The 246,930-nt window shown below is 35.0% G+C and overlaps 4 protein-coding genes and 1 long non-coding RNA gene across 6 annotated transcripts; 4 read left to right on the forward strand and 1 right to left on the reverse strand.

Moving 5' to 3' along the window:
* Nucleotides 1-2,427: 2,427 nt before the first annotated feature.
* On the forward strand, nucleotides 2,428-7,252 carry LOC123565267 (uncharacterized). The gene is made up of 4 exons (XM_053544401.1): nucleotides 2,428-3,943; nucleotides 4,192-4,308; nucleotides 4,842-4,944; nucleotides 5,382-7,252. The coding sequence occupies exons 1-4, from the start codon at nucleotides 3,049-3,051 to the stop codon at nucleotides 5,836-5,838; spliced, it is 1,572 nt and encodes a 523-aa protein (XP_053400376.1). The 5' UTR covers nucleotides 2,428-3,048; the 3' UTR covers nucleotides 5,839-7,252.
* A 2,827-nt stretch (nucleotides 7,253-10,079) lies between these two features.
* LOC123558016 (protocadherin-like protein) lies at nucleotides 10,080-72,470 on the forward strand. The gene is made up of 23 exons (XM_053544398.1): nucleotides 10,080-10,270; nucleotides 10,615-10,848; nucleotides 11,751-11,969; nucleotides 13,433-13,591; nucleotides 15,021-15,140; nucleotides 16,311-16,511; nucleotides 18,990-19,138; nucleotides 19,864-20,053; nucleotides 22,392-22,607; nucleotides 23,090-23,245; nucleotides 23,803-23,928; nucleotides 24,370-24,540; nucleotides 25,490-25,632; nucleotides 28,141-28,336; nucleotides 33,047-33,208; nucleotides 33,523-33,666; nucleotides 35,658-35,789; nucleotides 36,217-36,399; nucleotides 36,826-37,013; nucleotides 37,291-38,039; nucleotides 46,636-46,692; nucleotides 63,153-63,548; nucleotides 63,993-72,470. Exons 1-23 carry the CDS (start codon nucleotides 10,213-10,215, stop codon nucleotides 64,048-64,050), a joined length of 4,407 nt encoding a protein of 1,468 aa, XP_053400373.1. The 5' UTR covers nucleotides 10,080-10,212; the 3' UTR covers nucleotides 64,051-72,470.
* On the forward strand, nucleotides 48,325-51,100 carry LOC123558017 (uncharacterized). The gene is made up of 3 exons (XR_006687747.2): nucleotides 48,325-50,176; nucleotides 50,458-50,575; nucleotides 51,032-51,100. It is a non-coding gene; the product is annotated as an uncharacterized LOC123558017 (long non-coding RNA).
* A 9,307-nt stretch (nucleotides 72,471-81,777) lies between the features above and the next one.
* LOC123559263 (uncharacterized) lies at nucleotides 81,778-98,534 on the forward strand. Its single transcript, XM_045351063.2, has 9 exons — nucleotides 81,778-82,034; nucleotides 82,716-82,787; nucleotides 84,283-84,456; nucleotides 87,201-87,285; nucleotides 92,679-92,845; nucleotides 93,330-93,500; nucleotides 93,887-94,299; nucleotides 94,865-94,913; nucleotides 95,646-98,534. Exons 1-9 carry the CDS (start codon nucleotides 81,959-81,961, stop codon nucleotides 95,900-95,902), a joined length of 1,464 nt encoding a protein of 487 aa, XP_045206998.2. The 5' UTR covers nucleotides 81,778-81,958; the 3' UTR covers nucleotides 95,903-98,534.
* Nucleotides 98,535-104,711: 6,177 nt separating this feature from the next.
* LOC123558703 (glutamate receptor 2-like) lies at nucleotides 104,712-203,240 on the reverse strand. 2 transcript variants are annotated; one of them, XM_053544403.1, is made up of 19 exons: nucleotides 202,592-203,239; nucleotides 155,387-155,533; nucleotides 129,693-129,944; nucleotides 127,636-127,829; nucleotides 127,010-127,063; nucleotides 126,448-126,594; nucleotides 118,844-118,974; nucleotides 118,300-118,399; nucleotides 117,230-117,337; nucleotides 114,910-115,020; nucleotides 114,641-114,715; nucleotides 112,517-112,693; nucleotides 111,879-112,231; nucleotides 109,542-109,743; nucleotides 108,891-109,138; nucleotides 108,357-108,462; nucleotides 107,119-107,271; nucleotides 106,463-106,549; nucleotides 104,712-105,259 (listed from the first exon to the last, which is right to left on the reverse strand). In XM_053544403.1, exons 1-19 carry the CDS (start codon nucleotides 202,677-202,679, stop codon nucleotides 105,161-105,163), a joined length of 2,832 nt encoding a protein of 943 aa, XP_053400378.1. In that variant the 5' UTR covers nucleotides 202,680-203,239; the 3' UTR covers nucleotides 104,712-105,160. The 2 variants fall into 2 exon arrangements, with proteins under 2 accessions (XP_053400378.1, XP_053400377.1); XM_053544402.1 differs by lacking the exon at nucleotides 104,712-105,259 and having other exon boundaries at nucleotides 105,278-106,549; nucleotides 202,592-203,240.
* Between the last annotated feature and the right edge of the window lie 43,690 nt (nucleotides 203,241-246,930).

Raw genomic sequence — 246,930 nt, forward strand, 5'->3', positions numbered from 1 at the left:
TAGTTTCCACAGATCTGCGATCGACGGAAAACTTGATTTTGCGTATGTCGTTGACTCTTTGCCATGCTTTCTCTAAAATATAGTCAATATGTGAGTGCCAGCTGCAATCGCTGGAAAGGAAGACACCGATATGTTTATGTTCAGTTACTTCGGATATCTTTGCCCAAACATAGTGAGTACAGGTTGATGATATATATTTAGTTTTCTGGGCACAAGGAGTGATTCCGATTTGGAGGGATTAAATGTAACAAGCCATCTGTCGGCCCAGACAGAAATGTAAAGAATATCACTCTGAAGAAGTTCAAATGCCTGACAGTTCTGTTCAACAATAACGTAGTGCCATCGACAAATAGGTTTATAGAAGACTTAATGTCCATAACTAGAGCTAAGTCATTTATAAAAACAAGAAAGAACAGAGGCCCAAAAATCGAGCCCTGAGGGACTCCTGCTTTTATTGTAGTCAATGATGACTTAATGCCAGGAAGAACAACACGTTGACGTCGGTCACAAAGGTAGTCAGAGATCCAAGCTGGAAAGGAACCTGATATGCAAGCAAAAAAGGGTTTTGCTAAGATACCTTTGTGCCAGACTTTGTCAAAGGCTTTACATGTCAAGACTGGTCTAACTTCTAGTCCCTCGTCCAGTGATTTGCACAAGATGTCATACATATATGTAAGTTCATTAACTGTCGAATCTCCTGGAATAAAGCCAGATCGGACTGGGGTCAAAAATCAATATCTCTCAAGTGGTTGAAAACATATTAAAGATCAGGCGTTCAAAAAAACGTTCAAAGTGTATTTAGTAGAGTGATATTGCGATAGTTTGTTTGGAAGTGAAGCATTATCCTTTATAAATATTGCACAAACATTAGCTTCTTTCCAAATACATGGTACTTTACTATTTTGAAGAGCTTCGTTAAATGGGTCACAGAGAGGTACTAATAGTTCACGAGAAGTGTCTAAAAGGATCTTATCAACATCTATTTACTTGAAATATCTTCTACTTCACACAGGGTCGGAATGATTTTGTTAAGAAGTGGAGTAGAAGACGGTAAGCCAAGGTCAGGTGCTTGTCTATTGTCGTCATTAATAAGTGTTTTTCCTGGAAATAGTCGTTATGTATATTTGCCTTTTTCAAAGTCAGTTAATGAGATGTGCAATGGGGCATTTCAATCGCGGGATAGAGTTATTTTTAGGTTTAGAAATAAAAGACTTGAGAGTTTTCCACCAGACTCTGGATGACAGAGAACCATTTATAAGATTATCTGACAACTTTGAAAAGTGTTGAGATTTTGCCTCAAGAATTAATAGAACTGTATCATTCCTAAGTTTTTTTGCCAGTGGTAAATAGACTGAGGTGATTTCGCTTTTCGGTATGCCCTTTTACGTTTACGGATAAATTTTCTAATATCGCTGGTCATCCATGGGACATCAAGGGTGAACTTTACCAATGTAGGTCGGGACGTTATCTTTTGCAAAAGATACAATAGCTACGTTTATGTTCTCTGCACATACATTACATTGATTCAAAATTTAATTCATTTCAGATAATTACATTCTCTGCATATATGTTTAAAGTTTATTCTTTAAATAAGAAATACCTTTCTGTCAAATCATCAATCGTCAAGGACACGCGCTGCGGTCGGCAATTGTACTCGTGGCATATATCTATTCAAAGTCTCGTGATCAATTTATGAAGCTAAATTGGTAGATAGGCTATTAAATCGATAAAGGTTACATTGCCTTTATATGGTTTTAATCATGTTTGTATATATTTGCAATGGTTAAAACATATAAATGAAAATAATGAATATAAGCAATTACAATGATAACAATTCAACATCCATATTATAACATTATGTTATGAGCCCCGTCAAGCATAAAAGGTCCTTATCGTACTTGACACGTTTCCGAGATAAATGACGTCAAAGTCAAATGATGACGTATCAATATGGCCGCGCCCAGATGTTGACATGCATCAAGGTTAAATCGAAGGAAAAACAGAATAATGGATACATTTGAGGCAAGTGATATTTAAAATAAAAAGCATACTTTAAATATATTTCTTTTAATAGAATGCTATACATGTTTATTTATTCTACCATGCTTTCTCTGCTGGAATAATACAGATAACAAAACTTTTTTAATATCTAGTTAATCGCATCAAGCAGATTTGTTTAAAATATGCCAATGGCAATGTATACCTGTTAGCATGGACTTATATGACTATAACATGATATTATCTGCTGTAGGTAGGTTGTTTTAAATGCGCAAAGTAAGAAAAACAATTGTTTAAACATAAAACTAAAGATAGATCTGCAGGTTTTAAATTTCTGTTCCAAGTAATTTTCTTAGGCATGACGTTTGTTTTCCATCTAGATGTGTTATAAAGAAATGGTAATTAACCGCGGCATTAGTTTTGGTATGTTGACAGTAATATTCTTAGAAAAATGCGGAATTTAAAAATCGATGCTACCGATTTATTTTATTGTTAACGTGGGAATTAAATAATCTAGATATTAAAGACGTATAATGTCTAAGTCCTACGTGGCGCCAAGGTTAGGCGGGGGATTTGTAAGCCAGAGGTCTGTAGTTCGATTCCTGTTGATGGAAACATTTTTTTTCTTTTTTTTTTTTAAATATAAGATAACGTACCAACATTAAGACTTTTAATTAAAAATTTTATTTTCTTGTATTTGTGCAGGAATTGGATGACTTGCTTTCGGTGTTTGGGTTAGGCGAACCACCCACACATGCCTCACAAGATCAGTCTTCCGGTAGAACATCGCCGACTTCTGCTACTGAAACCTCACTAGAAGAGCGTGTTAACCGTTTCTTTGTAGCAGTGGCGGTTACAGAAGAGGCTTGCCAAGCAGACGACACAGAGGATCAACATGACGACCATGTCCATGTGACCAATGAATATGATCCTCAGAGTGATATAGATGACGTCTCAACTAAAATAAATACAGGTTGTCCTTGCAAAAGGAATTGTTATCTGAACTTTACTGTGGACCGATTTCAGACGCTTATTCTTAGTCTACGAGAGATGTCCAAGAATGAAAAAGAAATGCTTCTAATGGGGACATTAAAACGGGTAGGTGACAATTCCAGATGTAAAAATAAAGAAAGAACTCGACAAAGATATGACTATTATTTTGATGGCAAAAAGATCTGTCAAGAAGCATTTTCATTTATATTTGACACTAAACATAAGACCTTAAGAAACATTTTGGCACACATGAAAGAACATGGAACGGAACCGCGCGTTCATGGTCACACAGGCAGACGAGCACCAAATGCGTTTGCGCCAGACGTAATTAGAAATGCAATCCAATTTCTAATCAACTACGCAAGTGAAGTCGGCCTTCCCCAGCCGGCAGCTCCCAGAGGTCGCAGTGATGAACCTCCAATATATTTGCCGTCGTCGGACACAAAGCTTTCAATCCATCAACAGTACAAAGAGGTGTGCATAGAGAATGACAAACTATACGTTGGTTTAACAACATTCAAAGACCTGTGGTCAACATGTGTTCCGCATATAAAGATAAGTTCACCAACAGAAGATGTGTGTCGCACTTGCGAAGATTTTAGACAAGAAATTAAACTTGCTATGAGTGAAGATGATAAGTTGTCGGCGACAGGAAGATATCAATCACATATTCTACAAGCTAGAAAGGAGAGAGACGTGTACAAGAAATGTGTAGAAAGGTCAGCTGAAATGTTTAGGAAAAGACAAGAACTTGATCCATCTGCGGGAGACAATTTTTCAATGGACGATATACATTATACATTTGACTTTTCCCAGTACGTCAAATTGCCACATCACTCCAGAGAAAAGGGGCCGACATATTTTATTCAGCCCGTCAAGGTACAGATATTTGGTTTCCGGGTAGATGGTTGCTGTCAGTACAACTACCTCATCAGTGAGAACGAAACATTAGGTAAGTAGTGTATTTGGTATTTGTGCGTGCGAGCGTGCGCGTGTTTCCATTATTACTTTAGTAACCATCTGCACTTGCTTATAAAAGAATTTATTTTATATTCGAAAACTCGATATCATACCCTTAGATACACTTTTACAATGCATTGGTTTTGTCAGAACAGACGGTAATTTTGATAATATTCTAAAATGAATGATTTCAACAAAGTATAGTGTGCTAATGTGTAATAGGTCATCAACATATTGCAGGTCGTGATGGACAGCTGGCTCACGGACCAGATTCAGTTATTTCCATGTTAGACCATGCGTTCCATTCATACGGATCTGGTGAGAACGACTGTAGCATTCATGCTGACAATTGTTTCGGTAAGTAAGCTTAATGATAATTCTTCTAGTTTTATTATGTTTTGTACTGTTCGCTGCTTTCCTAAATGACTATTTAAATAAGTAGTGTATTCATCATAAAAATAATAATCTACTCGTATGCGCAAACTCAAGTTTGTACACGTTTAACGAAGTTCAGCAGAACAATTCTGGTTTATCTATGGTAGGTGCAAAAGTACTAAAAGTGAAATAATTATGTCATAAAGATATAGTAATTTGCCTTGCTTCAGAAGTCACATGTAACGATGTAAGAACGATTTCGGGCATTTAGCCCTGAATGCTTTTAAACGTATGGGAATACTATGATCGTAAATGCCAAGGAAAAAGTGTAAGTCACGGCTTATTGATTGGAAATCAATAAAATTTGTTTTGTAAACTTTTGTCTTGTTCCATGAACTTTAGTTCCAACTAGTGTGTTTAGAAACTTGTTTAATGTTTATTTATTTCGAGTTACACACGTTTGTCGGCCGATAGTGATACATACACGTAATTAATATTTTGTGCATCTTCAACAGGTCAAAACAAGAATCGTTACGTTCTGGCGTATTTTGCCTGGAGAATCATGGTTGGAAAACACAGAAATATTACATACATGATGCAGATTCCCGGACATACTCGGTATGGTTAAGATAACACGTTTCATATGCGTTACATGTTAGTCTGCTCTTTATCATTTTATTATCAGAACATCTTTTCATGCGAAAATCTGCTTGAGTCGGAAATTAAAATGACAAATTATGTCGTCTGCTGCGTACGTACGTTCCTTCAAACGACCTGTCGTAATCACAGTCACTTTCTTTCATTCATTGATATTCCAGATGTAATATGCTAGCAACTTGCATGTAATATTTACGTGTCTACTGTTTTGCAAATTTAAACACTATGGGTCGTTATAAGACAAAATCCTGTCATTACCGGATATTCAGACATTAAGAGATGAAGTTCGGATTATCCTATGTACATAAAAGACTATGTCAGTACCTGCTTGATAAATGTATATATAAAGTAATAACTTTAACGCTTTTCTACCGACTTACTTTATCGCCATTTCACAGGTGCTTGATTGATGCGGGATTTGGAAACATTAAAAAGTTATACCGGAGAACAGACTGTGGCACACCGCAACATATAGCTGAAGTAGTCGGAAAGTCGTCAGTCAGCAACTTTCCTGTAACCTATGGTGCAGACGGATGGATAAGGCGGGCGTGGAAAGTATTTCTGTCAGACAGATTTAAAAAAGTTCCGAACATATCAAAATACCACAGTTTCAGATTCACCATTGAACAACCCGGCGTCGTCTATATGAAATTAAACGCAGACGATGTAGATGAAATCCGATTCATCATCTGTAAAACGCATCACCTACCAATGGATGTCACCGATATTCCGGACGTACTGCCACCTGGCGGATTGAGCAAAGAGAGACAGGAATACTTGTTCCGGCACGTGAGACCACTTGTTAGGCAACCTTTTCAGGACATACTTTGCCCGATTCCTACTCAGACGGAATAGAGTCATTTAGTGTTTAGTTTAATGCCAGTATAGGTAATAGGCGAGTTTTTGAAACGACGTGACAATTTAGAGTATTGCACAAAACTTTAAACGTTACCATGGAAACATATAATAAATTATTAAAGCAGCTATTAAAATTCATCGGGAAAAGTGTTATAATTGAAGATTATTTCTGACAACTTATTCAGAATGAACTCAACTTGTATGTTTACGTACCCGTTTTATGAAGCATTATATGGACGTTCAAAACAAAAACAACAGTGTTATTGTTTAATATTTTCCAAAACCTGTGTAACTATCGTATGCAGTAAGTAAGCAGACTAGTTCTTTCTAGTAACGAAACTTTAGTGATTTGCGTAACATATTGAATTTGAAATGTTCCGAAGGTCATTCCTTGAAAGTCACATTTTAGCGATTTTTAGGAAACAATGTCATACCATAGTGTTACCATGGAAACGATAAATTCTTGGTAGTAACTATTTGCTATTATTCTGTAAAATCTGTGTGGAAGGGAAAGTTTCAAGTATAATTGCCTTTATAGAATCAATGAAAAGGAAACAGCTAATGAAATTCGAGTTGAAAAATATTTCATATATTAAAAAGATTAATTTTCATTGCCACTGATTGTTCTTCATACTTCACTAGACCTATATTGTTTTCTATACTTTGTTGTTTAAGTAATAGTTTGATGGGATTGACTGAACAAAAATGACATGTTAATGAATTTTAGCGGTTTCTAAATATCACGTGCAAAAGTATTAATTAGTAGCTATTTCGAGCCTTTCTTAAAATATCATTTTCGCTACTATATTTTAAAGAGAAAACAGTTGCCATGGAAACAGTAGCTATTGATTCTGATCATTCTGTGTTTTACTCAAACGTTAAGTTTACATGACAAAGACAGTACAAGTCAATAATTTAATAATATAAATATATATATATGTATTATTAAGCATTAGAGAAACCGATTAAAAGTTATGATAAAACTGATTCATCAACTTCTAAATGCGATATCCAAAACCTATGTTTTCCTGTTAAAAGGAAATTATTTTACACGAAACACATATTTATGCAAAATATATCATTTCCAATGCTTTTGGTTGTCTTTTTATTAGTGTGAGCAGTTCTTCTCGATTATAATATCATTGATCTCCTAAAAAGAATTTAATTAGTTAATTTTGTTATTCGTTGCTATGGCTATTCGTTGCTATGGCAACGAAAATTATAATAATTTTTATTCCAGTTGCATCTTATAGATTAAAAGCATCATTTGTGTATATGCTGCCGAATATTCAAATAGTTGATTCCTACTTTTCAACTGCAGATAATAAGCTGATGAACTCTGTATACTGTTCAAAATAAATAACTCTGAATGAGTACTTATTGCTGCTTTTTTGTTTAATTATATCATGTCACAAAATATAGCATATTTCCATAATTACTGGAGATAGACAACTGAAACTTCGGTTTCTGATACAAAATAAGGCATTCTTTCAGAAAATGGAAAAAAGTAAAAAACATGAAAAAATACCATAAGGACCCTTTTTGCTTGACTGGGCTCTAATATGTAAGTGACGATATTCAAACATATTTCACTCCTACATGCCACAATTTCGGACGGCCCTTCTGTACACATTCGTAGCCTTCATCATTGTTTCAACATTACTGCATAGTGCTTACCTGTAGGATATTGGCCGAGTGCATTTCTTTCTAAGTAGGAAACGCCTACCCCTGGATTACATGTGGCTTAGAGAGCGCTTCGCATTAGAGATATTCCACGAGGCTGATGGACATAGCTTCTCCTACACAGAAAGGCCGCTGTACGAATTTGATATCTAGCTAAATTACCGTCAAACTTGAGATTTTCATCTTAATTCGATGGAAATCATGGATAACGGACTTCAGACTTGCAGTAGGGGATTTCTCAAAATACTAAAAGGTTTGCAAGCTAAGAAACTTACTTACAGCGCATATACCTCTTCTTTTTTGTTACTTTTGCCTTCATCACAGTGTTTTGTGATACCATACATATCACTGCTAATACAATACTCGTAGTCTTTAAAATACTTGAAATACGTTTACTTATGAAAACGGGATTTGTTGAAATACATGTAAAGTAATGCGTACTAAGAACCTTATAAATATCGTTTGATGCAAATCCTTTTTACATATTAAGGTAACACAGTCTATAATTGTTCTACAAACTCTAGAAAATGGCATTCTGAGCTCACCCCTGTCATTCTCATGGACAAGTTGTACGTCATCACAATTAAGTCGTAACCAGTACCAAGAAAAAGAATTGAATATATTTAAATGTAGTTTAATGTAACTACTAGTATTAACATAGCCTGTGTTATAATCTATTTAACATAAACAAGTCCATTTAAACAAGAATCATCTATAGATCAATTTTATGCATCGAGGCGTGTCTGTACTTTTAGCTCAAAACAATATTGCGGTAAACACCGAGGATATCAGATAAGTCACGCCTCACTAATTGTCGTTGAATAATAGCTTTACATTCCGCTTAGGGTTACACCAAAAACTTACTCTTACCCTCTATCTTTCATAAAGGAGTAATAAACAATGTTTATGAACACGACCATATCCCCAGCAGAGCTATTGAAAAAGTGTCTTCTTACACTTTATAAATAGAACTGCCTTGTATGAACGTACTCTATCAGTGATTCTGGGTCAAGTGGTTCTCAATTTATTGATCAAGACTGGATTTCCATGTTGACGTTGACCTTTACCAGAGTGACCCAAAAATCAATAGAGATAATCTACTTTGCTTAACCAATCATCCGATGAAGTTTCAACATTCTTGGTCAAGTGGTTCGCAAGTTATTGATCGGAAATATGTTTCCATGTTCAGGCAACTGTGGCCTTTAACTTTCATGGAGTGACCCCAAAAACAAAAGGGGTCATCTACTCTATAAGTCCTGCCATCCTATTATGTTAAAAGGTTGTTGGTCAAATTGTTCTCCAGTTATTGATCGGAAATGAAGTGTGACGGACGGATGGACGGAGGCAAAAAAAAAATGTCTCCCCCAGTGGGAAGATATATAATTACCAGATTTTATCTCAATGTCCAAAATGTTATCCAAATTAAACTGACTTACGAAGTTTTAATGTCTAACCTGTTTGCATCAACAGGCTCAATGTCTACATGATCATTTCCTCCTAAAAAAAAACAGCGTTTGCCATTTTTAACAACTTGTATATCGTGTAGTGATGATCTGCCACCAGTTTGAAATTTGAATGCACGAAAGTTTCGGGTAATACCACTAGCCGATACAATGTATCTAAAAGGCACACGATAATAATTCAATGTTTATCTTTGGAAAAAATATTTCTATCAATCTATTTATACACTCATTCATTAAATTCAGTACTTTATTTTATGCTAACTAATGAAATACTGTATTCTATCACTTAAATATTTTTATATTTCATCACTCACACTGTGAAAATATGAAATATATATTTTCACACTGTGAGAGATTATAGATCCGCCCCCGCATACATTGTGTATGAATTTTAAATTATTTGCTTAAAGCAGGATGAAAATTGTAGTCGCACTTTGTTCTTTATAGTATATTTCTCGATTCAAATTATTTTACTTAATAAGAATATCATAACGTTATGCAGCAAAAAATAAAATAAAATGGAACTTATGACGTTATGTCTGTTTACGCGCGTCTGTTTCCCGCGCTAAGATTAAAACTTGTTGCAAAATGCACATCTCAGCGTAATTTAGCATAAAATAAAAAGAAAATGTGTTTGTTTTTCGTGAATATGGAAAAAATCTCACCTCGAAGTGAGAAAATGTTCACATTTTCACTTTTAAAATGTTCTCACTTCTCAGTGAGATATATTCCATATTCACTCAAAACAAACAAATATCCTCTATATATTTATTTATCGTCGTATAAGTCAGATACAGTTACTCGTTTTTCTTCAAAAGTGTCTTCTAACAGACGTAAGAAATCGTTTCGCTAGGTAGAACACTAACTTTATCTTCGGCTTCGCCTCGGTTCTTACGATTTTAAGAGAACACTTTTGAAGAAAAACTCTACTGTATCTATTACTTACAAGATTACAATATGCGGCGGTGTTAATCTGACTTGTGTCAGATTTCAAATGTATAATTCTATACAATTACAATTCTAACACTTGCAATTTTAAACAAAGAGTATTTATCATATTACGCTCCCCATGAAAGGGTTGTTTATCAGTTAAAATATTTTCAAAATAAGTGATCAGTATTACAGTGCATGTAACAGTGATTCCGTCCGAAGGTTATGACAATATGTTACATTAATAAGTCGCTATATTTGTTTTTGCGATTTAATATTCAAACAAATTTTGGCAATGAGGAAAACATCAATTTTGACAGTTATTGTATTATGGACTTTAATTCGACCAACAGGTAATTTACAAAAATGTTAAATACGGACATTTTATTTTCTCTCAGTTGTACCTGACTGTATGATGTTGTTTTTTCTTCAGGCGTTTGGATTTCATCGTCAATGATCACATTGTTTGTGTGTTTGATCGTGACTAGTTAAGAAAACCTACGACTTTGTTACTTCTTTCGATGGCCCATGATAATACATACAGACTGAATTTAGCCTTTCTTATTTTGCTAGGTTGTGTTATATATAACTGCATAAAAATCCTACTCATGTTTTCTTTGTCTCACGTTTAAAAATGAATCAAAAATCTTGAGATATTTGTAATTTTTTCTCATTATAGATATTTTGTGTTTTGCAGATTTAGCAGCATCAGTTAACATCGACCCAAGAACGGTTAATTTAAATGAAAATGATGATTCCGGAATATCTTTAGCGACCGTTTCAGCCACATGTTACCCATCAACTAATGACTACATAAATGTCACTGGTGTACAAACTTTTAATGGTACTACTACTCAACATAACGTAACCTGTGAAGCCTGCAGGCTCTCTGTTGATCGAGAAACTGACCTCTTCAGCTTCAACATGTCGGGTATGAGTTTGCCGAATATTACCGCCCATGCGCAGGTGGCCGGGGGACGGATATTTCCATCCGATTCGTAAACACATGACTGATATTTTTTCTTGCATATCGTATACATGTTAGCATTTTATTCTGACAGATTATTTTTCTTGCATACCGTATTTTACAAATATCTAGTAGAAAAACTTTCTTTGTAGCACTCTTTCTTATAGTAGAGCGCGGGAAATTAACGTCCGTAAGCAGAAGTGACGTCATGATGTTTTGCGTTACGCATCATAACAAAGTTCCACTTTAGTTTCATCGTTTGCAGCGTAACGTTATGTTCTTACGGAAAACTAATGTATTTTGAATCGAGAAATATACTATAAGGAACGGAGAGAAACTATCAATGTACCTGCTTTTTTCGTATTTTACATAAACAATATATTATCAGTGCATGAACCACTAGTTGTCATTAACAGCACGAGAGTCATCTGGCATGGGGGGTGCCAGATGGGTTTTGCCGGCATGTGTAAAATCACCGGAAACGCCAATCCGATGTGTAAGAATTAATAGTCACAGACTGAACATCAGGACAGAATCATAAGTTTGCCTACTGAATTTGCGTTTCAAGGCAAATCAAGAATAACATACACGCACACGCACATATACACGCACAAACGCAGGCACTCAAGCACGCACATAAACAGCTTGAATTCCATTACGCTCATGCCAGTTTAGATCACAATACCATACAGTGTTTTAAGTAATGATAATTTTCATTATTCTATATATGTTGCAAAGATTACATTCTAGAAAATGTTATATGATACACACGTGTATGAATTAAAAGTATTATTCGGCTTACGGATATCTATCTTACTGCAACTCATTTCAAGGTATATAATAAAAACAATGTTTCCTTTTTCAAGACAACACAGTATACAAGTCACCTTGTTCAGCAACAAGTTGTGGTGTCTGTCCATCTTGCATGGCTTGTTCCACTTCTAACGGATGTCTTACTGGACCAGCAACATACAATATTGTTGTTTATTGTGAGACAACTTCCTATGACAACAATGACAATGGAACGTCTACCCTGACTGTCAGTGTGGCTGAAGAAACACCAACATTGACCATTAGCCTTCCAGGTATTGACAGAAGAAAATAGTAACAATATTTTAGAATTAACCACAGTAAATGTATTTCTTATATTGTCTTATCAAGAATTGATATAAAAATTTGCAATGGATGTTTAATATATTGTATTATGAAACGTCCGATAGCCTACAACATTTTTGCGGATTTCATACCAAAATGCAAGTTAACGACAACTTTCTTATATTGGGATCGCACGTGGGTGATTTCAATAGCACGTGGTTCATAACTTGTCTCGAGGTCAAACATTATAAACTTATGCTCTCAGCTACCATGTGTGGCTACGAAATAATACCGAAACAAAACATTTTGTCCCGCCTTGTTCAATAAAATTAAATAAGTAACACATGCCAGTAACGCAGATCAATGGGTCGTGTCTTGACATTATTTATAGATAGTACCATAACTTACCAGGTTTAAAATGTAATCTTCAGTCTAATTCTTCAAACTACAGTGAATGCTTTGACAGGTACAATATACATTGTGCTGTTTGCCATTATCACAAAATTGATATGACATTATCTATTCTCATCCCTAGACGCGAACATATCTGTATAGCTTTTGAGCGAAGCTATTTGGGACCGTGTCTGTAAATGCTATGCAGACCTATTCCGGGTGCGGTAACTGTCTTACTTGCAAACAACTACTAAATAGTAGAAATTACCACCAGATTCGCAGTCTGTTATTTATGACATCTTGCATTTTCACTCTGTCGTTTTTCATGGAGATATCTGACCGATGCTTGTATAGACATTAAGGTTAAATGTGCTAATATTATTTTTTTCAAATTATGCATGTGTCCGATTACATGTTTATAATGTCGTGATTCTTATTTTGTCCTAGAGGAAAGTAGTAAGAAATAATAATAACAAAATGATTAAAAACATTCTTTACATGTTCTGTTCTGTTTAAAAATGTGTCTATTTAAGCTTGGAATACATGTAGCGGTATTTTTGCTTTTTATCTAATATTAAAAATTAAAATGTATGCCGTATTTCCTAAATTGTGTATAAGTGGAGCTTACAGCAAATAAGAAAATAACATAGCTTTTACTACCCTTTATTGGGTAGCCGACGAAGTCCCCACCTGGAATGGATGGAACAACTTATTTCCAGCCGAGCCCACGGCAGGTGTCATATTTACCTCCCCAGCATCCAGTCTAGGCCGATACTGCTGGAAACAGTACCAAATTAAGTAAATCACCCAGCACTTAATACTAGCCGGGATATCAGCCGCGACCGGGAATAGAACCCGGGCCGCTGGCGTTGTAGTCCAACCTGCTAACCACTGCGCCACTGACTCCCTATAAGAACGAAGATATGGTTTCACTTCTTATATGTCTGATGTAATCCTCAAAAGCCACCGCATTTCATTTCCTGCAATTAATAACATTCGTGATGAAAACACTTAAATTATTCAATGCTTCACGCTAAAAAAAATATTTTATATTGTTTAGACTCGGTACCTGCAAATAATTTGATGAGTGTTGGCACCGTGTTAACGCAAGCGAATCAGTCATCGACAAGTGGACCTGCCATTGTGGAGTATACGAATTCATTAGCAGTTTCAAACACATACGAGCTCGATACAGCCAATATGTTTAAACTGAACCCAAGTAAAATCTTTTTTTTTTTCACGGAATACTTTAACAGCTTCTAAACAGTGGCTGTTACAGTTTTATACATGCAAATTAGCATACACGGCTTTGTTATCGGAACTTAATTTAATATTAAAAATGATACAACATAAATGAAACTATTTAGAACGAGCACAAGAATCACTTTCAAGCGACAGGCAAAATTTTTGCTTGACATTGCATGGTTTTCGACAGAAAATACCTAGACTGTGGCGGTATTGTCCGTACTAAGTATTGACTTGGCACTCATTAATCTTCGCCAATAGTGTCCGTTAGTTTACGCAATATTTGTATCCTGAAAATATTCATGTTTAAAATAACAGTTGATACGGTAGCTTAGTGTTAACCCTTACCATGCTAAATTTCTATAATGAACTTCTCCATTTTTCAGTTTGGACAATACCATTAACTGTTAAATGTGCTGTCCAAATATATACTGACTGAAAGGCGAACAGTGCAGATCTTGATCAGACCGCACGGATGTGCAGACTAAATATGATATACACTGATCGCAATGGCAGAATACATCATGCTCAGCGTGAAGAGTTAAGGTGTCTAACTTCTACGCAAGTTTGAAATTACCCTTGACTATTTTTATTCAATGTAATGCAATGTTATCGATGTTGTAATTGCTTTATATTAAGTGTTACTTTATTTTAGGTAACATGTTTTAAGAATTTTGTTTTCTCTTGTAGTGTTCATTTTCTGGAAACGCTAGTGACAAGTAATTTTCGTTTTCATCTAAGATACTTTTACAGATTTTCATTCGACATTTTCTACAACGGCTAGCTTAATTGTATTTCTTTCATTAAATGAACCATAAAAGCCATGTCAGGTTTTAACAGACCTGCCTGTAAAGTTTGCAGATAGAATTTGAAAAAAGTATGATATAATCACACGTAGGACTTGAGCCCATAACCATAATATTGGCGGCTAAACGGGTTGTCTGCACAGCTACCTGTACATGCGACATTATGTCGATTAAGAAATATATATGCAATCATTATATCGCTTTTAAAGTTTGGACACCGAAAATTAACTGAATATTCATGAATGCCAGGTCAATACTTATGGAGAAAACGATCTTAAACACATCCGCAGAAAGACCCGTTAAAATCGTGTCAATATTGTGACTTGATGCATACCTCTGTTTTGATAAACCGCATGCCAAAACGCAACGAATATCTGAAGAATATTATTTGTGAAGTATATATGGTTGGACAGAGGTTTTTAATATGCAGAGAAAATTTCCAGCTGGCTAACGGTGGTTCTACCCGGGTTCATAGAGTCTTCCTTTACAATCAGAAGCTTGAAAATTCGCCACATGACCTAAATGGTGTCCGGTGACCTAAAGTCTAACAAAAACGAAAAGAAAACAAGAATGTTTACAAAAAAATGTTATTTTCAGCCAACGGAGAAGTTTATGTGGCCACTGACCCCTCAGTAGAGTATGATAACACTTACAGCATGGGAATATGCATACACAGTCGCCGGCAAACGTCCTGTAAAAATCTTACGATAAATTTTGGTAAGTTTGTTCAAAATGAATAAAAAATGATAGTTTACGCGACAAAGCGAACACACATAAAGGAGAAAACTTTCATATATAGTTTGCAATAACATACTTGGTTTTACTTTTCCATACTGACTTTTTAATTGAATTTCGTATCGGTTTCTTTATGTCATCTGTCAAAGAATGTATCTCGTTTTGTTTACTTTCTTCTTTTAGTCAGTATTATCAATTTTATTAATTCAGGCTACTAACAAGATTCATAATATTAATGTAGCATTGGTATGTGTAGAAGCGTATGTATTAAAAAGAATATTTTAACTTGTACGAGAACATGCACTCTTTACTGCGCTCCTAAAATCACTGCGAAACTCGTGCAGCATATTTCTTGATACAAAGCTAACATTTTATAATAATGGGATGGTACGTTCGAGTCATACAAAACTTTTTGTTTTAATTCTGTGCATTCGTAAATATATGTATAGAAATTTGACCTGTATTAATCGGCATACAAGCGGAAAAAATGTACATATTAAACTATTGTTTTGAAATAAATCAGACACTTTTGACAGGACCCCTCTCCGGCCCTGCCAACTGTAAGCAATTATCTGTTTGCGTTTAAAGAGATCTGAGAATAGGTTAATTCCAATGAAGCTGAAAGCGTATCAAGTCTGAGGTGTTGCAAATAAAAATCAGGTATCCATTCACAAACCAGAAAACTAGATTGATTTATGAAAGTCACATTTTTTCATCTTAACCGGTTGCTAGTTGTCAGGAAATGTGTAATCTGATGAAAAGATTTTATCACCAAATTCTGATAAAAGGTTAAATCGCCCATTGTTTTCTAAGTGTCAATTTAACACTTTCCTATATATTGTAACATAAAGAGCATTGATGGTAAAATTTTCAATCGTTAAAACTTTCTGAAAATTTTAGAAAATGAGAGACGGAAAGAGAGTAGGGGGAGGAGGGATCCTCTTCATGAAATCAAGTTCATCAATTCTCTAAAGGTATTACATCAATAAGTAGGAAGTTATGATAAAAGATTAAGACGATGTCAAAAGATAACTTGTCAAGACAAAAGTAGAATACTCCAAGGGGAATCATGCCTCGTAAACAGTACACAGACACTACAGTAACAAAACAACCAACAATAATGCTATAGTAATAACAAATAATCTTTTACAGACGGGTGTTTCCAGACCCCAAACTGTGACGATCAGACAAACACCAGTTTCAGTGACCAGATTGCAATCGGAGCAACATTGTTTACCATGAACTATACTAACCCTTCAGCTCATTTCGCTGCAAACAGTTCCACATGGCAGAATTTGAATTTTGTAAAAGTTTCTTCAACACTAGCAGAAGCTTCCATAGATTTAACATCAGGTATGTTACCTTGCATATTTCAGTAAAGAAACGTGTATATTCGTGTAAATAGGCTCGTATATTCGTGTAAATAAGCTCGTAAATTCGTGTAAAGGAGCTCCTATGTTCAACCGTACATAAGCTTCTATGTTCGTGTAATGAAGTTTGTATATTCCTTGCCATGGTAGGCAGCTGTCAGAAGACTGTTTATTTTATATAAAACTGCATATGGCTAACTTATTAACTACTGTTTTGCCCTTACGATTTTTGTCATTCCAGTATATAGGGAAACTACCCTCCGCGCTAACAAATGTGGTAAAAACTAATTTGCCATTACGTGCCGTAAGAGATTTTAGCGGCCACGTGTATGTATTTCTTTTTTCTTAAACTAAACTTGTATAGATTTAATAGTATTTTTTGCACTCTTTTAGAGACAGATACTGTGATTTTTAAGAGATTGAAGTAACGTGAACTGGATGATTTTATTGTGTAAATACATTCGAATATGAACTATTTTATAACAAATACAAAAAATACAGCTGTTTGTAATAGCTTCTGGACATGTCGCAATAACCCACTTGTTCTTACTTACTAACAAAACAGCTATCTTACTGTATCTTAATGACCTAATATTTTATTAATCTTCTCTGATGCCTGATCTTTTGTTTAATGCTTACTAAATAGTTTATTCACAATGATATTTATGCTCATTTATGTCATATGTTATTTAAAATGTCTTAATTTTTATCGTATTTTTTATGTATTTGTAAAACGCCATTGAATATGTTTTACGTAAAAATAGGCGTTTAATCAAATAAAACAGTTTCAGTTTTTATTGTGAATAAGACATGAAAAATAAAAGATATTAAGATAATTATTGGAGATCTAGTATCATAATTTAAAGACCAACTACGACCTTTGTGACCTACGTTTTCCTCCCACGTGATTTACGTGCAAATAATTCTGGTATAATACAGCTATTTTACAAGATGACAGGTGGACAATATAGGTCATCCCTGAATGAATATGTTTTCACAACTTCATCTGCAAATTCATTCAGTCATAATTTACACAGAATAACAACTATCTTACACTGTAGAAACAAAGTGCGGTCTAAATTCACCTTAATGCACACTACAACATTAATTTAAAAATATATTTAGACAATAAAGACGCGCCACAAAATAACTGCATTCTTTTGTATTTCCATGATGGTAATTATACATGATTTGCATGGAAAAAAGAGATATACAAGTACTTAGTTACAAGTTGATGGTGACATACATTAGACCAAGACAATGTGTGTAATGTCTTAACATTTCATTGATTTACTGTAGCAACATGTACAGAAACCAGTGTATTTCGTTAAATTTCAATTACATTTTGTTTCTATAATGTAAGATAGTTATTCATCTATATTTTTTAAACTATACTGAATAGATGTTGACTGAATATGTTTGCAGAAAAGTTATCAAAACACATTTGTTCAGGAAGGGCCTAACTTTTCCACATGAAACTTTTAGTATAGCTGTATATTATCTGTATTATAAGAATGATTTTCATGAAGTTTTTATTGGTGAAAAAAGTAGATCACTAGGTCGTGGTGGGTCTTTAAACACATTTTCTTGGCCTTATATATGTCACTGTCAATTTGTAAGTTGATACTTGTTATTTCTTATTATCTTCATGCAAAGCATGCATAATTACCTCATGGAAAAAACAAAAGAATACAGTTATTTTGTGGCACGTCTTTATCGGAAATCAACCTGTGAACAATAAAACGGTCACGAGGTGTCACGTTCATTGTCATTACCTGCCGTTTCGTTTTAATAGATCAGAACAAAAGACAATTACGCCGTTTGATTTGAGAAGCTAGAAGACACTTCTCCAAGATATTGAAAACAAATGCTTTCCATTTATTCACAAAATATTTAGATTTGAACAAAGCAATCAATAAAGAAAACGATATTCTGTTGGTATTATTTTACGAGATAATAAAATTCGATAGTATAGTATGATCAATTACTCTCTCAGCCGTGAAGGCATAATTTTCATCGGTGTCAATGTAAAGTTTATCGTGCGCTGTGTCGCGAGTCGTATTATCATATGTAATACAGCATGATGTGCGTCGGCATACAAAAAGCGACACTACGCACGGCAATGCAACACAACTCACGATAATGCGTCACGACGCGCGATATTAATGTGGCCATGTCGTCTCACATAATGTCGCCCGTGTGTCGAATATCTTCTTGCATTGTCATGCGCCGTGGTGCGCATCTTTTATGTTTGTCGCGCTTCGTATTGTATACCGTCGACGGCCGACGCGCAACACAAAGCGCGTTGTGCCGCTTGTCGTGTTGCATTGTCGCGCGTCGTGCCGTGCGTGTTGCGTCGCCTTTACACACGTGTCTATTACCAGTAATGAAAGAAAAGGCCTGAGTAATTTCAAATGGAAAATACAATGTAAATTCCTGCAATTTTGTTTTTTTTATAAAGGTGTTATATCCACAACTGGGAATGTAACAGTATGGCCGGACTATCCCTACTCGACTCATACCTTTGTTGTAAGAGTTAGCAACCCGGGATATTCGTGCAGTTATACCGCCACATGCACTATGACAATGCAGTTTTCCTTTACAAACTGGGTAAGATTTTGAATATAAAGTACTGACAGATATATATAAAAAATCTCCCCTGCCTACGGAGTTATAGATAATGTAACTTTAACTCTCTTGACTTTGTAATTAATCAGTAAGTAGGAATAATATTCATGAAGAACCTTACTCATTTCTTTATTAAAGTAAGATATTTGTCTTTCTCGAATTTTATACACGTCAGCTGCGTACAAGTGATGCTGCTAGATACATTTTGATATATATCTTTATAACGTTGAAATATGCACGTTCTGCAAAATTATGACCATGCGGTTGTAGTTTACGAACTGGGTAAGATATTGAATAACTTACTAACAACAGATATATTTATATATATATAAATCATCCCTTTTTATAATATAACTTCATAGTTAATGATTTAACTCTTTGTTATTAATCATTTAGTAGGAATAATTTTCTTGAAGAACTTTACTCAATTCTTTTCGTGAGAAAGAAGTTTATCTAGAATATTAAGTACGTTGTCGTCGTAGAGCTAGATACAGAATTTTAAAACATTAGAACATGTTCGTTCTGAAACGTTAAACAATAAACTTTTTCCCTATATCAAAGTGATTCTAAAGGCAAGGATTAGGTATGTTGGCAGTCGCATGTATCATAAATACATTTATTTGTATATCTTATATACAGTAATTGTGTATAATAAATAATTATATTTTATGTGTGTATGATAATACAATTTCATATGTATATTGTAGCCTATACGTTTCGAGAGTCTGCCGAACACAACCTATATTCACGAGGACACAGACGATCGAACACTAGTACACAGTATTATTACGTACGATCCCAACAACCCGGATCATGATAATGTCACGTGTAACGTGACAGCCAATGACGACACAACTCTTCTTGAACTTACCCATAACGGAAACTATGACTATGATTGTAAAGATTTATTTTGGATTTCTACGGCAGAAACGCACTTTCATTAAAATCATTCCTGTTTTCAGTAGTTATTACAGTTGTAAAACCGACGGGCTACATGGCTGCTCTTAAGGACGCTGTCGGCAATTGGTTCTGCCTTTGCAACAAGTGCAGACCTAAACCGGTTCATAATGGTCTGCCCTGTCCGTTATTCTGTCAGTCAATTTTCATTGAACACCTCTTCAAATAATAAATGGTACCGTTTCCCATTTGAATGATGGACCAGTTCATTTAAGAAATTTAGCAGGCTAAATGTTAATCATACTTTAAGAAAGTGTATCAACGTTCATAATCTACAGTTAAGTTTCGTTCACTCGAACACGAGGGACTTCTTAAAAGTCAACGCTATAAAAACTTGCTTCGTAGTAGTTTAAACAGTTATAACATAGATCATAAAGTACATGATTCAGTAAACAATATTGCATTAAGTGGTTCATTTAGTTTATTCAAATGAAAAAGAGATAAATGACACCAGTTAAATAAAGCCAGATCACAGACAGAGTTTTTTTTCTAGTTAGTAGTAGAGATCGTCTTAGATTCGAAACTACGGCGAAAATTACACGTATTATTTTACGTAGTATTACGTATAATACCATACGGCGCATTTAGACTTAAGACTTAAGTCAAACACAGGAATCCAAATGTACTCCTGCGTGTATGGCATTAAATGACATAGTGATATACTAGTATTATGATATCATGATTATTCGCTCCAAAGTATCAAGAAAGGAATTTGCGTTTTAATATTCAGACAAGCTAAACTTATGCTTAAAAATGCGTTTTCGATTTACTTTCGTAAAATGTTTTGAACTTTAAGAAAGTTCATTCAAATGTTATTTTATGATAAGAGGATTTTCCTGTGATGATTTGTAAGAAATATTTATCGACACCCTTAGATTACAGCATGTCAGACGGTTGCTGCCCTTTATATGTATAATCAGCACGGAAATGATATATCGGATCCTATTACACTAATTAATAAACGTTAAGGTGAATCCTGAAACGAATTCTGCTGGTTTAGACATCAGTCTCCACATCTCGTTCCATGTGAGATTTCCACATGATAAAGAGACAGAGAGGTCATACCGTATAGCGGGTTAAATCTGCGGGCAAAAAAATATCTGCGGTTTGTTCTAAAATTGGCCTAGTTTATTTCTGCGTTTTGTTTTTATTTCTGCGACCTTAGAGAAAAGCAAGAATTAATTTTTGCGGTTTGCATAAATTGGAAGTAAATTCTGCGCATGAGAAATAGATACCGCATTTACTACGTCATAATTAACGACTCAAATACATATCGTTCTCGTCACATTATCTAGGTAGAAATCTAGGACAGTGTAGTTGGCGCTGTTGATTTATGTTTAAATCTGATCTCTTTTATTAAGCAAAATATCAAAGATTTTTCCCGCTTCGAAAAGCTTCTGCCGGTAGTTTTAATGCGCGAACTTATTTCTACGTGACAGCCTCGACTCGCATAATAAGCAGAAATAAAAACCCGCAGAATTAACCCGCTATACGGTAGTTAGGTAGTGATACTTTATCTTCAAATGACCATAAAGCATTGCAAAAGCAGAGAATTTATGTTTGAGAGTGTGTCTTAGCATAAACTGCTTGTCCAATGCAAAGATTTTTTTTTCCTTTGTGAAAAACTTTTAATCAAGTGTCTTTTATACCCAAGCGAGAGTTTCGGACTTTATCTGTTTTTTTGTTGTTGTTGTTGTTGTTGTTTTTTTTCATATTTTCATATGAAATTTCTATCGAAATATCTCCCCGTCGAGGCGAGCCAAAATTAAACATACGAAGAATTGGAATTAAGCATTTCCTAGAAGCAGGATATTTTCAATTATCACATACCTCCTTAATTATATCGCTGGGCAATAGCTTGTGCTGTTGACCTTTCTGTATTTCAACACTCAATTTTGCTGGTCTGTAGACAAGATTTAAAAAAAAAAAAAAAAAAAAAAAAAAACCACAATGTTTTTCCCCTTTCTATGAAACAAAATACTTACCATCTCGCCGGTCAATAGATGTTTATTTCTACATGACCCCTTATACAAAACACCGGTGAATAGTTTGTGCTATTGATCGGTTGATATTTAAACATGTGTCTGCTGGCTTACTGATGTCATGTAACAAAACTTAAATTAAATGACTTGTCGATAATAACAAGCTCAGTTTTCGTCGTAAGAAGTCTGAAAACATTTTAAAGAGCTGCATGTAAAATACTGCATAAAACTTAAATAGACTGAAAGTATTAACTTAACTTTATATGGACACAAAGAACTTTATATTACATTTTCAGCATGGTTTATTTACAAGAAAGAATGCAATGAGCCTAATTGTGGGTGCATTGATGAGAATTTCCTCTGTGATAAGGATATCGGATGCTTGAACTACAACTTAAATAACACATATACAATCACTATACAATGCAGTGACGCTTATGGTTCAAGCGACGAGGAAACTTTCACTCTGCAAGTGACAGAAAATCAACCGCCATCTTTCACAAATACACCAAGTACATTAGTGTTTGCTTGTTGCAGTAAAATACGTGTTTGCAAGGGTTTTTAGATCTAGATTTGTAGTTTGCTGGACGTTGCACATGTAGCACCTGGAATCCTGGCGCAAGGTCCAAACGTTTTCTGTAGGCAACAATTGTTGTCTTTGCAATAGTTATTTTTGAGTTGTTTGAGAAAATTCTCATTTCAGAAATGATATATTTAAAATACTAGAAATAAGAACGAACACAAAAGTTAAAAGTACATTTTGTATCAAGGCACAAACAATCTATAGCATCGCATATGAACATTTGTCTCTGGCCCCCATACACTTCAAACACATATTTCACAACTCAGTAGATTATTGCATTTCATTTATATGGTCAGAAATTTATGCTTTCGCAGTTACAAAAATGTAGTTGTAATAACGAAACATGATGAAAGAGAAAAACTAGGTTTTAAAGGTTATTTGTGCATTAAGAAATGTTTCTTTGCTTTTCAGCTAACATCACATTAAATACCGATAATGTAGCACATTTAGATAGCGTGTTTTCTATCTATTATTCGGATGCAGAAAGTGAAACATTGGACTACAATTTTACCATTACACCGGACACACCGTCTTTGTTTAAGTTTGATACTTGGGGCAACTATTACGGTGAGTACCGTGAAGAAAACGACATGAAAGGAAGTTATTTTAGATGAGGCAAAGTTCTGAATCCACGTTATAGCGCCTAGCTGCAACAAATTCGACCTTAAACATTGCTACATGCATTATCCTCCATACTATTAAACTCGTTCCAATCTTAAGTAATACGCATGCGTGGAGCGGAACTGTTACTGGATACAAAGAAATACTTTAAATATCACCTTGTTCGTTTTAGTATGGAAAATATACAGATACATAAAAGTTACTCTGCGATGCATGTCGCTGGTATAAAGCAGCCTACGTCAGTCATAAGTTAAAGGACTTTATGGACTTGGTTAGAATTGTAATCCCAACTTTGAAAAAAAAACATATTTTGCCGTTGCTTCGTTTCCACCTGGAACAACTGACCTACCTGATATCCACAGAAACATTTGTAGCTAACCTTCCAATTTCAAAATCATTATTATAAATGATGACGTTCAAATCTTTTCAAAACATAGACTTCAAATGAAGCTCATTATTTTTAAAGTAGTGTGTTGTAAACCTATCTAATGTGTATATTTCAGATAATCCGTGTAATGTGACAGCCACTAGTTTCCAATGGAACCAAACAAATAACACATTTGCTGTATCTTTTTGTGGCCGAGAAAGAAGAAACATGGTTTGCTCTAGTTTTAACATTTATATCCGAGGTAAAGTTCTTATAAAACGTTTAGAGAGAGGGGGGGTGGGGGGGGGGGGGGGGGGGCGAGAGAGAGAGAGAGAGAGAGAGAGAGAATCACATCACATGTTGAATTCTTTTACAAATAAACTTCTCTTTATGTCAGATTACATTATTTTTCACGTAACATTACTTCACATGTTACAAAATTTCTCAGCTTTAATTACTTCCCAGGTATTGAGAATGAGACTTTTATAGCAAGCATACTACAGTAACAAAATAAGGATGGATAAATTTGTAGCATTTTAGTGTTACCTATCGAGTAAAGCTTTATAAAAAACAAAATCAAAACGGATTTAACACCTTTTTAACTTAAAACCAAAATTTGTCTTTCAAAAAAATGTTATTTCGACATACAAACTGCCTTTGAATATAATAACTTTCATTATAGTCGTTGTGCAATCATTTTCAGATTATTGTGGACCTACACCAGTATGTAGCCATAACTCAACAACAGTTACCGATCAGTTTGCCATAGGCGGCGAGCTATTCCAAATAGATGTAACCGGAAGTGGATACACGTCACTTACTTACAGCATAACATCCGAATATTCTAATCTGTTTTCTGTGGATCCGCTGACAGGTACATATAATAAATAGTAACAGCTAAACGTTTGGTTAAAAACGCGCAGGACAATTAATGTTTTTATTTTGAAATTATTTTAATGTTTTCTTGCTTCCCTTGACCTTAGCGTACTGATCTGATGCAGCATATTTGACAAAGTAAGATAAAAACCAGCTATTTAAGGTAGTTCTACACGTTTTGATCGAAATTGTTTCTACAATGTAGAATTTGATTAAACTCTGATTTTTCAAAACTTCAGAATATACCTAGAAAATTCAGCAAATAAAAAAGATAGGGTCGTGTGTTTGACTTTTTGCTAGACTGATTTGAAAAATAGGGACCTCACGCAATACTTCATAATGGGAGTCTATGGGAAAATCATAACTTTCATAACATTTTCGTGTATAGAAATTTTTCTACAATGTAGATTTTGATGAAACTTCTCACAATTGTAAATAAAGACATGGCCTATGATTTGATGAAATAAAAGGTATAGGTCCACGTGCTTATTTTTGAGAATATTTGACCATGGTTAAAGTAAACCGGACATTTAAAGCTAATTGTAAGACATTATTTTGAAATATTTAACGTGTGTTATGTTTTAATATCATATTTCGACTTAAGAAATGTAGCAACAGAGCCACTGTAATAAATTTACTCACAGGTTGCGATTAATCCATAAAATGATTTTCATTTCCGTAGGCCAAATCCAGTCTTTATTCTACGTTTTCCGGAAAAAATGACGTTATGCCATCACTTCCGGTTTATCAAATGTGCAGAACTACCTTAAACAATTACTTAATCTGAATGATTCACTTAGCAGTGTCTCTGAATAAGCCAAAGTTAAAAAGAAAGTAAACATACAAAACATTGCAAAATTTTAATCAACATTTACGTTGACATGTAACAAAATATCATCCAGATAAACATGCTGCTATGTACTATCACAGTCAAACTCCTTTTGTAGGCATTGTAACATCAGCAGCAGCCTTAGAAGCAAGGAGTCCTCCTGGCTCTACCAGTTACTCTATGGTTGCGAAAGTTTACGACACCGCTGCTTGCGCTCATGCAGCCTGTGCTCTCAGTGTTGAAGTCACATATACCAACTTTGTATGTATAATTGTACAACATTATTGCCACACTAGCACTAGTCTTATCTATTATGATTCATTTTTAACTTTACAAGTGGAAATAACCAGACGTAAGGCGGTCTAAAACATAGAATCAATTGTTAAAGTCACATATACCAATTTGTTTTAGTATGGGCGCTATAGTATCATAAGTATGTATTTATTATCATTCATTTTGAACTGTGTGTAAGCAAACCCAAACAGACGTAAGGCGGTCTAAAATAATGTTACCGATATAACTACAGCATCATTGTTGGAAGAGCAATAAATGATTAGAGCAATCACTTGCCGCTTCTGAACATACATACGTAATTACTACTGTTTGCAGATCAATTTGCCCTTTCGCCTTTTCTTAAATCGATAGACTTGTACCTTTACGTCACAAAAGAAGCTATTTTTGGATCTCGTCTATACAGGTAACTCCGCCTTTCCGATACGAGTAAAAATACTGAATGAACTTGTTTACATTGGCTGTACCACCGAGAAATGATGATTTAAATACTCATAAATACTGTTGGAACGGGTGTTTAACCGGATTGTAACAGATGTACCAAATCAAATCTGCACTGAATCTTGCCGCAGTGCAGTAGCTGGATGTGTAAAAAAGACACTCTCTTATACATTACAGGCCTTTTTCTGCCTAAATTTCAGTACCTTGCAGAATTTTCTTTTAAATAATGTATCTCGTGTTTAGTTTTCACTATAATTATAAAACGTGCCTGACTCGAGTTGTTGGATTCGCTCATCATTGATTGAAGGACATAAGTTCGAATCCCGGAACCGACCATGACTCTTTAGTTGAAAACAAGTCGGCAATTTCTTATGGAATATGTGAGTCTTAGTCTAACTAACTTGACGTGATCCTAGGAAAAAGTTACGAGTTATTTTTTCCACTCGAAAGAAATTGTCATCGCTAGAATTGGGTTTAAATGCTGATTTTGTTGCGAATATGAGATAAATTCAAATAAAACTTACACGATTCAATTCCTCGTAACACGAGTAACGTTACACATAAAGTGCAAGTGATAAAACCAGTAAGTTTACAATGACGGTGTGCTGTTATTTATCCTCAATTATTTTGGTCATTTTCGAGTGACTGTCACAAATATAAAACAAACTTAACATCGAATTATTTTGACTTATGTGAGTCTATAACTGGTTCTTTTCATGAACGAAGGCAGTGCTTATCAACTGCCTGTATGTAAATAACTGAAATAGTGTTTAAACGACTTCAAATAAATAGTAGATAATTCACGTAGATATCTACACGTAAACCCCACCAAAAAATAAAATAAAAAAATAAAAAACTAGATCTATAATGGAGATAGATTTGCGATAGTTAAGCTACAGAAGACTCTGCAAAAGTTTGAATATCAAATAAATCAGTTTTTATTGATATGACAATTAGATCTACAAGTGTTACGTAGCTTGAAGGTTCAATGATACCTTTCTATAAAACTTTGTATAGAATCTACCTTGCGTGGTTGGAAATTTCGTCGATAATAATGGTTATAACAAACAAAAAACGCTGTTTTCATTTGAACGTAGTTGAAAAATTCTATATTCTACTTTTTAAAACAAATCCATTATCCCCTTATTGCATTTTACAATGTATGCAAGTACGGCGATACTTCAAAGATAGAGTCAGAGCGCGCGCTTTGTGTGACGTCAAGATAAAGAAAAAAAGCTTCACGATAAGGTGAATGAATAATTTACTGTGGATGAGGACGGGATAACCTGTCAGGGTTACTCCAAAAATAGCTTCAGCTTCACAGTTTTTGTGACGTAAACGTGCAACTCTATCGATTTGAAAAAAGTTGAAGGGGCAATTTGATCTGCAAACAGTAGTAACATCACGGTAAACGTATTTTATTCATCCATGTTATCAGGTATCTAACATTCTGTTCAAAGACAGAGAAAAGAGGAATAATACTCAAACTCCAACGCATTATTCATTTTCATGACTGGTTCAGTGGATTGAAAATTTATCTGTATGAAAGTTGATACAATAGGGTTATTATAACAGTAACTTGATCTGTGCGCCGAGCTTGATCCCGCATTGCAAAATCAACGAGAACCGAATACAAACTCTCAGATCTAGCTACTTTTATAATGAATCTTTATACTACAACCTTCATGATTGTTGTTTTCTTAATAAATGGTCCTTTAAATGTTTGTCGATGTTAAAATACAAATGAGTGAAGTTTTCATGTGCGCTATTTGTAGGACTGTGTCAGTTCATGCATATAAAATGAAAGTAGTACAATACAAAATGAACAATACGGAACATTTTTCTGCCTGTTCATATTTATTTGTTAAATACAAGTTGTATTTTTGAAACAATATATAAGTATATATTACATATTTTTATTTTAATGTAAAGGCAATATATGTCGATATATTTCTTGAAAAGTTTGTTAAAACGTGTTCTAGATTTGATACGAGTATTTTATATACCGGACAGTTCATTTTCTGTTTTATCGTTCAGAATATATCTATCGACAACATGGGAAGTGTTAATGTTGATATTCATGAGGACGAGCAAGCGTCTGTGACACTTGTCACCATAGCAACATCAGATAACAACACTAATGACGGGGTCACGTGCGAGGTAGACAATGCCGCATCAACACCAGCAAATAACAGCATATTCTTCGCTGTGGAAACAAACACTCGTTCGAATGGTGAGCATATTTGTTCTTAAATTCATCCCACCAGATAATATAAGATAAATCCTTTTATAAAACATAAGGTAAAACATGCTAAAATAAATCACAGTTGTTAAACTAAACACGTAGAAAATGTAAATATAAACGACTTGAACTATTATTTATTTCTTTGGCCTGGCTATCTTATTTATCTGTTTTACCTGATCTATCTACGTTATTTACGAAAACATGCAAACATCGCCATGGTAAGGCGTATGTCGGAAACATAAAACAGAATGAAGGAGCCTTCTAAATGTGGAATCCACAGCACGCGGACGAGCACAAGATCAACACACATAGACAAACACACAGGGGTCGGAAGTGCCCAAAAACGATTTTTTGTAAATTCATAAGTTGGGGTCGCAGATCCGCGAACCTATTATTTTGTATAGTATGCTAAATTTTGCTTCGCGTTAAACAATACATGCTGTCCAGAGTAATGTGTTACTGTGGTGATGGTGACACGATCTGGGGGTGTTAATTGAAGTCATACACACGTGTCCGTGATTGGACTTAATTACGCATAAACAAATCAGCATGTTTTTAATTGGCATGTCTTTAGTTAATGGTACGTTTAAACTATACCCGCCGCAAAGATCTAAGGTATTAACTTAAAAAATTCAGAAAAATAATTACCATGTTTTTATTTAATGAAAGAGGTAAATGTTAAGATTATCACACCGCTAAGATGTAAGGAATTTATTACATAAATTGTTTTTACCCGAAAAATTATTGTTCAGGACATTAAATAAATAAAAAAAACATACATGCATTCTTTGTATTGCGTTACGCTTTATTAATTCTGATAAGAGTTTATTAAACTTTATTTTGCTTATAGTCATGTAAATTCAATTTTTTTAATTCAATATATTTATTGCATTAAACATGTTACACACATTTATAGCAACACAATACATTAAATACAGAAGGAGACATGGATTTCTTAAACAATATACATTTTTTGCAAAAGAGCATAGATGTTTGTGGATATTGGAAAAGGGATCTTAGTTTCGTGTCAGATTGGCATAATATATAAATTTACTCAAGTTCTGTATAATTTTCCGATTAGTTACTGTTAGTAGGTTGATAAACTTTTGTTTGGTGGGCCAAGTATAATAATAACGTTTTAAATATTTAACTCTAAGACCTCTAAGTCTAGGACAAATTAGAAGAAAATGATATTCATTTTCGATTATTAATATGTACAAATTCTTTCGTTCCTTGATACATTGTTGTAACGCCCGCGTTCTATTGCTAAGTCATGGGATGATGTCCGGAATTTCGTAAATGATATTCTGAATTTAGGCTCTTGTATAATGTCAAGATAATTTTCTACTTTAAATTCTTGCTTAAATAAACAATACGTTTCAAGACGAGGAGAGTTATTAATTGAGGAGTACCACTGTTGGTTATACAGATCTATTATTCTTTGTTTTATTGTATTGAAATTAATAAGCATATTAAACTGGTTTTGCCAAATGTAGGTTAAACCGTGGTCATCAAGGATAGTTTTAACTTTGTGGGCCCAATTACTGCCGTTGTAAGTGTCACCTGCCTCAGCATCGTTCTTCAACATTTTATATACTTTAAATAATATTGACTGATTGTCTAGAGTTTGTATTTTTATCCAGTATTTAATTAAAAGTATTTTTCTCTGAATACTCATTGGTGTTCTTCCTAATTCTCCATAAAGAGCATCTACGTTTGTGGAGCGTTTAACACACAGGATTTTTCTACAAAATTTAGTATGTACAGTCTCAACGTCTGGTCGGGCATGGTGGCCCCACACCTCGGCGCAATAATTAAGGGTTGACGACACAAGGGTATCAAATAAGTAAATAGTAAGAAAATACTGGAGACTTGAGATGGGATTCAGTACCCCTAAAATGCACCAGATCTCGCCATTTATGATCCTGTTTTTTTTTAAATGTTTCCAGGGGAAAATCCCCCATACCCGCCTTACAGGGGGGGGATGCCCCCCCCCCCCCCCCCTCGCGGCCCTAATATCAAATATATTCCGATGCCCCTGACACATACAGACAAAGGAAAACATTAAAAGGTGCAAAATAAAGACAAATGAATAGACACTAATCTTTAAAAAAAGACTACACATTTTGAAATATACCACTAAACATTACGATAGCCGTGCAATATTCCCTTGAAAATAACACATGTACAGAGAAACAAACTCAGAATGACAGGGGTGGTCATTTTGTCCTACTTTCGTGTTTATCGCTTTTCCGTAATCGGTCGGAAATTCTTCGGGATCATGTGATTTTAAAATTGTTTCACACGAATATCCGTTTAAAGACGCGCGACAAATAACTGTATTTCCATGATGGTAATTATACAGGACTTGCACGACTTGCACGAAAATTATGAGATGTAAAAAATTTAAGTTTAAAATTGACAGTGACATATATTAGGCCAAGACATTGTGTTTAATTTCTAAAATCTTATTAAATTAATGTAGCCATATGCTCATAAATCAGTGTATTTAGGTAAATTTCAATCACATTTTGTTTCTGCAGTGTAAGATAGTTATTTATTTATATTGTTAAAACTATGCTGAAAAGAGATTAATTGAAAAAGTTTGCAGATTTGTGAAAACACTTTTATTCGGAAAGGGCCTGAATTGTCCTCCCGAAAACTTGTAGTATAGCTGTATATTACCTGTATTGTAAGAATGATTTTCATGAAGTTTTTGTGAGTTACAAAAATGTTGAATTCCCTGTGCTAAGTTTGTAAAAATCACTATCGTTTGGTCATATACTTAAGGACAATGAAAACGCACGGTCGGGATTATTGCATTTTAACAAGGAAAATATTTTTCTTATAAATATTTTTTCACAGTTTCATAAAACCGAATGCATTGCGGTCATTTAGATACCAAAATTATGAAAATTAATACCGTCCTACAGCCTGTCCTGGTTCCATTCGTTCAGCAGCATCCTGGGACGTTATTCATGCAGGACAACGCAAGACCGCACGTGGCGAGAGTATCCTTGAATTTTCTCCAACAAAACGGGGTACAGCTTCTTGCTAACTGGCCATCCATGTCTGCAGACTTAAACCCAATTGAACACCTTTGGGACCATTTAAAGCAGCGGATTCGGAAGAGACAAAACATTCGTGACGTACAAGGACTTCGGGTTGCACAACAGGCCGAATGGCGTCAGATTCCACAGGCGACTATCCGCACCCTAGTAAGGTACATGAGGCGACGATGTACATCTGTAAGAGACGCTGATGGAGGACATTGTCGTTTCTAAAGATCCCGACGGTGACATTACGAATAGACATTTATGAGTGACTTTGTTTTGGATTTTTATTTTGTTTTGTTTTTTGCCTTTGTTAAGTTTGCATTACTGTGATGAAAAAGTGTGATTTTGGGATTCACCTTAGGTACTTCGATGGACTGGTGTACATTTGATTTTAAACATTTTGAATTATTTTCAGTTGTTAAATTTGCGTTTTGTAATAAAGTTATGATATGTATCTGATGGAGTCGTTAGTGTTTCGTTTTCATGTAATAAAATGCATATACTGCGGGCGTGCTTTTTCATTGTCCTTTAGTATATAATATATTTTGCATCTATTTATAAATCATAGCCTCGTTTCGGTGGATTCTTCCGATAAAATCCTAAGATGCGCGACGGATTCGTAAGCAGTCGGAAAACATACTTTCGGTTTGACATAGGCAACATTTTTTATTTATTTGTTAGTTATTCTTGAACATATTCATGACTATTTGTTTAGATCCGATGCAGTGGGTCATATTTTCAGTAAATAGGAAGTCTCAGTTACAAACTCTGGTTTTCATATAATACTCGTTTGGGTTTTAGTAGTGGACCTTTAAGACAAAAAGCACACAATCGGGCACCGCCTTGGACGAGGCAGTGGCAAAAGCACCAATGGGGAGCTTAAACCCGTTTATCGTGTGCACCTTAATCCACTCTTACTCCCTCTACTACTACCGCCGCATTCTGTGTTCTAAAGACGCTGGATTGTGTAAATCTAAATTATTATTATAATTAAATATTATTATTTAATAGCGCCCTTGTTATAATAAACACGTTCAAAGGCGCTTTACATATAGCAACTGCAGCCACACAGGGCGCGAAATCATCCTCTACTAGTACAGACACAGAGCGATCTGACCAGAGGGACAGAATGAGATAATGCCCGCAGAACAGATAGAGAGAACTTTTCAGATAAGACGTGACCGGCTAACTTAGCCTAGCTCGTTTCGAAAATACAGTCTAGTTCTTTAACATGTCTGGTGTATAGCACCGATATATGCGAAGCCGTCTTTCCCGGGAAGAACCAGTACAGGCCTCTAGTTAGGTGGGAGACACTCAAGAGCATCTCAGAAATTTCCAGTGCCTGGACCGGAATTCGAACCCCAGGCCTCTGGATTGACAGTCAAGCATGTTACCACTAGACCACCGGCCCGCCTTTGTATAAATAAAAGTATCCCCCACTAGGTGAATTCCTTACACACGTAAACGCAACAGAATGCATGGTATGCAAATAAGGCCCTTACCATGATCCAAAGTCTTACGAAGTTTGTAAACTACATCCATGCAGAAGTGTTTTTAATTACTTTTGAATTTTAAAGCCGTAAGTTCTTCTTCGAACTTGTCAGATATGAATGAATTTAATAGATCTATAAAATACTTTCAGTTTATGAGTTAGTGAGCAAAGAGGGACCAGGATTTGATTATGACGTAGCAGACACATATATAGTAGTGGTTGTTTGTGAAGATAATTATGGTTCTTCTGATACAGCTACTGCTACGGTGAGCATACTTGAGAACCAGGTACCAACAATGGATAACCTAAATGGTAAATATTTCAACCTAGCATCTTGCTTCTGATATTTTCTCGATTTTGTATTGTTAGAATAAAAAAAAGTTACAAAGGTCTGCGTGTCTCATTGTAAGTCTTTACATAAGATCCAAAATAATTTTGCAGAAAACATACTGATCTGATCTACATAAAATGTTGAAGAAATTGTTTAACTGTATATTTTTGCGAAAATCAAATAAATCACATATTTACCTATTATAATGGTTTTGTCAATACATAAATTGCAAATATCGACAAAATTAAGAAAGTTCAAAAACAATCTGATACATATCATATTTATGAAACGCTAGCTGGAAAAGTCATCAACGTAGATCCGATTACCGTAGGAGATGGTGACGTCATATTTACTCTACAAACATCAGACAATGAGAATGATCCACTTGTGTATTCGTGTAGTGTAACGAACAATTTCGTCCCGCTACAGTGTTTGTCAGGTATCAGTGTTTTACTATGTCGTAATCAACTTTCAATAGATCTATTTATAGCACAACTTCAGGCCGTATTCTTAATTTCTTTGCTCCGAAACGTTTTATTATTTATACTCACTTGTTAATACCTTAAAATAAAAGCAGTTACTCAACTGATTCAAATGATCAATCTTAATGATAATAAGTTATAAATAAAAGGTCAATGGTATGTATACTATTTTTGAATTGAGAGGTAAATCTAAAAATCCTCAGAAGCGGATGCAGAATTGTAGATAAAGTGGAGGGGATGGGGACTTAGTTTAAGATGGTATGGGACGTCCTACTAGATAAAGTTTTGGCAAGTAATATCTACATCTCAAATGTTTTGTGATGTAAGTTTGAGCATGACGATTCACAATGTCATCATTTAAACTTGTAAAATTTCAATAAAGCAATGTGGTAGGTTCTTGCTTTGATTGTAGTGCGATCACACTACTTGGGCTATTATAGATAATACTTTTATAATGGTTTATATTTGTGAGCGAAGCGAGCAGAAAAGATTGATTGAACCTACTATTATCTTAATTTAAATAAATGTTTGTACGCCGGATTTTTTTAGCAGGGATGGTGGCGGCCACTGTACCATATTGGATCTGCCATTAATTCTATGAATGTTTTTTATTACCTTAAATAAAAAGAATAATCAAACTTACCCTCCTTAGTGGTGTGTTCCACAATGTAAATACCTAAATTAAAATATGCATCCATATTTCAAAATACCTTGAAGTCACATCTGGCAATGAACAAGTTGTCATTACATTGTTAATTATCACATGACAATGGAAGTGATATTGATACGTTTACCTTAAAGTTATAACAGGGGCGCATGTGGCCAAGTAATTAAGGTCGCTTACATGAAATTACTTGCTCCTAACAGATATGGGTTCGAAACATCACTTGGGGTGTAGAATTATTCACGTGAGGAAGCAATCCAGCTTGGTATTCAAAGGTCTGATGTTCTGCTCAGGTGCACGCCAGTGCCTCAGCAAAATGCTTTGATGGTCAACTAAGAACTTCTGTCATCAATAAAAGATAGAAATCTCGTCATAGGGCCTAAATTATGTCGACGTGACTGTAAATACGACAAAATAGTTATAAATAGGTTCTTCACACTAAATAGATTAAAATTGTTATTTGGTACAAGTTTCATTGTTTTGATGTCTCTAGTATTCAAATACATAATTAGAACGGGGAAATATAAGCTATAACTACGGTGACAAAACAGCTCATCCGCATGTACTTAAAGGCTTTTTTAAAGAAGTATATACATGTATTAAGAAAATCAAGTTGTCAAAATTTCAAAATATGAATTAACACAAAAGATTTCAAAATATTTCTAGCGCACCTCATTTTAAAAAGTTTTAGAGTTGATAATTTTCAAATAAATAATCAAATAATCTTTAACTATGTGGCACGACAGTGACGTTATTTTGTTCGTCTCTCATAGCCTTTTCCGCTAGTTTGTATATTCTAGAAATATTAGTGTATATTTGTGACTTTACAAAAATGTTTTATAGTCGTAGAATAAGTAGCTTTTATGTTGACATTGATTTTGTTAAAAGTTTGAAATGTTATTGATTACATATTATGCTAAAGGAAAGTTTAATTTCAAGAAAATAAGTTTTACGATACAACCAAAGAATTAATTGGCGAAATTTACGTTTTGTTCAGTATAGTTGGAAACAATGACCCTACCACAGCTAGAGTGTCCTTTAGGTCAGCTTATATCAATGATTATGAATTTGTTATGTTCCATGTTGTAAAACTAGGACATTGGCCGACCTTACAACAAAACGTGTTAATACAAGTGGAATGCAAAATGTTCGTGTCGCCATTGTTTTAGGTTTTATGGAATATGCACATACTATGTACTAAAACGTAATTGCAACTCGGCTGTCCACACTACGGCCATAAACTTAGCTTTCCAGATTTTAAATAGGTTAAACATATATCTGTAGATGGCGTTGTGTCACTAAGGAGGAATGTTAGAATTCCAGACGAAGAAGGGGAAATGTACAATGTGACATTGTGTATAGAAGATAGTGCTCACAATCATACAGTCTGCGAAACCCTCAATGTCAATATTTCATGTAAGTAGTATAGTTTGAACCTTTCCGTGAATTTCAGGCCTTTTATTTGAAGTCTATGAAACAGCTACAGTAACTGTTTTTATACTGGTTATCAAAATACTTAATATTCTATTCCTCTGTACTTGTCAGGTCATTTATTGTTTGTACATGGAAAGGAACGAGAGTCCCAGGGAATGCTTATATTATAGAAGAGCTCTATTTTTTAAACTCCTATATTTATTCATGTCATGCTGAAATATGTAAGCATTAAGTATAACCAAAATCAATGAATGTAACCAAATGCAACTATAAAGGTAGGCTAAATTAATGTGTTATCTATCAAAATTCAAAATTATGTCTTTATTTGCATCAAAGCATGGAGACCGAAGAAAGAAAAAAAAAGATATAACAAAAATGATAATTTTCTTTGCATTGTATGATTTTGTAGCATCCAAAACAAATCCAGTACTGGACAACTTACCTAGTAGTGTAAGTTTTTATGAGAATACCACTATTGGAGCCACGCTGTTTAATGTGACTGTAGAAGATCCGGACGTACTGGATGTTTACACATTCTCCATGGTTGTGTATCCAAAAACCTCCAGTTCAGCATTCTCCCTTGATGCAAATAGTAATGTATTTATTCAGAGATATTTATATAAATGCAAGAAAAGAAAGCTGCATTTTTCCACAACTACACTAGTTCATAAGCATTCTCCTAGCTGAATAAATTTAACAATACTGTAAAAATGTAAGATAAAAACTAAAATTATACCGAGGTAAATTATCCATTTCTTTTTTGACAGAATAGCATATAATAACTTTTTGGTAATTTATGCACATTTTGCCAGCAAATTGTACACCATTGTTCCAAGATAATACGGAACCATACACAAAGATACTAGACCTATTGACATCGATGGTAATTCATACAATTTTAGAACATTGTGCACCATATAACAAGATAATTTCAATGATAAAACTGATGCTGTCTTTTTGCTAGAAAATTGTACACCATTATTATCTACTTGATATATTTCTTCTATGTAATTTTCAGCTGGAGTTCTAACTTTGCAAGAATCACTTGACTATGAGACGCTAAACCATTACGAGTTTTTATTCCGCGTTAGAGATGCCTATTTACCTGGTTTAGAGGATAAATATCTCAGCCTGTCCGTGCTGGATGTTAACGAAGCTCCTTCACTAACATTGACTGAGACAACTTATGCTACCATAGAAGAAGATGTAAGTGAAACCAACTGGAGTATATTTATTTCTCCAAATTTAAAAGTCAGTTGATAATGTATCTGTCTGACAATACTTTTAACGAATTCAATATTGAACAAAAATTTGGATAAAGCTAAGGACAAAACTTTTGTTTGCGTCTGCATTTTCAAAACTTCAGTCAAATTTAGCGCACATTACAGATGATTTTATGAAATACTGCAAGATGAAAATGCTAAAAATTAAAAGGAAGCAGTATCTGGATATTTATAAACCAGTGCGACTTGATGTTTTTCAGGCTGGATACACTGTGGCAACACTAATTTTCACTTGCACCGATGTTGACGTCGGACAAACTACGAGTTTAGCAATAACGTCTGGAACAGACATGAGCTACTTTTCACTTGACTCATCTACAGGTGTCATGACGTTCGCTCAAAATTGGGATTTCGAGAATGGCGTTGTTCCTCCGCAGACGACTTCTTTAGAGATAACATGTGATGATGGGAACGGACTTAGTGATGCAGGGACTATTGTTGTCAACATTGCAGCAGTGAATGAATTTTCACCCTCATTAAGTACTACTGCAGAAGACATTACTATATACAGTAATCAGACACTTATAGATCCATTGTTCACAGTCACAGCCACTGATAACGATTATGGTGACGACGGTTTGTTCGACTTTTCAATAATTGGAGAAGGAAAGGGGTCGAAATATTTTACTATTAGCAGCACAGGACAACTTTTTATATCCGACTACATTGACTGGAATTATGATTATACATTTGAATTCACAATAAAAGTATCGGATGGAGAATCTAATCCACGTGCGTCGCATGTTAACGTCATTGTACGGTACATAACGTCGTTCGAACCAACAATTCCAACAAAAGAAAGGGCGCGATGCATTTTATGTACTAACATTGGGAAAGCCGTGGTATCTTCTCTGTGTGTTGAAGCAGTTATAATCCTATTGTTGTTCATTCATATGTGCTGTCGTATGAAACCCTACCGAGTTTGCCAGCTTAAACCTAAACCAAAACTGTAAGTAAATCTTAAACAAACAGCAAGTGCATAAATACAGAACGTTGAGCTTTATTAAAGTTGGTTGCTCAAGATGAAAGTCCAAGTATGTGAATATACATCAATAACCCTTCAGTAAAATGAAAAAGACTGAACGATATTTTTACCTCAGATATGGAGTATATTGGGGCTATAATAAAGTCTCACATGTACGTCGGTCCGGTGTATTGCCCGTCCGTACGTCGTTCCGAAAATGTACTGGTATCTCAAAACCCTTGAGCAGATATTCAGTAACTACACTGCTAAGAGGTTCATTGTTTTTCATTATACGAAACGATTCTAGCATATTCCAGGTCCCTCCCCAAGTTCGAGGTCAAGGTCGCATTTGAAAGTTCAAAGCATTGTTTTGTTTAAAGTCTTCGCTATATGATTTTAACAGGTGAAAGAGTTTTAATATAATTACCATCACTTAATCACTTGTTAACGTAATAAGACAACGTGCTGAGCGTATGACCGGGTCTCTACTTCTACAGAAGAGGTTACACTTAGGTTTGTCCGCACCATATCTTTACCTATCTGTGAAGGATTTCTATTAAACTAGCAACCTCCAAAGTCATCGCCACAGCCGGAGGCCTAATAATATGATTTAATGTCCCTACCATACCTTCTTAATTGCTGAAAGAATTTTCATCAACCTATAATCAATTGCCAATCATACCAAAAGATAATAGGAACGTGTAGTTTTCCCGGAAACACAGAGAACCACAAACAGCGCCAGAGCCACGTATTTGCTTAGTAGGCACACAACAACAAGAAGCTGTAACCGAAAAATATTGTAGACGGGTTGCCTCAAAAATCCAACAAGTACATTTAGATTTTATGCGTGTAAGGGCAGGGGGAAGAAAGGGGTGGGGGGAAAGTGGAACAATAATGAATATTCAAAAGGGATTGCTACGTTTTTTAATTACAGTTAGCCTACAACGTAAACCACAGCAGCGTAGACACTCACGTACAAAATATAAACACACACATATAACTAACTTACATAGATAAACATACTGACAAGTTAGATACAACAACACTGTAGTGCACACCGCCCAAGACACACAGACGCACAAGCAAATACACGCACACACATAAGTAGGAAAAAATAATAATCGGGCACCGCGTAAGGATTCCGGCAGCCAAAATTAAGTTGGTCACGATAACTAACTCATAGTTAAAAGAAAGGGAGCAAAGGAGAGCAAAAGCAAAAAGGGGAAGGATTGGAGGGTTGATAGAAGGAATAAGGAGAATGAGAAAAGAAATACTAACACCAAACAAGACAACATACGCAACACAAAATGCCAGACGGACAGAAAACAAGTTGAAAAGTGTGCGCCGTCTTGGAACGGTCAGTAACCTTTATAAAGGAAACCTGGGGTTTAAACGCGTTAAGGCTAGCCAACTTCGCACTTACCCTATTTTCAACAAGTTAGATAACGTATTATAAATAAAATCATTCCCCGCTGAGAAAAGCGAGAACATTAGTAAAAAAAATATCAGATCATATTAAGTAAAACATAAAGTTATGTCAAATCTATGGTACTAGTAAACACTAATGTATTCAACAACTTGTATGAAGTCAAATCACCAGGAGCCTAACATTTATGGACACTACTAAGAAAAATGAAAGACTAAATTTCTCTCCCTACGTCCGTTTTATGTAGGATTTTGGAGAAAAGTTCCAAGGAGTCTTACACTTTATTACCAAAATGTAACGCAGAGAACATGACCCAGGTCTCTAGGTCATAATCAAAGGCCACCCTTGGACGTCAAATTTCAAATAACTAAATTCTGTATCTGCATAATATTTACTAAACCGGTGATTTTTTAAACTAGCATCAGTTATTCATCAAAATAAGAAACAATACATAGCACACTACTCGTGCCACATATTAAAAGTCAAGGTCCAACGTTACGAGCCAAATGGCAATTAAGGTAGTTCTGCACGTTTGGATCGAAATATTTTCTGCCAATTAGAATTCGATTAAGTTCAGAATATACCTAGAAAATTAAAAAAATAAAAAGATAGGGTCGTGTGCTTGATTTTTTGCTAGACTGATTTGAAAAATTTGGACCTCACGCTATTTTTCATGATGAAAGTCTATGGGAAAATCATAACTTTCATAACATTTTCGTAAACAGAAATTTTTCTACAATGTAGAATTTAATGAAACTTCTCATAGCTGTACATATCATATTTTTTTTAGATATTTTAACATGACTTAAGTGAACCGCACTTTTCACGCTAATTTTAAAATATTATTTTGAATATTTTAACGTGTCAGATGTTTAAACATCATATTTTAACTTTAGAAAGACCATAGCAGTGTCACTGTAATAAATTTACTCAAAGGTTGCTATTAATTCATAAAATGATTTACATATCCGCACCCCGGATCCAGGCTTCTCAGATAGTTCAGCACGACTTTTATGTCGTGTTATTGGTAGTGTTTAGTTTCTCAACATGACCATTTCGGCCCGGGTGGTTCCAATACTCCCGTTTTCATAGCATTGGGTATTGTATAATCACCCCTTGGATATGGTGTCTGCTTTTTAATTTTGTCTTTTGAAAGTTCCTGTGATACGCAGGCTCCATAACCTCAGATCCCCTTCCTAAATTCCAATTTGTTTAGTTCTGCCCATTGTTTTCTCGTTTGGGGCAAACCCTTTATTTTATATGGGGACCAAACGCCGCTCTTCATGGAATTACACGCCTCAACACGTGTATCATTGGAGGTTCCATGTTCACCGCCGTTAGGATACATCTGCGGATGTCTCTAAATTGCTTTTTTGTACTTTTAGCATGTGTAAATGTTGAGTTCTGCTCAACCCGGGGCTAGAGGGCGTGGACGGTAGCATGCATTTCCACTACCGTCCATGAACAGGCACAATCAAACCGAACCTGCAACATTTTCGCTTTTGTCGTGTTAAGCGACCTGTGAAGTTTCTACTTTTTCTATTTTATTCTACGTTTTCCGGATAAATGGCGTTACGCCATCACTTCTTGTTTATCAGACGCGCAGAACTACCTTAAGCCTTTATTTCGCTCCATATCTACTAAACTGCTTGAAGGATTTTGTTAAAACTAGCAATTTTTACTTGTTAACATCTTCAAGACTGCATACAGAGTGCATCACAAAGGTCACGAGACTAAGCTCCGTTCTGTTTATCAGAACGGTGCCTAGGGTCATTGATAGCTCTAGGTTGTCACGTATGCACCGTAAAATGTCATACATTCTTATACTTATAATGATATACTTAATGGATCTCTTGCACACTGGACTAGCTTGATTTGGGCTATGTCCACAAAACTGTATGCCAGACAGCTCTTAGTTGAAGATGACGTAACACGAGCATAATAATGCATTATTGACGTATTTGAAGTAACATTGAAAGCAGTCAATAAAATCTGTAAAGTAGATCCCTAAGAACCACCGAGAACAAGGCAAAGAGTGAAAAGTCTCGGTTTCCGAACCCTAACACTAACCCTGTACTTGGATTCAGTGTTGTTATATTTTTGGTCCTTTGGGTTCATGGAGTCCGTACAGCATGTGTTATAGAGTTCCGCTTAAGCCGACGCTGGGGGCGTTAGAGGTGTTGCACATTTCATTACCTCTCATGATCAGACTCAATCAAACCGAATCTGCTATTATTATTCTTGTTTGCATTTTTTGCTTCCAAAGGATTTTTTACAGATGTTATTGATTGAGTATGTTTTTGAGCAGTAATGGAAAATGCAACGCTGCCTTCGTGATCATTGATTTCAACTCATTTAGATTTGAAGATTCGTGTTTAAGCCGGTGTAAGGGGGCGTGGGTAGTGTTGCATTTTCTGTTACTGCTCATGAACAGACTCAACCAAACCGAGTCTGCAAGTTTAACTGTTTGCCTTGTTCTCGGTGCTTCCGAGGGATCTACTTTACAGATTTTTCAAAAAGTATTCAATCTTTAAATCTAAATAAGTTGAAATATTGAAACAAAATACATCTGTTTGGGTTGCAGAAAAAGTGGGAGTGAAATTTTGTCTTGCAGCTTTCTTACTCGTGCCTTTAAAAGTTAGGCTCTTGGTAGTATGACCATTTTGTGTCGATTCGCCGTAAAACCCAACTCTCTCACTTGGTGGTCTGACTTCAGACAAGTTGTTGAGTACATTGGGGTAATTATACCTTAGATTTACTATAATTTAATGTTTTACTTAATATGATCTGGTATTTTTTATTTATTTATTTTAGGGCTTTTCTCAGCCGGGAATGATTTTATTTACAGTGCGTTGTCTAACTTGAAGATAGGGTAAGTGCAAGGTGGGCATGCCCTAAACGCGTTTAAACCTCCAGTTCCTTTATATTGTTTACTGACCGTTCCTAGGCGGTACCCCTATCTTCAATTTGTTTTCTGTCTTTCTTGTATTTTGTGTTGCTTGTGTTGCTTGTGTTGTCTAATTTGTAATTAACGTTCCTTTCCTCTTTCTTCTCACTCCCTCTATCGCTCCCATTCCGTTCCCTTGCATTTACGCTCCTTTGTTTTGGCATTTCCTCCCCCCTCCCCACCTTTTACTATGAGTAAGTTATCGTGACTACCTTAATTTTGGCTGGCGAAGTCCTAAGGCAGTGCCCGATTGTTATTTTTTCCTGCTTGTGTGTGTGCTTGTGCGTCTCTGTGTCTTGGGTGGTGCCCTAAAGTGTTGTTATCAAACTCCAACGCAGTGATCTCCCTTGCCGCTTCGCTCATTGATCACTGCCAACACAATGTTTTTAGCTAAAATTCAGCTAAGTGGACTTCTTTTAATTATATAATTATTTTGTTAATTTTACCCCAAAGTTTTCAAAGTTTACACTTCATTTAGCACAGGCGAATGTCCCATAATGAAAAAAATAATGACTGTGATTGAAAATGGGTAATTATTTACAAGACCGCTAAGTATCCTGAAACGAAACTGAAAGTAAACAAACGAGTATGTCGACGTTAATCTTTGATGCCGTTCAAGATGATTATGCTGTCATTGGCCCCAAGCCAAAACAGATAGAGGCTTTTCAATATTTTCCTACTGGCCAAGATATGTTATTGTCAAAAGTTTGGTAGATTTCTGTACTATATCAACGTATAAGTTTATTTTAAATCCGATCATCACGTGATGAACAATGGTCACGTGAGTGTTGTGTTGGCAGTGATCAATGAGCGAAGCGGCAAGGGAGATCACTGCGTTGGAGTTTGTGTTGTTATATCTTACTTGGTTGCATTCTTTGCTTCCAAAGGATCTTTTTACAGATTTTATTATCTGTTTATCTATGTAACTTAATAATGTGTGTGTGTGTGTGTGTGTGTGTGTGTGTGTGCGTCTGTGCGTGTGTGTGCGCGCGCGTGTGTGTCTTTTGAACACGAGCGGTTTACGTTGTAGGCTAACTGCGATTAAGGAACGTAGCATTCCCTTTGAATATTCATCCTTGTTCCACTTCCCCCTTCATCCCCACCCAATTTTCAACCCCCCACCCCTCCCCACTAACACACATATTCCTCCCTTTTTCCTATATTTTGCATAGACTTAAAATTACTTGGATTTTCGAAGCAACCTGTCTACAATATTTTTCCGTTATAGCTTCTTTTTGTTGTGAGCCTACTTTGCAAATGCGTGGCTCTGAGGTTGTGTTTGTGGTGCTATGTGCTCCTAACCTAATATCTTTCGAAAGGTTTGTTTATCTTATCTAAGAGACGTCTTAATGGAGTATATCGAAGCGGTCCTTTTCACTCTATTTTGTTATTTTCGAAAGCGGGGTTCACGTCGTTCCAGAGACTTCTTTAAAAATATGACTTACGTTGTTTTTTGGATGGTGTCTTTATTACAAAGCTACAAATGTCGATTCCAACGATAATTTAACCCTTAGCCTGCTGACGACAAGTGGTTTTGCCTTTGCGACCAGTGCAGAGCAAGATCAGCTTGCACGGATGGTCTGCACTGTTCGCCATTCAGTCAGTATTGTATCGGTAAACACCTGTTTTAACAGTTAATGGTACTGTCCAAATTGCACGGTGGACAAGTTCATTATAAAAATTTAGCAGGATAGGGGTTAATGGTTAACCAAGTAGTAGGTCAGACATATTGTTTCTGTCGATCTTACCTGTAATTTAGCCGGCATGTATTGTTTCTTTTATCGGTGATCGTATTATGCCAAAATAACTATAACATAGTATATCCAATAGGAAACCCAATTAGTGAGACTGAATTTATGGGTTTCTTCATTCTTTTGTATAATTCTCAAAATTTTCAACACAGCTAAAACTTTTGTGCAAGTATTATCTTAAATTTATCAATGCAAGCTTTCGTCATTCTACAAATTTTCCTTAAGGAGGTAGGTTACCTTGTTACAAGGGTAAATTCAAATTAGTTGAAACGCAGCATTATTTTGCATTTCGTGTAATATGAAGTTTTAACTGCTACAATTTCAATTTCGTTTGTCTCTGTCCCTTCAAGTTCAATTTTAATCCAGGTTTGAAGAACATGACCCTCCAAAGATATTTCATATTGAAAGAAGAAGGAAAATACGGATATTTAACACTTTTCATTGTATTTTAGTTTTATTGATATCCGTAGAAGTCTGCATAATTGATAATTTTACTAGCATGCATATTAGCTTTCTAATATAAGCTTAAAATGTATATGTCGCGGGGCTCGTGTTTCCATGGTAACGCATTTTCTCTCATTTTTAAACAACTATGTATAAAAACAGGGGTTTTCGACGGCTTCAGTGCCATTCTGTTAATGACCAACATGGAATATTTGGGTAATATTATTAGCAAAATACCAAGCACTTTATATGGTACCCTATTTTTCTTAAAGTTTAAAGTAACCATGGCAACAGAAATGTTTAAAATAGCTTATATCTTGCTTTTTGTCGTAATTTCTTATAAAAAATATTGAATAAGATTATCTTTCTAGTTGATTTAGCTTTAAAACATATAATTTCTAACGTAAGTAATATTTTCGTGTTATTTGCATTTATTCAAACAAATTTCACAGCTTAGAATACTTACAGCAGTACCCCTCGTCTGGCATTTTTCATGGAAAAATCGTTAAGGATGCTGCTAATATTCTCATAGATATTGTTGAAATGAAAATAAAAAGCCGAAGCTGTGTTTCTTAAATAGACCAGTGTCAACGCTTTTGAATTTTACATTTAGATACATAGGTCACGGGCTTCGTTTCCATGGTAACATCAATTCAATTCAAGAAACCACAATTTTCTACTGAAATTTGAACAATTTTAGATCTTACTTTTAGTAAATAAGTAACAAATTATCAACGGAACCTGAAAAATAGGTATTACAAATCAAACTGCGAGATCTTTTATTTGAAAATGGCCGTAACAAGTAACCTTTACCCAACTATATTCCAAATAACATTGGTTACCATTATCCATTTTCTTACATTCCGCATAACATTTCGTTATAACTACATAAAAGAAGCAAAATATTGATTATTATTCAGAGCAAAAGACTCATAAAAAATATTTCAGCAAATAATGGTTATTTAGAAATAGTTAAAATAAAGAAAATGCACAGAATTACGTACTTTCAAGATAAAAGCTATTAACTTTGCGCGGTAACTGACACGTAACGTCATGACGTCAATGACGTCATTTTAAGACAACATTGTTTTGAAGCGTTTCTGCGGCAATTTATTAATTTTTTCTGCATTATTAAACCATAAAGCATCGGATCGAAGACAGGTTCATGATTTTTTTTTCAGAAGAATGAATATACAAACGCATTTAGTTTGTCGTAAACGTCGTCGTAAATCGTCACGTTAGCTTCCGGTTGGACATGCGCACATACAAATATGAAGGTAACCTACCTCCTTAAATGAAACACAAGTAGTAAAGAAACAGTTTCCAAATGGATAAATTAGTGACAGCATAATCAATGGATATATTTAACAAACATATCATACAGTTTTTTTTATCAAAATGTATTCTTCTACTTTGTCAGTTTGAGATATCTTTTACTTAAATGCAGAAGGCTGTATAAATAGATTTACATCAGTGTACCAGTCTCTAAAATTTTATGATAATGATGAATATTACTACAAAAGTTATGATACTGTTTAAAGTGTTATACTCTCTGTGTAGTACGTGGTTTTTAAAAGTTTTCTAATCATCTGAATATCTTATTAACCAATATTAGAAGCATCTACTGGGAATACAAACCTAAAAACAACATTAGTACAGAGACAGGCCTTTTGTTACGGAAATGTTTTGTAAGTGTTCTTTTTTAATCGCAGTATAATTATAATGATATGGCTTTCCTTTCAAAAAGACATTTTTATTTGATAGGTAAAACGACACAATGCACGACAGTTTCTGGTCAAAGACTATAAGACCATCTAAGCGACGTCTTTTTTTTCTGAAAAATAACATAGATATTTTCCTTTATTTCTTACATTATTCATCTTCGTTCAGAAGAAGTTGCTCTGTACTGCAGTAACCTATCAAAGAGGATTCATATACAATGTTGAATCAGTATCAAGTTGACGTTCTTTTTATTATGATTTCTTTTCTTATGACAATCTAATATTTTTGCAGACGAAATGCAAGTGATATAAAGAAAGCAATTCAGGACAGGTCGGATACCGATGATCCGTGAGTATACATTAAAATACTTTAATATTTCGATCACACTATTTGAATATGAATCAAGTGGTAAACATCTAAACGGAGTAGATACCTACATTTTCAGAAGGAAAGCACTATGTTTCTTTTTTCATTGATTTATTAAGCCACCATTGAATATTACTAATTTATATATTGCTTTTGCTATTACAATTAACACATGTTAAAATTTATATCAATTTAAGAAACATTGGAAAGAAGACGGCCATTAAAGTAGAGTAACTTCGGATAAATTCGACAGTCGTGTATATTCGACACCTTGAATTAATATCCGTGTAGAAAAACCCATAATGTCCTTGAATAATTCTTCTTAGGTAATTTATATGACGTCATATTTATATATGTATGACATCATGAGAACATTTTGATCACACAGGCGCTCTTTCCTTTTCCGATACGCTCATCGGGTAATTTCGACAGTAAAATTCATTTTGAACGAAAACCGCATGCAGTTACAGTTTTCTGTAAGAATGGTCAGCAAAGCTAAGGTATGTAAAACTATTCTTACAATTGCATTTTGACTTTATTTAACCGAAATACAAACAGAACTATATTTGATGTTGATGTTTAGAAACAAATAGTAACCCCGGTTTCCAAGCATGACCTTGGCTAGGGGGTAACGAATTTGCAAGACAAGATATAACATTGTCGTGCAAATCCATCATACTATTCAAAATTATTCGCTTATATCTTCTTTAAAGGATATTTACGGCATACAAGTGGTTTAAGCGTTTTTTTACCAATCCAAGCTTTCCTAATTTTGTCCACGCAGATTCTTAAAGTATGTTAACCTGAGCTGATGTCGCTAATTACGTCATTAAAAAGCACCTGTACATTTAATTAGCGTGCACATAATTACACCTGGGACCAATATGAATATATGACAATTAATTATCAATAAAAAATTAAAAATTCATGCAAAGTATAATATATATAAGAACATATTATCGATCGTTATTTAAAATAATCATAGCAGAATACTCCACATGTTTCGGTAACAAAAACCCTTCTATCAGATTAAAATGTCGAGACAAATTCATGCAAAGTGTTGCAGCTACTCTCCGTCAAAACTTGCCCCCGCCGTTCAGATGGTAGAAAATGGTATCATGTCAAAAAAGAAGGCAGCAGCGAATAAATAAATAAACATCATTAATGAGGCTATATATTATATTGTTTCCCGAAACAATTAGCCGGCGTTTGTATAATCTACTGAACAATAAAGATTATTTTTTGTTTTACTTTTTATAGCTCGAGTTATGAAATCTGAAAAATTAGAGCCTACTCGTCAGAGTAAAACCATGTGTTATGTCTGTTGCGAAATCAGCTGTTTTTAATGTAATTCTACATAAAATGATTAATGTTCAGCTTGTATATTTTTAAAATTCATCAGGGTGCCGAATTTGCCCCAAAGATGTCGAACTTACACGACGACAACAATCAGAATAACATCCATTATATTGACGATGTAGATGCAAACACTGGGCAGCGTTTTATACTGAAGACGCAGAAAATGTCTACTTTCATTTTCATGAAATGTTCGCACCAGTCATTCTGAATCGAAAATTGCTTCACCGTTTTCATGCTTAAGGTGTCGAATATACCCGAAGTTACTCTAATGGTTTAATTGACTGAGTGATTTGCTTAAAACTAACTTTGTAAGTTCAAATACAAACATACAAACAAAAATGATGTCATAATAAACAGTAGTTCGTAGTGTAGACGACCATTAACTTTAAATGCTATCTATATTTACATAAATCTCCATAAAAAGAAAACATTCAGTGATGATTTCTTTAACATCAATTATAACAAAATATGATTTGCCAACGTTTCGCAAAATTCTTTTGCTATTGTTTTTGCTACCGGACGTTGTATTCACACTTTAACATAACACGGTGTTGGCGCAAGAGAGTACGGGCCCGTCTTATCAAGATACTTACGAGAATATTTCTCGTATCTTTCTCGTAAGTCTCTCGCAACATTCTCGTAAGTCTGACAGGTTTCTTATGAAAATTAACGTAGCTACGATATCGTCAGTTTCTACATAAAATCCTCGTAAAGTTACGAGAGGGTCAGGGGTCTCGTAAATATTTACGATATCGTAAATAAAATGGCGGCATCCGTGTGAGCAACCACGACGAAACTTTCTGTCGAAAATACTGCAGATTGTTCAGCAGTAAAACTTGATTTTCCGTGGCACAACAGTGGATGAACTACGTCATCGATCATACAAAAGCACGCGCTTTGGGTCAGTGCGACACGAAGCGGAAGCGAGTGTAAAGGAAATATTGAGCACATAAATTCTGTTTACCTCGCTGTTTCCTGTGTTGACAGATCAATTGGAGGGACATGCTGGTAATAATTATTGTAGAAATATTCGGTTATTTAGGTATAATTTTATTAGTGTCGATATTGCAGACATTCATCACCAACGGTTATTTGGGGTCGACTTGTACCCTATTTACTTCGTATCAGTGTTTTTATCATCTATATAATAAAAGAAACTGAATGTGCATGAGACTTGATTTTAATATAAAAATAAATTAAATAGGCATCAATGATCTATATTCGATACGGACAAATGCCTACAATCGAAGGGTATGTTTGGCAGTATTGCAACTGTAACAGTCTCAGGAAAAATGAGCAGCCTCGACCAGGTTTCAAACCTTGGACCTTCGGCTTACCATGCCAAAGCTCTACCAATTGAGCTACCGAGGCCACCCGATACGAGAACCTCTACACACCTTCCCTCTTATTGCGAGACATTAGCACTCCTGGCCAATGTTTGCCGCAGACTTAACCGAATTCAGATTCATACCCCAGCCAAACTGCTTTGCCCTGCATGGGCTTCAAGGGTGAGCATCATGGACGAGCCCCCAAATGTAACAGTCTCAAGAAAAATGTGCAGCCTCGACGGGGATTCGAACCTCGGACCTGCGGCTTACCGTGCCAACGCTCTACCAATTGAGCTACCGAGGCCATGCGATACGAGAACTGCTACACAACTAATATGACCTGTCTGTATTGAACATATGTTTACTGGATAAAAAAGTCAAGGAATTCTCTTGCCTTCCAATAAATTAACTGAACGCCGCCTAGCCTGCATGATAGTCATCAGGTAACCCAATGCCTAGTCGAGAGTCCTCTAGGGGTTTTGTATCTGGCTTGAAATCTTGATTTGACATATTTGTGATATTACATATGTCATGCAATGTAAGTTACAAATGAAACATTCTTATCACACAAGTTTGGTATCACAGTTTATTATAATGTCTTTAAAACTATTTATGTTGCAGAATGCCAGAAGAAATTACAGACAACAATACTGCTCAGTGCAGTAACCAGACCTGAAAAAAAAACACTGCTCAAGGCAAACTTTTGGGACAGAGTGCTGCATACATGGGCTTATGCACAAACTGAGATTTTGCAAGTCAACTGTCAGTCATAAAGAGAGGTAATAAAGGGAATAGAATCCATAATAACTTTTAAACTGTTAAGCAGATATTTAAACCTATGACAAATATATGAGTTATTATTGAGATAACAATTATTAAAAATAGGAAATAGCAAGAAATTGATATTTTTTTATGTTCATGATAAAAAAATTGGCTGCCAAATTATAACCAGTCATTATAACCCTTCAAAGGTAGTTTGTCGCATTAAAGCAACTCTTTCTGTTTTCTTAATATTGTATTATAAATAACGTTCTAAACAGTGACTTTTTTTTTGTAACAGACAGTGGACAATGTTGAACAGAGTTGAAGTCCTGGAATCTCGGTCAATTGCAGATAGCAGCATGGCGTAAAGCAGACGTCTTGTTTCCCAGTCCAATTTTAGTCAGGTATTCTTGGTGGTATGTGACAAAAAAGCCATTGAGTTTTTTTTCTTCCTCTTGAATTCATACAGTCATATAGAACCATGAAAATGTCAGTTTAAGTTTATAAAATGTTCAAAATGAAGTAATTATAAAATTCCTTCATTCTAAAGAAATGTTCAAAATGAAGTAATTATAAAATTCCTTCATTCTAAAGAAATGTTCAAAATGAAGTAATTATAAAATTCCTTCATTCTAAAGATATATGTCTTTGTCTGAATTATAGTAGCAAATATATATATTCCTTCTTATCTTAGAGTGATAGTAATAAATGTATTGCACATTATAAATAATTTATTAATTCTTCATATTAAAGCAGATTTTATTGTTTGTTTCTGAAGAAACAGTTGACAGACCATATTACTGATATTACATTTTGTCATAACTAGCTTTAATAAACCAGGATAAGTTTGAACATTAGCTTTACTTTTTCAGGTATGAAACTGCAGTCAACACAGGCTTTTAGAGGTCTGCAAGTACAGAGTTTTCAATTGTGAAACAAAGTAAGTTATTTTTGTCTTTTCTAAGACCTGTAGCGCATATTTAAGACTTATACATGCTATACATATTCACTTTTACTTCTCAGAATTCATCATATAATATGTCATACCAGAGAGCATACAGTACTGTTTGTCCATATAGAGTACACCTTTTATTTGCTTGAAAATATTTTTACTTTTCAAAACTGATGTGGTATCAGTTGCCCTTTGTTGCTGTGCATTTGAAACCCACACTAGGGGTATAGCATTCCTTCATGTAGGAAAGTTATCCTGGACCAGCTATTTTACATAGTGTTGGTTGTTAAAACAAGTGCCTGCTCTATCTTGCCTGAAATAATACCTGGGGTCTTCTGTCACCATTAAAAGCTTGAAAGTCATACTAAAAAAATAGTTTTGTCCCTTTTAAGTTCCTTACATTTTGATGTTAACAAGAAAACAGTAACACTTATATAGCTTGATGAACTAAATTAGATTTTAATTAGAATTTCTACAATTTAAAAATTAATCAATCATGTTTAAAAATGTGCCAGGAGTTTTACATATCAGCAGGTTTCTCAAGCACTACTTTATGAAATGCTTTCAAAGGTCAGTCACACATGTCTTCTTCATCATAAGTTGATCTCACAGACAGGTCACATAGAGCTCTCTAGCTTTTATTTTGTCAGAATTGTGCCTCTTTTTTAAACTAGAGATTTTGGTAACAGTTTTGCCTGTATCTCAAAAACTACTAGGCCTTCATAAATTACTTTGCTGTCATCAGATAACCTCACAGGGCAAGTTGTGTAACTCTAACTTCAGTCTTGTCGAAATTGTGCCTCTTTTAATTTAGAAAATTTTATTAAAGATTAATGCATGTGAGCTGGTTTCTCATAAACAACTTCCCATATGATGATAATATTTTCAGCTTTAGAATAGTTAAATACACATAAAGTTTAAACATGGATGTATATGTGACAGCCCTGATTTTAAGGGTTTGGATAGTAATATTTTAAAATCAAGAGTTATCTCCCTTCGTTAGTTTTATTGTGTTTTGTGTGCATTCATGTGCATTGACCCTAGGTCAAAATTTTTCCTCTGAAATGCTTTAATTTCATTGGATTAGTCTTTCATAAGATACCTGGTCATTGTCTGTATAGTCATGTAACTGAATACTAGGAATATAAACTAGCTATTTTTATTTAGGGACCCAGACTGTCAAAAATAAATGTTTAACATTAGGTATATTGGCATTTTCTCCAACAATTTATGGGCCCAGCCCAAAATCTAGGGGCCATGGGCTACTGGGCCCCTGCTAATTTATATCCTTAAATACATGTATTGAGCTTTTTATTTTAAAACAGTTGAATTAATACTGGATTAAATACAGGTTTTTATGCCCCCGAAGGGAGGCATATTAGTTTTCAATTGTCCGTCCGTTAGTTCGTTCGTTAGTCACAACGTTAACTTTTTGCATGAAGGCACTTTACTCGCGAACCACTGCATCCAGGACCTTCAAACTTCACTAGCTGATAGTACTTATTGAGTACACCACTCCTATTGACTTTGGGGTTATCAGGTCAAAGGTCAAGGTCACAGGGGCCAACGTTACTTTTTTGCATGAAGGCACTTTACCCGCGAACCACTGCACCCAGAACCTTCAACCTTCACATGCTGATAGTACTTATTGAGTACACCACCCCTACTGACCTTGGGGTCACCAGGTCAAAGGTCAAGGTCAAAGGGGCCAACGTTAACTTTTTGCATGAAGGCACTTTACTCGCGAACCACTGCACCCAGGACCTTCAAACTTCACATGCTGATAGTACTTATTGAGTGTACTACTCCTACTGACTTTGGGGTCACCAGGTCAAAGGTCAAGGTCACAGGGACCAACGTTACCTTTTTGCATGAAGGCACTTTACTCGCGAACCACTGCACCCAGGACCTTCAAACTTCACATGCTGATAGTACTTATTGAGTGTACTACTCCTACTGACTTTGGGGTCACCAGGTCAAAGGTCAAGGTCACAGGGACCAACATTAACTTTTTGCATGAAGGCACTTTACTCGCGAACCACTGCACCCAGGACCTTCAAACTTCACATGCTGATAGTACTTATTGAGTACACCATTCCTACTAACCTTGGGGTCACCAGGTCAAAGGTCAAGGTCACAGGGGCCAACATTAATTTTTTGCATGAAGACACTTTTCTTGCGAACCACTTCACCCAGGACCTTCAAACTTTACATGCTGATAGTACTTTATGAGTACACCAACCCTACTGACTTTGGGGTCACCAGGTCAGAGGTCAAGGTCACAGGGGCCAACGTTACCTTTTTGCATGAAGGCACTTTCCTGCAAACCACTTCATTCAGGACCTTCAAACTTCACATGCTGATAGTACTTATTGAGTACACCACCCCTACTGACTTTGGGATCACCAGGTCAAAGGTCAAGGTGCTGCGGGGGCATTTGTCACCATTAGTGACAGCTCTTGTTTATTTCACTCACTACAGTTTGTAATTATCAATTCAACGGTCTCATAAAGTGCTTAGTAATGATTTTATCTTTTATGCTATTGGCTCTTGAATGAGTTCTAAATTGAAGCATGTAGGGCCAAAAACTAGATCATTAGGTCAAATAAAAGAAAAAGCTTGTTTACACTCAAGAGGCAACATTTTTGGTCCAGTCTCAATGAAAATAGATCAGAATATTTGTCTCCATGAAATCACTAGGTTAAACATGTTTACACTGTTATGGTATGTTACTCAGGTGAGCAGCCTTAGGCCATCTTGGCCATCTTGTTACTTAAATGTTAGGTAAAAGTTTTATTTTGATGAACATTCACTCTACCTCTGTTATTATTAAATGGTTTTAATTCAAACTTAAAATAGCTGTTTGGCATCATCACCCACATCACATGACACAAGGTCCACAACTGGCACCAGTATTTCATGAATGGTGCCACCATTTTAGCTCATCTGAACTTTGTTCAGGTTGAGCTGTTAGTGTAGGACTAAGGTGGATGGTTCGTTGTACATCGCCCGGCTTCCTGTGTTAATAATAATTCATTCAAACATCTTCTTGAATCTTCGCTTAAACTACCGGTCAGAATTACACAAAACTTGGTCAGTAACAGTCTGTCATGGACTTTTAATTAAATAGTTTTCTAAGATTCTTCTTGATTTTTAGTGGCCCCAAAAGCTAAAGGAAGAAAAACTTTTAAATGACTTCTTCTTATGAACCGCTTGATGGATCTTCATTAAATTTGGTTTGTAGCATTAATTAAAGGTCCTCACCCAAGTTTGTTCAAAGTGAGGGCACTTGTGTCCCCTTTTAGGGGCAGCTAGAGGTTGAGCTAAAAATAGAAATACCTTTAACCTACACTTGTCATGAACAGCTGAATGTATCTTCTTCAAACGTGGTATATCCAGAGCTAAAAATAGAAAAGAAGTAGATAACTCCTTGTCTTGAAGCTAGTTCAGATGTGATCAGTACAAACACTAGTTGTGCATTGTGCATGTTAGGGTCTTATCCTTATCCTGCTAAATTTCTATAATGAATTAGTCACAGTACCATTTACTGTAAAAAGGGGTACTTATAAAAAATAAACTGACTGAATGGTAAACAGTGCAGATCATGATCAGACTGCATGGATGTGCAGGTTAATCATGATTTACACTGGTCACAAAGACAGAATCAGTCGTGTCCAGCATGATAAGAGTTAACATTATATTCTGCTGAGTTATCGAACTTTGTTTTTAGCTCACCTGAGCACAAAGTGCTCAGGGTGAGGTATTGTGATCGCTCACCGTCCGGCGTCCGTCCGTCCGTCCGTCCGTCCACACTTTCCTTTAAACAACATCTCCTCCTAAACCAAAAGGCCAATTTTGATGAAACTTCACAGGGATGTTCCTTGGATGGCCCCCTTTCAAAATTGTTCAAAGAATTGAATTCCATGCAGAACCCTGGTTGTCATGGCAACCGAAAGGAAACACTTAAAAAATCTTCTTCTCAAAAACCAGAAGCCCTAGAGCTTAGATATTTGGTGTGAAGCATTGCCTAGTAGACCTCTACCAATTTTGTTCAAATCATGACCCTGGGGTCAAAATTGACCCCGCCCTAGGGGTCACTTGATTTTACATAAGAAAATATTCAAAAATCTTCTTCTCAAAACCCAGAAGCCTTAGAGCTTAGATATTTGACATGTAGCATTGCCTAGTGGACCTCTACTAAAGTTGTTCAAATCATGACCCCGGGATCAAAATTGACCCCGCCCCAGGGGTCACTTGACTTTACATAGGAAAATCTTCAAAAATTTTCTTAAAATAAACCAGAAGGCCTAGAGCTTAGATATTTGACATGTAGCATTGCCTAGTGGACCTCTACAAAATTTGTTCAAATCATGGCCCCCGGGGTCAAACTTGACCCCGCCCCAGGGGTCACTTGATTTTACATAGGAAAATATTTAAAAAATCTTCTTCTCAAAAACCAGAAGCCCTAGAGCTTAGATATTTGACATATAGCATTGCCTAGTGGACCTCTACTAAAGTTGTTCAAATTATGACCCGGGGGTCAAAATTGACCCCGCCATAGGGGTCACTTGACTTTACATAGGAAAATCTTCAAAAGTTTTCTAAAAAAAAAAACCAGAAGGCCTAGATCTTAGATATTTGACATGTAGCATTGCCTAGTAGACTTTTACAAAGTTATTCAAATCATGACCCCTGGGGTCAAATTGACCCTGCCTCATGGGGTTACTTGATTGTACATAGAAAAATCTTCAAAATTTTCTAAAAATAAACCAGAAGAGCTTAGATATTTGACATGTAGCATGTGGACCTCTACAAAAGTTTTCAAATCTTGTTTTTAAAGTTACTTAAAAGAAAATTTCAACTATATTTTCTCATAATTCTTTTGATTGATTTCTGTAATGATCGTTTGACCTTGAAGACTTGTCCTTAAGTGCAATGATAACAGGTGAGCGATATAGGGCCATCATGGCCCTCTTGTTTGTTAGCTCACCAGAATACAAAGTGCTCAAGGTGAGCTGTTGTGACCGGGCATTGTCCGGCGTCCGTCGTGCCTCATTATTTGCCTTGTGAACACTCTAGAGGCTACATTTGTGACCCAATCTTTATGATTCTTGGTCAGAATGTTAGTCTTGATGAGCTCTAGGTCAGGTTTGAATCTGGGTCATGTGGGTCAAAAACTAGGTCAGTAGGCCAGATCAAAGGAAAAGCTTGTGAACACTCTAGAGGCCACAGTTATACCCCAATATTTATGCAACTTGGCAAGAATGTTTGCCTTGATGATTTCTAGGTCAAGTTTGAAGCTGGGTCATGTGGATCAAAAGCTAGGTCACCCGGACAAATCAAAGGAAATACTTGTGAACACTTTAGAGGCCACAGTTGTGATCCATGAAAGGCTTGACCGATTTTAATAATTTTTGGTACACAAGTGTAACATTAAAAAATACATGTCAAGTCTGAAATTGGGGTCAGTAGGTCAAAGGTCAAGGTCGTATTGACCCTGAAAAGTTAAACGGTTTCCGGATGATAACTTGAGAACGCTTGCAACTAGGATCATTAATTTTGGTACACAGGTGTAACATCATAAAATGCAGGTTAAGTTCAACTTTGATGTCTGTAGGACAAAGATCAAGGTCACAGTGACTCGGAACAGTTAAATGGTTTTCGGATGATAACTTGAGAACACGTTTGAGCCTAGGATCATGAATTTTGATACACGGGTGTAACATCATGAAATACAGGTCAAGTTCTACTTTGAGTTCAGTAGGTCAAAGGTCAAGGTCACAGTGACCCGAAACATTTAAATGCTTTCCAGATGATAACTTGAGAACGCTTGGGCCTAGGATCATAAATTTTGGTACACAGGTGTAACATCATGAATTACAGGTCAAATTCTACTTTGAGGTCAGTAGGTCATAGGTCAAGGTTACAGTGACTCGGAACAGTTAAACGGTTTTCGGATGACAACATGAGAACGCTTGGGTCTAAGATCATAACTTTTAGTATACAGGTGTAACATGATGTTTATAGGGAGATTGGTTATGACCAGCAGATGACCCCTACTGATTTTGAGGTCAGTAGGTCACAGGTCAAGGTCACAGTGACCCGGAACATTTAAACGGTTTTCGGATAATAACTTCAGAAGGCTTGGGACTAGGATCACGAAACTTAATAGGGAGGTTGGTCATTACCAGCAGATGATTTGTATTGATTTTGAAGATCAGAGTGACCCGGAACATTTAAACTTTTTCCAGACAATAACTTGAGAACGCTTGGGCCGAGGATCATGAAACTTCATAGGGAGGTTGATCATGACAAGCAAATTACCTCTATTGATTTTGAGGTCAGTAGGTCAAAGGTCAAGCATGTTCACTGTCGACATTGGCTTAGTTCTGTGACAAGGACGTATTGTGGGTGTATAATTCGTCACTCCTGTGACAACTCTAGTTTTCATTAAAATTGATCTATAGCATCATTGTAAGGTCATCTCTCAAATTTGTTCAAATGAGGGCACATGATCTGTTTTATGCTTTTATACTGATCAGTGTGATCACAAATATTATTATTCAGGATTCTGTGTGTCATAAATATATTCACTGTCATATGGTGAAGGTCTTGGACCTTCTTAATTCGTCCGTCACATTAGCTGGTGTACTCAGTTGCTCTTACAGTTACCATACATGGTATGATTAGGCTTAAGAAGTAGATGATCACAAATGTTTTGAGGATTAGTAGGTCAAGGTCATACAGATCAGAGGAACAGCCCATCATGGGGGCATACACGTTCTTCGAACAGCTCTTATGAATATGTGTATCTTGACTGATTTCTTTTTTTTTTCAGGTATCCATCAAAGATTGGCCATGGTGTTTACAGAACTGAAAGCCAAGCTGTGATTTTTGAAAATTTATTGTAAAGTTCTAAGTGGAAATACAATTTGAAAAGCACAGACAGATTATTGTATTTTTAAGCTATCACTTAATCATAGTGTTAATTGATTGATTACAGACATAAATGTATGCCGTGAAGTTCAGTTTAAAATGACGAAATATAAACGCTGTAACAGGAGGATTGGTCAATAGCTGAAAGGTCAAGCTCTAAGGCCATTATTCACAAGCCAAATGCTTTTGTGTCTCTGAATCTCGTATAGGGAAATGTCAAAAGGTCATATTTATGCCCAACTTTGAAGAATGTGTGGTGAATTGTTTTGCTCATTGTTGGTCTGTCGGCATCGTTTTAATAGGAATGGTCTCTGTTCTGACGTTCGTCCGTAACATTTCTATCGCTAAGTATATATCCTAAACCCCTCCAAGGATTTTCATGGAACTTGGGTCAAATGATCACCTCATTAAAACAATGTGCAGAACCTATGAGTCAACCGTGTCTGCTCTGTATCTCCTTAACCCCTTGAAGGACTTTCATGAAACTTAGGTCAAATGATCATCTCATCAAGACAATATATGCAGACCTCGCGAGTCAGCCGTGTTGGCTCAATGTCAAGGGTTTGAGCTCTGTATCTCCCAAACCCCTTGAATTATTTTCATGAAACTTTGGTAAGTTTTTTGTTATCACTAGGTTAGGAAAGAAACAGCCATATTATAAGCGTCATTTCTTCATGATCTGTACGGAACAAGGCCGGAATGTTTATTTTCGTAAAATCGCGACCAAGTCTGAAATTTGGATCAAAAACTAGATCAAATCGCAAAAATACACGTTTACAACTAATGTCACATTTTCTACTTTATGTTTTTGTTTTGATGAATTCAAGTTACAAACTGTTCATCTGCGAGCAAAATATACGTCACTAGTTGAAATCATAGAAACTAGCACACTGTTTCTGTACACCTGTCCTGTCAACTTCAAGTATTTCGACAGAGTAAGATAGATATGTCTGTCATTTAGAAAAATTCTGATAAGTACATGCAATAATTAATCACAGGTGCCCATCCGGGCATTCTTTTAAGAACGAGTGGACACTTTTATAAATACCGACCTCCCGTAAGCCATACTGACAACATCCTCACGTGATGTTTCGAACCCACAGCGAGGCAAGTGATTCGAAGTCAGCGACCTTTACCACTCGGAGACACCATTCATTAATCTTACCAAGCAACTGGTGCAACGCAATGCATGGAAACATGGTACCGTACATTGTCTTGTGTATATTTCTACACATTCATAGTTATTTTAAGCATATATGAGCCGCGCCATGAGAAAACCAACATAGTAGCTTTGAGACCAGAATGGATCCAGACCAGCCTGCGCATCCGCGCAGTCTGGTCAGGATCCATGCTGCTCGCTATCAGTTTCTCTAATTCCAATAGGCTTTGAAAGCGAACAGCATGGATCCTGACTAGACTGCGCGTATGCGCAGGCTGGTCTGGATCCATGCTGGTCGCAAAGCCACTATGTCGGTTTTCTCATGACGCGGCTCATATGTATTACCCAGAGGGACTTGAAAATCTTGCAAATTGGGCCGTGATAGATCGGATCTTTTTCAGTGATGTATCCTCTGTAGTTTATAGGGCATTTAACAGGGCCAAAATCATTTCAGGTTATGTAAAAAAAAAAATCGTACTGTTTTTAGGTTTGTACATCAGCTCCATTGCCTGTCCTATGGTTTTCCCAAATGTCCGAAAATTGCCTGAAATTATGTTCAAGGTATGTTCCTGGCCTCCTATACACATCAATAGTTTCTTTATTTCTTACACAATCCTTCAAATTATAACAATTCGTCTGCGTGACACTTATCAATATCCAGAATACTATACTCAGACCAGAACAAGGAACCATACTTTTATACATTCTTTCATGGCACATATATAAATTTTATATAAAGTCTTCAATGATACATGCAGAGGTCTCAGTTCAGCAGTCAGTTTTAAATGTCTTGTTTTGTATCATTTTCACATAACAGTTCTGTCTGAAATAAACATTATTTCTTGGAAATGAAAGTTAATGTTCACAAAAAGCGCGTTTCTGGATTTAGACCGTTGAAAAACTGAGATTTAGTTAGGGAATACACGTATGTAAAGGAAGTATAAGACGGGTGATGGTAATGATGGCTCCAAGATTTTGAGTGAGAGTAGTGAGTTTTCTAGAAAGATCTGGAGGTATCATTTCCGTGAAAAATTAAGAAAGAAATTTGGTGATGATTTTAAATTTTCATAATACATGGCCGTTTTCGTCATCCAAATTCACAATACAAACATTAGCATTTTACTGTAGCTCGGAGTAAACCGAAAATATCGTAACTGATGACTTATATATTTATTTTAACATTTCAAAACGATACCCAGTAAGCTTTAGAGGTTTGAGCGTCACCTGATCCGCTCGCCTATTCTTCCGTTTACATTGAATCGGGGATCCTCGGTAATGTACGTTATATCACGAATATTAACGGAAGTTCCCGAGGGTTATGTTTGTATCGTCTGCTATTTTATTGAATCGGGGATCCACGGTAATGTACGTAATATCACAGATATCAACGTAGGTTCCAGAGGCAATTCATCCGTGTGTTTGTCCATGCAGTCTTTGTGCACACTTGTCATGTTTTTTTTTCCTTTTCAGTATGTCCAATCGTTGTGTCTGAATGAGAAATTGAATGAGAGAAAGAAATACATTGGTCTGGTTTTTTTTTAAATCCCCGCAAAATTCCTTCGGCCCTCAGAACAGACTTTCTACTCCTACGATCTACTTTCCAGAAATCTAATTTCCAGATTTTATTTCTACTCCTAATTGTAAGATGGTAAATCTAACATATACTATTAGGCCTACTTCAAATTCAAATCATTTTGAATTATCTAATTCACTTCAGTTTTGGTAAAAAATATTTAGATATATTGTTGATATTGTATTTTGTATTTCTTTACACAATGCGTGAGTTATTGTTTGTGCAATTTTGTATTAGGCCTATTTCATCTTATGTTAGGCTTTTTATATTACGGAATAAGAAAGAGAGTAACGAATCGACGCCGGGAATTGCTATGACAATAGTAAAATAAAGGCTATGACATTATTATAGTTTGTTTGATAAAAAGATGACTTAATGCCTTGTGGTTACACAATATACGAATGGCTTTGATTAAGATGAAAATGTATTTCAGATTATACACCAACGCACAATCCAGACTCGCAAAAATCATGATTTTTCGAATTGTTTGTAAATTTCTTCTATGGTAGGATCAATCATTGTAAAATATATCTACTTAAAATATTATCAGATCATTTAACAAGAGCACCGCCTTGCGGGTGCTGACGCTCATCTGATTTTTTTTGTGTAATAGAAATATTGTCCTACCCATGATTTTCTAAGTCTAAAAAGGGCCATCATTCTTGCAAAAAGCAGGATAGAGTTATGTTTCTTGATGTACAGTGTCCACTTATGATGGTGAAAAACTGTTTCAAGTTTTAAAGCAATAGCTTTGATAGTTGATGAGAAAAGTTGACTTAAACATAATACTCAACCAAGAAAATGAAGTCCAAAAGGGGCAATAATTATTGCAAAAAGCAGGATGGAGTTATGTTGCTTGCTGTACAGGGTCAGCTTATGATGGTGAACAAGTGTTGCAAGTTTCAAAGCAATAGCTTTGATAGTTTAAGAGAAAAAGTTGACCTAAACATAAAACTTAACCAAGAAATCTGATATTTTCTAAGTCCAAAAGGGGCCATAAATCTTGCAAAAAGCAGGATGGAGTTATATTTCTTGCTGTACAGGGTCAACTTATGATGGTGAACAAGTGTTGCAAGTTTCAAAGCAATAGCTTTGATAGTTTAGGATAAAAGCTGACCTAAACATAAAACTTAACCAAGAAAACTGATTTTCTAAGTCCAAAAGGGGCAATAAATCTTGCAAAAAGCAAAATGGAGTTACGTTTCTTAATGTACAGGGTCTGCTTATGATGTTGAACAAGTATTCCAAGTTTCAAAACAATAGCTTTGATAGTTTAAGAGAAAAGTTGACCTAAACATAAAACTTAACCAAGAAATCTGATATTTTCTAACTACAAAAGGGGCCATAAATCTTGCAAAAAGCAAGACGGAGTTATGTTTCTTGCTATACAGGGTCAGCTTATGATGGTGAACAAGTATTCCAAGTTTCAAAGCAATAGCTTTGATAGTTTAGGATAAAAGCTGACCTAAACATAAAACTTAACCAGGCAACGCCGACGCAGACGCCGACGCCAACGCCGACGCCGACAACTGCTCAAGTGATGACAATAACTCATCATTTTTTTTCAAAAAATCAGATGAGCTAAAAATGAAACATGCTTTATCATTTGAGCACGATAAACCAATTCTCGGACGATCAGAAAACACATCGAGGATCAATATAGGCTACACATCCGTACAATTACTTCCTACTAGTTTAAAAAAAAAAGTGACATGTTTATCCCAGGTGAGAACTACACCCTGTACTTTGTTCATTTTACACAACGTCAGACCTTCTGAATATGATGTAGGCATAAACATTGCTTTTTTACTAGTCCGAATTCAAACAGACGAAATATGAACACTTGAATATCATCTCAACTAATTAGTTTTCTGGTGCGAATATTTTTGTTTGTGTTTTGGAACACATTTATTTTAAACATTTATCTCTCCGCGGAAGAAAACTTTTATAAAATATGCTTATTAGATAAGATTCATAAATTTTATTACATGTTTATGTTTAGATTATGCCGGTTGTTTTGTTACTAAGCAAGTGCCCGTTTTATTTACACGACGTTAAAAAAATGTAGACTGCGTCACTGTGTTTAACCAGTTACGAGAAAGTTACGAGGATTGCGATATGCGGACTTACGAGGACGTTGATAAGACGGTTTGCGAGAATCATAAATATTCTCGTTAATCGGAACTTACGAGAAAAGGACCTCGCAAGTTTCTCGTAAAGTTACGATATTGATAAGACGGCCCCTACGTCAATATATTTGATTTGCCTTTTGACGGTTTTAGTGCCATCATTCAAAAAGGGAACATATGTTTTATTTAAAAAAGTCTTATTTTAAGATAAACATTTAATAATAATATTCTGTTTTTCGCTTAGGTACAGGCCAGGATCAGAAATGCTGAACAGAGCTTTGCCAGATGACAGACCTCCTTCTCCTTTCATGTACAATGTACCTCCTAGATTGAGAGGTGAACCCCCTGCTGCCGCCGAATATATTGAGCCGGGGCCTGCAATCAGCCTAGCCCATATTTCCGGTCCCCCAAAACCTTCAAGTGTTGGAATAAAAAGGAAACGTGTTACAAATATCAAACCGAAAGCAAAACATATTCCTTCACTTTTCCAAAATAAAGCATATGCACCGACAAGAATTGCTCTGCCTCGTTCTGTTGATGAGACCTTTACCAAGGAACAACTGACACAGCCCGATGTATCGAACAAACGCGCGACAATCAGCCCTCTGTTTGGTAGATCCAATGGTTCTAAACTGTACAGGTCAGTATCAACCAAATGAGGAACGTTTTTAACCAATTAATTAATTGATTATGAATATCTGTAAGAGCTTCATAAGCAAGTACACCTTATTACATCAGTTTGGGTATACCCGAGTTTCCGATTGTAACGTTTCCTTGGTTGCAGTGAATGTTATCTATATATTTTGTTAGCAGCATTATATCTTGCCAGTCATGTTTTTTGAAAATAATTTCGATTGAGAAAAGAACCGTTTAACATGTTATTAAATATTAAACACTAAACCGTTATGGCACTTTACTTGTACAGTACAATTGCTATATATTTCTGTTTGTGGTGAGTGTATTAGAGCAAAACGAGATTTATTAGCATGATGTTTTCATTCTGATATTTCACTTATAGGTGTTTTTTCAGTATGAATGAGCTTTTGATTAAGCATTCCTAAGACTGTTTCCTTTAATTTTTCAGTGAGAATCAAAGGCATCTACCGGACATTGAAGAACCTGATATTGCCTTAGACTTCTAAGATATTTCTTCTTTCTACTCTCGAACATCCACCGGACATTGAAGAACTTGATATTGCCTTAGACTTCTAAGATGTTTTTGTTTACTCTTAACTGTTTTGAGAAAAGTTTCTTGCAAGTCTTTGCTTTGCTTTCATCTTTTATACTCGTGTTAAGAATATATCAATGAATGTGAAAACGTAGAATCGTTGAAAGGAATGGACCCGTATTAGCAATCGGCAGTTTCCGTGCCATTCCGTAGTGTCGTCTGTTCATTCGGCATTCTTCGACCATACATGTAGCTTTTACGAGCAATGAATTCGGTAACAACCGTAAAATGCCGAAATCATATACGGAGAAAACGTAACCTCACGGAAATTACCGATTGTCATTACTTTGTATAAGACTGAACACTTGTCACTGGAACAGTTTTGGCTGAATTTAACATTTTTAGCATGACTATGCGAAGAATAAGTAGACCTATCCTACTCACTACGGCATCGGCGTTGGCGTCGGCGTCGGTGCCGGTGTCGGCGTCGGCTTCACACCTTGGTTAAGTTTTTCGTACCAGTCCAAATTTTGACAAAGTCTTTTGAAATGAAGCTTTGAAACTTTCAACAGTTGTTAACCATCACCATGTCCATATTTAGGCAAGAGTACATAACTCCATCTTAGATTCTGGCTGAATTATGGCCCTGTTTTTGGACTTAGAAAATGGGTACATTTTTCGTACAAGTCCATGTTTTGTCAAAACTATTCGACATGTGGTTTTGAAACTTTAAACACCTGTTTATCATTGTGGTTTCCAACTGTAGGCAAGAGGACCTAACCCTGTTAACTATTTTGATTGAATTATGGCCCTTTTTGACTTCGAATTTGGTTCAGTTTTTGTTCAAGTCCATGTTTTATCAAAATTATTTGACATGTGGCTTTAAAACTTTGATCAATTGCGTATAATCATCATTTCCATCTGTAGGCAAGAGTTTATAACTTTGTCAACCATTTTGGCTGAATTATGACCCTTTTTGGACTTGGAATTCAGTTAAAGTTTTCATACAAGTCCATTTTTAGCCTAACCTGTTCGTCATATGACTTTGAAACATTGACCACTTGTTTACCATCATAGTCTACATATGTAGGCAAGACTACATAACTAGTACAATGACTTTAGAAATTAGTTCAGTTTCGCATACCGTTCCATATTTTGTCTAAACTGTTACACTTTCTTACCATCATGGTCACACATTGCCGCCATGTAGTGCCAGACTTATCAAAATCCACAAGTACAGGTAAATTGTACGTCTTATCTATTTATTTTTCGTCTGAAAATCTCTGGTAATATTTTGACCCCATTCTTCCATCAATTTTTCGAATAGTCGAGCGCGCTGTCAACAGACAGCTCTTGGTTTAGATTATTCTGTAGAGAGAGAATTATGTTATAGTTTGATTTTGACGTTTGTGAGTTTAATTCATAGCCTCGTCTGCCGATAAGGAAATGAGCATGATTTACCGTGCCTTCTTAAGGTAAGAACCACTATCGTGATAAATAATACTTCCTAAATAATGAACCGTTCCATTATTAAAAGTAAAAAAAACCCAAAAAACATCAATGACCTCAAAATCAAACTATTTGTTTTATATTGTGTTTTATTTTCATTTTTCATTTTCTCTGTATTGTCGTGTTAATTATATAAAAACTTTTGTTTTAGTTGAGTGTGGTTTAGGTGGTCAAATGGCTGGTCTGTTTGAAAAATTACAATGTTTTGAAATACTGTAGACAAATTTCTTGAAAATCATACATTTTCGCGAGGGATACACTTTTTATTATTCGCAAGTTAGCTCATCAAATTAAGTATCATCCGGAAATTGTAGGTTTGATTATAAACCATTTCCGTGCCATGCATGTGTTATTAATGAGCTGTTTTTCAGTGTCTTAAATGTACACGCACACTACTGACATTCCGGGTGAAATATACTGGCAGCAGCCGCTAAAAGTCCAGCGATGGAAATCTACTGAAAGTGCATTCTGGGCCCATTTAGCTAATACAGACAGGTATAGACTGAATCCGTGAGCCAATATTCGAATCATATTGCTAAAAATTTATTATGTTTAGATAAAAGCTTATCGGAGTTTTGTAACTTAGAAATTCCGTCCTATATGTAAAGGTTTATCGTCAGATATATAATGGACAAATTATAGTTAACTGGACAGTGCTAGATGTTCAAAACAAACTCAGAACATATCGTTCTTTTGGCTTGGCAACCTTAGAAGATCGTAAATGCCTTTTTATGATTAAATAAAAATTAATGTCATTTTTTACTAGAATAAGTAATATTATATAAATATTGCATTCCTGAGAGGGTGATATGAAAAATGTTCACCACGAGATATATGAATATCGACCGAGGCGTCAGCCGAGGTCTATATTCATATTTCGAGGGGTGAACATTTTTTATATCACTCTCTCCGGAATGCAATATTTATTTTATTATACAGAAATGAAATTAAAGGTCAAACATTTACTGTAAAATCAACATAATGATTTAAATGATTTACCTAACGTTAAAAATGAATTACCAAATAATGGAGATTGAGTTAAGGAGTGCTTACTTGTTAGCACTCGGGTGGCAACTCTTCTGTGTAATAAGACATTTTTGATAGATTTATTCGAGACGTTTGCATATCGCTGAATCCTATGTTTATGCGCATAATCATTTCAAAATCGCTAGCAGTAACATTCGAAAAACGGCGATGACTATATTATTTCTAAACGAAACATATATGTGTGAGACTTATTTTCTTAGTTAGATCATTTCCAATCTCATGGAAATAGTTTCGATTCAGTATTTGATAAAAAGTTGTTTTCGAAATTTTTGGCACGTAGAACAAATCATTAATAAAAGAAAAATCGGCCGGGTTCACAAGTGAAAGAAATTTAATCCTAAATTATAAAAGCATATCTTCTGAAAAGTTAACGTCTCAGTCTTTTACTCAGTGCAAAAGTATCAATCACTCAACGGGAGATATGAAAAATTAATATCACATGCGCAGAAAAACAAAATAGCGCTTTTGCGCAGGTGATATGAAATTGTGTATCATATTACATGCGCGGAAACAGGAAATAACGATTTTGCGCATGAGATATAAAATTACTGGGGAATATGATATATTATTCAAGTTAAACTAATGGGAAATTTGCATTGGATATTTATGTGAGGTATAATAAATGAGTGATATCAGATGGATAAATTCTTTTTTAGAAACCTTGGTGTTGTGAAATAGATTTTAAGTGCATGTAAGGATGTCAAAATGGAATAATTTCTGCCAAAACCTGTGTTTACATACCACAAAGCGATATTAGCCTGTGTAAATAATGTGTTTATAATACACTCTGCTTAGTTTTGATACTGCACGAGAAACAGTTGCTAATTATTTCATTCTCGGTCTAATCGAGGCTGATAACTGATCTTTTAAAAAATATTTTAAATGCAGGTTTATGTCCATTTACTAATTTTGATATTTTCAAAACTTAAGTTTTAGTTAGCTTCAAACTTTGTTATTAGCAATTGTTTCTCTCGGTATTCACATATGAATACTACTCATTAACTTTATTTGTTTTTGACTGTGTTTTGATACTGTATACTGTGATATGTCTATTATAATTCTATCACTGAATGGTTGTGGGCTTTGCATGACTATATTGATAATAACTTTTCATGTTTTTTTTTGCATAGATGAGATTATATTTATATAACAGAAATGAAAATTAAAAGAAATGCTTTTTTTGGTATTACAAAGTTTACAAATATGAAATTACGACTGGAAAATCCATTTTTTATGTAAATGACGTCATTATTCAACACCTCGTTGCCTGAAGACGACGTCATTATTATAATTTTTTGACGATCCATGTTCATGATAAAATTTGTTTGGATCTTTAGGTCATTTATTTTACACTAGTAGACTATGTAATACTATGTACATGTAATACTATAAAATCAGTTAGTACCCGCCCGATTAGCTCAGTAGGTAAGAGTGTTGGTCTACGGATCCCGGGGCCGTGAGTTCGATCCTATGTTCTCCGTGACGTTTTGATAAACGACATTGTGTCTAAAATCATTAGTCCACCACCTCTGATTCATGTGGGGAAGTTGGCAGTTACTTGCGGAGAACAGGTCTGTATTGGTACAGAATTCAGGAACACTGGTAAGGTTAACTGCTTGCCGTTACATGACTGAAATACTGTAGAAAAACGGCGTTAAACCCAAAACAAACAAACAAACAAAATAAAATCAGTTTCTTCGAATGTTTATAAAAAAAGTGCATATTTTCTGACCTGGCGGAGATATTTTAGTACAGCTGTAGCATTAAAATCAATAGGTAACTTGGTGCATATCGGATTTATTCGTACGGAATGAAACCAAATCTTAATACTTTCTAGGTAGAAACAATTCTTATTTCATGTGTGACGTCGTGCCATTACATGATTTTAGTATTTCAGAAGTGTTATAAAGCTTCGACGTTGACGTCGTTTTGCGTTTTTCGAAATGACTCGGCGTTTGGTGTTGCAGGAAAAACATATAAGAGATAAAAAGAATACTAGTATTATATTTGTACATTTCCACATTGAATTGTTACACTCTTTGAATAAATTTGATAAAATGCTCGGCAGAGCCTGGTTTAATAAATTCAATATGAAAAGACACTCGTGTAATATTCTCTGGGTATCTCTTATACTGTTTGTGATGAAGCATAAAATACTGGGATTTTAAGATATAAGTTATGTTTACATTGTTGATATATATTTCCTGTTTGATGTTAACATGACAGTTTTTATGTAAACGACTTAAAACAGTGTGCATTGTTGACATGGTCTAATGTTTTAATCACATTGGCTATTTGTACGTGTTTTTTATCATACAAATATATTATAGAAACAGTTTAAATTACATAGCTTTCTTTGATGTGTTTAAATAAGTTTTTGATTATATTAAGTATATGTAGCCAAGGACCCAGTTGGAAATAAGCTGTCTAGCTTTCATGGGCTATCCTAGGTTACTACACACTGCTATAATATATACATGTTGCTTCCAATTTGGACTCTTTTGCTAAGTCAGTCTTATTCTAACTACCATTTGTTTTTATCATATAAAAGTGCATGTAGTACTACTTAACCAGTTTCAGCACGGCTTCAGGTCAGGTCACAGTTGTGAGACTCAGCTGATTAATTTCACCCACTCAGGAAATTTATAAAAACACTGAACAGGGTCAACAAACAGATATTGTTTTCCAAGGCGTTTAATAAGGTCGATCATATTAGGTTAGGTTATAAGCTAAAACGCCTTAGTGTCAACCCACAAACCACCAAATTGCCAGGCACCTCATGTACGACTACAGTTACATCAGAAGCGTTACCCAAATGTTGAACATCTTAGAATGGAATACACTCCAATACAGAAGGTCATACAACTCATTAGTAATGTTTTACAAACAAGAGCTGTCTGTTGACAGCGTGCTCGACTATTCGAAGCATTGACAGAAGTGTAGGGTCAAAATATTACCTGGGATTTTCAGATAAAAGAAAAGGAACAGATAAGACAAACAATGTACCTGCATTTGTGGAATTGGATAAGTCTTGCACTATATGGCAATGTGTGACCATGTTGGTAAGCAAGTGTTTAAAGTTTCAAAGCCATATATCAAACAGTTAACAGACAAAATATCGAATGGTATGCAAAACCTAACTAATTTGCATGTCCAGATAAGGACCATAACTGAGCTAAAGTCCCTGTCCTAGGTAAGTAGACTATAAAGGTAAACAAGTGGTCAAAGTTTCAAAGCCATATGACAAACAGGTTAGGTAAAATACAGACTGGTACGAAATCCTGACTGATTTTCAAGTCCAAAAAGGGCCATAACTCAGCCAAAATAGTTGACAGAGTTATGTACTCTTGCCTACAGATTGGAATCATGATGAAAAGCAAGTGTTTAAAGTTTCAAAGCCACATGTCAAGTAGCTATGACAAAACGTTGACTTGTATGAAACTGAACCAATTTCCAAGTCCATAAAGGGCCATAATTCAGCCAAAATAATTGACAGAGTTATGTACTCTTGCCTACAAATGGAAATCATGATGATAAACAAGTGTACAAAGTTTCAAAGCCACATGTCAAATAGCTTTGACAAAACGTTGACTTGTATGAAACTGAATCAATTTCCAAGTCCATAAAGGGCCATAATTCAGCCAAAATAGTTGACAGAGTTATGTACTCTTGCCTACAGATGGAAATCATGATGATAAACAAGTGTTCAAAGTTTCAAAGCCATATGTCAAATAGGTTTGACAAAACATGGATTTGTACGAAAACTGAACCAATTTCCAAGTCCAAAAAGGGCCATAACTCAGCCAAAATAGTTGACAAAGTTATGTACTCTTGCTTATAGATGGAAATCATGATGATAAACAAGTGTTCAAAGTGTCAAAGCCATATGTCAAACAATTTTGACAAAATATGGACTTGTTCGGAAACTGAACCAATTTCCGAATCAAAAAAGGGCCATAATTCAGCCAAAATAGTTGACAGAGTTATGTTATCTTGCCAACAAATATATATCATGATGATAAACAGTTGTTCAAACTTTCAAAGCCACATGTCAAATAGTTTTGACAAAACATGGACATGTACAAAAATTGTACAAATGTATGAAACTGAACCAATTTCCAAGTCCAAAAAGGGCCATAATTCAGCCAAAATAGTTGACAGAGTTATGTACTCTTGCCTACAGATAGAGACAATTATATTAAACAAGTGATAAAAGGTTCAAAGCCATATGCCAAACACTTTACACAAAATGTGAACTGGTACGAAAAACTTAACCAAGATTTCTAAGTTAAAAGGGGTCGTAACTCAGTTTCAGAAAGTTTCAAAGCTTTATCTCAAAAGACTTTGTCAAAAAGTGGACTGGTACGAAAAACTTAACCAAGGTGTGACGCCGACGCCGTGGTGAGTAGGATAGCTCTATTTATTCTTCGAATAGTCGAGCTAAAAATGAGCCCAGACAGTTGCAGTCTCATCTTATACCAGTTAGAAACCTAAATTATTTAATCCCAATGTTTCACACTCAGAACTTTTCTAACTCCTGCTTCCCAAGGACCATCCGACTCTGGAACTCCTTACCAGCCTAAGTCAAATCTAGCCCCAGTCTCAGTATTTTTAGAGAGAGGCTGGCGGTGGTCAATATTTGATTGTATTGCATTTCTGTCATATTTTAATTTTAGCTGTCTTTTTAGCTTTTATTCTCTTAATATTCGTAACATATCATTTCTTTAATAACTCTCTGACAGCGACGCCCAGTGATAGCCGGAAATCGACGGTTGGGTGAAAGGTGTAGATGTGGATGTATTAACAGGCCTAGCTGTGATATAAATCACACTGTGATCGTAGTCAACTACCTAGTGTGTGTGATATATAAATCACACTGTGATCGTAGTCAACTACCTAGTGTGTGTGATATAAATCACACTCTGATCGTAGTCAACTACCTAGTGTGTGTGATATAAATCACACTGTGGTCGTAGTCAACTACCTAGTGTGTGTGATATAAATCACACTGTGGTCGTAGTCAACTACCTAGTAGCTGTGATATAAATCACACTGTGATCGTAGTCAACTACCAAGTGTGTGTGATATATAAATCACACTGTGATCGTAGTCAACTACCTAGTGTGTGTGATATATAAATCACACTGTGATCGTAGTCAACTACCTAGTGTGTGTGATATATAAATCACACTGTGATCGTAGTCAACTACCTAGTGTGTGTGATATAAATTACACTGTGATCGTAGTCAACTACCTAGTGTGTGTGATATAAATCACACTATGATCGTAGTCAACTACCTAGTAGCTGTGATATAAATCACACTGTGATCGTAGTCAACTACCTAGTGTGTGTGATATAAATCACACTGTGATCGTAGTCAACTACCTAGTGTGTGTGATATAAATCACACTGTGATCGTAGTCAACTAGCTAGTAGCTATGATATAAATCACACTGTGATCGTAGTCAACTACCTAGTGTGTGTGATATATATCACACTGTGATCGTAGTCAACTACCTAGTGTGTGTGATATATATCACACTGTGATCGTAGTCAACTACCTAGTGTGTGTGATATATAAATCACACTGTGATCGTAGTCAACTAGCTAGTAGCTGTGATATAAATCACACTGTGATCGTAGTCAACTAGCTAGTGTGTGTCCTATTTATGTGACACTACACATTTTAGTTACCCAACTACTGGAAATTTTAGCTTTGAGATTTGTCTGTGTAAATTGTTTTTAAGACTTGATAAATGTCATTTGTAACTTGTATATGTATTTGTGTGTTTTAACCTGAATAAACATCTAGTTATCTAATAAATGTTGTCTATCTGTCTTTAACTCTGTTACTTTTTCTGTCATGATCTCAGCAGTGTAGAAAATGTTCAACTGGATTTTGACGATGCTATGAAGTTCTTTGTACGAAACTTTCCCAACGCCTAATCACGTGCGTTTGGTACATGTAAAGTATTATCCGGAAGTACTTCAAAAAGAATTCTAACCTGGTTGACCAAAGGAGTTAGAGCGTTTTAACACAGAAACATAAGAGATCTATAAAAGCAAAGAACGATAACAAACAAAAAACAAGATAGCATACTCGACTGGTACCCATCAAACTTTCGAGTACTGGTTTAATCGATATTTGGCGATAAACAAACATTGAATGTGCATTGAATGAAGATATGCAGTTTAATTTAGAACTTTAATGAATGTCGCTTCTGCCTATTGGAAATACAGTCAAACCTGTGTTAAAGACCACTTCTGAACAGAGGCCACCTGGCTCTAAAGACCACATGTTTTGTTTCCTAGTTTAACATTTACAGTGTGTTCTAACCTGTGAATAAAGACCACCTCCCAATAAAGACCACATTTTGGCTATCCCAACGGTGGTCATTATAGACAGGTTTGACTGTAAATAACAGATGCTGATCAAATGGGATAAGGCTGTAACTTTATAATTATAATATAATTACAGAAAATTAGAAATAATATCAAAGCATACTGTTCGAAATAAATAACCATGAAATGAAGCATTAAATGATTGATTTCTAGCTAAAATATATATCAATGGCAATGCTATGATACTGATTCTATCATGATAAGCACACGTACTGAAAAATGTAAAAGCGGACTACATTCCTAATCATTGCAATGAAATGATAATCATTGTGATAATCATCAAAATTATCCTCTCCAACATGATCGTAATAATCGTCTTGACTACTAGTCGTCTTCATTAAAATCGTCCTTTTCTGTACAAGCTACCAAATTCATTTTCTAAAGTATACTTGGTATAATCAGAACTATAATGGACAACATGACATATCGCCATCACTTTCGTAACCCTTAAATCAAATAATTAGTAAATTCCAAATCACAGTAGTACATTTTGAACATGTAATACTTTTGATGAAATTCTAATTATTATACTCTGTTTAGTTGAAATGGAACATTCGTCAATACTTCAATATCAACATGTTAATTTCATACCAGAGTGACGTCACTAATGACACTGCATTAATGGATGACGTAGAATCAAGAAGTACATTTACCTCAATAATTTTAACATTTTCTCAGCCAAACAAGCAAAATACATGTGTGATTTTTGAGTCGGCTAAACGCTGTCAAGCGTTTGACGAGTCCTTGCTTTCGCACGATTTCTCATTCTTAAATGGCCTCACAACACAGCGAAGTGATGTAGTTCCATTGGATTGTCTCTAATTTCAAAGAGTTCATTGATCGAATGAAGTTCATTTATGTCAATCCTATTTGCTATGACCAATATACGATGTAATCTGTCATATTTATGACTTGTAATTGTGCAATACTCGAATAAAGCCACGTATTTTCTTCCGCGGTAACTCATTAAGCATAAACACGCATAACGATTCTGCGGGATTTGGTAATACATTTGCGCATATGATTATGGTGACGAATTTTATGCCCTTTTGTCACAAAATAGCAAATATGATGTTCACAAATTCAAATAAAAACTGCATATTAACTTATTAGCCAAATTATCCATTTGTTACCCTGTCCGTTTCAAAAAATAATCTTTAAAATAATTGCGCAAATAACAAATTTATTGTGCTGTGCATTTTATGAATTGCGCAGACTTACAAAGCTTGCGTAACATCCAGCGAAAGACAATTCGCGGATGAATCCTAACTACATTCTGGACACTTCTCGGCGAACACGCGTGACCTGTTTATAACAATGCTTCTACGACTTTGCGTGGGTTGAATTCTGTAGTCAGTAAACGGATAAATTAACGGAAGAAGAAGCTCTTACTGGTTTGTTTAGTTACTACTGATATTAAAAATGATATTAGTTCTTAATTTTCGAGAAATAAACAAATCGGCGAAACATTAAATTGTATTTTCTTGTAGTTTTTGAAATCGAAAGTAGATCGTTTATATTAGAGTGCTTTGACGAAACAAAACAATTTTTTTTATGAAATGATTTAAATAATTTCACCGTAAACTTCAATGTCAGATACTGCCAATTGCTGCTAAACTGTCTTCATATCATCACAATTTGTAAAACATATTGTTGAAACTGGAGATTTTGGCAGTATAAAAGAAAGTGTAATAATATCCGGATATAATATTTTGGGTAAATATCGAGCTGTGTTATGAAATTTAAACATTAAAGTAACAGACATGATAGATATTATTGTAACAGAAATGATTCTAGAATTTATTTTTATAATACATACATAGAATCAATATCAGACTTATATTCTAGTGCTGAGGCATGACCTGAAAGTAAAAATATGAAGTGACAGTCATTCATACTTTGAATATTGTAATACTAAAAAGAATCTAGGTAATATTTAGAAATTGAAACATAAAATTTTCAGTTAGAAATCGCACCAAAGGCTGTATCAAGGGTCTACATTTTCAAAATTTCCTTGTGGTGATACCCCAAACCATATTTGCAGGAGGGGGTATCCTCCCACACCCTCCCCCCATATTGCCACTTTACAGTTTGATACATTTGCCCTTTTACCACCTGCCACAATGCCCATTTCAAAATCTGACTGCAGTTCAAAGCGGGAAGGAACACCCCTCCCCACATCTACCCTGCTACCGACCACGTAAAAATGGCTCAAACATTTTTTCAGCCCAGTCTGGGCCTGTCTGTCTACATGAATCAAAACGGATAATTGAAAGTACATAGACTTGGGGACTACTGACATGGTTTTGAAGGGGTTAACAGGTCTGAAATAGAATAAATGATGGTTTTTAAACTAAAAAAGAACTGCATTTATTAATATTGGTTATCTTTTCCGAAATTGGTAGCTAGTCCGAGTAACTTCTCTTAGTTTCGAATGCGCAATTTTCCTGTCAGTGTAAACATTCATGACACTATATATTGACACTCGGCAACATTTACATATCTTTAAACGCAAAAGTAAGTATACTTTAAATTCACATCCCTTATAATATGATTGAACAATACCTAGCGTGTGACACGATTATTGCCAGGCCCCTTATCTGTAAAATATCTGAACAGTTCTTTCGTCCATCCGTTACAAATTGTATGTGGCAATCCGCGCTATAAAATTTCAATATATAAATTTTCATATTCCAATTTTATCATGTGCGAATAATTGCCTGTTTTGGTAATGCCGGAGGCAAGTGTTTACTGGAAAAATGTTTATAGTCATGTGCAGTATCTTAGTGTCACCTGTCAAATTGTAGTTTGTACTTTCAACATTTTTATTTTTGCGAACCACTCTTCAATTTTAGAGAAATATATTGGGTTTAAATACTTGTATAATGTCAATCAAAGTTTTACTAGGCATCGATTGAATGTCCATTTCATCTATTGTAACAAAATCTCTGTTCAGCTGGGGAAAAAAACTAAAACCAAACTGAAACTGGTAGACTATACTACCAGTACATCAATCATTAGCCGACTCTCAGGCCCTTCAGGCCTTTGATATAAGTAAATATGAATATGCAACAAAATGATGATAAGCTTTGCATCATTAATGTAGCGCAAAATCTTAAATGCAGAACTTGTGCTGTCTCTGAATACAAACCTGATGCTGGCTTGTCTCGACGAGACAGTATTACGATATGATTTTACTATTAAATCTACCTAAAAGGCAGCACGTCTCCTAAACCTGGCTCTCAGCTTTTTACTTTCATTACAAATGCAAGCCAGCAACCAAGAAAACAAAATAGCGTTTCCTTTACGAGAAGTGTCCAATCGAAAGCAGGCTTACAAAAAGTGACCAATCGAAAGCTGGTTTGCGAAAAAGTCATGTAATCCACATAGGCCGCAACCATCTTATATTAATGAACACAACGAAGCTCAATTATTATACCACATTTATATAGCACTCTTTTCATGCACTTGTACACGTTCAAAAGTGCTTCACAGAATAAATTGCTAAAAAACAAACAAATACGTATGCAAAGATTTCATTTCGTGGTCGAACTATAATTGTGATTTCTTCAGGCAGTAGATCTACTTGTAAATTATACAAATGGACCCCTATATTGACATCCCATATTGATTTAAGGTATTAGGTCACTAATAGTAATGTTTACAAAATGGCCTTTGCTTGGTATATTCTGAAAGGCAACAGTGTTTTGCACTATTTAGCAAATTTTAAACAACTTTTACCATGCCGTTTTTTTATAAATTTTGAATAACTTATGGTATCTCCTCAAGCTCAAGTAGAGATAAATTTCAAAGTGATAGCCACTATCCAAAACGTTTGCAGAGAACTCATTTTACCATTAATTTCAATAGAAGAAACATCGAACTATTGGTGACCAATTATAAAACACAAAATAAAAATGTTAATATCATTTTTTCTATGGTGCCTCAAGTAAACAGATTTAATGAGACAGAATTCATTGAAAAAATACGGTGAAATGATGTGTTTCTGTTTTGAATTTTGCTTACTCCATTTAAAAATAACCTTAGGAAAGACGTAAAACCTACCTAAATTTCTTCCACAATATATAATCTAAGAGTGAAAGCAAAATAGAGAACTTTCACCGAGCGTAACTCAGTATTTTTAAAGCTGTGTAACTCTACCCCTTCTGTTTAAGTAGTAAATTCTCTTTGAACACCAAAAAATCGCTTATAAGATTCATCTTTTTCCATTTTTGTACAAAGCATCAATAATAAGTCTTGAAAGAAGTAAAAACTTACTAGTAAAAAATTATTATTATTATTATACCAGATTTATATAGCGCCCTTTTCATGATCAATTTCACGTTCAAAGGCGCTTTACATAGTTCAAATGCACCCACACAGGGCGCATAATTCATCCTCTACTAGTACAGACACAGAGCGATCTGACCAGAGGGACAGAGTGAGACAAAGCCCCCACGACAGAGAGATCAGAAATCAGATACAGGCTTGTCCGGCTAACTAAGCCTAGCTCGTTGCGAATAGACAGCCTGGTTCTTTAACGTGCCCAGTGTATAGCACTGATACACGCAAGGATTGCCTTGGTTCCTGACCAGTACACCTCTAGTTAGGTGGGAAACACTGAAAAGCGAGTAGCTGCCGGGGATCGAACCCCCGACCTCAGGATTGGAAGGCCAGTGTGCAAACCACTGAGCTATCCGTCCACCTATAATACAAAAAAAGGAAAATAAAGAAAAAAAAATTTGGTCCCAGTAGGGCTTGAACCTACGCCCCCCTAAGAATTGAAGTAAAAGTAGGTTTATGGTAGGAATTAAATACTCTTCGAAACGGAGGTTCTCTATTAGTGATCTAATACCTTAACTTTATGTTTACCTCCACTTGAACCTCTGTATTTTAAAATACCTAACTGTTTTATTATTGTTAGAAGAGGAATATCTGGCCGAGATTTCCCCCGGGCATACTTTCCAATATCAAGTAGTTCACGTCTATTGTATTGGTGTTTGACATGAAAAGCTACAAGTGATAATTGGTCAATCATTGTGTGTGAAGAGAAATCAGCTGAAAATTTCAACGTTATTCTGAAAAAAAGGCACACATAAATCTGTTCAGAGGTCTTCTTTCAGTTTTATGTGTGGTAATCAAACATTAGATGTAGTTGATAGATACACTTACCTTGGTTTAGTATTAAATGAATTTTTAGACTATAGTATTACTGCCAAGGCTGTGGCACAAAGCGCTGGTCGTGCTCTAGGTTTACTAATTGCTAAAAGTAAATCGGCAGGAGGTTTCCCACATGATGTTTTTAAGAAATTATATGATTCATTGGTGTGGCCTGTTATTGAGTATGGTTCTAGCATTTGGGGCTTCAGGGCTCGCTCATGTATAGACACAGTCCAGAATAGGGCAATGCGCTTTTTTCTGGGAGTAGGCAGGTACTCGCCTACTATGGGTTTATATGGTGAGCTGGCTTGGGATCCTCCGCAGGTCCGTCAATTAGTCTCTGTGTACCGGCTTTTGGTACGTCTTTCCCGCACCAATGAATCTCGTTTGAATAAACGAGTTGCGCTTTGGTCTATGGACTTGGCTGGCAGTCGTTGTAAGAACTGGTTCTTTTATGTTTGTCAGAAAATACATGATACTGGTATGTTAAATACATGTATTAATTCACCAATTATATCTTCCAATGTGCAGAAACTTAAAGATCTTGCTATGTGTAAATTTAAACAAGATTGGTTAACAAAAATAAATAATAATACTGGTCCTTCTAGAAATGGTGGTAACAAACTTCGTACTTATTGCACTTTTAAATCAGAATATGTTGTAGAAAAATACTGTTCAATGATTTTACCGCCTTCACATAGATCAGCATTTTGTACATTTAGACTAGGTGTTGCACCTCTCAGAATAGAAACTGTGCGCTATGAAGGTCTCAGATTTGATGACAGAATTTGTCCTTTCTGTAATGATGTCGAAACTGAAATACATGTACTGATGCAATGCGAGGTATATAGTGATTTAAGAAATGCCTTGTTCAGCAAAGCTTGTGATATTGATGAAAATTTTATGTCACTCACTGATAATGATAAAATTAAGTTTATATTTTCCAACCATGATGTTATAAGGGTTAGTGCCAAAACCTGTTTTAGTATACTTAATAGAAGAATGTGTTTTCTTTGTAAATAATGTCCATTGTATTTTACTTTTAGTACATATGTACATTATTTTTATCATTTATGTAGAATATTACTGCTAATCTGTTCATTTCAGATCTGATCTGAGGTGATACTTAGTTTCTTAACAATTTTTTTTCCCTAGCGCATTAGTGCATAACTTTCTTGTCAGTGTCTTAGTTCTAGAATCCTTTTATGGCAGATTTTAGTCTTGATAAGCAGTTATAGTCTACATTTTATCATGTAGATATTAATACTCAGTCATATTGTTGTAATGTATAATATGATTGAGATTATGCAGTCTCTTGTAGTTCTTTGTAACTATATATTAAGTAAGGTGCCATTGATTTGTTAAACTGTTTTAATGTTTGATTTGATGTCTATTACAAATCTTTTAAGATTGGCCATACATGTATTTTATTGAATTGATTTCATGTATTATATGTAAGCATGTGATGGAATAGACAATAAACTTTAATAAACATAAATTGAAAAAATGCCAACAAAATGCAAGTATTTCACAATATTTCACAACATTATTTATATCAATCTTCCCACAATCAATTAATACAAACTCAAGACAACTTCCACATAATTTATTACATCTGTGTAGTAATTCTCGAGAAATAATCAAATAAATGTCAGCGAAATGAAATGCAGCCTACACTTGGCGCAACATATAACGGTATTTTTGACACGCAAAGGACCAATCTATGCAAGTAGAAAATGCATCGATTGCCTGTCCCTTATTGTAGTTGTTGAAATTATGCAGAAAGATTCAGATTGCTCCTTTTCTGGAAAAAATGAATGAATATACGCCTCAGAACTATGTAGACAAGATCTGAAATAGTAATAAGGCAAACTTTCAAGGCATTATCAACACAGAATACAGTACCCTTCCTTCCTTTTCGGCTCTTCTCGTTAAATTTATCGGTTTTTGCAACTCTCTACACTGAAGGTTCCCGCAAAAACGCAAGAAAAACAGAAAAAAAACGTACTTATATTACGCTATATGATATCCATCGCCATGAATGTACAAGAGAGAGGAAGTTGGTTTTCTTTTTAATGCTAAGCAAAAAGCAAGGGAATTTCTGGTAAAATGCTCACGTTCAGGCATTGAACACATAACCTGTGTACCCACAATAAACGTTCTACCACTGACCTATCCAGGCATCACAGACCCTATAATTTTCACTGGCATATCACTGTGCTTCATAACTGCCCTGTTAGAACAAGAGCTAAGCGAGCCACTTTCTAGCTTTTTTAAAAGCTAAACTTGTAGTCTATTAATGTACACTTGCAGAACTGAATAGTATTCAAGATCATATTCCATCCCTTTAAGATTGAATTATTGGCCATAAAATTGTTTAATCCCGCAGATGGCACTACTAGCCGCACAAAGACCAGCACCAAGTTTTCATTTTATGACATTTTATTAGTGGGTTACCTTATTACAACTATCACGGCTCAACGAATATACTTACAATTGATATCACTGTTGTGTAATATTTAACTGAACTGATCATTAAACAATGTGTCCAATCTTCATTCAATTCTGTCAAAATTTGACAGAGATAAAAAAAGAAAAATAGGTGTGGAGTTAGAAAAGCTGTTGAGTAAAGTAAATAAATACACGCTTTGAGATCACCGGCCTTCAAAGAATTAAAGATTCTTACAGGTATGCTGTATACGCAGTGAGAAAGTGTGTGTTTTCATCCCATTCCACATTGAAATTACTTTACTCTTTGAATATATTTGATAAAATGCTCGGCATAGCTTGCTGAGTTATTAACGAAGGACTGAACCGGTTTTTTTACTCGTGATGGATGAACGTTGTATTATATATGGACATGATTAAAATGATATGAGAATAAGTAGAAATTATAGCTTTATGTGCTTACTGAACAATAACATTTATTTATTTCACAAGAGAACATAGACCTTAATTCCTTTGTTGTCAGTAAAACACATCAGTTTTTGTTGACACGTGAACAGTATTGCACTGCAGAATACGTGTTAGTCTTTCATATCTTATCAGAACAGGTAAATTTAACAGGGACGAATCCCAGTAGAAGAATCTTATTTTTATTTTAATCTAATGTATAATCTAAATGTTAGAAAATATGGACCAGTTATGTGTCAACATTGAAGTGGCAGTCAAGTCGCCGTTTGTTCTCCTTCAATATCTGATGCTTGTAGTATATTATTTTATTGGTCGTTGTTAATGATATAAAAGATATAACCAAGGTTTGAGAAGTGACGCTTTTCAATGCGATCAAATCATTCCCAACGATCTTACAAGTTTTATGACTTTTAGTAACCTTTGAATTCTTTGTAAAACGTTGATGATCCTTGGTACGTCTCGCTCTTAATGCGAGTTTATTGTTGTTTGCGCGCGCGAAATTCCTCGTGACATTAATCATGTTGTTATGGATGATGTTGTTTACCAATGGATAATTGCTTGACTCCGTTCGTTCAAGTCCACGTATTTCGATCGGGGCAAACTTTTCTGTTTTGACCGCATTGTTGTTTTTCTTGAATTCCTCTGCCTTCGATCTAAAAGCAACGTTGTTTTAGTGCATAATAATTGTAGATTATGTTAATTAGAGGCTGTAAAACTCTTGAGGTTGGTGTATAGAAAATATATTTTCACACACTTTGTTACTAGCATTACAAACTTTAGAGGGCTTGAAGACAGTCACAACCTTACAAATGTCGGTCGAGTTTTGGCACATATTCCCGCTTGCTACATCATGATTATACGGAACTTTCTGGACTTTTTATTCATTCTCCTTCTGCTTCCAAGAGCCGTAAATTCACAAAGCAAATGTAAGTATATTGTCGGAACTAATTTTACCTTCCTTTGAATTTAGCATTTTTGCATCGATTGTTACCCTTCATATCATTTTCAGTAAAATATAAATATTTGACATACGGCGTATTATTATTTCTAAGGTTCACAAAAAATAAAGTAGCTTTTCTAACAAATAACAGTGGAAACTGTCGATTTTGCACGTCCAATTTCTGTCTATAATAAAGTTTCAACTTTAAGTATTAATTGTTGTTCAAAATTTAAAGGCATAGTTAGATATGATAGATGCAAAATATTCATTCCTTTGGGATTTATCTATCTAAGAATCATATTTAAAGATAAAATTTGAATACTTACACAAAATAGTTGTAAAATATTACTTCATTATACATATTTTATCTCATCACTGAATTTGTACATCGGAGCATATTTTAATTTTATAATTATGAACAATATTAGCGTATCTGATCTGGAGCCATCTTTTGAGAAATTGTGATAAACTTTGAATCATTTAGCATATTTGTTAATGCAGATTATTTACCTTGCTTTTCGCAAAGAATATGTTGTTTATAAAACGTAAATGACTCAGTTCTTTTGCTAGATATCAAATGCCAGTTCAGAAAGGCAAAATAGATTTATATAAAAATTTGTTACATTGTATATTATACATGTTAAATGTATTCGTTCGTTCTTTACAGCCTGTAAGGAGGACAGTGTTGCCGGTCCCGACAATCCAAAAGACTTTAACAAAGATTTTGATAAAGATAAAGGTAGGAATACTGAAATATATTACTAGTTTCAGATAAAGTTCGAGCGTGTGCTTGTTTTGTATTAGCTCTGCTTTTATTTTTATTTACACTTTAAAGTGGGCAGTGACCGTAAAATGGAAATTATATCTTTGCGCGATTTGATTTTGCTGTAATTTTGATATGTTTTTAACTAAAGATCGAGGGTAAGTTTCGCTTAGTATAGAACACTAAATTTTCTCTTATTTCCATAAAAAATAGTTTAAATGCTTTTACATAATTTTATAACATACAAATTGAGCGCGCTGTAAATTTTAATGCTGTTTTTTTATGATAACAAGGCCTCGGTAGCCTAGTGTTAGAGCGTCCGCTTAAAGTGCGAGAGGTCGTGGGTTCACTCCTTTTCACTGTCATACCAAAGACGTGTAAAAGACAATAGGTGCTCCTTGCGTATCTCTCGGCAATAACGAATAGGACCAGGGCTGGTCAGCGCGGTATTAGCATAATGTGACCAGGTGGGCTATCATGTTATGTTCTTATGGCATAATATCCTAGTGAAACAGAACTATAAAGTTGTGCTCCATGTAAACACCGTCATTTATATGACTGAAAATTCTTTCCCCGAATACATAATATATGCAAATATAATAGTATAAATTAACACAGCACAAATTCTTGATCTTATACCAGTTACACAGGTCTTGTTTTGCTCGTAAAATAAAGTTATTATTATTTAATTACTAAAAAATCTTATTCCAAGTATTCAGTTAATGTAAGGATTTATACTGCCATTTACGCAATTTTGACTTAAACCTCGTGGACTTAAGGGATTAAGACCAGAATTTATGCGCAAAAGTTTCATGCAGAAAGATTGGTTGACAATTTTTGTAAGCGTGTTTTTTTAATTGATTTGAAAATTCTAACATTAAACTACTAAATCAAAATCTATCTACCATCGTTTTAACCCCAAGAGGCAAGATCTTATATTTTTACCCGTAGAGGAAAAATCTTCTATACCAACGCTTATTTAAATATTCGCGTTTGATAAATGAATGATGGCATCATGCGTTTGGTGTATGTCGTTGAAATGTTAAAATCAAGTACCAAATGGAAAACAAGTTTCCTTAAACAATTGAGAGTGTTTTTTATAACATTTTATTCTAAACATGATTGTTTTGCGTTTTCAAAGACAGAATCATTGAATGCAGTTATACCCGAAGTTAAATTAATTAATTATAAAAGTACAGTGTACCAGAGTAACTGTTTGTACTACATTAGTATCATGTATGATATAATATTATCATATACAGCTCATTGGTATTTACATTTAATTAATAATAAGTAAAAATGCAACATTTATTCTTTATTCTTAAGTTTTTCTTCTACGCTGTCAGTAATAGCTACTGCTACTGGTCAGTTACTTCATATGGTTAAGAAGGTTTACTCAACACAAACTACTTGGGCATGCTAAAATTACTGGCAGACTCGTAAATTGATATATATTCTCTCATTATTTCAGGATATGGCTATGTTGTGTACGGGGACCTTTATAAAGTGGATTGCTGTGGCACGGTAAAGCAATGGCAGTTTTCTATTGGTGACAATGGTAACATAGAGCTGCAAATATGGAGACCGTCAGATAAAAAGAATAAACAATTCAAACTGATTGGACTTAATAAATACACCGTTACTAGTAAGTACTTAGTAGATATTTCATGCAGTTAAATATCAACAGTAAAGTGCAAATAAATTTGAGCACCAAGACCGCAGTAAATAAATAAATATAAAATCACAATCAGCATCAATTTAACTGGTTTTATTTATGGAATGATAAGCCTAAAATCTACATGCAGTAATAAAACTTGACCTGAACATTAACACGGTGACATTTGAAATATTGAGAAAAAAATGTTTAAGCATTATAAAAGAGTGTTACCTTACGTGAACCAGACATGTTTGTTTTTATTGGTTTTGAAAAAATTAAATTAAAACTGTTCGGTTTGTGTTTCCGTACTTCAAGTCGCAATATTACAATTATTTAATAACAAGACGGTTAAGACGTGTATTTTTGTTGTTGTTGTTGTTGAAGTCAGCACGCATATATTCTTGGGGTCAAAATCTGAATGACCTTCTATCGCTTTGTTTTCTCTTTTTTTTAATTTTCGTTTGTTGATTTAATATGTTGTATCAAAAATACTGTAAACGACTCACGATTAAAGACCTCATTTAAGTGTTGTTTCACAATACGCAAAGAAAAACGCCAGTTGTAGCTAAGCAACAATTAATCTCGCGGAAGAATTCGTGTTCTAGCAAGTTTGATGAGAACGTTAGGAGGAGAAAAGAAAGTAATGATGTGTTATTGGATGCCATTAACACGTCAACCATCTCATTGACGTATCCAGCAATAAAGAATGTTGTAATAAACTGAAGTTACCAATTAACATGATGTTTATGGTTTTAATCTTGCCTCACACTGATCTGTAGACGGGATTTTGCATACAAGCCTTTCAGTATGTTTAAATGGGTTTAAATACCGGTAGGTTAATCGTACATTATGCACTGATTCCGAATGTAGGGTTAACGCACGTTTTTTTGTGTAACAACATCTGCAGAATCCCAAGGGATTGGTTGGTGCACGAGCCCGTAGGGCGAGTGCACCAACATAGCCCGAGGGATTCTGCAGATGTTGTTTCACGAAACAAACGTGTGTTATCGCTATTCTTGCATAAAACACAACTAAAGTGCTGGAAATATCGGAAAAACAAGACTATTCAGCTGACATTAGCCGATCGAAGTCGGCCGTTTCAGGTTGTTATGGACACATGTTTTATTCATGCATTTCCAGGGTATACAGAAACAGTGCATATTTTATACATGTCGAACGGACATTCTTGTGGTAATTTCTTTAATATTAAAATATATGTAAAATAAGCATGACTTCCCCTTTAGCTTTAGAGGCTCGGAATTATGAGAAAAGGGCATACACGGCATCCTGTCTTTACACAATTTGCAGGTGAGGTGCCAACAGAACACAATTCTGCTTGGTTTAAATTAATAGTCTGTCCCTTACGCTTATTAAATGTAAATATTATCGTTTAATAGAAACTGGTATCGATACCTATATTCTTCATGTCGTTAAAAATGAAATCTCTAGGCCTATAACTAGAAAATTTTGCTTTGCACCCTACCCCATCGCGATCAAAGTTTGATAAACACAAAAATTTGAATTTTTCCAACATCGATATAATCAACTTAGATTGGATTTATAAACTCAAACATGGTTGGTGAGATCTACAAATAAATTGAAAAATATATAATAAATACCGTCTGTTCATCAAATGTTCATTAACTATGGAAAAATCCTTCAAACTTTACGCTTCGTCATGTTTATGCTTTACATTACACACCATCACTACATCAGTAGACTGCATAGATGTGTAAAGTAGACACAAACATTTCTTAAAAGTTTTAGTGTAAGATTTAAAGTAAGCATGTCAACTTTCTCGACTCAAATTAATTTGGAAAACGAAATTGTATTTTTGTAAATGTTGTTTGCCTATCATTTTTAGGGATTAAATCGCGGCGTGTAAACTTACTTTGAGTCTAATACGCGTAATAATACAATAATAAGGAACGTCAATTCAGTCGCGTATCAAGAGAGGTAGCGCTTATTACAAGTTAAAGTAAAGTTAGGTTGAAAAATGATATTTTTAATAAAAATGCAGATGAAAAGATTTCATAAATCTCGGACCTTTCGACTTCGGCCAAAACTGATTCGGGATCCATAATTTGCTTACGTTGGACCTGCAACAGCATATTCAAAACGTTCACCAACAGCGCGTGCTCACGAGAATCTCCTTGTTTGTACACGTTTTTTCCCTGTTTGTGCATGCCCGAAATCGGCAAAAAACAAAAGGTTTTATGCAAGAATAACAGTTAGAATAACCTCGGTAAGCTGCAGATTTAGATCATCTGTAAGTGATAAACTGGCAAAAAAATGAATAAAACAAAATACATGAGGCTTATGTGAGTATTTATATAAACAAGATGAGAAATTTAAAAACAAGGTCACCTTGAAGCGTAGAAAGGAACCAAACAAAAACATAGAATACTAAGTTTAGCTGAGTCAACTTGTGCGAGGTAATAAAAGTGAAACATCCATCATGCACTTAAATCTCCTGCTTAAGGACAACACTGCCACAGAGAAAGTTTAAAGAACTCCATGAGAGGGCAGTCGCATTATTAAAATGTGCTGTTTGTTAATAAGATCATACTTTAACTTCAATTACACATACCAATCAAAATTCTTCATTTCTGCTGAGATTTGTTGCAGAAAGAAGTTCGTGCCCAATACTGATATCAACAATCTTACTACATTATATTGATTTTCGGTATCAGTGGGCAATGAGTAACATCGATATTATGTTATATTTCCAGAAAAGGACCGTAAATCAGGTTATGTTACCTTTGATGTGAATGCTAAAGATCGTTTGTCTGTGGAGGAGAATGACGTCATTGGTTGGTAAGTTAATGTACATGCAGGCGTGTTTATACCTGTATTGTCAACAATATAAAATGGCCTTCTTTGCAGAATTTGACAAACATCTATTCAATGGTATCGAAAAAGAAAGGATATTTTCTTTAAAATGTTCAAAATGTGGGTATAGATCAATAAGGCCTTAGTGTCAAGAAATATGTTCCACAAGCTTAACGTGTAGGTACAGGTCTGTCTGGCTGATAAACCCTAGCTCTGTGCTAGGTACAGGTCTCTCTGGCTGATATACCCTAGCTCTGTGCTAGGTACAGGTCTCTCTGGCTGATATACCCTAGCTCTGTGCTAGGTACAGCACTGTCTGGCTGATATACTCTAGCTCTGTGCTAGGTACAGGTCTGTCTGGCTGATATACTCTAGCTCTGTGCTAGGTACAGCACTGTCTGGCTGATATACCCTAGCTCTGTGCTAGGTACAGGTCTGTCTGGCTGATATACCCTAGCTCTGTGCTAGGTACAGCACTGTCTGGCTGATATACTCTAGCTCTGTACTAGGTACAGCACTGTCTGGCTGATATACTCTAGCTCTGTGCTAGGTACAGGTCTGTCTGGCTGATATACTCTAGCTCTGTGTTAGGTACAGCACTGTCTGGCTGATATACCTTAGCTCTGTCCTAGGGTCCTAGGTACAGGTCGTCTGTCTGGCTGATATACTCTAGCTCTGTGCTAGGTACAGGTCTGTCTGGCTGATATACCTTAGCTCTGTCCTAGGGTCCTACGTACATGTCTGTCTGGCTGATATACCCTAGTTCTGTGCTAGGTACAGGTCTGTCTGGCTGATATACCCTAGCTGTGTGCTAGGTACAGGTCTGTCTGGCTGATATACCCTAGTTCTGTGCTAGGTACAGGTCTGTCTGGCTGATATACCCTAGCTGTGTGCTAGGTACAGGTCTGTCTGGCTGATATACCCTAGTTCTGTGCTAGGTACAGGTCTGTCTGGCTGATATACCCTAGCTGTGTGCTAGGTACAGGTCTGTCTGGCTGATATACCCTAGCTGTGTGCTAGGTACAGGTCTGTCTGGCTGATATACCCTAGCTGTGTGCTAGGTACAGGTCTGTCTGGCTGATATACCCTAGTTCTGTGCTAGGTACAGGTCTGTCTGGCTGATATACCCTAGCTGTGTGCTAGGTACAGGTCTGTCTGGCTGATATACCCTAGTTCTGTGCTAGGTACAGGTCTGTCTGGCTGATATACCCTAGCTGTGTGCTAGGTACAGGTCTGTCTGGCTGATATACCCTAGCTGTGTGCTAGGTACAGTTCTGTCTGGCTGATATACCCTAGCTCTGTGCTAGGTACAGGTCTGTCTGGCTGATATACCCTAGCTCTGTGCTAGGTACAGGTCTGTCTGGCTGATATACCCTAGCTCTGTGCTAGGTACAGTTCTGTCTGGCTGATATACTCTAGCTCTGTGCTAGGTACAGGTCTGTCTGTCTGATATACCCTAGCTCTGTGCTAGGTACAGGTCTGTCTGGCTGATATACCCTAGCTCTGTGCTAGGTACAGGTCTGTCTGTCTGATATACCCTAGCTCTGTGCTAGGTACAGGTCTGTCTGGCTGATATACCCTAGCTCTGTGCTAGGTACAGGTCTGTCTGGCTGATATACCCTAGCTCTGTGCTAGGTACAGGTCTGTCTGGCTGATATACCCTAGCTCTGTGCGAATGAACAGTTTTGTTCTCAGAACTTGTCCCGTATATATACTGACGAGATAAAGAAACGCCTCATTGAAATTTGGCGTTATTTTTTTCCTAACGCTTTTAATTGTTGTAAAATGTAGTAAATCTACATGTACTCTGACCGACAAACACAGTGAACAAAAACTCGCGCGGTTTCATTCAGCCAATTGTTCACTTCATGTACCTGGTCATGATTTCCTCGTGCAGTCCGTGCATGTAAACCATGTGGTTTGATTGAACGATTTTTGCACAGGTACATGTGTAATACGACACACAACCATATTTTCAGCTATTCTCTGAAAAAAAAACATTAGTTTTCGTAATGCCGAGGCTTTATTCTGAAGAGAGGGTTCAGGTGTTAGCTATGCTTGAATGTGGGCGAACGCAGGAACAAGTTGCTAGACGTTTTAACGTCTCTTGTTCGACAATTGTGCGTCTTATTCGACGTGTTAGAGACATGGGAACGTCTATCAATAGACCACGTTCAGGTAGACCGCGTGTAGCGTCAATACGACAGGATAATTATATACGCCGGCGTCATTTACGTGACAGATTTGTGACGGCGGAATCTACGTCACGTATAGTTGTAGGTAACCGTGGACGTCCATTAGTCGACATACAGTGAGAAATTGACTCAGAGAACGCGGAATTACCTGTCGTAGGCCCTACCGCGGTCTAATTCTAACTTTCACCACCGTCACCAACGTCTTATTTGGGCCCGCAACCATCGCGGCCAGCGTGGCAGAACGTAGTGTTCAGTGACGAGTCGCGTTTCAACTTGTGGAACGCCGACGGACGTATCCGTGTCACGTTGCACGCGTCACCAGGGACTTTCTACAGGCTAGAAACATTAATGTTTTACCTTGGCCGGCGTGTTCACCGGACTGCAATCCGATTGAACACGCGTGGGATTATCTCGGACGGCGGTTACGCGAACGTCAACCCATGCCAGCAAACGTCCGGGAACTGGTAGCAGCGCAGCACCACGAGTGGGCCAGAATCCCACGGTGTCTGTTACGCAACTGGTGCGGCTCTATGAGGCGTCGCCTTGCTGCTGTGGTTGCTAGCAGAGGTGGCCACAAGCGCTACTGATTTTTCTAATGCAATTTCTCCGACCGGGCTATTAAAATTCAAGATTTAAGCATAATGCGACAATCAAATGATTTTTTATTGACCACAAATTCTTGTAAAGCATCAAATTTGCGAATGGAATTGTTCTTTTCTAATTTTGAATCACGGTTAACGAAAAATTGTATACCGAGTTTGAATGAGGCGTTTCTTTATCTCGTCAGTGTAGAATCAATATACGCGAAGAAAGAATTAATACACGGTGTGTATGCATAACGGATCCCTCTCAGTGGTAAATGAGAAAACGGATCCCTCTCAGTGGTAAATGAGAAAACGGATCCGTCTCTGTTCACGCACAGGACACTTTTAGTTGTAAACCATGAAACGTCAGGAGCTCAGAAAATCTTTTTTTTTTCCTGAACACAGGTTTGTGCATAAAAACATATGAACCACGGGAAGACGAAGCTATATATCATTGCCTTTTTATCGTTACATTTGTGTTATCAGTTGATACAAGTCCAAACGAAGATTGAATGTAGACGGAGGTACTTGCTCGGATGAACATCATGCGATGTTTATGAAACTTAAAATACGACTTTCCTTGAATATAGCAAGTATCTAATACCTGAGATGTGAAGCCGTTGATACTATCTGATTTGTTAATACACAATATGTGGTTTTTTTCATCATATTTCCTTAAAACCGCTCCACTTCTGATTTCGTTAATGCACGGGATCCCTTAGACTGGCATCAGTCGTTAGAGTCATAAATGTAAAGCACTTGGCCATAAAATCAATCCTCTTTGATAGCACTTTCTGAAAAAATTTACGATATCTCTAACCTCTGACTAACTGTTGAGATGAGCCTAGAGAGAAAATGGTTTTCTTAGAAAATATCAGTGTCAGTATGAAGAAAGAATAAACTTTATTACAGAGTACTTGATCTCAACAGACTTTTTAAGTCTAGGGATCCCTCTCAGTCGGCTCAATTTTGCCTCACAGGATTCCTTAACTCTCTGCACACGGCACAGTAACCCTTTCGGATACAATTTTCTATCGGCACTGGCGCCCTCTCAGTTCAACTTCAGTGTTAGAGTTATGTGATGGTGTTCGTATTTAAAAGCACCACAATAATTATAGGTCATTAGCTATGCACGTGTTTTACAGCGGAAATAGATTGCACGACTTGAGGAGCGCAGTGTTCTTCCGTTAAAGAACGAGTGCATATTTACCGATGCAAAGATGATAACCTTTTTATTACATACGCATACGATGTAATGTAACTATCATAAATTTGTTCAATAGTCTGAATTAGATTAACAATATTGAACTAAATAAAAGAACTAATGCCACGACCCACATTCAATTACGTCACACAAGAAAGTCAGGCGTCCGTGTATGGAAAAATATCGATGTTTCCGATACCATTGTAACTCACTGGAGAGGAATAATACAGACTTGTGAGAAGGTTTGTTATGGTACAGATGTGTCGCTGAATGCCACCTTTCCAGACTAACTATGCATGAATGGCCAATCTTTGAATCAAATAAAATTATACAAATTCTAGTTTAAAAGTTACTTGAGTATCACTAAGGTATAGGTAAATTTGATAGTAAAATTTAAATATGCATATTATGTGAAATTGCTGATTTATTTTCAGTTTAAAATCATATGCAATAGGGAAGTAAAAACACCATGATTTATTTCCCTTAGAAAAGATGTTGTTTTCAATAAGAATACCATCTCAAAATTCTAACATTGAAGTTGAGGGTGCCGGTGCCGATAGAAAATTTTGTCGAAGAGGTTTCCGTGCAGGGTGCAGAGAATCAAGAGGGGTCCTATGAGGCAAAATTGCACCGACTGAGAGGGATCCCGTGTATTAACGAATTCAAAAGTAGGGTGTTTTTAAGGAAACATGATGAAAATAACCACATAAAGTGTATTAACAAGTAGGATGGTATCAACGACTTCACATCTACGGTAGTAGATATTTGCTATATTCAAGAAAAGTCGTATTTAAGTTTCATAAACATCGCACGATGTTCATCCAAGCCAATACCCTCCGTCTACATTCCATTTTCGTTCGGACTTGTGTCAAATGATGAAACAAATGTAACGATAAAATAGCAATGATATTTAGCTACATCTTCCCGTGGTTCATATGTTTTTAAGGCATAAAAATCTGTTCAGGACGAAAATTTCGATTTTCCGAGCTCCCTGACGTTGGAGTTCATTGTTTACCACAAATAATGTCATATTTGCGAACAGAGATATCCGTTTTCTCATTTACCACAGAGTGGGATCCGATATGAATATACACCATGTGATGCTGGCCTCTTAGTTATGTGGAAGGAACTCCAGAACATCTCAGAAATGTCCAGTGCCTGGACAGCACTGGACCGGGATTCGACCCATGGACTTCTTGATCGTCAGTCAAACGTGTTACCGCTAGACCACGGTCCAATAAATAGACATTATATAAGGAATTTATTAGCTATCGATGAAATTGTTTCCAAAATGTAATCTAGAGTACTGTTAAGTACTAGAATACTATTGTATCAAAAATATTGATATATTTTACAAGTTAATATTATAATCTATAATTTATTTATAATGTAAAGGTACGCACCAGGGGACTCGCTTGTAGACTACACGGACGGTACCTCCAATGATGGCATATGGAAAGTCAAACATGACGACAAACTGAAGACTGGTGACACAGTGGATTTTAGCGGAGGTTTAAAACAATCTTCCAGAACGTATGGTATACAGGCCGCTTTAGCACCCAGTAAGTTTGATCTAAATCATTCTGTAGTTAACTTCTTTACCGAAGTTGTGTGTGTGTGTGTGTGTTTGTGTTTGTGTGTGTGTGGGGGGGGGGGGGGGGGGGGTGCGTGAACGTGTGCGTTTAACGTATTTTTCAACAATTGCTCAGTCATATAAACGACGGTGTCTACTTGTAGCAGTGAGCACAATGCCTAACTTTATAGTGCTGCCTCACTGGAAAACCACGCCGTGGACACGTGGCATGATACCCCACCCAGTCACATTATACTGACACCAGGCTATGACGGTAGAAAGTTGACACTAGTGTTCAGTTTTTCAGGGTATTAAAACTCTGTTTTATTTTTATCAAGGTAAGTTTTTCTAAATGTGAAATACCTAAATGTTAGCGAGGTTGTGTTTATTTATATTATATGTTCTTTTAGAAACAAACACGGCTTTTCTTTAAACGCTAAAATACTTCTTTTATCAACGAATTATCGCTACAGATACACCTCCAGAATTTGATCTTCTACTGGCTACATCGATAAGCATGAATGCTGAAATAGGTAGTACTGTATATACAGTAGAAGTGAAGGATGCAGATCCAGCAGACGTAAAAGATTTGAAAGTTGAAATGCTAACAAAGAATGATTTCTTCGCGTTTGATCCTAAAACAGGTAATTTCAATTGCCAATAATAATAGTAGGGGTGTAACTGTCACATTACAGATTTTGAAACAAACTGAAAATTATCCAGTACATATTTCAGTTGTGCGCTATAAGTAATAGCTTGACTTTTATTATTAATTGTAATATACAATGGTACGCTTCTAATGTTCTGCAAATGTTTGTTTTTTTATCGCTGTAAACAAAGTTCGGTTGTCATCAGGTATTGGCCAATGCTGCCATTTTGCCGATAGTTCTTACCTAAATTTCACTTTGAAATGTATATAATGTATAAGTTACTTCCAATTATATATCATCTGATCACGTGACGACTAATAAACATAGAAATAAATGATAATATATGTTCCTTTGAAAAACAACATTTGGTTTTATCACAGGAGTGCTGTCTGTTCGTTCTGAAATCACTGTGCCAGAAGGCGGTGATGTAGTCACATTTGACTTTAAAGTAACCGATCATTGTGGAGCTGAAGGAACCGGTTCACTAACGGTACATATAGACTATGTAGCATCAAGACCAACGTTTCCACCCCGCACAGTCACAGACGCCAAACCGACAACAGTCACGGACGCAAAAACTACGAGACAGGTAAAAACAACATTACAAGATAAAACTACAAAAGAGGTGCAAACTACAAAAACTACAAAATCGACAAAAACTACAAAAGACTCAAAAACTACAAAGTCTAAGCAAACCACTAAAACGTCTGTCACTACAAACACTGTTACGGCGACAGACAGTAATACAGTAAAAGACAAAACAACTGCCACATCTGTTCCTCCTACAGATCAGGTAAGCCTGACGAATTGTTCGTATGTTGTTATCAGTCTTACTCTTAAAAGTCATTTACATGTAACGTTATGATAGACGAACTGTCATTATACAAACCAAAGAATATATTGACAGAGTTTGTGGTTAAGCCATTTTAGTATAGTATGTTTTACGCCTGCAACACTTTTATAGTTATGATATGTGATATTTAATGGACAAAATACATATGTTGTGTATATTAACATCTACAGAAGCCTAAGAACACTAGGAGTACGGTAATGACCAAATCCTTATTACCATACCATGCTCGATCACCATCACTTCTTCAAGCTTGTGCAGATATTAATATACACTACATACGTGTATTTTTACTATTCTTGCATAACAACATTTTACAATGACTAAATATATATCATTTTTATGAATGAAGATTTGATGTTACTGTCTACCATTCTCATGTTGGTAATATGATTTAGATATCCCTAACGGGAACATACATTCTCATTACAGTATTATTACTTGTTAACTATGCCTAACTCGTCAACTGTACGTAACTGGTTAACTCTGCCTTACACCTATATTGTAGGAGCCTTCAAACAGAACATTGGTTGCACCGAACACTGGATCATCAGTCGGTATGAATAATTTCTCTTTGTTGTATGTACAAGTCAACGATATAAGATCTATATTTAATGTATTCTATACGTAATTAAAAGACTTTCGAAAGTCTAATCACCAATGACACATTGAAATCCTTGATTACTGGCGTATTGCGACGGACTTTGTTTATCTATATTAAAGGTTTAAATACGCTGATTCCTACATCGCTCAGTGTCTGCACCCATTTTGAAAAAAAAAACATAATGTTAATTATGTCTCCCACCACACAGTAGTGTGGGAGACATATTGATGTACTCCTGTCTGTCTGTCTGTGTGTCTGACACAAAGCTTGTCCGCACCCTAAGTCGAACATTTCTCATCCGATCTTCACCAAACTTGAACAAAATGTGTTTCACCATAAGACCTCGGCCAAGTTCGATAACTAGCTAAATCGACCCAGGCACTTCGGAGTTATGGCCCTTGAACATAATTACCAACAACCGCTGGCAGAGCATTGTAGACTGTTACTTCTATCCGCTACCGCCGAACAGCATTGTACAAGTGTAATCACCAATGAAACATTGAAATCCTTGATTACTGGCGTATTGCAACGGACTTTGTTTATCTAAATTAAGGGTTTAAATACGCTGATTCCTACATCATTCAGTGTCTGTACCCACTTTGAAAAACATATTGATAATTGTTTGCGTATTTAATGATTAAATCACATTATAAAACGTTTTATCTTGAAGACATGTTTGTTTTAGATGCTGGGCTGATAGCCGGTATAGCTGCTGGAATTGTCGGCCTTATCATCATCATTGTGGTCACTGTTGTTTGTGTCGCCAACAAGAAAGCGAAGATCAGGCCTACAAGAACTGATCCAGAAAAAGCAAACCATAAACCTCAAGACAGCAATACAAACAAGGACAATAAAGAGAAGCAAACTTCACCTGATAAAAGACCTCCCACTGATAGCAAAGCTATTATGAATGGAAAACCACATGTTAAAGATAAGGGTTAAGACATTGACAATTTGTGTGTTAAGTCTGTTTCAATAGTAATTTATGTAAGGCCAAATATTCACCAATAATCAAAAGCTTACGTTGCACAGAAAATAGATCTTTGCCCGTTTTACAATTAGGAAAGGATATCTAGAAGAACCATGTAAACGGTACGACGAGGTTATACATTTGCGGAATGATTTCACGTGGCGGCATATAACCGATTCGTATTCCTGAGATATGTTAAAACATGGTTCTGTTAAGTATTATTTTGATTCTAATATGTCTTTTATGTACACGAGTAATTGAAATACCGAAGCACTATTTCATGGCGCGTAATCAACGCGTATCTGTGCTTTAAGATTTTAAAATATGGGAAGTAACACGTCCCGCGGAATAACTTATGGAGAGTATAGACGTCTAATACTAGTAAATTGCTTTTTCAAGCGTAAGAACTTATATAATGTGTGCATGAATTAAGTATAACACTATTCCGTTATATCATTTCGATTCTGAAACGTCTTTTTTATAAAATGATAGATTAGATATAGCAGCACTCTTATTTGGCGCCTGTATGACGCAAAATGATATGACGACGTGACGTCAGTTTTCCGTGTTTTAACGGAAACTTGCATGGATTTTTCATATTAGAATAGTAGTTAGAACATTTGTCCCAAAGTTTCGTAATATTTGAAAAAAAAAATCCCGAATTATTTGTGTTTGCTGTGGCACTAGCGCACAGGCAATACCCTCCTACCTCGTCATTGAAGGATCCCCATCTAAAACAGTATTTTGATGTTGTTGACCCATTCTTATTCTTAACACTTTTAGCTACTAACGCGCAATACGAACGAATATAAACTAGATACCTTAAAATGTCAAGCTGCTTAAGACCTGATTTTATGATTTGCAAAATGTGTTTTATCATACATAGCACGGAGACAATAATGATGCCGTACATGGCTGATAACACTGTCGCACGTGCATTCAACAAATCAGTTTTAGAAAAAAATGTGTTTTGAAATTAATTGACGTCAATTTTAGTGCTACATGTATATTAAAGGCAAGAAATTTCAATGACTCCTTAGATGGCAAAATAGTTTTAGTACACGAACTGTTAGAAATACGACTGTGATAATAAGTCAAATAGCGACACTATCATTAAGGCCACACCAAATTAAAAAGTTGTTCGTCGCATTTGCCGCGCGTACATTTTCAGAAACACATTTTTTGTTTTGTTTTTGACTTGCGCTCGCCCCATTGAAAAAATTCAAGGCAAAATATTTTGGTGCGCTACCTTTTACGGACATAACAGTGTACAAATGCTTATAATTCCAGTCCAAGATTGTTCTTAAATGTAATTTAATCACAATTAATACATTTCGTCTATAATATATGAGGACACTTCGATTTAGTTGCATTAAAGTTATTTCCCCTTATGCAGTTACGCCATTTTCTTCCAATGTTTACCAAATTGAATTGGTACTAAAATCGGACTTATTTCATTGAAAATTGGATGAAAACTCACACTAATTTATTTGATAACATCAATGTACATTATTTTGGTAAAGGTACATACATATTGATGCATGTCACTTTTCAGTTTTCTGTTTTTCCTGTCAAAATGATCAGCATTTTTATACGAAAGTGGGTGGGGTATGGAATTTACATTATGAGTTGTGTTCAGACCAATTTAAAGCTTCAAACTTTTCGGTCCTGGAGTAGAATAATGTTAATGCACGATAATCACCATGTCAGACCTTAATCGAAACTTTATTTCAACAAATTTGATATGTTAAGAAAGTTTAAAGTTAGAACAAGAGCTAGGGAGCTGGCCATAAGACAGCATGTTCGACTTTTCTCACTGCCTGACCCTGAATTAGAGCTTTGCCAGTAAAAGGGGCATAACAGTCGATAGCTTTGAAAGTAACAGAGATATTGGATGTTATATGAAACTTTAACCAAACAAATCTAAGTTGTTAAGTGGCATAATTATTCAAATCAGAGTTATCGGGATTGTTTCTCCTGGTGTAGACTTATGCATTGTTGTATATTACATATTTTCTAACAGCATTTTGAAATGCATACATTATTTGATTACACTCTACTGCATGCCGATGTTATTACCTTTTTCCATGAGTATCTGCAGGTCAAAATGTACCCAAACCAAATTGTACCCATGTTTTCTCAAATCCCTGGTGAATTATTTCTAATGTAAAAGGGCTATACATTCTATTTTAAGGTTTTTATTAGTTAATCGAGAACCAAAACAAGACAAATATATTTCTTCGCTCTTCGCTCGCTCCTGATTTTCTCAAAAACAAAAACAACTATTTAATTATTTTTTCGCTCGTCGACACAATATTTTCAGAAAAAAATCCGATGAACAACTTTTCAGTTTGGTGTGGCCGAATGCATTATTTATTTTCATCCATAACATATCCGCATATTTATGTGCATTTAACAGAAATGCTGCATGTATGTTGCACCTGAAAGTAAAGATGACTTGAAATTACATGTTATTTGATTTCGTTTTTATCCGACATAAAATTGATAAAAAATACAGCCCTGGACAAAAGTCCAACTGGAAAAAAAAACAGTTTTAAAGAACAAAGCCACCCATACAGCATCCACATGGAAATACGTTATATTGGTATCTGCTATTGCATACACAGTAACACGAACGAACGCAATAATAACAAAAATTACCGTAATCGTTTCAAATGTTTTAGCGAAGGTGATAAATATGTTAATTTTTGTAGTGTTGTTTATTTGTGTCCATTGTGACAGAATGGTTAATCTTAAAGCCATTTAATTTGAATCACCAGTCTCTCGCCGCGATGAGTACGAGCCTCGTCCGAAGTGAACGAGTTCTCGTCGTCTGTGAGCAATCCATCAAGTACGTGGTTGTCGTTTGATTACGTATGTGGGCATTTCCCGTCTGGTATGGACAACCATGCGTTTGTTTGAGCAACATTAACGGTTGAAGGATGCCAAGGACGCAGAGATTGTCGAACACCGTTACGAATCCCCTTGGCTCTGAAAGGCCGAGCATTTTTATGCAGATGCCAACACATGTCCGTACATGTCTAACAAAGTCTCCCTTTCTACAGCATAGTGTTGTATTCTCTGGTTATTGTGATCACGGTCCATTCAGTGTACCAATATGACAGAATATTGCGGCAGTGTTGAGAAAGCGTATTGGGCTTGAGGGTTTGTGCCTATTTTATTGCCATCTGATTAACAGAGTAAGTCTGAAATTACTTGGTTGCGATATATACTTCCTACATATCTTCATTACATAATGCATGACGGAACTTCTTGCCTTCCATCCCTAAAGTTCTGTTCGTGACAAGAAGTTAGAATTGTCATCCTCCTTCCGAAGATAGATATTTATATAAAAAAAATACCCTCAAGGGCAAATACTATACAAGGATATCGAACAATAGTTTTTTATTATTCATCTATAAGTATCCCAAAAAAACAAATATTTGTTTATTCAAGTCTCATTCATATACATTGTACATATATCACATTTACATATTAATTGTACAAATACATGTATATGACCATTCTAAAATAGAATTATAAGAGACTACTATTTAATACACTTAAGATCTGCTATTCAAACAAATATACATATGTTAAAAACCACATAGATGCTGCTAATCGACATTAAAATCACTTAAAATGTAGTTGTTATTTAAAACACTGAGATACAAAAAAGACGCTAACGCGTACGGATTCAAAAATGTTTTTAAGAAATCGATATCCTCTTTAATCAGATTAAAGAGGGCCTGATTAACAACATCTATATGTATTATATAAATACACAATTATTTAACTAAGAAATATAGGGACATTATTTACACATTATAAGAGATCGCTTACGTAAAATATTAAAACAGGTTTTGGCAGTAATCCTTATCAATTGTGGGTTTGAAAATAAATAAACCAGTTTGTCAATATCGGTCATGTTTGAGAAAGCAGGACATACATGCTCTGCTTTCATGTAAAGTTCTTGTCTATATTCTCCGTATATATGACAATTAAACAAGACATGACATTCATCTTCTATAGCATTGCAAAAAGTGCACTTTCTGTCTATAACATTAAGATTTTCATATCGACCAGTTTCAATTCTTAACGGTGCCACTCCACACCGAAATTTACTGAAAGCTGACCGATGTTGGTGGGGTAATATCATTTTACAATATTGTTCAACATCAAAATTTGATTTAAACAGAGAATATGTGCGTAATTTATTACGGCCTACATTACGTATACCATTTACTCTGTTAATAGATACTTTCCACTCGTTAATGAATTCGTCCATTAACTTGGGCTTTACTATATCAAATAACATGTTTTTACCTATATTTTGGTTGATAGTACTGTATACGTGACAATCCAAACTAGTAAGCCTATTCATTACAGTATAGAACCAATTTCTACATCTAGAACTAGCTTTAGACTGAGCCCAGAGTGCAACACGTCTATTTATTCTACGGAATGAAAGAGAAGACATACGGCACCACAAGTTACATATAGTCTTCCATTGTCGGACTATTGGAGGATCCCATCCCATTTCACCAACAACTGCTGCATTTGGTGTATATTTCCCCACGCCAAGGAAGAAACGCATGGCTCTATTATGTATAGCATTAATACATGAGAAAGATTTCAGGCCCCAAATAGCTGATCCATAGTCAATAACAGGCCAAACCAGTGAGTTGTATAATTTCGTATATACATCATAATTTATTATGTAAAACCACCTATTGCTTTGCATTTCGCTATCAAAAGTCCAGGGGCTCGACTTGCACTCTGGGCTACAACTTTAGCAGTAACATTATAGTCAAGGTGTTCATGCAAAACAAGGCCAAGATAGGTATATCTGTCGACAATATCTAGGTTAAAATCACCACACTTGAAGACAATGTCAACTCTAGTAATAGAATTGGGTCTAAAATGGACAATTTTGCTTTTAATAGGATTGATTTTAATGTTGTTTCTACCACACCAATAATCTAACTGGTCCAATAAAAATTGTAAATCTTCTTGTTTGTCTGCTATTAAAACAATATCATCAGCATACAACAATATACATACCACGTCATCATCAACTTTAATACCAGCATTAAACGACTGGAGAAATAAAGCCAAATCATTGACATATAAATTAAACAAAAGGGGAGATAACACACATCCCTGTCTCAATCCACATTTAACCTCAAACCAATCGGTATTTAAACCATTAACTCTAACACATGAGGACACTGTATTATAGAGAGACTTAATTGCTAAAAATAATTTACCAGTTACTCCTATATTCTGAAGACGTTCCCAAAGTTTGGTTCTATTTATTAAATCATATGCTTTTGTAAAATCAATAAACGCACAAAAAGTCGATTGTCTACCCTTTTTCCTTGTTTCTATTATGCTAGTCAACGTAGACAATTGATCTATTGTGCTACGCCTTTTTCTGAATCCATTCTGTTCATCTACAATTTTAAAGTTATCCTCTGCCCATTTACTAAGCCTAGTATTTAATATATTGCAATAAAGTTTGTACATCGAGTTAGCCAGTGAAATACCTCTGTATGACAACGGGTTTCTCGGATCGTTAGCTGAAGATTTTGGTATAGGATTGATTATGCACAAGCCCCACAGAGACGGAACCATACCTTTACTAAAACAAATATTAAATAATGCGTGTAAAAATAAAACTGATGTGTCATTTTTGAGAACCTCAACTGGAATATTGTCTATGCCAGAAGCTTTACCCTTTTTTGCGTGACCAATTGCTTTCTTAACTTCCAATATAGATATGTTATCATTGAACAATGGATTATTAGCCCCTTCAGGATTGTTGTCAATCACATCAACATTGGTTGAGCCATTGTTACTACTACCGTTATACAAAGAACTAAAATCAGTCTTCCACCTGTTCAAAACATCACAAGCTTTAGAAGATATAGATCCGTCATCAAGAACAACTTCGAAAGGTATACTATTATTCTTACTACTACTAATACCTATTTTTCCAATTGATTTCCAAAATTGAGTTGTATTAACATTACATTCATTCAAAACATTTTGTTGTAAATGATCACATGATTATTTTTGTATAAGCCATATACTGAATATTGACGTCCTAGAAATAAAAGGTGGTGAGTGAAAAACTGTCTTTTTAAAAAAACTGGAAACAAAACTTATATATGTATATTGATTTGCAGATTTCTCACAGAAACGTATTGTGTTTACATTCCAATTTCATAGCGATAAATACTGGCAGTACCAATCTGTATGCTCTCTCTATCAGAGACATGTGATAATACACGGAATAACTTTGTATCTTCACGGTATAACTTTGTATCTTCAGGGTGTAACTTTGTATCTTCACGGTATAACTTTGTATCTTCAGGGTGTAACTTTGTATCTTTACGGTATAACTTTGTATCTTCAGGGTGTGACTTTGTATCTTCACGGTATAACTTTGTATCTTCACGGTGTAACTTCACAGTGTAACTTTGTTTCTTCTTCACGGTGTAACTTTGTATCATTGGCAAATATTTTTACTACGGTTTGAACAACCTCGGGAAGATCGTTAACTTATATCAGAAAATGTGTAGGACCTAAAACACTACCCTTAGAGTTTCCACTTTTGACTGTTAGAATGCATATTATTAACACGAATTTGCTGTTAAAGCTCTCAATCCACCATCAAGCAGTGTCCCTAATACCATAAACGTACAATGTATTCAAAAGTCTCTTGTATAGAACACTATCTAACACTTTCGCGAAATCTAAGTACATGTCGTCCAAATTGCCACCACTTTGCAAGCATTGCTGTCAGCGTAATTGATTAATACAAGCCCTATTTGACCTAAAATCTTGAAGTTTTATAAAAAGTTCAGAAGTGTCAATGTGGTTCATGATTGCACCTCGGATAAACGATACAAGGATTTTACATAAGACTACTGATAAACTACTGATCGATAATTTGCACATAAATGTTTATCCCCCACCCCCCAGCGTTTGTCATATTTACCAGCCTATAGTTTAGAGAACACCAATTGTTTTCCCATAGACTTCCATTATAACATTATGGCGTGTACGGCCTTCCATAATCGAAACCTGTATATCCAATCGCATTTTCTTCGAGAACTATCTTAGATCCACCAAAATATCAGACAAAAATTACATGAATAGTGATACTTTATCTAAGTAATTTTCGTGTGAATGAGATGACCCCCTGTTTACATCGTTGTCATGGCGGGAGAAATTCATTTGATGAAACTTTTTTCAATACACATAAAATGTAGCAAATTTTGTCAAAATATTTAATAAAATACTGTAAATGCAGTAAAAATATTCCATTTTGAAAAATAATAATCACTTCTTGGATTTGTTTACATGACAGACCAATCAGAACGCACAGAGACTACTTTATTCCCAGGTATACACTTACCTCATTCCCAGTAAGTTGTCTGTACCTTTTTGAATTGGTGTTCTCTGACCTAAAACTACTCTCTGTGCATAAATAGTGATAAAGCACTGTTTTGCTATAACTTATTTCTTAAATATTCCATTTAGTCATTTAACAGCAATGGATGTTATAAAGTACAGACAATAGGTCACTATAAAAAGGCAATTTATTTGAAAGATATTTACACACAACAAATATATCACGAGAAAAAAAAACACGAACAAACCCAAGCCTTGCAATGTGAAAGTCTCTAGGAAGACAATGGTGTATGTTAAGATAATAAATAATTTATGTTAACATTACATCTTTTAACAACAGTCTCGATTCTCACTAGAGATTGGAAAAGTCCATACAAAATATTAATTTACACACTTAGTAAAGTAATACATTATCTATTTCGCATTACCAATATGATTTTTAATAAATATACGCTAACTAACTGAATGGCTTGTTGATCAGTAGCCAAAACAATTGCCCGACGTGCGAAAGACTAATAGTGATAGTTTTGCCAATTGACTGGCAAGCCATTCAGTGACTGTTCGAATACAAGTCATCAGACATAATTATTTTTTCAAATTGTTTTTCTTCAAGTTTTGACTTAAACCCAGCATAATCGTTAATGTTGAACTATAGACCAGTCAACAGCACGGCGATTGATATAAAGAATCATGTAATGAAAACTATTCTACACAGATATCAGTCAGAACTAATAGTGCTCATACTTGCATGTATGCTAGTTATAAGATTTTTGGTCTATTGGTTCTAACAGCTATTTACCGCCGGTTTATTTGCCAAAGTAGCGATACGTTATCTGAAACAGCTTTTAAATTCTAATACTATGCGTACCATTTATCGTCGATTTTCAAGGTTTTTTAAATTCACGGAAATTCAGCCCCACCCCCTCCCACCCCACAGAAAACCCATGCATATGTTTGCTCTTAAAACGTAACAATCCATTTATTTATGCGCCTATAAAAAGCCGTTTTTACCAAAACTTCGAAAATCTATGCACTCGGAATGAAATGATTCCAAAGTATTATGATATCATTATAGTGAGCAAATACTAAAACTTTTCAGTCAGTTTTCAATACTCTATCAACAATCACACAATGCGCGAATATGATTACTAATCGGAAAACTTGGTCCAACCATTTCATATTTAAACTATTAAATGGCACGAGAAAGAACGACAAATTTGATAATGTAAGAACTGCAAAGGAACTTAAAATCCACACTTTTAAACTATTTTAAAATGGCAACTTTTCAACAACTTCTGACAACATGAAGTTCATTGAATGAAGCTGTGTTATTCTGAATACTCTAACCTGACTACGCGGAAGACTGGAGATTTTAGACAAAAGGCCTTTCGACTGTTCAAGTTCGTATTTTCAACATAATTAAACAGCTGTTCTATCAACAGAGAGATAATTGTTACTGTCAATGTATGTTGTAACCATTCAGCATTAGTATCATGCAGAGTTTTGATCGTATAAGATAATTGGGTATCAAAGATATACAACTGAGTATGTTGTTCTGTTGGTTAAAATGTTTTGACTTGAAAAATCATTAAAAGATTAAAAATGCATACTGCCTTTCAAATGGAGTCAAACACTAAGCAGATGGACTGTTATTATTCAAATCACGAGAAAAGTTATTGCGACAAAGAACAATGTGTTCAAAAACTAAAATGCTCAAAGAGAAACGTTTTTTTTTCAGCAATATAGATGGCAAATGAATGTCGCAACTGTTAATGTATAACAATTGGTGGATGGATATTTGACATATGTCAATGCTCAGGGCTCGACGTGTGGCTATATTTAGAACTGTCAAATGTAACAAGAGGAGCTGTAGCAGCGGCTGTCCCTGATGATGTATATCCGGTCAGCTGTAAAAGATGAAAACAAACATAAATAACGTATATTTTAAATTCATTACGTATATCCGGTTAGCTGGTAGAGGATGATAGCATACATTGATGACGCATATCCGGTTCGCTGTAACATGATAATATACATTGATGACGCTTTCCGGTTAGGTGTAACCGAAAAGCATATTTTGATGACGTATACCAGGTTAGTTGAAACAAGAAGATGGTAGCATTCTTTGAGACAAATATCGGTTTAGCTGAAACAAGAAGGTGACAACATATAAATTGATGACGTATACCAGACGAAAAGAAGATGATACAATACATAAATAACGTATATCCGGATAGTTTAAACAACAAGATGATAGTATAGCTAGCTGAAACAAGAAGATAGTATCTTATATTGATGACGTATATCCAACAAGTTGAAACAATAATCATAGGTTATTAGCTTCGTATGTGGATATATGCACGAGTTCTGCAGCGGTAATATTGCACGACTCTAGGAGCATCCAATTATCTGAAAAAAAAAATGATGATGATATATTTACATTGATTGCGTATGTCTAGTTATGTAAAACAAGAAAAACTGCATGACTGCGGCATTTTCCTTTGAAGTTTTGTGTTTTCTAATTTCTAGTATCGCTACTGTTAGCCGTGCTCTAAATTCCGTTGCACACAGTTATACTTTGATGTGGTGAACGCTTCTGTCAGGGAAATCTAACATAAAGTTTGTCCTTTTAATTTTTGATTGAAGTCAAAACATATTGTTTTTATAGATGACTGGTATGATATATAATACAAATTCAAAACTCTAACGAAGAAAAGTACAGCTTTAGCTGCTGCAATCCATTTTCTAAAAATTCACCAACAAACTATTATGTGACAAGTATCGATATATCCGTTTTACATGTGACAAAACGAATATTACATTGATGTCTTTGCAAATTGAATTTATTAAACTCGTTGAATAAAATTGATAAAATGCTCGACAGAGCCTCGCATTTTATTCATCTCGTTTAATAAATTCAATATGAAAAGACACTCATGATATATCCTATATTTATTTGTGTCGACAATTTTTCTAACACAAAACTTTCCGCTTATTAAATACAAGAATTAAAGTCGTGAAAATTCCGAAGTAAACATGTAAATATGTTGTTGGCAGGAATATGCAATAATAGGCTCTTTACTTATACAATAACAGAATTCATGACATACTACGGAATTTTCCCTCTCACTGTAGCCAGCTTCCTTTAATGCTTCTAATGGTTCTTTCTTTACTATTCGTACTGTCTGAGGTTTCATCTATAATAAATGGAAAAAAATATAAACAAGCTAGTCTAACAGGTGCTCGAAATTCTACATAAATAACCTAAAATAAGAGTAGCCTAACATTTCAACAGTGGAGTTTTATCTTATTGACAAGAAAAATGTTACTATCATGTTACAAAATTATGCCATTAAAGATTGTTAGGTCATAATAACAAGACCGATTGCAAGATGTTACATGACAATAATTCAGAGTACAACGATGGACGCTCTAACGCCATGATTCATACATTTGACGTCATTTGTGATGTCACTTCGATGGATTCCGTACACGAATAAGATATATATTAGATCTATATCATATATAAAAACGTCAGTATTACTCTGCCCACAGAACAAAATATGTTTCATTTATAGACTTTAAGGTAATTGGACATCTTATAACAATCTTATAGCTTTGCACTCGATCGTCCGTGGAGTAATATTCCTCTAATTAAGTTACTCAGAATCTAGACATATTTCCCGACACACCTCTGATAATCTATAGACACATGAATTCGAAAAGGTCAAATTTGTCATATGGTATTTCAAGACGAAAAGTTTACCTTTTTCATTTTACCCCTTTCACGAAGCTTTCTTATTCGTTGATGTATGACATATTCACATAAGGCAACTATCATAGACAGCAGAAGACCGCCGACAAGAATGTGAAATATTCCAGACACATTACTTAGCGTTAGCGCACTTGTTGTGGCGTCCTGAAATAAAATTGTAAGTAATTCAATTGTGCAATTAGCAAATCAAAATGAAATATTCATTGCATATTATATTGTGTACGCACGCTTGATGTAGCATTCTTCGAGAAGAAACATTAACTATAAATGTACATAAAATCGGTCACAAATAACAGACTCTGAATATGCAAGAAAGATCATGGAGTTATGGATTCCTCATTAAAACAGATATTGAGCATTTAAACTTTCGGGGCAGCTGCAGGTTAACATTCATCTATGTGTCTTTGGGATTATAAATCTAGGTAATAGCATAAGGCCCAATTTTGACCCCCCCCCCCCCCCCCCCCCCTTTGGACTTAGAAAATCCTGGTTAAAGTTTTGCGTGCAAGTATATAATATTGTAGCTATCATTTAAAAGAATAATTCTGATTTGTATTTTGGCAAATTATGCCCCCTTTTGGACTTAAAAAATCCTAGAGACTCTATGCACTGTCTCCAACACTAATGCAGATATTGAATTAAAGCTTCCTTGGGGTTATAAAACTAGGTAACAGCATCAAATCGCATAACCTTAACATGCATTTTGGCCAAATTATGCCCCTTTTGGACTTAGAAAATCCTGGTTAAAATTGCACGCAAGTTACTATCTCCAAAACTAACACAGGTACTGGATTGAAACTCTATAGCTACTTTAACATTTAGCGTAATATTCCTGCTTCTGGGAAAACAATCCGAATAGTCGAGGATGTCTTACAGACAACTCTTCTTTTCTCTTCCAATCAGCACATGACAGTTGAACATATTTCAGTATTCGAAATAATACATTTTGTATTCGACGGTTAATTAAAAGATAACAGCCGTTGGCCTCGCAATATTATCTAAAAAATAAATGCATGAACAACATTTGTTGGTTTCGCAACTTTATTGTTTTTGGACGAACATTTTATTTGGTTTCGCGATTTTATTTTATTTTTTTTTGTTCCAAAAATGATTGCACGAACATTTTTGCTTTTTAGTTTCGTGATTTTTTTTTTTATTTTGCAAAGTCAAAACAAAATCGTATGTCACCTTTGTGTAAATTTATTATTCCTTAAAATGTGAATATATACCTTTTTATTCGTCCCGCACATTCCCTTAGAGTACCACCATTTCTGTTCCAGCTTCATTAGCTGACCTGTCTCCAGTAGCTTAAGGACTGCTAGATTAAGTTGATTGCTAGAAAATAATTCATATGTTTTAGTTACAGAACAAATTGCACAGTTTCACGGTGTATGATCATTGTTTTTTGAAGGGTGGTGGTGGGGGGATCACTTTCTCTGATGAGCAAATAAGTTATTCATGAATAAAGTATTACATAAACCATGAATTTAGATATCCGATAAAACTAGAAAAAAAATTGCTTTGAAATAATTCGTATACAGCTATCGTTTTACGACTACTTAATAAAATATCGTAAGCTTCCCTCAGTAAATCTGTAGAAGCAGTTGCATTATCCTGCCTGTACCTTAATGTAACGGTCAGTCCCGGTAGAAATAAATAAAGAACTTTTTAGACAGCGACAGGCTTTCTATCCCTGTGACTATATGGAGCTACTATAATGACTTTCTGAAACACATTTTTATTAAGGAACAGTCCTCACTTACTTTAAATAAAAATTCACCGGTGTAGCTACACCGTAACCTTTGCTGTCTAAATTTTGTCCCACCTTCATTGTGTTACACGGTTTTCTTTGGTTATGATAAACGTTGTAAGCAGATTCCAGCAAGAATGCGTATTTTCCTTTGCTATTTCTCACTTTCTCGACACCTTTTGAAGTATCACTAACCATTACTGTTTCAAAGTTAGCCTCCATGTATTGCCACATCTTCAGATAAGTGCTCACTTTCGAATCCTGAAGAAATGCATTTTACGAGTTATCAGTTGGATTCTAGGCTGCCATATACCTTTTGAAACTTCAATGTAGTTGGGTCACGTATATTGTGAAATCTTTGGCTCTTAATGAGACTAAGCTCGTAAGTAATGCAGGCATACATTTGTAAATCTAATAACATCCTTGTAACTCTAATAATCTTATTTCGTACAAAGTTTTATTGACGCAGATATATCTAAGCTAGTTAAAAATGGCGCTGAAGTCTTTAGTTTCATTTTCCAACTGAATTAAAACTAAAAAAATACCCGGAGGCATACGCTGTCGAGTACTAGTTACTACAGTAGGTTTCTAACTACGTGTTCATGTGGTATGGAACTGTTGGTAGAAATACCTGAATGAATCGTGCATGTGATTTTCATGTTACCTCAAAGAAGGCTCTGCTAGATCCACTTTTTAATGTACCAAAGGCGATATCACTGCCTTTTTTGACCAGGTCATCAGCTCCACTAATTGGCGGTGTAAGACGTTCTATAGTGAGAAAAGCAGCCAAATTTGCAGTGTAGGACGATATAAGTATAAGCGTGAAGAACCACCAAGCACTCCCAACTATCCTTCCTGAATAGGATCTGAAGAAACAATAAATTGTAGGTAAATACGTTCCACGTATGATCAGCGACATTTCGTTAACATTATTTCGTATTTATTTGTAAGAAAAAAGAAATATTATCTTCTCATTCCGCGACAGAAATTTTGATTCGATTTTGCTTGGTTTTGACATTTCTATATGACATTCTAAGCCTGAATATGACATTTCAAAACATATCTCGCCAATATTCTTTGCCTTATAAAACAGGATATATTTACTGATATTCTCAGCCTTAATGTGAAGATTTTACTGATCTGGTGAATATTATCAAAATTTTCTGCTTTGTATTTAATAAACTTCACATCATAAAGCAATACTCGGCAAAATATTCAAACAAGATCATATGAGGTGGAAATGCGTCCAGGGGCTGATAAATTCTCGAGAAATATTACATGTCTGGCAATTTTTCATGTGGTAATAACTGCAAATTCATTTTTGAAAAGTGCATTTTCATCTAATTTGTAAACCGAGCAGGGTATTATGTGGATGAAAATATCATCAACAACAAAACATAAAAGACTAAATGTCTGAATAAACTATAAATACATAACATTGGCAAGACGTAAAAAATACAAAATGTATGAATTAACTATAAATACATAACATTGGCAAGACGTAAAAGACAAAATGTATGAATTAACTGTAAACACATAACATCAACAAACATAAAAGAAATAAACCATAAATACATAATATCAGTAAGACGTGAAAGACAAAATATCTAGTTATGTATTTATGCATAATATAAAGACATAACAGAAAAAAAATGTGAATAAACTATAAATACATAATATCAAAAAGATAGAATATATGAATAAGCATCAGCAAGACATTAAAACACACTGTATGAGAAAACTATAAATTCATAATATTAAATAATAATCAAAAATATATAAAAGACATAATGTATGAATATACTATAAACACCTAGCATCAGCAAGACATAAAAAATAAAATGTATACATAAAAGCATCAGCAAGACGTACAAAATGTATACATAAACTTTAAATGCATAACAAGAACATGATATTTAGGCAAAATGTATGAATAAACTATAAATACATATCATTAACAAAACGTTGAATACAAATATAAGAATGAAATTGTTGATAAATAACATTAACAAGAAATAAAAGAGAAAAACAGTAATAATGCATGAAAAATCCATTTACATAGTTTACAAATAAATCGCCTATCTTCTGTAAGCTATCTGAATGGCTCCTCACCTTAGTCTAAACCACAAGCCAGGTTACGAGTCAGCGACTTTAATCAATAGGTCTAGAGGCAACGAATAACTTGCATGTATTTCTTATTGATATGTTATAGGAAGAAAAATGATTTCAAACCCGCTTTGATCGAGTCTGTTCGGAGGATCCCAATTGCAAACACAACTCATAACGCTTAGCACCGGCTCGAGCAAAACTACTTAACAACATTGGGTACGCACAATAACATCCTTGGTAATTTTACCTCATTATTTAAACAAGATGAATACTTTTTCAAAAGATTTAATATAACTCTCAGATTTTACTTAGTTAAACCTTTTTATCATAAGTCCAGATTCCGCGGACTGTTTTAATAAAAGAAAACATTACGTGTCTTATTAAAAATCTCTTTCATCGCTGGAATCTGACCAAGCATTCATAAAAAAAAACTCGTGCATTAGACGTCTTTGAAATATAGTCCATCAACTTAAACCTTTAGCCTGCTGACGGCAAGTGATTTTGCCTCAGTTGTGGATGTGCAGGCTGATCATCATCATGATCTGCACAGTTAGCTATTCAGTCAGTAAATTTTCAGTGACAGTGAATACCTCTTCTCTTTGAATAGTAAATGGTACTGCCCAAATAGTAAATGGTACTGCCCAAATGGAATGACAGACCAGTCTTAGCATGCAAAACAAATCAAAGAAAACTTTACTAGAAACAGAAAAACTTAATGAAAACATGCAGTTCAGTGTTGTATAAAATTCGAAAAATTGCCAAGTAAACAAATGGGCTGGTTATTAATAATCCGTACAAAGCTTGTACTGACGAGTGCTCGGGGCATTATGTTTCTTTTAACATAATTACTACATTATTCATCAATAACTTGTATTTCAGCACCCTTACCAACCTGGGGAAAGTATCAGAGCCCTGCTGCATTAAAGCACCAAGAGAAAACCAAAATGTATTCAACAAATTAAAATTGTTAATAGGTGATCCTCCTTTAGGATCCAAGTCCGACCACTCGTACGGACTCCATCTTCCGACGAAAAATAGCACCAAGCTGACGGCAACGAACGCTACCATGACACACAGCCATACTTGGTTTGAAAGTGGATACATAAAAGAGAAAACGCCCGGTTTTTCCTTGTCCGGTTTCTTGATCATAATGCTGATACCCGTCTTCATAAAAGGTTTTGTGAAGTCTACAGCGCGTTGTCTCTCTTCATTTATAGTAAGTGGCGCAATGGCAATATCCGCTTTCTACAAAATTACATAAAACACTTATATAGTTTTGCATATGTTATATTGGCAATAAAAGTTCACAACTGAAATTAAAACACAAAATATGGAAATATCAAGTATACCCTACGTCATACTTCTGACAAAAAAAATCCGGGTACTCAGCTATTGAGACGTTAAAATATGGGCTCCTGAAACATTTCATTTAAAATACTTACAAATGTACAGATGTAAATTTAAATTGAAACAAATGTAATCATTTTATATGCAGTAAAATCGTCAGTGTAGTGATCAACCTGTCGGTACCTTTCTCGTTCCGTTAGGACACCCGTGAGTGCTTAAAAGTTCTCCAATCATCCCATTCCAACATCCCAAATCTTCCTCTCTTGCACCATAATTGTCGTCCCCAACCAGATCAATATAATAGTCATAATAGCGGGAAGACGTTTTCTGTAGCTCTTCCGCTAGATCAATGCAGTAACCCTGATGCATAGAAAAATAAAACGGCAAAAATACAGTAAAACATGCGACAGTGGCCATCTGTATTCAGCAGCCAAACTTGCGACAGCGGCCATCTGTATTCGGCAGCCAATCCTGTGACAGTGGCCACCTGTATTCAGCAGCAAAACTTGTGACAATAGCTACATGTATTCAGCAGTCAAACCTGCGACAGTGGCCACATGTATTCAACAGCAGACCTTGCAAAAGTGGCCACATGTATTCAGCAGCCAATCCTGCAACAGTGGCCATATGTATTCAGCAGTCAGACTTGCGACATTAGCCACATGTATTCAGCAGTCAAACTAGCGGCAGTGACCACCTGTATTCAGTAGTCAAACCTGCGACAGTGGCCACCTGTATTCAGAAGTCAAACTTGCAACAGTTGCCACCTATATTCAGCCGTCAATCATGCGACAGTGGCCACCTGTATTCAGTAGTCAAACTTACAACAGCGGCCACATGTATTCAGCAGTCAAACTGGCGAAAGTGGCAACCTGTATTCAGCAGTCAAACCTGCGACAGTGGCCACCTGTATTCAACAGTCAAACTCGCAACAGTGGCCACATGTATTCAGTAGTCAAACTTGCGACAGTGGCCACATGTATTCAGCAGTCAAACCTGCGACAGTGGCCACCTGTATTCATTAGCAAAACTTGAGACAGTGGCCATCTGTATTCAGCAATCAAATTTGCGACATTAGCCACCTGTATTCAGCAGTCGAACTTGCGACAGTGGCCACCTGTATTCAGCAGTCAAACTTGCGACAGTGGCCGCCTGTATTCAGCTGTAAAACTTGCGACAGTGGCCACATGTATTCAGCAGTTAAACTTGCGACAGTGACCACCTGATTTCAGCAGCTTTAAGCAGCAAGTAAGCCTACTTTCCAAATTTAGGTTTTTGTTCAAATTTCAAGTTGTAAGCATCCAAGCATCCACATTTTGTCATTCCATCGATTGGCTGCTCTATACAGAGTTGAGCACTATTTACATAACAAATGAATGAAGTACATGTATTGCCAAATATGAAATGAAGCGTTGATGTCACGTCAATCTGTTTTCGTTGGCACAATATGCGCATCAAGAAATAGTAATTCAATTTTTAATCCATTTTTACATAAAATACTTGTTAGAGTCGAAATAATATGTAGCAAAATTATGTTAGTTATATACCGCGCTGAAATTATTACACTGGCGTAAAACCTCCTCACCGTGCTTACATACAGTCAAACCTGTGTTGAAGACCACCTCTGAACAAAGACCACCTTGCTCTAAAGACCACATGTTTTCTTTCCTATTTTAATATTTACATTGTATTTTAACCTGTGAATAAAAACCACCTCCCAGTAAAGACCACATTTTGTCTCTCCCACGGATGGTCTTTGTAGACAGGTTTGACTGTAATTATATTGAACTATGTGCATGCGTTCGTGCATGCGTGCGTACAAGTTGTGTGTGTAAATGTTTAGTGTTTTTTTTCAACATTTTTTCAGTCATGTAAAAGATGTGTCCACTGGTAGCAATGAGTACAGTGCCAAACTTTACAATGCTGCCTAACTGCAAATTTAAGCTGTTGGCACACTGCATTATACCCCACTCTGTCATATTTAACAGACACTGATAATTGGCAAACTCCCAGCTACAAGGAAGAAAGCTGCTCGTACCATTTTTCACGCCTTTGTTTAACGCGGCCGATGAGCGGATCCGCGACCTAATAAAACATGGCCCTGTTATCTATATTATTTCTAAACGCGTGTATATTATTATAGGACTGGGGTTTGAGTAGGCTACATGCTAAATGTTGTTGTTTTTTCTTTCACCTTTAGAGATTTTCAGTTTACTAAAAGTTCTACATTAATTCACTAATGTATATGTAATTGGTTTATACTTTAGTTTCAGTACCTAAATGTGTTTAAAAAGAGCAACCCCTTACCTCCAAGTACCTTCCGTTTACTAGTGGTGCTCCAGACATGTCTGTTCCCTTTTTGAACTGAACAAAGGGCTCTTCCTACAACAATGATATATTATTTGTATCGAATATTGCCGTAATAGAGCTTATGAAAAGTATAAATAGAAAAGTTTAAATGAAATGTAGTAAAGCAGGCGTTAATTTGTATCTCTCAAATATTCTGGTGTTTCTTAAATTGATCAAATTCCACATTGTAAACAATCGTTCAACAGCATGTTTGTTGAATCACCTACCTTTATTGTAACGACACGCAGCGTCCGGTTTGTGTCACCAGTGGGCGCTTTAAATACTTCAAGTTTCGGTAGTGTTGTATTAAATCCTCCTTTGGGAGTCCAAAATCCAACCTTCAAAGACAAGTGGTGTCGGTTATGGTAATAGAGGTAATAGACCCGTAATCACATTCGACAATTTTCGTTCGATTATCATATTCTCCTAAAGCTACTTCGGCATTCACCGGCTGCTACAGAGATTCATACGAGCAACCTGCCGGAAAATGCCGAGATCACTTACGGAGAATACGTAATCATACGGAAATTGCCGAATATCATTGCGGATCCACTATCTTAGATCTAATGATCAGGTCGTTGCATCACTGATTACGACGTAAAATTCTAAAGTTAAGGTATCAAAAAGAAGAACATGAAAACTTACATTAGAAGTGTTTGTGCAGCCAAAGCTATTAAAATATATTACACTCAGTGATGTTTGAAGATATGAAATAGTACTTCAACATCAAATTTACATGTTTGTATGTATATACATATGCGAGTTAGGTTCACCTTTTACACGTATTATTAAACAATTTGGAACACGTTAAAACTGTATATGACATTTAATTGTAAATGTAGCTCAACAAACAAAACCTAGTATATATATATAGTCAAGTAAATTCATTTGGTGCAGTTTTTCCACATTTAAAGAAATATTTAAAATAAAATTATTTCAGTGAAAGATGTACGGTGAATGTCTTTAAAATAAGGAATGTCTGTAGTTACCAGCATCGTGAATTTCAAATAAGGTATAATGTGATTTCAGCTTAAAGCAATGAACTTGTAATTTGATGAAGATCGATAAAAGCAGTGATTGGGCTATGAATGCGGGTACACAGTCAGCTGTTATACAAGAGATAGAATGCTTTAATTTCACAACATGCGAGTCAGGAAACCCGTTATCTGTTTACTAGATAATACAACAATGAAATAAAATGGGGGAGGGTGTGGGGGAGAGGGTACAACTTGCATTTAAAGCAAATAGAAGACACGTTAGATACCAAAGACTGCATATTTAGATTAGGCATGGTTCAATTGCTTCTCAAGGGATCAAACGCCGAACTGTTCTGCCAACTGCAGACGGAAATCATAAAATGAATAATTAATTTATGATTTATTTAGTTTACATATAATATGGTAATACACAGTATGTTGAATGTAAGTAATAATAGATACATAAATAGATACTTCTAAGGTGTTTGGTCTTCGGGGGACAGTCTTAACATGCAAATCAATAAATATACCTATTCTACGTAATTAACATTTAGAGGAAGATACTATGCAGTTATCATTTAGGATGAAGGTACAGAGATAGGAATTTACCAAGATAATTTTTAGAGGGAAATTTTGCAATGCTAACGTTTAGAGGGAGGTATTGCGATGTTAACATTCAGAGGGAGGTTCTGTGATCTTAATATAGTGTAGACTTTAGATTGATATATGAAAATGTTTAAACATCACACGGAATTTTCGCTGATTTGTAAGTTCTAGACATTTAAGTTTATTTTGTGACTTTTAAAAGCGCTTGAAGCCATAAAATGAGTGAAACTTTATGATAGCGAAGTTTCATTTAGTTGAATTTGTGCGATATCATCATTGAAATATTCTTTCTAGCATATGCTAAGTTTAAATAATTACTTTTAATAATTTGTATAATATCGGGAAAATAGAAATGGCGAGTTAGCTGTTTAGTTCAGCATACACACGATAATAGAATCGATGTTGTTTTCTGATCAAATTTATTGAAAACTTTGGAAGTTGTACTTCATACAATATGTTGGTATACATGCATTGTCACATTTTGCTGAATTCATCATTACAGATCACGGTAATATTTGAATGGCTGTGTTATTATTATTATTATTATTATTATTATTATTATTTTATAACATGTACTACATTTGTATTTCTAGTGTTATATCAGACAAATGTGACACTAATTTTCGATAGATAAACCTAAAAATCGTATGAAACGATGAACTGTTTGATACATGGAACGCCGAGACGCCAGCATTACGCCATTTTCGACGGAAGTTGAATATATGGCTTTGTATTCATAATTGAAATAAATGATGTATCAGTGGAAGAAAATGCATAGGAAGATAATAAATGGAGTGACCGATTTGGGGCCTCATAAAATAGTTTAGATAATGTTTTCTAATGGAAATGTATAATTTGTAGTAGGTCAACATTTAAAGTTCAGTGCATGCTAACGTACTGTCTGATTAACAGTATTGCATACTTATCAGAGAAGCAGACGACAATGCGGAAATAGATTATTTACCTCTCGAAGTGGTTTCTTGTGCTCCAACTGAAAAACCCTGAAAATGTAATTCTGCCGTACACCATTACCGTCAAATTCTATATGGCCTGTCAAACCATAGATCGTTACCTGTAATTAATTATATTCTTACTTAATGAATAGGTTACAAAATGCTCTTTTAAGATTTAAAACAAAAGGTAACTTAAGAATTTCAATGAAATGCTTCTTTTAGGAAGAAGTAAATTTTCATGTGTTGTATTAAGAATTGAGATCTTAATACATGTAGAGTTCAAACAGGATATTAACAGACATTCCTTGATTATTGTTTTAAAATTTAACACATATCTATAAAGCACCCTTTTTCAAAAGTGTTTACATACAAACTCAGACACTCAGGGCGCCGTCTCGTCCTGTACAAGTACAGACACAAAGCAATCTGACCAAAGGGAGAGAGTGAGAGAAAGCTCGAGAACAAAGAGAGAAATCTTTTAGATATAGACATGTCAGGCGAATTTTGCCACGGACAGCCTGATTATTGTCGTGCCCGGAGTATAGCACTCATACACACGAAGCCTTCTTTCCTTGGAAGATGCAATACTGTTTTTTATTGTTTGGTTGATGACACAAAAGAATATTTTGAGATTTCTAAATTTACACGCCAGATCTTTGCACAGATGTATTCGAACCCCGGACCTCTGGACTGACAGTTGAGCGTGTTAACACTAGAACATCTGCTTACCAAAAGATAGTGACTGAAGGTGAACAGTGCAGATCTTGATCAGACTGCACGGATGTGTAGGCTGACTATGACCTACACTGGTCGCACAGGTAGAATCAGTCGTGTCCAGCATGATAAGGGTTAAACAATTGAACAAGAGGGAGAAAACTATTATTTCAGGAACACAGTTGGGCACAACTTTGAACGGTGAATCATGGAACATGTGTTGACTGAACCGGTTTACGGGGCACTTTATATCTCACTGTAAGCAAAAACAGGTTTAAAAGACACAGGACAGTGAAACTGAAAAATATCCTTGCCAGATGAATCTCTAACACATTGTGAAAAAAAGGTAAAATACGATAAACGTTACATTTTTCAGTGCCTTAAGAACCATTGCACCGTCAAAACTTTGCTGTAGTTTATCTCCACTGCAGTTATAACTTCTAAACGTTTGATTTGTACCGCCATACCTATAACGTAGAGAAAGGAATAATGTTTTATATCTATTTGACATGATCGCGAGCTTTCATGCATAAAGCAACAATGTATTTGATAAAAAAATAAATGCAAATATAAGTACAAAAAAATCCAAAAGACAGCGGTTAAAGCTAATAAAACACACCTATTAAAATGTTTTGCCAGAAATGAGTATGTTACGTGAAAACACAATGAACTAGTGCATTTCAATCCGAGTGTACTTTATGTCACATTAGTTGTAAATTATGATAAATAATTGTAAAACTTACAGATCATATGCACGAATGTCGTCTATACAAAATAATGCCACTAATAAGGACAACTATATTCACTGCAAATTTTCACCAAACAAGAACTTAGTACTTTCTTTCCTTTCGATGTGTATAGTATAATTATCATATAACATCAACCTGAATATCGTCTTTTTATTTTCTCACCTTGAATATCTTTGTCTGCTTTTACTTCTCGACGTGTATATGTCCTCTCTATTGCTGTCTATATCCTTATTTAATTTGTCGACTGCAGCAAGAAGCACGTGCACAGTGTCTATTACCATAGCATCAGCTACCTGTTGATAGGAACAAAATGACAAATTTCCTGGAAGTATTACATGCGAAATAATTCGAAATTCCTAATCAGACTACCAATCCAACAAATTGCCATAGAACTACAGTTACTGTATTAGCTAAATAATTCCAATTATATATTGTCATAATCAACGACCGACTTTTTGTTGAAACTGTGATTTAGATGAGCAAATACAATATACTGTGGAATTTATGTAGCTATATAAGAAAACTACTGGACTTCAGCAACTAGTCAGCTCACTTTCCTAATTGATACTTTGTTCTAATTTCTACCTGAATTAGCGGCTAAGTCCATATTTTGAAACAAAAAAATCAAATCGTAGAAGGAACGAGTTGTTTTAATATATGAAAAGTATACAGCATTATAAAACACGTATATAACTCTACAAAACGATCGTCAATTTACAGATATATGCTTTGAATTCCAGAAAGGACTGCATTAAGGGGTTAATGTTTTTAAGATTTCAGCGCGTTTAAAAACTCAACATGTTCAAAGTCCTTTGCCTGATAATCTTCGTTTTAGTACATTTGCAGTAATGTCTAAGTGCTGCATAGGTTTAACATATGGTCCGAGAGCTCACGGACTTTTATTGCAACAATTGAGGCCAAAAGAAGTTTTTACTTTTTTGGAAATAATATTTCATATCCTCCATGAAAACCCATTTCTTAAGTGTCAAAGCCGTGCCTATCTATATTTTGTTCGCTTATGTTTGTGATAGGGGAGGTAAAACTCACTTGTAAAAATTTAGGGGGTAGGGTAAAGGTAACGTCTACCAGTTTCTTCACTGTTTAATTACAGTAACTATCTGATTGTCAGTAAATGTATATATGTCAACCAATGTCAGCAAAAAGAAATTCATCAAAAAGGAATGAAGGGCAAACTTGATATTTAAGGTCAAAGGTCAAATTTATGTACATATCACAAAAATTGGCCTATTTTAAATTCATTTTTATTCCAAAAAATTACTTTGTTATCATAAATCACTCAGTTTTATATATGTAATGTGTATATATCAGCCAAAGTCAGATATGCAAATCTTATTGCAAAACATCAAGGTCAACGCTGATAATTGTAGGTCAAAGTTCATTTTCATGCGAAAATGTGAAAAATGTTACCTTTACTTTTTTAATCTGTTTAATACGTATTCACATTATTAGTCATTGAAGTTAATTCGTTTTAATGTCTGTATGTCAGGCAAAGACAGCAGTGCAGATGTAACCCCAAAACTGGCAAGGGTAAAGCTTATATCAAAGGTCGAAGGTCAAATTTGTGTGAAAAATTGCATGAATAGCTTCCTTTTTGAAATATAACAGCTATTTCTAATCATTATTAGTAATTGCTCGTGATTTATTTTAATGTATATATGTCCCACAATGTCAGTAATAAAGATATCGTATGAAATCAGACAAGTTCAAATGTGATATTAAGGGTCAAAGGTCATTTTCATGTAAAAGAATGAAAAAATAGCTCTTTAACTTTTCTTCTTGTAAATAATATCTTGTTGATATTAGTCAACGATATCAGTTCATTTTAATGTATAAATGTTAGGCGATGTCTGGTATGCACATATAATTTCAAAACATTCAACGTCAACCATAATATCAAAGGTCAAAGGTCAAAAAAAGGAAGTAAAATTTTGCAATAATATCACCGATTTGTACTAATTTTATTGTTTAAAAGTAGTTGTGTTTTACCATTTCAGTAACTGATCGTTGTTCACTTTACTGTATATATGTCAGACGATGTCATGGAAGAAAAAATAAGTCAAGGTCAAACCTGGTATTGGAGGTCAGGGGTCAATTTTGTATAAAAAATAACAAAAGAAGCATACATACTCATTACTTTGTTCAAAGATAACTTGTTATGAATCCCTGTTAGCAATTTGCTTTAATGTATTAATGTCAAGCAAGGTCAGCAGTGTAGGTCTTATCCCTATAAGTCAAAGGCAAACCTATTGTCAAAGGTCAAAGGTCAAATTTGTGTAAGAATTCGCAAAAAAACAGCAATTTTGCAATGGTTTTTCTTTATTGTGTAGGTTATTTTTGTCACTACTAGTAAAACTGATCATTATTCATTTTAAAGTATATATAACATACAATATCACTGTTGAAATAATAATGAAAAATTAGTCAAGGTCAAACCTGACATTAAAGGTCAAAGATCATTTTCATGTAAAAATTCAAAATACAGCATTTTTAATTTCTTCTTCGTTAAAAATAATCTTGTCATTTTTTTTTCATTGAAAATATTATGTCTTATGTTTATTTGTAAGTCAATGTCAGCAATGCAGATCTTATTTCAAAAACAGTGATTGGTAAAGCTTATATCAAAGGTAAAAGGTCAAATTTGCGTGAAAGATTGCAAAAATAGCATTTTTGCAATACTTTTCATTGTTTAAAGGTATTTTGTCATTATTAGTATCTTATAGTTATTCCTTGAAGTTTCATATACATATGGGTCAGTGCCAACAATGAAGATATCATAAGATGAGTCTAGATCAGTTTAAAATTCATTTTCGGGTAATAAATTCAAAAGATAGCACTGTTATTTTATTTCCTTGTTCAAACATATCTTGTCGTTATAACTTGATGTTAATCCATGTTAATGTTAACCTTTACTTACTTACTTCCTTACAGCCTTCCATCTTCTTATGGCCGTTTTATATCTTATGATTAGATTGGGCAATGAAATGCACCGTATTCTGCAGGTCGCTGGCATCTCTCCACAGCTTGGTCTCAAATGGGATGTCTGTTGGCCAAACTTTCTGGCGTCCTTCTTTCAGATAGGAACAGCTCTGCAGAATGTGAAATGGTGTTTGTTCCTCTGATCCGCACTGACATTTAGCTGTCTCTGCAACACCCAGCTTCTTCATATGTTTTTTTCTCAGGCCACAGTCTCCAGTGCGCAGACGGAAGACAGTTAATTGGCTGTGTGGCTGTGCCTGTTTAGCTTGTGTAGACTGTCATGATTTGGCGGGTAGCCTCCATTTATGTTCTTCCAGTCTGACGCAAAGCTGTTCTTCCACAGAGTCTGAGCTATTCTGTATGAAGTTGGAGGTTGGGATTGTATTTGCCTGGTTGCTTCCTTCGCACGTTTGTGCGCAGCTTCATTTCCAGCTATGCCCACATGTGCAGGAATCCATCGAAATGCTACATTGTTGTTCTCAGACAGGAGATTCATGTTTTTCAGCAGCTGACTGGTTAAGTTGTCTGATGGACTTGCTGAGAGAGCCTGAAGAGCTGACTTGGAGTATGTTCCTTTTCTCCTCGCTCATACAGTTCGAATGTCGCCGATGTGAGGGCTTGCATCTGGATCTGTAGTTGGAGCATCTTTTGCCGACTGGATGAGATAGTGTGAGAGTAGAGCTGTCTGAAAATTTGATGTAAGCACCACTCCCAGCATTCTGAACTGCATTTTCCACTGATCCATCGGTAGATGCTTGGATCCAAGAGTGTGCTTGATAGCGGTAATTGATCATTTCTAGCGTAAGAGATTGTTGGTAAGCCTGATGTTGCTTTCCCTTTTCTTCTACTCCTGGCACCTCCAATCTGATCTTGGGAGCACATTGTCTGGGAACCCATTCATCGGGCTCGAGCGGCTCTGCCTCTGTGTCCAGTGCTGCTGCTTTCACTTTTCGCAGTTCTTTGACGATGTGGTTGAGACTCTGTCGTTTCAGTCTGTTCTTGGTTCTGCTCTCGAGTTTTGAGTGGAGTGGGTGGGATGGTAGTCTCGTTGCCTTCTCTGCATGCATAAAAGGTTTGTACTCTCGTCTTGTCTCTAATGGCTCAGCGTTGGCTGTCTTTTCCATTTTTTTTATTGGAGTTGTTTTCATTGCTCCGGGATTATCCTTAAACCTGAAATTTAACTCTGTCCAGTTTATCTTTACTGGTTTTGGAAGCAGTTACCAATGAGGTGGATGCGTACTCTGCTATGGACCGTACGGTGCCTGTGTAGACTTGCCGTAGGATCTTTGCATTTGCTCCCCAATTTGTTCCAGCCAGTTTTTTTCATAATAGCGAGTTTTTTGAAGGCCCTCTTCTTTGACCTTTAATGTCAGATTTGACCTTGACTATGTTTTCATTATTATTTCAAGAATGATATCATCTATTATAATAATTATATACTTTAAAATGAATAATGATCAGTTACTAGTTTTGAAATACCCTAAATGAATAAAGAAAAATCATTGCAAAATGCTGTTTTTTTTGCTACTTTTTACACAAATTTAACCCTTGACCTTTGATAATAGGTTTGGCTTTGCCTTATTGGGATAAGACCTACATTACTGACCTTGTTTGACATGTATACATTAAAATAAATTGCAGTAAATTATAACAACGAGCTATTGTTTTTGAACAAAGTATTGAGTAAGTATGCTACATTTTGATCTTTTACACAAAAATGACCCCTGACCTTTAATACCAGGTTGGACCTTGACTTATTTTTTCTTTCATGACATCGTCTGACATATATACAGTAAAATAAACAACGATCAGTTACTTAATTGCAAAACAATTACTTTTAAACAATAAAAATTATTACAAATAGGTAATATTATTGCAACATTTTACTTACTTTTTTGACCTTTGACCTTTGATATTATGGTTGACCTTAAATGTTTTTAAATTATATGTGCATACCAGACATCGCCTAATTTTTATTCATTAAAATGAACTGATATCGTTGACTAATATCAACAAGATATAATTAACAAAAAGAAAGGTTAAAAAGCTATTTTTCCATTCTTTTACATGAAAATGACCTTTGACCCTTAATATCACATTTGAACTTGTCTGATTTCCGACGATATCTTTATTACTGACATTGTGGGACATATATACATTAAAATTAATCACGAGCAATTACTAATAATGATTTGAAATAGCTGTTATATTTCAAAAAGGAAGCTATTCATGCTATTTTTCCCACAAATTTGACCTTCGACCTTTGATATAAGCTTTACCCTTGGCAGTTTTGAGGTTACATCTGCACTGCTGACTTTGCCTGACATACAGACACTAAAACGAATTAACTTCAGTGACTAATAATTTTAATACATATTAAACAGGTTAGAAAAAGTAAAGGTAACTTTTTTCACATTTTCGCATGAAAATGAACTTTGACCTTCAATTATCAGGTTTGACCTGGACGTTTTGCAATAAGACTTGCATTTCTGACTTTGGCTGATATATACACATAACATACATAAAACTGAGTGATTTATGATAATAAACTAATTTTTAAGAAGAAAAATAAATTTCAAATAGGCCAATTTTTGTGATATGTACATAAATTTGACATTTGATCTTAAATATCAAGTTTGCCCTTCATTCCTTTATGATGAATTTCTTTTTGCTGACATTAGTTGACATGTAACCATTTACTGACAATCAGATAATTACTGTAATTAAACAGTGAAGAAACTGGTAGACGTTAACTTTACCCTACCCCCTAAATTTTTACAAGTGAGTTTTATCTCCCCTATCACAAACATAAGTGAACAAAATATAGATAGGCACGGCTTTGACACTTAAGAAATGGGTTTTCATGGAGGATATGAAATATTATTTCCAAAAAAGTAAAAACTTCTTTTGGCCTCAATTGATGCAATAAAAGTCCGTGAGCTCTCGGACCAATAGTTTTCAGCAATTCTTCAGTTTTTTTTCTCGCAAATGACATTTATTTTTAGGGGAATACATGTAACATTTTAAAAGTATTTGAAGTGTCCATGGGACAGAACAGCAAAACAGTTGGACAGGCAGATATAGTTTTGTGGTTTGGTTATACACTGCTAAACTTCAAGCAGAAACAACTACTCACTCTCTTGGCTGGCTGCTCATTACAGGTCTGACTGCAGGTACAGATTGTCTGTATCGTATATAAAATAACAAGAGATCACAGAGTGATCTTGGCGCCTACCAATGTGCCATTTTTGAGTGTTCCAATTTTCAAGACTTAATGACTAGCTCAAGGTCAAATTTCATTTCCGTACACAACACTGTGCATGTGGTCCAAATTCGCAAAGCTGTAGCTTGAGAAATGTGAAAGTAGGTCACTAGATTAATTTCAAGGACAAAGTTCTTTGTACACAAAACTATGCGTGTGCATCAAGTTTGAAGGCTGTAGTTTGAGAAATTTGAAAGTAGGTCTCTAGGTCAATCTTAAGGGCAAAGTTTATTTCGGTACACAAAACTATGCAAGTGGTCTAAATTTGAAGGCTGTACCTTCAAAAATGTGAAAGTAGGTCACTAGGTCAATGTAAAGGTCAAGGTTTGTTTCGGTACACAAAACTATGCATGTGGTCCAAATTTGAAGGCTGTAGCTTGAGAAATGTGAAAGTAGGTCACTAGGTCAAAATCAAGGTCAAATTTCATTTCAGAACATGAAACTATGCATGTGGTCCAAATTTGAAGCCTGTACCTTCAAAAATGTGAAAGTAGGTCACTAGGTCAATGTCAAGGTCAAAGTTTTTTTCAGTGCACAAAACTATGCATGTGGTCCAAATTTAAAGGCTGTAGCTACAGAAATGTGAAAGTAGGTCACTAGGTCAAAATCAAGGTCAACTCGTGTCAAGGTTCATCTTGCCACTCAAAACCATACATGTTGTCCAAATCTGAATGTTGTAAGTTATTGACAAGAAGATTTTAAAAGCTTTTCCATATACCAGTCTATATGAACCATGTGACCCCCAGGGCGGGGCCATATCTGACCTTTGGGGGATAATTTGAACAAGCTTTGTAGAGAACCACTAGATGATGCTACATTACAAATGCCAAAGCCCTAGGCTTTGTGGTTTGGACCAGAAGATTTTCAAAGTTTTTCCCTATATAAGTCTATGTAAACCTTATGACCCCCAGGGCGGGCCATATTTTACCCTAGGGGGATAATTTGAACAATCTTAGTAGAAGACCACTAGATGATGTCACATACAAAATATCAAAGCCCTAGGCCCTGTGGTTTTGAACAAGAGGTTTTTCAAAGTTTTTCCCTATATAAGTCTATATAAACCATGTGACCCCCAGGGGCGGGGCCATATTAGACCCCAGGGAAATAATTTGAATCATCTTGGTAGAGGACCACTAGATGATGCTTCATACCAAATATCAAAGCCCTAGGCTCTGTGGTTTTGGACAAGAAGATTTTCAAAGTTTTTCCCTATATAAATCTATGTAAATTATAGAAATAAACAAAGGGCCATAACTCATTCAAAAATTGTTGAACCAGTCTAATTTTCAGAGGGACACAACTAGGGTACCAATACATCATTCTGACAAAGTTTGGTCAAAATCCCCAATGTAGTTTCTGAGGAGATGCGATAACGAGAAATTGTTAACAGAAGGACGGACGGAATGACGGACGGACGGACGGACGGAAGGACGACGGACCACGGACGCAGAGTGATTTGAATAGCCCACCATCTGATGATGGTGGGCTAAAAATGTAGGGAAAGTACCGTTATTTCTCCAACTGTATGTACGTCAAACTGGTCAGCTTGCGTCAGAATATTATGGTTCTCCTGGGATACATTGTCAACTATACTAAATCCTGTAATGTTAACGCCGCCGTAAACAAATGTGCTCAGGTCTAATTCATTTATACCCTGAAAAATTGACAACATGAGAAATTGCTTCACATTTAAACGTGTCAAAATTATGACAAGTTTCATTAATATCGATACAGTTTTATAGGAATCTGTAGAAATTCAGCCTTGGATTTATACACCAATGCCATATATCAAATTTATAATCTAGCATTGTTATACAAGAAGTTGACAGTTCATTTATAACTTACAATTTTCTTGTTCATTCGTTATAAGACGTGTTTAGGTCTCGTGACGTTAATAGACAAGACAGAATGTGAACTGTTACTTTTCTTACAGAAAATTCCACAGAAAAAATGCAAAGCATAAGTTTTATTCTGATTTCATTTTGTGTTACAGTTATGTTTGTGTGGGCATCTGGACTGTCTGTGTTTCTGTTTGTGTTTTAGCGAACCAAAAATCAACAATAGATTACCAATCCTCCAAGTATATAGTGATATCCGTCTCTATTCATTCCAACATCTACAATCTGTGGAAAATAAAATGCACGTTGTTTTGTTAAAATATGATATGATATGATACGATATGATATGATATGATATAAGCAAAGAGCAATTCCAAATAGTGTTTACTCAGTTATGACATGAAAAGGGTGTAGAAAAAATTTAAAAGGCATGAAAAAATTGTAAATGAATTCAACTGTGGCTATATCATTTATGTAACGTTTCTACATACTAGTAAATTAAACATGCATGGCTAGTTTAAAACACTACATACTTATAAATCATAGCTGTTATCTTTTTATCATTAAACATGTCATGTTTCCTAATCTCATGGTTAAGATCACTTGCCCCTCAACGCCTTGGGTTCGAAACTTCGCTGGGGTGTAGAAGTTTCTTTCATGTTAGGAAGCCAGCTGGATTGAAGAAAGGTGGGATGTTCAATCCAAGTGCTTGCCGGTGTTTTTATGATACCCTTAGGGGTACCTACGGCCTTCCTTCACCATTTAAAAGCTGAAAAGGCGTCATAAAATTTATGAATTTTCGGTGTTAAGTAAAACTCAACAAAACAAACAGGCAACAAGTACGGTGAAGTATAAACCTGGTGGAGAACACTTTCGTACGCTTCTTTTGTAGAAAGGTCGAGTATTATTCTTTTCGGCGGAGGACTCCTGTCTATTTTCCTGAGTATATCATAACAATGTGAGACGTTGCTGATCCTCCGAGCCCGGATCACAGGACTGTAGTAATCTCCTGATACAAACGACTGGTAAAGACTCTGAAGCCTTAAAAGACCTGGAAAACATAATTGAAGATCATTGTTCCAGATGCCAGTTGTAAGTAGGTATTACTAGTATTATTAAATCTATAAGTACAGTCATTTACATTGGTATAAACACAGTCAAATGATAAATAGTCATTTTTTTGTACAGTCACACGTATAAACAAGAAATATCCTGTAATAAGGAAAGAAGTTTATGAATTTTTCATCTAACATTCATCTTTCATGTAACATTTTTCAAATTGCAAAACTAAACACCGCACTTTAACAATTTAAATGGTTCTCTTTTAATTTTTCGCAAGGGTTTCGTAGGGTTGCAATTTTGTTTCGTTTATCCTTAGACGAATAATTACAGCAGTAGTTTAATGAAGATTCTTGAAGCGGTTCATGAGAAGAGGTCATTAAACGTGTTTATATTTTTAGCTAAATTCCCATTTGTAACAAAATAGCAGGAGACCTTACGATATTGTTACACATCGAGTTCGATAAAAATCCATTACATTTTAGTGGTTAATGCGAAGAAAGGCATATCTACTTTTAGCTATAGTGGTCCCTAATAATGCCCAAGTTCCTATATAAATAAATTTGGAAGAGGACCTTATAATGATGCTCTAGATCAAGTATGACAAAGATCCACCAAGCTGTTCATGAGACGCTGTATAAAGGCATATCTAGATTTAGCTCTAGCAGCCCCTAAAAGGGGTCAAATGTCCTAGCTGAACAAAGTTGGCTGCGGGCCTAATAAAGATGCTACAAATCAAGTTTGATTAGAATACATGAGAAAAAATCAATTAAAGGATTTTTTTATTTATTATTTTTATTTATTTCTAAAATAGGCCAACTGATCCCGCTTTAACAAATGCATATTCGCTATTCATGAATCTTTGGACAATGACGTCACACCTATAAAAAAAGTGAAGGTCAAGCAAAACATACAATTGTAATTATTTCAATATTTCTGTTTCATAAGCAAAGTTTAACCGTAGTCATATCACATAGATGAATTGTATGCAGCGTACCTTCATTTCAGTGTAATGAGATTCAGTCATTATATAGCATATATATAATAAAACAGATTTCAACTGAGGTCAATATTTGCAAAAATACAGAAAAATATTCATATATAATAAATCAGTTAAATATTTATAACAAATATATCAAAGCAAACAAGTACTCATTTAAATATGCAATCTGAATAAGTCACAAAAGCAAAAAACCTTTTCATATACAGACGACAATTGTAACAAGGAAAATCTTTTAAAAAGCACTTCTCTACATAAAAGACTCTTATCACACCCTTATTCATGTGATACGCAGACCGTATTCAGCTCTTTCTTTAATTTGATATATGTTGGTATTTGAACAGGTTTTTATCATATTTATTAAACTTACTTATCATTTTGAAATATATCAATATTCTTGCTAAATATACTGAGCCAAAGTTAGCTTTAAAGCTGTGAACAGCGTCGTTTAGGATAAACGCTTTGTCTACATTTCACTCAGCGTAGCACTATCAACAGAGTGAAAGGAATTGACACTCGTCCAATCAGGCAGAGTGTTGCATAAATCTTCCATTTTGATAAATTATCTATAATGCGTTATCAAGTAGTTTGATTTGTAAACTGAAGTCACGTGGCATAGGTAACGAAAACGAATTTAGACGGCGTTCGCCGAAAAATATGAATTTGGAAACAAATATTAATTATTAAGCTTAGGAAGGTTGTATGCTTGTAAGAAAGATTCAGTTTAGGACCGCAACACAGACACATTTGTTTACAATTATATTAAAGTGTTCAAAACGGAAACTAAAGGTGGCTATCAAACTCTATGACTGTTTCAAACTAGTATATTTCTTTCTATTGTAATCTGACACATACCGTCATTAGTATCAAAAATGTAGTATACAAAGGTATTCCACTGAAAATGTTTGACAACAGCAACAATGGCGTCAATTGTGGGCGGAAGTAGACTGATATCGTACTTATACGGGTCGTAGGCACTGCTTCCGGTACCGCCGGGAACCAGGGTGGGTAAGTTCAGGTAGTGGGCGTAAGACTGTACACTACCATAGGTTGTGGGGTGGTAATCCACTATCATCATAACAGATCCTTCCGTCATTTTGTCACATACTGCAAAATAGGAAAACAAAGTATACAGTGATATTTATATGCTATAACTAACTTTTTCAAAAAAATAAAGGAAATTATGTAAAAGACGAAAACTAAGTTTTCAATTTTGATTAAGTATAAAACACATTTTACAGTAGAAGCAAATGCTTGAGATGAATCAATGGAAACCATTTAAATGATAATTCCCATGAAGACTGGTGTATGCATGGAGATGATTTAGCAGTAATTCAATCATACTCGAAGATATTTCCTCCGCTAATCCACAATCAGTCGGTATCGATCTCCCGTCCTAACTGACAAAACGTTTCTGAAATCTCGTGAGATTTTTACAAAAGTAATTATGAGCAAATACACAGAGCAATGTTTGGAGGACCCTTTATTGATAATTTTGAGCACTCTTTCATGGGCTGTTATGATTTATACAAGTTACTGTTTGTTATATCAATCGAATCGCATGACCTCTGGGGAAATTCAGATATCTAGGAAAACAAGATAAAACTATAGACCAGTTCGGGCAATATTTATTCTGTGAGAATTGTTTTATACACATGACAGACGATAAATCATATAATAATATTATGTAGAGAAGACATCAAAAAATCCGATAAACTTTCCGTTATCAAAATGTTCAATGTGTATCGGGGCCATGGAATAAAAGTTTCATGATCAATCATTATAGAAGCTGCCGTTTTCTTTGAACACAGAAAAAAAAGATGAAAAGAACGCACAAGAAGGAAACACGACAGACACACAAGACAACAGACATAATATATCAAAGAGTACGAACGAGACGCAGACATAATATATCAACGAGTACGAACGAGACGAAGACATAATATATCAAAGAGTACGAACGAGACGCAGACATAATATATCAAAGAGTACGAACGAGACGCAGACATAATATATCAAAGAGTACGAACGAGACGCAGACATAATATATCAAAGAGTACGAACGAGACGCAGACATAATATATCAAAGAGTACGAACGAGACGCAGACATAATATATCAAAGAGTACGAACGAGACGCAGACATAATATATCAAAGAGAACGAACGAGACGCAGACATAATATATCAAAGAGTACGAACGAGACGCAGACATAATATATCAAAAAGTACGAACGAGACGCAGGCCGAAAATAGGGACATCAGCACTGAACGGTCAGTCTGGTATAGGGGTTGGTGGTTGCTATTAACACCAAACAAAATAAATCAAGATTCGCCAAACTTATAATATATTTATGTAGCACGACTTGACTCTTACCGTAACAAACAAAGAAGACAGAAACTTGTGTTATTATGCAGCACACGCGCTCGCAATGATACATCAGTATACCATATGATCGTTTCCATCACACGTCCTTACTAAACTCAATCTTATTGTAATAAAACCTGACAGTGCAACCTCTGCCTGTATTTACACCCCTCGGGAGGTGACAGCTTTTTAAAGCTTTTAGCCTAATGGCATGGCCAATTTTCTCCGCTTACATTAAGAATATTCACTTGACAGGACAAATCTGAACCTCGACAAAAGTAGTACCTAGAAGAGAAATTTTGTCCAGACGTAAAAGAAATGATTCTACAGATTGCGACGTTGTATTTAGAAATTAACCATTGAATCATTTTCGTAAATAAAGACACAATCATTGTTAAAAGTTCAATAAAAGATTTAAAACGGACACCGTAAAACGTGTTAAAATGAAATGCTGTACATTTACGTAACTACTGTAAATTAGAACGAATTGCAAGTTCCTTCAATGCAAAGTCTTAAAATTTTATCTCATTGTAACATTCTCACTCAATGGTGTGAATAATAACTCAGAGATGTCCAGGATAGCTCAACGGTGTCTGTGTCCATGATAAATCAGTGGTGTCCATAATAAGTCATAGTGTATTTGACTGGCGGTCATGAACTAGGTGTCCATGATAAGTCATAGTGTCCATGATAGTTGACTGGTGGCCATGATAAATCAGTGGTGTCCAAGATAAGTAATTGTGTCCATGATAATTCACTGGTGGCCATGATAAATCAGTGGTGTTCATGATAAGTCATCGTGTCCATGATAGTTGAGTGGTAGCCATGATAATTCAGGGTGTCCATGATTGTTGACTGGTGGACATGATAATTATAGTGTCCAATGAACACTAAGTGAACACTTAGATAAGTCAATGATAGCTCAATTATGTCCATAAGTGAATTGTATCCATGATACCTAATAGTGTCTTTGATTACCTAATGATGTCCATGACTACCAGTGGAGTCTATGTTATCTCAGTAGTGACCATGATAACGATGTCGAAGCGAACTCAATGGTGTACATGTTAACTCGATGGTATCCATGATACCTCAATTGTGTACATGTTACTTATCAGTGATTTTCTTAATTTTGTCTCAAAACACGCTCAAATTTTCTTTTTCACTTGTGTAAAAGACAATTAGTTTCATAAGTTTACTTTATTAATTTGGTATTAAAGACCATTTTTCCTTAGTTTTCATCATAAAAATGATAACATTTATGTAAAGGTTCACTTAACAATTAAAGCATACATGTATATGCACTTCGTTTGGTGTAAAAGAACAGAATTTTCGTAGCGTAATTTCCCCGATTCACATATTTTCATATTTGTCATTTCAAATTCGTTCAGATGCCACAGATGAGAACAAGAGAACAAAACATCAAAATATTGTAGTGTATTATCACAAGTGATAGGAACCGACACATTTAGGGCGACGTGAAATGTATAAAATTAGTTTAAGACTTAAAGGAGATTATATAGTCCTTTAGGTGTAAGCGAAACTGTCTATACAACAGAAAAAGGAGCCTGGTTTTAATATTATCATCTCTTCTGCTTATCCGTAAACTTTAAGGCGAATCCATAAAAAAGCATGTTACAGACATATACCATCAAAGTAAAGCTAAAACAGGGACAAAGGTCCAATATGAACAGTCGCATTCCAAAACGCAGCCTCCACAAAATAAACATCTACATAAACACATGCGCAATGTGAACAATTACACTACAATGATAAAACAATTAAGGACTTTACTATGGTGAGTAATACATGTGTGTTATGAGTCTGTCTTTCAAAGGAAAATGAAAAGTGATATACATTGTATTATGTACAGTGAGATGTTTTAATTTTTGTATAACCTTCAATTCCTTATTAAAAAGTCCTAAACAAGCAGCTCTGACCGTTTATACAAAAAGGTCAATAACTGCAAAATTAAAAATATAAAACGTGGCCTAGCTGCTACATTAATACTTGAGACGATTATTTATTATACTGCAATAGTAAAAAAAAGAACTTGATCTAGCTGGTATTACTGCATAACAGTATCATATATTATACAGGTATTGCAACATAAATAGAAACAAGAAAATTTAGATAGCTGTTATACAGACAGGGCCAATATCTAGATAGAAACATAAAACCTTGCTAAGCTGTGACAATAATGTATTAAACAGATCGGACAGTCTGTATAATAAAATTAAACATGGCCTAGGACTTCAAATGACATGTGAAGGAGTTTTCACCAGATATGACCGATATCTAAATGAGAACACACTTGTCTTAGCTATAACAATAAGGTCTGACAGACAAATTGACTCAGCAGACAGGGCAGCATGTTACAAGAGCATAAGACTTGGTCTAGCTGTTACAAAAATGCGTGACAGAATCATTTACACTTAAATAGTCAAACTATTTCATTCAGCATCACTGACAGCCCACAGCCAAAACTAGGAGACCTTGCAACTTGTTATATTGATTACTAGTAAACACTGTAGAAATAATACTATTTGTGGGTTGTGTATACTGATGTTGATAGCACTTGTACTTCAACCATTATACTATTTTTGTAATACCAGAATGTATAAGCAAAGTTATGACTGTCAAGTCAAGTCAAATAACGTCTAATCACATGTACAGCATATTAAAAAGCATTACAAAACAGATAAATATACAAATGCCTTTCTTAAAATAGATAAAAGAGACTATATGTATTATTATAAAAGATAAACAAAATATGCTGAAACTACAATAGGTTACATCCAAAGTTTATATTCTATCTCAACGCATTAGATAGTATATTCAAAGATAAAGGTTTTAGGCATATTCAATAAATAGCAATGTCATAAGATGACAGACACTAAACAGTATATATATAAACACCTTATTATCAGGTGTGTAACCTGTATTATAAAGAAAACTTTGGTTCCCACTATACCGTCTGAGCTAATCATTCACATTTCCTTCTTAATTTTAAGATCGCTAGCAGCTCAAAACATTTTATTTCGATATCATACTTTTATTAAATATCTCAACGGTCAATGATCAAAACTTTTGACCGAGGTCTGAAATATCATTATGTGACAAAAAAAAAATCGTTTCCTTCTAGTTTTAATGAAAGTCCAGCAAAATTTCGTGTTAATGCTGTAAACCTGACAACAGCACAAATTATGGTCTCATGCTTTATATATGGGGTAATGTAATAATAAATTGTGCATTTTCCATGCAGCACGTGCATTGATTTTTCCACTGGAAAATATCTCTGTATATCTAAATTCCCTGGAGGTATATCACGTTCTAAAGCTTTTAACCTAATGCACGCCATAATAAATTATCTCCAGTTTCATTAAGAAAGAAAAACTTACTTCCTGGAGTGAAACTTGACGACAATGCGAGAGAAATACAACAAAACACTGTTCAATATTAAGTTTTAGCAATGTCTACAATTAAAATTAAACAAAATGATATCGTAACAAAATACAACATCTATTGACATGGTATCTGGATCATGAGTAGGTCTGTACATCGTAAACAATGGCGGTGTAAAAGACAAAAATAGTGGTTTAAGTCAAGCATTATATTATGTCTGGCGTTAATAAAATTGTATAGAAATAAGTTCATGATTTAGGCAGTGTTAAACTACAAACATCAAATAGGAACTATCTATTTTAGATATATGTATAGTTAACTGCATCAAAGTTCAAGAACTGGAAAAAGATTAAAATATCATTTTCTGAAAAAGAGTTATTTCAGCTGAAAAATGATTCCGGGTAAAATATCATGAGGAAGAATTGACCTCATGACCGATATTGCAGAAAATCGATATCAGGGGAGACAACAGCTATTTGGTATTGGTAACATATATTAGTAACAGGTGACCGGTATTGCGATGTCGACATCTACTGCCTCCGGGTATTGTCACCTGGATGTTTATTTCAATATCAAGTGTAATAAAAGGGAAGGTTTTTCATAAGATAATTAAACAAGCTTCAATTATCACTGGAGTTACAAATTATGGAAAAGGGATTTTTCATTAGAAATAAAAGAAGTCATTTTTATCAAATGAATGTTTAATATGTAATTTTCTGAACCATAGCATTTTTAACATGTTATTTTATAATAATTAAATTTATTTTTATATCAATAGACCATATCTATCAGCAATAAAAACCATATTTTCATATAAAATTATTTTCATACATATTCTTATATAAGAAGAATGTATATTTTAACATGTTTTCGAAAAACAATGTAACAAATCGGCTGAACATTGCTATCTGTAAACCATTTAGATTCAAGTTAAAGGCAAATATCGATGAAGTCTTTTATTTATTTATTTTTTTCATTTTCAACCAAATCTGAAATGTAAATGACCCTTAATCTCTAGAAAAAAGGAGGTTCGTACCCATAGACACATCCTTTTATATTTATATAACACTAGCATTGATATTTTTACGGCGTCTCCCATATATAAAATATGCTGTCGTTGAAAAATAAAATCTGACATATATATTTAAGAAATATGATCTGATTTTACATTGTTTTAAATAACGCTGTCTTTAAGTATAATATGTGTAAAAGACCTAGGTACCACCGCCCCTTCACCCCCCCCCCCCCCACCCCCTCCCCTCACACACACACAACAAAAAAAGAAGAAGATCGAACCATGTTTTATCCGATTTTATAACTTTTACGGCCATAACACATTCTTGTCCAAAAAAAGGAAAACAAAGACAAATATCAAACAGGGAAGTCACAAAATACTAATAAACTTGACGAATATATTTTAAAATTGTCTGATTGATATGTATTATACCTGCTGCCTATACCACGTCCATTCTTATGTCACAAAAATACATACGTAAGTTATTTTGTTGTTGTTGTTTTTTTTTTTAAACAGCTGTTTACAATTTATAATTACACAGGTGTAGGTTTTGAATTATTTTAATCTGAAATGGTTGAACATCACACGTATATCAATTCAGTAATTCTTAACATATAGACAAAATAGGAAGTTTAATGAATCGAAAATTATGGTATGTTTGTAAAATTAAAAAAAAAAAAAAAAAAAGTGGCAATCAGCGTGGTACAGGTATTTTGCCGTATCCAGGCAGACATTATTCATTTTAATATAACTACACATATTCCACCAATATATGAAAACTGTTTGCAAAATAAAAAATATGCAAAAGATTAAAATCGCATGATAATTTTACCTTGTAATTACAAAACAAATACCCGTATTAAATTCAAAACGCAATTATAGCCTTATCAGTATTATAATCGTCTGTGTTGTTTTAACGTTCCTTATTTAGAGGTAATTGGCAAGTTTTATTACAGGTCCAATAAAAAGTATTTATGCGTGATGCATACAACATTTTATTACTTCTATATAGAAATTTGTTTCATGTAAAATTATCTTGAATTGAACATGTACAATAAATTATGAAAGTAAGTTAATCACGACGACATTTATGATAACTGAAAAGATCATGAAACCAGGTAAAATGTTCACGAAACAAAAATATATCATTAAGTTACTGAAGTAAAATTCAATTCTGTTTTAAATGCAGATATTATTCGCATTGCAAAAACATTCTTGTACACAAAAAAAAATGCTCCGGACATATTTTCCAGCTTTAATTTGATCAAGGCGGACCTTTATTTACTCAAATTTATTAAGTAAAATATGTACAAAAAATTCTGTATTTTACTTTTTTACGACAGTTTGCATTTGTGATCCAAGGGTCGATAGGAAAGCTATCTCTTTTAATGTTTAATTGACATAATTGGCATAATTGACACTCGATATTTAAATGTTATGAAATAAGGTGAGAACAACAACATAAGAAGAAGGAATGCGCATCTCTTTCTTTTTAGAACCGAAATATTAAATGCAATATTTATCTTATATGTTTTTGTGATATTAACACAAAATGAATTACTCGCGAAGTAAAATTACATTAAATGATTAAATCATTACTTTAACCTTTTGATCACAATACCGCATGTTCACGCGGCATACTATAATATCGTCTGCTTATGACGCTACAACAACAACTTCGCGCTGAAGTTAATTTTTCTTCGAAATTAGTGGAAATAAACCGTCTGAGAACGAATCAAATTTTTATTTCACAAAAATGAAATAGATATCATTCAAAAGATAAATTCAATGAGAGTAGGAAAGTTCTTGCACCTAAGCTTTCATATCAATGGTTTTATACAAAAAAATGCTTTGAAGAAACGCATGTATGAGATTTTTGCACATTTTATATGGCAACAAAGAAGGGAAAAAATGACGAAATGATGGCATCAAACTTCATGCGAAGAACGAATCAAAAATTAAGATAAAATTTAATTAAAAAAAACCTTGTGATGAATCAAATGTTGAACTTTGGTAATATGTTTGCACCTAAGGTTTCTTATTTTTAGTAATTTTGTTATTAAGTAAAATGTGTACATGCCCTTCTTATTTCTATATAGAAAATCTGACCGCTATCGATTATTGGCCGGAGGAATATTCTTCGGTATGTTGAAAAAAAAATGGAGACAACTCCGTTAAAACTTTATTGTAGGCTGAGGTGGGTATTGACCTAGAACCTCATGCAAACTATCCACATTTTACCTCTATGCAGGGCAAAATCATGCTTACTTTCCACATGGATTAGCAGTCTGAATAGAAAACTATGCAAAGATCAAATAAATTAATGCCCTGGGGAAAGTGTAACATTTTCTGTGGTGAATTTTATCAACAAACACGATTTTTTTTAAAGTCAAACCCCACAGAATTTCACCAGGTGAAATATGTTGAAATGGCTACTGCTGGAAAGGGAACAATCTCAACTACTTATATATATGCATCAAAGTATGAGAAAAATACCTAGAAGTATGAGAAAATCGAAGAAATTAATTTCAGGACTGTTAGATGAATGACTGTGTTATCATGCATAGCATTTAACATAGATAGGTTACTTTTCCTTTGCACTGATATAACATTGACAGGATTAGTATTAACAAACGGTGTTCACTCAACAATTTCACTATATAAACAGATTGTTTCCTTTGTGTAAAGCAGGCTTAGGGTAAGTCTCTACATGATGGCAAAATAATAACTTTTCCGTGAGTGTATAATCTGTGCATGCAAAAGTTCTTAGAAACGATGCATTAATGTGGTGTAAGGCATGCCATTGCTGACTGGAACAATTCCGGTTATTACACGACTCCTTATTCAAATCGCTGACCGGTCCATAATTTGTGCTTTTGCCAGGTCTATAATTGAACACTAAGTTGTACTGGACTTAACAAATATGAGAGGTCTGGATTTAACGCATGTTTGCTGGTCAAAATTTGAAAAAAAATTATTTATGAAAGAAAATATTCCTAGCGTTATGTACTTATAGACAAAATTAATTGTATATTGTTTACATTGTTGTTGAATAAGTATATTACACAAGACGTAAGTACATGTAACTTATTTATATCGCAGCAAAAAAGTACCAGAATCAGATTCTCTTCTCTGAAGTCTCATCTAAATCATCTCGAAATTATTATTACATCATGCCTGCAGATTTGCCCCATCCAAGACCAGCATCTACGATCATGTACACTCCCTTAAGTCCGTATAGATATTGTTTACGAATGTTTCATGTAATTATGAGAAAATCACAGAGCAATGCTTTGTTAATTTTGTAATTGTGAGTAATATTGCAAAGGTGATTTATCTGAGTTACTGTTAGTTAAATTAACTGATTCGTATGACCTCTGGGAAAAGTTAGATCTCTATAAAAACACACTCAATTAGAAACATAGGTAGGACAAGGAGTGTTAGTCTGTTAGAATTGTACATGCAGGTACAATTTTATACGTGTAAGCACATTTTTTTCCAGTGCAGGTACAATTTATTTTTATACGTGCAGGTACATTTTTATACGTACAAGTACAATTTTATACGTACAGATACAATTTAATACGTGCAGGTAAAATTTAATGCGTGCAGGTACAATTTGATACGTACAGGTACAATTAATACGTGCAGGTACATTTTTATACGTACATTTTTACCTGCTTACTTAGTCTACGTGGTGTATGTCTTTACTTTAAACCTAAACGGCACGCCATACTCATCGCCCTAGTACCGGCCCAGGCGGATTACTGTTAGTAGAATTAATCCCAAAAGACAAGAAAATATGTTCTTTTCACAACTCTACAGTAGCCAAATTAGGCCAGTGTATTTGATAGAACCACAGTTGTACCTCCATAAAATTGTTCAACATAGTGTTGCAAACTTACATTTTAAAGGTTTATAACAAAGGTACCTATTGATGTATTTTGAACATGTTATAACTAGTATCATCAGTTTCAGAACACCCCTCTGTACAATTATAGTACATTTACGTCAAATAATGCAAATTACTAGGTGATAACAAATCAATTATCGGTGTGCTGTTTATGGTATGCTGCCTCAATAATAACTAACTGATTAATGACGTTGACGTTTAATGAATGAACTGTTATGTATCTAACGCCGACACAAATATAGGTTATCTGGCAACATCCAGCTTTCGATGGTAGAGGAAGACCCAAGGTGCCAATAAGCACAAGAGGGCTTCAATGAGTTGACTGGATGGTTTCCTCACATTAATCACTTCTATATCTATATTTTTGTTAAGTTTAACGTCGCACCGACACACTTAGGTCATATGGCGACTTTCCAGCTTTCTTGATGGAGGAAGACCCCAGGTGCCCTTGCGTGAATTATTTCATTACGACTGGGCACCATGGTAGAACCACAGACCTTCCATAGGCCAGCTTCTTCAAATGAAGAATTCAACGTCCCGATTAAGGCTCGAACCTACATCGGTTATCGGCCATCTACATCCATAGCTAGGTTTCGAACCAGCATCCATAAGTGACCCTAACAACAGAGCCCCGTAGACCCTTAGAATAACATCCGTGAGTGACCCTAACAACCCAGCCCCGTAGACCCTTAGAATAACAGCCATGAGAAACCCCCAACAACCCAGCTCCGTAGGCCCTTAGAATAACAGCCATGAGTGACCCTAACAACCCAGCCCCATAGACCCTTAGCATAACAGCAATGAGAACCCACAACAACCCAGCCCTGTAGACCTTTAGAATAACAGCCATTAGTGACTCTAACAACCCAGCCCCGTAGACCCTAAGAATAACATCCGTGAGTGACCCTAACAACCCAGTCCCGTAAACCCTTAGAATAACAGCCATGAGTGACCCTAACAACCCAGCCCCGTAGACCCTTAGAATAACATCCGTGAGTGACCCTAACAACCCATTCCCGTAGACCCTTAGAATAACAGCCCTGAGAAACCCCCAACAACCCAGCCCCGTAGACCCTTAGAATAGCAGCCATGAGTGACTCTAACAACCCAGCCCCGTAGACCCTTAGAATAACATCCATGAGTGACCCTAACAACCCAGCCCCGTAGATCCTTAGAATAACAGCCGTGAGTGACCCTAACAACCCAGCCCCGTAGACCCTTAGAATAACATCCCTTGCGTGAATTGTTTCATTACGACTGGGCAGCATGGTAGAACCACAGACCTTCCATAGGCCAGCTTCTTCAAATGAAGAATTCAACGTCCCGATTAAGGCTCGAACCTACATCGGTTATCGGCCATCTACATCCATAGCTAGGTTTCGAACCAGCATCCATAAGTGACCCTAACAACAGAGCCCCGTAGACCCTTAGAATAACATCCGTGAGTGACCCTAACAACCCAGCCCCGTAGACCCTTAGAATAACATCCGTGAGTGACCCTAACAACCCAGCCCCGTAGACCCTTAGAATAACAGCCATGAGAAACCCCCAACAACCCAGCTCCGTAGGCCCTTAGAATAACAGCCATGAGTGACCCTAACAACCCAGCCCCATAGACCCTTAGCATAACAGCCATGAGAACCCACAACAACCCAGCCCTGTAGACCTTTAGAATAACAGCCATTAGTGACTCTAACAACCCAGCCCCGTAGACCCTAAGAATAACATCCGTGAGTGACCCTAACAACCCAGTCCCGTAAACCCTTAGAATAACAGCCATGAGTGACCCTAACAACCCAGCCCCGTAGACCCTTAGAATAACATCCGTGAGTGACCCTAACAACCCATTCCCGTAGACCCTTAGAATAACAGCCCTGAGAAACCCCCAACAACCCAGCCCCGTAGACCCTTAGAATAGCAGCCATGAGTGACTCTAACAACCCAGCCCCGTAGACCCTTAGAATAACATCCATGAGTGACCCTAACAACCCAGCCCCGTAGATCCTTAGAATAACAGCCGTGAGTGACCCTAACAACCCAGCCCCGTAGACCCTTAGAATAACATCCGTGAGTGACCCTTACAACCCGGCCCCGTAGACCCTTAGAAAAACAGCCATGAGAAACCCCCAACAACCCAGCACCGTAGACCATTAGAATAGCATCCGTGAGTGACCCTAACAACCCAGCTTCGTAGACCCTTAGAATAACATCCGTGAGTGACCCTAACAACCCAGCCCCGTAGGCCCTTAGAATAACAGCCATGAGAAACCCTCAACAACCAAGCCCCGTAGACCCTTAGAATAACAGCCATGAGTGATCCTAACAACCAAGCCCCGTAAACCCTTAGAATAACAGCCATGAGAAACCCCCAACAACCCAGCCCCGTAAACCCTTAGAATAACAGCCATGAGTGACCCTAACAATCCAGACCCGTAGACCATTAGAATAACAGCCATGAGTGACATTAACAACCAAGCCCCATAGACCCTTAGAATAACAGCCATGAGTGACCCTAACAACCCAGTCCCGTAGACCCTTAGAATAACATCCGTGAGTGACCCTAACAAACAAGCCCCATAGACCCTTAGAATAACAGCCATGAGAAACCCCCAACAACCTAGCCCCATAGACCCTTAGAATAACAGCCATGAGTGACCCTAACAACCCAGCCCCGTAGACCCTTAGAATAACAGCCATGAGAAACCCCCAGCAACCCAGCCCCGTAGGCCCTTAGAATAACAGCCATGAGTGACCCTTTCAACCAAGCCCCGTAGGCCCTCAGAATAATTTTCAATACTCAACTTCAAATGAATTTAATATCAAAAACACAGGGTTTTCATATTACTTTTTTAGCAATTCGAAGAGCATTTTCTTTCATGATTTTATAATTTTGAAAAATTAGCACTATCTCCAGATTGTTACAAATAAATATTTACAGTATCCGTATCTTCTGTGAAGTAATTACATAGAACATTACCATCCTGAGATGTTTAATCATGATACAATATCCATATGTCACGTGCATTGATTTTTACAGTAGAAAAATTGCCTCTGTTACAAAATCCCCCTTGACGATTATAACTCTCCAAAGCTTTTAACCTAATGCACGCCACAGTAAATTATTTCTTCCCTTCAGTAAATCTCTCGACAGAAGCCATAAAATAGCATAGCATCGTAAAACCTATGAGAGAAATCCAAACTTAAAACCATGGTCCAAGACTCATCTGGTTCAAGTTACTATTCCGTAATCTATTATATCAAGATTCATGCTTCTTAAAACAGTTACTATGATAAGTCTGTTTGGGTTGGTAAATCAAACTACTAAGAACAAACTCAGGTATTCTTAACCTACGTTAAGTAAATAAAAATGAGACTAATGCTTAAACATGTACAATTTTATTTTCATACATAAGTTAGACTATCATACCGACAATAAATTCATATAATGTAGCTAATTTTCTTTACATTTAATTTTTTCCGACCTCCGGGATATCACTTCCGAGTCTTTGGAATCAATTTTCTACCTGATAATATGCGCACTGGCACTCGTTTAAATAACTTAAAAATATAAGTTTAAAACTGAAAAAAAAAACGTATAAGTCATCGGTCAGTAAAGTAAGCATCTCTTGAACAGAGCAGGTCTGCGTATTCTCTGCAAAAATCAGCATTTCGAGTCTTCATCTACGTACTTATTTCGTGTTTTTGCGCTTTGCGTTAGAGTATATCACGAGATGCAACACGTTTCAAGTGCAAAATGGACTGTAGTCATGTCTAGTTATAGTAGCGTAGCGGCATCTACTGATGCAGCGGCCACACCTAATTGAAACTTATTTCTGCACCACGTTCATTAATGCTGTTCTGTAACTATAGGCTCTCTATACAACGCTTTCGTTTAAAATCCATAATTAGATTACTGACTGTGTAAAAACAAAGGAAATTTAAATAAGTAAATTACTTAAACGCAGTTAATCAGAAAAACTGTAAATTGCATAACAAAAAACAAAACAAAGGTTGCTTTAATTAATTTCACCAACCTCAGGGGAGATCGCCCACAGAGGCTGTAATTTAACTGGAAAAAGTAATAATTGGTAACAAACAGGATTAAGAGTAATTGTGAGCTTTCTCTCAAATAGACCATTTTCTCACTATTACTTAAGTATCACTTTCTCTCAGTCAGTACCACTTCTTTAGAAACAAAAATCATGACAAAATTTTAGAAAACATTGATATGTAACAAAAGCGATAAATTTAAATAAGAAGATGAGGATAGGTGTTTGTTTGTTTTAATAGTGCTTGTGGTATTCGGGAAACGTTCCAACACAACGCCTACGGCTATTCTTGCATAAAAACTACTTTTTTCACTGGATCCGCCCATGTATTAACGGGAGAAAAATCGTGTGCAAACAAGGCAGTTCACGTGCTATTAATACTCGATTTTTATTTTTGAAATGCTTTCCCAGGGACGTATATGTATTTCTGCGCCGACATCAGGTATCTGCGTCTTGTTTCTTTCATAAAAACCTCTTCTTGGAGCATAAAAATTGCAATCTAAACCATAGAATGTTTTGCTGTATCAGTAACTAACGCCAAATGCGCTGCCCCAAACAATGTTCGTACTCGTTTCTTCCCTTGTTTACTCAGCTTTTAGAACTTGGCGTCGATTCAGATTTTGTAGACAACCGTGAATACTAAAGAATCGCGTGTAACCTGTGCGATTCTTTGTTTTTAGCAATCATATTTATGATTTTGGTAAGTATCAGTCGGTATGTTTTTATCTAATTTCTCGAAGAATTTATATAAACAATTTGGAAGCTTGACACTACGTTCGTACTCATCCGTACTCCAAACTGTGTCTGTACTCAATATAACTCGAATGTAAAGTTATTATTCTTGAAATTGTGCTCGAGTGCACCAAATTGTGAAGTGATATGAACATTATTGGTAATTTTATGTTTGTAATAACGAGAGATAAAAAAAATCGTTTAAAAACCTTCAGGATGCGCTTTTGATAGTGTTGTTTATTTCTGGGCCCTGGATATTAAAAAAATGTTAACCGTTTCCAAGAACAACAAGAATGGTAAATAAAAAAATGTACCGGAATTTTCAAGTCATCACATATGAAAACATTACATAAAGTTGTCGTGTATTGTTTTTATGCAAGAATAGCGACAACACACGTTTGTTTTCAAAAAAACGTGTATTATCCCTACAATATCTTCATGGCTCGTGTTATCTAAAACGTCTGTCTAATGAAAAAATTGTATCTTTGGAAACTTTTAACCGTATTCTATTCAAAACGTAAAAGGCAAAATTGCGTCCATGCCTCAAACGTATTTTTGAAGGAACAACACGGTATCATATTCAACATTTACCTCAAACTGACCAAAGGATACACTGAAAGAAAGAAAAACTATGTCGAACTAATTTTGCCTACAGTAACGTCTTATTTCTAAGCAGACATCATAAAACTGGTGCCAAGATGCTTCCGAAGTCATATTTCTGAAACAGGTTAAGGTCAGTTTATGTCGTAAGCTAATTGAAAGTATAATGTTAGTTCCCTAAAACGGCATAATGTTACCATACATTTTGCCATTACATGCACCACTCAGTCATCATTACATCACCAACACAAAACACAACAAACAGAATAGCGCAGCTCATAAAAAGCTAGAAGAAAATTCCCGCTGAACACTACCTTTCAACTTTCTGTAGGAAAACAAGCTACGAGGTTTAAGTTGATTTAACGGATACACTTGCTTGTCCCCCTAAATATTCAAAACACTAACTGCACCATATAGATAAAGAGTTGGTAATTAAGATAATATTTTGTATAGCTTAAGATACTTCAGTGCACCCGTATTATATGCTGGATTTGGACAGGAGCGCTGGTGTACTTCGTAGGGAAATCATGCCAATAATCTTGCCAGAAATCTGTCGCGTTTGTACATATTAAAAGAAATCGGCAGCAGCACTTTTTAATCCATTAATTTATAGTAAAATCTACCATTGTGCCATATTATACGCGTCAAAACCCATAATTGAAGTCAGAAATACCTCACAATTTCGAACTGGCCTGAAATGTTTTACTTTACGCCGCCATATTGCTCATTTGAATACGAGACTGACCTTTCACCCGCGCGAACCGCCAAGAGAGCACTAACATGTGCCGCTTTGTGTTAGAGTTGCATCAGCGTCCCGGTGACAAAAAAGTTGGGAAAAAGGTAACTTTTTATTGAAATTGATTTGAATTATTATTTTTATAGATAAATCCTTAAGAAAACTGGTTTGTATCATTTATCATTTGTTTACAAAGTGCTCTACATGTATATTTTCTAAGCGGTTCGCACGGTGACGTCATGCGAGAATCTCGCAGTAGCTCTTCAACAATGGCCGCCGAAATGATGCAGATCTAAAAGTGACTTGCAAAAATCGACAATTTTATTGTAAGATTTGCTTGCAGAATTTGGTAAATAGTGTTAACTGATGTAGAAGCAATTACTTTATCAAGATACCCATACGTGTTTGTTCAGAATTTCAGTTTGACTACGTTTGCGATGAAAAGTTAGACGACTTTTTATTTTGGTATGGTTTCATAGAAGGCCTGTTCCAAAACTCTAAAGCCGCATCTATGAAAAAAAAAAAAATATGAAAAGGCAGCATTTAGAGTTTTGGAAGCCAGGACTATATTTTGTAGAACTCAGTGTTGATAAACAAATTAATACTCATCAAAGTATCGTCCCTGGATCAGAAGCAAATCTTTAAAGCAAAGACAAGAACAAACTAACTAGCGTAGGAACGGAAACGCCACAACATATCCTAGAATGGGTATGACGATACGCACCATATTGGAATTTCCTGTAATTACCAGTGATTTGAAGTTGTCTTCATAAATATCATAAATATAATGACACACTCTTTTACTTTTCAGTTTTATCCCTCCATTTAGATAGAATCAGGCATCTCCTATAGGCTGTTTTTAGATAATCAGGCTATGCTTTATACATTTCCATCCATAACTGCTTTGATATGAAACAAAAGGAGGCACATAGTTTTACTGAATTTTAAGTGACATTGAAAATGTAAATGCCAAAACAGAAACAACAACATAAAAACCCAATAGGAAAAGCCGCGTTGCAGTTTCGTTGTTTCTCTTTGTGTCTCTGTGTTTATTTATAAAAGATGTTGTAATGGATTTTCTAATGTTTTGCGATTAAGAAAGCATCAAGAAACAGACACTAATGTTTGTCTGAATTATCTGCCCCTTCATTGCCACAGAGTGTATACTATTTTAGTGTAAACACTAGGAACCTGACCGCACTTATTTAAGAATACAGTACAATTCAGAGCAGAAGCTTTATGGTTGATTTTTTTTGAATGAAACAATACTCAATGAACAAGGTCTCTTCCCCGTTTCTTCGTTTATCTGCTGCCTCAATCTGTATACATATACTCAGTTCCAAAAGAAAGTGTGCACTTTTTAAGTTTAAATATTTCAAAAAATTCCCCGACGTTTTTGTTTCATTTTTTCATACACTAATTCTCAGGTATAACTCAAAATCTAAAACGCACACCAATTTGTTTACGAACTGATTTAAATTTTGGTACCAAACATTATAAGTTTTCATGAAAATAACCGAGAAAAAATAACAGAAAACTAAGTGCACTCTTTTGGAACTTAGCGTATTATTCGAGTATGTTAATAGTGAATCATTTAATAGATAAATTTCAGTCACTAAGCTTTCATGCAGCTCATTTATGCACATTCTCTATCGGCTCTGCACTCTTCCAGAATATATTTTCGAGTCCCAAATTATTTTACAGAGGTGGTTATGTTTAAATACACAGACATGTTAGTAGCACCATTTATATTGACAATTTCTGGCATTGTCGTGTTCTGTAATGACTTCTCCAAATTGAAGTTTGTTCAAATGTTTCATCATGAACATAATCTAACGTCAGAAAATGTTGAGCTTTGTGCTTTTGTTACCATAAAAGAAGAGAATTCTTTGCATGAGACCAGAGCATAACTTTCCTTTATCTTTCCTTCTTTATGTTTTGCAATTGGCATACACTGCTCAGCAATAATTTGCAGGATGGATGATTTTATTTGACAAAAGTAGGCCAAACAGCCTATACCTGATATTTACCAAGTCTTGGTGATAAAATGATAATTTTGAGAACTTAATATAAGTAACTTGTATTTGTTTCTGTAGCATTTAGCTAGTTATGTGATCATATGTATCATGTGATGACTGAAAAAATCGTATTTTTGTTTTGAATTACCAATTCGGATAGACCATCATTCGGATAGTTTTAAATCTCTTAAAGTTGCAATGGCCTACGACGTACCCATCACTACATGGCTTGTCGTTCTAGCATTCCTTTATGCTCCAAGTGTATGGTACTACCACACAGGCACGTTCATCCCAGGGCTTAAGCTCATAAGGTCTGGGGATTGTCAACCCAATCCTGGCCCACGTCAAGTTAAGTTTCCATGTGGTGAATGCGAGAAGGTGTGTAAATCAAACCAGAACTGCATTGCCTGTGACTAATGTGACACATGGTTCCATGTGAAATGTATGAAGATGCCACTATCCATCTTCCGTGCTGCTATGAACTACAGCTGGATCTGCAGTAGTGGCCTACCAAAGTTTTCAACGACACTTTTTGAAACTACCTTCAGCAACACCTTTGCAACTTCTATTGCCACTGAAAATTCGTACAGTATCCTGTCAAGCGCATCAGAACAACCTGACAGCCCGTCATCAAAGCACACACAGAGTTTCTCTTCCCTGGACAGCTCAATTGGCCTTGGGTCTCCACGGCAGACTTCTTCGCCAGCCAGAAGCAGCCGACAAACACCAAAAACATCCTTCCGCATCCTGACCGTGAATTTCCAGAGCATGAGAGCCAAGAAAACAGCATCCTGGCTCCTACTCCAGGAGGCAAACCCAGATATCATCATAGGCAGCGAAACATGGCTCTACCAAGGGTTCTACGAACGAGAAGTCCTCCAAGCTGGTTACCACTTTGTGGCCAGACGTGATAGGACATATAGTCACTATGGGGGTGTCATGATCGCAGCAAAGGACAACATCTCCGCTACAGAAATTAATGTTACTACAAATACAGAACTTTGTGCTGCATCTTTCCAGTGCCACGACAAACAACCATTCATTGTCGGAGCTGTATACCGTCCACCTAATAGTGACCAACAATACATGGAAGAACTCTGCCAGAAGCTCAAGGATCTACACGCTGACCACCCACGCTCCACACTCTGTATCTCTGGGGACATGAACCTCCCTGATATTGACTGGACAGATTGTACAGTACAAGACAACTCATACTCAGTCCAAATCAGCAAACTTTTTATAGATCTAACTTACGACCTTGGTCTAGAGCAAGTGGTCAACTTTCCCACTAGGGGCCAGAACACCCCTGACATCTTCTTAACTAACAGGCCGTCTTTGATAGAAAAATGCAAAGTCATACCTGGCATAAGTGACCATGACATTGTCTTCACCCAAACATCAACCAAAGTTCCACGACAAAAACCACCAAGACGACAGATACTCCTTTGGAAGCAAGCAGATGTAGACAGTCTTCAACAAGCTGTACACTCCTTTTCCAAAGACTTCGTAGAACAAAACTCCACTTTTACAGATGTCGAGACTCTGGGCAGTATTTAGAGACTTCTGTTCAAAGGCCATCAATGATTTCGTCCCATCTTAGTCGTCATCTACTCGCTATAGCCAACCATGGATTAACCGTAAAGTCAAACGCCTGTCCCGTCGCCAAAAGAAAGCTCATAGAAAAGCTTCTAAAACTGGTGACGCAGAAGACATCAACCGCTACAAGCAACTACAAAAGGACTCCAAGTATGAATGTAGGAAGGCCTACAATACATATGTCAAAGACCTTGTCGCAGATGGCAGCAAGTCCAAGAAAGTCTATTCATTCATCAAGAGCAAGCGTTGCGATAGCAGTGGTGTTTCTCCACTCAAAGAATCTGGTCTAGCTCATAGCGACCCCAAGGTCAAAGCATCATTGCTAAACGACCAGTTCTGCAGTGTATTCACCAATGAGAACACTGCTGACCTTCCAGCTCTACAGGGTGATCCGAAACCAAAGATGCACACTTTCAGCATCCACGAGACAGACGTCAGGAAACTGCTGCAGATGCTTGAACCTCATAAAGCATCGGGACCTGACTGTCTTCCAACCTGTTTCTTGAAGGAGGTTGCACACTATCTAGCGCCATCACTTACATCGCTATTCCAAGCCTCACTAGAGCAAGAGAAAATCCCAAACGACTGGAAAATAGCCCACGTCACCCCTATCTTCAAGAAAGGGGACCGCAGCAGTCCGGCAAATTACCAACCGATCTCCCTGACCTCGATATGCTGCAAAACCATGGAGCACATCATACATTCTCAAGTTATATCACACCTTGACCGACATAAAATACTGACAGACCAACAACATGGATTCCGCAAGAGAAGATCTTGCGAGACACAGCTGATACTCACCATTCACGATCTCGCTTCTGGACTGGATGCAGGTGACCAAATAGATGCTGTCCTCTCGATTTCAGTAAAGCCTTTGATAAAGTGCCCCACAAGAGACTCATCTACAAACTTCATCACTACGGCATCCATGGTACAGTGCTTGACTGGATTACAAGTTTCCTATCAGGAAGAAGCCAACAGGTCCTGGTTGAAGGCCATTGTGACCTCCGGGGATCCCCAAGGCACTGTACTAGGTCCTCGCCTGTTCCTCTTGTACATTAACGACCTACCTGATAGAGTAAGATCAGCAAGTCGTCTATTTGCTGACGACAGTCTCCTCTACCGGAAGATAAAATCTACTGAGGATGTCGCAATACTACAAGAGGATCTGGATCAACTGCAGCAGTGGGAACAGGAATGGCTGATGAGCTTCAACCCATCCAAGTATGAAGTACTTCACATCACGAGGAAGAAGACTCCCATCCAGTCGCCATATACCATTCACGGCCATACCCTCACAGTAGCCAAGACGGGGAGGTACCTAGGTACGACACTATCAGAGGACCTTTCCTGGAAGCCCCATGTGGAAGCATCAACAAAAAAAGCCAACAACAGCCTTGTATTCCTTAGAAGGAACCTCACTACTTGCCCAATGCAGACAAAAGCGATGGCCTACAAGTCACTCGTCCGCCCAGTCTTAGAGTATGCCTCAACCGTATGGGATCCACATACCCAGGTTTGCATCCAGCAACTAGAAGCTATGCAGCGCCGTGCCGCTCGGTTTGTCAAGGGGGACTATCACACTACAAGCAGCTCCACGCAGATGATTGCCGACCAAGGCTGGCCTTCCCTACAACACCGACGGCAACAGGCAAAGCTATGTATGATGTACCGTATAGTACATGGGCACATTGACGTCACAATTCCACAGAATCTGCACCAAACATCGGCAACTACAAGAGGACATGCCCTCCGTTTCATCGTGCCATTCTGTAGAACAGAGTACCTCAGACACTCCTTCTTTCCCTCAGCTGTACGCCTGTATAACCAGATGCCAGAGCACCTTGCCGCTGCACCCAGCTTAGAGGCTTTCAAGAGGGGTTTGGTGACATACTAACACACCTGACAGAAATTGTAAATAGTTTTAAATGCACATCAATTGCGCGTGCCTCACACCTACTTTGTATAGTCACCATGTACGACAATGCTCCAGAGTGAGTCCCGTACATTAACGGAAGAAGAAGAAGGACTATATAAAAATAAATTATAAATAAGTCTTGGTGGTGATAAGTTTATTATAAAGCATTAAGTGCATATTATCTGTAACAAGCATATTATTACATAAGCATTTTTCATATCAGGTGCGCGACGTCATTCATGGCGTCAGTTTCATACGTTAAAATTTAATAACGACGACATTTATAAGATACAATTATAATTTATGTTATAGTTATCAGTGTACTTGTGTATGTAACAAAAATATATTATATGTGTTAATTTGTAAATATGGACTCGCTCCTTTGCTCAATATTTCATCTGCAAAACTCGTGTACATCGCTACACTTATTTTATACCCTACGAATATCGCCGTACTTGGCAAATAAAGACCATTATGACGCGTTAAAACCACAAACCGCTAACAGTAACAGACGCCTTACCTTACAGTGCTTCATTTCACCGTTCGTATAAAACTATCCTCGCGGCACCTTACATCAATAATTAATTGCATTTATTACAAAAACGAAAAATATCAATTTCATGTTTTAAACTTATTGTTAAAAAAAAATAAGCACACCACCCTTATGTGCCGCAAAAATAAGAGAAATTCTGCCTTCTATAAAACATAGTTCAGCTGTTAAAAGCATGTGTGACAGGATCGTTTATCATACAGATAACGCTGTAAATAGCCACTCTGTTACCGTTCCGACTTAAGAGACTCTCTAATTGACAGTCTCGAGCCAAATTAGGATGTCTTGCAACTCTCGTAAATATTGATTAACCCTTGGTAGAAATATTGGTTTCGGTGTTTTCACGACATGTATAGTCTTTTAGCGCTGATATATCTTACTTACTGCATGATATGATATAATTTATGTACCATTAGGGAAAATTCAAAGCATATAAATAAGAAATAAGAAATGTATATTTTGGATTTATGAGTTTGGTTGCATCTTAAAATATATTTAATGCCAGTGCTATGGCAAACAAAACTTGATTTGTTGAAGAATGAGTTTTACCAGACGAAAATTTGAATGTAACTAGTGTTCTCTAAGAAACATGTATGGTACAAAAACATTTGAATGTAACTAGTGTCCTCTAAGAATCATGTATGGTACAAACACATTTGAATGTAACTAGTGTCCTCTAAGAATCATGTATGGTACAAAAACATTTGAATGTAACTAGTGTCCTCTAAGAATCATTTATGGTACAAAAATATTTGAATGTAACTAGTGTCCTCTAAGAAACATGTATGGTACAAAAACATTTGAATGTAACTAGTGTCCTCTAAGAATCATGTATGGTACAAAAACATTTGAATGTAACTAGTGTCCTCTAAGAATCATGTATGGTACAAAAACATTTGAATGTAGCTAGTGTCCTGTAAGAATCATGTATGGTACAAAAACATTTGAATGTAACTAGTGTCCTCTAAGAATCATATATGGTACAAAAACATTTGAATGTAACTAGTGTCCTCTAAGAATTATATATGGTACAAAAACATGTGTTTTGATATTCATACTATCATAATTAGATATCACACAATTAATCATATTCAATCATTGTCATTTTTGAATTTCATATTATTTTGTTGCTTCTTATTTTGTTGTTGTTGTTAGATGCTTTTAATGGGCCTTGACTTTATCAATCAATTTGAAACTCATCACAATAGGTTCAAGTCACACATTAATCAGTGCAAATGATTTCTTTTAAATAAACAACAATTGTATTCCACGGGAAAAGAACGAAAAGGGGTTTCCCGTTAATGAACTGAGACTTTAAAACCACTTCTCTTCTTACGTTTTTTGAACAAGGACCGAGCAGTCTTGTGAAATAAAAGTGTTTGGTTTTATTCATAAATTTGCTATTTACATTAAGTTAATCACATAAAACACTAACTAGCTTCTGATTCGTTCGCATAAAAGTATTAAATTAACAACTTTCATGATTAGAACAAATAACCTGCCATACGTCACTGTGAGTTCTTCTTCACTTTGCGGCCGAGGACGATAAGTAACGTTACTGCTGAACGTAGATGATTTTACCCATACCAGAAATTATATTTGGAGGCAACTGGATTTTAAATCTAATGTTTACTTCAAACCATTCTAAACAATTAAATGAATGTTGTTTATCTCATGCATTAATTTCAAGATACCGTATAAAACTTGCCTCAATGCATTTACCCTCCCAAACCTTATAGAACTTGCCTATAAATGCATTTAACCTCTCAAACCATATAAAACTTGCCTATAAATGCGTTTAACCTCTCAAACCTATAAAACTTGCCTATAAATGCGATTAACCTCTCAAACCTTATAAAACTTGCCTATAAATGCGTTTAACCTCTCAAACCTTATAAAACTTGCCTATAAATGCGTTTAACTTTTCCAGCCCTTACAAGACTTGCCTATAAATGCGTTTAACGTCTCAAACCTTACAAAACTTGCCTATAAATGCGTTTAACCTCTCAAACCTTATAAAACTTGCCTACAAATGCGTTTAACTCTTCCAACCCTTATAAAACTTGCCTATAAATGCGTTTAACCTCTCAAACCTTATAAAACTTGCCTATAAGTGCGTTTAACCTCTTCATCCTTATAAAACTTGCCTATAAATGCGTTTAACCTTCCAAACCTTATAAAACAGGCTACTCTTAATGCGTTTAACCCTTCCAACCCTTAAGCATTGTTTTAGTTAAAGTACAGTAAACTGATTTAGTGTGACTGCAGACATCTACACCAGACAGTACTGTTTCGTTCATTCAAGCTCAGCTCGTTTGCTGTTAATTGATATTACCTAAAGTGATATTGCATACTGCTTTTGAAGTTGTCTTTAGATAGTTTTATTACTTCTAGCATAATGTCATTACAAGTGTAACCATTGCTGGACAAATAAAATCGTAATTAGTAATTGAGGAAGACAGTTAACCCGGAAGACAAAACTAATGCTTCGTCAATTAACTCATAGTGATATTCGATTAGATTCATCGAAGGAATCAGGTATAGCTGCCACTTCAGTGACAGACGAAAACTTTTATGGACATGTAAATGACACTAAAAGAGAAATATTCGAACGTCAAACAATAATTTCTAAGATTTAAGTCCGCATCACAATTCCACAGGGCAAAGAAATGTACTCGGTTTTCAGTTAAAGATGTGTTTTTCAGAAAAAAAGGATTAGAAGATCTAAAATATCTAAATCAATATTCATTATTGACAAATGATTTGTTAAAGCTAATGCTCAGTCAAAGTGTTATGTCTGTCTACAGTTTACTTACACATATAAAAACACAGAGGCGAAAATCTAATAGAAACAGTCACGTTTCATTAATAAGCTGAAACTGCAACAGTATATTATATATGAATGTGATCATCAACGTACTTTGATTTACTTCTTATTTATGTTGTGATATCTTATGATGATGAAATAAAAATGTACAATGTATATATGTTGAAAAGATATTGTTTAAACTAAAATATACATATTTTAACACACTAGTGTAATAAAGCTTTGACGTAGACGTCTCTTATAGGAGAGGGTGGTCAAATTGACTTGTTTTAAGTAATTAAAGAGAGTAGATTTTTTATGTTTCGGCAGGAAAAGTTAATAATCCTTTTTCATTCATATACAAAAAAAGTACATATATATATATATATATATATATATATTGACAACAAGGGCGAAACAAATATATATTTACTATAGGGCACCGTCAGAATGATCAGCTTCAAAAGTTCCACTGATAAGTATTAACTGATCAATTGTGAACAGTACCTAGCTTCTAATCCCATCAATGTTCCAATGTTACAGGAAAGAATAAATATTTCGCGGGAAAATGAATCTCTTACACTTGTAGTGGTAACAGAAAACATGCCATGCAAAACACATATATGCATAATTGTATATTAACGCAGGGCACACATGTACTCAATGCCTTTGCAGAAGAGCGCCAAGAGAAACAGGCCAGGAGACATGCATACATATCAAAGCAGCGCAGTGACTTTCAGAACGGTCTGTTTTGGAGTATTCAACCTTGACCGAAATAAAGAGGAATGTGTAGCGTCCAAACGTTAAGGGCTTTTTACATCAAAGCTGTCTAAATGTGTACTTACATTTTGAAATAAGCTTGATGTTATTGCTGATATCTATCACATCCGCTGGTGTGTATTTTACATTAGGACTGCCAAATTGACCCTTGAAATAGCTCCAGGCAAATGCCAGAATGCGCTGCCTTTCGCCTTTATCGTCCAATATGACACCTGAAATAAACAAGCATGTTGCTGTAGCATAATTTGCATGCATAACAATTTTCATAACGTGAGTCATGAAACGGAAATGGTAGTCATATGTACCTCGTATTAAGACCTATTTAAAGACACGACAACTCATATTATTAAAAACTATAGAACATTTATTGATAAATACAGTTATATATATTAGGAATGTTGAGCTATATGGAAAGTAAATATATACACCTGCATTATTTAGTCTAAAAATTCAACACGTGTAAGTGTTTTGCAGGCTATTTTGATTCTAAGATTTTATAACTCAGTTATTTTGTAATGTAACAGGTTTGAAAGGTTTGGAATATTGTATATTCTATAAATCATTGTTTAATATGCTACGTAGAAAGATGATAAACTGTAATACTTGAAAATATTGAAAGTTGCTGAATTGTCAAACCTGTCACAAAACATGTAGCCCAAGGGTTAAACAGGTATACTTAGTTGTTTATATCATTTACTTCCGGGATAAAAGTTAGATATGTTAAGGAAAAAGGCACGACGAATTGTGTAATTTTACATAGCGGCTAGACTGCTTAAATAAATATATATGCTGAAATATAATTATCTACAGTCAGAGAGATTTAGAGTTAGAGAGACAGATGGGTTATAGATGCTAGATTGATAAGGTCACCTTTACTTAATAATATCTAGCTAAAATGTTATGTTTAAATATTAAAGACTGTTGCTATGATAAATAAAACTGGTTAAAAGGTTATGTTTGTTGTATTAAATGGCCACGTTACGTTACAATTTTTCTATCTTTAAACCGAGTGTTGTACACCTGTCAAAGAAATCAAACTTTTGGTTTTGAACTGTATTGTAAATTAATAGATTCTTCTCGTTAGTATATTCTAAAAATTTGGAAAATAGTTTCAAAAAAAAGGTTCAAACAGAAGCATAAACAATAAAGTAAATCTATATCTTTCATACTGTCAAAAGGGGAATAGTGTTTCTCACTGTTTTAACTTTTGAGGGTTGACAATATTGCATATTACCCGACCATTCTGTGTTATCCATTTTATTACTGAAAACCTCATCCAGAGAGATTTAACAAACTTAAAAGGTAGCTTATAATTCTTCAGTTATAATGTATTCTCCTCGTTTTCTGAACAATAAGAAACGCACGATTTTTCATTCGATTCTAGAGACAGTCGCCCTGGATGCTTGTCGGTACAGGTGCTCTGAAAACGAATGTCACGCAGTCGGGTGAAATTTAAACCAATTATCACGCCTTGCGTTTGTCTGAACTAAATTGATTAAAATGAAATCGCTGATGGTCTATGGAAATTTAACGTTGAGTGTTTACTTAATATATAAGAATGGTTTCCAGCATCCGATGAATTTTTTGTCTGAAATACAGTATATCACAAATGAATACAAAACTCTGTATTCAACTCCTGTCGTATAAGAAAAATATTTATTGGTGGGACTACTTGTTTTATTTTCAAAGCTCTCTGTGTCGAAATATTTACTGGTTCAAACGAATTTTAGTCTTATTTGTCTAAAACTATAGTCCACGAAAGCACGAAACCAAGAAAACTCGACATTTAGAGGGCGCCGACATGCCAAATTTATTTGTCGAGCTTTCGTGTAAGAGGATATGAATATGTCGTGTTGACGCCCTTTATTTATCGTGCTGTCGTGTGTTCGTGACTTCGCCCCGCCGACACGAAAACACAATAAGTACCTTATTTGTCTAGTTTTCATGTTTTCGCCCCGTATCTGTGGGGCGAAGTCACGACAAAACGACCGCACGACAAATAACGGTTGCCAACATACTGGTTGGGAACCAGTAGCCGGACATATTTTCAAATTCCGGCTCCATTATTTCCTAAGAAATATTTGACATAAATGAAGCCCACACTGCTAAAACTTAAGCTTCTTCTGCATCCAATTGTGTATTCAGCACCACATTGTATTGTAAAATATGGGTTCCATGGGGCCTCAAATGGGGTCACAAAAAGAAGTCATTTTCCTTTTGAGGTAAACAAGTAGCCGGACAAATATTTAGACGATGTTTTGCTGTACTTTAGATAACAAAATAAGTAATTAAACTATTGTTGCACATTTTTTATCATTAATCTCTCTAAAAACGCACATGAAAGACAACTTTCAAAAGCAGCTATGAATGCAAAGAGAGGCAAACTGTAAAAAAACTCGAATTTCATCTAACACAGTTTCTTGATATTTCCAGTAAACATAGAATGAAATTAATGCAAAAATCGACAGCCCTGCATTTTATGTAACTATTACCGTAAAATCAAAAGCAGCACATGTTATCAGCAGACAACCATATGTAGTTTAATAAATTCTTCCTCACTTGCTACCACCTGCAGGCGTAAACTATTGTGCATGCGCAATGCTATTTTCACACCCCGTGAAGACAGAAAGTTGTTTTGTAAACACAGGTGAGGTATCATCATAAAACGTAACAATATACAGCCCTGTATCATAGTTGCTTGTTGTAGACATGAAGAACAAATTAAACATCCAAATGATCCAGATGAAACAATTACGTGAATAATGTCGAAATAAAGCGGTTATCACATGTGTCCGGAAACTGGTCCCGTCCGGATACTGGTTCCCAACCAGTATATGTAAAATAAGGCTGTGCCTTTTTGAAGCTTGCATTTTAAGTTCCACGGCCTAGCTAATGTAATAAAAGTGTATTTGATTATGCACTCGTTCTTTCGCAAATATAATATAGCGCTCAAAAAGTCGCGTACATATTTCTCGATACAAATCTAATAACCTCATGTAATACCTTTAATTATTAACAAGTTGAATAAAAACCGACATATTTATCAGTCTGCTTAACTGACAGGCTATCCTGAATAGATAGTAACAATGTATAACACCACTGAGATTTACGCTACTTAACGATTTTCTAACAGAGAAAACAATACATACAGGCGATATATCTAAATTGGCAAGTGCGTCTGGCCTGTAATGGATTATGCTCCGCCGCACGATGACATCAACATAAATGAGATTCCACTGATGCAGAAAATACCTTGTCTAAACTTTCATATAACCATATTTCTTTCCTGAAATTGTATTCTTCGTTGTTAGCTTTGGGAAAATAAGAAAAAAATATGATAGCACGCTAATGTTTAATTCTCGCTGAGTGTAAGTTTTTATATGGAGCAGATTTTATAAAACTGAATTAAGTAGAATATAAATAAAGATGACATTTTGCGCATTTTTGAATAAAACATCATGCATGTTAACAAGCATGACTTATCAAGCAATTTACGGCAAATATAACCTTAGACATCCACTGCCTTTAACGACATTAATTGTTCTTTAATAGTGTCTTGTGAATGTGCTTTTATTACCTTGCGTCAGAATACGTATATTCGGAAATGGTGTGTACTCCCTGATCAAAACCTGTTTAATCTGGCAGCATAGATGGATAAGCAGAGCCCAGCATGTCTGTGTGACACCACTTATTGACGGAATGGTCATCAATTATGCTCATGAAGCAGAAAAATGTGGTAATGTCTCCAATCAAGATGTCGGCCTAAATATATTTGATACTTTAATCATCTGCGGTATCTTCCATAATTAATGTTATCTTATTTATTCTAAATACTGGTTTCAGAAGTGCAAACAATTGTTTACCAGACAAAAATGTCGATTTTGGCGACTTTTTCCCTCTCCTTTAGAAATTGACTGTTTGGCGGAACATGCGGGGTCGTCGTTCAAGGTAATAGAAATCAAAGCCCGTAATCAACTGACAGACAAGAACAAATAAAATAATCCAGGGAAGGAAATTGACCAATTTACAAATCACATTTCGACTGACATAATTATAGTTCTAATTCAGTGATTACATTTCAGGTTAAATGAACAGAAAATAGCTGCTTCTGTAGATTCGTGGAAGGAGACTTGTAAATAGAGGATATTACACGAATATGTTTTCATATCGAATTTATTAAACGAGTTGAATAAAATGTTTGATGCTGGATCGTCGTTCAAGGTACTAGAAATAAATGCCCGTAATCAACAGACAGACTAGAGCAAATAAAATAATCCAGTGAAGGAAATTGACCAAGATGCTTCACAAATCACATTCCGAGTGCCAAATAGTTCTAATGTAGTGATTACAACTCTATTATCCCGGTCTTCTTGTTATGATGATGTAGTTTATCAGACGTCAACATCAGTACAAACTTATCAAAACTAAAATTAAGTAAAATATTTATATATAAACATGAAATATCTTTAAAAATGATGGTCGGCGAATTGTAATAAGGAAAGAATTTATGAATTGTTCATCTAACATTCATCTTTCATCTAACATTTTTCAAATTGCAAAACTAAACATCGCACTTCAACAATTTAAATGGTTCTCTTTAATTTTTTCGCAAAGGTTTCGTAGGGTTGCAATTTTGTTTCGTTTATCCTTAGACAAATAATTACAGCAGTAGTTTGATGAAGATTCATGAAGCGGTTCATGAGAAGAGGTCATTAAACGTGTTTGTATTTTTAGCTAAATTGGTCCCTATTCCCATTTGTAACAAAATAGCAGGAGACCTTACGATATTGTTACACATCGAGTTTGATAAAAATCCATTACATTTTAGTGGTTAATGCGAAGAAAGGCATATCTACTTTTAGCTATAGTGGTCCCTAATAGGGCCCAAGTTCCTATATAAAATTTGGAAGAGGACCTTATAATGATGCTTCAGACCAAGTATGACAAAGATCCACCAAGCTGGATAAAGGCATTTCTAGTTTTAGCTCTAGCAGCCCCTAAAAGGGGTCAAATGTCCCAGCTGAACAAAGTTGGTTGCGGGTCTAATAAAGATGCTACAAATCCAGTTTGATTAGAATACATGAGAAAAAAATCAATTAAAGGATTTTTTTATTTATTATTTTTATTTATTTCTAAAATAGGCCAACTGATCCCGCTTTAACAAATGCATATTCGCTATTCATGAATCTTTGGACAATGACGTCACACCTATAAAAAAGTGAAGGTCAAGCAAAACATACAATTGTAATTATTTCAATATTTCTGTTTCATAAACAAAGTTTGACCGTAGTCATATCACATAGATAAACTGTATGCAGCGTACCTTCATTTCAGTGTAATGAGATTCAGTCATTATATAGCATATATATAATGAAACAGATTTCAACTGAGTTCAATATTTGCATACCATACTAAAGAAAAATATTCATATATAATAAATCAGCTAAATAATTTATAACAAATATATCAAAGCAAACAAGTACTCATTTTAATATGCAATCTGAATAAGTCACAAAAGCAAGAAACCTTTCATATACAGACGACAATTGTAACAAGGAAAATCACACCCTTATTCATGTGATACGCAGACCGTATTCAGCTCTTTCTTTAATTTGATATATGTTGGTATTTGAACAGGTTTTTATCATATTTATTAAACTTACTTATCATTTTGAGATATATCAGTATTCTTGCTAAATATACTGAGCCAAAGTTAGCTTTAAAACTGTGAACAGCGTCGTTTAAGATAAACGCTTTGTCTACATTTCACTCAGCGTAGCACAATCAACAGAGTGAAAGAAATTGACACTCTCGTCCAATCAGGAAGAGTGTTGCATAAATCTTCCATTTTGATAAATTATCTATAATGCGTTATCAAGTAGTTTGATTTGTAAACTGAAGTCACGTGGCATAGGTAACGAAAACGAATTTAGACGGCGTCGCCGAAAAAACAAGGATAAATATCACGTTCCAAAACGCAGTCTCCACAAACTTAACCCAGCACGTGGACTCAAACACAACCTACACACAAACACTCTCACATATAAAAATATCCAATAACATTTTATAATTATGACAAATATCAGCACGCCGGATAAATACAACTGTGACATTTCTCATACTTTAACTAAAGTTGCTGAATCCTGACCGGTAGTATCGCCTTTTCAATAGTCAAGTTACTTTCAAGTAAATGAATATGATTTCAAGTTTAGAAAAAAAGATTGAATAAATAAAAAATCTTCTAAATAACTATCATAATGATACAGTCATAGAATTACATTAGCTATCATTTTTTGGTATTTCGACATTCATTGGGCAATAAAGAAGCATATATAAGCACCTGGCTTTCAGTTCATACCTGAAAATGTCGAATTCACATTATGCAAATTAAGAAACCAAACGAAAATGTCTGCTAATATGGGGTATCTACCTGCGGGTGTATAACTGATATAATATTATAATTATGCAAATGCCTATCTAAACAAATCTATAACGAAACATTTCATGATGGCCCGGTTTGATCTGAGTCAGTACATCCCAGGTAATGATATATGAAATAGTGTCCACACCGCCAATATCTCTCTCCCCCCTCCCCACCCCCCTCCTTCTACCGACACCACACCAACACTTGCTTAAGTGCAACTACATTATACAGGTAACTTGAAAAACTCCATGATCCCAAAGGGATACATAATGAAGGAAAACGGTCTTGTCAATTAAAACAAAACATATATAAAATATTTTCTTTTTTCCAGCTTTTCTGAATGAGCAGAGCAGGAGATAAATTCTCAGAATGAACTATAATGTTTATTTCAAAGTAGCTTCATTGTAATGTTTACATTAAAATGGTTAATAGCGGTTTTAAATTTTTATGTTAAAACAGATGAAGCAGCTGCCCAAATAGAAAATATGTTTAAATGATGGTTCGAAAAGTATAATTTTCAATAACATAACATAAACATAACATAAATTTTATTAGTCTTAAGCATAAACAGCTCATCGGCATAAACACAAATAAATATTCACAAGCATGCGTAAAACATATATAGAGCAAAAACAGATTATATATCGAGAAACACATAATGCAAAATTCTTCTGACATAACATTGCATTAAAAATTTATATTTAAGTTAACCCATCTCATTTCTGATATTAGATTGTCTTTGTTTATGAATCAGGCTAGCTTATTAAGCACTGACTGATTTGAACAATTTAACAATTCGATAAATTTGTAAACACTTGCATTTCCATAGTAATACATTTTAATGTATTTTTTTCCTTAAGTCATTATACAATGTACATTTTAAAATGAAATGGAATTCATCCTCTATATCATTTAAAGCACAGAACGAATACAGTCTTTCATTTCGTGGAATTGGGTTGCTACTATGTCTAGCTTTCTCTACCAACAAATCATGTGAGCCGAGTCTTATTTTAGCAATTGCACCTTTATATTTCAAACTGTTTAACACTTCAAGATATTCAGCCATTCCAAACGTTTGTTTCATTTCCTTATACAGGTATAAGGATGAATAACTGTTCAGGTTTTCAGACCAGCTAGATATAAATGTATCCTTTAGCCTTTGTTTTAAAACTGGCAAAAACAGGTTAATATTTACTGATCTAGGAAAAGCCCAAACCTCACCAAATCCTAGCTGATGCAGCATATTTTTCATGTTCAGTAACCAATTATCAATATTATTTTCCGTCAACCTTAACATATTTTCCAAAGATACATTTAATATACAATTTTCATATCTATTATGCATTTTAGAAAATATTTTATCAGTCTCACTTTTCTTCCATATATCAATGGTAATTTTCCAGATACGCCATAGTCTTGTAATTTTTAACATTGAACATCCACTTCAAAAATTTCCTAGGAACACGTTCGATACAGTCAGCACTTGAAAACCCCCATACTTCACTGGAGTACGAGAGTACCGAAGTTACAAAGGAGTCAAATAGGTTAAACATTATATTTGTTTGCACCATCATGTCCTTAGTCATAGAAAACAATGATCCTACAGCTTTAAGACCCTTTCCTGCCAATGTCACTGTCGCTGTACGGAATGAGCCACCGGAGGTGAGAACCATTCTTAAATAATTGAAATTGTCTACAATTTCTATTTCTTCATCACCGTAACACCATTTCGCATTATCAAGTAATCTTCCTCCTTTTCGAAAGACCATTTTTTTCGTGTTTTTTTTTTTTTTTTTTTTTTTTTTTTGTGTACATTTACTGTTAAACCCTATTTTTCACAATACCGTTTTAAACTGTTTATCGAAGCCTGAAGACCTTCGCTTGTTTCGGACATAATCACTCCATCGTCTGCGAAGAGGATTAGATATAACGATATTTGATCCAGATTAATCCCCGGATTAAGGTTACTCTGCAGTTCTATTTCTAAGTCATTTATAAATAAAGAAAAGAGGAACGGTGAACAAATCTCTCCTTGAAATAATCCCACGTCATATTCGAGAAACTCTGAAAGGGTATTGAATTGCCTTACACATGATTTTACGTTACTATATAAACTTCGAATTACTTGTAGAAGTTTACCATCAATGCCACGTTTTATCATTTTTAACCAAAAAGATGTTCTGTCAATGAAATCGTATGCTTTTTTGAGATCCAGAAACAAGCAGTACAATTTAGAACGGTTCCGCAAATGATCCTGTATAACAAGAAAATAACGTCAGTAGTGCTAAAATTAGACTTGAAACCGAACTGCGCGTCAGTGATGACATCATTATTTTCCGCCCAACGTTTTAATCTGTTGTTTACAACTGTCATGAATAATTTTGCGAAACAATAACAAGTGTTATGCCCCTGTAATTATTAGGATTGTCAGCTGGTCCATTCTTATGAAATGGGATAGTAATTCCTTTAGACCATTGCTCTGGAAAAGTTCCACCTCGCAATATTTTATTGAAAAGTGATTCTAGCAGTTGAATTATGACGTCCAGCGATTCTATAAAATATTCAGACAACAAAGAATCTAATCCTGGAGCTTTGTTTCTATTCAGCTTTGTTGTAGCCGCTAAAATTTCATCCCGCGATATTGGCTCATCTAATTCGTAGAAAGTAGAAGAAAGTTCGTTGGCATCAAAATTTTGCACAAATTGCACAGTTTCTTCGTTTTCCCCTGATCGCTTTTCAGACGCAATATTCTTGAAACGATTATAAAATTGTTCTATCGGTACGTTTCAATGTTGCACATGAATTTGTGCAGTCAGCACCATAAAGGGAAGTAATTTAAATAATGGATTCAACAATATTTTCTTTCTGCTATACAAATGCAATAAAAAGACATATGCCACATATGTGAAAAAACAATTATCGAAAATAAGATTCAACAAAAGGTTAGGTATTTTATTCTGGCAGCCACAAACATGCAAAGACATTATGACCCTTTATGGTTAAATCTGCATGGTTAATTCTTCATAAAATATCACTGTCTTATGTATGCATTCAAAGAAATATTGCGCGTTACTAGGATGAGTAAGTGAAATTAAATGACCTGCTTAACTGTTCTACGACCACTAAAATAAATTTAAACTGACATGCATTTGAGGTTATTATTAATTTCAAAATTTTAGAGTAGAGGAATAAAACAGCAGAATTCCAATATACTTGAAACGATAGTATGCAATACCTTGCTCTCGGTTTACAAGTACCAATATTGCGCCTTTGAACGTGACTGATTTCAAGATGACAAATATATGAAATACGAGAGCAGCGCAAACAATTAACACGTTTCGTTCTTTGACATCTTTGTCAATATCACTTACAATAAATCAGACGTAATGCAAAATCTTGTTTCCTGAGGCAAGTAAATGGCAATTTACACTTGTGTTAATCTCTAGCCTTTTAGTATTAATATATATAAATCTTGCAGATTTTGGCAGCAAAACGAGAAAACGGACAGAAGCTTCAGCGTGATCTTCATTTAACATTAAGTTTATTTTTTTTAAAGATAAGGTAACCACATTAATCAACTTTCCAAGGAGATAATTCAATGTACACAAAAGATAATCATATAGTGTATTTTTCAATTTTTGCTGTCTTAAACCCCATTTATTGTATCTAAACATTTTTGGAGTACAGAAAAAAGAACTCTTTATTATTTCCCATTTCATCAAAATAAATGGAACAGTTAGTGGGGAAATAGGATTCACGCTCCTTTTTAAGGGGACCGTTATATGTTCAATTTCATACCTAAATTTTTATGTTGTGCTTACCTGTGTATGATAAACTTTTGTAGTGTATCACCCAGGACTATTATCCTTGATATCTCACATTTTCAGAGGGGATTATATAGGGATTAAAACTAGATTTTAAAATAAACTTGAACTATTGACCTATGTGTTTACGAAATAAATCTATCAAGCAACAGATCTGAGTATTAGTTGTGAGGTTTCTGACAACTGTACATCATTATCACATGGTTATTAAGCACGTACAGAAAACGAGTCGATGTTCCATGATGAACAGCTTCCAATATTGAATTTGACAACTGAAGAATCAATAAAGTTCTCCTGTGACTCGATTTTCGCGCATGAAGTAGTTTTAAAGAAACAATTATGTAAAATCGAAACATTTAATTTGACAACAGATTCCTAAAATGAATAAATGCAAATGAAAACAAGATTCCTATGAACGTTTTATTATCCACTATTAAACGATTTTTGAAAAGTCTCCATAACACGTATTATCCTTTTATCTGTTGTTTGAATGACTCCGGACAAGCAAATCGTAAATGCTAAGATATGACATGTTAAAAGTGTTTCTTTTTATTTGTCTTTTATTCACATGTTTGCCTTGTAAGCACACGTTTTTGCCATATGTTTTGCCATTTATGTACATTTAAGGTACTGTTACATTGTTGATGTCCATTAAACTATTCAATGACATCTGGAATAACATTGTTCGGGAAATTGTATTTACTGGAATGAATTAAAATGCGTCCTGACATTGAATGCTAAAAGGAGAGAGCAAAAATCTATCATAATAAAATTAAACATAATGACATAATATATTTTTATGACGAACGCATACCTATTCAATGCTTAATCTTTAAATATAACCTTAACCTCAATCTAATCATCTAAAGACGGGTTCTGCACGTTATCAACTTTCCTTAACCAATCTTTACGTTATCTAGCATGTAAAAATGAGACAAACAACAAAATACCAACAGGAGAATGTATAAAATTAATTTTATGAAAACAGTTTCTTGCGCATTTAGGGTTTGGGTTTTACGTGGAAATTTGAAATCGCTCTGTATTGAAATATTATACCCCTTTTCTGTCCTATTTCCTTAATGCCAAAACAATTATTCAGTTTGTTGACCCCAACGTCTCCAAAATATTGCAAATTCTATTTTTTACCGAGTTATTTTCCTCACGTACAATAAAATCTGTAAAAGAAGCAAAGAATGCAACCAAGAAGAATAATAGCAGACTCGGTTTGATTAAGTCTGTTCATGAGAGGTAATGAAATATGCAACACCTCTCACGCCCCCTAGCACCGGCTTAAGCGGAACTCTTTTACACATAAAAACAAAGACAAATATCAAACAGGGAATGCCACGTACCAAAATCGCAGCCTCCCCAAAACGAAACCTACAGCACGCAGACGTGCACACCACAAACACACACACACACACATACACGTGCACACACACAAAGCCAACACACGAGGACAAAACGAACAAACAAAGGAACACACACACATACACGCGCACACACACAAAGCCTACACAAGAGGACAAAACGAACAAACAAAGGAACACAGTGGGGCACCGCCTTGGAACGGTCAGTGGCAAAAACACCACTGGGGAGCTTAAACCGGTTTATGGTGCGCACCCAACCTCACTCTTACCCCCACCATGTTCCAAAGATGCGGGACAGTGTAAATAAAAGTAATCCCCTCCAGGTGAATCTCTAACACACGTAATGGAAACAAAAAGGCATGACATGTAAAACACAAAAATGCTCGTGTATAAAAATATAAAAAGCAAACCTTTAGAACCAAAAACGTATGTACTCAATGCCTTTTCAGAAGACAGAGCAACAAGAGAAACACTCTTAAGGGCCCGACGAAACAGGCAAGAAGACAGATATCAAAACAGTTCAGTCCTGGTAGGATTTAAAAACTGCTTATCATAGAGTCCTCCCCCTCTTCCATCAGACACAATCAAAGAGGGAAGCGTAGTGTCCAACTGTAAACGGGTTGAACACTAAACATGCGGTATTTCTCAAAACAGTTGGGTCGTAACCCCTTTTAATAAAACGTTTTATAATTTTACCAAATACATTTGGAAAATTACCATGACCCAAGATCTTACGAAGTTTGTAAGACATAAATTGAATGAACTCCATGATCCCAAAGGACCAGAAAATATAACAACACTGAATCCAAGTACGGGGAGACTTTTTACAGCTGCCACACGGCACTTAAAGATTGCTAAAACATGCAATGTGTCTTTAAAATTCTATATCCATTTTTGTTTTCAATTCACATGCAACAATAAACTGGAGAATCAATTGTTACAGAGATTGCACATGATTGAAAATGCTCAGGCATTTTCAACGATACACTAGTGACGGATGCTAATGGGTTTAAATGACAAACTCTCCAAGCCGCCATAAAGTTACCCGCTGTCTGGGAAAATTGTTCGGCTTTGCTAAAAAGAACTGATAGGGAAACCAATCGAGTAGTGTTAGAATACGTAACACCAAAGAAAGGTAGCGGTATATTGTAGCTAACATCACACTGGCCATAGCTTTCGCAGAAGCGGTGGTTCCAACGCCGTGGCGGCGAAGGATTCGTCGCAGAAGCGTGGAGAAATATGGCCGACTGACTACATTTATGCTGTCATCGGTACGTTTTCTAATGACCTTTTTCAAGTTTGACAGAAAACAACCAGTAAGACAGGAGCCCACATGCGTACTCTTCCAACCAGAAACACTTGTTCAGTGCAATTCTTTGTCATTAAAGGCGTATGCTAGAATTCCCTGTATATGAGATGGGCGAAAATTTTCCCAATAACAGAATTTCTTTAAACTTTGGATATTGAAGGACGATCATCTAAGAAACAAAAAAAAATCAATAAAAATCATAGGTCACCGGATTCGAAAAAGAGTTATCTGCCCTTGAAAACGTCATTTTTGGGGGAAATGCCGGTTTCAAGGGCAGATAACTCTTTTTTGATACCGGTGACCTATGATTTTTATTGCTTTTTTTTGTTTCTTAGATGATCGTCCTTCAATATCCAAAGTTTAAAGAAATTCTGTTATTGGGAAAATTTTCGCACCAAATTCTAGCATACGTCCTTAATGTAAACTCTTCTGTACAGTTTGACGATGGACTGCAGTTTTTGTAGAATTCCCATTAAAAACGGTAAAATCTTGTACAAAACGACCCCTGAGCACGTTTGCAGCAAATCGTAAGTACGTAATCTTGTTTCTTTAATGTTCGTTATGGAATTGTAACTTCAATAAACGGCATTTCCCTGGGATTTTGATTGGGGTAGGTCCATGAAATCACTTTGACATCAGACAGCAACAGAAACTTAATGGTTAGTAATAATATACTTTTGATTTGCACTTCCGTTCTGTTGAATGCACACACGCAAATCTTTATTTCAAACGATAATTATTTTACTAAATCAACTGCCAAATAATAACGCCATGTTCTTTCGTACTAAATACACCTTGATTATGATTATTGGTATTAAAGCATGAAGGTTTTCTTCATTTTCCTTTTCCCTTATTATATACAAAATATCAACTGACAATATCGATTGTTCGATTAAATGCTAACCACATGAGACTTTTACATCATAGAACAAACTAACTTATCTAATATAGAAACTTACAGGGTTTCTGCTGTCCCTTATTTTTGTTTTGGCCACATAATATCGAAGTTGGGTTCGCATTGGGGTGGGGTCGGTGGAGTATTCTCCAACACACTACACATGCTGAAACCATTTGTCATTTTTATAGGTTTCATGTTTTAGCATATTTAAGTATGATCCCAGCTGTAATTTCTCTCCAGTTGTTATAATAAGAATAACTGAAATGAGTTGATTCCTAGTCGTCCTCTTGGCACTGGAACAAGGAGTTAAAGGTCTCTTAGTATGTTTGATTGGCGCTGTTTTCAGAGGAGAATGAAGTTTTTGTCTTTCATTTATTGTAACATTTCTTCCTGCTTGTCTGTTGTTAGTTGTTTGTACCCTGTTTCTCCGTTTATCTTTCAATGTTAAACTTAGCCTTAGAATCATCAAGATAAACATTACTGAAGATAAGGCCATGAATGTGGCGTATGGTATTAACAGGCTTTTCCTTTGATTTGACCTGTTGACCTAGTTTTTGACCCCACATGACAAAGTTTCGAACTTGACCTAGAGATTATTAAGATAAAAGTACCATGCAGTGTGCCTAATAACGTGATCGCGCTACGTCATTTTGAGCTCGAATGTGAAAGTAGAAATGTAACAAAAATTGAAAATCAGGGCGTAAGTTTTTTTAATCTAATTGTGTTTATATCAAAGATATGATTTGAAACCTATTTGAAAGTGCTATCCCCAGTACTACGATTTCCCCACCGAAAGCTTTTCGTTTTGATTCTATTCCTGTTCAATTGACTTGCACATTGAGCGCATACTGTCAAAAGTGGTTGAACAGGAATAGCGTTAAAATGAGAAGGTTTTGGCGGGACAATTGTAGTACCGGGGGTAGCACTCTCAAATAGGTTTTGAATGATGTACATGATATTAACACAATTTCTAACACGATCCGCAGCAATTGCTATTTAAACATATGATATCTACGATAAAATATGGATGGCTGTTACATTTCACTCCCCTTTGATTGTGACATAAGAGAATCAACTTCAGTTCCGTTACATACGAATTATTTCAGGGTCAAACGGTTGAAAACAGCATTTCAAAGACATAAATATGATAAAAAGTCATACTGACTTATGCTAGGACCGTAAAACACGTTTGATCTCTACGAGCGAATTCAATTAGCTCAATTATGATTCAGCGGTGACGTCATAAATGTATGACATAAAGTATGATGTCATAATGATGTGACGTCATATAAAGTTAAGCTCGTAACTCGTAACACAGGGTCAACTCGCCTAATTTTAATGATTCTGTTCATAATTAGTTTGCGAGCTGTTAGATTACTAATTTATAAATACTTCCCAAAATTCTGATAAAAAAAGAAACAAATATCTATACGTTCCATTTGCTATGCAACACTTTCTAACCATAGGGGGTAAATTGTAACAGCATATGACCCGAATGACGTACTACGCTGAAAATGTACTACTGTAAAACGCGAATTATTTGCGTTGTTAGAATCGAAAATAATAAATATGTTCCAATAATTTTATCAATTAATAAAACATGGGCAGTCGTTTGGATGCGAATAATTAAATCACTCGTGCTACGCACTCGTGATTTAATTATTACGCATCCAAACTCCAGCCCATGTTTTATTAACTGATAAAATATAGGAACAGAATTATTATTTCTTAAATAATAAAACTTACGCCCTGATTTTAATTGTTGTTTACGTTTCCACTTTTACTTTCGGGCTCAAAATGACGTAGCGCGATCATGTGTTTGGGCACATATATGCAAGTTTGTATCAAATCAAGCATAAATGAAACCTTATATGGCTGAGAGGGCCAGAATAGAAAATTTGCCCATTTCAGGGGTAGTATCCCTTAAACATATGATGGAATCTAGCTGGTTTTCAATAGGAACCGGGATCTTATTGTGACTTAATTTGTGTGTAAGTGTGGTTAAAATCAAAAGTAAAATGTCACTACTGTCATGTTCATAAGGTGAACATTTTGGCTCCTTCAGAGATTAAAATCTGTTGAAAAATGAGGTTTCTATCGTGTTCAAAAGAAATTGTGGACGGACGGACAGACGACTGACGGACGACGGACGAAGGGCAATCAAATAATCTCATCTTGTCACTAAGAAAAAACGTTTTCCTTGACACTTTGAGATTCCGTGGAAAACGTCTAAAAATAAAAGGATATAGTTGAAGAAGAGGTAAATTAGCCTTGTTGTAAAAAGTCTTAACTCCAGTAACACAGCTTCTCAATGGCATTTTGTTAAGGTATGCTACATATCAGTAATTGTATTGTGCTTAAGTCAAGTTGGTTTATCATACTATGCAGAAGTCGCATGTTGCCAAATCAGAAAATTAAAATTGTCACTTGATATTATGTATTTACGGATGTGCAAATCAATGTCATATTTATTTTAAACTTTCAGTATCTGTTGCTATCTAATGTCAAAGTGATTTCATGGCCCTACCCAATCAAAATTCTGAGAAAATGTTGTTTACTCCAATTTAAAGTCAATAGCGAATATTAAAGAAACAAGATCCACCGTAATGCGTTGCAACGGTACCCACCGCACACTGCGTTGGAATGATTTTTGGTCGATCATTCTGTATGCTTGCAATGAAAAATCACAGATTAGGGAGAAAAAGTTTTTGCTGGACAGTGTCAGACTTACATTTTGATGCAAACGTGCTCTGGCGTCGTTTTGTACAAGATTTCTGATAGAAATTCTACAAAAACGGAATCCCTCGTCAAACTGTACAGATGTGTTTACATTAATGACAAATAACTGCACTGAACAAGTGTTTGTGGCTGGAAGAATACACATGTGGGCTCCTGTCTCACTGGTTGTTTTCAGTCAAACGTGAAACACTCGTTAGAAAAAGTACCGATGAGAGCGTAAATATAGTCAGTCGGCCATATTTCTCCACCGCTTCTGCGACGGATCCTCCACCGTCGCGGCGTTGGAACCACCGCTTCTGCGAAAGCTATGGCCAGTGTGAATATGAAACGTCGTTCTGTTTTATTTTACTAATTATTTTAAAAGATCAGAATAACATTGTGGTATATATAATGTGCTTTAAAAATGTAATCATAAAGCAGAATGTATGACAGTTTAAATTACAATTCTAGGTAAATGAAAAGTGTGAAATTTTGGTGACTTATAGGCCCGTTGGACCGAAAATAATTATCTCTTTATGTCTGTTACTGTACATAAATAGATATACATATGTCACAATAATAACTATTTACTTACTTACTTATTAAAGCATAACCGGTGGTTAGTTTTATAGTCGGTTAAAGTTTCGGATCTACGTAATTGCAGCACACTGGTGATAACGCTAGGTTTATTTTGTGACAAAATACGTTATACAAGTATAATAATATTGTGTGATGTTTTAACTGCAGGTACGTTTACATAATTTGAATGGCATATAGATATACCCTTCTTTAATTTTCGAAGTAAGAATTTCGGTAACAAAAAATCCTAGAATTTAGGTTAAGTGATACACAAATGAACGCTTCATAGCATGAATTGTAGATATCACTTTCTTTTACGAGTAATTTTAAAGGTGTATCTAACAATTATCCACTTAAACTACTACGCCAACGTTTTGCATATTTTTGCATGAAAGCATAGTGCAAGTTAACAAGCATGACATATCAAACACTTTTCTTTATATTCCACACTGTTAATGACATGAGTTTTACTTGAATTAAACTTTTTGAAGAAAGTACTAAAATTGTGCTTTTATAGCAATGTGTGCAAATACTTATTTGATCCAAAAAGGTGTGTATTCCCTGATCAAGACCCATTTATTCTTGCAGCATAGATGTAGCAAAGCCCTGTTTTCTGTGTGACACATTTACTGCCTACACATATGTGTCTGACACAAGTTTAGACGGAAAAATCGTCAATTATGCACATCAAACAGAAAAATGAGGCAATATCTCCTATCAATATGTCGCCCTAATTATATTGATACCTTTATCATCTGTGATCTTTTCCATAATTGATTATATTATCTAATTTATTCCGAGTACTGGTTTCAGAAGAGCAATCAATTGTTTACCAGACAAATATGTCGATGTTGGCGACTTCTTTTTCCTCTTTTTTAAAATTGATTGCTTGACGGAACAAACGGCTTCGTCGTGTTTCTCTATCACAAGGTAATAGAAATAAAAGCACTCTATCAACAGACAGACTAGAACAAATAAAATAATCTAGTGAAGAAAACTGACCACGGTTCTTCACAGATCACATTCCGAGTGACAAATAGTTCTAATTCAGTGAATATATTTCAGGTTAAATGAACAGAAAATAGCAGCTTCTGCGGAGTCGTGGAAGAAGAGTTGTAAATAGAGGATATTGCAGGAGTATGTTTTCATATTGAATTCATTAAAATGAAAAAATAAAAATAATAAAATGCGAGGCTGCGAGGCTCTGCCGAGAATTTCGTGCATTTTCTCCAACATGTATTATAATTACAATGTGGAAATACACAAATGTAATATTCTTTTTATCACATGTAAGAAACATCAAATTTCCTCTTTCTGTACCTATTATAGACCAAGCAAATTCATTCTTGCATACCAGACTGGGGGGGGGGGGGGGGGGGGGGATTTCTGGTGATTTCACCGGTGCTGGAAAACTCCATCTTACACTCCGGGGTGTAAGATGCCTCTCGTGTTGTAAATGACGTATAACGAACTACATCTGCATAGAAGATTTTTGTAGTAATAATAATGTTTTACGTAAAACGGGATAAAATCAAATACCTTGAATGTTTCTCGTTGTCCCTTATAACATATTTCTCGATTCAAATTTTAAACGTCATTTTAGGAAAATAACATAACGTTTTACTGCAGATGTTAAAATAAAATCGTAACTATTACGTTGTTTTCGTGTTTGTAACGTCATGTCGTACTTCCTGTTTATTGACGTAAAGTTCCCGCGCTTTGTTAATACGCTACTATAAGAGTGTAGCGGGAACTTTACGTCAATAACAAGTGTTATAAGAAAATTATTTGTTTGAATTTATTTTTACTATTATTTGTTGAATATAGCATGCAAGACAAACATTCAGTCACTAATGGTAGGTGCAGATGGAAATATCCGCCTCTCGGGTAACTGTTTAAGCGGTAACTCGGCATGAGCCTCATTACCGCCAAAAACAGTTACCCGAGAGCCGGATATTCCCATCTGCACCTACCACCAGTGAAAGAATCTTATAACCAACGTTTCCTATACATAAAACGACGTCAACGTCCAAGCTTTATTACACTGCGGCTAGTGTAATACAAAATTTATATAATGGCTTTATTTCACTCACACGACGTTAAACATGTGATAAATGTATTTTTGTTTCATAAGTGCATATAAGTTACAGACGTCAAACAAAGAAACATAAATAAAGGTTAAAACTACATTGGTCTACACAAAGCGGTGTACTATTTATGCATTATTATGCACATACCTGACTATATTTTAATGCTATGATTATCGGTGAAATACTGGTATGTGTAGGTGAAATAAGACTGATATTTCAACTCTTTTAGAGGTGCGAAGATAACAGTTTTTTCACTGAAACAGAAGTACTCTTGAATTAGAGAAAATATGAGATTAAACAATAAAAAATGGAAATCCTTTACAAAGTTAACTAGAAATCTAGAAATCTCACTGAACTAAACGTGTGTGTGTGTGAAGTTGGAGTGAAGTTTGACGTTGGACATTCGACTAATGAACGACATTGGACATAAAAAGTGTGAAGTTAGCGGGAAGGTAAACATTCGACATCAGACATTCAAGGTAAGAATGGCATTGTACATTTATATCCAGAGAATGCCACTGGATATTAGAATCCAGAACGACATTACAGACTAAACCTTTTAAGACAGTGGAACTGTAATGGTACCAGGAAATTTCCGTGGAGTAGCTATTATTTTGTGGTTTTCCAACATTTATCAAGCAATAAAGCAGCTTATACACCGTTCCGAAATCGAATATGGAAAACATGTAATCGAACGAAATTGTCTGCAAATACGGGTCAGATACTTCAGACGTATAACTGATATATATTTAAGCACATGTCAGACCTATATCTTTTACAGAAACCGCTTAATGTATTCAACATACTTCATACTTTAAACCTCGCTTATTAATCTTAGTCCTTCTGCATTCTTCGAACGCTTTCGTTCGTCTTTAGCATCACTTTTCGTAAAGTTCATAAAGGAACTTATTATGACAAAAGCGTAATAGATTTGATTTGAGTAAGTTTATAAGTCGTAAAGAAATATGAAATAGAGTCCATACTACCCATATCTCCCCATTCCCTTATACCACCACCACACCAACCAAAGCTTAAGCTGAACTGCATTATACAGATAACTTGAAAAACTCCATGATCTCAAAGGTCCAGAAAATGTAACATAACTGATGCCTTAAAACACTACCGATTATGTCATCACTTTCCAGTGATAAAACTAAATCAACTCCGTTACAGAACATTTATCAGAGAACGATTTGCGTTTCAATTGGAAATACTCAAAAAGGAGAATGACCTCATTAATTAGACTGAAACAATTAATTTTCTTTTTTTTTTTCTAACTTTCCTGAATGTGCAGAGCAGGTCAATTCTCACAATGAATTAATACGTTTATTTCCAAAAAAAAAATCATTGTAATATTCACCTTAAAATGGTTCATTATAGCTTTAAGTTTTTATGCTAAATCGGATAAAACAGTTGCCAAAATAGATAATATGTGTAATTAATTGTTCAAAAGTACAATTTTTGATGTCGCCAATAAATTTGTGCAGTCAGCATCATAAAGGAAATTAATTGAAACAATGGATTCAGTAACATTTTTGCTATGCAAATGCACAATATTAAAACGTATGACATATATATGTGAGAAAACAATATTCGAAAATAGGTTCACACAACAAGAAATTCAGATATTTTATTTTGGCAGCTACATTATATGCAAAAACATAAGGACCCTTTAATGGTTATTCCTTCGTAAAGTATCACTTGTAATGCCTTCCACAATCGATTAGAGAATGGATATATGTATACTGGCATAACGCAAATATATTCGCTCTTCCTTTCAGTACATATTAATGAGCGTCGGACAAGTTTCTTACAAAATGAGACCGTATCAAGTGTCCTACAAACATTTTTGTTACCTTTAAGTACGACAAATTGGGTCAAAAGCTTCCTAACTATTTAACTGTAAACATTGTTTTCTGCCAACTGCCGCCACTGCTATTAATTTCTTATACATGCATTCAGAGACAGTTTTGTGTTATTTGGATGAGTCAGTTACCTGCTAAATTGCTCACCGGCATTTCAAATACTTTTAACTGAGTTGCATTTGAGTATATTATCAATTTAAAAAAAAAAACAACAACAACAGAGATTAGAGAAAATAACACAACAGAATGTCAACCTACTTGAAACAATAATGTGCAATACATAGCTCACGGTTTATACGTACCAATATTTCATTGTGGAACTGATGGTTGTGTATTTAAATGTGAGCTTTCCCGCTAAACTTTTGTTCTTATTTAGTTTGAGTGAATTATCAGTATATTTTATGTTGGTATTAGTTGGCAATTACCTATAAAGTAGTCGCGTGTTTTGCTAAGATACGATCTTCTTATGCGCGTGTAACGTCTGATGTCTAGAAGACAGAAATGGTAATGAAGTAATTTGATAGCCCTCAAGAATTGATAATATGTTCATACAACTGCAGACAAGTTGTCAGATATACAGAAATGAATGTGTAATAAATATTTCAACCACTAATTAACATATTTCATTCCTTGACATATTTGTCAATATCATTTACAATAAATCGGGCGCAATGCAAATTCTTGTTTTCCAAGATATGTTTAATCTCTGGCCTATAAAGTGATAAATATATATATAAATATTGCTGATTACGTCCCTGGAATATTGAAGTGTAGAAATATGTAAAGATGTGTTACAATTCAGATTTAGTGTGTGTGCGTGCGTGCGTGCGTGCGTGTAGTTGTGCGTGTGTGTGTGTGTGTGTGTGTATGTTCGGGTTTAACGTCTTTTTCAACAATTTTTCAGTCATATAAACGACGGTGTCTACTTGTAGCAGTGAGCACAATGCCCAACTTTATAGTGCTGCCTCACTGGAATATCACGCCGTAGACACGTGGCATGATACCCCACCCAGTCACATTATACTGACACCAGACTGACCAGTCCTAGCACTGTCCTCTTAATGCTGAGCGCCAAGCGAGGAAGCTACTAGTACCATTTTTGACGTCTTTGGTATGACGCGGTCGGGGATCGAACCCACGACCTCCCGCACTCGAAGCGGACGCTCCACCAGTAGGCTACCGAGACGGTTAATTCAGATTTAGGTTAATGTAAGCAGTTCAAACGTTATATCCGAAAATGTATTCTTTATCAAGCCTATTTCAGTCTATATGCTGTGGTTTACCATATGGATAAAGGAGAAAAACTGAAAGCAGAACATGTACGATGGACAGATTATTTTATTTTCGTTTAAATTATATTATGTATAAGAAGAGAGTTTCTAAAAAAAGCTTAAAGCTTCCGACTCAATCCTCTGTGTAGATATTTTTATAATTGTAACAAATGCAAAATTTTTAATATTTCAAGTTTGTTACTACAATTGGAAGCAAAGTTTGAGTGAGTGAATGACTGAGTGAGTCATTTTAAGCCTATTCGGCACAAAAAGGTGAAAAAATCACCAAAGATAAGTCAAATGAAAATAATATATTATCTGATTAAAACAAATATGTTTTTTTTCTATTCCTTAAACAGGCATGGATCAGGTTTAGAGATATTTCAGAATCGTACAATATTCATATTATTCAGAAGTGTTCAGTTTGATTGTAAATCATTAAAAAGTTGTTTGTTAGTTCGTATTTTGTACCTGTCGGTTTGCATTGTGTTATTCTAGTCTCTTTATTTGCATAATGGTTTAGTCGTCTATTAGTTTGCACTGTGTTGTATTCGTCGGCTCATTTGCACAGTGCTATAATTATCTTATAGTTTGCGCTGTGATATTGTTTTCTGCTTAGTTATTGTTCTCTGTTTGTATATTTTTACTGTGTTATAGTTGTCTATTTCTTTGCATAATGGTTTAGTCGTCTGTTAGTTTGCACTGTGTTGTATTCATCGGCTCATTTGCACTGTACTATAACTATCTTATAGTTTGCGCTGTGATATTGTTTTCTGCTTAGTTATTGTTCTCTGTTTGTTTATTTTTACTGTGTTATAGTTCTCTGTTTGTTTATCTTTACTGTGTTATAGTTCTCTGTTTGTTTATCTTTACTCTGTTTGTTTATTTTTACTGTGTTATTGTTCTCTGTTTGTTTATTTTTACTGTGTTATTGTTCTGTGTTTGTTTATTTTTACTGTGTTATAGTTCTCTGTTTGTTTATTTTTACTGTGTTATTGTTCTCTGTTTGTTTATTTTTACTGTGTTATAGTTCTCTGTTTGTTTATTTTTACTGTGTTATTGTTCTCTGTTTGTTTATTTTTACTGTGTTATAGTTCTCTGTTTGTTTATTTTTTACTGTGTTATAGTTCTCTGTTTGTTTATTGTGTTATTGTTCTCTGTTTGTTTATTTTTTACTGTGTTATAGTTCTCTGTTTGTTTATCTTTACTGTGTTATAGTTCTCTGTTTGTTTATCTTTACTGTGTTATTGTTCTGTGTTTGTTTATTTTTACTGTGTTATAGTTCTCTGTTTGTTTATCTTTACTGTGTTATAGTTCTCTGTTTGTTTATCTTTACTGTGTTATTGTTCTGTGTTTGTTTATCTTTACTGTGTTATAGTTCTCTGTTTGTTTATCTTTACTGTGTTATTGTTCTGTGTTTGTTTATTTTTACTGTGTTATAGTTCTCTGTTTGTTTATTTTTACTGTGTTATTGTTCTGGTTTGTTTATTTTTACTGTGTTATAGTTCTCTGTTTGTTATTTTTACTGTGTTATTGTTCTGTTTTGTTTATCTTTACTGTGTTATAGGTCTCTGTTTGTTTATCTTTACTGTGTTATAGTTCTCTGTTTGTTTATATTTACTGTGTTATAGTTCTCTGTTTGTTTATCTTTACTGTGTTATTGTTCTCTGTTTGTTTATTTTTACTGTGTTATAGTTCTCTGTTTGTTTATCTTTACTGTGTTATAGTTCTCTGTTTGTTTATTTTTTACTGTGTTATAGTTCTCTGTTTGTTTATCTTTACTGTGTTATAGTTCTCTGTTTGTTTATCTTTACTGTGTTATAGTTCTCTGTTTGTTTATTTTTTACTGTGTTATAGTTCTCTGTTTGTTTATCTTTACTGTGTTATAGTTCTCTGTTTGTTTATTTTTACTGTGTTATAGTTCTCTGTTTGTTTATCTTTACTGTGTTATAGTTCTCTGTTTGTTTATCTTTACTGTGTTATTGTTCTCTGTTTGTTTATTTTTACTGTGTTTTAGTTCTCTGTTTGTTTATTTTTTACTGTGTTATAGTTCTCTGTTTGTTTATCTTTACTGTGTTATAGTTCTCTGTTTGTTTATTTTTACTGTGTTATAGTTCTCTGTTTGTTTATCTTTACTGTGTTATAGTTCTCTGTTTGTTTAATTTTTACTGTGTTATAGTTCTCTGTTTGTTTATCTTTACTGTGTTATAGTTCTCTGTTTGTTTATTTTTTACTGTGTTATAGTTCTCTGTTTGTTTATCTTTACTGTGTTATAGTTCTCTGTTTGTTTATCTTTACTGTGTTATAGTTCTCTGTTTGTTTATTTTTTACTGTGTTATAGTTCTCTGTTTGTTTATTTTACTGTGTTATAGTTGTCTCTTTCTTTGCATTGTCATATTGTGCTATTTTGTGATGAAGGATTCTAGTGTGCGATTCTGCTGTATTAATGTAGAGGAGCCTTTATGACAAATTATATACGTACTATTTGCATGCCATTTCGGTACTGTTCGGTTGATACGGAAAGTTATATGCGCTTTGAAACACTTTACATCCAAAGAATACCGAATTGCCTAACGTGAATACGTAACCACACGGCCATTACCCAATGCCACTAAAGGTCCACTATCTGAAGTATTACGTCATTAGAAAATAATATATCATGACGATAACTAGCGGGTGTATCACGGCAGTGATGCACGCTCGATACTGTGGCGAGTGTGCATGCTTTTACCTCTGATTTTTATCCCATCTTAGCGTATTCATGTGTGTGGTGGAAGGGTAGGGGGCGGGGGATCTGTAACACTGCTACCCCTATTTGTTAAATACTTTCGGACTAGTTTCCTAAATTTGAATTAGCGGAAGCGAAAACAATTCGTTTGTAGCCGCAAGTTAATTATTCTTACAGCTCAGCTAACTGAATTTACAAGGCCGCAAAATGAAAGAGCTCAGAAAATTCAAGATTGTTTAGAAAATTGCTTAAACGCAAGTAGTCATTATTCTGACAAAAATAAGCGTTCTGTGATGACAGTTTAAGAGGTATCCGACTACTGTACGTCATTATTAGAACACATGGTTATTACGCACGTACAGAAAACGAGTCGATGTTCCATGATGAACAGCTTCCAATATTGAATTTGACAACTGAAGAATCAATAAAGTTCTCTTGGGCTGGATTTACGCGCAAGAAGGAGTTTTAAAGAAACAATTATGTAAAATCGAGACATTTAATTTGATAACAGATTTCTAACATCAATAAATGCAAATGAAAACAAGATTCCTATGAACATTTTACTCTTTCAGCAGACGCTTCTACTATTAAATTAGCGATATTGTAAAGTCTCTATGGACGCATGAATCTTTTATTTGTTGTTTAAATGACCTTGTAACTCGTGCAGCAAAGGGCCAATGAGCACCTGTTTTTTTTTTTTTTTTTTTTTTTTTTTTTTTTTCTTTCCCTTTGAACAAGGAAAAGTACGTGTTTAATCCAAAGTGCTACGGCATGAAAGTATTTCTTATATTTGCCCGTTACACATATATTCTTTGCCCTTTACGCACATTCTTTGCACTATAAGCACAAAGTTTTGTCAAAGGTTTTGCGCTTTACGCATATTAAATGAAGACTTGGTATCTGTGTTACATTTTTGATAACCATTAAATGATTCAATGCACGGAAGAACTTCGGTCAGGAGAAGTTATTATATAGAATTATTCAAGAGTCTCTAAATGTACACTAAAACCTGAGTAAAAACTGACAGAGCCACGAATGATTTGAAGATAGAATTGCAATTCTCTGCAGTATTCCGCACCACCATCTTTCATTATGAAATCAAAGGTAATGATACAGAATATTTATTAGTCTCGGACATAAACCTGCATTTATTTATAACCTTGAGCCTAATTTATCATCCGAAGATGGGTTCTGCACGTTATTAACTTTTCTTTATCACCTTTTCGCTCCTAAGCATGTCATGACAAATATGACCCGCGTACATCGAGCAACAAAAGAACACAAATTTTACGTTTTACGGGTTTGACGTGGGAATTTGAAATCAACCTTTTTTCAAATATAGTAGTATTTTTCTGTCCCTATTTTCTTTTACTGCTTCAACAATGAAAAAACATTGAGTTCGTTATCCACAACGGCTCCAAAATATTGCACAATCCATTTATACTGCGCTATCTTTCCTCTCGTATAAAACATGCAATGCGTCTTTAAAATTTTATAACCATTATTGTTTTAATTCACATGCAATAATAAACAGGAGAATCAATTGTTACAAAGCTTGCTCATGATTGACAATGCTCTGGCATTTTCAATGATACACTATTGACGACTGCTAATAGGTTTAAATGGCGAACTCTCCAAAATCTCCATAAAGTTACCCTCTGACGAGACTGCAAATCTGGGAAAACAGCGATTAACATTGTATAACCATTTAAGTCCGTACTACTTTCTTGTATATCGTAAAAAATCAGTGTAATTATATATTGATTCTTTTGCTGTTATAGAATCCATTTAATATTTTTGCATAACAGAATTCTGAATGAAGGACTCAGTGGCGCAATTTTTGACAGGTTGGAGTACAACGTTAGCTATCCGCGCCAGACACTGGGTTGCAGCCTATATCCGCGTGACACTGGGTTGCAGCCTATATCCCGACTACGGAGTAGTGTTCAATGCTGGGTGGTTTACTTAAACTGGTACTGTTTCTAGCAGTATCGGCTAAGTTGGATGCCGGGGACGTAAATATGAGACCTGCCGTGGGCTCGGTTTTATCCATTCCTTATGGAGGGTTTTCATTAACTATGTCATCAAACAAGACACTTACCTTTGTGAGGTGATGCACATAATATTACCACTCACGAAAACAACGAAATGAGTCCAACCTTGGTTTGCTTGGTTTAGTTATAGTACAACTAGGCTTAGCCCAGTTTGATGAAACTGTAGCATTTGGTTTTAACATCGTGTAACAAATGACATCATCTTGATTTCAATAACATAAACATTGTCAGAAACAAGATAACTATGTGTAATAACTGTATCCATTTCACATTTAAATATTCCTGATTCCAGAATATTGTCAATATCATTTACAAATAAACCTGTCGCAATGCAAATTTTTATTTCCCTAGGAGACCTTGGAAATGCATTCGATAATTTCTTGCCTAAGCTTTCATCAACTTATTGAAACTGTTGTCGGTGATAAAAGAGAAGGATTAGATTATTTTCTCAATATTTCCAAACTGTTTAATTATGCACCTGATTTGTTTAGTTGTCTTTTTTGTATTTTAAGCGGAGTTTTGTAACTATATATCAGTTTTGTAACGGCTAGCAGTTAGCCTAACCAGTTTTCCTTGATTTTGTTTTTAATAGTAACCAGCTCCTGACAAGTAAATGCCAACTTCCCCACATGAATTAAAGGTGGATGACGAATGATATCACATACATTGTCTTTTATCAAATGTCACAGAGAGCATACGTCTCGCAGGGGGTTCGAACTCATGACACCGCCATCCGCAGATCTGCACTACGGAGATGAGCGGGCGGACGATTAAGTTGTTGAAACCCACATTTAGACATCCCTGAATTACGATCATCTCACCAAAACACCATACATTTCAAGAACAAGTGTCTTTCTTCTACATTTTTCATGATAGTAAATCCCATGCAAAAGACAATCCTGTTATTTACTAATGCGCCAACTTGTTTCAGCCCTTAATGACCCAGTAACTCTACTTATGAGACCACTTGTTTCAGTCCTAAATGACCCCGTAACTCCACTTATGAGACCATTTGTTTAAGTCCTAAATGACCCCGTAACTCCACTTATGAGACCACTTGTTTCAGTCCTAAATGACCCCGTAACTCCACTTATGAGACCACTTGTTTAATTCCTAAATGCCCCGTAACTTCACTTATGAGACCACTTGTTTCAGTCCGAAATGACCCCCATAACTCCACGTATGAGACCACTTGTTTCAGTCCTAAATGACCCCGTAACTCTACTTATGAGACCACTTGTTTCAGTCCGAAATGATCCCGTAACTCTGCTTATGTGACCACTTGTTTCAGTCCTAAAGGACCCCGTAACTCTACTTATGAGACCACTTGTTTCAGTCCTAAAGGACCCCGTAACACCACTTATGAGACCACTTGTTTCAGTCCTAAATGACCCCGTAACACCATTTATGAGACCACTTGTTTCAGTCCTAAATGACCCCGTAACACCACTTATGAGACCACTTGTTTCAGTCCTAAATGACCCCGTAACACCACTTATGAGACCACTTGTTTAAGTCCTAAAAGACCACAATAACACTTATAAGACCACGTACGTGTATTTCAGTCCTAAATGACCCTACAATTACACTAGTGAAATTATTTGTTTTCAGTCCGAAATGACCCCCATAACTCCACTTATGAGACCATGTTTCAGTTCTAATGACCCCGTAACACCACTTACAAGACCATTTGTTTCAGTCCTAAATGACCCCGTAACTCCACCTATGAGACCATTTGTTTCAGTCCTAAATGACCCCGTAACTCCGCTTATGAGATCACTTGTTTCAGTTCTAAATGACCCCACAACTCGACAGATAAAACCATGTTTTCAGTCCTAAATGACACCACAAATAAATTGAAAGACGAAGTTTTTCCTTTTTTGTGTGTCTTTCAAGTTTGGGGTAAATGTGATGAATGCATTTAATCCTGATAATTGTACAATAGTGTCATAATTGTGTTAAACACCTCTTTCGAAAACGCTCTGAAACAAAACAGTAAACTTTGAAAACAAATGATAATACTCAGTATATAATATAACAGATTATATTTGATGTATAACTATAATATTTCGTTTCTTTTAAGTGTTTTAACTATGTATTAAACAAAAAGTGGCTAGGTTGCCGGCCACTCAAGCCGGGTATCATGGGTTACAGCCCCTTTGGGGTTACAAACACGCCTTCTCATATGATACAAGTACTGAGTTGTTTCGGGAAGCGGACTCGAGAGTCGCTCAAATAAAGTGTAGCCTTCATTACAATTCAGCTAAAATTAAAATAAACTAAACTATTCATATTTAAAAGGTTCTTTTGTAATAGATGTTGCCAACCCTTCTATGTATAAATGTCTTATAGAATGATCCATTTGTAACGTTTATCACGTGTCTCGTATATCTTCTATTCACTTACTTTTTCCCATGGTTGCAGAAATATGGAAGGGCAGTGTGTCTTGCTTATTGATAAATACTTAATGCGAATGCTGATTGCATATGCTTCAAGTCGAAAGAAACTGCCGTATTGTAATTGTAAAATGATAAATGCGAAATACAGAACAATACATACAAACTACTTGTTGCTAAATGCTTATTAAAATAAAAAATGCAAATGTATACTTCAGTAAGTAGTCAATAGCCTTTTTGTAACCATAATTTACATATCTTTTTTTTCAATTTCGGTCCAACGTTTATATTACCATAAGAACATGCTCTTACTTCAAACAGATTGGTAGAGCATTACCCAGGGGTTATATTCATTTGTTTGAGAGATACAGATCATAACTCCTAAAATTAAATAATTTGCAAATAAGTATTTATAATTTGGCACTAAACATTAAATAATCTACATTTAACATCTGGCATTAAGCATAAAGTATTTGGCATTAAATATTTAGCGATTGTAGTTAGGCAATTACAATCAGCCTTCCATTCAGAAACGTTGCTTTTGTACATATGCATTTAAGGCAAAATCCAAACAATAATTTCAGATGTAGATATAGTCTAGACGTTCTTATTTGTCAGACAGATGTAGAAAATTTGAGTAAAAAAGAATTTTGCGAAATGAAACTCAACTCACAGAGAAATCAAATGTATCGTCAATAGGTTTCTACATTTATGATATTACGAGTTGGTTGTTTCAACAATATTAAGACAATCTGTGAAATGATTGTTTTCTCAAGGAAACTTGGTAAATAAGTTCAATACCGTTGTAGTGATTGTAAATTAACTAAAATGTCTGTAGTAATTAGTCTGTCACAGAAAGTGCTCTACGACGACTGGTTAAGTTGTTTCAGACTTATTTTAGATCATTTATTAGGACACATGTTCATTAAGTAAGGAAAGAAAATCAATGGATGGTCCATGATGCATGGCTTCTGAAATTGCATTTGACAATTGATATAGCAGTTCTACTGAAGTATCAATCCATTTATTCTCAAGTGAATTCACTCACTTGAGAGTATATTCGTTTTTGGAGAGACTAGCTGCCGAGGGCTGAATGATATGATTGAATATATCTGAAATAGTATAACTGTAAAATACATAAAGGTTATTACTACATGTAATTAAAATTCAACGTGTCCCGTTTCATTTCAAGAAAACAAAGTTTCTAGTTTAACAAGGGGAACATATGTTAAGTTCATGCAAAGTGTTTGGAATCTTTTTATAGCAATTTCCGTATAATTAAGTTTTACAAAGCTGAATGCTTTATTAAAACGGATACGTTTAGTAATAAAAGTACTCCTTGTATCAAGCATAATTCTCAAGACAAACTCAGTTGTGGAAATGATACAATTTTTGCATATATACAAAAGCAATTACCTTTGAAGTCTAAATTACTAAAAATGGAAAGTTTCTAATTAGATTTTACACTAGCATTTGGGTGGTTTATACTCTTATTTCATGCATTTTGTAACTTGGCGGGAGAGTTACTCACACTCTCCTTCTGTTATTTTTGGTGAAAATATCATTTACACATCTATCAAAAACTGCTGCAAAAGTACGTTTCTTGGATGCCGCCCTCTTGGAACTAGGCTGTTCTGGATTTGTGTGTGTGTGTGTGTTTTATGGAGGTGGATCCATGGCCGAGTGGTTAAGGTCGCTGACTTCTAATTACTTGCCCCTCACGGATGTGGGTTCGAGCCTCACCCGGGGTGTTGAATTCTTCATGTGAGGAAGCCATCCAGCTTGCTTACGGAAGGCCGGTAGTTTCTACCCAGGTGCCCGCTCGTGATGAAATAAGGCACGGAGGGGCACCTGGGGTCTTCCTCCACCATCAAAGCTTGAAAATCGCCATATGACCTAAAATGTGTCGGTGCGACGTTAAACCCAACAAAACAAAACACAACAGCTAGCATGACCTTCAATGTAAACCTTTGATTTCTAAATGAAAGTCAAGGATATCAAATGGTATAATTACGAACTAATTTACTGTAATTCAAAGGGTGGGCTCTCGAAGGCACAAATTTTATCCATTGACATTGATATTACTATGCCATTCAAGAACCTTTTAGTAAAAGACAGACACCATTAGATTAGTAATCAAAGCATTACACATAAAATATTCAATGGGTCGGATCCAAAGTTTTAGTAACATCACGGTGTACTGATACATGATAGTGAAGGACAGTTACATATCATCTTAATACACCTACAAATAAGATTAGCAGGAAAATGATTACAATTAGTGTTTACGTGTGTAAACGTGTTTCCTTTACTCATCGCAACTTTTTACATAAAAAGAACAATTTTCAATATATTTCGAGCTGCAAAATATACCAGATTACGTATAAGTTAAACTGAACAGATAAATATTATAGTACTGGAGTTTTAAGTAATGGTAAACATAACCCGAATTATATTTTATATTGGTGACTGGTAACCACGAAACAAATCATACATACTATAATCTTATAACAGTGAACCAGTCACTTACTTAAAAATATCTGTATTTTCTAACAGACCATTGTCAGAACGATGGATGTGTTTATTAATATCAATTAAATATAATAAAGTTAAAAAATGATAAACATGTTGATATCTATCTGCTCAACCGTCAAATATTCTTAAATTACTAGTTAGTTATATATTTTCAGTTTATAAGCAGAACTTCCACAAATGTGAACACTCGCAGAATAAAAAAAACACTAATACAACTAATCTTCTCAAGAAAATATTTATAATCACAAAAATTAAAATTAAATCAATTAAATGTTTTCTTCACAAACTTTACCAATCTGAAACCAGGACGTTTTAGATAAAATGCATAATTTTGGATAGAGTACAGTTGTACTGGTATACGGGTTGTCTTGCTGTTGATATATCAAGGGAATTACTAGAGAAAATTACTTAAAATTACGAATCAGCAGAGACATCTGCCTTATCCTATAACTTTCTTAACACTCATTCCATCAGAAACATGCTCCTGCCTTTTTTTGCAATGGACGAGTCTTGCATGCTTTATAGTGATCAAAGTTTGTTATTTGCAAGTAAACTGTCTACTCTAATCGACAAAATTCCTTCGAAATCTCTACTGATACTATCGGGCAATTCCTTATTTTGACTAAAACATTCTTGTGTGAGTTGTTATTTTGAGTTTATCTTGTCAAATTGCGACTTGGAATTATGGCAATAACTGACAGTATGTTCCTAAATACTTCAACCCTTAGCGTTGCTGACTTCCAAAGCTTGCAAAAGTCACCATATTACTGAAACTGTGTCAGTGTGGCTCTACACCCAACAAAAAAGCAGCTACAGAAGATGAATTCTTAAACAGGAAAATAGAAATAAATACAGCCGGGGAATACTTCATCAAAACAATGTAAAGATCCAATGTAGTGTTTTGGAGGCAGCCAAGAAGATATCTGGTTATTGATTTGCATTTAGCTCAATAATCTTGTTATTTATGCCCTTTTAACTGTTATTGTATATTCGCTAGTTATGAATGTTATTGATAATATAATTGATTATGTCGAACAGTCTCTACGGTTTATATATAAAAGTCACAGAAATTAAAAGGTTCACTCGATTCTTCCAGATTACGTGGAAAACATGAACATTTTCCTTCATTATCAAACGAATGCATGATACATTTTTGTTATTATTTTTATTCTATTTTATTATTATTATTTTTATTTTTTTGAAGAGAAAAGAATTTTTTAATCACTTTCGTGGTAAACACATTTACAAGCAAATTGACATGGCATGAAAATACAAATGAAATTATATGCATTTATACCGGATTTTGACATTTAACGTACATCTATAAATATATGTAGTAGATATTTCAGGATTTGAATGGACGGTTTAACATTAAGTTTGCATACAAATACTATACAGTTAATAATAATATCAGCTTATACTTGGTACCGTCGCACCCATGCGCCGCAAACCAACTACGCGTCCTGATTATGTACTGCACTATGAACAGAAACAATTAATTTAAAACGTGAAATGCGGCCGCCGGGCTGAAAGACCGATTTAGACGCGGTTTACTTCACAAGCCATAATGATAGTAACCCGGGATATCCTTGACGTCTGGGCATACTTATATCGTGATAATATGATAACGTCAATATTTCTTTTTAAAATATATTATAGTCCTGAAGACAAGAAAGATGCAAAATTAAACTTGAATATTTAGTATTGTAAAAGGCAAAACAATTATATTTCAAAACGGAAAAAAAACATGAACGTCTAAAATTCATTTGATCTATGGAATGAATTGCGTGGCTTCGACAAAAAATTGAAAAAGTTTTATGGGGACACTAATTCGTTGGTATATTATGAAGAGAAATTATCTAGGAGTTGTAGATTAATCAAAACATATTAACGGGAAGTAACTCAGCAACTAGCACAATCCTTAATGGAAAACGAAAAAAAAGAAGATAATTATGAGAATATTAACTTATACTTCAAAGACTGATTAAATACCAATTCGACGGTGTGCTGTGTAAAACACGAATTTTATCAAGTAATTAAGTTTAAGTATACCATAAAAGCAGGGGAAGAAACACATTCAACAAAATTAGGAACACAAAAATTAGGAAACATTGTGTTTTATATTAATCTATTATCACATTTACTTCTCTATCTGTTCACATGAAAACCCAAGAGACATTTTCATCACACAAAAAAAAACTCGTGAATATGTCATTGTATGATGGATACGGGTTGTTTGTTGGGGAATACTTAACTGATAAACATGATGTCACAACCTCGAGTAATGGCAAACATATCCCGCATGTATTATAAACAAAAAACAAATATTAAACTGGTACTATTCTCAAGAAAAGATTTATTCTCACAAAAGTCAGTTAAATGTTTCCTACACAGTCTGAAATTAGATAAGGAATGTGTAGATGCAACGAAATCTTTGGATGCTGCGTAGTGACAATGAGATACGGGTTGTTTTGCTGCAGAAATATCAATAGAATTAGTGGCAGTGAAAGTAGTTTAAATTCCTGTATTAGCGGCGGCACCTGTCTCAACTCATTCCTTGCTGTACACTTATTTTCTTTTAAACACGCACTTGAATGCTTTTAATGGCCAAGTAAGTTGAGGGTTTCCATTTTCCTTCTTATTTAAAGGGGTTTGCCAAAGTATAGAAGAAATTATTCCGTCCTGAAACAAATGCTCTTTTGCACTAAAGGTAAAAAACATTTTTGTCATAAGAAAGCAAGTTAGAAAGTCAAGAACCATAACTCTTTTCTAGCATATTGTCTTGTCTCAAGCACTTTCTGACGCGCGTTGGCACGCTGTCTTTTGGCAGTTTCTGTAATATAAATGCTCAAATTCCCTCTCTGCCCTTTGTTTTCTCATTAAGTGCAAGCTCAGTTTTAACTGGGAACAATATGTCCCTTTTCATGGAAATGCACTCTGTGTAGCATTGGTGCTTTCGTGTACGCCACAGTAGGAGCACATCTGCGGATGTCTCAGAATTGTATTTTGCTTAAACTTGGGCTAGATGGCGTGGATAGTAGTATGTACCAAGAACAGGCTTAGTCAAACCGAGTCTGTAGCATTTTCATTTTTGCCATGTTGGGTGACATCTGGGTTTCCACGTTTACTATTATTCTATTTCTAATTTTGTTAACCTCAGTTAGTTATCTTCAAATTCACAATCTACTCAAATGGAACACATACCTCATGGCGTATTTGCAGCTGTTGGGCTTTTATGGCATTGTGAATTATTTTATATCATTTGGTTGTTCCGAGCAGCAGAAAGAAAGTATGTTTAAGGTTGCTGTACACATCCCGTAAAGGTTTGCCTCCCTTGTACATATTTCATTACGTCTCAGTGTCAGATCCCAGACAAGAATTTCGCAACTTATTGTCAATCGAAAACCATAAAAATGTATTCTTCTATGCATTTGCCTTTTTATTAATAGTTTTGAAGTTAAAGCTTAAATAAATATAAGTTCATGACTGAAAATACTTGAAAATGCCGACAGCGACCGATTAGTGCCGAAGCGGTTTTAGCTATCTGTGGACTGGATACCTTAATATCTGCTATAAGTAAAATGAAGAACTGCAACAATAGAAATATAAATAGTACATAGTTCTAAACATTCGTGCTTGAAGGAGAATATATGGAGATGATATTTACCACTCAAACAGAGGGATGATATGACTTTATGTCTGATTGTAGATATCCAAAAATAGAGAGATCTACTGATGTCCAGTGCTAAAATATGAAGAATTTAAACGTTACTTTATTTGAAACCACACATGTATATAAGTGATAGTAAACTTCAAAATACAACATGACTTAGGCTTTTTATTTCTGACATCAAGAAGATGGATTCTTAAGCAGGATCGTAGAAGTGAGTGTAGTGTTTGGAATACTCCATCTAACAAATTATAGCTATACCGCTCATAAAAATCCAATATAGTGTTTTGGAGCCAGCCAAAAAGATATCTGGTTATTGATTCGCATTTAGGGCAATAATCTAATTTAGTTTTCGTTATTGGATAACTTTAAACTAGAGCTATTCAAGTGTACCTGTCCATTGTGAATATGTGTATAATGTCTTCAGAGAAATCCATAGCCCCAATGTGCAAGCACAGTAAAAGTTAAATAGTCACAATGTGCAAGCACAGTATAAGTTACAAAGCCCCAATGTGCAAGCACAGTATAAGTTACATAGCCCCAATGTGCAAGCACAGTTTAAGTTATATAGTCCCAATGTGCAAGCACAGTATAAGTTACACAGTCCCAATGTGCTAGCACAGTATAAGTTACACAGTCCCAATGTGCAAGCACAGTATACGTTACACAGTCCCAATGTGCAAGCACAGTATAAGTTACACAGTCCCAATGTGCAAGCACAGTATAAGTTACATAGTCCCAATAGCCCCAATGTGCAAGCACAGTATACGTTATATAGTCCCAATGTGCAAGTACAGTATAAGTTACATGGACAAATAATAGAGGTCGGAAAGCATGATCCACATTTGAAGATTTAATTAAGGCCATTTTGAAATTATTAATGTACTCGTAAAAATCATATACAGGCACGAGCCTTTAGGCTACGTTACTGTACTTAGCTTTAATTAAAATTTAATTCGTGCATTCCGTTAAAAAAGGGACACACCTTGACCTTCACATAAGTTTAAATGGTAAAATTCTTATTTCTTTTTTGATTATGTGTTTGCTTAACACTGGCCAAACTTTTTAAAGGAATTTTTATTATTCATAGAGCTTGATTCCTAAAGTTCACGCACGTGATGACATATTCTCGTTTAGATATGCGGTATTCCTCGGACTCTATATTATAAAGTTCAACGCACGCGCGGGATGTCCGGGTATCCGTATAAAATGGGGAATAACCAGATCGCATATGGAGAATTCGGACTTTGGTGTCCACAACCTAAAAGAGAAAAGTACTCCCACCTCACCATTGGATATAACTCACTATCACAGAAATACAGCTATTCATTAATGATTTTAAAATCTTCGCGTTTGAATTAATGATTAATGTACAGGTATTGAAATATGTTTGATTAAATTAACGCTAAAACATGTCCGAATTACACTAAGGATACAAGTATTTTTTAAAATTTCAATAGATGATGAACTATTTTTTTCTTTAAATTGATTACAGGATAATGTATTGATTTAACTCACGATGTCTGAATTTAGTTAGATATTAAGAAATATTATTGATGAAATATGTCTATATTGTTTTAAAATGCATTATGTCTAAATTCAGACTGGTGACGACTGTGTTTACTAATAAGCTTTGATAATGTGACAGTTGAGTCCAATAAGTCCAGGGATGTTCAAAGAGAATCCGTCAAAGATCTATTGTAAAGCAGTCTTTGGATTTACCTGTATTGCAAAATAAACAGTGTCGATTGTATTGGGGTCAACTGTCACATTATCGAAGTTTATTAGTATCTTTGAATTGATAATGATATATTTGTGTTTACATTTCTTCGACTATATGTTTACGTGTTCATTTCCCTAAAGACTATAAAATAATTAAAACCGTTTATAATCTAAACAGCGAAGATTTTTTCTCTCTAGCTGAAACATAGCACTAGCCCTAATTGTATTACAGAAACGTTCTTTAATTACACATGCAATATAAACACGAGGATCATTCCGTAAATTCTTGGTTAGTGGCAGTTAACTAAATCGGCATGCAAATTTGATTGACAAGGCATTGACAGTTTAGAAGATTAACTGCTAATGAATGCTAATAGGTTTAAACGGCAATATCTAGAACGCTCCATTTGAGGCTCTTTGGCCGGTAAACGTGGATAATTTAGGTCTAGACCTCCATTGGGACCTCCTTCTGTACAATATGTTAGTAATCACATCCAAGTTGCTACATTCTAACTTTTATTTAACAATATTTACAAATCTCGGTTTAGTAAACAATTAACAAAATCAAGAGGCATTTCTTCTGTGCAATATTAGACGACAGGAAATGCATGGCCTGGCATCAATTTCACGGTTACACTATGTATGGACAAAATTCACAGACAAAAGCTTTTATTGAGGAAGTCATTACCAAGTTTTTTTATATGAGCACCCTCCTGCCATGTTTAACTGAGTGTTACGATGCATTTAAGACACTGCTTAATGCCAAACACTCTGTTGAAAAGGCCTCAGGATGAAATCATCAACCTACAAAGATAAATTTAATGCAGTTTCTCTCCAAAGAAAGTTTAAACATCCAAATACGCAGGGTCGTTCCAAAATTAATGCAACTTATTTTATAACTTTGTATTCAAAGAATAAAAAACAGTTTTTACCGTAACCCTTCATAGTACTCTCCTTTATACTTAATACACAATTTTAGACGCTCTATCAATGGTTATAAAACAACTTTGATAATCTTCAAGATGTGCATTATTAAGGCACTGAAAAAAACTTATCCAGAGGTTTTCCTGTTGTAAACTTTTTCCCTGACAAAAACGTTTTAGCCTAAGAAATAAAGTTTGAAGATATTCGCATGGGGCTGGACTGGTGATAGGCTAAATGTTCACGATCGGTAACCAGGTTTTCTTTAGGAACTGACTTACGTAAAGACGCAATGTCATGTTTTTAATTACATTTAAAAATATTGTTCAATACAACATGTCTGTAGAAAATACACGTTACTTATTTACCATATGGAATAGTAATTTGCAACAAAACTCCTTGATTTTGTTTAAAGGGAATTTCACTGATATGTTATTTCGATTCTTACACGATAGCAAATCTGTGGCGATGTGCACCAAATATATGTTTGTTTTGTGTGTGTTTCCAGCGCACCGCGATGGCGCTTAACAATATGACATACATAACTGTGACGTACTAACAGTGACTTTGCATAATAACACACAGTTTTAGTTTCATTTGCTGAAAGGGACGGGAAAAGAAAAAAAAGATACCATGAAATCATTGCTATAGTTTTTAAGAAGGCTTTCAATCATATTTATTGTAAGATTATATATATGGGAACACATGTAAATTAGTTATTTGAACTATTTCTTCTTTCCGTTCAAACTTGAAAAGCGTTTGTAACGGGGTACTGAAACTGCTTTATTTGATTAAACGCCTAATTTTACACATAGTATATTCACTGGCGTTGTACATTAAATTAAAAAAGAAAAATCATGATAAATTATATACATAATGGTATCAAACAATGAAACACGACATATTTGACAAAATTTCTGTACAGTGCAAATTACAACGTTGCGTATAAAGCATACGTCGATCACACTACACAGCAGAGAATACTCAGCGTCTCTACTAAAACGGTAAAACAGAGAAATAATCAGAACAATGATTCAAAGCTTTTAAAAAACAGTGTTTTGAGCTTTTTCTTAAAAGTGTCTACCGAATCAGAATTTATCACTTTTACTGGTAGTTTGTTCCATAGTTTCGGCCCTACAGTTTGAAAACTTCTGTCGCCAAATGTTTTAAGGGGTAGCAAAATTATGAAGCGTTTACACTTGTAAAATACGAATGTCTCCGTGACGTATTGGACAAAATTGTAGAAAAGACAACGCGGGTGAATTCCCGGCTCACATAATATTATTGCTTTTCTTGATTTAGCATAATTAAGATAACTACAAAAAAAATGTTTTAACGTTTATAATATGACAATACATCATTTCTAAAGAAAAATCATTTTATCCAATATCTGAAGCCCAGCCCCTTTAACAGAAAAAGAACGGCCTGTGTTACAGTAAACTTTGTAAAACCTTTTTAGATGTGATCGTCTTCATTAATTATAATTTGTGTTAACCATGACAACCAGGAAGTGCTCACTAGGAGCATGTACAGTGGAGAAAATTCAAGTAACCAGATTAGTGCATTTTTGATAAATCAATTACAATGAAATGATTGATGAGCTGCATTGTAAATTCAAAATGGCTCCTAACTATCTTTGTTATCCGTACTGGCCAATTTGTCCAGCCATTCTCACAAATTTGTTTTGCACCGTAGCAGTCCTCAGAGAAAATTCATTTTCATGTTTTTTTTTTTTTTATCACATTCAAATTTACAGAATATTGAGATGGATATCCTGTTTGCAATAAGAAACATTTTTTGTTTCTAGATTAACAGTTGGCTTCAGATTATCAACCTTCACTTCTAATATATTACTTTATTAATGACGTTTCATAATTCTGGCCAAATAAGCACCTTAAGAATTGATTGACAGACCTGTATACATTTTGACCTAACTCAGTGCTGAATAAGAAGGCTTCTTTCTCCTCCTTTTCATTTTGATTTCATTATTACAATATACATTTTTGTTATATATAATTAATTGTTTTATGAAACATTCCGAGAATTATATATTTCCTTGACAGAATGAAATTCTGACAGAGCGACGCTTTGTTGATTAACAATGTGTTTAGTTTTGCGGTGATTACTATGTTCATATTTACGGTGCACAATGTGTTCAGTTTGGCGGTGTTCAGTGTGGTGGTGTACAATGTGAACAGTGTCACGGTATACTGTGTGTTAAGTGTGACGGTGTACTATGTTTTCAGTGTGGTGGTGTACAATGTATTCAGTGTGGTGTTGCACAATGTGAACAGTGTTACGGTTCACTGTGTTCAGTGTGGCGGTGTACAATATGTTAAGTGTGTCGGTGTACAATGTATTCAGTGTGGTGTTGCACAAATTCAGTGCTACGGTGTACTATGTGTTATGTGTGTCGGTGTGCAATTTGAACGGTGTGGCGGTGTATTATGTGTACAGTGTAGCGGTGTACAGTGTGAACAGTGTGACGTTGTCCTATATGTTCAGTGTGGACAAAGTTTCAGTGTGACAGTCAAAAATTTGAACAGTGTGACGATGTACTATGTGTTCAATGTTGTGGTGTACAATGTGTCCAGTGGTGTGATGTACAGTGTGTTCAGTGTTGTGGTGTACAATGTGTTCAGTGTTGTGGTGTACAGTGTGTTCAGTGTTGTGGTGTACAGTGTGTTCAGTGTTGTGGTGTACAATGTGTTCAGTGTTGTGGTGTACAGTGTGTTCAGTGTTGTGGTGTACCATATGTTCAATGTAACGGTGAACTATGTGTTCAGTGTGGTCGTGTACAGTGTGTTCAGGGTGGTGGTGTACAATGTATTCAGTGTGCCGCTGAACAATGTCTTCAGTTGGGTGGTGTACTATGTGTTCAGTTTGCCGTTGTACAGTGTGTTCAGTTGGGTGATGTACAAAGTGTTCAGTGTGGAAGTGTACAATGTGAACAGAGCCACGGTGTACTATGTGTTCAGTGTGGTGGTGTACAATGTGTTCTGTGTCGCAGTATACAATGTGTTCAGTGTGATGGTGTAAATTGTGATCAGTGTTACGGTATACAATATGTGCTCAATATGGTTGCGTACAATGTATTCAGTGTGGGGTGTAATATGTGTGTGCAATGAGTTCAGTGTGGCGGTGCACAATGTGGACAGTATTGCGGTGTACTATGTGTGCAGTTTGGCAGTGTACACTTTGTTCAGTGCCGCTGAGAACATTGTGGTGGTGTAAAATGTGAAAAGTGTGACGGTGTAAAATGTGAACAGTGTGACTTGTACTGAATGTTCAGTGTGGTGGTGTACAGAGTGAACAGTGTGGCGGTGTACTATGTACTCAATGTGACGATGTACTATGTGTTCAGTGTGGATGTGTACAATGTATCAAATTTGGCACTGAACAATGTGCAGTTGGGCGGTGTACTATGTGTTCAGTTGGGTGGTGTACAATGTGTTCAGTTGGGCGGTTTACAATGTGTTCAGTGTGATGGTGTACATTGTGTTCAGTGTGGCGGTGGACAATTTTTTCAGTGTGGTGTTGTATAATGTGTTCATTACGGCGATGAACAATGTGTTCAGTTTGGCGATGTTGAATGGGTTCAGGGTGGTGGTGTTTTTGTGGTCGTCAGTGTGGTGGTGTATAATGTGTTCAATGTAGCGATGCATAATGTGTTCAGTGTGGCGGTGTACAATGTGTTCAATGTGGTGGTGAACAGTGTCAGTGTGGTGGTGTATAATATGTTCAATGTAGCGATGCATAATGTGTTCAGTGTGGCGGTGTACAATGTGTTCAATGTGGTGGTGAACAGTGTGACGGTGTACTAAATGTTCATATCGGACCCGTACAATGTATTCAGCCTGGTGGTGTATAATGTGTTCAGTGTGGCGATGTACAATATGCTAAGTTTGGCAGTGTTTAGTTTGATGGTGCACAATATGAACCGTGTAACGGTGTGCAATGAGTAAAAATTGGCGGTGTACAATTGCTTCGGTGTTGTTGTTTAAATGTGTTCAGTTTGCCGGTGTTCAATGTGTTCAGTGTGATAGTGTACAATGTGGACTGTGTGACGGTGTACTATGTGTTCAGTGTGGCAGTGTAAAATGTATTCAGTGCGCCGGTGTACAGTATGTTCAGTGAGGCAGTGAAAAATATGTCCAGTGTGGAGGTGTACAATGTGAACAATGTGACGGTATACAATTTGTTCAGTTCGGTAGTGCACAATGTGTTCAGTGTGTTGGTGAACAATGTACTCAGTGTGGCGGTGTACAATGCGGTCAGTTGGACGGTGTACAATGAGTTCAGTGTGGTGATGCACAATGCGGTCAGTTGGACGGTGTTCAATGAGTTCAGTGTGGTGGTGTACAATGCGGTCAGTTGGACGGTGTACAATGAGTTCAGTGTGGTGGTGTACAATGCGGTCAGTTTGCCGGTGTTCAATGTGTTCAGTGTGATAGTGTACAACGTGGACTGTGTGACGGTGTACTATGTGTTCAGTGTGGCAGTGTAAAATGTATTCAGTGTGCCGGTGTACAGTATGTCCAGTGTGGCGGTGAAAAATATGTCCAGTGTGGAGGTGTACAATGTGAACAATGTGACGGTATACAATTTGTTCAGTTCGGTGGTGTACAATGTATTCAGTATGACGGTGTATATTGTGTTCAGTGTGTTGATGTACAATATGTTCAGTTTGGCGGTGTACATTTTATTCAGTTTGGTGTTTACAATGTGTTCAGTATGTTGGTGAACAATGTGTTCAGTGTGGCGGTGTACAATGCGGTCAGTCGGACAGTGTACAATGAGTTCAGTGTGGTGATGCACAATGCGGTCAGTTGGACGGTGTACAATGGGTTCAGTGTGTTGGTGAACAATGTGTTCAGTGTGGAGGTGTACAATGCGGTCAGTTGGACGGTGTACAATGAGTTCAGTGTGGTAATGCACAATGCGGTCAGTTGGACGGTGTACAATGAGTTCAGTGTGGTGGTGTACATGGTTTTCAGTTTGACAGTGTATAATGTGTTCAATATGGCAGTGTATAATGTGTTCATTGGCAAAAATGGTCTATGCAGTGTATAATGTGTTCAGTTCATGAAAGTGTTAAATGATGTGTGTCAGTATGGCAGTGTATAATGCGTTCAGTATGACAGTGTATAATGTGTTCAGTATGGCAGTGTATAATGTGTTCAGTATGGCAGTGTATAATGTGTTCAGTATGACAGTGTATAATGTGTTCAGTATGGCAGTGTATAATGTGTTCAGTATGACAGTGTATAATGTGTTCAGTACGGCAGTGTATAATGTGTTCAGTATGGCAGTGTATAATGTGGCAGTGTATAATGTGTTCAGTATGACAGTGTATAATGTGTTCAGTATGGCAGTGTATAATGTGTTCAGTATGGCAGTGTATAATGTGTTCAGTATGACAGTGTATAATGTGTTCAATATGGCAGTGTATAATGTGTTCAGTATGGCAGTGTATAATGTGTTCAGTATGGCAGTGTATAATGTGTTCAGTATGGCAGTGTATAATGTGTTCAGTATGACAGTGTATAATGTGGCAGTGTATAATGTGTTCAGTATGACAGTGTATAATGTGTTCAATATGACAGTGTATAATGTGTTCAATATGACAGTGTATAATGTGTTCAGCATGACAGTGTATAATGTGTTCAATATGACAGTGTATAATGCGTTCAATATGACAGTGTATAATGTGTTCAATATTCAGTATGACAGTGTATAATGTGTTCAATATAACAGTGTATAATTTGTTCAATATGGCAGTGTATAATGTGTTCAGTATGGCAATGTATAATGTGTTCAATATGACAGTGTATAATGTGTTCAATATGACAGTGTATAATGTGTTCAGTATGACAGTGTATAATGTGTTCAGTATGGCTGTGTATAATGCGTTCAATATGACAGTGTATAATGTGTTCAATATTCAATATGACAGTGTATAATGTGTTCAATATGACAGTGTATAATGCGTTCAATATGACAGTGTATAATGTGTTCAGTATGACAGTGTATAATGTGTTCAGTATGGCAGTGTATAATGTGTTCAGTATGACAGTGTATAATGTGTTCAGTATGACAGTGTATAATGTGTTCAATATGACAGTGTATAATGTGTTCAATATGACAGTGTATAATGTGCCTAGTTTGGCGATGTTTAATATGTTCAGTTTTGCAATATATATTGTGTTCAGATTGACGATGTACCATTGGTTATTTGTGTTGGTGTGCAATGTGCATATTGTGACGGAGTATAATATTCTCAGTTTGTAAGTTTACAATGTGTTCGGTTTGGTGGTGTAAAATGTGTTTAATGCCTGTTGTGGTATATATTTTTACTTTCTACCTTTACTCAATGACAGCGCTGACTGCACGTATTCACTTCCAATTAAATGCTAAGAAGGTCATTTACGACATTGAGTTTTCGATGTGTGATTCTGTTTGTATTTTAAAATGACAGGTCAAACTCGAAAACATCGATTTTATCCCTTTGAGGGAGCATCACACAGTTTCAGCTCTTTGAACTGCACAATGAATTCCATTAAGTCTATATCTAAATTGTTAATCTAAATAAAACTTTTCAGATTGAAAAAAGCGAGCATTCTGTATATTTAAAATGTAAAAGTTTATAAATCTTTTTCTGACTGTTTTAAGTTTGCATTGGAACATATATATTGATATCCAATTCTGGTTTAACATTCCCGGGTCTTATTCGCTCCATCATATGCGTGCATATCTACTGACTCATTAGATGAAGTCATTCTAGAATATCCATAGTTTAGAAATTGTACACTTTGAACTTTTTTTTCTGACTGAAAACAAATGAGACTGTTGTCGCTGACACTGACGACAGTCTGTAACCACATTACAATCAATTTCTGACGACTGACTTAAAATTTATTGCTGACGCTTAATTGACTTATAGTTCATTGCTGACGCTTGGCTTAATGTTTATTGCTGATGATTGACATAATCTATTGCTGGCGCTTGACTTAATATTTATTGTTAATGATTGACTTAGAATTTATTGCTGATGATTGACATAATTAATTGCTGGCGCTTGACTTAATATTGATTGTTGATGATTGACTTGGAATTCATTGTTGATGATTGACATAAAGCGCTTGACTTAATATCTATAATAATTGTTGATGATTGACTTAGAATTCATTGCTGATGATTGACATAATTTATTGCTGGCGCTTGACTTAATATCTATAATAATTGTTGATGATTGACTTAGAATTATTCATTGCTGATGATTGACATAATTTATTGCTGGCGCTTGACTTAATATCTATAATAATTGTTGATGATTTACTTAGAATTTATTGCTGATGATTGACATAATTTATTGCTGGCGCTTGACTGAATATTTATTGTCACACCATGACCATATGTAAATGTAAAAGAGAAAGCATTCTAACATGACTTCATCTGCACACACTTTAATGAATATGTCCAAATAATTGTTGTTTGCTACGTAAACGTGTTTTGTAGTTACTGATATGTTCATATTTTTAAGTGTCACAGCCTTGTCTACATTCTATAATGCTCTATAAATGTTCAAATAATTGTTGTTTGCATAATCTACGTAAGCGTGTTTTGTCGTAACTGATATATTCATATTTTTAAGTGTCACATCCTTGTCTACATTCTATATTGCTCTTATGTGTGTAAAAAACGACAATACTATTTAACGCCAAGTTACCATAGCTAACAATTGATGTCTTTATAACAACAGTTATTTTATTATCAATCAGCCTGTTCTACGTAAAATCAATCCGAAAAAATCCCAACAGTTCCGGTTAGAAGAATAAAACATTAAACCAGTTAATCATCAAATATTCCACGCAATAACATGATCACATGATAATAGCACCCGAGGGAATTGTGTGACTAATGCTATCAAATAGTTGTCATACTTTTAAGGACGGTTGTCTTATGTCTAAATCTAATTATGTTGAAACATATTAAAATGCTATAAATTCTAAATACATTTAAAGGTATTTTAAATGTGTTTAATCACAGATATAAAGCAGTACCACCATTAGACATGCTATAACACACTGGATAATTATTTCCTAAAATATATTAGAAAATTTAATGTAAAATATGCAGGTTAATTGATGATTTCTTTCTAACATCATTTTTCTTCTGCAAATAAGCGATGTATGATGGTAATATTGAAAAGAGCCCTAGAAATATCTCGACACAGCATGATAAGAGTTTCTTATGCCAATTATGAGAGTTAACATGTAGGCAAGTTATGATCAGCTAATGAGCGTCTTAGACTTTGTTAGGAACAGATGCCGCGTTAGTTGTAGCCAGCCAAATATAAATTTTATAAGTTTCATGCTTTTTTATGCCGATTCCATAGTGTCATCGTCAGCTGAGGTCAGTAGATATTTTGCTTTCTATAATGGTAGGAAAACTGGACACCTCCGAACAAGGTTTAAAGCGTACACGTATCCCTTTAGGATGGAAAAACGGTTCTGGCATTCGAATTTGTTTCCATCAACAATATTTAATTGTATACACATCGTTATACAAATAATGAGATATATTTATTTTTTAAAATAATAATTAAGTACAAAATTGAACAAATTATTACTAGACCATTAATTTCGCTACAAAATATAGGTAAATGTATATGTTTTGTTGATGGTGATAGATAATACATTCTAACAAAACATGGCGAAGTAACTTTTGCATGTGTTTGGTGAGTAACTTAGTCCTTGAACATTAGCTCTAAAGGATCTGCCGCAATAAGATTTAAAATAAAATCAACCTAAACTCTTCAAAAGAAAATCTGAGCATTGCTGGTCATTATTCGCATGAAATAATTATAGATATGATACAACATCTAGATATTTACCTATTTTCATAGGATCACGTCGGTCAGGAGTCACTCCTACTATACACAGGACATATATAGTACACAACTTCAGTAGCAGAGTCATCATGGCGCCTGTTAATGTACGTGTCGAATGTATAAAAAGCTTTAAATCCTGTCACCAAGGATAAAAATCTCAATACAAAATCATGAATTATAAATCGAAAACAGTCTTAATAGAATGTTGTTTGTTGAATATCACATAGTTCATGATCCAGTGGACATTCGGGCTGTAACGTCTGTAATTTGTCCGCAGCAACCTGTCTGTATTGTCCAGTTGCACTTCACGCCCCGACAGCATCGTCAGAAATCATGCTAGCCTGTCCAGTCCAATTATACTGTACATTTTCGTTCTATTGGTATTTTAACAACGGATAAATATTTATCCTATTCACTGAATAAATGTATTGCGCATTTGGTTAAATTCCGTATGATAAAACAATCTCTTGATTGATTCCAATTATTTTAATTTTCTTTCATTTCATTTCATTTCCATTTCCTAAGACATTTATTCTATTCGTGTCATATCACACTGTACACAGTCTAAATCAATATGACTTCCGGTGAATTCGTTCCTGTGTCTATTACAGACTTGCAGTCGAGGAACGATTTTTGGATTTTCCCAATACAGCTTTGAAGTAATGGGCTGCTATTTAGATATTGTCTGCTGTAAGCTTGGAAGTAGTACAAACTCTTTGTCAAATTATTCCGTCTATTTGATTTAGATAATGACAAAACTGAGAAAAGATTTTTATCAGCGGAATTCCCTGCCTTTTTTAAAAGTGTTTGTAGCATTATTTGTCTTTAATACTTCTGCTACCATGACGGAGATACCGTTCACAACAAATGTATTTATACTTACTATATTAGTATTTAAACACATCACACAAAAAACTAAACTGTATAAAGTACATGTATACCAGTGCTCTACTAAATCATATATAGCCGTAAACCATATATCTTAATGTATTGTATGATTATACAAATTAATCCAAAATGGTAAAAATAAAATCTATAAATAGATACATAGGACGCAAAAGATGCCACAAAGTGAAACAATAACAGTTTCGGTTTGATCGAGTCTGTTCAAGAGAGGTAATGACACGTAAAAACACCTGTCACGCCCACTTAGCTCTGACTTGAGAGGAACTGTAATGTAACCCCATAAAAGCACTTCTAGGTATGTATCTCATTATGACTCTGTTGTTTGTACCGTTGGGAATAAGATGAACAGGATGGTGTATTAATGAAGACACATAACTTCAAATATAGAGGACCAGTTATATCGATACTGAATTGCATAATATAAACCGACAACATTAATAATTATCAAACTACATTAACAGGAAAATGAAGTTTAACGGCTAAAAATCTTGCATGTACAGTATAAGTTATACAAATTTATAAAAGATAGTACAATGATATCACAGTGCGTTTAATAACGTTTTGATTGCATATCAAACGGGTATATTTTGTCCCACACGTTCAGTTGACATGGTGTTCTTTAATAGGCAACATAAAGGTCACAGCCTACGACAGTACTTTAACAGGTTCCCGTCAAGTAATTGAAAAACAAAGTAATAAGACGTACAGAGTCCTTATAAATTAGTAACGAATACCAAAATGCATAACACAGTTTTCTCAAAATACCATTTTTGGAGGGTAAGTTGCCGCTCGCAGTCTGTTTTCGATATTACCGTTCATTTGTTTATTATCCCTTGTTCAAAAGAATTTCAGTAAAGTAATAGCATTAGGGTTAACATATGTTTCTGGATTCTGAACCAGTATTAACCAGTATTAACTTGTTCGCCACAAGTAAATGTCATCTTCTCAACCTAAACCTGGATGTGACGAATAATTTTAAACATGCTTTCTGTCAAATGATGCTTTTCCCGAGGATTAAAATCTTGGTACAAAGTTCCATAGATATGCATTCGACCCACTGAGTTAAAGGTCCATTACTAAGAGAAAGTGAGTTTACAATTTTTTTCATAGCCAGTGCATAGACTTCTGCAAGACACTAAATAATGAAGATTGGCAGGTCAAAATTTACAGAAGGTCTTTGGAACTCAAAGAAATGTATGTGTATTATGTTGAAATTTCAATGAATCGACAGAATGACCCCCCAGGTCTTTTTAACTTTCTTCATACTTCATAGAAAAATAATTGTACATATACTGCGATTTATTTCGAATTTCTACATACCAACTTTCATTTTCCAATAAAATGAAATAGTTTCTGTGCTTTTTAAAAGAAATTAAAATGTTCACTTTCCTTAGTATTGGACCATTAAGCTTGTGGTACAAATGTTAGTGCGATTTTAAACGCTATAAAAACAAAACAATCCTTTTTCCGATATTGACATTTCCGAGAGTTATTATTAACCCATCCTATAAACGAACCAGACAAAAACTATTAACAGAAGACATCATAATTAGTTCGCTAATGCAGTCCGATATGATAGAATTTTGTCTGTTAAATAAGCCGGTGCTCCAGACCGCGGGGTGTTGCTCTCTATGTCCTTTCAAGTATACCTCGCATTTTCGACCTCTTAATACATTATATATGCCCATGTATTTGACACCAATTCCAGTTCATTTTGATATTTTTAAGATGATACTCGGCAATTTTCATGTGTTCGCGTATTCGAATTAGGCAACTCGGCATTCTTCAGTAGTAAACATAGCACACTGCTTTAAAGCTCGAAAAATACGAAAATTGTATAAGTTTCTAATTGTCAGTACGTGTTCACTACTTAAACGTATGCATGAAAGTTTTTATAGAATTTTTAAAACTTGAATGTATTTCATACACAAGTTAAAATGAAACAAAAACAACAATGCTTTGGATACTCACAGTTGACATAAAGCTACATGTTAAGTAGGTATTTTAGTAATTTAGTGAAAAATAAACGAGATCTGAGATGTTGACACAATATAATACAAAACTCGAATTATTATTATTATTATTATTATTATTATTATTATTATACATTTATATAGCATACTCTTCATGGTGTGCTTTATATACAACGGTATCCACTCAATGCAACACATACTTTATCTACCATTACAGACACATAGTGATCTGACCAGAATAACAAATTGAGAAACACCCAAGAACACACAGAGAGAGAGAGAGAGAGAGAGAGAGAGAGTCATATCCACAACAATAACTACCAAAACAACCGTATCAACTACTTCAGTACTTAGCATTTATATCGTAAAATTAAGTAGTTATCATGAACTAAGATATGACAACACGTGTCGCCAATAAACCAAATGAATCATATTTGAATCATATTTATTTGTTCGGCCGATTCAGGACCCAGACTAACCCCCACCCCAGCAAATTAACATTATAAAACTATACTGATAATATATACTATTATAGGAGATTTTTCCTGAATATAATTTGGAGTTAACTTCTTAGTTGAATAGACATATTACACTTCAGAAACAACATGATGTGACCAGACTTAAGTACAAAAGTCCTGTGTCGCTGTATATATTAATACATTAAACATAGGGCGTTGCGTAAGAGAACCTGTATTAGTGACAAAAATTCAAAATTGAGATAACAAAATATTCATGAAGAACATTCTTTTACCTTTCAAATCTGAAAATTTAAAGTAATTATCTTCACTCTTTCAAGAGCTACAATGCTCTTAAGTAAGTCACCGAAGGCATTTTCAGATGTGTCGTTAAGAACGTCATGAACGCAGTTTGACGTCGTTGTACATGGTGTGTACTTTTTAAGCCATTAATGGAACAAATTATGCGTATCACTTACTAAATATCATCATACAGTTGAATATTTTGGAACAGTTTAAAGTGATTTTACTGAAAAATAGCTTAACCGTATATTTTGGGTTCCATCACAGGCACCTCTATATTTTCATGATGCATGGGTGCTTTGGAATTTCCATTGCCATGACAACACAAATAACATTTATACGAAAAATATGGTAGAATTGCCTTAGATAACTGAATCACAGAACATAAGAAAAACAATGGTTTTCCAGTATTTTAAACTACTTATTATGCAATATTCATATCATATCACTAATACAGGTTTTCTCATGGAACGGCCCAATTACCATACAATAAACAGTAGCTGAGTCATATGGGAGTCACGGTAAATATTTAAATACATATACAAATATCTGTCAATATCTCGACGCAGACCATGGAAACACACATGTAATAACCCATTTATTTTGTTGCTGTTACTTAAACATCAATTGACTATTACGCCCTATAGAGAAATTATTACTGGATATCCGCTCTAGTAAGACACCAGTGAGCCGCTTACAGGTCTGTATATCATGTTTGAATTGTCTCCCATTGACTTTGCAAAGCTTAGAAATCATCAGCAGCACTGAATTATTACCAAAATGTCCTTTAAACTCTATTATTTAATAATTCTTCCTTATAAATATCAGACAAATCAAAAACCCCGAATGAGTATTAAATTTAGCATTTCTATAATTGGTACTGGCTTATGGTAGCAAATGATTATCAAGGAGTTGGTATAAGCAAATATGGGCAATAGGAGACGAATATCCACTGGCACCAGATCAAAAAGAAAATGCCAATGTTTAACGTTTGTATTGAATAATATAACGAGCACATTTCAAATCTACCAAAAGCAGCATTTCAGCAATGTTAATATATTTTACATGGGCCGTCAGGTTATAATAAATATTTAAACTTTCAATGCTAAGTTTTTGCATAATCCTCTAGCAATACCTTCAGGTAATGTGAGAACATAAAAGAGTAGAATATGTTGTTTAACAGCATTTATCTAAAGAAAAAACATTTCTAACTTTAACTGAGTCCATTTTTGCAAAGAAACTACCTTATTATTATTATTATTATTATTATTAAGAAATCTTGTTTTGAAATTGTTTCTTCTCTTCTGGTCTGTTTGCCTTCTGCAAATGCATGAATCATTAATACGAGCAGTTCGTGCCTTTGTGTAAGGTATTCACCTGGTGAGGATTACCTTTATTTACACCTTTAAGTTTGGAACACTAGGGAAAGGAGGAGATGTTTTTGTTCACAATTAAGCACGTATGTCCCCCATTGAAAATTTGCAAATAACTGTTCTAAACTCGTACAATGAATAATTAATATAATCTAGTTCCATTCTCTCTCAGACGGCAACATTAAATGGACTATTTTCTGTTAAAATAAGAACTTTCTTGGATAGAATTACTCATTTGTAAGGATGTAGAACTGTTTTTGTTTTCTTTGTTCGTCCGTCCTCGTTGACTATATGAACTTCATGCATATATTAATTCAAACTTGAATTTCGTCCTGGAGTGATAAACCACAACATTTGTCATTCTACATCCTTACAGATGAGTAATTCTATCCAAGAAAGTTCTTATTTTAACAGAAAATAGTCCATTTAATGTTGCCGTCTGAGAGAGAATGGAACTAGATTATATTAATTATTCATTGTACGGATTATTAAAACTTTTAGACACGAATTGTGAAAATTTGGAAGACAACGAATGATTATTGCAGTAAATATTTCAAAGATAAACTCTGAAATTACAGTGTGATCGATATCTACTGTCAAATATTCAACGGCAATCCTTCCTCCGGGGAGTTCATTTAACACATTTCCAGGCATTCAGTATGAGAAACATTTGCAATTGTTTTGAAAATATATCTACGACTTGCATCAAAGTGTATGTAAACTTGATGTCACAATTCCAAATTAAAGTAGTACAGACATTAAATTATTTGTCTTTGATTATGACAAGCATATAATTTAGTCAATATATTGTGCCTTGTGAAATATTCCTCATTCTTCTGAAGAATAATTGCAGACTAGTAGGCGTCATTACGCAGTGGAATATTCATACAAAATACATTTATCACATACGAGTATTTATATACGGTATAGGGTGATATGATATGTATAAATATTTCTATTGCTATCAACGATATTATATACTCCGGACAGAAATATTACCTGGTAAAATTAACCTTTAGCCTGCCGAATTTCGAACAAATGGACTGGTCTATGGATGTGCAGGTTGATCTTGGTCTGCACTGGACGCAAAGGCAAAATTACTTGCCACCAGCAATCTAAAGGTTAATATATATATATATTAATGTTTTGTAGGTAATATTTCTGCCCGGATGTTATAATATCATTGATAGCAACATAAATATTAGAAAGATCTACAACATCTCCCAGTTATGAATAAAATCAAAGTTGTCAGCTAACGGGTTCAAATGTCTAAGATAATCAACGTCAGAGCGATAATGACCTTGTACCTTTATTTGTTGAAACGAGACTTAAGCCCTCTACAGACGGTAGGTTTTGGTTGTACAACACCAATTAAATTTAAGATGTACAGCCATATATTATCATGTGTATGATGCTATTCCTTGATTTCGTAAATCTTAAGTCTTGACTTACAGATTAGGACATGTTCTATTTCGTACGTTTTGCCTTACGTACCACCCACGTTGACAAGCAACAAATTGGTAAATAATTAGTTGATAAGAGGCAAGTGAATGAAATTCCAGAAACAATTGCCCAAAAAATAAACACAAATCTGAATATAAACTGGCTTCTAATGCATAATGGAAAAAGGATGACACTGAAAAGTTAAATGATTTGAGCTGCGCCATGAGAAAACCAACAAAGTGCGTTTCCGACCAGCATCCGCGCAGTCTGGTCCATGCTGTTCGCTAACGGTTTCTCTAATTGCAACAGACTTTGAAATCAAACATCATCGATCCTGACCAGACTGCGCGGATGTTTAGGCTGGTCTGCATCCATGCTGGTCGCAAAGCCACTATGTTGGTTTTCTCATGGCGTGGCTCATTTGTGTCATGCGTAATTAAATTCATGGGACATAAAAAGGTGAATATTATTTTTTATTATTAATGGTTACATTCTTTTCAGTACCTGATGCACTATATTTACTAGGTAAATCTCTGTGATTTATATGGGAATGGAATACTGTCTGTATGTGAAAAATGTACAATTTCAAAATTGTACATCTTTGAGATAATTAGTGTTGTACAACAAAAACCTACCGTCTGTAGAGGGCTTTACTGACGTAGAACCGATTATTACGGAGAGACTAGAACAGCACCAGACGGTTGTTAGTAATTTAGGACGATTACGTTTTTGCTCAGTACCACAATTTTGATCTAGGTAGGCACGAGGGAGTAATTAATAATGCTTTTCATTTGCACAGTGATAATATTAAAGTTGCACCGCTGGCTGAAAATAATTTCCAAACAATTGGGCGCGCGCATTGATCTTTTGGCGATTTTATTAAATCATCGGGGAAATAAAACAATACTGTAATTACTGAGAACGGTTGCATGTGCATCAAAGAAATATAATCGATATGAAACATGAACAGCGAGATTTGTCTAATGGTGCGTTAGGACATTGTGAGAGAAATCTGGCATTAATCAGAGAGACAAATCTCCAAGGGTAAAAGTAGTTTCCCACTTACTGATTATGTATGACGTGTACTCAGACTTCAAAAAAATTATTTGTCTTTTTCTGTCTCAAATTTGTGAGACGATATTGGTTGACCATATTTTAATAAACCATAAGAACTACTTTATCTGTAATGAAATTAAAAAGTTTCTTGTTAATTTGTAGCAATGTCTACTTTTAAACGTTAGCATGCAAGAAGTCGGGTTATGCTTCCTTAACAAAGATACAACAACAAAAATTATATACAGGAAAAAACTGAAAGATTTCTTCAACGCAAGCTTTGTATATATTCAAATACGACCACAGAGATTAAGTAGGTCTAATTGTAGTTTTTTTAATGTTAATTAGCACAAAATATTAGTTTATCCTTATTGTTTTATCAATAGAGGCATGGAATAGTTTTGCAAGCTAACATGCAGTTCCACTTTCGTCCAATAACTGGCTAAAACAGTGTTGAGAGTTCTGTGAAATTTTCACTTTTTCTATTCCTTCCATTTAGGTTTTTTTATCTTTAGACGTATGAAATGAATTAATATGACAAAGAACAACACGTTGCCAAATCGATAATATTTGCAGAGAGATTTTTATGGCAAACAACAAATAATGTGAATTTACAATGTTTTGAGAAACGTTACCGAAACTTATCCAGCCGGCTTTTTATTGGCAGCAGTTTTGAACGCGAAGACCATTTACGTTCACAAATTGTCACGCAGTACACTAATTGCGTCTAGAACTTTGATATATGTCAAAATAAGGAAAATAAATTTTCTCCATGTTTCAATGGACAATGGGAAATAACTTATTTTTGAAACCAAGTCTATTACATGGAACATCTTAATATTGATTTTATCAAGTTTATAGAAACAAGGATAAAAATACAATAGAGACGATTAAATAATACAACCTTCCTGAAAAGAATCCTTACAGCAGTAAACATATGTTTAGAAAAAATACGACAAAGCCTTGGAACGTTAGAAAAACTATAGAGGAGTTTAAACCAGTTTATGGTGCACAAGAAACCTCACTTTTAATTATCAACATATTCAAAAGTCACTGGACAGCGCGAACGAAAGTCCTGCAGATGAATCCCTAAATGCGTCATGGTAATATAGACACACTGTGTAAAACATGAAAATGCTCGTGTAAAGGTACATAAAATCACCCAAAAGAACCATGTACGAATGAACTCCATGCCTTAGCAGATGACACAGCAATAGCAAAATCACCGAAACAGGTGTAAGGCAAGTATCGGAATACATTACTTGTAGTCAAAGTTAGATTTAAGAACTGCCTATCATGTAGTCTGCCCCTTTTCCATTGGACACACTTAAACAAGAACGCATAGCATCCGACTGTATAGGGGCTAACAATCAAACATGCGGTGTGTATCAAAGTAGTCAGGTCATAACTTCTTTTAATGAAATGCTTTATTAGTTAAACAAATACAACTGCCAAATAGCCCGTACCCTGAAACTCACTATGTTTGTGGACGTAATCTTCAGAAGAATCATGAAGTGTAAACCAACACTCCAGTGGATTTCAAACCAGCAAACTCCGGAATGGATGGAGTCTCTTTATTCCTACTTAGTATATTTTGAAGAAGTGCATACATGTATTATGAATACAATTGAATGCTTCGATTATTGTATTTTATACAGAATGATAAAAGCATTGTCTGTATTGCTGGCATATTTTCCAAAGAGTAATTCTATCCAACAAGCTTTAATCTGAGCGTAAAGTGGCCCATTAAGAGAGTCCAAAACATAATTATATCAATTATTAATTCAGTGTATGGAGAATACTGAAACATTTAGCTACAATTTCGGACAACTTTGAACACAACGAAAGATCATTACAGGGAAATATTTCATAAATATAATCTCATATCGGAGCATGATCAATATCTACTGCCAAATATTCAAAGGAAAATCTTTCTCCACAGATTTCATTGTAACAGCAACAAACCAATGTATCTGGTATGGCCTACATATGTGAGGGTTTTTTTTTTTTCAGACAACTGCGACTTAAAGCTAAATGTACGGCTATACTAAGCTGTTATGCTTGAATATCAATATCATTCAACTATTTTAAGTTATTTCTCAGTCGTTTTACATAGTCACTGTATAAAACAGAATAAAGAAATGATATCCCAAACAGTTTATTTATCAAGAATGTAGGCTTAGAATAATAGGTATATGTGAAGGAACACATTTTAGTGGCAATACAAATGCATCTAAAATATAGAAAATATTAGGGCTCTTAGATTTATATACAATGACTGTGTTAGTCCATATGAAACCCTGCTTGATAGATCTGGTCTTCCTATGTTAGAGACTAGGAGAATGAGAACGGCAGCTTTAGAGGTTTCTAAAATTTTAAACAAGAATGATCCGGAGTATGTACATGATCTTGTTAATATAAAAGACTCTCATTACAATTTTAGGTATACAAATACAGTTGAACTGCCAAAGGTTAGAACAACCAGGTATGGATTAAATTCATTCAGGTACTCTGCCGCCAAACTGGTACCCTTCCGAAATCATTCTAGAGAAATAACTTTTTTCCCAGTTTAAATAAATGATTGCTCAGCGGGATGGTGAGTCCTGCTCGTGTCCTGCATGCCTTGTTAGTAGTTGTTACAGAGTTTGGCTAAGGGAGTACTTTATACCATATGTATTTTTAACTCTTGTGATCTTGTGAATAAACTAATTTGTGCATGTGCCATGCTTTGTGCAATTTGTTTTGTATTATGCATAACAGCAGCATATATTATACTTTACTACTTTTGCATATGTGTTTATGCCATTAGCAACAAAAATCATGTGCTGTTTACATATCATGTCATTTGGAAGTCTGTTCATTGCTTAAATGTGATTTGTTTTACCTTATCATAACTGCTGTTATCTAGTAGTATGCTAGTCTGGTTTTAGCTGTGCAGGTTTTAACATTGCTAGTCTTTTAATACTTATAATTACCATTTGCTATCTTATGCTGGTAGTCTTAACTCTGCTTTTGTTGAGATATATAAAACATGTTTTATAAGTTTAGTATTGCTTATATTTTAATATGTTTAATGTCCTACGCTTTGCTATGCTTTGCTTTTGTTATCATGTCATCCATATTATTTACTAGTCGGTTTAAAAGCTCTGCAGAGCTTGTGTTATATTGTTCTGATATCCGACTTAAATAAATTTTACTTGACTTGACTAGAAATTTCTGCTGTCACCAAATATATAGTATTATAAATGATGATGATCATTTTCCAAGAGAAATTCCACACAATTACAATTCATCAACTTTGTTGCAACACAGGAAGGCAGCAGTATAATTACAAACTACATGTAGTATAATTGGACATGTTTGACTGCGACATGTCAAAATTCAAACCGGAACAGTACAGGCATTAAATAATTTTATATTCCTTTGTGTCAGACATTAGTAAATATCTAGTACCAACTGCTAAGATGAGGAAAGCATCTACCGATTCTCCGGAGAATTTATTATAACGAATTAGGCGCCATTACGAAGTCGAATAATATAGAAACGTGTTTGGTCAGAACTTACGACGAGATAGATAGATATAGATAGATAGGTTCCAGGTTATTATGTATAATTAGGGCTGTTATATTTCGATCTTCTCAGATCGTTCAGCACGGCTTTTATGACGTGTTATTGGTACTGTTTAGTTTCTCAGTATGAACATTTCGGCCTGGGTGATTCCAATACTCCCGATTTCATAACTTTGGATATTGTATAATCACCCATTGGATATGGTGCCTGTTTTTTAATTTTGTTTTTTGATATGATATTATTTGAGAAATAATAAGTTACTAAGCGGGGTTTATCGTAGAATAACCCGATTTTATTCGTTCTTATGCGAAACAATATATCATTCAGGCATACGGCCTTCGTGATATATTCTTACGCATAAGAACTCAAAACACGGGTTATTCTTCGACTAGGAACTTATTTTTTCTTAAATAATATCATATCAAAAGGCTTAATCACTACCCAAAATATTTCCGAACCATCCAGCTCCGAAGAAAGTGGCAACTACCTTATCTCTTTTGGAAAAAATTTATGCTGTGCATTGATGTATATGTTTATAAGTATGCTTCCTATACTTTATTTATCCAAGAGTAATAAACCAAAAAGCATGATTCATCTGCATCCCTTGCATGCTTACAAATGAGAAATTCTATCTAACAAAGTTGTAATTTCAGCTGAAAACAGTCCATTAAATGGTGGCATCTGAGAGAGTCTGGAGCGTGATTATATAAATTATTAATTCAGTGGACGTATAATTGAAACGTTAAGCTAAGATTTGTGACAGTTTGAACACAACGAATGATCAATGCAGTAAAATGCTTCACAGAAGTACTCTGATATGAGAGTTTGATCAATATCTACTGCCAAATACTCAAATTATTTTGCCCTCAAGAGAATTCATTGAAACACATTCTCGGGGATTTGGTATGGTTTAGATTTGCGAGGTGTTTAGTATGTCTGAAATATATATGCGATTATCAGAAGATCAACGCATTTGATTTGCCAAATGATAATTTTAAAAAAAATGTTTAATACAATGTAATTATAATTTCAAAATGTTGTTTTATAACTTCACTGTTATTTTGCATGTCGATCGATCGGTAAGTTCAAACGGTTAAAGCATGCATACATGTGCATATATGCAGCGGGTGTGGAAGGGATGCGTTTTGCTTTGTTGGGTTTAACGTCACAGTGACAAATTATGACGACTTTTTAGCTTTTGGTGTTGGTAAGAGCCTCGGAGTGACCGTAAATTTTCTCCCTGTACTTGGATTTACTTACAGTTTCACGAATTTCAAGTAAAATTAATGATTCCTCTGATATGAATTTAGGACTAGTGAAAATAAAGAAAATCAGGAGACAAAGGTTTTGAAAGTACATTGTAATTTCAGACAATTATAAGGCTGTTCACTATACCATTATATGTTATTGAGACAGTTTTAAGAACAATATAGGAACAAATTAATGCAGCTCGCTCTCAGTTCTGTGAAAGTTGAGAAATAAATGTCTCTGCCTTAGATATTTCCACATCATTGCGAATGTTTTGTAAGATTTATTCCCTCTTTTTACCACAATATTTTTGGTAAATGGATTCGGAAATCTTGCAAAAGTCGTATATATCAGTAAGTTTGTACCACTAGTAACGTTCACAGTACCAATACTTTATCTTTATTTATGTGTGGGGGTGGGAAGAGGAGCTGGATCTGCCTAAAAAGTGTTAACAAGTCATTTTCGTAGCTTTTCATTAACAATATATATATTCCAGTTCAGATAATTTTCTAAAGCAGTTGTATACTTATATCAACCTTTTGTGGTTTTATTTTATTATAGAGGTAATAAAACAAAACTATAATTTCTATAACAGGTTCATACGCAGTAAAGAACAAAATCAATACGAAACGTGAAGAGCGAGATTTATCTAATGGAGTGTTTGGACAGAGAGAGGGAAATCCGACTTTAATCATTAAGACAGATCTCCCAGCTGAGAGTACAAATCATTTTACACATTAATGATAACGGTTGTCGTTTATTCAGGCACCATAAAACTGTTTGTCGTTTTCCGTTTCAAATTATGTAGGAAATGAATTGATTCCAATATTTTTCTCGTACTCTGTTTAAAACCATTATAATTTAGTAAACTTAAGATGTATCAGAAACTTATATTCCGTACATGCTCCAGACCACCGCAATTTAAATCGATTTAAAAGCACAAAAATCTTATTTTCTATTAAAGGGAAATAACTTTAATTTACACACATACAAACCCTCTTGACTTGACATTGTGTTTATTCTAAATTTGGACCAATCGTATTGTTAGGAATATATTCGTATCTATGGTATAATCAGAATAATATGTCCGCTACGTCATTTTAATTTTTAATTGAAGGTAGGAACATTTTATGACATGTTTCGCTCTCCGTAGATAGTATCAAAGATTCATTTAAGAAGTAAAATACTCGTGTTACAAAAATGCGTTGTTTCTTGAAATTTATTGATGTGCATCGATCCTCCCCCTTCTCTGTATTTCCGTGGATTCGACACCTTGATTGGGGTTAGAATTCTTTTATGCGAGAAAACCATCCAGCTGGTTTACGGAAGTTTGGTGTGGTTCTACAAAAATGCACAGTCGTGCTTGATAGAATGCCGGGAGGAGAACTTGAGGTTTTCCGCCAACACCAAAAGCTTAAAAGTCGCCGTATGACAAGTAATTGTGTCGGTGCTACGTTATAAAAAAAAAAAAAAACAGAAAGAAGCAAAATGTGATGCAATCATCCTATCCCTGTTAAGCATACATGTAAGCGGTGGTAGCAAATACAGTACAATACTTATTCCAGGAAAAATAACTGGTATACTAAATGAGTATTAATTCTATCCAAGAAAGTTATTATTTTAGCAGAAAATAGTCCATTTAATGATGGCATTTGAGAGAGTCTGTAATTATACAAACTATTTATTTAATGGACGTATAATCAAAACGTTTAGCTACGATTTGTAACCATTTTTAACACAACGTATGATTATTACAGGGAAATATTACATAGTAATAGATCTACTCTGATATTACAGTCTGATATATCTGATCGATATCTACTGCCAATTATTCAATACAAATTTTTCCTCATGGAAATTGTGTATGGTGTACATTTGCGAGGTATTTAGGTAGAATCATTGAAACTTTCAGCCACGATTTGTGATAAATGTGGAGGCAAGGAATGATTGTTGCAGTAAAATATTTCATAGAAATACTCTGAAATACTCTGATATAAGGGAGTGATCGATAGGCAAAGGAAATTCTGTATCTAGGGACATCATTGTAACACATTCTGGGGCATTTGGTATGGTGCACATTTGCGAGATGTAATTTGAAACAACTTCGTGTTATACCTAAATCGATAAGCTCCGCAGTGGTATTTCTGCCACTGACCGTTTCAAGACAACCTCCACTGTATTCCTAAATGTGATCGCGGGCAATAACAATTGGAAATTTGCGTGCGAGTACGTATCGGCATATAATATACCGATGTTCTTTGGCCATCAAAGAAAATCGTGTTTTTGAAACAACCCCATAATATAGAAACTGCATACAGAAAATATGCAGTCGAAAGGGTCACTTCCTTCACATGTTTGTTTTGATTCTGCAGAAAATAGTTTGCAGTTTTTGTCAAGCACATGTATATCATAAATGCTAACAAGTAACGTCTTTCTAGAGTTTATCTATACACGTATAACAACAATGCAATAACTGAAACTCCCAAAGCAGCATTTCAGCTTTGATATGTTAAGTTTCCCTGTGACTTCAAGCAGTTAGACATATGCCAAGCTTTTAATTATGCTCTTTGTAACTTTTACCTTTAAAGTACCCAAGGCACGACGTTTCTTGAATGTAGCTGGGAATAATACCAGCACTTTGGTCTTAGAGAATGCTTTACTCCCCTCCGAACGTCGACCTCGAGTAGGGTGGCAGCGGCAGTCTTTCTAGCGTATGTTTGCTTCTACTACTTTATTTTTCATCTTGGAATAATAACTCATGAAGTATAAATGTTCAAATAAGTTTTTCTATCAACGAAAGTTATCTTTTATTTTAGAACGAAACAACAGTCCATAAAATGGTTACATATGGGAGAACTTGAAATGTGAACATAATAAATAATTAATTCAATGTTCATTTGATTGAAACCTTTAGCTACGGTTTGTGACAATTTGAAAACAATGAATGATTATTGTAGAAAAAAAATGATGCAAAAAATGCCCGGATATGAGAGCTTACTCGATATCTACTGCCAAATATTTAGAGGAAATTCTTCTTTCTATGAAATGCATCGAGGCATTTGGTATTTGTATGAGTAAATACAACTACGAGTTATATCTAAATGTGTACGCCATTATTATAAACTTCTCTATATTAATAAAGGTCAATTGGGAAGACTTGTTTTGGCACTTTAAACTAGATTTAATCTTGCTTGTGAGATTTAGAAATATGCAAAAAAGGGGGGGGGGGGGGGGGGAGAATTGGAAGTATTATTGTTATAGCTTTTCATGTACAGAATCACAATGCTAAATTCATATACTGGTTAAAATAACTGTTTAAGTATTAGTGGCAAATTTTTCATAAAAAAACTATGCATACGCATTAATTATTATAGTGCAAACCTTTATAAGATAGCTGCTGAAACATTAATTACTGATAGCAAACCTTAATACAATAGCTGCCGAAGCTTTGTTAACTAATGGCAAGCTCTTATAAAATAGCTGCTTACGCATGTATTATTGATGGCAAACCTTTATCAAATGGTAAACATGTACAAAAATCTGTTTTACGCATTAATTACCATTGACAAATCAATAAAATAACTGTTCTCACGTATTTATTACCAGTGGCAAACTTACATATAATAACTGTTCTAACGCATTTATAAGTTGCAAATCTACTTTAAATAACTTTTCTCACGCATTTATTACCAGTGGCAAACCGACAAAAGATAACTGTTCTCACGTATTCATTACCATGGGCAAACCTATATAAAATACCTGTTTTCACGCATTTATAACCTGTGGCAAACCTACATAAGATGACTTTTTCAACGCATTTATTACAAGTCTCATATTTATTACCAGTAGCAAACTTATATATATAAAATAACTGTTCACAAGCATTCATTCCCACTCGCAAACATATACAAAATAACAGTTCACACGCATTTATTACCAGTGACAAACCTATATAAAATAAAACTTCTCATGCATTTATTGCCAGTAGCAAACCTACATTAGATAACTGTTCTCACGTATTTATTACCAGTGGAAACTCTATATTAAATAACTGTTCTCACGCATTTATTACCAGTGGCAACCCTATATAAAATAACTGTTCTCACGCATTTATTACCATTTGAAACCCTTTATGAAATTACTGTTCTTATGCATTTATAACCAGTGGCAAACCTTTATAAGAAAACTGTACTTCAGTGGCAAACCGATATAAAATAATTGTTCTAACGCATTTATTACCAGCGTTAAACCCATATGAAAGAACCGTTCTCACACATTTACTACCAGCTGCAAACGTATATAAAAGAACAGTTCTCGAGCATTTATTACCAGTGGCAAACCGACATAAGATAACTGTTCTCACGCCTTTATTGCCAATGGCCATTTAAAGTCAGTGGCAAACCTACATAAGAGAACTGTTCTAACGCATTATTACAAATGTTAAACCTATATAAATAACTGTTCTCACGCATTTATTACCAGTGGCAAACCTATATAAAGTAACTGTCCTCACGCATTTATTACCATTTGAAAACCTATATAAAATAACTGTTCTCGCGCATTTATAACCAGTGGCAAGCCTTTATAAGAAAACTGTTCTTACATATACACTACCAGTGGCAAACCTATGTACAAATTATTCAAACGCACTTTTTACCAGTGTCAAAACCTACATAAGTGTTCTTACGCATTTATTTTAAAGAACCGTTTTCACACATTTATTACCATTGCCAAACCTAAATAAGTGTTCTCGCGCATTTATTACCAGCGGCAAACCTATATAAAACAACTGTTCTCACGCATTTATAACCAATGGCAAAACTACATAAGTGTTCACACGTTATCATTTCCAGTGGCAAACCTATATAAAATAACTGATCTCATGCATTTATAACCAGTGGCAAACCTACATAAGATAACTGTTCTAACGCATTTATCACCAGTGGAAAACCTATATTAAATAATTGATCTCACGTATTTGTTACCAGTGGCAAACATATATATAAAATAACTGTTCTCACGCATTCATTACCAGTGGCAAACCTACATAAGATAACTGTTATAACGTTTTTATTACCATTGAAAAACCTATATAGAATAACTGTTCTCAGGCATTTATTACCTGTGGCAAACCTATAAAAAATATTTGTTCTCACGCATTTATTACCATTTAAAAAACCTATAAAAAATAACTGTTCTCACGCATTTATAACAAGTGGCAAACCTTTATAAGAAAACTATTCTTACGTATATTCTACCAGTGGCAAACCTATAGAAAATAATTGTTCTAACGCATTTATTACTAGTGTCAAACCCATATAAAAGAACCGTTCTTACATATTTATTACCATGGCAAACCTACAAGTGTTCTCACGCATTTATTACCAGCGGCAATCCTACATAAGATTAGTGTTCACACGCAATCACTGCCAGTGGCAAACCTAAATAAGATAACCGTTTTAACGCATTTATAACCCGTCACACATTTATTACCAGCAGCAAACCTATATAAAATAACTGTTCACACGCATTTATTGCAAGCAGCAAACCTACATTAGGTAACTGTGCACACGCATTTGTTACCAGTGGCAAACTTATATAAAATAACTGTTCTCATGCATTTATTACCAGTGGCAAATTTATATAAAATAACTGTTCTCACCCAATTATTACCAGTAGCAAACCTAAATAAGGTAACTGTGCACACGCATTTGTTACCATTGGCAAACTTATATAAAATAACCGTTGTCACGCATTCATTACCAGTGGCAAACCTACATGAGATAACTGTTCTAACGTATTTATTACCATTGGAAGACCTACATAAAATAGCTGATCACACGCATTCATTATCATTGACAAACCTACATAAATAACTGTTCTCACGCATTTATTACCAGAGGCAAACCTAACAAAAATAACTGTTCTCACGCATTTATAACCATTGGCAAACCTTTAAAAAATAAATGTGCTCACGCATTAAGTACTATTGGTTAACCTTTTATGGCTTTATCGCATTATGATCAACGTGGAAATAAAACAAAACTGTAATTGCTAAAATGGTTGCATGTGCAGTAAAGAAGAAAATCAATATAGATTGAGAAAGGAGAGATTTGTATAATGGTGTGTTAGGACACGGCATGAGAAATCTGACATTAATCAGAGAGAAAATTCTCCCAAGGTACAAATCGGCTCTCACATACAGTAATGATAATGGATATCGTGCATTCAGACTCCCCAAAAATGTTTGTCTCTTTCCGTTCTAAATTATCATGAAACAAATGGATGACATTATCCTTCTCGTATTTTATTGTGTAGGCACTGTTTTAATAGCTGCATTATGTTTCACGTCTGTTAATTGCGATATATATCAATGTTCTATAGTTTTCATGTGTGTATATAAATCTGAAAATAGTCTTACGACTTTTGTACAACAACATGTTAAATGAGAAATGTTTTAATGATTTCATCTGTAATTTATGACTTCATAGAATTGTTTGCCTCTTCCCGTTTCAGATAACTATGATATAAATACATAAAGTAATTTACAGAAAATAGATATGTCTAAATATTGCAACATTATAATGGTTAAAAACTGCATTATTGGTTTAAACAATATTTTATTCATATATATTTACAACATGAAACGTTACATAGTTACAGCATGAAGGATTGAGTAGAAAGCCAAGCTTATTTGAAACTCTCTCCTTGCGTATTTTGGTATTTTATTTCGGTAACATGTTAACTTCACAATAAACAGTATTGTATGTAGACCGGTTAGACATAAAATGAAGGAAAATAAATATACGTGTATTCATTTAGTATTTAAAGCAAATGTAAAGACAAAAACATATCTATGAGATCGTACAGGAAAGAAAGGACAGAAAAGCAGAAGCAAGAAAAGATAAGTTGTAGAGGTCACTTTAGAGCACTTGGTTATGTTGACGGACTTGTATCATACTCATAAAGGGTCTGAATTAAGAAATTAGATAATTTGGAGTCGTGTTATGTTTTAAATCTGTTTGTTTGCTGTATATATTTTGTACGTGTAGAAAGATAGAATTATTTTGTGTGTTTGTGATTGATGAATTACCATATAGCAAAGTATGTAGTGTTATGTTGGAAATTAGTTGGACGCTGTTGAATAATTCCGCGCGCTCTCTTGTGTAAATAGGACAGTTGAAGAAATAGTGGTATGTATTTTCAGCCTCGCCACATGTACATAGTGGGCTATTAACGATGTTCTTGGAAAAGAGGTCTTCATTTAGAGAACTACAATGTGTTCTGAGTCTACAATGGAGAATTTGGTATTTGCGGTCTCCAACATAGTAATGGTCGGGGGCTTTATGTCCTCCAGAAAAGAGTCTCCTTTTAAAGATGGCTAGTGGGGGAGAGTTTCGCAGATCTAGTGGTAATTGATTCCATTCGGTTATGGTTGATGGTAGGAAAGAGTTAGCATATAGTTGTGTATGACACTGAAAGTTTCTGATATTGTTTGCATTTCTTAGATTGTATACAGATGTTTGGCCAACGGCATCTGGAACCAAGGAGGAGAGATAATGGGGAGTCAGAAGATTAGTCATTTTATAGAATAGGATCAGTTTATGTTTGTTTCTCCTGATTTTAAGGGGCTCAAATCCAGTATCATTGTACAGGTTCTCAAAAGAAAACTAATTTGGTTGCTCCAGTAATGATTCTGCAGGCTTCCAGTTGAATTTTCTCAAGTTCAAGTTCTTCCTGGTGGGTAATATTACTCCATACCACATCAGAATACTCAAGAAGAGGTCGTATAAAAGACAGATACATAGTTTCGAGGGATTTGCGATCAAGAATAAACTTTAAGGTTCTCATGATACCGATACGTTTCCACGCCTTTCCTTGATACTATCTATGTGTTCGTGCCATGTTCCGTCTTTAGAGAGGACAACTCCAAGATGTTTGTGGGATTCAACCTCATTGATCTGGACATCATGCATGGTTAAAGGAGGATGTAAGGGTTTATTAACTTTACGAGAGATAAGAAGAGACTCTGTTTTTCTTGGATTAAAGTCTACTAGCCAGTCATTCGACCATTTAGTTATTTTTAAAAGATCAGAGTTCAAAGATTCAGCAGCAGATATTGGATTATCTACAATGATATATAGACTTGTATCGTCGGCAAAGAGTTTGATGGTAGAGTGTATGTCATGAACAATATCATTGATGAAAACAATGAAGAGAAGAGGTCCCTGTGGTACACCAGCAGAGATTACAACTGTATCAGAAGAGCCACCAGGAAGAACTACTTTTTGTTTTCTTTGTGATAAGTAGTCACGAAACCAGTCTAAAAGACGTCCAGAGATACCTGTAGATTCGAGTTTGAAAAGAAGACCTTTGTGCCAGACGCGATCAAGGCTTTAGAGATGTCACAGAAGACTGCAGGACTTCTTTTCCTTCATTAGTGCTTGACAGAATGTATTGTTTTTCGAGACAAGTTGGTTTGTTTCGAGTCGTTGGGACAAACCAATTGAGAGAAGATAATTAAAGTTATTTCTAAGAAGAAATATGAAAAACTTCACGATTTTACAAGTGGCAACCTTTATAAAACTTCTACTATATTCTACCTGATGGCAATCTATAGAAATATTGTCTAACGATTTATTACTAAGTGGTCAATACCCATTTAAAGAACCGTTCTTACATATTTAATTACCATGGCAACTACATTTTCACGCATTATGACAGGCAATCTATAAGAGTTAGTTCACACGCAATCATGCTAATGGCATACCTAACTTAAGATAACTGTTTTAACGCATTTTTACCGTCCCTATTTTTTACAGCAGCAACTATTAGTAATGTTCACACGATTTATTGTCTGTGCAACCTATATGAATAATGTTCTCGCGATTTATTGCATGCAGCAAACTATTAAGGTAACTGTGGCACGCATTTGTTACAGTGTGCAATAACTTATCATGAAAAAACTGTTTATGCATTATTTCCAGTGCAATTTATTAATAATGATTCACCATTATACAGTAGCAACTATAGGAACTGTGCCACGCATTGTTACAGTATTGCAATATTCTTATATAAAATAACCGTTGCAGCATTCTTACATGCAATACCTACATGAGATAATGTTCTAACGTTTTTAACATGGTAGACCTACATAATACTGATCACAGATTGTTTTCATTGAACTACTAAATAATGTCTCACGCATTTTTACAGGCAACTAACAAGTAACTGTTCTCACGCATTTATACCATTTGCAACTTTAAATATGTGCTCATGCATTTAGTTCTATGGTAACTTTTTGGCTTTATCGCATTGATGATCATGAGGGAAATAACAAACTGGTAATTGTAATGTTGCATTGTCATTAAAGAAGAAATCAGATTAGTTTGAGAATGGAGAGATTGTATATGTTGTAGACGCTGAATATCTTGACTATGTATCAAGAAATCTCCCAGTACATCGGCTTCCATTCAGTAGATATGGTCTGCATTCTGCTCCTCAAAAATTGTTGTGTCTCTTCGTTCAAATTATCATGAAACATGATGACATTATCTTTCTCGTATTTTATTGTGTAGGATGTTTTAATAGCGCATTATGTTCACGGTCTGTTATTTTGCGATGATTCAATACAATGTTCATATTTCATGTGGTATTAAACAGAAAAAGTCTTGAGACTTTTGTGATCAAAATGTTATGAGTTAATTTTTAATTGATGTCATCTGTAATTTAGTGGCTTCATAGAATTTTTGCTTTCCCGTTTCAGATAACTATGATAATCTAAAGTAATTTACCGAAATTATATGTACTAATTGTGTCAAACAAGTACAATGGTTAAAATATCTATTATAAAACATGTACGGGGAGTGTGTTTGTGGTACGTAAATTCGTATTTATAAAGTAAATTATTATCGGTTTGATAGTGTTAGTGGTTTCTATTTACACAGTGTAAGTTTATGCATTCCATATTGGTATACATGTTCATTCTCATGATTAGTGTATGATATATTATAAAAGTCCCTCAGCTGTGTTATGATGATTGTCTTTTGTGAAATTTCAAATTTTCCATAGACTACAGAACCCTGCAGTCAGTATTACATTTGGCATGTTACTGTTTTAGACAGAGTTCGTCATATTAAGCTACATTATTATTTGTCTGTCCTATGTTTATATGAAGGAAAAGCATATTAATACTATTTGGTAAGTGACGGAAATTATACCTGTATTTCAATGAAATGAAAATTGCATTCAAACATATTATATTTGTGTTTCCTTCTTTACATTATATCTAGGCTGTTCTTAATGAAATAAAAGGAAAATAGTTTACATCAGGGTTTGCCAAAATCTCGTAATTGGCAGTTCCTTTATTGTTTTCAATTCTCTTGATTAAGGTAAATTGTAGCAACCTCCACCCAAAAAATATAATAAGGTTTAATCTGACGCTAGCCATATTTGTTAATATTTTCAGGATAAATGTAAATTTTGTTTCTGTACACAAGGAAGACAAAGGTAGTCAAATATCATTTGAAAAATAAGACATCAAAATATGGCAGTGGTAGTCGCCGTAGTTAATTCAATTACATTATACATGCAACAACCAAACAGCATTTAAAGGCATATGATTTACAGTATTAAATATGTTGCTGTCAAGTTCCGTATGAACTATTGAAGTTCTGTATTTTCTCTTACATGTTTCTCGGATATGTTTTTCTTAGATTGTAAAGGGTTCGAAAAATGACGAAATAGAAGAAAGTTTGATTGAATCTTTTCTGTCTATAACAATAAAAGCAGAACTAAAAGTAGGACTTTTATAATCATTTAATTTTGCATAACATCTATTTTGACAGCTGTTTTATCTGTTGTTGTTGTTGTTTTTTTTTTTTTTTTGTTTTTTTGGGTTTTTTTTTTTTTGTGACAAAGAGCAGCAAATTAGAACGGCTTTGGTCGATTCGATTGGAAATCAATTACGAAACACAACAAATCAAAATGTCTTAAGATTTTTTGTAAAACATTATCAGATCTTTTCCAGCCTTCTCTAATTACAGCCTTATTTCAAAACTTCAGCATTTTGATGAAAGCTTCAATCTTATTTAAACCGCTCACTAGTCCGCTTCCTGTAAAACCAGCACAAATTCTAAACAATATTTTCGTTATTTAACTCGTAATCTTTTATATTAATTAATTAGATATTGATGTTAAAACGTTCGTACAGCATGCTTTCCGAATATTTGAAATTAAAATTCATGTTACTTCAGTTTCTATCTCTTTACACTCAGCAAATCGTCTTCAATGCCGTTATGTATCTTATCATGTGTATATGTAACTTTCCTCTGTGTCTGTACAATGAATTATTCCGACAAAGATCACCAGATCTTTTTCAAGAATAACGGCAAATCAATAACGAATCTGGAGTGAACTGACATACCTAGAGAAGAAAATGTTAAAGAATATATTCACTATTTTCTACCAAAACGTTTTCATTTTTTCCATCCAGCGTCAATAACAGCCTTTTGCCAATTTGTCAGAATGCAAATTAATGTTTCTTTTCAACGTCTTATACTGTGAACTAATTGACATGCTATACAAAATAAGAGATAGAATATTCTGAGATACATAATGTGAATTTCATTTATTTATTTATTTATTTATTTATTTATTGAATCAGAAGAAATTATAAGATTGTACATCAGTTTTAAAAGTACTATCGGTGTAGTTTCTATTCTCATGATGCAATATTATGTATTCTAGCATAAAACTGCTGTTATTGTCACATTTCGGGGGTGTTTAACAGGACAGAAAACGTGTGTTAACAGAGATATTCTCGCGCTCACGTGCTGTTATAACACCTTTTCATTCGGCCCCAAAACGGATAATTCAAAACGAAATGACGTCAAAGTAAAAAACAGCTCAGACATTCCCGTGCATTTCATGGAAATTTAATGACGTTGAGGTAGGATGTATTCATTTATTAGTATTTTTTCCGCGTTTTATGCTAGAATAGCGTTAGCGCATGTTCATTTCGTGTTATAACATCTGCAGAATCCCGAGGGATACGTTGGTACCCTCGCCCTACGGGCTCGGGCATCAACCAATCCCTCGGGATTCTGCAGACGTTATAACACGAAAAAACATGCGTTATCCCTACATTGTTGTCTGCTAGCGAGGTGACAAACATTTTAAGCATGATGACTTTGTAAAAGTGGTCATTTAGTTCTATTTATATTAATAAATTCCTCCAAATGATAAAATAGTACGGCATTATTAAATGCCGTTTATAGTAATTATAGTAATTTATGTAATTGTACGAGTAGTTAATTGTTCTTGTTATAGTAATTAACGTAATCATTGTGATTATTGTTATTGTAATTATTTTATTCAATTACTGTAATAAATATATGTCAATTTAGTGACAATAACATTTACTTTTGGTACAATTAGAATCAATATTTCAGTAGAATCTATGTAAATACAAAAGTAACAAATATTGACGAAATTAACCCGAAATGACAATCGGCAATTTCCGTACCAAAACGTATTCCTCGTATTCTCCGTATGCAACATCGGCAATTTCCTTGCGATTACAAATTCCCATATACTCCGTATGCAACATCGGCAATTTCCTTGCGACTACAGATTCTCCATATACTCCGTATGCAACATCGGCAATTTCCTTGCGATTACAGATTCCCATATACTCCGTATGCAACATCGGCAACTTCTGTGCGGTTACAGATTCTCCATATACTCCGTATGCAACATCGGCAATTTCCTTGCGATTACAGATTCTCCATATACTCCGTATGCAACATCGGCAGTTTCCTTGCGATAACGTAATCCCCATTTCTCCGTATGCAACATCGGCAATTTTTGTGCGGTTACGTCTTCCCCATATTCTCCGTATGCAACATCGGCAATTTCCTTGTGATAACAGATTCTCCGTATACTGCGTATGCAACAATGGCAATTTCCTTGCGATTACAGATTCTCAATAAATTGTGTATGCAACATTGGCAATTTCCTTGCGATTACAGATTCTCCATATACTCTGTATGCAACATTGGCAATTTCCTTGTGATTACAGATTCTCCATATACTGCGTATGCAGCATCGGCAATTTCTGTGCGGTTAAGTCTTCCCCATTTTCTCCGTATGCAACATCGGCAATTTCCTTGCGATTACAGATTCTCCATATACTATGTATGCAACATCGGCAATTTGCTTGCGATTACAGATTCTCCATATACTCCGTATGCAACATCGGCAATTTCTGTGCGGTTACGTCTTCCCCATTTTCTCCGTATGTAACATCGGCAATTTCCTTGCGATTACAGATTCTCCATATGCTGCGTATGCAACATCGGCAATTTCCTTGCGATTACAGATTCTCCATATGCTGCGTATGCACCGTCGGCTATTTCCTTGCGATTACAGATTCTCCATATGCTGCGTATGCAACGTCGGCAATTTCCTTGCGATTACAGATTCTCCATATACTCCGTATGCAACGTCGACAATTTCCTTGCGATTACAGATTCTCCATATGCTGCGTATGCAACATCGACAATTTCCTTGCGATTACAGATTCTCCATATGCTGCGTATGCAACATCGGCAACTTCTGTGCGGTTACAGAGTCTCCATATGCTGCGTATGCAACATCGGCAATTTCCTTGCGATTACAGATTCTCCATATGCTGCGTACGCAACGTCGGCAATTTCCTTGCGATTACAGATTATCCATATGCTGCGTATGCAACATCGGCAATTTCCTTGCGATTACAGATTCCCCATATGCTGCGTATGCAACATCGGCAATATCCTTGCGATTACAGATTTTGCATATGATGCGTATGCAACATCGGCAATTTCCTTACGATTACGTTTTCTCTGTATGCAATATCGGCAATTTTCTTGCTTCTACGTTTTCTCCGTATGCAATATCGGCAATTTTTTTACGATTACGTTTTCTCCGTATGCAACATCGGCAATTTTCTTGCTTCTACGTTTTCTCCGTATGCAATATCGGCAATTTCTTTACGATTACGTTTTCTCCGTATGCAACATCGGCAATTTCCTTACGATTACGTTTTCTCTGTATGCAATATCGGCAATTTTCTTGCTTCTACGTTTTCTCCGTATGCAATATCGGCAATTTCCTTACGATTACATTTTCTCTGTATGCAATATCGGCAATTTTCTTACGATTACGTTTTCTCTGTATGCAATATCGGCAATTTCCTTACGATTACGTTTTCTCTGTATGCAATATCGGCAATTTTCTTGCTTCTACGTTTTCTCCGTATGCAACATCGGCAATTTCCTTACGATTACGTTTTCTCTGTATGCAATATCGGCAATTTTCTTGCTTCTACGTTTTCTCCGTATGCAACATCGGCAATTTCCTTACGATTACGTTTTCTCTGTATGCAATATCGGCAATTTTCTTGCTTCTACGTTTTCTCCGTATGCAACATCGGCAATTTCCTTACGATTACGTTTTCTCTGTATGCAATATCGGCAATTTTCTTGCTTCTACGTTTTCTCCGTATGCAATATCGGCAATTTCCTTACGATTACGTTTTCTCTGTATGCAATATCGGCAATTTTCTTGCTTCTACGTTTTCTCCGTATGCAATATCGGCAATTTCTTTACGATTACGTTTTCTCCGTATGCAACATCGGCAATTTCCTTACGATTACGTTTTCTCTGTATACAAAATCGGCAATTTCCTTACGATTACGTTTTCTCTGTATACAAAATCGGCAATTTCCTTACGATTACGTTTTCTCTGTATACAAAATCGGCAATTTCCTTACGATTACGTTTTCTCCGTATGCAATTTCGGCATTCTTTTGGCACTATGATTTTTTTTCCTGTTGCTGAAACCGTCTACTGAGGATTCGTAATCGCACGGATTTTGCCGACTGTCATTACTGGTCCATTACTGGAAATTATATCTTTAAAATATTACACAATCAATATTATAGCAAAAGACTGAAAATTTTAATCTATTTCACCAATGTGAGTTGTTGTGATGTGGTTATAAGCTTTTATTCACTCAGTTTCTATTACTGATACGGCATGTCTAATCATGTTATGCTAATACATCTCAATGAGAAACAACATTCAAATGTTGTAAAATGATTTCAGAGATAAGTGGCAATATAATTCTCCTTATTGTTAATGGATAGAGCATGTTAATTCATAGACAGTGTCTGAATCTGAAAAACCACGATCCAAGTACGCCATCACCTTAAACCAAAACCATACAACGCTTTATATATAGATAAATGCTTTATTTACATGTGCACAAAAATACTCTAAAATACTTGTCAATATTGACGGAAAAAAACACTAGTTTTGTTTTTTCTATGCTTGTGCCGTCTTGCAGAAAACATTTTATGGCGTAAAAGTTATATAATCATTTTCTAGGCAGATCACAGATTGATAACTAGTCGTGAAATGAATGGCAACTTCCCCTAAATTCCATTGCCATTTCTTGCTGCAATCACCCGACAGTGTTTTAATGGTCTTTTGATATAGATTCTTTTGAAATAAGTAGTAACTAGAAACTTCTTAGAAGAAATCATGGGAATTTATTTCATCGACCTACATTAAAATTAGTTTTGATGGCTGTTTAAAATTTCAAACATTTTTTTTCTCGCATCGAACAAAACCTTCGATGGAATGTGTCTTCAGAAACTACACTCATTATATGCGTAAAAATGCGTTGCTATTTAACCATAGATTGCCCTCCCCTACATGAAAAAAAAAATATTTTTCAGGAGTTACTTCTGATGTTCCGAGGGAGGTTTTGTCACTTCCTCAAATTTGACAACAAAAACAAAGAAAAATATCAAACAGGGAATGCCACGCACCAAAAGCGCAGCCTCCTTAAAACGAACCCCCCGGCAGCCTTTATGTTTTAGCATTACATTAGTGCTTAATTGCTTATTTAAAGTATGAAGCTCTGTCGTTTACCCGGGGGTCATACGGCGCTTTTCATGGAATTGTACTCTTTGTATCATTGAAGGTTCCGTGTATGTCTGTACATGTGGATCTCTTTAAATTGTTGGGGGTTTTTGCACTTGTATCATGTACAAACGTTGAGTTTTGCTCCATCCTGTGCTAAGGGATGCGGACGATAGCACGCATTTTACTACAGTTCATAAACTGACTCAATCAAACTAAGCCTGTTAACTTTTCGTTTTAGCATTTAAAGCTATGTTGGGCGACCTTTGGCTTTATTTGTCTAATTTATAACCTTTGCACTATTTCCCTCCGACGGCATATTTAACAGGTCATACAGCTTTAGAGCGTTATATATTTTGATAAAGGCATGGTTTTTAGATTGTGAAAATGATGAAATCTATCTTTTCAATGACACCATGAGACAATGCTTTCTTCTCAATTTACACAGTGTTTCAGCACCATTGAATTCTTCTTTCCACTCAACTTCAATTACTGACTACTTGTCAAGTCGGCTTATGCAAATATGTGGTGGCTTTAAAAACGAGAAATGGGTAATGTCAACAACATATGGGAATTAGAGAAAACAATATCACAGACATTCCTCGCTTAGAGGGATATAAATGAGACATTTTACACAAGGTGGATTGGGTCAATCAAACCAGCTTATATCTTTTTGTACAAGAGACTATTTTAAGTCCTCTGGTTTAACCGTTATACACGTATTCATTTATAATCATTCAGAAAAAAATATCCATATATGAACATATGTCTGTAATATGAAAGATACAAAGTGTATTTTCTGAATAGCATGGGATACTAAAACTGTATTAACTATTTGGAAGTAGTGCGGGATGTTTCCCAGCGAAACTGATTTCTTGTTCTTTGTGATCATCTTACTTTATAACCGTGCCCCTTTTGAGACGAAGTTACGGAGGGTGTTTGTCCTTGAACACAGTCAAAGAAATTCTTTTATTATTCCGCTTAATTCATTTCGGCGCGTTTAAGAATCTTTTCTAGGCCTTTTTACAACTTTAAACTAGTTCCACCCTAAAACGAAAAATTGATATATTTGTACAAAACAACAAGTAGTATTTGTATTTGAATTTTTATAAAATTTGTAAAGACGGAACACGAAAGAGTCTGATAGTTCACACTGTAACTGAAATATGATGGTCACAAATCAGAACAAAATTTATAATTACTCAAATGACCATAAAAAAGAATCTGTGTGCAATAACGCTAAATCGTTTTATTTTTGATTTCCAAAACTGGCGTGTAACATAAGGCATTTGTACTTTGGCAAAGGAAGGGTAGTAAAATTTCCAATACCATCAGCGCTTATATCATTGATATTGAAGTTCACGGTTTCTTTCTGGAAACTTTGACTGGCAGCATGTATAAAGGCAAGATAGGACTATAGGAGATAAATCTTGACTGTCTTGGTAACGTAATACATTGCCGTTACGGGAATTGCCATTCATTACTTAAATATATCTGAAATAATAATAGGAAATAAGAAGATACTGGTGCATTGATATTCCTAATCTAGTTTTGATGATCAGCGTTGTTATATTTTCTGGTCCTTTGGGATCATGGAGTCCATTCAATATCTATGTAACATAGCTCCACATATACCGGTGCTAGGGGGGCTTGAGGGTGCTGCACTCTTTCATAAACAGACACAGACGCACCGAGCCTGCTATCATTTTGCTTGGCTGCATTCTATGCTTCCAAAGGGTCTTCATACAGACTATTTTGATGAATTAAAATGATGGCAATATCTCTAACATTATGGTCCGTTGCTTGCTTTCCTAACTATGAGATATGTATATGCAATTACATACTTATACTGGGCTCAAAAGAAAACATAAAACATTTAATTGACTGTTCGACAGTTTATGACTCATTAAGACATTGAGTAAATTCGTACACGTGAGTGTCTTAACAATTGTCTTTAATGTTTTCAATTTCAAGAGATAGTGTTGTCGTAACTGCGTTTAAATTCCAGCTATTGTTGTTATGAGACATAAAGGATTTCCAACGGTAGTGCCTTGTCATATAGGACTGGCAGCAAATGGCCACATAAGGCTGAATATGCGAATCAATGAGAAAGCGCTTACTAACTTAATGGCTTTTTTGAGACAATTGTCTGGAAAACAAGGAAACGAAGTTAATTCAGATATCGTCCGAGTTCAAATCTATAAAATAAGGGAACGGTTTCAGCGCAATTTGTCCAGTATTGACTTCTAATTATATACTTTGTAAAAGAACTGCATTAAACCATCGTAAAAAAAAATAAAAGAGTAATCCTCAATAACTTATACAAACGATTTAAGAATTTCAAGGAAAACTAAACAGAAAAGTTTTTTATTTTCTTTACCCTTAATATGACTGTATTAACTATTGAAATAGGTTACCTGTGACGTAGTTCGGCTACTGGGTTAGTTTTGAGGAGGCTACGTTCTTTGTCACGCTCTTCAGCACAGCATCTACTCAAGTATTTTCTAAACGGGAGCTTTTTTCTCAATGACTCTCATATTTCGGTGACTCAATAACTAATATTTTGTTAAGAAAACTATTTCAGATCTCACGATTAGTTTAAAATCAAGTGCATAAATACAAAAAATATTTTCGAACAGCGCTCTGAAATGTGTGCGCGGCTTATCAACAGCTTTGAGCAGGCTGACTTCTGACTATGTCACGGTATAGAACTTGAATATTAAAACGTGGAGAAAGTGTGTAGGCGACCCGGTAGCTTAGTCGGTAGAGCATCGGAGCGGTATTCCAAGGCCCCGGGTTCGAGTCAAGGTCTGGCTGCACATTTGTCTCACCCTGTGACAGCTGCATCATAAGCTTTATCAAAACAAGGACAATGATCCTGTAAGAATATTCACTCATCAGAATGCAGTCCCCATAATACCGAAATACTAAAAGCAAGATATATATATGGGTGTACATAAACTAAGTAATGGAATCTATAAGGGATTCTTTGTACTTTTATGGGAGGTACCGCAACCTCCTCAAGTGCTTCGCGCCCTTCCGGCTTAAACTTTTAAAGTAAATTACTCAATTACATATTTATTACTTTGAATGAAATATATGTTTCCAAAGGACAAACAAACATAAAAATATTTACATTGTAACGACCGCCACACAACACTTAAGGACTGCTCTTCTGATAAGACAAAGAATGAGAAGAATTATATAAGAAAGTCTTTCATTCTTATCCTTTCCTTAATACTAGGATCATGTTAACTTCTTGTAATTGTATAAATCTGTTGTGTACTCTTGGGAAGAAATATGTTTAAGCTAAAGGACCGTGAGAACAAACAAATAATATATTACGGCGGTCTAGGCTATCGCCTTGCAACTCCAATTTCAATAAAACAATTCTTGGAATGGGAGTTAAACTGGTTAAGAGACCTCTTTCCGTATTCAAATGTGTGGATTTATTTTGTTTTATGTTCAATACGAGAAGAAGGTAGTCATGCAAGCAGAAGCTGTTGTGTTGCATAAACAGAAATGTGTTAGAAATATTTGCAACCGACTCATTTAGAAGGAAATCTTGTGCAATAAGTACGTTAAATTATATGATACTGTCAACTCGTGTTATTGCAAGTTTTAATTTAAATAGCTGGACATTACAATTATACTTGTCATTTTTATCTGGAAACACGCCTACGTGAAAGGAGAAACTCTCAGGAAATAAGACAATGCAAATCCCACATGTTCCTTCTCATAACACCTATTATAACGTCTTGATCCATTTTCAGAACAATGTCGCGTACATCCGATTATCTTGCTTCTAAAAATGAACAAATCTCCTGAGTGCCTGATGGTGCATACAAATCTTTGCTGATGTTATGATCAATAATGAACACTAATAGTCTTTCAAGTAACAGAGAGAGAGAGAGAGAGTCGATCTTACTTTTCTTCTGCTTCTATGTAACAGTGTTACAGTCTGGGCTTTCTATTGTTTCTTTCCGCTTGCAAACAAAAACTACATTTCTAGTGAAGATTTATGCTCTTTGGTAAATTAGAAAATAAGTAAACAAATCTCGCGGGAAAAGTCTGAGAGGCAACATAACAGTGACACTTCAGATGTATTCAAGTGTATATTTCTTAACGAGAATATTTCCCTGGACATGGAATGAAGTAAACTGGCGAGGGAATGTCTGCGTCAGATAATTGAAGATTCGTAATTACTGCTAAACATTGAATAACTACATAAATATATTTTATTTCATAATGTCGGTCGTGTATTTTACATATATCCTGGTCAGCAGAGCTTACTTTCTACTTATTAATTTAACCGATTGTGCCATGATATATGGCTTTACTCAATTGTTCCTTCTCTACTTGAAGGTTCAAAATTTACGAACTAATGTAAATCGTTTTAGTAACTCATTTCCTTTAGGCTATTTCTACTATTTTGCAAAAAAAAACGAATATAGACAGAACCATATGGGCTATTAAAACGGTGACTTGATCTGCAATGGCGCATTTGGTTCTCGCTGCGCCGTGTTCAGGTATTCGAGGCGCCTGCTTACAAATAAACTTGAGTCCAGATTTGCACGAAATATTTTAATATGCCTATGCGTTTGTCAATTGTACCTAGAAATATGAAGGAAACGAGTTTCAGATTCTACCAGAGATCTAATATAAATTTTTGTAAGCCTGTACATAACTTCTAAGGTCGTGAGTTCGAGTCTTAGTTAGATCAAAGCTCTCGACATTAATGTTTTGTTTATACCAATTTTTCTTTCATTCCGCTGTATGAGAAATTACACTGCTTTAGCACCATTGTCCTAGTTATTTCACACAAGAAGAAAACTAGGATGTGATTTATGATTTTATACAAAATGGTATATGATCTCTTTTATTAAAGGCTGAAAAGGATTCTTAAAGTATTTCAGAAATGTCGTTTTTCATGTTATGTTGTTACATGATATATTTGTCTGAGTGTTTGATGTGGGCTTTATAATGAATTGATATTTCTGTCACATTACCTTGCACGTGCTCCGTAAGTAATTACCAATGTGTCTGTAGGATTTCTAGGTGTATGGCGTATGACCTCAGACGTAATGTCTTCTTTCAAATCGACAAAGAGTACATTGCTAAAGCTCGGGAATCGATCGCGACATATAGGTTGACAGTCTTTGGTGTTACTAATAGAAAGGGCATTGTATAACTTTTTGCAATTATTTCCGGGATAAAACTTGATTCGTAAAGTATTGAAACCTTGCGGTTTGTTTGAGTATCATTTCTTGCTAAATGTCACGCGTCTTTGCCGTAATGTTTTCCTTTATTTTAGCAAATTTTCTCAAAACATATGATATAAGACGCTTTCGGGATATTCCAATTTTTACTAATGGCAAATTGTCTGAACATGAATTGCCTCTTTTCGTAATGGTCCGTTTTGTTTCAGATATCACATTATGACATTCGCAGGTCCAAATAAGGTCAGAACTTGTGACAGGATTTTATTACGTTTGATCCATCAGCAGTCGACTATTCTATCAAACTTCAAACTTTTGATGCATATTTTATCAATTCCATACACAGTGATAAACTATCGATACTATTTTTCTTATGTGAACTATAGAGGATATGAGTTTGTTTCAGTATAACTTCACGAGTGAACACCTGATGCAATATTTTCACGAGTGGCATAACCACAGACTGATATGGTGTTCATTAGTGAATGATATTTCGATTTTAAATGTAAATTAAACAAATTTCAAATATTTTTGACAAATCTCCTGCACTGTCTATTACCGACCTGGTATCTGCGTTTGAGGGTCGTACTAAGGAAAATGGAAGGAGCAAGAGGGTGTAAGAGTAACTTCCACTCAGGTACAATGATCCCCGGTGTAATTGTGTCAAACTCTAATAAGTCACTGCTATCGATTATCGATTAACGATAGTAGTGATCTTTTTTTTCACTTAATTTACCCAGTTTATAGTTTCTTACCAATGAAAAAGAATTTGATATTTTTCGCTATGTATTTCACACTAGTTTTCCGATACTTCACTGAAAAACATATGATACATATGAATGTTACAATAATTAGAACATAGTTTGTTTTACTTAAAATTGTAAATTGAATGCAGAAATAGAGACACTTTGATTAATTCAGCTTAAGTGTTTCCTATTTTACCAACTCCTTGAGAAATAAATTGCTCCCAAATCAGCCTGAGTTCCAGTCTGTCGATTGTTCATGACCTAAACTAAAACGACCAAGTATTTACATAGGAGCAGTGAAAGTAATGACGTGTTCCTATAGAGCATCATTATGTTTCGAAAAAGCAAAAAATATCAGGCTAATCCCCAAGCAAGATGCACGGTACGTCATAGCTATTCAAGCGTGCCTGAACGCCAAATTTAAAATTAATAACAAAACAGACAGTTCCTTTCCTTACCATAACATATAAAAACGAAAAACAATCTTAGAAGAAATGAAAACAAATAAAATACTAAATCGGTTGCATGTTCTCTGGAAAATCGATATGTGATAATGGTGTGTTAGGAGACGAAATGAGAAATCTGACATTAATCAGAGAGACAAATCTCAAAGGGTAAAATCACTTCCCTCAAAGTATAATGATAATGGATGTCGTAAAGTCAGACTCCATAAATATGTGTCTCCTTCCGTTTGAAATTATTGTGAAATAAATGAATGACATTATCTTGCTCGTATTTTATAGTACAATCATTCTTTTAATAGATTTCTTGCTTGATCTTCAGCATGTTTTTTTTATTCATTTGCTTTGATTTATATCAAGTTTTTACCCGGAACTAGAGGGCGTGGACGGTAGCATGCATTTTCACTACCTCCATGAACAGGCTCAATGAAACCAAGCCTGCAACATTTTCATTTTTGTCGTGTTGAGCGTGTTGGAGTTTCCGCATTTTGTATTTTAAGTAATTTAATACAGTTCCAATGTAAACTGCATGTATAAGGTATATATAGCACTGTATGGTAAACTGATAATAACAGGGACGAAAAAATAAAACTGATTTTTATGATTTCAAGGTCTGTAATATTTTTCAGCCTTATATCTTCCTCATACAGTTAAAACTACTGCTTTCGTGTTTTGATTATTACACTTGAGTTTACTGAAATTTGTCTGTGTACGGGAAATATATTCTACTGAAGCTATATATCACTATAACATACACTACTTTTATGTATTGTTGATTTCGCATACGTCTATATGTCGTTTTCTTCTTATTCAGAACACTGAACTGTTCCGACACTGTGGAACACAAAACCATTTTTCAAGAATAGCTAGAGCTAAATCAATAACAATATATGGAAGAAAATGTAGCAAAATTGTCCCAAACTATTATCAGATATTTTCTAGCCGGCGCAAATTACATCCTTTTGTCATTTTTTCTTAATGTAAATGATTCTCTATAATGCCTATTAACCATTTACAAATTGACACACTCTATGGTCTATTTAATGATCATTTGCGAAGCAGATATAGTAAGATATTTTATATTTTATTATTGACCGTTATCTAGAGTTGATGAAATTACTTTGTACACCAGATTTCAAAATATTAACGCAACAATATAACATTCTTCTTACGCATCAATATAATCATTACATTTTTTTCAAGCGAATATATCTGATAATTTCACAGTGGAAAACTAGCACCGGGTGGAAATCAAATACACTAATGTTTAAACAGTTTGGCTAAAAATGAAAAAAAAAAAAACCATGAATTGAACAGAATATATGTTTGTTTTACATGTAAGATCAATATATTTTACTTGTAATTACCAGATGAGGTATTTTGGTTTGTGGCTGCCCCTCTTGTGAAAATATTGCGTCTGAAATTCACTGAGTAATGGTAAAGGTATATTTTATATACCGTCGCTTTGTGATGCAATGGACTTTATCTCTGGTACCCATTTACATCTAGGTCGACTTACGCAATCGTGATACAGATCGTTGCACAAGGACACACCGCTGTGGGAGTAGCAAATGTCGAACCCAGAGCCGTTACCTCCGTAGGAAAGCGTCTTAGTTTGACTAAGCCATTGCTATAACGACAGTGTTGTTAATTTTATGAAACGTCATTTAATCATAGAATACGATTTTGTTTTATTTTGTTTTGTCATTTATTGACATGAAATATAATCATAAATGTTCGTCTTTTCTAACAATGTATACTTAATGTGATGTCTTTTGCTTTACATAATCGTTACTTCACTGTCCGACATAGGGAGTGTTTGTTTGCTTCCGTATAAGATAAAATTATTTCCACTCCGGGACGCATTGGTCGAGAAGGTAGAGGTAAGATGTATTCGCCTTTTGTAAATAGAATTTATATCATTACTACTTAATACAACTTATTGGAAACAATGACAAAGTCCAACAGGAAAAACCACATTGATGTTTTTACTTTAGAGTGGTTCTGAAGAGCGAATCAAACTTTTGATTACAGTTGGGAGTTGTATCTGCAAAATGATAGATAATCAATATCAAACCAAATAGACTGAAATCTGTCTTTCCGATATCATAGTGTGCTACTGTGATTTAAATGTAAGCTTTTATTCATTCTAGTTCTATCAATGAAACCCCTGGTCTAATCATGTTATGCAAATGCCTCTCAGAGTGAAACAATAAGCAAATAATGTAAAATGATTTCTGAGATAAGTGGTGATGCTATTCTCCGGATTGTTTAATGGATAGAGCATGCACAGGCATTGTATGATTCTGACAAAAATACAGTTCAAGGGCAAAGATCCTAAGGGACAATTTAGTCTAGTAAATAATTGATAATTGATAACATTAGTTACTTTGCGACATACAAACTTGTATATTTCATGTAGTGTTCATGGATGTTCATCATGTTACATTCAAATGCACCTTTAAATGTTTAAGGGGCCTCCGTGGCCGAGTGGGTAAGGTCGCTGACTTCAAATCACTTGCCCCTCATCGATGAGGGTTCGAGTCTCATTCGGGACATTGAATGCTTCATGTTGTCGGGAAACCATCCAGCTGGCTTACGGAAGGCCCATAGTTCTACTGAGGTGCCCGCTCGTGGTGAAAACAATGCACGGAGGGGCACTTGGGGTCTTCCTCAACCATCAAAGCTGGAAAGTCGCCGTGTGACCTATAATTGTGTCGGTGCGACGTTAAAACCAACAAAATAAAAATAAGATATTTAAATGTTCAAGAAGGTAAGACCATCGCGCAATGCCACAATTACTTTTTTGCAGCATAACAAATAGAAATAGAACTACATTTATACAGGCATTTGTAAGTACCCAGAGTAAAACTATGTAATACTTTTCATTCATATTTTTCACTATTTTTTTTAAACATAGCTGGCAAAACAATTTCATATTGATACTCACTGTGAAAATGATGAATTCAGTTAAATGACACCATGAGACAATGTCTTCTCAGTTTACACATTACTTCAGCGCCATTGAATTCTTCTTTCCACTCAAGTTCAATTACTGATTACTTGTCAAGTCGGCTTATGCAAATATCTATGGCTTGAAAAGCGAGAAACGGATAAAGTTAACACCATGTGGGGATTAGAGAACACAATGTCACAGGCATAACGTATGTAAGAGGATATAAAGATAAAACATTTTACACAATGCAGATTACGTAAGACAAGCCCACATATTTCATTTTGTAAAGAGGAACATTTCAAGTTTTCTGTTATTTTATGTTATACGCAAATGAATTTTATAAATTCCCTTTAGTAAACCGTTCATAATCTGAGCATTTGAAAACAAGATTGTCGTCTTCAAATTATGATTACTTTCAAACATTGAACAGGACGAATGCAATGACTTATCTTTAAAAAAAACAACACTGAACACTGTTATAAATTCTACGATCTGAATGTGATGAGTACGATATGATTTAAACGATACGTTTAAGTACGACATAATTTAAACGATACGTTTAAGTACGACATAATTTAAACGATACGTTTAAGTACGACATGATTTAAAATATGATTTAAACGGTCCTGTGTGATCGTGGAGTTCGCTGAATGTGTCTTGTTAAGAGCGCTAATTAACTTAACAGTGGTATTGCTGATGTATTTCAAGACTTACACTTTAGTAATAATTCAACTTGGAAATTAGCAGTCAGAATCGCCCTTGGACTGGAATGTTAATAAGAAATATCTGTTTTCAACTGGACGAGTAAACTGGTTGGCCAGATAAGACATTAAAACGTCAGTAAGAGCCAGGTGTTCTGATTACTTTGACGTATGTGTTCACTGTGTTTGTTTGTATTCATTATGTTTTTTGCTTCTCTTTTATTTCCATAAGTATGTTTGTTAGCATGTAAACTGTAAATATGTCTGCTTTAGCATTAGATTAGTCAATGTCTCTATCTTATAAGGACATGGTGCCATTCCAACTTTTTGTTATAGGTATTGATAGTAACAAATGTTGTTATGCTTCATGCTTTTAAGGACGTATGCTAGAATTTGGTGCGAAAATTTTCCCAATAACAGAATTTCTTCAAACTTTGGATATTGAAGGACAATCATCTAAGAAACAAAAAAATGCAATAAAAACCATAGGTCACCGGTATCAAAAAAGAGTTATTTGCCCTTGAAAACGGCTTTTCCCCCAAAAATGACGTTTTCAAGGGCAGATAACTCTTTTTCGAATCCGGTGACCTATGATTTTTATTGCATTTTTTTGTTTCTTAGATGATTGTCCTTCAATATCCAAAGTTTAAAGAAATTCTGTTATTGGGAAAATTTTCGCCCATCTCGTATACAGGGAATTCTAGCGTACGCCTTTAAGCTGTCCTATGTTTATTTTCAACCTTGTCATAATGCTAGTAGTTTAATTTAAAGGTCTTAATATCTAACTAAACATATATGTTTTAAATATGCTTAAACACATTATAATACATGTATGCTTAAACACATTATAATACATGTCTTCCTTTTTAGCTGCTTTATATCTGTAAATCTCTGTTTTATATGAGCTAAAAATTAACTTGATATACTAGTATTGTATCGGACGTAAAATTAAGCTTCTTGTATCTTGTATTTTAACTATTATCAAAGAAATTCTGTGCAAATGAACGCATGAGTTATTTGTGATTTATAAAACTAGCATGTAATTAAAAGCACATTGCACTGTTTCACCATAATGACTGTCGTCCAGAGTTTGATACTGGCATCTTCTAAATGGCATTTGTATACGAAACGAACTTGATATTTTAGATAGGAATAAAGTTCATATTAAGATGATAAATTTTGACTGTCATAGGAAGCGTAATACATTGTCGTTTTGGGGATTACTACTCGTTCCTCAGATATACCTTAAATAAGTACAGGAACTGTAAATTGCTAACCTTCATCTAGAGTCTTGATAAATTGAAATGTTGACAATATCTCTAACACAAAGACCCGTTGCCTGGTTAATAAACTAGTGTCATGGTTCAAAACTATATTTTTAAGACTTTACGAATATAGTTGAAACAGTTAAAGAGTCATATACGTAATAAACAAAGGAACCATTTATAAAAAGAGAAAGACACGTTCTCTGGGATAACATTTTATGCTGTAGTGCCTTGTCATATAGGCCTGGCAGCAATTGGCTACATAAGGCTGAATATGCGGATCAATAAGAAAGCGCTTACTAACTTAATGGCTTTTTTGAGACAATTGTCTGGAAAACAAGGAAAATAAGTTAATTTAGATATCGTCCGAGTTCAAATCCATAAATATAGGGAACAGTTACAGTGCAATTTGTCCGATATTGATTTTTGAAGGTATACTTTGTATGAGAATTACAAGTAGCTACCGTTCACTTCTAGAACAGATGAGGGTCAAATAAATTACTTAGAAACAATAACTCGTAAAATGTTATATGTTTCAGCATATGCAAGGTCAATTTTACTTCTTTGTGGAAGCAACATTCTTGAAACATTGCTGTTCGTATTGGTTGTTTGTTTGCGTCCTCTAACTGATTTAAGAAGATAATATAGAATACTGTCTCATATATACAGTAATAGGACTATATGGTCCTGAAGGACCGAAAAATATACCAACATTGAGTCATCAAAGTACGAGAAGACCTTTTACAACCGCCAAACAGAATTTCAAGACTGCTTTTCTATATGGATATTAATTTTGAAATATAGACCACAGGCGAGCAACGTAAGAGTAGTCTAGGTTTCACTGAGTCTGTCTATGAGAGTTTATTCAACTCCTCTCACACCACTAGCACTGGCTTATGCGGACTTCAGTAACGCGTATATACTGAATGGTTAGGAGGAATTCAATTACGCATAAACAATGAATGCATTACATGATCCCAAAGGACCAGAAAATATAACGAAATTGAGTAAAGGGAGACTATTTACTACCAGCACACACCACTGCTGTTGTGATAGACAAAATAATTAGATCACAAAAACAAATAACATAGTCAGACATTTGAACAGTATGAGCCTGAGTCTAAGCCGGTAAAAATGCATTTCCTTTCTGTCATGCAATCAACAGATTCACAATACGTTTTTCAATGCCTTATGTAATAAGAAAAAAAATCATAAACGCAAAAATGAAATTGTGGTTTTTACATACAGAAATATGTAGAAACAACAATACTGAATTAATTTCTGTGGAAAACAAACAACTTCAAATTGAAGGCTACTATAAATACTATTTACAATGTCATATGCTTACGATGGTATTGCGCCTTCTAACCTAATTGATATGCTGTTACCATTATATCTGTCATCTAAATATGAAAAATTGCCAACTTAAAAGAAAAAGCTCTCAGATAATATAATGTAATTGGACTTTTTTTCTTTCCTATGGCACATTTACTAATATCATAATCCATTTTCAGAACAAAGTCGCGTACATCCGATTATCTTGCTTCTAAAAATGAACAAATCTGAGTGCCTGATGGTGCATACAAATCTTTTCTGTTGTTATGATCAATAATGAACACTAATAGTCTTTCAAGTAACAGAGAGAGTCGATCTTACTTTTCTCCTGCTTCTATATAACAGTGTTACAGTCTGGGCTTTCCATTATATGCTTCCTTTTGTAAAGCTTACATTTCTTGGAAAGATTTATGCTCTTTGGTAAATTAGAAAGTAGGGAAACAAGTCTCGAGGGTAAATTATTTGACTTTAGAGCACTTCACAACATAACTAGAGGCTTCAGATATATTCAAGTGCATATGTCTTTATTTGTTAACTTTCGCTCTAATATTGAGTGTGAGTTTCTGTGACAAGACGTAACATTAAAAACTGAAGATTGATTATCAGAGTCGAAATGATTGTTTATTATTTTTTCAATATTGTTGTTAAGACTTTTAGGCTTTGCTTAGCAACAAGGTTAAAAAAAGATATATTACCGATCAAAAGAGTTAATTTGCCAATCATCACAGTCATAATTGGCTGATTGTGTGAGTAATGAAAACACATTAATAATTATAAATTGCTATGTTTTGTAATATATTTTGCGTAGCTGTTCCATAAACTTCTAAAAAGAAAAAAATATACAATGATAATTATCTAACAGAAAAATCCTCGTTTCAGGAAAGCAGCCTTCTCAAACTGCAATCCAAAGCAGTTCATGTATGGACGGGCATATCACCACTTAACCGCGATTTGTATCTGAATCGAATGATAGTGATCATTTGCATATCTCTCCATCAAAAAATTGATACAAGTTTGGTTGGTGCAAGTTTTCCTCCAGCCCCGCATTATTAAGTTATGTTTGTCTGAAGGGCAGACTTATTCCGTTAGAACTGTCTTTTTCAATTATAATGAGTGTCTTCAATATATTCCACGCATGTGTAGATCGTTTAACGAATATCAAGGCCCCTCTGGACACAGCATATATCCATTGAGCAATAAAATGTAACAATATGTCCCACCTCACCAAGGCGAATTCATATCGTTACTTTATGAAGAGCTTGTTGTATGCTGATTGCACTCATCGAAGAAAATCTAATTAGGCGGCAGCTGCCGCCTAAGGAGAGAACAGATAATGTTATAATAAACGAACAAAGTGTCTCTGTATAACTTCCTAAACGTGAATTAATGTTTTATATGCCCATGTTTCCAGGGTAAGACTTAAAGAGGATTCCTATACTTTCTATTTAGAAATATATATTTTTTCTGGAAAAGTCGTCAGATTTAAGATAGAATTATTCAAGATAGATCAAACCTTAGTCTATACCAAGATTGCAGTATAAAGGGTAGCTTTTTCGTCAAATTTTGAATTCGGAAAACCCACATTTGTTTGGTATGTCTGGGCATTTTTAGCTAAATTTTAATAAATACTCAGTTGTCTTTACAATTATATTGACTATCAATCAATAGTTTTATGTAATTATATATTTCAAAAGATATATATATATATATATATATATATATATATATATATATATTAATTGACCATTTTACACGATAGTGATTTCACAATGTTCTTTTCATCTCTGTTTCTTTTACCACAAAACCTTTTTTAATTCTGATATTATATCTACACTGCTGAAAATCTTCTGTACGTAGGTGTAATATGTGTAGCTGGATTAAAAATTCTGTAAAAATGTTTCAATGAAATTCTGCATAACTTTAAGGACAATTTTGCATGAGTAAAATGATTTAAAGTTTAAGGTTTAGTCCATCGTGACTACCGTAGTACTTAAATATATATAGATATTCTAAAGGTAATGACTCTCATTTCTTTTTTATTATTTCTCGACGTTGTTTTTGTTACTGGGACATTCTTCCCGTAATGAATTAGCTGCTTGGAAGTCTGATGTTTTCTTATAATAATATTTCTTCCACAACAGAAGATGTTTTTACGTCTTGATCAGACTTTGTATTGAAGGTTCATAAAAAAATCTAAAACTTATTTGACTCTTTACCATTTATCTCCACATTGTTCTAATTATCGGGGAATACCTCGCGATCGTGTTCTGGTACGGACGTTGTGAGTGTGGTTTGTTTTAATTGATTTATCCTCTCCTTGTGTCGGACTTGTGTGCTTAATGGCCAGAAATTGTCTGGAAATGTGTCCAAGAGTCTGAAGTAGCATCAAAGCATCTTCACATATGGGTTGTTTCCTTCAGCCATCTAATATTAATTATTAACAGAAGCTACTCTCGTTCATCTTTTGTACCACTGACAAGGCATTCAAATATTCTTTGTATTATTGCGCAATTTAGAAAGTCTAAGAAATTACTACTTAGATTTGAAAACTTGTGTCACATGTAAGGTTTGTTAAACATTTATGGATAACGTAAACAACATCATGAACTGTGTGAAAACCCCATAAACTGATTTAGAAACGTTCTTTTTGTTTTGTAATTTGATAGAATAACTCTGAGGAGCTTAATGGTAATTAGTATTTGGCTTTTATTTCATTTCCAAGAATTTTCTTCTTTCACTGATGATAAATGAATACAAACCCCTGCACTCTACTTCCATCCAATACGGAACACTATTCAATGGTCGGACTATTTAATTTATTGCGAAACTCCATGTGTCATTTTAAGCGAGATTTCTCTACTAAAGGCTGATATAACAGTAAATATTGGTATATGTGTACAATAAAACAGTTATTAAAACCTGGCAAAATCCACCAGAGCCAAATCAAGACACTATAATATTAACCCTGTTATTTTTCAAATTGTAGAAACAAGTTCTAACCAGGAGGACTAGACCACGATTTTTGATTTGTCTGTCTGTTTAAAATAAACTCTACTATCCCCTTTCTATTTGTGGCAATGATAACAAGAGATTTTTTAATCATATTTGTATTAAAAGAGTATTAAAGGAAAAAGTTATAAAACAGACGTCTCATGTGCCTGATGTCTATCGCTTTAAATACAGTATTTTCTATTACGACTGTAAAGCTATTTTCAGAAGTGTTTTATATTTATCAAAATGTTGACAGTAGCTGTAAAAATTCGATCAATACGGTTTGTACACAGCAGAATATTTTTTATCTGTTAATATTGTTTATAAATTGTATAACTAGAAGATTACTGTATTTGAATTACACCTTCTTAA

Source organism: Mercenaria mercenaria, chromosome 5, assembly GCF_021730395.1.
Source record: "Mercenaria mercenaria strain notata chromosome 5, MADL_Memer_1, whole genome shotgun sequence".
Classification (NCBI taxonomy): Eukaryota; Metazoa; Mollusca; class Bivalvia; order Venerida; family Veneridae; genus Mercenaria; species Mercenaria mercenaria.

Coding starts and splice junctions, on each gene's coding strand:
- LOC123565267 (XM_053544401.1), top strand. CDS start 3,049: ATGTCCAAGAATGAAAAAGAAATGCTTCTAATGGGGACATTAAAACGG. Junction 3,944..4,191: donor CAGTGAGAACGAAACATTAG/GTAAGTAGTGTA, acceptor AACATATTGCAG/GTCGTGATGGACAGCTGGCT. Junction 4,309..4,841: donor TCATGCTGACAATTGTTTCG/GTAAGTAAGCTT, acceptor CATCTTCAACAG/GTCAAAACAAGAATCGTTAC.
- LOC123558703 (XM_053544402.1), bottom strand. CDS start 202,679: ATGATGACTCTGCTACTGAAGTTGTGTACTATATATGTCCTGTGTATA. Junction 127,064..127,635: donor ACGAAAGTGTTCTCCACCAG/GTTTATACTTCA, acceptor TATTTTCCACAG/ATTGTAGATGTTGGAATGAA. Junction 114,716..114,909: donor TGCGTGTCGTTACAATAAAG/GTAGGTGATTCA, acceptor TCATTGTTGTAG/GAAGAGCCCTTTGTTCAGTT.
- LOC123558016 (XM_053544398.1), top strand. CDS start 10,213: ATGAGGAAAACATCAATTTTGACAGTTATTGTATTATGGACTTTAATT. Junction 13,592..15,020: donor TATGTTTAAACTGAACCCAA/GTAAAATCTTTT, acceptor TGTTATTTTCAG/CCAACGGAGAAGTTTATGTG. Junction 16,512..18,989: donor TTCCATAGATTTAACATCAG/GTATGTTACCTT, acceptor TTTTTTATAAAG/GTGTTATATCCACAACTGGG.
- LOC123559263 (XM_045351063.2), top strand. CDS start 81,959: ATGATTATACGGAACTTTCTGGACTTTTTATTCATTCTCCTTCTGCTT. Junction 82,035..82,715: donor CGTAAATTCACAAAGCAAAT/GTAAGTATATTG, acceptor CGTTCTTTACAG/CCTGTAAGGAGGACAGTGTT. Junction 94,300..94,864: donor CTGTTCCTCCTACAGATCAG/GTAAGCCTGACG, acceptor CCTATATTGTAG/GAGCCTTCAAACAGAACATT.